At 46.1% G+C, this 288358-nt stretch overlaps 1 protein-coding gene across 11 annotated transcripts; it reads right to left on the bottom strand.

Moving 5' to 3' along the window:
- Positions 1 to 50492: 50492 nt before the first annotated feature.
- Positions 50493 to 265005, bottom strand: BRMS1 (BRMS1 transcriptional repressor and anoikis regulator). 11 transcript variants are annotated; one of them, XM_078660814.1, is made up of 13 exons: positions 264816 to 264953; positions 262279 to 262403; positions 211903 to 212049; positions 204435 to 204525; positions 203540 to 203617; positions 199851 to 199978; positions 147653 to 147732; positions 146081 to 146177; positions 128793 to 128885; positions 126376 to 126440; positions 76329 to 76371; positions 74987 to 75113; positions 50493 to 52197 (listed from the first exon to the last, which is right to left on the bottom strand). In XM_078660814.1, the coding sequence occupies exons 3-13, from the start codon at positions 212039 to 212041 to the stop codon at positions 52080 to 52082; spliced, it is 1059 nt and encodes a 352-aa protein (XP_078516940.1). In that variant the 5' UTR covers positions 212042 to 212049; positions 262279 to 262403; positions 264816 to 264953; the 3' UTR covers positions 50493 to 52079. The 11 variants fall into 11 exon arrangements, with proteins under 11 accessions (XP_078516940.1, XP_078516933.1, XP_078516937.1 ...); XM_078660807.1 differs by lacking the exon at positions 264816 to 264953 and adding an exon at positions 264505 to 264674 and having other exon boundaries at positions 126292 to 126440; XM_078660809.1 differs by having other exon boundaries at positions 51943 to 52197; positions 126292 to 126440; positions 264816 to 264946.
- Between the last annotated feature and the right edge of the window lie 23353 nt (positions 265006 to 288358).

Raw genomic sequence — 288358 nt, 5'->3', positions numbered from 1 at the left:
TGAAAGTGGCACCTTCGAAGTGGCACACTGCGTGATGCGTCACAGCTGAATTTTTTTTCAGGGCGAGGGCTGGCCAATATTAAACCCAGGGCCGTCATTGGTAGCGCTTTCGCGCTCTACAAGATTGACGGCCCTGGGACATCACGGGACCCACAAACGCGGTACGTTGAGCACCGCACCACGTCACTGCAGGCAGCCTGTACAAGCAGGTGCGTGCGCTGGCCTTGCGGGTGATACGATCTGAAAATGTGTAAAAATGCACGTTTGTTACGGATGTTGTCCTACAAGTAGTCAGACGTGTGGTTTTTCTATTTTCTTTTTTAATGTGCTTATTAGGAGTAGACCGGGTCATCGGGCGTCAGAAGTTTACGAGCCAGAGTCCCGTAAATGGACAATAACTATGCGGGCCTGGAAAATAACGGGTGAAAATCCGCATGTCTGACCTGCAGCCCCAGACCCAGCAGCCGCGGTTCCGGTAACACCCGAGGACTTAAAGTATTGGGGGTGGGTTCTGTATCCTGCCAGGGGCACTGGTCCGTCGTTCATAATGTGGGCGTTATTGTCACGGGTTGTGACAGTGTGGATGGGTGACAGAACCGTCCTCGAGTGCAAAACTGATCTGTCATATTTTGATGCCCAGCTAGTTTTTAGACCGTATTGGGCTCTGAAAACTCAAACTAACGAGCCACAATTGCCGGGGCCGGACAGCTGCCGCCCACTAACGAGTGCCGCCTGGGGCGGACCGCCTGTATGTTATTGTTTTGTTGTCATAGAATTATAAAACAAATAAAAACATTTTTTTTTTCAAAAAGCAGTTGTCTTCAAAGTATGGAGAAAGTTGCTTGTTGCTTGTTAAAAGCCTTTTTCGGGGATTTCGACTGGAAAAGCCAAGCGTGAAATTGAATGTTAGTCACTTAAGATTTTGGGATTGGTAGAAGCTTTAAGAAGGGGATCTAAGTGAGTTTCCTGACAGCATTCACAGACAGAATCTGAGGAGATGGAAAGATTACAATGGCCTCTGGGGCTAGGAACACAATATTAGGGGGACAAGAACACACCAGAAAACCTGAATAGGCAGATTCAGGAATCTCTAAAGAAGATGCAATATTCAGTGAAGGAGGTGTCACCGGTAGCAGGAACACTGTCAAAGGTAGCCAGCACAGAAACCAGACGGTTGAAGAGGGAAACAGGCCTGAGAGGAGGACATTTCATTGGGGAAAAAATGAGGCAAGATCTTTACAAAGCTGTAGTTAAGGTACCAAAGTACAGCAATCCTGAGCAGACAAGAGGCCTTCTAGGGTGTTAAATCTTTCACGGGAAGTATTAGCATATGCCTCAATTATAATTGACAAGTTTGATGAACCTCCTATCTTGATCAGGTGTCAATATTTTTATAATCTCAGTTCAATAGGATGATTTGTCTCTAAAATTGTTGGAAGAGCATAGTTCAAGTTTGAGTGCCATGAGGCATATGATATCAAGCAGTGGGATATAATGTTTTTATTAAGTGCTATTACATCCAATGCATCTGTAATCCACACATTAAAGGATTCTGCCGAATAAGAGACAGAAGGGGAGATGGAGAAAGGGGGACAAAAAGAGGGGTGGCCCAACGAGCATGAGCCAGCTTGTTGGTTGTGACTTTAGTCATTCTATTGTATTGTTTGCAAAACATTTTTTTGGTCAATATTGTTTTTACAGTATGTTTTTGGTAGATATTACTACTGACCTCTGTTGCTGCTTGGAGAGGACGTGCTTTCCTTTGGTTTCCTGATTGCCATAATCTCTCCTGGACTGTAGACTGCTCGCCGGACCCGCTTCGCGGGTCCCGCATCGCAGTGTAAGGAGGGCGTCCGCTGTACTTTAAGCAGACCATGTGGGGCAAAGAAAATAACTGCGGCAGGGCTGCGAGCCGAGCAGCAGGGACTCCGTTTCCCAGGAGTCCCTGCACTGACCATTATACACACCTGGTCCGCTCTTTCTGCTGGCCACGCCCCCGATCCCTTCCCACCTCTTTTTAACATGATCAGGACACCGCTGCGCGGGAGCAGCCCGGGAGAAGCCCGGGACAAGGGCGGGACCGTCTGCGGCCATCAGAGGCCGAAGGAGGCTGGGCTGGGCCCCGTCCCCTTGGTTTATGTTTGTGATATTTCTTAAATGTTTTTATTCTCTCCCTAGGTAGAGTTTTATATTACTGTCTTGTATTTTAGTTGCCCTCTTTTGCAGGAATTTTGTTTGTTTTAAATATGACGGCAAAAAAACTTCGCTCAGGTCGAGTATTAGTGGGGAGGACAGGTTCCAAAACGAAATCTAATCCCCTGCGGAACAAAATTAACTCTACACTGCAATTGAAAGGTCAATGTCTACTGTTTAATTTATGGGAAAGGGGAAAGGATAAAATGTCATCAGATGCTTCAAATCTTGTCGATCTAAAGGGCGTAGTCTCAGAGGTAGTTCCTCTCCCTACTAAAAATATTATTAATTTGTCTGATATTTCATTATCGCTACATCTTGGGAACACCTCCCTTGAAACAGTGGGGGGTTTCCCCCCTGCACAAAGGCAAATGGAGCTTCTTTTCGGGACTTCTGGTTCTATTGATTTAACATCCTCTAATGACTTATTTATAAAATCACCTGAGGTAACAGTAATTAATCCAATTCTTCCGATTAGAGAGGAATTAAAAGTCTCTCCTGGCCCCTCTCACTCTAAGTCAATTATGGAGGGTGACTTCACTTTACCTGATATTGACTTACGGGTGCAAAAGAGGTTCTCGAGGTCCGTTCAAGCTAAAGCCACGGCCACGACAATCGATAATGAGGCCCCCATTACTCCTAGGCTCCATCTCTATAGTAGTACCCCTTCCAATAAATCAGATTTTTCTCTAGCCCAACTAAACCTTTCTTCCAGCCATGGTACTAATCTGAATAACCTCCTTCCCAGTTCTCCGATTGGCAATGATAATTTAATTTCTAAAACCATGTCCTCTTTGGAACATTTGTTATCTTCCATTCTCAGTTAATTGGAAAAATTTGTTGGAGGCTCAGATTGCGTCCTAGACACGGTTACCCAAATCCTTAGGGTTCTATTACACAAGAAAGGAGGGTCCATTCTTGAGTCACATCTTGAGTCCGACAACTTATTGTTGAATTCAAATAAAGACAAGAGGTTACTCAAGGAGATGGAAAATTTAGATCTATCCCAAAAGGATATGAAGCCAGTATCTGATGGGCGGATTGGAAATAAGCTAGCAAGTATTCCGGAGGATCACAGTGTCCACAATGTAGTGTCTGCCGGAAGTAATTGCATTGCCACTCTTGATGATGTGATAGAACCCATGACAGATTTAGTTAATACTCAAAATACAGAAATCCCCCCTGTATTTCCAATATTTACTCCACATTTAAAAATGAGAAAAGAGGCACCCACTGAACCCCCAATTAATGAGGCCAAGGTAGTCCTTACAATGCAAAAAAAGAATAGAGCAAAAAAAAGGAAACCTGTTCGAAGATTTTATAAAAAAAGACAGAAGAAACTCGATTTTGAAAATAACTTAGAGACTTCTTTAGAAAAATCTTGCCAGAAAGAGCCACCTCCTAATTTTTTGAATGACTTAACTGGGGTATCCCAAGGGGACCAGGTGAATATTACCAATGCCCCCACAGGTCCTCTGAGAAATTCAAAACCTGTTGAATCAAATTTCTCCGTAAATGTTTCACCTCTAATTCTTAATCCTTTGGCTATGCCATTTCAGGACCTTCCTGTAATTGAGCCTGTCCCCTCTCTGTCCACCCAGGTGAAAGAAAGTGTTGATACGGTCTTCTTGGGTTTTGTTCCTCTTTTTGATTCCGATCTTATTTTAAACAGATCGGCACTTATCAAGTGTTTCCAAGATATCGAATGTCTAAAACGAATTCAAACCTCCGACTTGGACTTGGTAACACTTATGAATTCCGCTATGGGGCAAACAGCCAGAGTTAAGTTTCACTCTAAATTGGTATTAAATCACATCCTACACTGGGCAGAGGAATTACAAATTAGAGGGATAGATGTTGCCCCTTTCTTAAAGGAGGAACAGGGTAACAAATCGTCCACTAATTTGTTATCCATTCATGGAGTTAAGTCGTTCACTTCAGACTGGTCTTCAGCTAAGACCAAGGATTTAAAAATCCATGTAGCAAATAATGAACGTCAAGTACTGTACAAAAATCCTCCTCCTCCTAAACCAGTTTTGATGAATGATTTATCTAAATGGAGTTGGTTGCCAGGTGTCCTCTCAAGTAAATCCACTTCTTCCCTCAAACCTCAGTTAAATTTTTAACATTGATTTGAAGATTATTTCTTGGAACATTGCGGGTTAGAAGAACAGACCAGACAAAATGTTATTCTTACAATCCTTAGCAGCTGACATTATTTGCCTTCAGGAGACTTGGGTGGATGGTAAACTGTTGATGGAAAAAGACTACTTCGTTTTAGATGGTAGTGCACTCCCTTCCAGGAGAGGCCATGCGAAGGGCGGAATAGCATGTTTACTCTCCAATAAGATTAATTGGAATTTTTCCCACTTCCTAGACCCGAATAAATTGTTCCAGGCAATAACTCTGAAAAATCTGGTTATAGACGGTTTAAATAAATCGTTGGTTTTGATAAATACCTATATTCCCCCTGATACCTGCTTCAATGTTGGCCTAATGTCGCTTTTTTCTTTTATTTCTAAACTTATGGATGTCCCTTCCCCTCCTTATGTATTGTTATTAGGTGATTTTAACTGTAAAATTTCTAATGGTGCTCTTGATTTATTCAGGAACAAGTATAAGGAAGAATCTCTCCATATCCCACAAGCGCAATTCCCGGCGAATATTAGGTCCAACAAAAGAGGGAAATTACTTTTGGAAGGTCTCTCTAAGGTGGATTGTTTAGTAATAAATGGTAGGCTTCCATCTGACACCCCTGCCGCTTTTACTCATAAATCAAAAAATGGAGAATCGATTATTGATTATGTGGTGTCTGTTACCTCCTTTTTTCCATTTATGAAGGATGTACTGGTTGTCGACTCTGTATTAAGTGATCACAAGGTATTGTCCCTTACAGTCGATCTTAAACCTCCCCAGTCGGACTCTTGGTATATTGATTCTAACTTAGTGAGTTTTGGAGCTAAGTCAGGGAAATGCTATTGGAATTGTGGGGTCATTAAGAGTCTACTGAGCCTTTTGGTATCCACTGTGGAGAATTTGTCCCAATGGAACGGGAGGGAACGTTTGGGTTTTTCAGATTTCTTGGTTCTAGTAACCTCAATTGCTAGGAAAGTTCCTCCTATTAAAAAACCATCAGTCTTTCCCGAACCACTTCGACAATTAAACATTGAAATAAATAAATTGATAAGGGGACAATATTTACTATTTGATAAAGATCGGCATCATAAATTGGTCCTATTAAAAAGAAGGAGATCGAGGTTGAGGGCTAGATTAAAAAGAGACAAGGATGATTCTCTATGGATCAAACTCCGGGAATCCTCACATAAGGGCCATGCCAAGACTTTCTGGTCTTTAATTGCCGAAGGTTGTGGCTCTAGATCCCGTCCCACGGCAATCTCTATTGAAGAGCAGATTTGGGTTCAATATATCAAGCTATTGTATAGCAGTAATGGCTTACAACAGAATAATGATCCTTTGTATGAGGATCATCTCCCCTATGATCCCCCGTCCGAAAAGGATATTGAGTTAGCTATTAGGGGAATGCGCTCTTCGGGCGCGATGGGTCCAGATGAGATTCCGATTTCTGCTCTAAAACAGCATTGCGAACTATGGAGTAAAATTCTCTATCCAGTGTTCAAGTTTTGTTTTATTAGCGGTACTGTTCCTACATCTTGGAAGGGAGCATACTAGTTCCTCTCTTCAAGAAGGGAGCTAGGGATCTCCCTCAGAACTATCGCCAAATTGCACTTTTAGACGCTATTGGTAAGGTTTTTGCTAGATGTCTCCTTAATCTAATTAACGATTGGGTGTCTCTGGCCAAAATCTTACCCTATGAACAGACTGGCTTTAGGAAGAGGCATGGTACCCTTCATAATTTGACCGCACTTCAAGTTTTAACAGAGAAATATGTCAAGGTTCGTGGAGGGCGAGTTTATGGCGCATTTATCGATTTCTCCACAGCTTTTGATAAAGTGGATAGATCAGTACTGTGGGGAAAGCTATTCGATTTGGGGATGCCATCCTTTATCATTAGATTGGTTCGTGCTTTGCATACGGATACCTGGTGTAGAGTATTGCTAGGGGGGGGGAAGAGGTCTGTCTAAAATTATTGCTACATCCAATGGGTTAAAGCAAGTTTGCCTGTTAGCTCCTTTGCTGTTCTCTTTATATGTAGCCGATTTACCCCAGGCTCTTTCTGCGAGTACCGGTATTGCTCCGAATTTGGGGGGTTCTCCAATTATATGTCTTATGTATGCTGACGACATTTTAATTCTTGATTTAACGCCTAAAGGGTTGAACAATCGTCTGCATGCATTACATAAATATGCAGGAAAGCATCACTTGACAATAAACATTGCAAAAAGCAAAGTGATGTGTCTGTCGGGCAGGAAAAATCCCAAATATGTGAACTTTCATTGGACTGTGGGGGGCCAAAAATTGGAAACAGTAAAATCTTATACTTTCCTTGGCAAAATTGTTATGAACAATTTAAGTGAAAAAGCCCATATAGCCAATAATATCCGGAAAGCTATTGTCCAAGGAAAGAGCTTGGTGTCCTTATATAAGGCCACAGGCAGAAGACACCTCTCGATATTGTTGGAGGTATTTAGAGAAAAAAATACCCGCCTCCTTACTTTATGGAATGGAATTAATTGATATAAAATGTTGGAGTTTCTTAAACTCCCCTGAAGGTAAAATCCTCCGTAGCCTTTTTTCTGTCAATACAGCCAGTTCAACAGCTGCTCTTAGACAGGAACTTGGTTTACGTAGCAGCTGGGTTCAAGGTTTAGCGGGGAGTGTTCGCTGGGCTTCTAGCCTGGCTAAGGGTGAACCCGGCACGTTACGATATCTCATTAAATCTGAGCTACTGGGGAATTTTAATGAACACTCCTTGATCCTAATTTTTTTTAGATATGCTGTGAACCATTTACAATTAGATGAAGAAGTCTTATTTTCTTTATCGTCATATCAGTTGAAATTCCTTCTGAAGTCTGCATCTTGGGAATTAGGATTTAGATTAGACAGAGAGTTTCGCATCCAGAATAAGGGTACCACTCCAGTCATTGATTCCTGTATGATTAGGAAAGCGCAACCTTATGTTCATTGGAATATTCCTCACGGAGTTAGACGTTTGGTGCTCTTATTAAGGCAGGATTTACTCCCTTTGAATTCACTCTTATCAAAATGGTATGGTTCATCAGCCATATGTGACTTTTGTAATATGAATAATCAGGATTTGCCGCATGTTATGTTTGTCTGCCCAGCTCTAATGTCGCATAGGCGCAAGTGGTTAAGACCAATTTGCCTCCAATTGAATAGTTTATCTGCTACTGCTTTTATTGAGGCCATGAATAATCCCCAAATGAAATGTTTTGCTTTAAATTGTTTAATTTCTTTAAATGTTTCTTGAATCTGTATTAGGCGAAAGTTTTGATGTCTAGTTTTATTATGTATATTTTTTATTTCCTGATGTATACATAATGTTTTTTACGAAGTTTTTATTTTTTTTGGAATGTAATATTTTGTCTTTTATGTGGATCTCATGTGAGTTCCGTAATCATAATAAAAATAAACTTGAAACTAAACTTGAACTTGGTAGATATTACTGGTGTCGATAATATGACATTTTACCTAGGGAATATAGAAAGTAAACATTATTGAAGTGTTGTTCCACTTTTGGAAGGAAGGAGGTTTAGGTCTTCAATTCCAACTTAACTGAAAAGTAAGTTGTGTATGGTATGTTGACCGGGAGGGCTTGCAGCTCACTCACGTCATGCAGATGTTATTATGATGAGAAAAACGGTCTTGAGTCTTAGAAGCCATAATGGACAGTTGTGTAAGCGTTCACAGGGCATGCACATAGAGAATGTGTGGAGAAGATTCAGGTCCCTCCGGGGCATAGTTAAAGGAGAAGGCAGAAACGTATGCTGCAAACCATTTAAAAAGAGCATCACAAGTGATTTAAATGATGGCGGCCGATCCGGCAACAGCAAAAGGACAAAAGAGTAGACCAATAACCTTTAACAGTGCCCAAAGCAAGTCCTTGTTGGGCTAGAGACAACGCTTCATAGAGTTTGGATTGAAGTGGATCAATCTTCCATGTCTCGCATGAAGCCACAAATTTGGCCTAACTGCAGGTTTGGTAGAGGGACGCATGGCTGGCAAGTTGATATTAACACTATTGGCAGGGAGGTTGAATGTAGCCAACTGCCACTGCTCAATCTCCAAGCATGGAGGTGAAGATTATCCAGGCCTGGATACAACACCCCACTCTTCTGTTGCAACAAAAGATCCTTCGTAAGCGGAAAACTGAATGAAGGACAGATGCTCATGCCTAGGAGCTCAGAGTAACAATCACTCTCCTTGGACAATCCGGTGCAATTAGGATGATTTGAGACTAGTCATTCCAGATCTTCAGAACTCAGTGCAGAAGTCCCGAACACCACTTTAGGCGGTATGCATTGCCAAGAGAGATCAGTGTGGGAAACACCAGCGCATAAAAGTGCTGACATTACATGTTCTGTGTTTTGGCAAAAAGATCAAGCCAAAGTACACACTATTCGCAGAAAATACCTTGCACCACCTCCAGATGTAACAGCCATTTGTGATATGCTAGGTGTTGGCAGCAGAGTTTATCCGCCCTGGCGTTTAGTGATCCCGCAGGTGGTGTACCACCAGGAGAATACCCTGGTGTTCCTTCCACTTTCTGAGGCGGAATGCCTCTGTCATTGGGTCCATGACCCCACACTGCCCTTCTTGTTACAGTTCCACATGGAGGTGGTGTTGTCTGTGAGCACCTGCACTAGCCTCCCTTTCATGGATGGCAGGAGGGCTTTTAAATGGAAATGGACAGACCGCAGCTCCAGGAGATTTATGTGGAGCTGGACCTCCACCAGACACCAGAGGCATCTGATCTCCACCACTCCGAGCGGGCCTTCCCAACACAGAAACAATGCATCGGTTACCACTTTTAGCTCGGAGTAGGGTAAGGAGTGCATTCTGCTGCTGACCCAATGCTGGTCCAGCAGCCACCACTGCAGGTCATTTGAAGTCTCCAACAAAACCTGGATGTGGTTGGAAACATCTCACTGGTGTGATGCCCACTGAAACTTTACATCCGACTGCAGAGCACGCATATGCCACCTGGCATGCTTGACCAGCAGGATGCCTCAGTCATGTTCACTGAGATCCAAAACAGGGGCTGAAACATTGAGGTCAGAGATCAAATGTCTTGGACTCTCCACTTCAGGGGAAGGTATGAAACTGAACCGTGTCCAGAAAAGCTCAAATGAAAACAAGCATCTACAAATGAGTCGGTGTGACTTCAGCATATTTGTTGTGAACCTCAAAGATATCAAGAGGCTTACTGTGGTCTGGAAGTGGGTAACAACTGCCTGGGGGAGCTCAACTTCAGCAGCCAGTCATCAAGTCAGGGGAAGGCTGGAACCCTTGACCTCTGAAGATGCGCTCCAACCACCAGAATCACTTTCGTGAACATCTGCAGGACACTGGTAAGGCCAAAGGGGAGCACATGGAACTATAAGTGCTACTGCCCCAAGGTGAACCACAGCTAGTGCATGTGGGTCTACAGACCAAAATGTGCAAATAAGCATCCTACAGGTTCACTGCTACCATCCAGTTACCAAGGTCAAAATGGAAAAGACCTGGGCCAGAGTGAGCAACCTGCATTTGTCCTTCCTCAGGACAGAGTGGAGATGACAAAGATGAAAAACAGGATGAAGGCCTCTGTCCTTCGGCACAAAGAAGCAGTGGGAGTAACATCCTGTTCCTATTTCTGAGACCGGGACCCTCTCTACGGCCCATTTGGCCAAATAGGCCTATACTTACCGCTGCAAGAGGGATATATGGCCCCGCCGTCAGCCACAGTGATGGTGGTGAAGGTTCAACGGAGTGAGAAGAAACAGGAGGGGATAACCCCGCTAAACAATCTGTAGGGCCCACTTGTCCAAAGTGAGGACTTGCCATCCTGGGCAAAAATGTCAAATTCTGCATTTAACAGGATGACTGTGCACTTGGAAGGGTGCACTAAAGAGGTTTGATGGCTGCTGCAGTTGGGGGGAGCAGTGGACTGGGCTGCATGCTGCCTTGGTTGTCCACGTTGTCTGTGGGTACCACAGCCTTGACTACGAAATGGCTGTAGTGTCTGCTGAGCTGGTTGCTGACAATATTCAATTCCCCTACAATAGCCATGGAGAGGTTGGAACTGCTGGTAAACATGACGCATTGGAGCATATAGGGCCAAGAAGCACACTTTGACCCTGATGCCTTTAAAGTGCTCTAGAGCAAAGTCTGCCGTTTTGCCAAAGAGGCAAGAGCCATTAAAGGGCATATCCATGAGGGAAGATTGAACATTGTCAGAGAAGCCACTGGACCTCATCCAGATGGGTCTCCCGAGTGCCACAGTATTGGCAACTGCCCAACCAGGGCAGCCTGTAGTGCCGAACCCACAACAAACTATAAATTTGACTGCACTGCTGCCATCCTGTACGGCTTGCATAACAGTGGGCCATAAGTCATCAGGCACAGCAGGTAGGCTGTGAACAACAGTATTCCAAAGGACATGTGTAGAAGTCCATTAGGCAGCAGGGGTTGTAAAATTATAATGCTAGGTTGATGAAGAATATGTATTTGACGAAAGTTTCAAGACTCTCGGATTCTCTATCCGGTGGAGTCCAAGGCATTGGTGTTGACTATGCTTCTGAAAGCCTGCACCACTAAACTCTCTGGAGCTGAATGGTGCGTTACAAAGGCCAGAACACCCAGGGCAGGGCAGTGGCGCCTCACTATCTGCCTTTTTATCGGTGGTCTGGAACATGGCTTTGCCCATGTCCCAAGAACAGTGTCTGTTAGGGTCTCATTGAAAGGTGGAAAGGGCCCAATATTAGTCTGTCCGGGTTGGGGGATTTTGCTGAGAACACTGTTTTTCACCTCCATCATGGGCTACAGGAGGTCAAGAACCTCAGTCGCCTTCTGCATCACATCTGCGAAGAAGGCCATTTCTTCAGTATCCGAACCAGGTGTAAAGAGCAGTCTGAGGAAATATCTAGTCAACTAGCCCCTTGCAGATCATCATACCATTTGTCCTGCATATTGGGTTGAGCGAATTTGTCTTTTCATCAGAATGTTCGTTATTAGAGACTGTGCCAAAAAGATTATCAAGGATCTGAACCCTACCTTTAGGCAAGGGCAATGTATCAAAGTCCAATGGGTTGCCGGAAGGCTGCGGCCCAGTGGGATCAAGGGCAAGCCTCGAACAAAGTCAAAACAGAGTCAGCAAGCAGTGTCCATTGTACTTGATCATCCAGTATAGATGCTCCAGGGTCTGCCGTGGGTTGTGGCGCCAAGACCGACGGTAGCAGGTCTAGAGGTTCCAGCTGTCACAGAGTGTGGACAAGAGAACCAGGTGGGGGTCATTGAGGTTCCTTGTGGCCCAGAGGCACGCCGAAGTGAGCTGACAGACTGCCTAAGGGACACAACAGTTTTGCAGAACTCGTGGATTCGTTTCAGAATTGCTGATGAACCCAGAAATTCGGGTTGCCCTGGGAAAGAGTCTCAGATTCGGCTCTGAAGGAGATAGAGTATGGGAGCAAGACTGAAAAGCATGCTTACCCCCTTGCGCCTTCTCAAGAATTTGAGAGAGATGGGAAGGGGCTGAATCTTGCTTGAGCCTCTTGTCCTTTTTTTAAATCTTACCTGAGGACTTTGGCTGCGTCAAAGATCTGCCATGAGAAAGAGTTTGGTAGAGGGAGCAGAACCTTCCCTTTAACCAGTCACGGTGTGCATTCTTCAAGTACTTGGTGATGTACAGCCTAGCCTCACGGTCTCATGCTTCAATTTTGTACGAATCTTGTGAAACTTCCCTGACTTGGATGAGCCCTTGACCATGATGATGATGATAGGTATCTGGAGTGAGTCCGTGCCCTAGACTTCAACCGGGGCCTTTGCGCCTTTGACTTGAACAGTGAGTGCTTTATCAACTTCCAGAGTTCAGCAAAGGTTAGTTTGAGCTCGCGGTCATGGATGGCCTTTTTTTCTCCATTTCTGTGCAGCACAAATGACGTTGAGTTGTGTTTAGAGCTCAGGCACCATAAACAGATGTTGAGGGTGTCAGTCATTGACATCTGTCAGTGACAGTCACGACATGGTTTAAAACCTGTTGTTTTGAGGTTGATATTGTCTGCACACTAAAGAACTTCAGGAGTGACAGGATCGAGGAGCTCCAGCTCCACTTCGGGAAGCGTGGAAAGAAAGGTACTGACGTCAGCACGGAGGTAGTATATAGGCATAAGTGCCCCAATGTAACATGTGGGGTGGGACAGATGAGACGCCACCTACTGAGATGCACAAAAGAATTGCAACAAACGTTTCTGTATCCAATCTGACACCAGGGGAAATTCACAGGGTGAGGAATTCACAAGGTGATGAATCTGCAGTTAGAACTCTCTTTCATAAAGTTACTTACTTGTAAACATACTTCCCCTTCGAGGGGATTCTCAATTGGAATAATAAGCACTGAATTGTCCCGCCCTTGTGCTGGATCCCAGAGTACTTTTAAAAATATATAGTAAAAGTCCAACTTTTTCATCTAAAAACAATTTAGCAGCTCATTAAAACTCTTTTTTGCCCAATCCCATTAATGTTCTTTTAAAACACAACAGCCATTTAAAAATAAATTAGTCACTAAACAAACTAGGTGACAGGAAAACAATTCTTTCACAAACTTCCATTTACCGAAATGAAGGGAAAGGTAAGGGCAATGTAGCCACCTACATTGCAGCAACATAAGGCTGGAAAATTGAGACTGCAGTTTAAAGAACTGCAAGTCCTCCAGTAAACCTCATACCCAGTCAGTGGCAGATTCTCTAGTTACTTTTTAAAGGTGGCATAGGATACTGCAACTTCCATCACCATGTTCCTTATTCTTTCAATCGTGAAAGTGGAAGGGTCCCTTATCATTTAAAAGGAGATTCCCTGAAGGAGATCTAGGATTACAGGCAAGTAACTATTCTTTCTCTCACAGGGGATCTCCATTACTAATCAAAAGCACAGAACAGCAGGCACATTCCTACTAAGGATGGTGGAAATAAAAGGAAAATGATCAACTAAGCAAAGAGGTTCCTCAGAGAGGCCTGCTCTACTTGTGAATGTTCTCTAAAACCTGAATCAAGACAGTAATGCCTTGCGAATGTATGCACAGAAATTCATGTAGCTGCCTTAAAAAATCTCTGCAATGATGGCATTCCTTAGTCATGCAGTGGTTACATCTTTATGTCTAATAGAAGGCATTGTTGGTCTACCAAAGGCCATTTTGAGTCCGGCAGAGGGGTACTCCCATATGGAATTCTGCTCCGCCCGATCACGAATGGCCTTATGTTTTCTTACCTGGTTTTCCCAGGAATAGTTACATCTTTATGTCTAATTGAAGGCATTGTTGGTCTACCAAAGGCCATTTTGAGTCCGGCAGAGGGGTACTCCCATATGGAATTCTGCTCCGCCCGATCAAGAATGGCCTCATGTTCTCTTACCTGGTTTTCTCCGGAATGGGAACTCTGGAACCGATTTTGCTGGCCAGAAAAATCAGCAGATTGAATCACTTTAGGCTTTGGCTACAACATAGAGCAAGGTTTGTCACCCAGTAGCACCAGAACTCCTCTGCTGGAAAGAGGGAAGCACACAATGTTTTCCCTGCCAGGACTCTTTTCCATCTCTCTCCTACTCTCCTCATCCCTGCACACACAGAATCCCCTGCTCCACTTTACCAGCTGCTCAGTCAGAGAAGGGGTAAATGAGAGCATTATATCCCAAAGAATGTGGAAATCTGTGCTGTTTGGTATGTGGTAGATCCTGTGTGTGGTAAATCACACAGCTTTTCTCCAATCCATGGTATTAGTGGGGTGTTGCTTCATGGTGCCGGTAATTACAGGTGCATAGTTTGCACCACGCCAGTAGCGTACAACTCGTAAGGGAGACCAAAGGCCTACTGGCTTTCTCACAGAACAATCCTATGCAAGAGACTATCCATCTAAAGATGGGTGGCTTTGGGTAGCCAGGCCTGTCCGTAGGGGACCACAGTTGACAAACAAATGGTCGGCTTTGCTGACATCTTTGGTTTAGTCTAAAAAAAAACACAAATACTCTCCTGATGTAATGTAGGGAATTCTGATTCTGAACAAATGCAAGCGAAAAGATAGTTTACGTCCCATGGTAACAAATTACCTTAGGGAGTAAGTTCGGATGTGTGCGTCTGACCGTTTGTTCTTATTGAGGGAAATCCAGACTGCAGAAAATACTGGGTAGAATAGCGGTCTGGAACCCTCTCGTTGTTTTCTTGCAAGACCCTACTTCGTAAGTCCGCTGAGAGGTTAAAAGCCCCAGATTGTGAACTTCAGTGATCCTGAAGTTCCCGGCTATGAGCCCCTTTCAAAAAGATCTACGCTTCCTGCAAAAATAATTTGAAACAAATCCCTCCTTACTTGCTTGCTCAAGTAGTGCTATCTCTCAAACTAAAATGATTTTGTCTTGAATGAAGAATGGAATGCCTCTTGGGCATAAAGTGAACCACTCTTAGAAGCAGTACATTGAAGTAATAGGACCTTTCCTTGTAAGACCAAGTTCCTTGTATCTAAAAATGATCCATATGTGCATCCCAACCTGTGAAAGAGGCATCAATCACAATCCTCTGCAATGGTCCCTCTTGGTTAAAGTCCATGACTGAGGAGATTCTGATGTTGGCAACACCAATAAAGAAACTGTACTCCATGAGTTGATATTGTATGTCTTTCCATCCTCCTGCATGAATATTGTTACGACTAGTCCATTAGACACAGCTGCAATGGTCTCATGTGAAGAGGAGCATGTGGGGCCTGGAATATGCAAAAATGCTTCTTAACAAAGTAAAGATTAAATCTGTCTTCCTGGCAGGTGAACAGCCTTTGGGAAATTGTGACAAAGGGATAGTAATAGTCCATCTTCCATAGGATACATTTTTGCCCTTAGGGTGTTCAACACTCCTTCTAGGTTGGTTATAGATTGCGCACAAGTTGACATTGGCTTTTACATGGAGACCCAAACATAGAGGCTGCTTAAAGGAAATCCTGAGGAGCCTGGTGCGAGTATGAGGCTTTGAGCAGCCAATTGTGTAGATATGGATAGACCAAGATCTTCTGCCTCCTAAAATGTGCCAACACCACAGCCATGCACTAAAAAAAGGTTCCTGGTGCCATCTTGAGGCCATATGGAAAGCCCTTAGACTGGAAGTGTGTTTTCCCAACAATGAATATGAAATGTGCAATGTTTCTTAACAATAGGAATGTTGAAATAAGCATCAAGAAAATCTAGGGCACACAGCCACCCTCCTCGATGGAGCAGAATGTAGACGTGACTGAGTGCTAGTATTCTCAATTTATTCTTCTGTATTACGTTTGATTGCTGGCCGGAGGTGCATAATGGGTATGAACTAATTTTAGTGCCATTTGTTAGTCACCAGAAAGTTGTGGGAATAACTTTTGATTCCTTTCTGTGAAGGAGGAACGCTTTCAACTGTCTGCTATTAAAAAAGGACATTGACCTCCTGCAGATGTTTGTCCAGATGGATCTGATTTGAATTTTTAGGAGGTACTGCCGGTGGAGGGGTTCTGGACCTTGGAGAGTAGCCATTTTGCACAACCTTCAATACCCATTTGTCTTTTGAAATTTCTATCCACTCTTCAAGGTGATTCAACCTGCTCCTCCTACCAAAGTGTATAACAGAAAAAAACAGAAGTGAGGAGTCATTGCTTATTTCCTGCTTACTCATATGAAGACGTCCAATGCCCACCTTTACCTCTAGATTGAACCCTCTGTTGCTGATATAATGGGATTTGATGCTGTTGATGCTTTTGGCCAACCAAGCGGCTTGAGAACTCTGGTGGAAGCAGCGGTGGTTATAGGTCTTTCAGTTATGCTTTCTGTGTTTTATTTTCTTTAACCTAAACCAACGGGTTTTAAAGTGTTAAGCTCTATGTGAGCCTCATCTCCTCATCAGCCTGGTACCCAAGCAGAGTATTTTCAAACAAGAGAGGATTCAGAATCCTTTGTTGGTCGTCTGGTTTGAGGCCATTAAGTTGGAGCCAGAGTTCCAGAATCTTTCTTACACCTGTTGAAGAGCATGAAGAAGAGGGATATGATCTTGAAGTACATCTTGACAGAACACTTAGCAAACATACTTGAAGAAGAAGAGCTTTTAAAGAGCCTGGAATGACAAAAGTGATGTCTTCAAGGTAATCTACAATGTAATTTTGAGAAGGGAAAGAAATCTCCCACTAGGATTCTTACAGCTTGAAATACAGGGGGTAGGAGTAATGTGCAGTCTTGATGATTGGACTACTGGGTGTGTCCCTGTAACAGGAGGACTGGAAAAGCAGTTCTTGGCTGATAAGTATCCGCCAGCACAGTCGGCTGTGCAGATGATTATATTTCCACACCGGAATAGTGGCCCTGGATTGGGAATAAACATGTGTACACCTAGTCCGAAGTCAATGGCAGTCTCATGGATTTCAGCTTCTAAATCCATTCCACGGCACACTGTCTGAGAACTTTGAGATAGAAATGATACAAATCAATCCAGAGCTTTTCCTCGCACTCCTGAAGTCTTTAACCTCTGAAATAAGACATTATAGGATACTGTGTCAGTAGGAAGCTGGCTCTTTATATTTTAGACCAAAAATGAGGTTCAGTGTGTAAAGAATCCAGGCATACCCCAGTTGCTTTCCTTTATGATAGTGTGGGTGAGCAGTTAGGCATATCAGGGGGTAGTGCTAATTATTTATTGCAGACACAGGGGCAGTAAGTGAGACACACACTCAGTAAAGATATCCAAAACCAATTTATAAAAATAACATGCATTTTATATGAATCTAGATACCAAGATCATCTGAATGAGGTAAGCACTTTGAGTTATCAATTTTTACAGCTTTCGGAAGTCGACACTAAGTGGAGTTTTTGGGTGCGGTAATGTTATCCTATGGGGGGAAAATATGTACTGCATTCAAGCACTTATCAGCGACTTACAGAACTGTTCTCTGGGGCTTAAAGTGGGTATGGGGCAAGGTCCAAGGCCATTCCAACAGGTCACATCGGGAGGTTCTAGGGTGTCTAGGTACAGGGTGCCACATTCACTTCAATGGGGAACAGTCTGGTCAGAAACAAGCTGCAAGCTTGGACTATGGGGCCCGCTGGGGGGACGACCCTAGAGATGCTCGGACACATAGGGACACCGGTGGTCCACTTCTCCTCAGGCTGTGGGACTCTGGTGCAGTGGTGTCTTTTGGTTTCAGGTTTAGTGCTGGAGTCACTTGTGGAGGTGGCCTACAGAAAGAGGCTGCAGGCGGCAACTGGAAGTCCAGTCTAGCCAAACCCAAGGATGGGCTCCGCTCTTGTGGGTCTCATCCCAGTGGCACTGTCACCTCCCTTGGGCTTGTGCTCTGGAGCAGGGGTGCTTTGAGGTGTCTGGTGGTGAGAGTCGGCGACTCAATCTGTGTCTTTGGTTTCTGCAGGAGGGGAAAACAGGACAGCGGAACCAATCTCTTGAGGGACAGTGGATCTCACTGTCCCTCAAGACCCTCAACGTGCAGGTCAGTTTTCCTCTGGATTGGTGTCTGAATTTTGAATTTGAATTTACAGGAATTTATATAGCACACGTATACCCAGCGGTTTCATGGCGCTAGAGGAAGCTTAACCCAGAGGCTAGGACGAAGGAATTACTGGGGTGGGAACGCATGCGCAAAGAGAAAAATCTTAAGAGACACGAGGAATTCAAGGTAGGAGGGAACCGATCTGATGTGCAGGGGGAGGGAATTCCAGAAAGTAGGGGCTAGGACAGCAAATTTCAAACCCCCTGATCTGCTTTTTTTAAAACGGGGAACAGAAAGAAAGAATTTAGCAGAGAAGCGGAGTTCTCTAATGGGAACGATAAACATTGATGGCGGATGAAATGAACGCTGGGGAAGTCCCCGCCATGGCCTGGAAGGTGGTGCAGCCCAACTTAAAGAGGGCCCGTTCTTTGATTGGCAACCAGTGTAGAGATTTAAGTAGGGGGGTGGTATGGTGGAATCTAGGCAGCCCATAGATTAGGCGGGCAGCCTGATTTTGGACTAGCTGAAGGCGACGGAGGGCATATGCGGGGGCGCCATTATACACTATGTTCCCGTAATCCAGCCGGGAAAGGACCATTGCCATTAAAATCAGTTTTAAAGCGGGGAGAGAAAAGAACCGGGAGATTTTCTTTATAGTGCGGAGGGCAAAAAAACAGGAAGAGACAACTGAACTAATCTGGGAATGGGGAGTGAGGTGTTTATTAAGTGAGATACCAAGTGTTTTCACTGAGGATGAGGGCGTGGGGGGAGTGCCCAGGGATGGAGGCCAAAAGTTGGGGGACCAGGGACTGGGAGTGCTACCAGTGACGACAAGTTCCGTCTTGTCCGGGTTTAATTTAAGATGGTTGCAGTTCATCCAATCACTGATGAACAGCATGACAGATTGAAAGTTGTGAATACTAGCAGGGGAGTGTGAAAGATAAGTTGGAGGTCATCGGCATAGTTATACACGGTGACCTCCATTTGCTGTAGTGCAAGGATGAGTGGAAAGATGTAAAGATTATATAATAAGGGAGAAAGAGAAGAGCCCTGAGGAACACCGCACTGGACCGGGTGAGGGAGGGAGAATTCGGCGAGGTGGACGGCCTGGGTACGATCTCCTAAAAAGGAGCTGATCCAGGTCATGGCTGGGACCCCGATGCCCGCCGCCTTGACACGGGTGAGAAGGATGGAATGATCAACCGTGTCAAAGGCGGCGGAAAGGTCTAAAAGGACGAGGGCCTGGGGGGTATTGGTGTCTAACCCCTCTCTAAGCTCGTCCATCACGGAGATGACAACCTTCTCAGTAGAGTGCCGGGGTCGGAAGCCTGCCTGACGGGAAGCGAGATCCCCACTCTCTTCCACAAAGGTGCCAAGAACCTGGGTGACATGGGCCTCAAGGACTTTGGCCAAAAAGGGGAGGAGGGAAATGGGACGATAATTTGAGGGAGAGGCAGGGTCAGCCCCGTGTTTTTTTAAAATGGGGATAATGAGAGCCGCTTTGTGGGAGACCGGTACGGTGCCCTGTTTAAGGGAGTCATTCAAAAAAGTGAGGGGGGAGATGACAATAGTGAAGATCTTACGGAGGACATACGCCGGGGCGATGTCCGCAGGGGATCCAGACTTGACGCGGGTCAGTAAGGAGAGAAAGGTTTCTCTTGTCAAAGGAGGTAAGTGGGTCAGGCTGGACGTGGTGGAAGGAGGCTGGGGGTCGCAAAAGGTAGGGGAGGGCAGCGGGATCTTGGCCTTGAGTGCAACTTTCTCAATAAAAAAGTCGTTAAGAGAGTTGCACAGGGGTTGGGAAGGAGGAATTTTAGGGGAGGCCCTGTCAGAAGAGGCCAACTCGTGAACTGTGGCGAAAATTTCTTTTGACTGGTTCTCTGCAGCGAGAATTCTCCCTGAGAAATATGATGTCTTGGCGAGGAGAATGTCCCTTTTGTATTCATTGAGGGTGGAAGTGTAGCGTAATTTGGAGAGAGGGCAGTAGGCGCGCCTCCAAGCTCGCTCTGCTTGACGCACTGCCAGTTTTTTTGCCTTGAGGGCGGGAGAGAAACATTTATTTGCATCATGGGCGCGTCTAACCGTGACGCGCTTCAAAGGGGCTACTTGATCCCAGGCCCTCAGGAGCCAGCTGTTCAAGGCGTCTAATTGCCTAGGTGGCGCAAGGCTAACCAGGTCAGGGTCAGAAGCTGATAAGGAGGAGCAAAGGGCAAGAATGTCCACTCTGCTCCAATTTCTCGCCCAAGTGTGTTTGGGAAAGGGAGGGTTAGTGTCAATACTGAGATCCAGGAGAAAAGAGATCAAAAAATGGTCCGACCATATACAAGGCTGGACAATAGGGGCGGAAACTGAGATATTAAGGGTCCAAATTTGATCTAGAATGTGACCGCAAATATGAGTGGGAGAGTGGTCCTGGGAGACTAAGTTCAAGCTAAGAAGGAGCTCGGTAAAATCGCAGGATGTGGCATCTTCAGCTGGATCGTTAGGCCAGAAGTGTCTGCTCTGGACACAACAAGCCTTGGTTGCTGCAAGGGGTCCAGGACCCCAGTTATTGGTGTTGTGAAGCTCGAATCGGTCCTGGCGTCCCCATACTTGGAGGGAGGTCGGCTCTGACTTGTAGGAGCATGGCTACCTCTTCCTGGGAGACTGCTGTGTCTGTAGACGCCGTAAGCGGAAGGTCGGTGTACCGGGTGTTCAGCTTTGGTGCCTGCAGCTGCAGGGGAGTGTGCTCCTCTATTCCATGGGAATTTCTTTGGCAACTAGAGAAGCACTGGCAGCTCTCTACATTTCTTGGAGTCTGCACAGCCGCAGGATTAGTTGCTTGCTCTATAAGGGTGGGGTGTGGCAGGCAGGATTGGCACCAAGTCAGTCGTGCTCCTCTGTTATCGGGTCAGCAGTCTTCTTTGTTCACTCCTCCTTTGTGCCCATCAAAATCTGAGTTCCTGGCATTAAGGGTGCCCCCTAAATACTGAATTTAGGGGCGTCACAGGGAGTGCCAATGGGCTACTTACCTTATATGACCACTTTGTATGGTAAGTGGGAATAACTCTGACCGAGAGGACCTAACTTCACCAAAAACCAAGACACAATAGATGATGATCCTTTAAACAATTGTGTCCTATTCTGTGATTCATACAAACTAGCAAGATATAAAGACAGCTGTAATAGTCTTAAATGTTCTCCCTCTTCTTGAAAAAAAGTGTTTTACTGTGCATGAATTCTGTTTTTTTATATAGTAGATTGTTTTTTAATTGAAACCCTCTAGTGAATTGATTCACTTTTGTATGGAATGTGTATATTTTATGTTTCTCTAGATGTAATGTGTAAAGAATTGGTATTAAAGATCTGAATAATTCAGCAATTTTGTGGCATCTGACATGATTAGTTCTGGGGTCGTTATTGAACTATGTATGAGACCATGGTGGTGAATGTCTAAATGAATGTTTGTAGGAAACCAGTTGTGGTTAACGGAGGTCCCAAAGGGAGAGTTATTGACTTTTTGGTCTATAGAGGGCTCCTTATCTTTGTTTTTAGCATAGTCCTCCCTTTTCTCTTGGGGGGAGGGGGCTTAACAACCCCTCCATGACTCTTCTTGGACACTCTAGTTTTTACCCAATGATCAGCCGTCTTCCTCAACTCCTGGGGAGAGACCAAACCTAGGTCCACCAGGTATTGATGCAACATTTCAGAAGTAGTTACCTCACGTACAAGTTACTTACCTTCGGTAACGATGTATCTGGTGGAGACGATTCTAGCTGCAGATTCCTTAACGTAGAATTATCACCAGGTGTGAGACTGGATCCGGAAAACTTTTTTGCCACAGCATCTCTGCGCGCCGGGGGATGGCACCACGTGACTCCGCCCTGACGTTGTCCACGCACGTAACGTCAGCGAGGTCACATAGGTCCCACCATGGCGCGCTGACATCAGTTTTCTTCAGAGAACTTTTCCGCGCCCAACGTGGAGCCCTGACAAACAAAACTGTATGGGAACAGTGTGCGAAAAGATCAGAGAAACAGACAGGAAAGAAGGGAATGGTGAGGAACAGCACCATTAGGGACAGTGCCAAGCATTACATTACTGAATGTCACAGACGGAAAGAGCAGAGCACAGCTCAGTGGAGCAACCCTGCAAGCGAAGGCGATAACCTCCCTGGAAACAGAAAAATACGTGAAAAATATCACAGCACACAACAGAAAGTCTGCACCCACAAGTTTAAAACAGTGAAGAGGCAACAAGTCCGGAACAGATGAGTAACGACAAACTAACCCAAGACAACACCATCAAAGAGTGTTGCAACCCCTGTAAAGCGCTAAGGGCCGAGGTACAGTCAGTAGACCCCAACCCAGAAGACTGCAGAGGAGTTAGAAACCCCCAGCAATGAAAAAGGGAATATATTAGGAGTAGGCCCACACTGGAAAAACCCAGGGTGTAGGGATGCTGAAACACACATGAACCTACTGTCCAAGTACCAGAAAGGAAGGAGAGGAACAATTAAACAGAATGAAGCGCACAGCCAGGAAGTGAAAGAGGTACTCACAGAAGACAAAGCCACCTGGAGGCAGGCGAGAGCAGAAGACCAAGCTGAAGGCCCTCTCAGAAGGGGGAGGAAGGGCAGGCCGTGAAGGAATCTGCGGCTAAAATTGTCTCTACCAGATACATCATTACTGAAGGTAATTTACTTGTACATCTGATAGAGACTACTAGCCGCAGATTCTTTAAGATAGAATAGATACCCTAGCCATACCCAGAGGGGAAGAGGGTCTGCGAGAGAACCGCACCAGCATGGAAAAACCACAGGGTCCCAACAGGAGATGTGTCATGGGTGCAGGAAGGATGGCCAAGCCCCCACCAAGCAGAAGGAAGCAAGAACAAGGAGAAGGGAAGGTCAGGATACCACAAGCCTACCCGAGGCACAAAAGGCATCTGCAAGAAAACCCCAGAGGGACAGACAGCGCCAAAAGAGTACCGAAGGAAGAAAAGAACCACCTAGAATCCAAGGGGAAGAGGTGGAAACGGGAGGCAGTGCCCGTCACAGGAGAACACACCCACAGCACAGGGGACAGCTAAACTGACACCAGCCCGAGGCAGCGGACAAGGCAGGAACGACCCCACAGCTGAGAAGCGCAGGCATGAGAAGAAAGGCACAGTCGCACAGAGCTCCAGCAGAGCAAGGGGGCAGGAGCCCACGGGTACACTCCAAGGCCCACGGAGGTGAACCGTAACGACCAGGCTTGCGCAGCCGGCAGCTGCCAAATACTATGAAGTTGTGTGCCTAGAACAATCCAAGCACCAGATGAAGGCAAAGGCAAGGGGACCTCAGCCCAAACCTCAGAGAAGGATCGCTCCAGAGGCACAACCCGACCCACGAAAAGAAGTGGGACCAGTCAACAGATAAGGAAATATGTAGTACGGACCTAAAGCTGTCAACCAGAACACAGGAGAACACCAGGAGTATCCTATCCCCCCTGGACTACAAGGCAAAGGACCACGAAAAGTCGGATAACAAGGTGGAAACACCACAACCCGATGCCGTAGATGGCATGCCAAAGTCGGTCCGGCTACTTATCGGATATTAAGCAGGACAGACATAAGAAAAAAAGACCGTGCCAAGCGATAAACAGTGACGCCAGGAAAGGCGAGGAGCCCGAGAAGGTGCCCACACTGGCCCAGCTTAGGACAGAGCTACACAATAGCTAAAAGTACCCCACCTGGGGCATGACAGGTCCAAAAAGAAAACATGGGAACACCTCTTAGGAAAAAACCCCGCAGCAGAGGTCAAGAACATAAAGGACCTGTGGGAGCACCACAGGCTACTTAAAAATCAGCCACAAAATATACACAGATGGTCCGACCTGAGGACCTATACGGCTGAACTAACAGTACAAAACACACCTCAAAAGCTAAAGGGCTGTACCAGCAGCCAACAATACAGAGGGGCAAACCTAAGGAGCCACACAGAGCACACAGACGGGCCAACCGAAGCACCAGGCCCAAAGAGAAAGGTGGGATACACGCCTCCCATAAGGCACCTGAGGACCAACAAGCTGAAGCTTACCGAGGGGGAGGAGGAGGACGGAGCCCCGTCAGGAGTCGCTGAATGGTGGAGTCCACGCGGGTGTTAAATAAAAGAACCCCTTCAAAAGGCAGGTCAACAAGATGCTCCTTAATATTCTCTAGAAAAACGCCATCCCGCAACCAAGCATGGGGGAGAAGAGCCACATAATTTGCCATAGTGCGGGCGAGAGAATCAGAAACATCCAAGGCCGAACGGAGAATAAATGCAGCTAACTCCCGACCATCCAGCACATGGTGCCGCAGATCAGCGCAGACACCTTCATGTGAGGAGCGAGACAGAATGGACTCCGCGGAATCCCATAGGCTGGAGGTAGCCCTGGTCAACACACAGAGTGTGTAGAGTGCTCGCAAAGCAGCACTAGTGGAAGCAAAAATGTTACGCCCTCAGGAGTCCAACCACCAGGCCTCCCGTGATGGAGGGAACAACACTGAAGGCAAGGAAGGAAAAGCAGTCTGCAGAAGAGGACCTTGAGTAGAAGGGTGGAAAGAAAGGCAGACTGGATCATGCAGAGCGGGACGGTGGGGGTGGAGGAGCTGCTGAGGTACCAGATCTCCTGGGGCAGGACACCCCCAGAAGAGAGTTGTGGAGCGAGGCTTCAAATGGAAGAAGCAGCTCCCCTCCACCAGATCCCTGGTGGAGAACCTCCAACAAATAGTCCGTAGGGAAAGGAGCGACCGGGTTGCCCATTTGCTAAATACCAGCGGACGTGGAAAGGCCCGGAGAAAGGCTACACTCTCCTCCATAGGGCGTCGCGGGGAGAGAGCAATTCCTCCATGGGCGAAGGCTGCAAACTAAGCCGCCCATCCCCGAGTACAGCTCGAGGAAGAAACGGCCAGCTCCTGTAGGATGGAAGGTCCATGGACAAGTGGGGGGCCTGAGGGGTCTCTGTAGAAGGTGGAGAAGCCTGCGGGGCAACCAAGAGTGAGTTGTGGAAGGGAGGGTCCGGGGGCTGTGGCAGCGGAAACGGCGTAGAGCCCTCCCTGGAGAATGCCAGGGAAAAAGCAACCACGTGGTGTCCAGTCTCCGGTGAAGAGGAGACAAGGAGATGACAAACTTCCAGAGAGGAAGAAACCTCCGAAGACGAGTCGACGACCCGCCGCGGAGTTCACCATATGCATTGGTGTGTCCTCGAGCGGTACCGAAGTGGCCCCCAGAGGTGCCAAGTCGACCTCCACCACCACGTGCTTTCTAGGAGAATGGGGCGAGGTTGGAGCCGGAGCGGCTAATGAACGGTGCCAGCTCGACCTCCAATGAGGCAGCCCCCTGCGTATAGGACCGAGAGGAACTCGGGGAGGTGCCCCGGGTCCCGGCCAACACCCACGGCGATGCTAGGGCCGGGGAGGAGAGGCATAGCGTCGGCCTCCGGTAAGACTTCCGCCTGCCCAGAGGACCAAGGGGAACTCAGGGATGAACCGTGAGTCCCGGTGACATCCTGCAACACCGCAGGGAACCCCACAGGGATTTATGGCGAGGCAGGGACGCCGTGGTTCGGCGAGGAAGGGACGCCGTGGTTCGAATAGGGGAACCCCGTAGGGCGCACCTCGACGACACCACACCCCCCAAAACCTGAAGCCGAACTCGTCAGCGCTGTGGTCGAAGCCGCCGCGACTCCGCAGAAGGCCCAGAGCATGGCAAGGGATCCACGGACGTCTAAGGAAGAGGAGGGGTGCCAAAGAAGCCTGCAGAGCCGTAGCATAGGCCTTCATTCGGGCCCTAGTCGCCCCGACGCCAGGAAACAGAGGATAGGGTGGCGACTGACGAGGGCGCACGTCCTGAGGGGACCCTGCGCCCTCTGCAGAACGAGGACAAAGCCTCGGAGACAAGCTGCAGGGCTTACCAGCGGGCCAGCGACACCCGTGGGACGATGCTGCAGTCGGAATCAGCATCTTCTGGCTTCCGAGGTAGGGGACGGACGCTGGGACGAGACTGATCTGGACAAGTGAGCGGAAAGCAATTTCATCCGGCACTCCCGCCAGGACTTCGGCTTGAGATGCTGACAAGCGTCGCAGTCCGTATAGTCATGGTGCTCGCCCAAACACCACATACAAATAGGGTGAGGGTCTGCCGCCGATATCTGATGTGCACAAGAAGTACACGTTTTGAAACCCGAAGGCATTCGCACACTGTTCCTCAACGCAAAGTATTAAAAGAAGGCATGAAAACAGGTCAAGGGAACTCAATCCGGATCCGAGTTGTACGCGGAAAAGAAGGAAACTGATGTCGGCGCGCCGGGGTGGAACTTATGTGACCTCGCTGACATCACCTGCATGGACAACGTCAGGACGGAGTCACGTGGTGCCATCCCCTGGCGCACAGAGATGCTGTGGCAATAAAGTTTTCCGGATCCAGTCTCCCGCCTGGGGATAATTTTACGTTAAGGAACCTGCAGCTAGTAGTCTCTATCAGATAGATGTTCCCTCATAAGTACATTGTAAAGCACATTATAAACTTGCACTTGACTTCCCTTCAACCAACCACCTATTATTTTAACTGAAAAGTCTACAAAATCAACTCAGGACAGACTCAAGGTTTTCTGAGTCTCCCTGAACGTAATTCCATAGTCTTCAGTGGTGAGACCAAAGCCCTCAATCAGAGTTCCCTTCATGAAGTCATAGGATTCAGCGTCTGTCTCATCAAGTGTCAGGCGTCTATCCCTGAACTTTCCTGAAAACAGTTACCAGAGTAAAGAACCCCAATGCTTCTGTTTGAGTTTCCTCGTCATACAGGCCCTCACAAAGGATGTAAATCATTTGGTGATAACATCACCCTCTACTTATTTGGGAACAATCCCTTTGGGGATCTTCGGGTCAAAAGTTACTCCCTATTTGAGTTATTGCAGCCACAAATTAGGGTCCTAGGGCCAGCTCAATAATTTATTTTCTATATCCAAGACTTTAGTCTCAAAGGTTAGCATTTTAGCTTAGCTGTGAAGATCTGCATCCTCCTCATCTATTTCTTCTGGGGTACTGTTAGAGGTACTCCCAGTAAAAGTACTGTCAGGAGGTAAATTGGAGACTTCCTGATCATCCCTACTGACATCTCCTTTTTCAATAGTATTTGTTTCCACTGCCATGGTCTCATAATGCTCTGCCATCAGGTTCTGGAAGCAAGCTTTGAAAGGCTTAGGCCCCATGGCAAGGTTCCATTCTGTGCAGAGGCACTTAAGTTGTACCAACTTTGGTTTCTTATAGGGAGCCAGGTTGAGCGCCTGGGTACTACCCTCTGCCTCAGACATGGTTACAGATCAGTTGGGACCATTTCAGTGTTATATATTCCATGTAGCGAAGCAGCTTATTTCTTACACTGTCCTCACAAATAACATTTCCAAGCTGTGACCGTTTACATATATATTGCACGCACAACATTGTTGGATTAGTTTCTCTGAAACTAAACTTGTTTTACATCTAGCTTTGCACAACATTATCACAATGCCCTAAACATCATATACAAGGTCTTGTTCTTTACTATGTACAAATGTCATAACTATCTCCATCCACAGGGCAACAGGGCTATCTACAAATCCACAACATCACTAATCTATGCGTACATAGCAGGGCGACTTTCTATTATAAAAGATGAGCATCCCGACAGATTAGTAGAGGAGGTACTTCAGCTGACACAGAGGGTCCTTGAATGCTGAGAAATCACTATGCTGCAGTCTGACTTTCTATTATAAAAGATGAGCATTCCGACAGATTAGTGAGGAGGTACTTCAGCTGACACAGAGGGTCCTTGAATGCTGAGAAATCACCATGCTGCAGTCTGACATCTCGTGAGGGTTGTCCAGTTCATGACCAAGACGGAGTCCTTCACTCTATCCCATTGGGTTGGATCATCCCTTGGTGGGATTATTGGCTCTACACCTACACACACTCTGGGTACACATACAGTAGGGTTCGCATAGTAGGAGTATACAAATATACAATTGTTTAGCACAATGGTAGAACTATATCTACTATTTACACTTTTGGAGCTTGTAATCACGTTTATCTGCTTCTGTCTACTAATCATTTTAGCACTTATTTTATGCAAGAATAACGTTGGATCAAAAAAAATTGAAAACATCCCACTGTGTATTCCCTGTATATTTCTGTGAGAATAAGTAAGTACGAGTGACTGAGCAAAAGGTACTGTACTGTTTTCAAGATGTCGGAGGGGTCAGGGTTGTCATGTTCAGTGGTTGCCAGAAACCATTTGCTCACCTGTAGGTTAAGAGGGCTTATGGTGGCACTGTGAGGTAGCTGGTCTATAGGCCAACATATCCTGTGGGGGTGTCTGGAATCAGTCTTGACACCAAGCATTTAGTTTATGATGTCCGAACAATGAGCAGAAACGATGGATTGGTAGGAACTACACATTAGTACATTAGAAAAAATCTACCAGACTACGGGCCTGATTTTTATCTTGGCGGTCAGACTGCCATGGCGGCAGTCCCAAGAACTCCGCTGGGCCTAAGGTCCCCCTGTCGTATTTAGATGTTGCTGTTGTATACAGGAGACCGCTGCCATGGCGGTTTTTCACCTGGCTACCAGTACTCTGCTGCTACCGAACTGGCGGTCTTGCGCTGAGCCGATTTAGATGTTCCAGACGGGCTGCCAGTCTGCGACTGGTGGTCTTCTGATGGAGCAAGGATATGGGGGAACACAGACATGTAAATGGGTCTTTTATGTAAAGGTAAATTACATAAATATTGTGTATGAATCGATAGGTGCATATATGTAATGTGTAGTGACCAAATTTCTCACAATCTGCATTGCATATACACAACATGCCCATAGCAATCATTGTACACCAGCACAAACCACAAACACTTACCTTTGATTCCATTGAATCGGTGTGTTGGTTCGTCACGGTCAAGGTGCATCAGGACAGGGAGGACATAGCCAAAAATGAGGACAACAAAACTGCAACCTGAACCCTGAAAAAGGAGAGTTTCCCCCACCCTTTTCTAGCCCTTCCGCCGATGCGAAGTAGGAGGGATTCCTGCCAGAATTCCCTTTGAAAAAGGCAACATACAAATCTGGAGGACTGGAATCCTGGCTGGACTCCCTCGGCTGCCTCTTGCAGCCATCCCGCTATAGGGGCAGGGAGCAAAGTCCTTGTAGAGTCGTAGAACTGCAGCAGTCTTCTCCCACTGTCAGCCAATATCTAAATCAGGTGGGCGGACCACCAAGTAGGCGGGCAGGAAGACTTCTAAAAAAAAACACTCAGTCAGGGTCCCACCAAAATCTGAATCAGGCCGTACACTTTTTACAGGTCTAACTGTCTAGGATGCTTTTTAAATATCAAACAAGGACTGAGGCACTTAACCAAGGCCCTAATATACCAGATTAGAAATTTGAAGAAAAAAATTAATTCGAAAATTCAAAAACATTTTTGGCAATAAAGTCAGTTGTGGATTCCTTTGTGGAGTCACAATACTGACAGAGCGGTACAGCAAATGCAAAGTCTTATATCCCACAGCTGAACCACCAATGTAGGAAGCTGACTTTTTATATAGTGGCCAAAAAAAGGCACACTGTTGAAAGAATCCAGGTAAACCCCAGCTGATTTACGGAGGCATAAATGATAATCCAAATGCTTTCTTTTTTGGTAGTGTCTACAAGCAGTTAGGCATATAAGAGGGTAGTGCTAAACCTTTATTGCACATGCAAAGGCAGGAAGGGAGACACACACTCAATAAAGAAATCAGATGCCAATCTATAAAAAATAACATACTTTTATATGAATTTAGATATCAAGATCATAGGAATCAGGTAAGTACCTTTCGAGTTACGAATTTTTACAGTCTTCAAAAGGTGACACTAACTGCAGTTTTTGGGTGCAGTAATGTTATCCTATCGGGGAAATATGTACTGCATTCAGGCCCTTAACAGCGACTTACGGAACTGCTCTCTGGGAGTTAAGGTGAGTGAGTATGGAGCAAGTCCAAGGCCACACCAACAGGTCACCTCGTGACGCTCTGGGGCTTCTGGGTGCAGAGGTGTTTTACGGCATCTGGTGTCCATTTACTTTAATAGAGAACGGTCCGGTCAGAAAGAGGCCATCAGACAGGCGATGACTGGAAGTCCAGTCTGGCCAAACCAAAGGGTGAGCTCAACTCTTGTAGGTCTCAGGACCCCGTGTGCACTGTTACCTCCCTCAGACTCATGCTCTGGAGCACAGGTGCAGGGGTGCATTGAGGTGTCGGGTGGAGGCAGTCGGCAACTCACTCTTCAGTCTTTGGGTTCTACAGGAGAAGGCTAAAAGGCAGCGGGCCCCTCTTGTTGCGAGACTCTGTCCCTTACTTGCAGGCCGTTTTTCCCTGGCATTGGGTCTGGACACATCAGGCCTTGGTTGCTGCAAGGGTTTCATTACCCCAAGAATTGGAGTTGTGAGGCTCCGGTCGGTCCTGGAGTCCCCGCACTTGGAGGGAGGACAGATCGAAACTGTAGGAACATAGCTACCTCTTCCTGGGTGACTACTGCATCGATAGTTCCCATAGGCGGGAGGTCAGTGTACCCGGCGTTGCTTCTTTGGTGCCTGAGGCTTCAGGGGAGCAGCTCCTCTACTCCCCGGGAGTTTCGTTGACAATTGACAAAGCACTAACAATCCTCCGGATTGTTGGAGTCTGCACAGTGGCAGGATGAGTTGGTTGTTCCATTATGGTTGAGTGCAGCAGGCCAGCCAGTCAGTCGTGCTTCTCGGTTCTCGAGTCAGCAGTCTTTTTTGTCCACTCCTCCTTTGTGTCCATCGAAATCTGAGATCCTGGCATCAGGGGTGCCACCTAAAAACTTTACTTAGGGGCGTTACAGGGAGTACCAGGTAGTAGCCAATGGGCCACTTACCTTCTGAGTGGCTACTCCCTCTATATGACCACTTCCTGTGGTAAGCTGGCAAAATCCTGACCCAGAGGACCCAATTCCACCAAAAACCAAGATGGTGGAATATTCCTAGTCGTGTGCATATCAGGTAGCCCACCTTAGGGTGTGGCACTAGCCTGAGGGTGAAAACACCTTCTGACAAGCTAATTTGCTCTCCTGCCCTGGTGCCAAATGGACTAGGGCAGAGGTTTGTCTTTCCCCTGTTTTGGGAAGCCTTAGGCCGCATACTAAAGGCAGCAGAGGCCTTTGAAGCATCCTGCCTTGATATGCTGATTTACTAGCCTTTATGGAGGAAGAGGTGTAAACACCTCCGACCAGAGCAGGCACTGTTTTTGATCTCTGAGAGCATTGCTCTCACTTTCTAGGGGGTCAGAAACTAGTCTGTCGTGGCAGGCTGGACTGAACAAATCAGCCAGCACACTAGAGGGCTAGTAGATTTCACGGGGGTACCTCTAAGGTACGCTCTGGGTGCGTGCATTAGGAATTCAATCACTGGAATCAGTGTGGGTTTATTAACAGGAGGTGTTTGATACCAAACACAATAGCTTTCAGTGAAGCCATAATGTTGCTGGAAAACTCATTTTGACCAGTGACCAGTACATACCTTAAGCGGTCTTCCCTGTTCACTTGTACATGAACTGGCCAGCACAGGGGCATATCTGCTTATGCATCTATGTCCTCACATGTAATATAATACATCCTGCCTTAGGGCTGCAAGGCCTGCTGCAGGGGTGACTAACAAATATTACATGCAGTGTTAGGGGACATGTGAAACACGTGTGTGCCAGGTCATGTTTTAATTTTTTAGAGCACCTTGTCATGCAGCGGCAGTCTTTAGGAATTTGGGACTGGGTCCCTGAGAGTGGCACCAGATATGCTACAGCTCTTAGAGACCCTCTTAAGTACCTATGCCCTAGGTCCCAGAGGTACCACTTACTGGGGACTTACAGAAGTGCTAAAGGTCTAGTCAACTGGGGATTATTTGACCAGTTGTTTTGTTTGTGGGAAGAACACTGGCAATGGGGACCTGGTTAGCAGGAGCCCAGTGTACTTCAGTCAAAGTTGCAACAAATACCAGGCAAAAAGTGTGTGTGTGTAAGGGGGGGGCTATTAGAACAAACACCCAGTTTCTAACAGTGTCAAGGGCTGCCCTAAGATCCAGCAGGGTTATCGCTGCCATCTGCATCAAGCAGAATCCTTATGTTGTCTACAACTGATACCAATGCAGTTTGCTGTAGCATGCTGAGGTCTGATACATAACTGTTTTATTGAGTATATTATTAGTCTCTATATGCTTCTTTACCCGTCTGTCAATTTATTTTTCTAACGTTTTAGCAATGAAAGGTAATCTTGACATTGGGGTGTAATTAAATGATAAATTAGGGTCGAGAGTGGATTTCTTTACAACTGGACGGATTCGCGCATGTTTCCATTGATTAGACATACTGAAAAATCAATGGATAAATGACATCCCATCGTGATGACCAGAGCTAGAAAATCTATTGATAGCTGGTAATAAGGGGCAGGGAATGGATCTAATTTGGAGCCTGGCTTGATTGTTTTGCATTTGAGACTCATAACCTCTTCTTTTATAGACTCAAAATCCAATAGTAATACAAGTGAGGGTACCAGGGAATTCACCAGTACCTTCCATCTTTCCAAACTTGTTTCTCGACTTTACTAATTTTGTCATGAAAAAAGACAAGAAGGTGTCACGGAGTTCTATAGAGGCCTCTATCTCGGTATTGCATAAGGCAGGAAAGCATAAATCATTTACTATTTTGAACACTTCTCTGTCTGAACTGGTAGCTTCCAAGATGCTTTTTGCATGATATACCTTTTTGGCTGCTCTGCACAGTTTCTTATAGGTTTCCAAGTCTGCTTGATATATTTTTGCATCCTGTTCCCCAGAGGTAAAGTGTCAAGTGTGTTCCGACTTTTAACGATGCTTTTTTGCGTCTCGTAATACCACAGAAAGCCCAAGGAAATGAAGGTTATTTTCTTCTGTTTACCTTTAGTTTGCCTGGGGCAAAGGATTTTAATATTCAGTCATCAAGTTCAGTCACAATATGATTAACCTCTTTCTTAGATTTCTGGCCTGGACGTGGAAACTCTCTCAAAGGTTTTGGGAACGCTGTTTGTGTGACTTTAAACCATGATGGCCCCATGAAGTGGCAACCTTTAGATGCTCCTCTACTAGACTGAAGAATTGAAAAGGTACCACATGATGTTCTGACCATATTAAGTTAACAAATCTTGCAGCTTTTAGTACATTAGACGTGGAGAAAATAAGAGCAATCATATATATGACCTTTTTCAAATCTCAAATGCTGGAGAAATTGAAATTGCACCACCAGAAAGAGGAGGTGTACATTTGGACTCACTGTGTGTGGGAAAGAGGATTGAATAATGAACCACATAATTGGGGGGGGGGGGAAGTGCAGCAAAAAAGTAGAAGCAATTTTGGAATGGAAACGCTGTAAGGAATAAACCTCAAAATTATTCAGGGAATGAAACAGGACTACCAGCTGCTAAGAAACTGGCATTCAAATTCCAGTACTGAAGGCAATTGAAGTGAAGAAAGCAGTATACAAAATGAGTAGAAGCTGGAGAAGTGAATGAAAATGCTATGTTAGGAGCAAGAGAAATGGAAAAATCTGTAATCAATGAAGAGAAGTTAAAACGAATGGGAACACAGGAATGAAAAACAACCACGAAGAGTAGTAAAAGTGAAGTCATGTAATGGGGGGATACTGAGTGAAGACAAATTTGCTCTGCTGGAGAAAAGGCTGGTGAAAAGCAATGCAGTGATCACAGGACAACAGGAACCCCCAGTAAAGGAACAGAGTAAAAGAAACCCTTAGTGGTTACTGTGAGATGGGACTGGGATTTATTTCTTTAAATAATTGATGACTCAGGTTACTGTTACAGTGAGTCCCCATCTTTTGTTTTTGTTTTACTTAGACGTCTCTTGTAACAAGATTGTGAATGTGCCATGAAAAAAGCCTGGGATAGGACGTTGCTATCTTGCTAGGCTCTCTCTCATTTTCCCAAGTTTCTGACGATTCTTCTTTTCTTTTCTAGGTTTCAGACTTGATATCGCCAGGATACCAGATCCTAGAAGAACAGAATGGTACGCATCAATAAAAATAATTTTAAAAACCCTCAAAATTCACAATTCACTCAACTGTGCTAGGACTTTTTTTTTAACTGTCTTGCATTTTAACTTTTATCTGTTCATTCTGTCTCTTTCTACGTCTATTTGTGTTCTCTTCATAGGGTTTCTGGTTATTGCTTTCTGTTACTCATCTATGTTTTTAGACTTTCAATGATTTGTCCTTTCAGAACCCACTCTATTTGGCTCTCCTTTCGTTCTTATCTTCCTTTCAAGTCTTTTGTCAAATTGGGGTTCAGATATTTCTCTATTAGTGCCCAAATTAAAAAACTCCATGTAATAAGAAAATAGTTAAATGATAAACAACAATCTTGGAACCTCAGGGTTATTCTCACCCAATATCAGTTCTGACTACATTAAAAGAATCTGAATTAAAAGGGAAATGTTCTATTGTCTGCAGGGGTGTCTTGTCCATTTCTCACCTGCTCTCCTTTTAGTAGTTTGGACTCTCCCTTTTTCAGGCCACAAAACTCCCCACTGACACTAAAAGAAAAGAAGCAAGCATATGCAATGCAAAAGGTCTCACATTTGCCAGAGTTTGAGCTATTGGCATTGTAATTGACCATGCCTTTTATTTAAATGTTGGTTTTGAAAACAGATACATAAATAAAGGCTTTGCAATTTACAATGCCAATCAGTTAAACTCCCGCACATGCAAGACCTATTGCATTGCAGCTCAAGTTACTACTTGTGTAACGATATATATGTAAGAGACATTAGTTTGTGATAGATTCTTTACCTTAGAATATCCCTAGGCGTCAGACTGGATCCGGAAAGTTTTCGCTTAACAGTACCCCTGCGCACCGTTAGGTGGCGTTGTGCGGCTCCGCGCCAGTCACTGGCGTAGTAAGCGCCGGGATGATGTCACGGAGACTACTTAGGCGCGACCATGCGCGCGGACGTCAGTTCTGTACACGACTTTCTACCCAGAAACGCAGAGCCATGCAAGATACCGATCAATGGTGCATAAAACTAGGGCCCGAAAAGGGGATGACCTTAACCGTAATAATCAGTTCGCAGAATGGGGAGGATAGGCGGGGCTGTAAGGAATCTATCACTAACTAATGTTTCTTACAGATATATAGTTACACAAGTAGTAACCTGTGCATCTGAAGGAGACATGTTAGTGATAGATTCCCTACCTTAGAATAGATACCTCAGCAATACCAAACCCGGTGGTGGGTCTGCGAACAAGATTACACCAAAAAGTCTTAGAGAATAGAACGGCCAAAGAAGCCGTCTCTCCGGACTGGACTGTCAAGGCAGTAATGCTTGGTAAACGTGTGCAACAAGGCCCACCTAGTTGCCTGACAAATGTCCTGCAAGGGAACGCCGCATCCCAAGGCAGTAGTGGCTGCAGTCGCCCTGGTCGAATGGGCGCGCAGCCACACAGGAGGCTCCTTCTTGGCCAAGGAGTAACATGCTTTGATGCACAGAACGATCCACCGGGTGATAGTCCGTTTGTGCACAGCCCAACCTTTTTTGGCGCCCACGTAGCCAACAAAAAGCTGATCATCCACCCAGAACTGCTGTATACGCTGCAGATAGAAGGCGAGCGCACGTTTTGGGTCCAGACGGTGGAGCCTCTCCTCTTCCCTTGAAGGATGCGGAGGCGGAAAGAAGGTGGGCAAAGTGATGGTCTGCCCGATGTGGAAGGGCGTGACAACCTTTGGCAGAAAAGGACGGGTCCTTAAAACCACCTTGTCCGGATGAACAGAAAGGAAAGGAGGTTTGGAAGTAAGGGCCTGAAGCTCACTCACTCTTCTGGCAGAGGCGATAGCAACCAGGAAAGCCGTCTTTAGAGTGAGAAGACGTAAGGGACAGTTATGAAGGGGCTCAAAGGGAGAGCGTATCAGAAAAGTCAAGACAAGATTCAAGTCCCACTGAGGCATTATGCAAGGTCTGGGTGGAAACGTATGCGTAATGCCCTTAAGAAAACGGTTAACAACCAGGGACTTAAAAAGAGAAGGCTGATCTGGAAGCCGTAGAAAGGCGGAGATGGCCGAAAGATAACCTTTGATAGTGCCCAGAGCAGAGCCCTGCTGGGCTGAAGAGAGAAGGAACAGTAGAACCTCAGAAAGAGGGGCAGAAAGGGGATTCACAGCCTTCGCTGTGCACCATGCCAAACCTGTTCCACCTGCAGGTGTACACCATTTTGGTGGAAGGACTCCTGGTTGCCAGAATGATATCACAGACTTCGGGAGGAAGATCGAAAGGTGTCAACTGTCGCCATTCAATCTCCACGCATGGAGGTGGAGGCAGGACAGGTTCGGGTGGAGAACCGTCCCCTGCTGCTTCGACTGCAGATCCTCCCGAAGAGGCAGACGGATCCGGGATCGATGCTCATACTGAGTAGCTCGGGATACCATACTCTTCGAGCCCAGTCCGGAGCCACAAGAATCACTTGGGCCCAGTCGGGCCTGATCTTCAGCACTCAGGGCAGAAGTGGTATAGGCGGAAAGGCGTACAATAGACCGCAGCTCCACTCGTGACGAAAAGCGTCTCTGAGCGAGTGCCGCCTTGGAAATACCAACGCGCAGAACTGATGACATTGAGCGTTCTCTTCGGTGGCGAATAGATCTAACTAAGGCTCTCCCCACTGCAGAGAGACCTTGCGCCATGTCAGAGTTCAGACGCTATTCGTGATCAACCATGCATCGGTGGCTGAGTTTGTCCGCCCTGGCGTTAAGAGAACCTGATAGGTGTTGAACCACCAAGGTAATGACTTGATGTTCCAGCCATGTCCAGAGGAGCAGAGCCTCCTGACATAGGGGCCACAACCCCACCCGGCCCTGTTTGTTGCAACACCACATGGCGATTGTGTTGTCTGTGAACACCTGCACTACACTTCCCCGGACAGAGGGAAGGAATGCCTTCAGTGCAAGCCGGATCGCCCACAGCTCCAGAAGGTTGATATGGAGCCGGGACTCCACCGGAGACCAGAGGCATCTGATCTAAACCACTCCCATGTGGCCTCCCCATCCCAGGAGGAACGCATCCGTCACTACTGTGTGCTCCGGTTGGGGAAGGGAGAGGGATCTGCCACAGACCCAATCGTGATTCGTGAGCCACCACTGCAACTGTCGTGCAGTGCCCTCCGATTTCTGGACGCGATTGGACTGGTTAACCGATGCTGTGCCCACTGGAACTTCAGGTCCCACTGCAGAGCCCGCATGTGCCATCTGGCATGTGTCACCAGCAGGATGCTGGAGGCCATCAGGCCCAGAAACCGGAGGGTCAGCCTGACTGAAACCCGGGATAGAGGCTGAAAAAGCGGAATCATAGCCTGAATATCCCTGGCTCGCTGCTCGGGAGGATAAACCAGAAACTGCGTCAAATCCAGAACCGCTCCGATGAAGGGGAGCTTTTAAGAGGGACTCCGCACGTTGATGGAGAACCCCAGCGAATGCAGGAGGTCGGCCGTAGTCTGGAGGTGGTTGACGACTGCCTGGGGCGAGCCCGCCTTCAACAGCCAGTCTATGAGGTAGGGGACGGCTGACACCCCTAACCGTTGCAGATGAGCTGCGACCACTGTCATCACCTTCGTGAACACCCGAGGGGCGCTGGTAAGGCCAAAGGGGAGCACTGCAAATTGAAATTGCTCTTGGCCTACTACAAACCGTAGGTCACGCCGGTGGGACGGCAGGACGGGGATATGAAAATATGCATCCTGCAAGTCCAACGCTACCGATCCCCAGGGTCCAGGGCAGCCAGGACCTGAGCCAGAGTGAGCATCTTGAACTTATCCTTCCGAAGGAAGCGATTGACATCCCAGAGGTCCAAGATGGGGCGCAGGACCCCCTTGTCCTTCTTGGGGACCAAAACGCAGTGGGAATAGCAACCAATCCCTACTTCCGATCGGGAACGCACTCGATGGCCCCCTTGCCAGGAGGGCCGTGACTTACTGACGGAGAAGAGCCAAATGATCTCCAGACATGCGGTGGTACTGATGTGGCATGGCTGGAGGGGAGGACAGAAAGGGGAGAGAGTAACCGTGGCAGATTATCTGCAGCACCCACTTGTCCGATGTAACTTAGCACCAGTGGTGGAAGTGGCGGCGGACCCTGCCACCCACCGGCTTGGAGTGCTCCCTGAAGCTCGGATTAGGAAGGCTTAGAGGTGAAAGCAGCGGGGGTGGAGGTGGACTGACCCGCTCGCTGGTTACCAGACCCGCCCCTGCGGAAGCCACGTCCGCGGCCGGGCTGACGCTGGGTCTGCACAGGTTTTGTGGAGGAGCGTGCTTGGGTGCTTTTGCCCTGGCCATGAAAGGAACAAAACCCAGGTGTGGCAGAGTTCTTTGCGGAGAGACCCAAAGACTTGGCCGTGGCCGCGAGTCTTTAAAGCGCTCAAGGGCATTGTCAGCCTTGTCGTCAAAGAGGCGGGAACCATCAAAGGGCATGTCCATGAGAGAGCCCTGGACATCAGGCGAGTACCCGGTAGACCGCAACCAGGCATGGCGCCGCAACACAACAGTCGTGGAAATCGCCCTGCCCAAGGAATCAGTGGTGTCCAGACCCCACCTGATGGCAAACTTCTCTGCATCCTTGCCTTCCGCAATTGCTTGGGAAAGGACAGCCTTGACCTCCTCAGAACACTGAGGCAAGACCTCGGCCACCAAATTCCACATCGCATGAGAGTAACGGCCCAGTAAGCAGGCGGTGTTAACCAACCGCAACCCCAAACTGGCGGAGGAGAACAACCTCTTACCATATTGGTCCAGCCGCTTAGAGTCCTTATCTGGCAGAGCCGTGGGAAAGAAACTCTGCGATGTCGAGACCTGAATGAACAGGCTCTCAGGCGTATGGTGAGTGGTCAAGAAGGCAGGATCACCAGGTGCTGAGCGATGACGCCTAGCGACGTTCTTATCCACCGGCGCTCCCGAGGCCGGCCGCAACCAAGTGCCCAAGAAGACTTCAGTAAGAGCCTCATTGAAAGGGAGCAGCAGCTCTGATCACATAGACGCCGTCTGGAGCACCTCTGTAAGGAGGTTGGTCTTAAGGGCCACCTTAGGGAGGTCAAGATGGAGAGCCTCCGCAGCTCTATAGTGTAGGAAGCGCCCTCCTCCATAGGAGGTGGAGGGGAGGAAAACCCCGGGTCAGAAGACACACCAAGTTCGCCCGCATCTTGAAGGTCATCTACCCAATCCTGCTCGGAGTCACATTGCCACGCAAGGGGGTCCTAGGAGCCGTCCCAGTCCTCGTCCTGTTCCGGAGTAGAAGGCGCCGGCTGCAGTAGCAAGGTCGGAGCCGGAGAGGAGGCAAGTGGTGCCGGGAGCGGCGCTGGCCAGGGCAGAGCCAGAGCCGCGTCCCAATGCGGATCCCAGGCCGGAACAAAATGGTCCGAGAACCGGGGCAGGGGCGGGATGAACGGCACCCAGTGCGGCGCCTGTAGCGGAGCCAGGGGCTGCGCCGGGGCCAGAGCCAAGGGTTCTGGATCCAGTGGCTCCGGTACCGCCGGGCCAACAGGATCTGGACACGAGACTGCGGGGCCAGCAGGCGCGCCAGCGGGAGCCCGAGGCCTAAAATCACGGTCCGTGGCAGCAAGAAACTCTTGCATCTGTTCTGGAGTCGCCGACAGACCCGGGTATGGCGGGTAGGCCGCAGGACTCCCCGGCTCTGGAGGAGTCGCAGGGGCGCCCCTGTCCCCCTCGTTCGCCTCAGAGGAGCGACGGGGGGACGTCGGAGAGCATACACGCTTCTTCAACAACTTCTTATGACATTGCTTACCGGAATCTGAAGATTTAACCCTGAAAAGCGATGCCTCTGGTCCCGCGAGCGGCCCCTAGACCCGGAGCAGCGGTGAGAGGCATGCCGGACCTCCAACTTCCGGCGCAGCTCCTGCAAGGCCTTAGGAGCCATGGCTCGGCAGTCTCGAAAGTCCCGGGAGTCATGGTCGGTCTCCAGGCAGTAGAGGCAGATATCGTGGGGGGTCTGCCACCAACAGATTACGGCGGCACGACCCACAAGACTTAAAGCCGGGCATCCCTACGTGCACCAGGAGACAAGAAAAGGAGGCAAAAATGTCCTAAAAAAGTAGTAAAAAAATGACCGAGGTACGTGCTCAATCCGGATCTGCGCTTTCAGCGCGGAAAAAGAACCGAAGTCAACGCGCATGGTGGTGCCTAAGTAGTCTCCGTGATGTCATCCCGGCACTTAAGACGCCAGTGATGGACGTGGACCGCACGACGCCACCTACCGGAGCGCAGGGGTACTGCTAAGCAAAAACTTTCCGGATCCAGTCTGACGCCTAGGAATATTTGAAGGTAAGGAATCTATCACTAACGTGTCTCTTTCAGATAATGCTTATTTGTAAAAGCATCCCATGCCGCACTTGCAGTTTAATTGCGGCTAAGCTACCTTATTTTAGACAAGGTGCGCAGCCGCCTTTAAAGTGAAAGCACGGTATGGGAGCTTTAACTTAAAAAATAGCATTTATTTGTCAAGTTGACAAAATTTTCTTTTTGCGAGAGCGCCCCATGCCATGCTTTCACTTGAATGGTGGCCACCCCCCCTTTTTTAGGTCTCGCGTACGAACGCAGTGCATGCGCTGCTTTGTTACCGAGACTCTATTGCTGACGCTTTCTGTCCCAAAGGAGGCGGCACGCGCCCGGACAGGTGATGTCCACGTCCATCTCCTGGCCACGCTCTCAGCGTTTGAGCCGAACGCGCACCATGGGCGCGCTCACTCTCACGCCGACAACTTGTTAAAGAAAGCCCCAGGCATCAGTGTTTTCGCTTTCATTTCTCTAGCGAGGCACATAAAGTTCTATATTTCCAGCATTATATGCTTATAGTAACCAGCGCTGCACGCCGCCGGTCGCGCTGGCTACTAAAAGCACATAACATTGAAAAAAATAGACCAATAGGTCTCGTTTTATTTCTCCACTGCTCTCTACCCGGGACTGCCACTTCTGAAGCATTTGTTCCTTCCCCTGTAAACAAGGCTGTCAATCTTGGTCGGGTGGTAGGGGGTAGACAGCCTGCTTCTCCAGTCCCCCAGTAGCTTTGCCGCATACAGGCACCAACTCCTTGCCCCATCCCCTCACAGCTCGGACTCTTGTCGAGGACTTACGCTTCACTCTCACTTCCCTTTTGTGTATCCACACATGTCCTTCCCTCCCTCCCCCACCATCACAATCAGGCCAAGCTGCACGATTTCACCACCTGCCCCCAAAGAACGATGAAGGGGTCATTCTCCCGTGGCACGTGTCCAAGCTCTGCAGACGCCAGACAGAACCAGGCTGACATTCCAAGGAAGTCTGGTGCCACAGGGGTCAGAGGTAAGCAGAGAGCTTCAGATCACGCTCTGCTAGTAAACACCAAATAACATGGTACTCCGCAACACTAATCAGCCACAAGCCCCTAGCTACAGTAAATAGTTATTCCCATTTTTCGATATTCAGTGATCAAAAGAAGTTCAATGTTTCAAAACATTGTCTGAAAAGTGGAGCACGTCTGCATTAACTACTCATTATTTGAAATTCAAATACTCCACAGGTAAGGACTGCATCTTTGCTTGCAAGTCTACGCTTTTCTTTGCAGCTAGTGGGGTACTTTTGGTAGGCAAACCACAAAACTTTACGAAGAAACATCTTTGTTAGAAAGAAAAGGGAGAAGAGATGAATTATAAACTACCTAATCTTTGTTGTGCAGTTGTTACTTTTTGACTTGCGTTTTATTGTAGCAGACATAACGAGAGATGACGCGTGTCATTTTGCCTCACACGTTGTCATGACCTTGTATGCTTGATTACTTATTTTTCGCCAGTTTAAAATAGGTTATTCCAAATGGCCCAATCTCACGAAGGGGACTTTAAGTCATCCTTTGTAAATGGCAGATGCCCATCAGAGAACACCATGTACAAATCTGCGTGCCAATGAGGGTGAAACATTCTGGCATACCTGGAATTTAATTCGAATCAAAAAGGGAAAATGAAACTTAAAACACATACTTAGTACATTCATGCACTTGCCACTGCACAGCTATCTCACAAACATAATAACAGTACAAGTTGGCTTAGCGAATTAAACACCGCTGCTGACTTGGGATGTTATGGAAGGACCATACTTCTGAGGTGGGTAAATGTTATATCTTTACAATGAGTAATGGTTACAGTTGCGATTTAAAGCACTTAGAGGTGACAAGAGCAGCACTTTAAAAAGTTTTATTCTTGTTCATAGAGTTCTCAGTTCAAGGTAGCAACTGCCTAGTGGTAAGGTGTAATAATTCGCCTAATCTTTATGAGCAACCGATTTGCAGAGGATCACACAATGCAAGGAGGCAAGGAACAACTGTGACTAGTGTGCGAGTCTGCTGTTTACACCGGTGACACTTATTCTTCTTCTAGATACTCAGGGCATATTTATCATTCAGTTGCGTCACCCCTGCGCCTTACAATGAGATGCAGGAGCTGAGCAAATACTAAATCCGATTTATCAATACACGCAAGGCCACCTAGTGTAAGCCTGCGTGGCTTGTTTTTTTTATTCGCTGCTCGTTTATAGAAAGGTGCGCGGGCACTATTTAAGTGAATGTGCAGTATTGGGCGATTTTACAAAAAAAATAAACCTATGTTTGTCAAGTTGACAAATGACAAAAGCGCCCCATTCCACGCTTTCACTTTAATAGCGCCCGCGCACCTTTCCTTAGACAAGCCTTGTCTAAAGAAAGGGGCATGGCCACCATTAAAATGAAAGCAAGGAATGGGGACCTTTAAGACAAAAAACGTAATGTGAATTAAAAAAAAAAAAACATGAAGCCGCATTCTGCGCTGCAAACAAACCAAAGGTCCGGCCACCATTATATCAGCTCAGGTGAGCTGTGCTATGAAAAACAAAAAAGAAATTGTTGCGAGAGACCGTGTCCTGCCTGCAACAGCAGCAGGCAGGAGAAAACCATTTAACCAAATAATGCTCGGAGGCTGTAATTAAATCCTACCGAGTAACAATACACGCAAGAGGACCAGTCCTTACAGGAGGTAAGAAGATGAGACAAGGCGGTACTAATGAGGGACTACTAAGCCTATTGACCAATGAAAAGCTACAGTTTACAAAGAACAGAGACAGGAGCCAATTGGAAACATGGGTGGAAAAGGGGCAGAGCTGCAAGTCCATACCTGAATATAGTATGCCTCCCAAAGCAAGGCATTCGCTGCCCAGGCTAGACCTAAAAATCGCAAGATGAGGGGGCCTTACCAGCCATAAACCCACCTGGGAAGACCCAACCCTCCGGTAGATCGTGGGGGGCCCGGGACTCAAGGAAATGGGCATTCCTAACTCACGTCCTCCTCTCAGTTGGGCGTTGTCATCTCAGAGGCATCCAGCGTCCATTCAGCATGCTGAATGTGGCCATCTCCATGTTGCAGTTGGCTTCTTCAATTGTGTATGCCTTACTTCGGGGTATTTTTACTTCTCTTTCTGTTTGTGCTCCTGAGAAATACCCCCTGGGATCCAGATCTTGTGTTTTAAGAGAACAGGTATGCGTGAAACCCGTTCTTTGCTTCCCTTTTACATCATTTCTCCTGGTTTCCTTTTTCAGATTGTTGCGAAGCGAGGATCCCGTTTGCTTCTGAGGGATTGCAATTGCTTCACCAGGTAAGTATAGTTCACAATTAGAGAAGTGAAACTGAAATAACAGCATTTGGGAAAAGGGAGTGAATAAGGAGTAGTTTCTTATCTGTAACTTCAGTTCTGTAGTAGGGGTATCTCTGTTATAGTCATAATCTAGTGAATAGTCCCGCTCATGTGCGGGGACCCCGGAGCAATCAAAAATAAACTCTTAAGCTGTCTTCTGTGCAGTCCTGCATGGACACTTAAGAGAGAATTAAAGATAAATAATGCAGCCTATACATGCAAGGCTACACTGTCCAGTACTTCAACTAGAAATGCAAAAGATATTCCACCAATATCATATTCAGCACAGTCTGCCAAGTTTCACCCATAGAGAAACTTCCCCCTTCACCAAATCCTTGGAATGATAGAGAGGAAGGGATGGACAGACAAGCCCCCCACAGGCTGCCATTATGTGGCTTAAAAAGGGATACTGTGCCTTTAAGGAAACTTTCCAGAACTCTCGGTATCCCAGAATGCACAGCAACTCCCTCCACTTTCAGTTCTTTTTGGAGGTGTATTAAGCTAGACCTGTAGCATTCAATATTCCATCCTTTTCTCCACTGGGGAGGAGGGCGGGCGCTTATGACTATAACAGAGATACCCCTACTACAAAACTGGAGTTACAGGTAAGAAACTACTCCTTCTGTAGTAGGGGATCTCTGTGTATAGTCATAATCTATTGAATAGAATGCCAAGCCCATCCCCACAACCAAACCGGCGGTGGAGGAAAAAGACACCACTACTGTGCAAACAGATTTCGTAACGAAGCCTGCCCAACATGAGCATCTGCTCTGGCATCAGAGTCCAGACAGTAGTGCTTCGCAAAGGTATGGACCGACTTCCACGTGGCAGCCCTGCAAATGTCTGCAATGGGAACATTACGGAGCAAAGCTGTTGTAGCCGCTTTGCCCCTGGTGGAATGAGCCTTAGGCTTACCCCCCTAAGGACTTATTAGCCTTTTGATAACATAACTGGATACAGGACACAATCCACCTAGAGATGGACTGTTGAAAGGTAGCAAGACCAGTCCTGACCGACCCATAGTTGATAAACAATTGGTCTGACCTACGAATATCCTTGGTTTTATCCAGATAGAATTTCAACACCCTTCTGACATCCAGGGAATGAAGAGACCGTTCCGCTGGAGTGGAAGGATTCTGAAAAAACTTAGGTAAAGTTATAGTCTGGTTAACATGAAAATCAGAAATCACCTTAGGAAGGAACTTGGGGTAAGTACGCATCACAACCTTAGAAGCATAAAATACAGTAGAAGGTTCCTGGCAACACAATGCCTGAATTTCACTCACCCTGCGGACCGATGTAATGGCCACGAGGAACGCCGCCTTCCAGGACAGGTGCTGCAGCGAGGCCTTATGTATGGGTTCAAAAGGGTCCTTCATCAGCCTGGACAGCACCACATTCAGCTCCCACGAAGGCGAAGGAAGCGGAACAAGAGGAAACACTTTCTTCAAGCCTTCCAAAAAATCCTTTATCACAGGAATCTGGAAGAAGGATGTCTGTGAAGGGCATTTCCTGAAAGGCAGTCAGCACAGCAAGATGAACCTTAATAGAATGGAAATTAAGGCCAGACTGCGCCAAATGCAAAAGGTATAGAAGGATGACATCTTCCTTGCATGTCGTCGGATCATAGTTCTTGGACGTGCACCAGATGCAGAACCTCTTCCACTTGTAAGCATAGGAAGTCCTTAGCCTCCTTCAGTATGTCCATACATTCTTCAGGAAGATTCAAATGGCCATATTGCACTATCTCAGGAGCCATGCCGCCAAACTCAAAGACGAGAGGTTGGGGTGCACCATTTGCCCCCCGAACTTCGTGAGAAGGTCCGGCCGGCACGGCAGCCGTATGTGAGGAAGGAGAGACCGGTGAAGCAGGTATGTGAACCACCCCTGTCTGGGCCATTCCGGAGCAATGAGGATCATCCGCGCCCTGGACTGGGACAGCTTGATGAGCTCCGCCGGGATCAGGGGAATGGGTGGAAAAGCGTACAGAAAGCTGTTCGACCAGCTGATCCATAACGCATGCCCCAGAGTCCCCTGCTGGTAATACCTGGATGTGAAGTCTCGGCATTTGCTGTTGTCGGCGGTGGCGAACAGATCCACGTCTGGAGTGCCCCACCTGGCGAAGACGTCTTCGAGCACTTCGTCGTTTATGACCCACTCGTGGTTTTCCTGGATCAGTCTGCTGAGTGCCTCCGCCTGAGCATTCTGCACAGCTGGCAGATGGATAGCCGTTCTCGTCAGCCCTCTGGCTAGCAGCCAGTGCCAGATCGCCTGCGCTCCCTGTGACAGTGTATGCAATCTCGAGCCCCCCTGCTTGTTGAGGTAATACATCGTGGTCGTATTGTCCGGCTGTACAAGCAGAGAGTTGGTCTGGAAAGACGGATGAAAGGCCTTCAGCGCCAAGTGAACAGCTCTGAGTTCCAGGAAATTGATGTGGTACGTGGACTCCGTCAGGGACCACGTTCCTTGGATCTGTAACTGTCCGGAATGCGCTCCCCAGCCGTGGAGAGAAGCATCCGCCACGATAGTCTGAGTGGGAATGTCCTTGTGGAACGGAACCCCCTTGAGGAAGTTCTCTGCCGAACACCACCATCTCAGGGACTGCTGAGCGTGCAGAGACAGTCGTATCCTGTCGTCCCAATTCCCTCGCCTCTGGTCCTACTGATCCTCCAGACATTCCTGTAGCGGTCGCATGTGTAGGCGTGCAGGTGGAGTGAGGAAGATACAAGAGGCCATCGACCCCAGTAGAGAAGACACCGTCCTCACTGTTGTAGATGGAACAACTATGAGAGCCTGAGCCTTCCGAAGGAGCGATAAGCATCTCTCCTCCGAAGGAGACACGCTTGCTGACAGCGTATTGATGGAGGCTCCCAAATACTGTAGGCACTGGACCGGAGTCGGGACAGACTTGGACATTATGTGCAACCTCAACTGGGTCAACAGAACGGCCGTCCTGTTAAAGTGCAATTGCGCTTCCTGGAAGGTGGAGGCTTTGATCAACCAATCGTCCAGGTAAGGGTAAAGAAACACCTTGTTCTTTCTCAAGTGTGCCGCCGCCACCACCACTGCCATGCACTTTGAAAAAGTCCTGTGCGCAGACTTCAGTCCAAACGGGAGTAGGGTGTATTGGTAGTGATTGGTGCAGACTTGTAAGCGCAGGAACTTCCGGTGTTTCTGTGCAATGGGCACATGGAAGTACGCATCCTGCAGATCTATCGCGCAAAGCCATTCTCCCCTTTGCAGCGGAGGGTAAATCTGGTGCAAAGACAGCATGCGAAACTTTTCCCTGCGAATCCATTTGTTTGCTTGTCGCAAATCCAGAATGGGCCTGAACTCGTTCTTGTCTTTCTTGCGCACCAGAAAGAAGCGTGAGTAAAGACCCTTTCCCCTTTTAGACAGAGGGACGTCTTCTATCGCCCTTTTTCTTAAAAGGGTATCTGCCTCCGCCTGGACGCCTGGAGCTTGCGCAGTTGGAACTGCGAGCAAACCGGTGGAATCGCTGGAGGCGGGCTGAGAAAACGAAGACTGTATCCATTGCAAACAATTTTTAGCACCCACTTGTCCTGAGTAATTTTTCTCCACTCTGCCAAGTAATTTTGTATGCTTCCCCCTACTGGAGCGGGTAACGGAAGAGGGGGGGGGGGGAGTAGCACCTCAGGGCTTAGACCCGGCCGGGCCCTTGTTCGCGGAGGACTGCTGACCACCACTGCCCCTCTGACGCTTTTGGAACGGCCGCCGCTGGTACTGCTGCTGCTGCTGCTGTCCAGCCTGCCGACCTTGCCCTCTGCCCTGCGCACCGTAACGCCTCTGGAACGGGCGGAAGGTCTTCCTCTGTTCCTTCGGCTTCTCCAACCCGACAGCCGTCAGGGTTTCAGCCTCCGCCTTCATGCGGGCCATCTCCTCATCCGCATGTTTGCCGAACAGGGTCGCTCCTGAAAACGGTAGGTTGGCGACCCTCTGCTGCGCCTCTGGCTTCAGTGACATCAGACGCAGCCAGGCGTGGCGTCGCAGGTTGATCCCATGGCAGTACAAAAGGGGGTGGTGATGGACGGAGCATCTGAACCAATCAAACACTCACACCCAGTCAACAGATCTGGGTTTAATCCATCACCGTTCTTTAGCCCACTCTGCCACCCCAGTTGAGACAAGCTTGTTTCCGGTCCAGGGAAGGCATGGCTTGGCAGTTCGGGCTGGACTGTTCCCATGAGGCACAGGGTCAGACTGATTTGCATATGGCCATGTCTGAACTGCGGTGGCAGAGTGGGCTAAAGAACGGTGATGGATTAAACCCAGATCTGTTGACTGGGTGTGAGTGTTTGATTGGTTCAGATGCTCTGTCCATCACCACCACCCCCTTTTGTACCAGCAGGTTGATCCCATGGCAGTACCCGTGTGCTGCCAAGAGCGAGGAATCCGCAGCCGAGCTTATCACCTGGTTGGAGACCATCATCCCCTCATTAATGATCTCTTGGAAATTCTCCCTTCTGTCCTTGGGAAGGTGTTCCAGGAACTGCTGCAGGGACTCGCATAAGGCCCGGTCGTAACAGCCCAACAGAGCCGAGGCACTCACGGCCTTCATAGAAGTGGAGGCCGTACCGCAGACTTTCCTGCCGGCCGAGCCAATCAAGTGGCTCTCCTTGTCAGGAGGTACCGTCGACGACAGGGCGGTGGAGTGCTGTTTTCTTGCCGCCGTCACTATCACCGAGTCCGGTACAGGATCCGAGCAAAGGAACGCCGGGTCTGAGTCCAGGGCCCTGTATTTCTTTTGCAGCCTGGAAGGTGCCGATTTTGTAGAGGCAGGGGTGAGGAAGAACTCCATGGCAGGTTCTTCCAGCCCTGGCACCAAGGGCAACAAGGGGCTAGACAGCTGTTTCTTATGCAGGGTCTCAAATATGTCCATGTGGCGGGACCTAGACCTGTCCCTCCTGTGGCGCCGTCTGAACCGTGTGGAAGAACGACGGTCACTTCTGGATCAGTCCCTCCGTCTGGAGCGAGATCTCGACCTCCTTGGCCTCGGTTTGTCCACCGGCCGTGAAGGAGGGAGCCTAGGACGTGGAAGCCCCGTAGGTGGTGTCGGGGAGGAGGCAAAGAGAGAGACCTTGGTGGAGGTGGCAGTGGAGGAGGTTTATGGGGAGGGATAGGAGGCAGTGGAGGCGTAGGATTATGCGAAGGAAGGTCCTTGGACAACGGGGAAGGCGTAGGCGTCGTGGGCCGTGAGGGCGAAAAGTTCTGTGAGTACTCTGAGCTCGGAGACTCTACCACTCTTCTTCTTCTGTTCTGCGCCAGCCATGATGGGGGTGACCTAGAGGCCGACCTCCGCGTGGACGAGTGACGGCGCCGCCGTGACCGTGGGCTCGTGGAAGCCAAGGAAAGGTTGACTACAGAGCCCTGGGACTCTGTCCTGGTCTTAGAACGCCCCCTAGACGGCGATTTTCTTCTTCTCGACGCTGACCTCCTCTTCGACGTCGAGCGTCTCGGCGTCGATCGTCTTCTTGATGTGGATGATTGTCTTCTCGACGTCGATGATCTTCCTCTTCTCAACGTCGATGATCTCCGTCTCGACGATGAACGTCGAGTAGACGCCTAACGGCGGTGTCGCCTCAGCGAGCGCCGATGTCTTCCAGACCCTTCTCTACGTCGATGGCGTCTCGACGACGAAGCGGTCCTCGACGTCGACCTCGTCCGAGGTCTCGATGTCACTCCCCTCGACTTCGAATGGCGACGTAGCTTCGACCCAGAGCCCTGGGGAGACGGGGAGCAGACGGTGGTCATCCCTCTCGATGCCGACGTCGAGGCTATCGACGTCGACTGAGACCTGGGTCGTTTTTTCTGGCCTCTTTCCTGGGAGGCCCCCAGAGGTCGAAGTACGGGCAGAGGAAGAGGCCTCTCCATGCCCAGACCCACCTTGATCTTGCTGTCTTCTTTGCTCCAGTCCTCGGAGCCGAGTCCTTCAGGGTCCTGTTGGAGAACTGCTGGCAGATCTCACAATCCACAGGGACATGAGAAGAAGGGAGACAGAGGATACACACCCCGTGTTAATCAGATTTGGCCTTCTTCCTGGCACACTCAGGGCATTTGTCAAATAAGGAAGGCATATCTGACAAAAGAGTGGCCAAACTCACCAGAAAACTCCAGCAAAGGGAAGAAGGAACAAAAACACGTCGAGTGAAACTCTAAACACTTGAAAAGTGCAAAAAATTAGACAAAACACCCAAAAAGGGAGAGCTCAATGCTCCAGGGTCCTGCTAGCAGGAGCCGGAAAAAAGAACTTAAAGTGGAGGGAGTTGCTGTGCATTCTGGGATACCGAGAGTCCTGGAAAGTTTCCTTAAAGGCACGGTATCCCTTTTTAAGCCACATAATGACAGCCTATGGGTGAAACTTGGCAGACTGTGCTGAATATGATATTGGTGGAATATCTTTTGCATTTCTAGTTGAAGTACTGGACAGTGTAGCCTTGCATGTATAGGCTGCATTATTTGTCTTTAAATCTCTCTTAAGTGTCTAGGCAGGACTGCACAGAAGACAGCTTAAGAGATTATTTTTGATTGCTCCAGGGTCCCCGCACACGAGTGAGACTATTCACTAGATTATGACTATACACAGAGATCCCCTACTACAGAACATGAAATTGCAGCGCAGGGTAAAGAAATTACAGCATAAGAAGAATGAAACAGATGTTGAAAAAATTCTGTGACTGGTGAAATTAAAGGATACATCGTTGTGCGGGGGGGATGGAACTTGAGTAAACATGAACTAGGGTGCAATCTGAAAAGAAATAAAGTAAGAATCAAATGCAGGAATCACATTAAAAAAAGGGGTGTGACTGTGCAGTGAAATAGATTGCCCAAACATTTCTGCAAGGAGATTGTTCAGATATTAAATCAAGTTCGTTTTTGGAGTTCAGTGAAGATCACGTCATTCTGATATTAGAAATTTTATTAGAATTGTTTATGTTTAAAAAACAACAATATAAAAATGTTTATTTAGTCTAGCCCTAGTGCAAATCCTGAAACAACTCAAGCAATACAGAGAAAGGCGGTTTCTGGTGTCTGACTAACTCACGTAACAAGGTCTCTCGCTGTCTGTTGGCCACCTGACAATAGCATCTTCGCTGAGCCAAAATGCTGAGACTACGGTTTGAATTGATCAAGTCCTAGCCTCTGATATTAGGGTTTAAAAAGAAACACAAAATAGGCACAGTCAGAACCATGAAGGAATTTGAGCTATTGAAGATAAATGGAGATTAACTTCAGTGCAGGGAGTAGCAGTGTTTACAGCTCCAGTCAACCTGTTCTGAATCCATTCAAATCTTTAGCATGTTTGCCACTCAGTTTCCTATTTGGCAATGATCTAAATTTAACCAATGTGCCCATTCGCTCATTTACCTTGCTGCAGAGACTAACATATGATGCTTATTATTGCTACAAGTGAAAGTGTTTCTTTTAGTGCTCTATGGATCCATGGTCCATGGGATTCCGTGCAGAAGAGTTGCAAAGGACTTTGTTAGATGTATCAGACCGGTGACAAATAGTCATAAGAGGCCACCTACAAGGTAGACAACTAATTGTCAAAAATGAGTGCCTTTGTTGTCCTACCAGAAGAATGGAAGCAATGGTAGGGCATCCTTGGATTGAAACCATGGACCTTAATCAACACTTGTATTCATTGAAGAGGGAACTGGACCTAGAAATAGCAGTTATTCACATGCATTCCTGTTGCACAGAAAGGTCTAGAACTTAAATTACCCCTCCCCGGTTCACAGAACTTTGTAAGTTGTGGAGGTCTCCCATTAAAACAAAGGCATGACAATAGGGCCAGCGATGCAATCCTAAGAAACAATGCAAAGATGACCATTCTTGCCTCATTACATAGTACACATCCCCAGCTTGATAGCATGAAAGGTAATACCCCTCTTTTGAGGGATAAGAACGTGCTGAAAAGGCAGGTCACATAAAACAGCTAACATGGATCCGTTCAAGATGCAACTCTCGCCGGAAACAACGGTCTCAGCAGTGCCTTCTAAAAATAACTGCATTGAACGCTCGGTGCCAGGCACAAACAGTCGAAACACTGCAGAAGACACTGTAATCACAATTGCCAACAACACATCAATCCTTGATTTTAAATGCTGGACCCGAATTCTCCAGTTTAGATAACCAAATAAGTGATCGAACCATATAAGGTAGGGCAACAAACCCATCACAAAGGTTTAGGCCAAAGTTTAAGTGCGGTGGAAAAAAATATATAATCAAACTAAACAGCAACACATATTGCTATATTCAACACATATATATATTCCTTTGGTTTCATCCAATAAGAAAGTCCTCTTTGTCCATCAAATGATCAGATTAGTCTGGTCCTTGAAGTCCAGGGTTGGCAGCAACACACATCCCAGTGTGTTCAACACATTGTTTAATATCACAGCCGTGCCAAGCAACCATCCAGTCTGCGCAATAATCGAAGTCGAAGGTGGCAGTCTCACTTGCGTCTTCAGCCACGAAGTAGCTAGGCTCGTCGTACAGAGTATTTACCTTTCTGCAGCTGTGAAACATAAATTTTTGTCTTGCTGCCGTCCCTGCGACGCAGCCACACCTCTCCCGTGCTGACTGCAGTAATTATGGCACTGATGAGAGAATACAGTAGATGGAGGTTAGAAAACAATTTTACTGAAGACAAACATAGATAAAAATAAGGAATTCAACATAACAGCAGTGCTACCTTAAACAAATATTTGCTATTTATCAAAAAGTCTTTGTACCCTTTTTATGATGGGGAAATGAATATACTTACTTGATAAATTGTTCAAAATACAATATGCACAGCTTTTACTATGATTAAATAGCTGAAATTAAGGGGTATAACCTTTCATCACAAAGCAATATGTGGTATGAAATATGGGTGTTTTACTTTTAGGATAAAAAGATGCTCACTCTTCGATTTGAGGTCTATCTGGAGGAATTTTCAGAAATCTCACTGACTAGCTCAGTTAAGGAATTCAAAGGGATTCTGGCAGAACCAGTGGTGCAATGGCAAGACCAGACAACAGCAACAACAGCACCGACAACAGTAGAGACCAGGAGCGTAACCAGGGGAAGGAGAGTCTGATCGTTAACCTCTCTAGTCGGACACTCTCCCCTACTGAAATTAACATCTTGGAAAGAGGGCTAGGATTTGTCCCTACTCAAACTCCTGACAGCTTCAATGAACTCTGTGAAGTGAAACAACTTTTCAGAAAAGTACGTCTCCGTGCCTTTTTTAACGAGAGACCAGACACTGAAAGAATTGACACAGGTCTACGCAAACCCTCGACGTTCACCCCGAATGATGGTATGGTTCCCCCTGAAGTCCTAGTCTTCGAATAAACTGTTCTTAGGAGCCTTGAGAATAGACCTAACATCCCGAGTTTCAACAACCTCAGCAGTGCTGAGAGGGAGGCTGCACAGGCGCTTGGCAATGACCCGACCATCGTGATTAAACAGGCAGACAAAGGGGGCGCAACTGTTATTCAAAATAGTGGCGATTATGACACTGAGTGCAAACGACAACTTGCCAACACCACCCACTATAGACCTCTTAGGGTGGACCCAACTGCTAGGCTCACAACGGCCATAACCAGCTTAGTCTTGGAGGGTGAGACCAACGAATGGATCACAAAAAACGAAGCAGACTTTTTAATCACAACAGATCCAATCACTCCTTACTTTTACATCCTCCCCAAAATCCACAATGGTCAGAATCCGGTCCCTGGCAGACCCATTGTCTCAGGGATCGGGTCTTTGTTGGAGCCGCTGTCCAAATTCTGCGACGCCTTTCTTCAACCATTAGTGAAGCGAATACCATCCTTCCTGCAGGACACCAGGGATGTTCTCCGCCTCATTGACACCATCGAGGGGAGAGAAAGTGTTGACCTACTCCTCACACTAGATGTAGAGGCGTTATACACTAATATCCCCCAGACTCCAACACTTGAAGCAGTGGAATCCGCCCTCCGGAAGGAAGAGTGGGTCTCACCGACTCCCATTTCCTTCATCATGGCCTGTGCCACAATAGCACTCACGGAGAACTTTTTCCAGTACGGTTCCCAACTTTATCATCAGATCAGGGGGACCTCGATGGGTTCAACTTTTGCCCCGAGCCTTGCTTGCATTTATATGGCCACCTTTGAGGAACAATGCATTTATTCAACACGAAACCCCTTCAGCCACCATGTGACTATTTGGCGGCGCTACATAGATGACATCCTTGTCTTATGGAAGGGTGACCGTGACAGTTGTGAGGCTTTTTGTACGTGGATTAATCTTCAGAATCCCTTTCTAAAGTTCACAGGCACCATATCTGCAACAACAATTCCGTTCCTGGATTTATCCATACATCTGGGCCCCTTAGGCTTAAGCACCACCTTGTATAGAAAAAACACCGACAGGAATAGCCTCCTCCTATATGGGAGTCACCATCCTAAAGCCCTGAGGGACAACCTACCATTCGGGCAGTTCCTCAAGGTACGCAGAACTGCACTACTGCATCAGATTACAAACAAGAGTCTAGCCAACTCCAAAGTAAACTACTGGACAGAGGCTATCCAGCCAGGTTAATCAAAAACTCCAGCAAAAGGGCCTTGAATAACCCAAGAGAGGCCTTATTAGAAACACACAATAAGGAACCTGAGGACATCATTACCTGTGTCACCCGCTTTACTAAAAACTCAGCTTTCATTAAAAAAAACCTTAACAAACACTGGAACATACTGAACACAGGTGACCTAAACATCCCAAAACCCCGTTTTGCTTTCAGGAGGACATCTAACCTTAAAGATACACTGATACACACCCGGCCGAAGAAACAAATTACTAGCAGCCAAAGTACACTGTGGAGGCTTCCACCAGTGGTTGGTCATTTCCAATGCGGCAGCTGCGTCGTGTGTCGCCAGACTATACAGTGCAAAGAGGTGAGGTTGACCGACACCTTTACTTGGCACCTCCGCAAACACACCAACTGTAATAGTAACAAGTGCATCTACCTACTCATCTGCCCCTGTGGCACATACTATGTGGGGATGACGATGAGACAGGTGAAACTCAGGATAACGGAACACAAAAGTAACATCCGGTGTTCCAAAACTCACACGAGACTGTATGAGCACTATACCACACATGCCCACCAACCAGACAGCATTAAATGGCTAGTACTGGAATCCCACCCGGCCATCACCCAACAAGCACTTTTCAGGATCGAACAACGCTGGGTGCACCGCTTACGCTTGGACAGTGTTGGTCTTAATGATGCAGTCCCTTGGTCCTCCCTATCCAGATAGAGTTGGTTTGGGTATACATGCTAGCCCCTACCCCTATTCACCTGAGGATAATGTACACGAACTTCCCATTTGTTTCATTATTCCCTTCAACATCATAATCCCTCAGGCACCTGGGTTTCTCTTCAAACCAATTTTACTATGTCTGTAGTATGGTTACCTGTGTTGCCCTTGCTGCCATATGGCAGAGATGGGTTGCTCCCAGGGTTACATTGGTCTCACTACTCTGTATACACACATATATATGAGCTATGTCACCATTTCCATTACGCTACTGATCCGTGTGACCCCATTCCCTGTAGCAAGTTGTATATATGCTATTTCCAATATGGCCGCCACGAAGTGCATCACTCTCCTCCTCCGGGGTGAGTGTGCATTTTGCACACTTCCTTACTATCGAGGCTGACGCCAGTATCCTCGCCCTCCAACGACATCCACTTTATAGTCCCATAGGTACCCTGACAGCTTTCTAAACTATTTTTAACCATGGGTACCGCTGTTTCCTTTGATGCCACGGGACAGATATTGGTTACTCCTGGGTTTACATTGGCTTCAACACTCTGTAGTCACCAATACACGAGCCATATAACCAATTCTTTCACGTTACCAATCCAAGTGACCTTATTCCCTGCCGCATACTACAGTAGTGCTAATTCCAATATGGCCGCCACTTAGCGTAATATTTTCTTCTCCGCTGACGAGTGTTTGCAATTACACACTTCCGTACTGCGGAGACGCATGCGCTCGGGCTGACGTCACCAACCACGCCCACTAACGACGTCCTCTCGGCGGATTGAACGCGCTGCACATTTAACGCTGGGGTTTCCGCACACCCGGCACCAGCTGTTCCATACACAAACCGTCGCGTGTGTTGTGGGGGTAGGTGTGAGAGGCGATGACCGCACGCCAAGGTAAGCACTGATTATAGTGTTCTTGTGGATACTTGGCCTCCCGGTTTGCCCGCGAGTCAGACGCAGGAGAGTCTTGACTCGTGCTGACTTCTCTAAACCCCTTCAAAGATTGCTCGCCGGAAATATCTGTACCCGGTCTTATTCATTGGATCAGCGGAGTGATATTCATAGTTGGTTACTCTGTATGGGCGCCCCATAACACGGCACAGGACTACAGCCTTCGCTCCTAAGCACGCATCACCTATGGTGTTTTGCAGAGTGGGGGACGGCTTTGCCTGCTGCATTAGCGCTGCCTGGGACTTGTCCATCTGGGCCATTTTTCTGTATGCTTACGCTGGTCTAAGTGAATCTGCACACAAGGTCCAGCCTCTCTTTTTCCTCGGCAACATTCCAGAGTGGTTGGGATATTGATACTTGCCTTTGACCACCCGGCTTGTCTTGACTCAACGCAATACCTCTTTGACTCTTACACCTTCCTACAGTTGGTACCCTCTAGATCTTACCCTTCTTTACAGGTACCTAACCAGACCGTGCAGGTCCCACAGGAACAGTCTGCGAGGCCCGATAGGGTTTCCCTAGGGTAAGAACCTACCTATTGTATTTACTTTGGCTGTTTTTTGTCTTCGTCATTGTATTAGGCTGCACTCCCCCTTTTCCCGCACTGGTGCAACTCTGTATTGCAATCAGTCTTTGGGCTACCATTGGGTCCAAAACCTGGGGTTGCAACCGCTGCTGCCCTCTCACGCTATCTCTGTGGCGGGGTCAACTATTGTAATGATATATGTGTGTGTTTTATGTGGAGTCTGTTGACCCTGGCCTCCTGCCAACATTACCCTGAATATGTTCTTTTAATCCTTTTAGGGTCATCATACCTAAGTAGGACCTTAAGCCTGCCAATTACCGACCTAGTGAGGTTGTAGTTTTTCTTTTCCTTTTTCACAATTTGCTCACTGTGTAGTACTGTCACTATAGGTCCTGAAGAATTGCCCGTTAGGCAAGAAACATGTCGACCTCACTAGAGGGTTGAGATAGCTAGCCACTACCTTTCCTGTCTCTCTATCTCCCCTCCCACTTTTTAACTAAGGGTACCAGCCACATAAATAAAAGTAATTGTGGACTGTTTCACCTTGTTTTAATTCACCTCTCCCGCACGACTACACGAGTTTACAGAACCCCTCACACGCACTCACCCACTGGCCGGAACAGAAGAACTCCGACAAAGAGCACCTATAAGGTGCCCGTCAGACATTGCAGCGCCAGTCTGACGAGGAGCAGAAGGCCAGTGATGAAGCATGACATCTGGCTTGCTGGGTGTGTGAGGCTTTCTAGTTCCAATAAGGGAACCCCCTAGTTCCCTGTGCAGATACTCTCCACTTCACAACACATACCTCGTTGTCCTCTCACTCCCCTTGGGGAACTTTGTACCCTGCGTTGCTTTCAGTTCGTTGGACTAGTACACTGGACCCCACTAAATATTGTCCGCTGAAGGTTCCCCTTTTTATATTATAGAACCAGTGGTTTAACAGTGTTTTAGTTCAGGTTCATTAATGTCAATGTTCAAACTTAGTTCATCCAAGGTCATTCAGAACCTACTCATGGCTAGCTCACTTGACAGTCTGTACTTATTATGATAACTTTGGTCTTTCAACACCAACCATGAATAGAAATGATAAATAAGATTTTACACCTGTAGAAAGCACAATACAGGTCACTTATGATTAATCAAATCAGAAGGCTTTAATTAGATTAGTGATCCGAAATCGAGTGTGTTCCAACCTTTCTTCCCCTTTATTGGTTTACAGGTCCTAATACCACTGTTCTCTAAATGGCCAGTAACAATAAAGTAAACAAAGAACTCCCTCTGCCCTTAAATACTCATAAGAGCCAACTTAAAAGTTCATCTCTCAAATAACTGTGTGGACTGAGAAGTACATGGCCTGGACAAATGCAGACTAGTTGTTGATGACTTGGGTTAAACCCATTGCAGAGCCAGAACCATGCAGAGCTAGGACATTTGGAAAATAAGGCTTCTTCAAATTCATGAATTCAAGAGGAGTTCAAGAACTGCCCTCTGCCTTTTGGTAATCGGCCATGCAGGCGGGAATACTGTGCACAAAACATTACAGATTGTCTTTTGTGTGCACATGCTATGGACTGGTTAGCCCTAAATAAAAATAAAGCTAGGTTTAAGCCAACTCTTGAATGACAGTAAGTTGACTGACCAGTGACTTGGGTATGGAACTGCAGGTGGCTGACTCAGAAAGTGAACTGGATTGAGCAGTAGCTCAAGTTCGGTGGTTAGTATGTTGCTCAACAGTGAAGGTGTACAAGACAGTAACTGCTGACAAATGTGTTTTTTCCAGAAAAGGTTAGATGACAAGAATTTTAGGGTTTAGTACAATGGTATACTGTTATGGCCAGAGTTTGGTTGGGACACCTGCACGTTTGTGTAGTACAGATACATACCAGGGATGAGTGGATAAATGTTTCTGGAGCTAGGGTAAGAACCTGCAGGGGCCAGAGCAAGAGTGGTTTAGCGAGTCTGGAGATCAAATTAAGGATAATGGCAAATAAATAGTGCGATTGTACCAAAGATGTTCCAAGAAGTTTCCAAAAGTATGTGGTGGTTCCCTTAAATTAAGTCTGAGATGTCTAGTTAAGTCTAAAGATAAGGCTGAAGGGATAAATGTTAGAGGACCAACATGTTTTTAAGGATAACTATGATTCTACTGACCAAAGGAATCTTGTTTGGTACAAAGAGATGATTGTACCTAATCATCATGATAGTCCCTTTGCTGTGACACAGTGGATTCTCATTATGTCTAAAAATGAGGGACACAATCGTTGTAAGTCAGTTCAGTTGTCACAGTTTTAATTATGGCTCCTGGAAAGCCAGCAACAAAAGTTATTTCATCGTGCCAAGGGGCACAGGAGCCTCCTGTAATTGGCAGTTGCTGATTTGCGCCGGGAGGGATCAGCAGTAATTCTCACCTTAGGGGTAGTAATAAAAGATGAGGGCTCTGAGACACAGAGGCAGCTGAAGTGAAACAATTCTCCTGCTGTGCACACAAGACGACAGCAGTTGCAAGCCCAATGGCTTTTGATGCAGAAAGTGTTGCTATTAGTCCTTCGAATGTCTAAGCCCAAATCACATTGTACAAAGACCTCAGTTGTTGACATTTCAGCTGGGAAATTATATAATCCATCTTTAGAGACCCAGGGGTTACAGGGTGGATTAAGGCAAAGTAAAAAACAGAAAAAACAAAACACACCAAAATAATACCTAGACAATGATCAGAGAACTCCGACAGCTTTAAAATTGATCAAAGTTGAAAAGGCTAAAACTTTTGGAATCAAACATCCCCAACTTTTCAATGTCGAAAAAACAAAGACTTTGAGGGTACAAAAGAAAGCTTTGGAGAAGCTTTGTGGACCCTAAGCGTAGACATAAGTGAAGTAACTAGTTTCTCACACTCCATGTAAAATAATGGATAAACGCGACACAGTGAGGTAACTCGGTGAGGTGAGGAAAGTGGGGGCTGTAAAAGTAGACAATGGCAAAATGTGGGAAGATAATAAATCAGAAAATCATGACCTCAAGGAATTAATAACAGACTACACATCACCCCTCGATGATTGGTCTGCATATTTCACTAACTGGAGGGGGATAGAAACCTATGCAGTATAACTGGACGAGGAGCAGAACAGTCCAGCTTTGTTTTAGATAGTCATGCCACTACAAAAGAAGTGTTTTAACCAATGGTGCCAAGTGTAGTTCAAAAGGGGAACAAGGCACTCACAATGCCCCTGACTTCTAAGGCAGTCACAAGTAGCATCGAGCTTAAGAAAAAGTTACTGCCAAGATATATATATTTTTTCTCATACAGAGGCAAACTAATACACTTTAGCAACACGAGAAAAGCCACAAAACCCAACAATTACTACAAAGAACTACATGTATGGAAAGCAAGTGGTATGAGGCAGCTGGTCAGAAAATTTAGAGATCGAATACAATGCAAGCTCTGCCGACCTCCTAAGCAGCTATGTCCTTCGACAATGGGAAGAAGAGGAAATGTTAATATAATGCCTTTAGAAGGAATACAGGAAAGGAAAATGTTACTTACCAGTATGCATCTGTTCTTGGCATGTAGAGTTGTAGATTCATATAGGTATGCATAGATCGCCATCTGCTGTTGGGCTCGGATGTTTGCACTTTGTTTTTGTCTTGGAAGAAGGCTTTTGTAGTCACAAGGTAAGTGACTCCTCCTTAGGACGATAGTGCGCATGGGCATCGACTCCATCTCCAGATTGTTTTGCCATGGAGGGTTATGATGGAGTTAGTAGGAAATAGAAAACGATGTCCATGTGTAATATATCTAAGTAAGATAGTACTGTAACAGATAGAGGTATCCGGAGAGGCGGGTGGACGTATACGAATCTACAGCTCTACATGCCAAGAACAGATGGATACTGGTAAGTAGCATTTTCCGTTCGAGGCACATGAGCTGTAGATCGTATACTTATGCATAAAATATACAGCAGTTACCTCTTTAAGAGTGGCTACCTGTATCTGTTGCAGTGGTATGAAAAAGTGTTTTTAACACAGCCTGGCCCACACTAGCTTTTTTGATCCCTAAGAAAGCCATAGATGCCCCTAGCTTTCGTGTGGAATGAGCTTGAGGGGGGACGGTTAATGTGCGTTTGGCTTTAGAGTAGCATATTTGGATGCATTTAACAATCCACCTTGCAATCCCTGTTTTTGAGATAGGATTGCCCTTATGAGGTGGGGAGAAAGCCACAAAAAGTTGTTTAATCATTCTAAAGGATTTAGTTCTTTAAATGTAGTAACGTATCCCTCTTTTTACGTCTAACGTGTGAAGAGCTCATTCTGCTACTGAGTCTGGTAGAGGGAAAAATACTGGGAGTTCTACAGACTGGTTAAGGTGGAAAGCAGACACAACTTCAGGTAGAAATTGTGGGTTAGTCCTAAGAACCATTTTGATATGAATTTATAGAAATGGTTCTTGTATGGTTAATGTCTGGAGTTCACTGACTCTTCTGAGAGAGGTGATCGCAACCAGGAAAGCTACTTTCCAGGTGAGAAATTGTAATTGCCATTCATGCAGGGGTTCACATGGGGGACCCATGAGACTGGTAAGGACCACATCTAAGTTCCATACTGGAGAGGGTGGAACGCTAGGTGGGATTATTCTTTTAAGTCCTTCCATAAATGCTTTGATAGCTGGTATCCTAAACAAAAACAGGTGTTGTCTGTTTTGGAGATAGGCTGCTATTGCAGCGAGGGTTTAGTCTAATGGATGTCTATGCTAGGTTACATTGTTGTAGATGCAAAAGGTAGCAGATGATGTTTTGAAAAGAAGCATCTAGAGGGTTGATGTTATTTGTACAGTAAATTACAAATCTTTTCCACTTTGCGGCATAGAAAGCTCCAGTGGTAGGACGTCTAGCCTCTTTAACGATGTTCATGCAGTCTGGTGGTAGAATGAGTTAGCCAAACTCTAAGATTGCAGGTGCCAGATCGCAAGGTTGAGTTGACTGGGATCTGGATGTCTTATCTCTCTATGTTTGAGTGAGAAACTTGGGTGAGAGGTGTAGTTTTTGATGAGGAACTACTGATAGTTCCAAGAGGGTTGTGAACCATAGCTGCTGTAGCAATGAGGATCATTGTGAGGGAATGCCGTTTGAGCTTCCGAACCACTAGTGGAATGAGGGGGAGAGGTGGAAAAGCATAAGCAAATTTGCCTGACCTGTTCATCCATAGTGCATTGCCTTTGGACAATAGGAGTGGATACCTTGATGTGAAGCTTGGGCATTTTGAGTTTTGGTGTGTGGTGAACAGGTCTATTTCTGGGTGGCCCCACATTTGAGAGAATGGAAGCAGAACTTGTGGATGAAGTTCCCTTTTTTAGAACTGCTGTCTGACGATTTAGCAGGTCTGCAATCTGATTGTGTACTCCTGGGAGGTGTTCTGCAAGGAGATATTCTGAGGAATGGCCCATCTCCATATGCTTTGAGCTAGGTGTGAGAGCTGCAGAGTGTGTGTCCCCCGCTGTTTTTGTACGTAATACATTGCTGTCATGTTGTCAGTACGGACCAGGACAGTTTTGCCGACGGTGTGGAGTTGAAAAGATTGTAACGCTAGGAAGATCGCCAACAATTCCAGGTAATTTATGTGGAATTGTTTTTGTTGAGGGGTCTACATGCCCTGAATGGTATGGGTTTGAAGATGAGGTGCCCAGCCGGTGAGCGATGTGTCTGCTGTTAGCACTATTTGTGGAACCGGGTCGAAGAACGGCCGCCCTTTGGAAAGGTTTTGTGTGTTACACCACCACAGAGAGCAATGGGTGTGGTCGTCTACCAACACCAGATCTGTTAGCGGACCTTGAACCTGGTTCCACTGACGTGCCAAATACTCCTGTAAGGGACGCATTTGAAGTCTTGCATATGGGACGATGAGAATGCAGGAGGCCATCATCCCGATTAGCTGCATGAACACTCAAGCTGGGAGTGAGTGTTAAGGCTGAAATTTTGTTATTAGAGCTTGTATGGTGCTTATCCTGACTAGGTTGGGGTATGCTAGAGCAATTGAAGTGCATCGTAGCCCCTACATATTGTTGTATGCTGAACGGTTGGAGGTGGGATTTGGTGAGGTTTACTGTAAATCCCAAGATGCAAAGCAGTTGGATTGTTTTGTGTGTGTGTAGTACAAAGCTGCTGTGTGAGTTGGCTTTTATGTACCAGTCGTCCAGATAAGGGAAGACATGAATGTGCTGTCTTCGTAAGTGGGCTGCAGCTATTGTGAGGCACTTGGTGAAGACTCTGGTTGCTGTAGTCACCCAGCATGGGAAGACTTTGAATTGGTTGTGTTGACAGTCTACCACAAACCTGAGATATTTCCTGTGAGCGGGATGAATGGGAATGTGAAAGTAGGCGTCCTTTAAATCTAGAGTGGAGAGAAAGTCGCCTTGTTGAAGTAGTGGGAGCACCTGTAGGAGAGTGACCATGTGGAAGTGATCTGACAAAATGTATAGATTTAATGGCCTGAGGTCCAGTATTGGTCTGAGAACCGCCCTTTTTTGGGATTAGAAAGTACAGTGAACACTCCTGTGCCTTGATGAGGCAAAGGGACTGGTTCTACTGCGTGTTTTTGTAACAGGGAGAGAACCTCTTGTTTGAGAAGAATGAGATATTCATGCAGTAGAATATGTGTATGAGAGTGGTTGGTATGTTTTGACTGCATGTGAGGTTGGTATGACTGAACTTGGTGTGGGGATATTTCTGAAGCACTTTGTAATTTTGTACATATTCATTGTGTTATTTTTCTTGACGGATTAGAGGTAATATAATGCCTCTGTAAATTGTTATGATGGTTTAAAAAATGAAATTATGATGGTTTGATTATTGAAATGCTTTTGTAAAAAAAGGGAAAAAAAACAAAAGAAACAAAATATCACATTTCTACTATGAGAAAATTAAGGTTTACACTTTTTATGAAATTAACTTTTCTTTCCTCCTTTCTCTTCGAGACCACACACATTTTTAACAAGGGGTGCCTTTGTTTTTGTTACTCACAGTTCGTTGACCTGGAGTGATGTGCGAGTCTTCCTCCATGTCGAAGTCGGCAGCTTCAGACACACTGATTTCTTCCTCTTATTCGGCGCCGTGCTGATGGGACTCGCTCTCTTTTCCGAAGATGTCCGGCACCGGGCTAGTGCCTCTTCTCATTTCGTGACGTCGAGCCCGACGGTCACAAATCGTTTTCCCTCGATCAGAATGATCGACAGGCCTCGCAGCTACTTTCTTCGTGCTCTGGGGACAGGCACAGATTACAGACCTCGTGTGGATCTGTGTGTTGTAATTTAGCACCACACCCAGGGCATTTTTTAAATAGAGTCCATTCCATCGACTGCGGCCTGGTCGGTGCGGGTATGCCTTGTGGCCCGCGTCCAAGCTCCTGATCGAAGTTGTTGGATTTCAACGATGGGCGTTGAAGGGGAAACCCGTGATTGAGACCATACCATTGAGGGGTAATGATTGCGCGTTGAAAAGTTCGAAGACGGTACAGAACCGGAGCGCAGTAATACACATCCGAACCCAATGGCGGAAAAAAAAAAAAAAAACAATCGGGAGATGGAGTTGATGCCCATGCGCACTATCGTCCTAAGGAGGAGTCAGCTACCTCGTGACTACATAAGACTTCTTCCAAGGCAAAAACAAAGTGCAAACATCCAAGCCCAACACCAGATGGCGATCTATGGATGAGTATACGATCTACAGCTCATATGCCTCGAACATAGGAGTTGCTTTGGTCCATGATGCGAAAGTTATTTCCAACACATGCTTAAATTAATTTCTAAAACCTTCAGATATGGTCAATCATCAGTGATGTTCTGGATCAGTCATCAAAAGATATATCTGGCTTTGTACAAGGGCTTAAACTTTAAAGTTAGGAAGCATGTCAAATCCCTCATTTAATGGTGAAACTTTATTAGACAATTGAGTTGGTGATATGGAAAAAGAATAACAAAGTAAAGACAAGGGGAGCTTTGCAAAGTGAAGGTCTCTATAGACAACATACTATGAATAGTAATAAGGGGATCAACATTTAAAATACAATCATAATCTGTCTCATTGCAGGAAAAAAAGCAGGCACAGAAGGAGCACTTCCTGGTGAGATTAGACTTAAAGGATGACTATTTGCACACTACAAGCACTTAAGACACAGAAAGGTTATGTTACTTACCCTATAAGCATTTGTTTATGGCATGCAGTGCTGTAGATTCACATGCTCTGCATACTTTCACCGATTAGTGTTGGGTCAGGATGAGTGCAAGCTGTTTTTCTTTGAAGAAGTCTTCCGAGTCGCAAGGCAAAGTGACTCCTCCTCTTGGTGACAATGCACATGGACATCGACTCCATTGTTAGATTGTTTTCCTGCAGGCGGGTGAGAATGGAGTGAAGTGAGTATAAGTAAAGAGATCTCCATGCGAACAAAATAGTGTAAAGGTACTGCAACTGCCACAGGTGTTGAGAGAGGAGGGTGGGTGCATGTGAATTTATAGCACTACATGCCACGAACAGATACTTACAGGATAAGTAACATAATCCGTTCGATTGCATGTGTGGTTATAGATACACATGTTCTGCATTGACTATAAAGCAGTCCCTCTCCAAAAGCAGTGGCTGACCTGTGGGTGTTGCAGTTGTTTGACAGAGTACGTAGCACTGCCTGCCCTACATTGGCTTGTTGGCGTGCTAAAACCCACACAATAATTCTTAGTGAAAGTGCGCAGTGTAGACCATGTACCAGCCTTATTGGGATATTGCCCAGGAAAGCTGTGGAAACCACTATTTTACGGGTGGAGTGTTGCCTAGGGGGTGTTGGCAAAGTTATTTTAGCTTTCGCATAACATGTCTGAATGCAATAAATTATCCATCTAGAAATGCCTGTTTTAGATATGGGCTTCCTTGTTTGAGGGGCAACAAAGAGTTTTTGTTTTACGGAAGCCAATATAATACATTAGAGCTCTTTTGAGATCTAGGGTATGAAGAGCTCTTTCTGCAACTGAATCTGGTTGCGGGAAGAATACTGGTAATTCAAATGACTGATTGAGGTGGAAAGAGTAAACCATTGACTCGAATAGTCAGCCTATTTTAACCAACTGGGCCTCCGAGTCTTAAATGGAAGGTCAACCTCAAACTCACCAACAACCTATACTCACTTCTCCCACTCCAGACTGGCCACTCTAGACTATATTCGGATCTCAAGTTTGCACTTTCATGCAGCACAAGATTTTGCTGTAACTCCCTCATTGGCAAGTAACCATGCCATCATCTCCTGCAATATTCTATCATCACAATGCCATCGCCCAAAAATCCAATTGATCGGTGACTAGGCCAATCTGGAGCCAAGCAGGAAAATAAGGTGGTCGATGGAACACAAAGAAAAATGGATGGAGTAGAATTAATCCTGTCCAGAGAAACTGAGGGGAATGGTAATATAATCCCGACAATATCTTGGGAACAACTTCTGGGAGAGATTAGTGATAAACTCAGAGGGACAAGGAGAAATTCATGCACATCACACCTAAAAGATGACCGCCTCAAAAAACAAAAAGAGTTAATGTCTGCAATTAAACTTAAATTAAACTATACCATGCAAAATATCACGAATGAGATCTCAGAGCATAGATTAGACCAGGAAAAGGTGGCAGCAATCAGTCAGAGCTACAGGTAAGCAAAATTCTCTCTTCGAAGAATGGCTGAAGAATCTCACTGGATCGAAGCTCATGAAATAATGAAGTCTCAAGACCAGAAGACATTCTGCAAGTGGATAAACAATTGCTTCAAATCAAATCTGCAACCCACTGTTACAAACATCTCGGGCCAAACGTGGGAAAATCACATACGCTCTATGTGGATTCACCCAGTGAAGACAGTACAAGTCACAAACTGGCTACTTCCACCAACACACTACCTCGCTTTGAGCCACCGCACGTACCAAGTGATCAGAAGGAAAACCACAGCAGATATGATTTTTTTTTATAAACATAATTTTTATTGTTTTGTTGCCAACTTACATTGCAGTATTAGTAAGTGTCATAACAAATGTGTATATCGGCATTCCCCAATGCATTTAGTAAGAGACAGAATCATTTAAATAGCAGAGTCTATTGCATTGTCCACAGTCGCCTCGACCCTCCAGTCCTGGCGCTGTTTGTGAATGGGTGCCGTGCTAGTATTCGTGCTCAAATGCCCCTGAACCCCCTTCCCCCCAACCACCTCACCCCCCCGCCCCCACCCCCCTCCCAGGCGTGTCTTAGCTAACCATTCGCTGCTGCCCTGATGGGCAAAACCATGATCGTTCTATGCAACGGGATCGATGAAGGCACTGTAGTATTAAGCGCCTCACATGTGGGGCGGGTGCAGCACTTCACCAATAACACATAGTGGAACCCTACAGACTATTGTGGTGTGTTATGCCGTGTGTGTCTCGGGGCTAATTGCTCAGGCCTCATCATCTGCATCTTCCGGGGCTGTAAGTTCCACAACTAGTCTCTCCCAAGCTCTCGCCCTCTCCAACGCCTTCTCACTGCTCGTTCTACGTGCAATTTGTAACCGGACTGTGCCCTCCCACTCAGCCCACTCCCGGAATTCTGCCTTCCATTTATCTATACTAGGGCCCTTTTTCGCTTTCCAATGGGAGGTTATAGTTCTTTTGGCCAATAGGAATCCCAAATCTATGAATTTGCTAGTAATTTTGTCCTCTGAGGTGCGGGGAAACCAATGTAGGATACAGTGTGCCATGGAGGGTTGTAGATCTCTCTCGGTTACATCCATCAACAGAGCCGTCACCTCCCTCCAAAAGAGGTCAAGAGATGAGCAGTCCCAGAACATGTGTTTGAAATCCGCTTCAGCCATAGCGCACCTTGGAGAGGACGCTGACTGGGTCGAGAAATATTTATGCAATCGGGCTGGTGTTAAGTATGCTCTATGTAGGATGTGAAAGTGCAGTAACTGAAATTGCACATTTCTTGTGCTTTTCCAGGCCCTCTATACTATCCCACTCCATGCTGCAATAACAGCAGATATGATCATGCACATTATAAACAAAATGTGCCCAGGCGGGGCACCAGGCCCAAAAAGCATACCTCCAATGGTATATAAGGGAACAGTCTCTAAATGGGCAACCATTATGGCACCACTATTCATGGAGTATAGATCAGGAAGGCACATTCCAGAGTCATGGACGGGATCTCTTTCAGTCCCAATACACAAAAAAGGGACGCAATTGAACCCAGAAAACTATCGCATGATTGCCCTCTTAGATGTCGATGGGAAATGCTACGTTAACCTGCCCTTAAAAGAACTGACAGCCTGGGCTGAAGCACAAATCTGATCCAGTTTACGCAAATTGACTTCCAAAAGGCCTCTAGCATCGAAGATAACTTGATATGTGTGTCCTACTTAATAGAAACAACAGTGGACAAGAAAGGGAAGGCACTCTAACTAGCTTATATCGATTTTCAGCCTTGGATAGCCAGGACCGTTCGAGTCTGTGGATGAAACTAAAAAAACTGGGGCATTAACAACTCACTTTTAAATGCGCTAGAGGCTCTGTACTCTGAAACCTGGGTCAAAATCAGAGTGTACGCCAACTGGTCAACAACCAAACAGATACAAACAAGGGCCTAAAGCAAGGTTGTATACTGGCCCCAATGCTTTTTAATTTGTATTTAGCCGACCTTCCTGATTTCGTGGCACAGGCTCCAGCTTTCCCTCCCAAAGTGGTCGGATCTAAAATTCAATTGTTGCAATACGCAGACGACACCATCCTGCTAGATCAAACTCCAATTGGTCTACAGCGACTCCTAACTGCACTGTCGTCATACTGCAAAGCAAAGAAATTGAAAATAAACAACAAAGATGATGATAATCTCCAGACAAACGAAGAGAAGAGGTTTATGGCAGGTAGACAGTAAACCCATCCAGACAGTCTCAAATTATAAATACCTTGGTGTATGGATCAACCATAAAGGAAGGCAGTCCGCACACATCACAGCGATGCACGGCCTGGCACAATCCTTGGATGTTGCCTTCTGCAGAGCAAGGAAATCCATGTAACCTGACTTAACCCCTTTAATCCTAGCAATGGGGGCAACATTTCTACCGTCCATCTCCCATGGCGGTATCGTCTTTAAAGATAAGATGTCATCGTGGCTGGATAGAGCTCCATCTGCCTGCTTCCGTAAAGTTTTTCTTTTGCCCTCTTCCACTTCGCATGTGCAAATCCGTAAGGAATTCAACTTGACGTCTCAAAAGTTGATACTCAAAGCACGATTCATAGTATTCTGTCTAAAGGCCAAAGAAGCACGGGAAAACGCATTAAAAAAATCACATCTGGCTCAACCTTGCACAATTTTCTTACTCACTCTGTTGAAACACTGGAAGCCTGTGAAATATGGGCCACCCCCATAACCATACCGGTGGCAGCAAAACTCTTAATAAAATAGGCAAAAATAAAGTCAGAGGTCAATGATGCAACAAGCTTTAAAAAACCACAAGCATGGAAGCTGGGCTTTAAAAGTATACAACAGCAGCGGCTTACCACACTATCTGTCGTCCCCCATAAAGCCTATAATGAAGTGCCAACTAATGATGCTACGATTCGGCTTGATCCCTCTACAGGCATACAAATATGGGCAAGGCTACAAAGAAATGTCATCCACACAGTGCTGCGCTTGTGGGGGAGAAAAAGAAACGTTAACTCGCATATTATGTATCTGCTAGACACTGCACCATTTAAGAACTTATTGGCTTCGACCCATCTGTCTCATTTTAAACATTCGGACATGCCAGGTCGCCCTGGAGGAATGTTTGAAGGGTGACTCAGCACAGTTGTCAGTGCGCTTTCAGAAATTTCTGATGGCCGCAAAGGGCATTCTGGCCTCTGAAAAATTCATAGAACCATAAAGCTCATTCCACCATTATCAGTTTTAATCCTTTTAATGCAAATGCCTACATTATCAGTTGTAATCCTTTTAATGTAAATGCCTAAAATTGAAGCTTAAGCACTTTATTCTGTATCTCTGTATTTGTGATTGCAATGATTTTAATTATTTGAGCAATAAAATTCTATTCTATTCTATTCCCCTATACTTGACTTTTATGGATTTGACCTCCGCGCTTGATTACGTTAATCTTTCAAAGCAGTGGTCAAATCTTCTTTTGCAGGGGTTGGACTAAGCACTAGTGCACTTTCTCATGTATTTGCACATGGACATGAGGGCTATGGTCAGAATAAATTAGGAGATAGGTGTGTTTCATGGAGTTAGACAAGGATGTGTCTTGGCACCACTTCTATTTAACTTGTATATTAAGAACATCCATCCTTTTTTAATGACCATTACGTTAGATGTCCCAAAAATTAAAGGTTCCCTACTACCCTGACTCCTGTACGTGGATGGTGCAGTCCTGATGGTGCGTACACCCAGGGTCCTACACCTTTTAATCCATGGATTTGTAGATTTTATGTATATACTTGACCTGCAGACCAATTTTTCAAAATCTTACATCATGGCCTGCTGCCCTAAGAAATGTAATTTGTCTACTTTTCCAATAGGTAATAGACTAAATTGAACAAGCACTTTTGTGTATACTTGAGCCTGACATTTGCATCTACGGGATCTTGGGTACCACATTTTACATTTTTTTTTTTATAGCGCGAACTAGACCCAAACCGAATCTGGTATCAGAGCGCTTTACATAGCACCAGTTACGTTACATGAGGACACATTCATTTTAGGCACAGGGAGATTGAGTGATTTGCCCAGAATCACAGGAGGTTTTGGCGTCGTTACTGAGACTCGAGCCCAGATCCCCAGTTTACCTTAGCCCAGAGGCGGGGACGCCCTGCCACCCATACTGCAAATCTATAAAACACAATGTATACCCATTGCAACGTATGGGTTATCCACAAACGTAATACCACCCAGAACGAAGAGAATAGGTATTGCAGAAAGGTTTAATGGTACATATCTCGTCCTCTCATTTAATCGGTCATAGAGAATTGGACATCCCGTACATAGTACACTACATTAGAGCCCGGCCACCCTTAGTATGGCTGGCTGTTTGGAAAAATAAGGAGGGGAGCCTCACCAGAAATATTAATAAGGACTGCCTCAGCTGTTACAAAGGTTCCGAGATCCCCCTGGCACAGCAGTGTGAAATGTAGCCTGCGTTCGGTCAACTTTCAGCAGGTTTTTACGGAGACACAACTTAACTTTAATATAAAACAGTTACGTCATGCCCTGTATGATTAAGCCGACACTGAAAGAATGCTCACTGAGAGGTGCAAGATGATTGTGGCCTCTTATATGAACTCTGTACCCCTAGGCCAGATTGCGCGATATAGGACCAGACCAACAGGGCATGGGAACAGAGCTTACTGTTCCGCTACAGGGCAGGTATGCTGAAATATAGGTTATGTTTTCCATTCTTGATTCTTTGCATTGCGCTTGTGATGGAAAGTCTGGTCAAACAATGCTGCATTAAAAGAAATTCTGTGGATAATATGCTATGATCTCAAGCCATATTTTGCTTCCCCTGATAAAAAAGCAACATATTAGTAATCTCAAGGAATACCTAAATGTACTCTTTCAACTCATGGATGTTGAAGTAATAATTCATCAAGGTGCATTTCTGAGAGCAGTGGTACGAGCTCATGGGTCTATGAATATAGAGTAGACTTGCTATAATGCTTAATGTATTGATTGTCTTATTTGATGAGAGACAGAATGTTATTGTTTTTATTAATTGTTTTTTATTGTGTATGTATTTTATCATGTGTTTCTGTAGTAGGGGATCTCTGTGTATAGTCATAATCATGTGAATAGTCCCGCCCATGTGCATGGACCCCGGAGCAATTGAAATAGTCTCTTAAGTTGTCCTCTTCCGCAATCCTGCATAGACACTTAAGAGAAATCAAAGACAAATAATGCAGCCTGAAATTAACAAGGCTACACTGGCCAGCACTCCATCCTGAAGTGAAAAAGGATAGCCAGATAACACTGAAATGTAAACATTTTGCTAAGTTTCACACATAGAGAAACTCCCCTTCACAAAAAACCGTTGTCATGATAGAGAGGAATGGTTGGACAGACAAGCCCCATAGGCTGCCATTATGTGTCTGTAAATGGATACCGTGTCTTTAAGGAACCCTCCAGAGACCCTCGGTATCCCATGATGCACAGCCAAAGGCTAGTTACTTTCAGTTCTTTTTTCCGGCTCCTGCTAGCAGGACCCTGGAGCATTGAGCTCTACCTTTAGTGGTATATATTTGACGTCAAAACTAGGTATGACGATATGCTCCCCGTCGACCCAGGGCTCTGGGTCTAAACGACGTCAAAGATCAACGTCGAGGGCAAGGACGTCGAGACCTCGGACGAGGTTGACGTCGAGGACTTCACAGACTACTTTGATACATCATTGCCATCGATCTGAGGCCAGGAGACATCGGCGCTCGAGGCGACACCGCCGTCCGCCATTGACGCGCAGGTCGCACTCAACGAGAAGATCAACGGAATCGAGAAGAAAGTCGACGCCGAGAAGAAAGTCGACGTCGGAGCTAGTCGTCGAGAAGCCTGTCACCCTCTGTGGTCAGCATCTTCACGACAGAGTTCAAGGTCACAACGGCATCATCGTTCGCCATCAAGGGGCACTGCTTCCAGAGCTACCTCTTCGAGGTTTACCCGCAAGCGGAGGAGGGTGATTCGTACAGCGGACTCTGAGTACTCCAGGACCTATTCTCCAAACAGGTCACCGGAACCAGCTCAGCCTGTGGCTCCTCATCAGTCGCCGCTGCATCCTAGGACGCCTACTCCTCCTCCTCGACGCTCGCCAACGCCTCCACCTCCGCCTCCACCACCACTGCCTCCTCCACCTCTGCCGCTTCTTCGGCCGGCGGTGCAGAGTACACAGGCGGAGCTCAAATACGGGCAGTTCGAGGCTGTATGTGTAGCTTTTTCTGTTTCGGATTGAACCGCTGCTGCATGATCTGTAGGATGGATTCTGAAGGTAACTTTGATGTGGAAGCTGAAGGTTTGTGTGCCAAAACAGTTTTCTTTTTTGGATTCGAAGTGTTTGGAGCCAAAGGCAGTGGAAGCGGGGTGCTCGGAGCCAAAGAGGAATGTGGTTGACTCGGTGCAGAATCTGCCGGGCGCAGGGAGCCATCTGTTTCGGCTTGGCTTTCTGTGCTGAGGGCGGGTGTCTGTAGCAGAGAATCAGGGCCTATCATGGCCTGATGGCAGTGCAGGCCCGTAGTTAAAGAATCAGTGGAAACTGAACATTTTAGGGGAGCTGGAACAGGGACAGGGGTAGTCACTGTCCGCTGACCTAAAGGAAGATCTTGGATTTGGAGTACAGTCGAGGTTGGAATCAGACGTGTAGCCCGATTCGGAATCATGGATGGAAAAGGCCTCATTCTCCACTGCAGAGGCCTCGTGAAGCTCTTCCTGTTGCTGTTTGACATCTTGACTGAAGATGTCTGGGGCCTCTTCGATCTCTTGGAGTTGCATTTCTCTGTGACGTGCCCGACGGTCCCTTAATGTCTTTTTCGATCTGGAAGATTGACACGCTTTACAGTTTGCTTCACAATGGTCTAGAGACGGACATAATTTGCAAAACTGATGGAGGTCAGTTGTGAGGTATTTCGAGTGGCAGCTGGGGCAGAATTGAAATGGAGTTCATTCCATTAGCAACGCATTTTCGGTCAAAGTTGACTGAAAGAGTAGGCCCAAATGGGCAAAGTCCGAAGGCCACGATGGGAGCACATCGAAATCGACGAGCGAAAGTTCCCAGATTTTCCGGACGCAGGGATGGAAACTGGGACCAAAACAATACAGACAAGGGTAGAAATGAACAGCAAACCCTAATAAACCGGAGACGGTCTCGAACTGGAGCGTCACAAAACACATCTGAACCGGACAGCAGAAAAAAAATCTAACAATTGAGTTGATACCCATACGCCCTATCACCAAGAGCAGGAGTCAATTTATCTTGTAACGTCTCAGATGAAAAACAACTTTCACACATTCAGACACTAGATGGCGGAAGTATGCAGAACATGTGTATCTACAGCCACACGTCATCAATCAAATATTTTCAGTTGTTGTGAAGTGGTAAAAGTTCAAACATATCTTTTTGAGCTTAATGTCTGCAGCAAGGGTGTGTACAAGAATAAGTCACTTACCTTCGGTAACAATCTTTCTGTGGGAATTCTAACTGCAGATTCTTCATCTCATGAATTAACCCAGGCAGCAAACTGGATCCAGAGCAATAAAATTGCTCTTGTGAGATAACACAAATAAAATGAATAGCTTTTTCATTCAGCTAACCACTCAGTAGAATTATGAGCAATACCTGATAAGCTCAGTCTCAATGTTATATATGTTAACGAAACATTCCCTCACCATCTTTACTGTAGCGCTGTCCTCCAAAATAATAAAAGCATGATATAAAGGGACCTGCTTCGCACAGGATGTTTATGCTGCTATAAGGATGCATGAAAAGGTTTAGGTAAGGGAAGAAGATGGCTGCTGTAGATCTTGGTATTCCTAAAGTTCAGTCTTTTGGCACAGGAGCGGGATTAAATGGAGCGTATTTAAGCTTGCATTCATAATATATATATATATATATATATATATATATATATATATATATATCTACATCTACAGAGTGAGAGAGACGGGAGTGTAATATATCTGTTGATAGGATGTAGAGCTTTTCTTCATCATCTAGACCCATTCATTATCTAAACCAGTATATCAGTCTTCAACATACTCCACTATTTATTTTAGAATTGGGCAGGTTTATCATAGTTTGTCAACGGGTTCTTATGGGCTCAAACAACCTCCTGTGGTATTATATAAAACTATAATCTGAAAAGCCATCCGTAAGCCGATACTGCAATAGATGCATGCCTCCATTTGCGATATTCTAAGGGACACTTAAGGATCAGATCTTGTCACACTTGTCTACCTGGCCAAGCAGACTGGTCGAGTTAGGACCACCTTCTGACATTTGGACAAAGTTGCTTAGCTGGAACATTTGCTTTGCAAGTTATTGGTTAAACTGGAAATACAGATGTTTTGCAATCACAAGATTATGAAGTGCATGTTAATCTTTACACGAGCTAGGCTGCAAAAATGTTCCTGTATGTTATGAGCTGTGCAACCTTGAATCAAAGTGGTATATTGTATGCTATAAAAATGGTCAACATATCAATAGGAATATCAGCGAATAATAAACTTATTTTGTTTGTCTTTCAACTGATTTCACTCTACTTTTTGTGATTGTACTTCAACAATTTTGGAGCTGGACCTATACGAGTAAAAAAACGTCCGATCTAACCTGCTGAGCAGTTAATACGTCATAGGTTGTTTCTAATTGTATTGGATCTTATTTGAAGCTGAAAAAGAGAGATTTAAAAGCTCCGTGAAATGACTCCTATTTCTGGGGTTTTGGTGCCTGTTTCACATTAACAAGTGGTGACAGTTTCCAAGTCAGAACTCACACTCACTTAAGTGAAACGGTGCTCAATATATGAAAGTAAAGTTAGAAAGTGGTGAGTGAGAAACTTTGCAATATGGCAAGAGGTAAAAACAAAAACTTACTGGGAGGGAGCCTCATCCTTTATCTCCAGCACAATATTCTGTCCCTTACAGAAGCTCTCGCCTTCATAGTGTAGTTGTCCGTCCTCACACCTGGCAGAAAACTGCTGCTTATCAGTCTTCAAACCCGCTGGGACAAAAACAAATAGTTATGTTAATGGGCATTAGGTAACAGGTTGTCCATGTAGTCAACACATTGGATTCACTGAGTTTTAGGCTAGGCACAGCTTCAAATATGGACAGACAAAACCTTTACATCTTGCTCCGGAGTCCGAACATGGCACAGGATTTTTTTTTTTATCTTGAGTTGAATCTTGAATGCTCTTAATGGCAAAAAATCACTTTCTTAGCAAGCCAATGATGCTGTGATGAAGCAAGATGTTTAACTTTCTAATCACTCTTTGTGGTTTAGGTGGACATTCCGGCATAATGGCAACTTAGCCATAATGTCCCAGACCAGACCTGCCGACATTTTCCACCTGCTCAGAGCAGATGGAAAATGTAATCGGATACATGCCTGGATTCATGTAAACTAATCCGGTATTCCCAGTTCCACCGAGTTATTCCACATTATTGGGGAAAATCTTACAATAGCTAGAATTTGTTTCAGGGTTAACAGTGGTAATCAGAGGTTTGGGACCACAGGATCCTAGCACCAAATTAGGCAAAACTCATAATGAGGGCCTAGGACATCAATGCCTTTAGCAGATATTGGTGAACAGTTTCATTTGAGGTACTTGCTGCTTTGCCTTTCAGCAGCTTACCTTGTTTTCTGGTGTTATGAAGAAAACACAAATGAAATAACATACTAATTAGCAAGACTGCTGGACTTGGAAGAACGAATACATTCTAAAGCATCTTACACCACTGACTAACCCTTACTTTGATCCATTTGCTTAGTATCAACATTGTTCAAGTGTCATACAAGAACCCACATCAACTTCTATCAAAGATTTCAGAGGATGTCCGAAATAATGGGGAAATCAACGCCAGTACTATGGCAAAGCTTCTTTATCTCAAATAGTTACCATATTTCCCATTCTTGCACCTTCTTCTCCGTGTCATGGACTGTCTCATGCATTGGAGGCAGGACTGATCACATTCAAGTAATGTACTAGCCTCTATCTGATCTGGCTGATGTATCGCACAGGTGAAAGTTTGATTTATCCCTTCAAAGTTATTTGGCATTCCTCGATAGAAAAGTGGTATTGTTCTTTAGGTTTTTCTTACAAAGCACAAGTCAACGCTCAATTAAATGAACTATATAAAGATGAAGGTTTAACTATCTACGGACTACAGATGTGCCTGCGCACTCATGAAAAAGAGCATCTGCAGAGGTACTTACCGTCGGATTTCCTTTTCGTTGGGGACACTGCGGCAGCTTTAACCTGGAAATCCAAAGATAATAGCGTTATTTGAGATATATGGGGCAACAGAATCTACTAGGAGATATAAGGACCCAGTTCCAAACAGAACAGCAAAGAATGTAAAACAGACGGGAGTATTGCACATCAATTAAAAGCCCCCACACCACCAGCTAACTGCACAGACCTAACATAGCTAAGTCAGAACTACATTCTACAGAAATATTGTGCAAGAGTGACATCAAGTTTAATTGGGCCATCTTGTAAAAAGAATAAAACTGTCAAATTTTATTTCATATTATATCACCACCCCTCTCAAACAAAATTATGTAAAAATTGCAGTTTTTTAAAAATAAAATATATCTGAGATTTTGAGCTTTTATATTATGAAAAAAAATCAAAGTTACTAGACTTATCAGGTCATAAATTACCTCAAACAATAATTTAACACGATTACATCCTAATCCATTTAATTATTACAATGATTTATATTTTACAACATTCTTTAAATAGTAACACCCACAATCTCTAGAATTAATTAAAGCAAAAGGAAAAATTATAGCATCTCCAATCGTACAGATACAAAATAGTTGCTAAAAATAAAAAAAACTATTCAAAATCTCAAATATTTAACACAAAAAAATGATGAGTCAACAGTTTGTCCTTTGAAACTCTATAATTATAGTTAGCTATTTTAATGTGCTGGTTTCTGGGAGAGAATTCCAAGCCTCAACTTATGCAAACCACACAGATTAAGGATACAGAACAAACGGTAGATAACAGGTAATATCCACCAAGCTTTTCGATTTCACCCACTGGGTTAACGATTTTCTATCAACTGTGCTACTCAGGTGGCCTAAAGCAGACTTCAGAAATGTATTTTCTTTTAAATAAGTCTTATTATCCGCAGTAAAATAAAATAAAAACCGGATCACTTCAGACACTTCGCTTTCTCAGTCCTAAATCGAGCAACATCATCAATGGGACGACAGCCTAAGTCAAATAACAAAGGTATCATGGGACTGGATGGGGGCAGGCCAACCAAGTTGCGCAAGAATTTATATTGGATCCTGACCAAGGGGGAGAGATCCGCATGGCCCCATAAGTCCGCACCATACAAGATGGCCGAGCTTATTTTGGCTTTGTATACTTTTAGAACTGGGCCAATCCTTTTCGTAAGGGAGTATCGCTGCTCCTTGATCAGACACCCAGTCAATTGCGCAAACTTTAGGGAAAGAACATTAAGCTGCGCTTTCCACCTAATCCTACTTTCCAAAACAATCCCGAGGTAGGTCATATTCTCCACCTGCTCTAACACTTGACCATTCAGGCTAACCCTGCCCTTCAGTGGCTTACTTTTGGTAAGCACCATGACTTTAGTTTTGTTTACATTAACCTGAAGGTCATTGTGTGAGCAAAATGCCTCAAACGTATCTAAAGCAAATTGGAGCCCCTTTTGTGTCTTAGAAAGAATGAGTGTGTCATCTGCAAAGATGAGAAGTGGAAATGTATCTCCGCCTAAGGCTGGGGGAATCGGTTGGTGTTCTCAAAATACTGCACGACCCTGTTAATAAATAGCAGAAACAGCGTCGGTGCAAGTACACACCCCTGGCGTACACCGCGGGTGACGGGAAATTTCTTGGTAACCTCTCCCTGTTTACCCCATCCAACCTGGGCAAAATTGCCCTCATGGAGGCGTATAACAATGTCCAACAAGTCATGCGGCATTCCCATAGTTCTCAAGGCGACCCACAACTTATGTCTTGGGACGAGATCGAAGGCCGACTTGAGATCTACGAAAGCCGCATAAATAACCCCTCCACCCAAAGTCACAACCTTCCAATAGATTAATAAAAATCTGAGGACCTGATCGATGGTGCTGACACCGGATCTAAACCCAGCCTGCATGGGGGATAAAATATTCTCAAGATCCATCCATTCATGAATTTTAGTCAACACCATCCTCGCGATGATTTTCTGTATTGTGTCTATTAGGCTAATGGGGCGATAGTTCCCAGGTACGGACCTATCCCCCTTTTTAAATATGGGTAGGATTTCCGCCCCTCGCCATGAATCCGGGATAGGTGCCCCATTTGCAATGGCGTTTGCTAATATCGTAAGATAAGGGACCCAATTCGAGGGGTCATATTTGAATAGATCAGCGAGGATGCAGTCCATGCCGGGTGCCTTACCGGCTTGGACTGAACCCAGCGCGAACTCCGCATCCTTATTGGTAAACATACATGTTAGGCTTGAACTATGTGATGTAGGGGGTATAGGTACCACAACATTGACTAATGCATCATCGGGAGACCTAAACTGGGATTCGTAATGATCTACCCAGACTTCCACTGGCACATGGTTCGCAGGGACTTGGGAACCCATGGAGCTGCCCCATTTAATAATCTGCCAGAACCTATTCTGATTCCTGGCCTTGCTAGCCTCCAGCAGCTCAGACCAATATTGATCATCCCATTCTTTCTTTGCAATTTTTAGGGCTTTTTTATATTCTAGCCTGGCTATCCTAATGTCACTGGATACCTGGGATCTTACGGCTATAACTAAGGAGCTATAAGCCTGTCGACAAGATTTATTGTACCAATTATTCCCCATTATAAGGGCAGGTTTTTTTGACCAGGTTTACAGCTTTTAGAGAATAATGCTTTTAATGAAGTAAAAAGCTGCTCATGGAGCAAATTTAAGTGTACAAGATGGTCCCCGGAATCATCCAAGGCCTGAAAAGCACACAAGGTGGAGGAGACTTCCTGAGATATTAGATCTAGAGTGCATGGGTCGTCGACTACTCTACACCACCGAACCCTGCGCCTATCGTTTGTTAAAAAGGCTTCCGCTATAGCACACTCAGGGACTCTATTTCCCCTTTGGCTGCCTTCAAATTTCAAGCTAGCAACCAACGGGTTGTGGTCACTCTCGGGACGGGACATAATTATCATGTCCACAAGAAGCGACCAGAACTCTGCTTTAATCAAGATGTAATCGATTCTGCTGGTGCTAATACCGTTGTCAAAGATTGCTTGACCTAGTTTATCAGAGCGAACGCGTCCGTTAGCTGTTCTCAGCCCCCACTCAATGCACAGACCCAGCCAATGTAATGCAGCCTCAGTCCCCCTTTTAATGGGTTTAAGATCCAGTTGTGGAATATCCCACAGAGCGTCTTCCTCTGCCAGGATATCCACACCCTCACTTAGAAGGGGTTCGAAGGTGCAATTAAAGTCCCCTGCCACTTCCACAAACTTATCCCTGCCAATAGAGTTTAACAAGAGATCTAACTCGTTAATAATCCCAGGGCTTCGCCCTCCAGGAAGTCCTCGGGCATAAATACCAACAATAAAAATCTCCAAATAGTTAGGCCTATAAAGTTTGATCCCGATAATATCTAAGCTACCTACTGATACTTCGGTGGGCTCATAAGGGAGTGACTGCTATACCCAAATAACAAGGCCACCAGACGCTCTACCCCGGGTGCCCCTAGTTGCAGGTTTATAAAAATTAAGATACCCCAGCCTATGGATGGGATCTAAAGCCCAACTTTCCTGGAATATAAGGACAAATCCAACATTAAAGACATCCTGAAATTCCCATCGCCTTCAGCTAGTACCAAAACAGGCACCTTTGCACTAAATCCAACAGCGTACTGGTTTTTACGAAGCAGATATAAAGATTCCCGCTCCATGCCACAGTTGCCTTGTGGGCCAAACACCACAGAGCAAATACATGGTCCAAGGTACTAATTCATGGTGTAAAGCCAGATTGTTACAAAGGGATTTACCTGATGTTAGTAACTTATTCATAGGAAAAGATCAAAGGAAACTATTTCCTCTTGGATCAAATCTATCAGCTCTTCTTGATAATTAGTTTAATATGACATTTTGTAACATGATTCAGTATATGAGAACTTTAGGAGATAAAATTCAGTCTGAAGCTCCCACGTGTCCATACTTCTTTCACTAAGGCTGAATTTAGGCATGTAAGTTAGGCAGACTAGTGAACAATAGATAAAGGAGGGCTATAAAAAAATATAACATTTTTCATTTATCTGGTGGATGGGCACTCTGTGTCGGGGTGTTGAATAGGTCTGAAATAAAATGATATGGGGAGGAAGGCAGGGTGAGGGGTTAGGGCATAACCCTTCTTAGCAACTCTTCCAAACTTCAGGTGGTTGTGACGGTCATTTTTTTAAAATATTGCTGGGAGAGTTTTCTATTGCTTGGCTATCTGTACCATCTGAAGGATACAAAATGCAACATATATCCTGAGCTAACAAGAAAGAAATAGTAGGATGAACAAATAAGTCAGTTTTCTTCTTTTCTTCTTTTATTTCACATGGTAAACATCCTTAAAATTCTCTAGCCGACACGTGTTTCGTCTGTATTGGTGTTTAGCCACAGACTTCTTCAGGGCTGATTCTTCTATGTTCAATCTATGATTCTCTCTTTCCTATCACCCCAACTATGGTATGCTGGGAGTTGGCATTCTTGATAAAATCAGATCTCCGCGTTTACCGACGTATTTTAGCAGCTATATGGTACTGTGTTCCACATAAATATGAGTTGAATATTTTCCTCCTGAGACGATATCACGTCTTCATCCAGATAGAGTATTTGGCGTTGAAGGATACAACCCCAAAGCAATACTTTCTAGGTAGGGGCGGTCAGAGGGAAGTCAAATCTAGAACCAAAGATTCTTCTTAGCTGCACTATGTTTTCTGGTAAGAATGGTGCCATGCCACACAGACCAAAGGCTGAAGCAGGGCACTTTAAATGAAACAAGAGTTGCCGCAAGTCGTCAGAATAGAACTAGAAGGGCAGAAGTGATATGAAAATAGGATGCCAAAATGTAGGCGCTCTCTAGTTACTGTGGTCTGTATGCTTTGGGCTTGCAAAAAATAAAGAAAGGAATCGCTGAGTAAAGTCCACTGTCTTAATCTATGCAGAGAAGCATGAAAGAGATGGTGGACTGTGCCACATGGGAATCGAAGTCTTTACAGTGAAGAAGGAAGATTAGTTCACTTCATGTAACGGAGGAAAAATATTAAGATTGGACTCTATATTCACACCCATGTTCCTCACTTCTCTCATCAGGGGAGGGGGTCAGTGGCAGTCCAAGTTACCAGTGCCATATGATGGCAAAATAATGCTGGATGCAGTTTCTGTATGTAAGAATACAGATTTGTTTATGGAGGTAAATTGGAGGCAGTTGAACATCATTCACTAGTCCACTCCTGGTCGTAGGAGCGAGGGCTTAAAAGCCCAGGATGAGAATGGTCTTGTGTTGTAATCCTAATCGCAGAGGAGTTCTGTTCAACAATTTGAGTTCGGGAGACAGATGAGCACTGAACAGAAGTGAAGTGAAGTTGGAACTTTGAGGAATGCCTGCTTGTGGGGAGAAAATGGAGAAGTATAATCAAGCAAGAACGTTGGAGAGAGAAGATGGTATTCAATTCCGAAATCGGGCAGTATCTTTGGTGTTTTGGGTTAAAGGCAGAAATGTAATCCAGAAATAGCGAGGTGGCGATTCCATCTTTGTCAACAGTGAGATTAAGGTCATTCCTAAGGGCGATAAAGGAATATTAGGTGTCAGCCTAGAGTAGCATCCTATTTAGCCTTCTGTGAGTATGGCTTCTTTGGGGAATGAAGAGAGCTCAGTGAAGGCTGAAATTTCAATAAAGTTGATCAGGAAGGATATATTGGATATTTGCCTGTAGCTGGATGTGTCTGATTTAGAGCTTGGCAGGTGAGTTACTCATCACAACTTGGCATATATTCTGTCTACCTTATTACAAGTGCGTTAGGATATGAAATTGGAATACGCAATTAAAATAAGGCCGTGGCCAATTTGTGTCACCAAACTCTAAATCAGGCCCGGTCTGTTGATCCATGAATACTGGCTTGAGGAGAGTGGTCAGAAGGAACATTGACAGCAGTAAAGGATAGGTTGAAGATGGTTGAAGATGGCTATGACTGGGAGTGGTGCTGAAGTCAAGAGGAGACTATTCTTGAAGACGTGATGAAGGCAACAGCCTGCTAACTAGAGCAGCTGTGCCCCCTGGCTTGGATGAACGTTTTAAGGTCATTGGTGGTGAGCACGTTGAAGGAGACATATCTAGTAATAACGCTGAAGCAAGGGGCTTTGAAAGAAAGATGGTGTGATAGTTCTTTGTGAGAATTGATTTGGAGGTAGCTATGTAGGGCTTTGAGTAAGCGATGCCAGGGAATGTGAATTCTCAAATGCAGAATATTGCTGTGATTTTATGGAATTCAGTCGACTGCCCGAAGTTCTTCAGGAATGTGTATTGTGTGGTGGACACTTACTGCGTCCACGACAGGGCCATTTTACAATCTTCAGTGGCTCCGACTTTATGCTTTGACCATGTACAATGCTTCCCTGCCTTGATAATACACATGGACACACAAAGCTTTGAGTTCTTCTTGTACATTTTATTTCATTGTCTCTCAAAGGTTAAGTTATCACATGTACTCATTCAATTCTTTAAAGAAGCACTCAGTCTTGCAGTGGGCTACTGAAAGGGCAGAAGTCTAATAAAGCATCAGTTATTTGAAGGTCTCACATACCAAATGACTGAACTGCTGACATATTAGTAAATTTGAATATGAATGTGATAATAGTGGCTGGAGAGTTTTGATGCAGTTTTTTCTCCCATAGTTCCAGGTTATCATCATTGTAGTAGCGATGTTAAGAAAAAACCAGATGGAGAAGTGGTCACTCCAAGTGAGGGGGTGATTTCCTGTCATGTTAATGGATTTTGGTGCGGCTAGAGTCACCTCTAAGATGTGCACAGTCAATTGGGTGGTTCAGTTATGAGCAGAGGTTTGACACTTTAACGTTACATAAGAGGGATCTAGTCTGGAGTGGATCAGGCTAGTGAGATACCTAGGTGTTGAGGTCACTCAAGATACACAGACTATTGCAGTCAATGGCAATTCAGATAAGTGATTCAAGAGAGGTGAACATCTAAACAGAAGGGATTTGCACAGAGTCTAAGAAGATAATAAACATGGTGAGAGGTAGAAAGAGGTAGGCTCTTGAAGACTGGTGATACACGTCTGAAAGTTTCTTAGAGGTTCCACTTCTTGCCAGAATATGGTAGGCTGGAGGGATGGGCTTGTGGAGCATGTGGCTTTGTCTTTTCGTTGCCTAGAATCTACTGTGAAGAGGAGGTCAATCCTGAATCCCGTTATTAAATCTAGAATGTTCTAGGTGGCCATTACTTATGGACCTGGTGTTGAGGATGAATGGCAAGGGTTAATGCAGTGGAGCAGGAAGGGCTTAGAGGTAGGATGGGGAGATCGAGGGCTAGGGTGGATGGGCTAGTGTGGCTTGCTTTCAGATTCAAGGAGTCTCAGGAATATCTTGACCGGGTTAGGAAGGGAGTGTAGGAAAGAGGGTGAATACTGGGATGGACTATCCCCAGCACATAGTTGTGACCCTGTCCTGCATGCCGTAACCCACGAGTATCTGGTAATCTGGTCTTTGGATTTTGGTTCTAGCCTTACGCTGATCTAATGTGTACACAGCGCCTGCCTTTGAAAAAGGAGCTATGTCCTTTACCTATCCTTGAGCTGGGGGTGTACCAAGTGTGCACTCCATCATGACAGGACTATCGTTTCTGTGATGGATCTATGCATGAAGTGCTGGCGCAGCGGCCAACCATGGCTTTTAGCAGTAGAGGCATGACCAGCCCTTTTCACCTATGCTGTGGAAAAGTAAATTTTGCCATGTTCTGTGTCCCTACGTGTTCCCCATCTTATGTTATGTGTGTATGATTAATATGCATATGTATTCCCCATGATCGATTAAAGACGCAATTACAGTTGTGTCCATCTCTAGTATGCCAGTTTCCAGTTCTCGTGAATACTACGAATATCAGGCCTATGTAAAGTTACGTTGCCACGTTTCTCAGTGTGCACGTTATTTCATTGTAAAGTCCCCGTTTCTAGGCCTCAAAAGGGCCTGGACACCAGATTCAGCTTCTGTCTCCTGAGCCCTCGCTGAGGAGCGATACAGCCCCCACCTGTATCCTCGACCCTTCACTTACTTCCTGCCTCACAGTGCCCGGCTCAGCCTGGCTCTGCCTACGAGTCTGCCAAGAGTATGTTATGATTCTAGTTATCAGTTCAGCCCTCCTTCTCTGCATTCCTAAGCTACTGAATCGCATCAATAGTTTCCGTCACAGTCTAGCCTTTACGTCTCCATGTAAGAGAAATACTGTATTTAATGGTCATTTAATATTCTTCATCACGCACTACATGTAGAATAATGCATACACCAGTCTTAGAGTCTGTTAGCCTCTCCCCTCCTGACTTTTAGTTTATATCAACATGTCCTCTAAACATTAGATACTAGATAGGGTTTAGGTACATGTCGCCCTGACTCTCCAGACTTCAGTCTCTACTCCTAGCACAGAGTTCATAGCCCCCAGCTTCTCCTAGTAACACGTCATTGTCAGTTTGCGCGCACCATTAGGTTAGAGGTCCCGGCTCCTTAGGTAGCCCCCTCCATGTTTCCGCCCCATTTATGACATATTCTGTTACGTTTACATCACATGTCTATGTATACGCCTCTTGTTACACCTACTTTCACCCTTATCTTTCGCGACTGCTATTGACCACACCCACTGCTCCGCCTACTGTATTCATTGTAATGCAACTGTTTTAGTATATATGCTTGTGTACTGTTATTAAATGTTAGCGCGCTCATCCCAGATCCAGCCCCGGCAGCTGCCGGGCCACGCCAGTCCAATCCTGTCCCCCCTGCCGGGCCCTGTCATCCTATTCCTGTGCAGGTTGTCCTGTTCCTGTCCTTATGCTGTATTAAACCTGCAAACTCCTACTACCTCGAATCTTGACTCTTATTTATTGAGCTATCTGTTATTACTATGTCCAGTAAAACCTAGATCCGGTATTATTTATTTATATACCACAATGCCACAAGAGCGGAGACTTACTGACCCACTCGTGTAAAGTTTCACGACTACCAATAAACCTGGGGTAAGATCCCAAGCATGTGGATAGCTGTGTGGTCTGTGTTGTAAGCAAATGACTTTCTGAGTAAAATAGAGTAGCACAGTTTTGTGGTTTTCATTTTGGAAACCCCTCACCTGTTCATATTCACTAGATAGAGGTGAGGTTACTTGGCAAGACAATGGAAGTGCACTGCTGACATTCCTATGAATGGAGGAGGGAACCTAAACACAGAAGTGGGAAAAGAGCAGACAAGCTTCCACTTAGAAATTTGATTATTCTGAGCACTGCTGAATAGTCTTCGACAACCCTTCCTTAAACAGCATCAATCTAGACAAATGGTGAGTCTGGAAGATTGAGACTGACACACGAAAGGAAAACTGACCCAAACTGGTTCTGTAGGGGCAGACAAGAGAATAAACATCTCCCACCTACCATCCCTACATAAAAGTAGAAGCTGTTGACCCACTTCTTGTTCAATTTTGATATTCTTTGACCAAGGAGGGGGTTCACCAGAAAGCACCAAGAGTACTACTGCGTAGCCATAGCTGGTGTCTGACAATCTGCTTCCCAGAGATAAGGGAACATTACCTGTACCCTGATCTGAAATAAGAACTATTTCCCCTGTACACCTGAAGAGTCCTGCCTGGAAGAAGATGGAATGAGCAAGCCATTCTTGTAGATGGCGCGGACTACTGGTGAACTCGGAAGCGGTCACGGACTTAAAAGTGGAGGATTTACTTCACTGCCGAAGTATGTACAAGACAATATAGAGTCAACCCTGCTGCAGCAGTCATGGCACTTGTGTTTGCCGGAGTAGTTTGCCCTGCTGAAGAAGGGACCAACACTGACCTGTAGCACTAGTTCATGCCTCTGAAGTGACTTGTCGTCAGTTGTGGAACTTGCTGACCTATGCCAGAGCAGTATTTGCTACGGAAGAAGAATCCTGTGTAGGTGTGACACTCTCCCAAGTGGGCCAAATGGACTAAATTGGTGGCTAACCCCGGCACTAGTCAATTGTATGTCCATGCGGATTACGCCATAGTAAGTGAAAGCTGCTACCTCAAGGAACTTGCAATTGTGCTGAAGCAACTGATCGGCTGTCCGTGGCACTATACCCTAGTGCATCCGAGAGGATATAGCTGCAGTTTTCCATAAGCATCTCGAAGCAACCCAGTTGTCCTAAAGAGGACTGAAACGCCTTTTGCAAAAGAGGCCCAACTGACTGACATTCCTCCCCTCCCCCCCCTCAGATTCACCAGTAAGGAAATGGAGCAGGCCCTAATGCAACCAAAAGGCCCATCTGCTGCGGATGCTGCCCACCCAGGTAGCCGTCTGAAGACGGCTGCCACTTCTGCCAGGATGCTATTGTGAGGCAAATACCTGCCTGGAAGGAGACGAGCAGCCACCTAGCAGCAGCTGGCACACCTACTCCGCAGCTCGGGAGAAACACACACTGGAGAGCAGACCCTGCAGCACCAGAACAAGGGCGAATGATCAATTGCTCTTACTGACAAAGACTGGTATGAGTTTGGTTATGCGTGACATTTTCATAATTTCAGTGTAGTTATGAGTGACATTCAACGACTAGGAGTGTTGCTTTCTTGCGAACAGTGTAATATCACCCACACCTAGTAGCAGCATGGCACAGCCCACTGCCTAGGTCGAACATCTGTTGCTGGGCAGGGCAGCAGAGAAACAATAAATTAAACAGAGATTCCTTGCCTTAGCCAACCGGCGCCGACCCAGACTGGGCTTCTTGGCTCAACCATGGCTGACAATCAAATTAATGGCATGATAAGATCATGAACAACTGACAGAGTCTGTCCAGGCTCTCTGCCACGTGGGATCTGAGGCTGACTATAGGATGTGAGAGGGGCTCCAGCGCGGATCATGACCTCAGCTGCATGATAGCTAAGCTTTGAGGCCTCAGCAGCAGCTGTAACTTTAAGGCTCAGCATGATCATGACATGTCACATGCTCTTAAAAGTACATTTTTAGGATATTGGAGAAGGGGTGTTGACACAAACTAAATTATTAGGAGGATATTAGAGAAGGTAGTCAGTGTGACACTTCCCAGTAGCATGAGCACTGTAGCGCTGTCACGGTACGGACCAGCCCACCATGACGACCCCTCCCAGTACCGTGAGCCGTGCGTCTCGTTCCAGGACTAGAGTTGACGACTGGCGCCATCATGGCCTTTTGATCATGGCCTCAGTGCTGGACTTTTTGTATGCTGCAGGTTGCAGTGCCTGTTGAGGCATCACCACTCTAGCGGCGGCCCGGGTCGCTGATGACTGGGTCGTCACATTACGGCAGTCGGGCAAGGCACAAGTCAACAGCCCACAGTGTGAGCAGCTGCAGGTTGCCTGGACAAAACAGAAACTGTCTGCCCTATGTATGTGTATGTGAGATAGACTCTCAACAGTAGCCATTTGCACGGACTCGCTCGAGTTGTTTTTTCGTAACATCTGGTCAGTCAGTGAATCTCATGCCGCAAAAGAATTAGTAACAGTGTAGCCTGCCTGAGAGAAAGAGAAAGCTAAGCCATCCCCCTAGCCTGTCGCAAGCATCACAGACTGCGAGCTGCCAGCTTTCTGTCAGAATGCTTATTTTGCAGCTCTTTAGCTTGCTGACAGACAAGAAGAAGCTACAAATGTGTAACTTTGCATTTCAGTGTGGTGGTGTGGACCATTCCACTGAAATAATTAATTCTAACGCCTGATACATGGTACTTGGCAGGGCTGATCACAGAAAAAGTATTGAGTGCCGAGAATCATCAATAAATACTGAAAAGAAATTCTATGCACTATCCAGAGAGCCCTGTACCATGCAGAAGAAAAAATAAAGACTGCAATAGAGTCACACAATGGAATCACGGCAAATTCTGCCTGCATATACAGATGGATACACATTCCATTAAATGAGATCTTTGCAGGTCAAAACATTTTTTTTAGATTCCTAGGCATGCAGCCAAGCCATATGTATTTGGAGGTAGGCAGATAGGGCATAGGATTGATAGAAACCTAAGAAGTCTAAGCTACACCCCATGGAAAGCTGTTTTTCCGCACACAGACATGGTGGTTTCAAAGAAATTCAGAGAGGCACTTTTTTCGGAAGTTGACCTTAATAAAAAACACAAGGCAAACTTAAAGAACTGCAACTATTGACTAAGTAGAGTGGTGTTGCAATTGGCAAATTGATCAACGGTACTCTGTTGGGCCAACTCTGAAACCTGTTGTATGAGGTCTCTGTTGGTATTTGAAAGGTTTATGTTTTTAGACTTTATGTCCTTTGGGGTCGAGATGTATCGGTCTCATCACATTCAGAAAGATAGACCTAGTATGAGGATATCACGAAACAGCAAGCCAGATTCCCTATGTAACAAACACATTTCCTATTATGAATATCATATTCTGCTTTGCCTCGTCCAAGTTATCTCAAGTGGTTTGACTTTAAAAATCAACACATTTTTTTCCAGGTCTTCTTCCAATTGAAGGGCTGCCAATTTCATAACAAGACCAGCAGCCAACATTAAGCATAGTCTTTTAATTACTACTGTGTGGGCAACACTTCAAAGTAAACCTACAGCCATACTCAAAAATCCAAAATTAAAACCTCATCGTCCATTTAAACCCTTATGCTGCAGCCATCTTTCCTTTGCTGTTCCGATTCAGTTAAGTACTATTTAATTAATGTTGTTGACTAAGTATATATTATATATATATATATCCCAGTTTGTTGTATGATTTTTAAATGATCAGGGGTGTGGAATTTATTAAAATATCTACTTGTCCATGGGGCAGGTTGCTTCTCAAATCTACTTGTCCTGTAACAAAATACACTTGTCCCTTTGGTGCCATATAGTGCGGTGACAAATTATGGCAGCAATCTCATCATATAGGAGCTCTTATATAGCTTCTCTGATTATGCCAGGGCTCATAGTGTTTGAATACTAGCAATCCCTTTAGGTTGCCACATTTCGGCAGATCTACATACTGGGACTGAATGTAGTGGTAAGCAATAGTTCCAGGGTTGGAATGCCCTTTTGAGTCTGTGAAAACCTACTAATTTGCATGTTTTAAGGGTTTTCAACAACTCTTCTCTAATCTTTTCCCATACTGAGAAATGTTGGAAATTTACTCCTGATAATGGCAGACATAAACCTTCTTCCAGAGTTGGGGAAAATTGGTTAGAGGGAAAATTATCTTGCAAAAACTCTTTTTTTCTGCATGAGCAAATCTACACATGCATGTTTGCTCATGCAAAAATGCAGTTCACAAATATTTTCTAGGAGTACAATTTCTTGCCCTACTTCTGTAAATTCTAGTGAATTCACGAAATCCATATAGCTGCACTTAATGCAAGGAAGTATACTAAGTGTGTACTTTTAATTGGGCCCCTAATTTGGTCTGGCGTTAACCATGGCCTTTTGGGTTTATTAAAATTCTCTTTCGCAGTGAAGCCAGCAGATACAGAGAGAGTGACCACATTCTGCTCTTTCACAAGGAGCATATCGGCACACAAAGTAGTTTTGTCCAGTGCTAACAACTAACGTGACAGTCTGTGCTTTTTGAGACCAAAAACAATTTTTCTTTTGCCAATGTTTGTTATAATGGTGAGGGCCAGGCTGCTCTCAACAATAAGGTTTTACAAAAACCATGGTAAAACAAGTCACGCATTGCCAAAACTAAAAAGCTGACCACCAATTTCAGACCTACTGGCTTTATCATTGCTTGTTTATTTTTATATTTCCTATAATCTTATTGAACACTGATTTTCCAATTTGAATATTTTTGGGAAATACTAGCATGCATAAACACATTTAGCTAAATGATGCTTCACAGAAATGGTACCTGAAATTTTAGAGTAGTTTAGCAATATGCATTTTTCCCTTCTTTCATTTTCTGAGGAACATTTTATATTGAAAGCTAAGAATCATTAATCTTGCTTTCAAGCTTCTGCAAATATTTGCATCTAATCAGAGAGCATTCTCGGAGCATTCTGCATAGCCTCATATTGCCAAACTTTGAAACAGTGTGTACACATTTTATACTGGAACCACTGTCGGTAGTGCAGTCAGAATTTACATTTACTTAGTGTTAAAGGAATGTCCTCTTCGTCTCCTTTCTCTTTTGGGGTTCTGTATTTCTCGTAAAGGTCACTCCGCATCCTTCTTTCAGGGGCAGGGAGACCCCGTGGTGGTATATGATTGATGGCGCGCATTGCAGTCTGGGATTCAAAAGGGGATGTGGGCGCCCACAGAGGTTGGACGCTTTACGTGTCTGTGCACATGCAAACTGGTACCTCAGCAAAGACACCGCATTAAATTCTTTAGGAACATTTCTACGTGTGACCTTGAAAATAGCACAAAGTAAAAAACATTTGTAACCTGCGTGTTGTCTCATTCACAGCCGGTAATCCTCGAGCACAAGAGATGCCCCCATTTCACACCTTGATGAAATGCAGCGCAGTACAACAACGTCAAACAAGGTCCAGAGCCTTCCACGATTACACACCATACAGCGATTCCATGCACATACAATCTGAGGCAAATAAGTGTTAATTCCAAATTTATATGAGCTAAAGTCCAACCGTGAGACGAGCAGGGACAGAGCAGGCAGTGTGGGCGCGTAACGAATATGCTACTTACCAGTATGCATCTGTTCTTGGCATGTAGGGCTGCTGACATTCATATCTATTGCATAGATTGCCGCCTAGTGTTGGGTCCGGATGATTGCACATTGTTGTCCTGGAAGAGTCTTCGAAGTATCACGAGATAGGTGGCTCCTCCCCTGGACTACAATGCGCATGGGCATCGACTCCATCCCCAGATTGTTTTTAGCCATTGTGGCAAAGATGGAGTGTAACACCGTGAGTGATGACCATGCTAAGAGTAAGTGTAAGTGCTGCAGCCGCTACAGGCGCCGGGGAGGAGGGCGGGCGATATGAATGTCAGCAGCCCTACATGTCAAGAACAGATGCATACTGGTAAGTAGCATATTCGGTTCGAGGCATGTGGGCTGCTGAATTCATATCTATTGCATAGAATACATAGCAGTCCCTCCATTAGCGGCGGCCGCCTGTGCCAGCTGCAGCAGTCTGAAAAAGTGTTTTTAGAACAGCCTGCCCTACAGCTGCCTGCTGTTTGGAGTGCACATCTACACAGTAGTGTTTTGTAAATGTGTGTGGTGTAGACCATGTGGCTGCTCTACAAATGTCTTCTAAGGGAATATTTCCAAGGAAAGCCATGGAGGCACCCAACTTGCGGGTGGAGTGTGCCCTCGGGGACATCGTTAAGGTGCGCTTTGCTTTTTGATAGCAAATTTGAATACATTTAACGATCCACCTGACTATACCTGCCTTGGAAATGGGGTTGCCTTTATGTTGTGCTGAAAAGGCAACAAAGAGTTGTTTCGTCTTCCTAATATCTTTGGTCCTATCAATGTAGTACATTAAAGCTCGTTTGACGTCAAGAGTGTGGAGCATTCTCTCCGCCACAGTCTCAGGATTTTGGAAGAACACAGGCAGTTCAATAGTCTGATTGATATGGAACTGTGAAACCATCTTTGGAAGAAATTTAGGGTTAGTGCGCAGCACCACCCGGTTGGAATGAATTTGTATGAATGGCTCTTGGATGGTTAGTGCCTGGAGTTCACTAACACGTCGCAGCGATGTAATCGCTATCAGGAAAGCCACTTTCCACGTTAAAAACTGAATCTCGCATGAATGGAGAGGCTCAAAAGGTGAACCCATCAGTCGGGTGAGGACCACATTAAGGTTCCATTCAGTAGCTGGTGGGGTCCTGGGAGGAATGACTCGTTTGAGTCCTTCTAGAAAGGCTTTAATGGCAGGCACTCTGAAAAGTGAGAGATGCTGCCTGTTCTGGAGAAAAGCCGCTATGGCGGATAAGTGTATCCGAATGGAAGCATATGCTAGATTGCAGTTGTAAAGATGTAACAGATAACAAATGATGTTGTGCGTAGACGCGTTAAGCGGGTCTATGTTGTGGTCTACGCAATAAATGACAAACCGCTGCCATTTTGCCGCATAGAATGCTCTGGTGGTGGGCTTTCTTGCCTCTCGTATGATATCCATGCAGTCTGGAGGCAATTTGAGGTATCCAAACTCTAAGACCTCAGGAGCCAGATCGCCAGGTTGAGCTGTTGCGGATCTGGGTGCTGAATGTCGCCATGGCTCTGCGTCAAAAGTCTGGGTGTGAGGTGCAGCCTTTGATGCGGTACCACGGAAAGTTCTAGAAACATGGTGTACCATGGTTGGCATGCCCACGTTGGAGCAACCAGGATGAGCGTCATTAAGTGTTGCTTCAGCTTGCGTGCCACCAGCGGTATTAGAGGTGCTGGGGGAAAAGCGTACGCAAATTTGCCTGACCAGTTCATCCAATCGCATTGCCTTGCGACTGTGGCTGCGGGAACCTGGCGGCAAAGCTTTGACATTTGGCGTTTTCCTTTGTGGCGAACAGGTCTATCTCTGGATGACCCCACCGCTGGAAGTACGGGTGGAGTACTGATGGATGTATCTCCCACTCGTGCATTTGGTGGCTGTACCTGCTGAGCAGATCCGCCATCTGATTGTCCTTGCCTGGGAGGTGTTCCGCCATGAGGAAGATGTTCCTCTGAATGGCCCACTTCCACATGCTCTGAGCCAGATGAGACAACTGTGGAGAGTGTGTACCTCCCTGCTTTTGAATGTAGTACATTGCCGTCATGTTGTCCGTCCGGATCAACACGACCTTGTTGCACAGATGTACTTTGAATGCCTTCATTGCCATGAAGATTGCCATCAGCTCTAGGAGGTTGATGTGCATCTTCTTTTGCTACGTTCTCCATAGTCCCTGCACCGTGTAGTGGAGTACATGAGCTCCCCATCCATGGAGAGATGCGTCCGTTGTTAGGATGATTTGTGGCACAGGCTCTTGGAACGGTCGGCCCTTGCAAAGGTTTTGTGGAGTCCACCCATGCAGAGAGTTGTATGCACGACCGGTCACCAACACTAGGTCTTTCAACTGTCTGTGAGCCTGAGTCCACTGATGTGCTAAGCACTCCTGCAGCGGATGCATATGTAGTCTCGCATGCGGGACTATGAAGATGCAGGAGGCCATCATGCCTATCAACTGCATGAACACTCGTGCTGGAAGCGAGTGTTGTGGTCTGAATTTCTGTATCAGCAATTGAATGCTGTTGATCCTCGCTGAATTTGGCTGTGCTGTGGCTACCAGAGTGTTTATTGTTGCGCCCAGATACTGCCGTACATGGGCGGGTTGAAGGTGTGATTTTGGGTAGTTTAGTGAGAATCCCAGATCGTGAAGAAGGTGAATGGTGTGGGACATGTTGGCGGCGCACTGCTGGGCCGACTTTGCTTGGACAAGCCAGTCGTCCAGATAAGGGTAGACGTGAACATTTTGTCTCCTGAGGTGTGCAGCCACCGTCGCCAGGCACTTTGTGAACACCCTGGGCGCTGTAGTCACTCCGAAAGGGAGGACTTTGAATTGGTAATGCTGATTCTGAATGGTGAATCTGAGGTATTTTCTGTGTGACGGATGTAGCGGAATGTGAAAATATGCATCCTTTAGATCTAAAGTGGCGAGGAAATCTCCCTGATTGAGCAACGGAAGAACCTGCTGCAGTGTTAGCATGTGAAAGTGTTCTGATAGAATGTACTGGTTTAGGGGTCTGAGGTCCAGTATGGGACTGAGGGACCTGTCCTTCTTTGGGATTAAGAAGTACAGGGAGTACACTCCTGTGCCTCTTTCTTCCACCAGCACGAGCTCGATTGCTCCTTTTTGCAGCATGACGAGTACTTCCTGCTGCAATAAGTGCAAATGCTCTGTGGACATAGGACGGTGTTTTGGGGGTATGTTGGGTGGAGTGGATGTTAACTCCAGACAATAACCGTACTGGATAAGCTTTCTGACCCACCTGTCTGTGGTGATGGATTTCCAGACTGGCAAGAACTGCTGGAGTCTCCCCCCCGACCGGTGTTGTATGGTCGGGGGGCAGTGGCAAAGCGTCACTGTTTGTTGGCGGCGGAGGATCGGGAGCTGTTGTTTCCACGACCTCTGCCTTTGGCGCTGTTTCCGCGATAGCCACCTCTACTTTGTTTGTTGTACGTGGTCTGTGTGCCACCCTTATTGTACTGTTGGCTGGGACAGCTGGCCTCTGGAAACTCCTCTATTGTGTAAGCGGCGAAAAGAACCACCCCTGAACTGCTGAGACTGGAGAGCCCCCATAGACTTTGCAGCATCAGTGACCTTTTTGATTTTTTCCAGGGTGGTGTCCACCTCAGGTCCAAATAAGTGATCAGGGTTTACAGGCTGATTTAGGATGGTGGTTTGTATCTCCGGCTTGAACCCGGAGATTCTGAGCCAGGCCTGTCGCCGTAACATTACACTGGTGTTAATGGCCCTGGCCGCGGTGTCTGCTGCGTCCAGTGCACACTTAATAGAAGCATTTGAGATGAGTTTCCCTTCTTGTATGAGCATCTCTGCTGCCTCTTTATATTCATCTGACAAGTGTTGTAACAGGGTCTCAAGTGTATCGTAATGTGCCCTGTCATATCTGGCTAAGAGTGCCTGAGTGTTTGAAATGCGCCAGATATTGGCCGCTTGAGCCGCCACCCTTTTCCTTGATGCTTCTAGCACTTTAGATTCCTTGTCGGGGGAGGAGCATCACCAGTAGTTTGTGAGTTTGCCCTTTTCCGGGCATTGGAAACAACTAGAGAGTCCAACGGCAACTGGCCCTTGATGTAGGTAGGGTCCCCAGGTGCCGGCTTGTACTTCTTCTCAATTCTGGGGTTTATAACCCTGGCCCTTGTGGGTTCTTTAAAAATGTCTCCAGCATGTTTTAAGACACCCTTCAGCATTGGCAGAGTCTTAACGGTCTTCTCAGAGGTGGAAAAGGTGTCAAACAAAAAATCCACCTCAATAGGGTCAGCATGGAGCTGGACATCATGATTTTTGGCTGCCCTTTCAATAGGCGAGTTAAATGCCGCTGAGTCCTCAGTAGGCGACGTTTTCACGTTATACACTTGAGTGTCTGGGGCAGTTTGTGGATCCCCTGTGTCAGCAGCATCTGCCCATGTGTCATGTTGATCCTCAGGATCAGTGTCGGCAGGGTAGTTGTACTCATCATAGTCACCTTCTCCAGCCTCCTTCTCTGAGTAAGTGGGCGAGATTGGAGCAGTGTCTTGTCCACGTGGAGCTATCAGTTCTACTTGAGCGGGTGAATCCGTGGAATCCTTCTTCTTCAATGGAATTGTGTAGGACTCCATAGGCTGTGCCGGGGCGATCTTTCGTTTGTAAAGAGAAAGTCTACCCGTGTCGGTGTCGATGAATTGCTCCGACTGCTCCTCAAGCAGGGGTGGTCGATGCTTCGTGCCCCCAACCGCAGGTGTAGGCTTCGGCCCCGTGGACACCTTCATGGACGCCTCAACGACCTTTTTAGGCGCGAATGCCTTCGGCGCCACTTTTGGTGGCAGCGTAAACTGAATGGGCGCTGGCGACTTTTGCGGTTTGGTGGGATGCTTCGGCATGGAAGTATCCTTGGGATCGACAGCGGAAGCTTTGTCCTTAATGCGTATCAACGATTCCGACACCTGTTTCGAGAAGGAGGCGGACGGTTGCGACGACTCGACAGGTTCCTCCGAGCCACCACCAGGTGCGGACTCGAGGGTTGTAGCGCCCTTGGCCTTGTCCGGCCGACGCGCAGGATCGACAACTTTTGTAGTTCCGAGCCCTTTGCCTGTGTCGACGGCCCTCGGCGTCGATTTCTTCGGGTCGACGACCTTGACAAGTGCTTTCGGTGTCCCAGTCTTCGGCTCGACACCCTTGAGCGACTTCACCGGGTGGATAACCTTTTTAGGCTGTGTCGGCGCCGATAGGTCAGAAGACTTCGAGCCGACCAAGGCAACCCGTACTTTCGGTTTCGACGGCGGGGCTAGCCCTTTCGGTTGTGTAGGCACCGAAGCTTTCTCTTTCGTTTTCACCAGTTGTGGCTCTTTAGAAGTGTCCGTAGCCGGGCCCGTAGGCGAGGCAGTAGAACCTAGTGTAAGATCTTGGGTAAGGCCTTGTGGCGATCCCTCGACCTGAGCCGTATGTATCGTTTCAACGGGGCATAGCTCCTCGCTGGAGCTATCTTCCGTGGCCCCATAGGCCCCATCGTCGTCTCCTACCTCGTCGACGACTTCTTCAGTATCGAGCATTTCAACATCAGCGTCGTAGCTGGAGTCGATCTCCGCTGCTGGATTGGACATTGGCTCTTAAACTTCCTGCTCGCCTGCCTCTTCTTCCTCGGTATCGAAAATGTTCACCGGGTCAGGTGCCGTCTGCTGGGCCTTCTGGCGCGCCGAAGTCGAATCGTCTTCTTGGAGCGGAAACGAGAACAAGCCATACAGTTGGCTTCATCGTGATCCGGCGACAGGCACTTGTTGCACACCGGGTGGACGTCGATGTGAGGATACTTCGAGTTGCACACGGGGCACCTTTTGAACGGGCTCCGTTCCATGATGTTTCGTCGAATAAGGCCTCTAGCGTCGACCGGACCTTGAGCACCGAAGAGCCACGCGACTCCTCTAGATGTCCGACTCGGGGACTGAGCCGGAACAGAACTGGCACCGATCGCAAGACAATACCGACGATAAAGGAAAGGCCTTTGGGCCAAAAAGAAAAGTTTCTAATGATTCCGAACTGGAGAGATCAAATATGCATCCGAACCCAATGGCGGAAAAAAACAATCTGGGGATGGAGTCGATGCCCATGCGCACTGTAGTCCAGGGGAGGAGCCACCTATCTCGTGATACTTCGAAGACTCTTCCAGGACAACAATGTGCAATCATCCGGACCCAACACTAGGCGGCAATCTATGCAATAGATATGAATTCAGCAGCCCACATGCCTCGAACCTGAAGATAATGTGGTGATGAGAGAATTACTACAGTGGGTAAAGAAGGCGAAAGTAGGTGGTGAAGGGGGCTGGCCAGGGTTAGGATTCAACTCGTACCTGAAAAGCTTTGGGAGTTCCCTGATGGATACTTGGGTGTTCAAGATAGCGCGGGTTGGCAAGGGCCCCTCCTGCACTCTCGGCCGGCACCCCCTGCAGCCAGAGCCTGGCTCTCTAGGGCGAGGAGGGGGCAAGGCTCGGACTGCCTCCGCCTGCTGCACGGGGCTTCCAGCGCTGCATCTCTCCAGGCTCTGGGGAGGGGGCACGCTCGGAGCGGAGATCCCAACAGAGCAGGGAGAGGCCCAAACCCCAAGCCGAGCACACTGAGCCGGAGCAGGGAAAGAGCAGGCAGTGTGGTGTGATTTAAAGCTGCTGCCTGTAATTAAGCCGTTTAACATGTACTCCCGCAACTAGGCCTGTGGGCCGGGCGTCTGCCTGCCGCGACCTGCTCCGTGCACATCACTCTTCCGCCTCCCTGACAAGTAAAAACACACACGCAATTAGGCGACAAAATCCTCCTAACTAATCAGAGGCAAATTCCGCACTTGTGCCCATGGAGAAAAGAGAAAGTGTGCCTCCGTGACGCGTGATCCCTGATTACAGCTGCCGGCGCTCAGTGCGGGTCTCCACGAGCACATACCAGATCCGGGGCGAAGACGGGTGCAGCGCTGAGCTGGAGCAGGGACAGAGCAGGCAGTGTGGGCGCGTCACCACTCGAGCGGGCAGGGAAACGGTCTGTCGCGTCAGGCGGTCGGGCAGAAATGGTGGCGCAAAGCTCCTATCATTTTCGGATTCGGGGGCGTGTTCGTGCTGTTCTAAAACGGGGCTTGGCTAAAAAGTGGAAAGAACCGCACGAACACGCCCCGGAATCCGAAAGAGACGGAGCTTCTTTCGAGGGACGCTTCTCTCCTCCAATGGCTGGCCTCCGTTTAGGAAGCCAGCCAATGGAGGAGAGACAGAGCAGAGAGGTGGGTTAAACTGCCCTACTGAATATCATAAAATCTCCGACTTCCGGCTGGCAAGCCAGCCTTCGGTCCGAGACCTAAAAAGGCTTTACATTAATGAACCATAAATGCAAATTTGAACAGTATTAACAAATGCACACAAATATTACCTCATCTGCAAGGAGTGCCCTTCCCTGACCCTTAATGTGGTACTGCAAACTGGCAGCCAAAGGATTTGTGCTGCAGGGAGTTAGGCCTACTTGTCCCAAGGACAAAATACATATTAAAACGTGTTGCCCTTGACCCCAAACAATATGTCCTGGGCGTCGGGCTATAGGAATTCCACATCCCTGAATGATCTTGTCTGTTTTAGTTTGATGTGGAATATGCTACTTACCAGTATGCATCTGTTCTTGGCATGTAGGGCTGCTGACATTCACATCTGTGCATAGATCGCCGCCTAGTGTTGGGTCTGGATGATTACACATTGTTGTCCTGGAAGAGTCTTCGAAGTATCACGAGATAGGTGGCTCCTCCCCTGGACTACAGTGCGCATGGGCATCCTCTCCATCCTCAGATTGTTTTTCGCCATTGTGGCAGAGATGGAGTATGGTACAGTAAGAGATGTCCATGAAAGAAAGTAAGAAAGAATGCTACAGCTGCGACAGGCACCGGGGAGGAGGGTGGCGATGTGAATGTCAGCAGCCCTGCATGCCAAGAACAGATGCATACTGGTAAGTAGCATATTCCGTTCGAGGCATGTGGGCTGCTGAATTCACATCTGTGTATAGAATGTATAGCAGTCTCTCCCTTAGCGGTGGCTACCTGTGCCAGCTGCAGCAGTCTGAAACAGAGTTTTTAGAACAGCCTGTCCTACAGCCGCTTGCTGTGTGGAATGTGTGAGAAGTTGGCCTGATACCTAGTGATCACTAGAATAGTGAGCACTGCATATCAGTCCAAACAACCCTTATTGATGATTGGTTGTAAGTCAACCTTATAGACCAGCTATCCTAGTAGCATGGATACGAGCAGTCTAAGGCTAAGACTCTAGAGGGCGTGTTAAGCCAGCTGTTTTACCATCACATTACCCCTTGAACACCAAGTGAAAGGACACCACACAAGTTGTTATGAAAATAAACAGATATTTATTTATAACAAGACTACCCTGAACTCTTTATGAGTCAGGGAGCTAAGCACACAACAAAACTCTTACGAAAATACTTTAAGTCGCACAATTTACACAAATGCCCTAGGGGCACGAAAAACCATATACACAGTAAGTGGAATGCGAACTTGCTAGCAGGTAAGTAGTACTTTTCTAGACTCAGGAATCGCTAGGCCTACAATTCTAAACACTGGGATTAGATGCAGGAGGCCTGTGGACGTCGTGTGCAGAGTGGGAACTCTCACGCGTAAGGCGGGAAAAAGTCTATGGAGGCTAGCAGTTGCAAAGTTACTGTTCTCGGGCGAACCCGACTAGGTGGGTCGAAAACAAGAGTGGATCCGAACACTTAGGGTGTTGGACTATGCTGGAGCACCGGAGTACTCAGGTTACCTAGCCCAGGGGCTGCAGCTGCATAGGGTTGAAGTTGCGTCGGAAACCCTCGTTGAAGATCCAGGAGCCTGAAGAAAGAGTTGCTGGCAGGCGGCCAGTGAAGAAAAGTTAGTGGCGATCCAAGCCTGGATCAGGGAAGAGGAAGACCTGAAAGCAGAGGGGACCAAGTTCTGAATCACTAGCCAGTGATTAGAGTGGGCACCAGGATGGCACCGGACGAAGTCACCTCAGCCAGGTGAGGGCTCTGCAGTCTCTCGGACCAGGAGGCGTTGTCGGCGACCAGGATGGAGGTGCGAGCTGTCCCACGAAGGTTCTTGCTGTCGACGTCGCTGGACCCAGGATTGGGCAACAAGTCTTGGCAAATGCAAGGCCCACGCGGTGGACCTAAAATGGCGTCTTGAGTGGACCAGGAGGGTCCAGGGTGCTCCTCTTTTGGAGGGGAGCAAGGGCTAGTCTGGAGCAACCAGACCAGCAGTAGTTGTCGTCGTGGGGCGTCGTGAAGGGGTCACTAGTCAAACGGGCAAGCGACCTGGACAACGCGGTTGGCAGCAAAGAGCAGAAGGGCCCCACGCAGATCTCGTGGATGCAGGGGGGCTGAACTTCGGTGCTGGAGCTGCTCAGGGTCGGGGCTTCTCTTACCCCAAAGCACTCAGTCGAGGGTCACTCGGGAGTCGTGCTGGACAAGCGTCGTGCAGTTCTGAAGATGGCCGGTCCCTCGAGGTCTCGTCACACCCACGGATCACAGCTGGGCTGATGATGTAGGTTGAGGTCAGAGGTGCCAGGGAAGCCGGTTCTCGTCGTGCTGGAGCAGTCTTGATCCGAAGGAGAGACTGGCAACAAACCGCGATACTTGGTTGGTGCCTGCTGCTGCAGGGTGACTACTCCTTAGTCACAAGGGAGAAATCTTGAGAAGAGTCTTGAGTTCCTTCTTGCAGAAAGTAGTTTCAGGATTCAAAGATGATCTGATTTGGAAGGGGGCCAGTTCCTACCTTTATCCTGTAAAAAGGGGCTGGCACGCGACTAAGTCCTGCCCTATGGGTGGGACCAGGAGGGGGGTGGTTACACCCCTCTCCTTTGGCGGGCTTTCCCCAGGCCAGGGGCTGGAGTGCCCCTGGAACTGGTTTCAGCCGGCCTATGTACAGTGAGCACCGGGGTGCCACTTGCAGTCACCTTCCTCTAAAGCCCTGCCTACCTAGGATACACAAAATCCTGTCTGGGACGGTGCTGGCACCGCCCCTGACAGGAAACCCTTTGTCCTTGCCTCCTGCTCTGGGAGGACTCCCAGCAGCAGGAGGGCAGACTTGTGTCTCGGTGGCAGCATCCATTTTGTGGAGCTAAGGCTATGTCTGACTTTAACCGGGGTTACAGGTTACATACATGTCGTGTCCCTCTAGAAGGGTGGAATGCTAACCCCGTCGCCAGAATTGGCGAGGGGTTAGTATTTCAATTCGTATGACACCTTACTCGACATGTTTTGATAAAGCGATACCAGAGTTGGCATATAACCGTGAGGATTATAATGCACTTAAGAGTATATTGTATGTGATATCATGGAAACGGCTAAGGGATGGATCCCGAAAGCCGCAGACAGGCTCAGCTCATGCCAGAGCACTATCTCACACGATTCCAAGCACTCTGCCTTCAGGATTGTTAAGGCCTGCCATAGGAGTGACTGATAGGAGATCTGTGTGTCCATTTTTAGGGTTAGATATAGGTATACTATATCTAAAGCAAAGGGTGATTACACCACCTTGCCCCAGCTGTCGTGCAGCCAGTTGTGTCAGATCTGGATGGCCAGCCAGGGGTGGCATAATACATGCTGCAGCCCCTGGTAGGCCCTGGTTACACCTATGCCCTGGGTACCTAAGGTACACTGTACAGGGACTGATAAGGTGACTCAGTATCCAATTAGATATGTACCTAGGGTACATGGAATCCATTTTACAGAGAGGGCAGTAGGCCTGGGGTCATGAATAGCAGGGCCCCAGGTCAACTAAGTCAGAAAACCAGCAAAACACCAGGCAAAAAGTTGGGGGCAACCATAGTCAGGGATCTACCTTCCTACAGAATGTACATCTACACAATAGTGTTTTGTCGCCTTGACGCCTTTCTTTGTACTGCTGGGGCCCAAGCACTGGTGTGCAGTAGCGAATACCTGGCAAGGACCATTTCGGACCACAACCCCTGCTTACTCGCAGTCCTATGGTCTAGGCAGCGGCAGCCGATCCCCACGTGGCGGCTGAATCCGCTGATGTTGGAGGATCCGGTCTTCCGCTCGGAACTGCAGGAGCACCTTGAACGCTACTTCCAGGAGAACGCGGGCACCGCAACCACCAGAGCGGTCGAATGGGATGACTTCAAGGTGGTGGTACGAGGCGCGTGCCTTTCTTCCTCGACCGGGGTGCGTAGGACGCTGCTGGCCGACGTGGAGCGGGAGGAGGATTCGCTTAGGCGGGTGGAGAAGGCTAACCACGCGGCGGGGAGCGATAGGGAGGAGGTGCTGGCGGCAAGAGAACGTGTAGCTGCACAAGTGGAGAGGCTCCGCTGCCACGACTATCGGGAATACATGGTCCGGGCCCATGCCGAGAGGGACCGGGCTGGTTCGCTGCTGGCGTGGCTGGCTAACCCCCATTCTGGGGGCGCGCCGATTCTGTCCCTGACCACACCTACCGGGGCGATGGTTTACTCCCAACGGGACTTTAATGACCAGTTCTCCGCTGGACGCAGCTTTTATATGCCTCCGCTACTGCCAGGGTCCGCACGGGCCGTACAATCTCTGCGGCGTGTGCAGTGACGAGGGGTACTAGGCAGGGCTGCTCTCTGTCCCCGCTCCTGTTTGCCTTGGCGATCGAGCCGTTGGCGGCGCGGGCGCGTCAGGGGCAACATTATGAAGGGGTGCTGATGCGTGGTGTCCGACACCACATCTCCTTGTATGCTGATGACCTCCTGTTGTACCTAGCTGACACGACGGCCTCAGTGCGAGGAGCGCGGGCATTGCTTCGAGAGTTTGGCGAACTATCGGGTCTCCGTGTTAATTGGTCTAAGACTTGCCTGTTCCCCCTGACTCCCCGGTGTGCGAGACCTGCGGGGCTTGGAGAGCTGCGCTGGGAGCGGGAATGTATACCATACCTCGGGGTTTACATTTATCATACCCACTCGTCCCTGTATGAGGGGAATGTGGGCAGAGCGTTGAGAGGCGTCAGGGGCAGTATTGGTTTCTGGCGTACTCTCCCCCTGTCTGTGGCCGGACGCATAGCTTTACTGAAGATGGTGGTCCTCCCACGCTTACTTTATTTTTTCTGTACGCTGCCGGTGTGGATCCCGCTCTCCTTCTTTCGGACATTACGATCAATGGTGATAGGGTTCATATGGGGCCCTGGCAGGAGGCGCGTGGCTCTCTCCACCCTACTCCGGTCGCGGGAGGCGGGGGGGCTTGCTGTGCCGGATTTTGAATGGTACTACCTGGCGGCGCAGCTGCAGTGGCTCACCCAGGCAGTGGCGCGGGAGTTCAGGGGTCCAGACGGTACACATGGCAGAATTATACAGCGTCATGTCCTGTCCTTCATATTGCTCCAACAGGGCCTTCGCCTAGACCAGTTGTCTCTGGAGGAACGCACCCTCCAACACTGCTGGCTTCGAAGTCAGAAACGAGCGGGTATCCACGTTCCGTATGCGCCGGAGATCCCCTTAGGCATGTGCACAGCTTTACCGCACGGCGGGGACTGGTCGGGGCTAGCCACATGGGAAGACTGTGGGCTCCATGTGGTAGGAGACCTGTACAGGGATGGTGTCCTGCTGTCGTTTTCCGATCTGCAGGAGGCGTTTGATTTGCCGAGAGGCGACTTCTTACTCCATGCGGCTTTGGTCTCTGCGATCCAGAGACGATGGAGGAAGGGTCGGGCGGAGCCACCTACGTCTTTGGGATGCCAGTACGTTGTGATGGCTGCTGGCCCCTTCAAGGCTGTTACTTGCTTGTATAGGAGATTGGCGCTGGATGACCCCCCTCCATTGAATACGCTGCGGGAACGCTGGGAGGCGGACCTTGGCCGGCAGATACCGGAGACTACGTGGCCCCAGCTTGTGCGCCGGGCCTGGAAGGGCACGCGCAATGTCCGATTTCAATTGGTCCAATATTTCACGCTTCACAGAGCGTATTGGACGCCGGCCAAGATCCAACGGGTCTTTGGTGGGGCACAGTCGGTGTGTCCCCGTTGTAACTCGGAGGGTGCCGACTTTGGCCACATGTTTTGGGCTTGCGCGGGGCTTGGTTCCTACTGGACTGATGTTGTGGCCTGTCTGAATGAGATCACTGACCGTCAAGTTGAAACGAGCATGGGAGTCTGCCTCCTGCTCTGGTTCCCACACACCCCGGCCACGAAGGTCACCAGTAAATTCATCGACTTGGGACTGATCCTGGCCAAGAGGGAGCTTACACTACACTGGAAATCTAGGGGGGGGTCCCAGCTTCTTGAGATGGCGGGGGTGTTTTCTGCAATGGGCAACTAGTGAAGGGACACTCCGCTTGCAAATGGCCAACCGCGCAGCTAATGATAAGGCGCTAGAAACAGCTAGGGCGTGGTGCGCGCTAGTGGCAGAGTTACAATCAATGTCAGAGGTTGCGGTGGATAGTGAGGAAGAGGCGCAGGCGAACTAGGGGGTGGAGGCAACAACGGGGGAAGCGGGGACGTATGCGGGGGACTTTACACGGTAGGACTGCATTTTACTGGTTATTAAGGAACTAGAAAGTCGCTAGGAGTTGTGGGGATGGGATGGGGTTACATACGCGGACCCGTTTGGCGTTTGAGGCCTGTCAGGGTATGTGGGCTGTTCCCCGAGATTTGAGAAGAGTTACCTGTGACTCCATGTTGAGTTATGTTGCATTGAGGATTTGATGCAGGAGGCACACTGACAAGGGGGGGTGGGGTAGAGAGGGAGGGGGTGGAGGGACAGATAGGGTATGGCTCTGTGGGGTGTGATAGTTGAAATGTTGATATGTGAACTGCAAACTGACGACCTGCTACCATTTGTTTGTATGTTGGTATAGAAAATCAATAAAATTCTGTTTCCAAAAAATACACAATAGTGTTTTGTGAAAGTATGTATGGTAGGCCATGTGGCTGCTCTACATATTTCCTCTAGAGGAATGTTTCCTAGGAAAGCCATGGATGCCCCTAGTTTGCGTGTAGAATGCGCTCTTGGGGGAACTGTTAAAGTGCGTTTTGCTTTTAGATAATATATTTGAGTGCACTTAACTATCCATCTGGCCAACCCAGATTTTGAAATGGGGTTGCCTTTGTGTTGTGGTGAAAAGGCAACAAACAACTGTTTAGTCTTTCGAAAATCTTTAGTTCTGTCAATGTAGTATAGAAGTGCTCTCGACAACTAGTGTGTGTAGAGCCCTTTCAGGTACCGACTGTGGATTTGGAAAGAACACTGGCAGTTCTATTGTCTGATTGATATGAAAATGGGATACCGCCTTGGGCATAAATTTAGGGTTTGTTCTAAGAACTACCCTATTTGCATGTATTTGGATGAATGGCTCTTGAATAGTTAGGGCTTGCAGCTCGCTAACTCTTCTAAGCGAAGTAATTGCTACTAGAAAAGCCACCTTCCATGTTAAAAATTGTTATTCACATGAATGCAACGGTTCAAATGGTGGTCCCATTAGTCTGGTTAAAACGATGTTTAGGTTCCAGACAGGTGAAGGTGGGTGTTTTGGGGGGATTATTCGTTTGAGTCCCTCCATGAATGCTTTAATTGCAGGTACTCTAAACAGCGAAAGATGCTGTCTGTTCTGAAGATAAGCTGCAATGGCAGCTAAGTGTATTCTTATAGATGAATAAGCTAGATTGCAATGGTGTAGGTGCAAAAGATAGCAAATGATATTTTGCGTTAAAGCATCTAGTGGGTTTATGTCATTGTTATTACAGTAAATGACAAAACGCTTCCACTTTGCAGCGTAACAAGCTCTGGTAGTAGGTTTTCTTGCCTCTTTGATAATGTTCATACAGTCAGGAGGTAAGTTTAGGTACCCAAACTCGAAGACTTCAGGAGCCAGATTGCAAGGTTCAGTTGTTGCGGATCTGGGTGCTGTCTGTCTCCATGGCTCTGAGTGAGAAGAGTGGGTGTTAGCCGCAGTCTTTGATGAGGCACTACGGATAGTTCTAGGAAAGTTGTGTACCATGGTTGCCTCGCCCATGTTGGAGCAACCAAGATTAGTGTCAGTGAATGCTGGCGTAGTTTGCGTGCCACTAGCGGTATTAACGGTGCTGGGGGAAAAGCGTACGCAAATCTGCCTGACCAGTTCATCCATATCGCATTGCCCTGCGACTGCGGATGTGGAAACCTGGTGGCAAAGTACTGGCATTTTGCGTTTTCCCTTGTGGCGATCAGGTCTATCTCTGGTTGTTCCCACTGTTGGAAGTATGGTTGTAGCACTGTGGGATGAATCTCCCACTCGTGCATCTGTTGGCTGTGTCTGCTGAGAAGATCCGCTATTTGGTTGTCCTTGCCTGGGAGGTGTTCCGCCATGAGAAAAATGTTTCTTTGAATGGCCCACTTCCACATGCTTTGGGCTAGATGTGATAGCTGTGGAGAGTGTGTTCCTCCATGTTTCTGTATGTAGTACATTGCTGTCATGTTGTCCGTCCGGATCAACACATTTTTGTTGCATAAATGTACTTTGAACACTTTCATTGAGAGAAAAATTTCCATCATCTCTAGCAAGTTGATGTGCATCTTTTTCTGTTGTGTTGTCCATAGGCCCTGCACTGTGTACTGAAGGACATGGGCTCCCCATCCTATCAGGGATGCGTCCGTTGTCAACACTATTTGTGGTACAGGCTCTTGGAACAGTCGTCCCTTGCAAAGGTTTTGTGGATTCCACCAATGCAGAGAGTTGTATGCACGACTGGTCACCAACACTAGGTCTTTCAATTGTCCTTGAGCCTGGTTCCACTGCCGTGCGAAGCACTCTTGTAGCGGACGCATGTGTAGTCTCGCGTGAGGGACTATGAAGATGCACAAAGCCATCATGCCTATGAGTTGCATAAACACTCGGGCAGAGAGTGAGTGTTGGGGCTTGAACTTCTGGATCAGTAACTGCATACTGTTTATTCTTGCAGTGTTTGGGTATGCTTTTGCTGCTAGAGTATTTATTGTTGCTCCCAGGTACTGCTGTACATGGGATGGCTGAAGGTGAGATTTTTGGTAGTTCAACGTGAAGCCTAGACTGTGCAGGAGGCGAATAGTTTGGGACATGTGGCTGGCACATTGCTGGGCCGACTTTGCTTGTATTAGCCAGCCGTCCAGGTACCGATAGACGTGAATATGTTGTCTTCTCAAATGTGCAGCAACTGTCGCTAGGCATTTTGTGAACACCCTCGGGCTGTTGTTACACCAAATGGAAGGACTTTGAATTGGTAATGTTGATTTAGTATTGTGAACCTGAGGTACTTGCTGTGAGCAGGATGTATCGGTATATGGAAGTATGCGTCTTTGAGGTCCAAAGTTGCGAGGAAGTCTCCTTGTTGCAGCAGTGGTAAGACTTGTTGTAGAGTGAGCATATGAAAATGCTCTGATAAAATGTATTGATTTAGGGGCCTGAGGTACAAAATTGGTCTGAGAGACTCGTCCTTCTTGGGGATGAGGAAGTATAGCGAGTATACCCTTGTACCTTGATGTTTTAATGGTACAAGTTCTATGGCCCCTTTTTGCAGCATGCTGATGACTTCTTGCTGCAATAAGTTTAGGTGTTCTACAGACATAGGACGGTGTCTTGGTGGTATGTTGGGTGGTGTGGAGGTTAGCTCTAGGCAATAGCCATCCTGGATAATTTGCCTTACCCACTTGTCTGTAGTGATGTTTTGCCAGACGGGTAGGAACTGCTGTAATCGTCCCCCGACTGGTGTTGTATGGTCTGGGGGTAGCGCTAAGAAGTCACTGTTTTGTGTTGGTAGAGTATCTGGTGGTATTATTCCCTCGTCCTCTGCCTTTGTTGTTATTGCCGCGGTATCCACCTCTATTGTTTTTATTGTAGGTGGTTTGCGTATTCCCTTTGTAGTTTGTGGTCTGCTGTGATGAGTTACCCCTTGCAGCACCTCTGTAATTGGAGCGACGAAAGGAGTCTCTATGTTGTTGGGACTGTAAGGCTCCCATAGACTTAGCCGTCTCAGTGTCTTTTTTTCATTTTGTCCAGGATTGTATCTACCGCTGGACCAAATAAACAGCCTGCATTTATTGGCTGGTTTAATAAAGTAAACTGGACTTCATTTTTGAAACCTGAAATGCGAAGCCACGCATGTCTCCTGAGCATTACACTGGTGTTAACAGATCCGGCCGCTGTATCTGCCACGTCTAGGGCACATTTAATGGAGGCGTTAGTTATTAACTTTCCCTCCTGTACTAGGTCTTCAGCCTGTTCTTTGTAAGGTTCAGGTAAATACTGGATTAGTGTCTCTAAAGTGTCATAGTGTGCCCTGTCGTACCTAGCTAACAGGGCTTGCGTATTAGATATTCGCCATGTATTAGCAGCTTGAGCAGCTACCCTCTTCCCCGATGCCTCAAAGATTTTTGATTCTTTGTCAGGAGGTGGAGCCTCTCCAGTTGTTTGGGAGCCTGCACGTTTTCGTGCATTGGATACCACCAAAGAATCTAAAGGCAGTTGTCCCTTAATATATGTAGGGTCTACTGGCGCTGGCCTGTATTTTCTCTATAGTCTGGGGTTAATGACCCGCGCCCTAGTTGTTTGCTTAAATATGTCACCTGCATGTTTAAGTACCCCTTTTAACATAGGTAGTGTTTTGACAGATCTTTCTGATGTGGCAAAGGTGTCAAAGAGGAAATCTTCCTGAATGGGGTCTGCATGCATTTCTACATTGTGATGTAGGGCTGCCCTTTCTATTAGTGCATTGAAAGCAGCTGTATCCTCTGTAGGAGAAGGCCTAGCAGCGTATGCAGGTGTATCTGGAATGGGTTGAGAGTCACCAGGATGTACTGGATCAACCCATGGTTGACCTTGATTGTCTTGGTCAGTGTCTACTGGGTAATTGTATTCTTCATTATATACATCATCCGAGTGTGTGGGTGTATATGTGTATGGCTCAGGCCTAGTTGGTCTAATGGGCTCAAATAGAATAGGTGAAGTAGAGCAGTCCCTTTTATTTTTGAGTGGTATGACATGAGTCTCTTATCAGTTTCAGGTCTGATTTTTCTTTTGTAGAGTGTCACTTTGCCAGAATCAGGGTCAATGTAAAGTTTTGACTGTTCTTCTGATGAGGGGTCTGGATACAAGATCTCCTGCTCAGCAGTTCTGGGTGTTTTTGTCAATGTCTTTGGTTAAGTTTGTGTCGGTTCGATACCGCTTTTTGGGTCGACCGCTTTTGTTTTCGAGGAAGTTGGTAGGCCAAACTTGATCGGTCCGAGATCCCTCGGTGTTCCAACAGTCTTTTTCGGTTGTGCTTGTTTCTTTTGAGCCACAGTTTTTATCGTTTCGACGTTTTGTGTCGAGTCGATAGTACCTTTCTGACCTTGTTGCGTCTTTGTAACCTGTGGGTTCGGACCGATGGTTTTTTGTCTCGGTTCGATGGCTTTTTTCGGGTCGATTTTCCTCGGCTCGATTGTCTTTGGTTGCACAGCCATTGTTTTGTCGACTCTTGTTTGTGTTCGACAACCTTCTTCGGATCGAGTCCCTTTTTTGTGTTGTCGGCTGTTGGCGCCAATTTTGTCGGTTCGACGACCCTTTGTTTTGGAGTGGATAAAGGTGCGCTGGCCCTCGGCTCGACGACCCTTGTGTTCGACTCCGATGGCTAGACATAGTTTGGTGCAAAGACCGTATTGTCGACGATCTTCTTTGGGATCGACTCCGATGGATCGACGTAGTTTGGTCCGAAGACCGTGTAGTCGATCAGTTTCGGTTTCGTTCCAGAACTTTTGGTTTCGATTTCACCATTGTCCGAGTACATTGATCCGATGGCTCTTTTCTTATATTCTTAGTCGAGCTGTGTCGCGGGGCTATAGAATGGGTTTCGAGATCTTGGCTAAGGCCTTCTGGCGATGCCTCGAGCTGAGCCTGTGGAACCATAGAAGTGTATGTTTGGGGTGTCGTACTCACGGTTGGCCCCGTTTCATCACTGGAGTCGTCTTCAACGGCTCCGATCCCTTGTTAGTCGTCTCCTACGTAGACGATGTCTTCTTCGTCGACATAGTAGTTGGAGTCATGCTCCGAATCTTGATCAGACTGTTGATCTGATTTTTTGGCTTCGACGAGATCGTCTTCATCGTCGAAGATATTTTCCGGCTCTGGCGCTGGTTTCTGCATGGTTAGTCTAGCTGCGTGTCGAATCCGAAGTGTCTTTTTCGATCGGAATTGGGCACAGGCTAGGCAGTCGGATTCATTATGTTCTGGAGATAAACACTTGTTAAATAGAGGGTGTTTATCTATATGTGGGTATTTCGAATATCAAAGAGGGCATCTTTTGAATGGACTTGGTTCCATCGACAACTGGTTCCTTTGGCGTCGAGAAGGCCCGCGGCCCGATTCGACGTCCCGAGTTGAATAAACTGTAGATAAAGCGCTCGGCACCGATTCGAAACAATACCGACGAGACCGAAGGCCTTTTGGCCTTTAGAAAGTGTATTTTAGATTCCGAACTTCGAGTATAGGAAAGTACATCCGAACCCAATGGCGGAAAAAAACAATCTGAGGATGGAGAGGATGCCCATGCGCACTGTAGTCCAGGGGAGGAGCCACCTATCTCGTGATACTTCGAAGACTCTTCCAGGACAACAATGTGCAATCATCTGGACCCAACACTAGGCGGCGATCTATGCACAGATGTGAATTCAGCAGCCCACATGCCTCGAACAGTTATTTTTATGACTGACTAGACGTTTTGAGTTGGTTTTATCCTAATGTTCAGGACTGGTGGTGTTATAATATTAACAATTTTTTTTTTCTTGGGTTGTTGAGGAGCAAGTTGTTTCTTATATGTGCTGGCATGCATGTTATTCCTTTTTGGATCTTTAAATGAAGTTCATTATGTTTTGAAAAGTATATTTCAAGCTCGCATCAGCAGGAGGTTGTTATTCTAGGTTTTGGGGTAGATTGAGTATTTGCTATCATTTTTTGTACGCTTTAGTTGATTTGCATTGATTTAGGTTTCATTCCTCTATATTGTTAATGGGCATATTGGATAATTAAAAAATAAAAAGAAAGGGAAATACAAATGTTTTTGTTTTATCTTTATATCAAGTTATACCTAGGTCTGAAATTACCGTGAGTATCTGGGGAGGATTCACAACATGAACTGATGAGGAAAAAGATTCAGGAGGAGGTTCAAGCATCATTTAAGGATGTTGTGGATTGCATTAAGTTTTTAGAAACAAGGGAACCCAATTGTAATGGTCAGGGACCTTGGGTATCGATGAGTTACAAACACAGTAGTCCCCAACAAGGAGAGTACAAGAAAGGAGAATTAACAGACTATGAATCGAATATGCTACTTACCAGTATGCATCTGTTCTTGGCATGTAGGGCTGCTGACATTTATATCTATAGCATAGATTGCCGCCTAGTGTTGGGTCCGGATGATTGCACATTGTTGTCCTGGAAGAGTCTTCGAAGTATCACGAGATAGGTGGCTCCTCCCCTGGACTACAGTGCGCATGGGCATAGACTCCATCCCCAGATTGTTTTTTAGCCATTGTGGCGAAGATGGAGTGTAACAGTGTGAACGATGACCATGCTAAGAGTAAGTGCTGCAGCCGCTACAGGCGCCGGGGAGGAGGGCGGGCGATATGAATGTCAGCAGCCATACATGCCAAGAACAGATGCATACTGGTAAGTAGCATATTCGGTTCGAGGCATGTGGGCTGCTGAATTTATATCTATAGCATAGAATACATAGCAGTCCCTCCATTAGCGGCGGCCGCCTGTGCCAGCTGCAGCAGTTTGAAAAAGTGTTTTGAGAACAGCCTGCCCTACAGCTGCTTGGAGTGCACATCTACACAGTAGTGTTTTGTAAATGTGTGTGGGGTAGACCATGTGGCTGCTCTACAAATGTCCTCTAAAGGGATATTGCCAAGGAAAGCCATGGAGGCCCCCAACTTGCGGGTGGAGTGGGCTCTTGGTGGGATTGTTAAAGTGCGCTTAGCTTTTTGGTAGCAAATCTGAATACACTTAACGATCCACCTGGCTATACCTGCTTTGGAAATGGGGTTGCCTTTGTGTTGCGCGGAAAAGGCAACAAATAGTTGTTTCGTCTTCCTAAAATCTTTGGTCCTATCAATGTAATACATCAAAGCTCTTTTGACGTCAAGAGTGTGGAGCATTCTTTCTGCCACTGTCTCAGGATTTTGGAAGAACACAGGCAGTTCAATAGTCTGATTGATATGGAACTGTGAAACCACCTTTGGAAGAAATGTAGGGTTAGTGCGCAGCACCACCCCGGTTGGAGTGAATTTGTATAAATGGCTCTTGTACAGTTAGTGCCTGGAGCTCACTAACACGTCGCAGTGACGTAATGGCTATCAGGAAAGCCACTTTCCATGTTAAGAACTGAATTTAGCATGAAGGTAGAGGCTCAAAAGGTGGACCCATCAGTCGGGTGAGGACCACATTAAGATTCCATTCAGGAGCAGGTGGGGTCCTGGGAGGAATGACTCGTTTGAGTCCCTCTAGAAAGGCTTTAATGGCAGGCACTCTGAAAAGGGAGAGATGCTGCCTGTTTTGGAGATAAGCCGCTATGGCGGATAAATGAATTTGAATGGAAGCATACGCTACATTGCATCTGTAAAGATGTAACAGATAACAAACGATGTTGTGCGTGGACGCGTCAAGCGGGTCTATGTCGTGGTCCACGCAATAAATGACAAACCGCTTCCATTTTGCCGCATAGCAAGCTCTGGTGGTGGGCTTTCTTGCCTCCCGTATAATATCCATGCAGTCTGGAGGCAATTTGAGGTATCCAAACTCTAAGACCTCAGGAGCCAGATCGCCAGGTTGAGCTGTTGCGGATCTGGGTGCTGAATTTCGCCATGGCTCTGCGTCAAAAGTCTGGGTGTGAGGTGCAGCTTTTGATGCGGTACCACGGAAAGTTCTAGAAACGTGGTGTACCATGGTTGGCGTGCCCACGTTGGAGCAACCAGGATGAGTGTCATCGAGTGTTGCTTCAGCTTGCGTGCCACCAGCGGTATTAGAGGTGCTGGGGGGAAAGTGTACGCAAATCTGCCTGACCAGTTCATCCATATCGCATTGCCTTGTGACTGTCGGTGTGGGAACCTGGCGGCAAAGCTTTGGCATTTGGCGTTTTCCCTCGTGGCGAACAGGTCTATCTCTGGATGACCCCACTGCTGGAAGTACGGGTGGAGTACTGATGGATGTAGCTCCCACTCGTGCATTTGGTGGCTGTACCTGCTGAGCAGATCCGCCATCTGATTGTCCTTGCCTGGAAGGTGTTCCGCCATGAGGACTATGTTCCTTTGAATGGCCCACTTCCACATACCCTGAGCCAGATGAGACAACTGTGGAGAGTGTGTACCTCCCTGCTTCTTAATGTAGTACATTGCTGTCATGTTGTCCGTCCGGATCAACACGACCTTGTTGCACAGATGTACCTTGAATGCCTTCATTGCCATGAAGATTGCCATCAGCTCCAGGAGGTTGATGTGCATCTTCTTTTGCTGCGTTGTTCATAGTCCCTGCACTGTGTAGTGGAGTACATGAGCTCCCCATCCCTGGAGAGATGCGTCCGTTGTTAGGATGATTTGTGGCACAGGCTCCTGGAACGGTCGTCTCTTGCAAAGGTTGTGTGGAGTCCACCAATGCAGAGAGTTGTATGCACGACCGGTCACCAACACTAGGTCTCTTAACTGTCCGTGAGCCTGAGTCCACTGATGTGCTAAGCACTCCTGAAGCGGACGCATATGTAGTCTCGCATGTGGGACTATGAAGATGGAGGAGGCCATCATGCCTATCAACTGCATGAACACACGTGCTGGAAACGAGTGTTGTGGTCTGAATCTCTGTATTAGCAATTGAATGCTGTTGATTGTCACCGAATTTGGCTGTGCTGTGGCTGCCAGAGTGTTTATTGTTGCGCCCAGATACTCCCGTACATGGGCGGGCTGAAGGTGTGATTTTGGGTAATTGAGTGAGAATCCCAGATCCTGAAGAAGGTGAATGGTGTGGAACATGTTGGCGGCGCACTGCTGGGCCGACTTTGCTTGTACAAGCCAGTCGTCCAGATAAGGGTAGACGTGAACGTTTTGTCTCCTGAGGTGTGCAGCCACTGTCGCCAGGCACTTCGTGAACACCCTGGGCGCTGTAGTCACTCCAAAAGGGAGGACTTTGAATTGGTAATGCTGATTCTGAATGGTGAATCTGAGGTATTTTCTGTGTGACGGATGGAGCGGAATGTGAAAATATGCATCCTTTAGATCTAATGTGGCAAGGAAATCCCCTTGATTGCATGTGAAAGTGTTCCGATAGAATGTACTGGTTTAGGGGTCTGAGGTCCAGTATGGGTCTGAGGGACCCGTCCTTTTTTGGGATTAAGAAGTAAAGGGAGTACACTCCTGTGCCTCTTTCTTCCACCGGCACGAGCTCGATCGCCCCTTTTTGCAGCATGACGAGGACCTCCTGCTGCAATAAGTGCAAATGCTCTGTGAACATAGGACGGTGTTTTGGGGGTATGTTGGGTGGAGTGGATGTTAACTCCAGACAATAACCGAACTGGATAAGCTTTCTGACCCACCCGTCTGTGGTGATGGATTTCCAGACTGGCAGGAACTGCTGGAGTCTCCCCCCCGACTGGTGTTGTATGGTCGAGGGGCAGTGACAAGGCGTCACTGTTTGTTGGCGGCGGAGGATCGGGAGCTGTTATTTCCACGACCTCTGCCTTTTGCGCTATTTCCACGATAGCCACCTCTACTCTGCTTGTTGTACGTGGTTTGCGCACCACTTTTATTGTACTGTGTTTGCTGGGACAGCTGACCTCTGGAAACACCTCTATTGCCTGAGCGACGAAAAGTACCACTCCTGAACTGCTGGGACTGGAGAGCCCCCATAGACTTTGCAGTCTCAGTGTCCTTTTTTATTTTTTCCAGGGTGGTGTCCACCTCAGGTCAAAATAAGTGATCAGGGTTTACAGGCTGGTTGAGGATGGTGGTCTGCATCTCCGGCTTGAACCCGGAGATCCTGAGCCAGGCCTGGCGCCGTAACATTACACTGGTGTTAATGGCCCTGGCCGCGGTGTCTGCTGCGTCCGGTGCACACTTAATAGAAGCATTTGAGATGAGTTTCCCTTCTTGAATGAGCATCGCTGCTGCCTCCTTATATTCATCTGGCAAGTGTTGTAACAGGTTTCTAGTGTATCGTAATGTGCCCTGTCATATCTGGCCAAGAGAGCCTGAGTGTTTGAAATGCGCCAGATATTGGCCGCTTGAGCCGCCACCCTCTTCCCTGATGCTTCTAGCACTTTAGATTCCTTGTCAGGGGGAGGAGCATCGCCAGTAGTTTGTGAGTTTGCACTCTTCCAGGCATTAGAAACAACTAGAGAGTCCAACGGCAACTGGCCCCTGATGTAGGTAGGGTCCCCAGGCGCCGGCTTGTACTTTTTTTCAATCCTGGGGTTTATAACCCTGGCATGTGTGGGTTCTTTAAAAATGTCAGCAGCATGTTTCAAGACACCCTTCAGCATTGTCAAAGTCTTTACGGTCTTTTCAGAGGCGGAAAAGGTGTCAAACAGAAAATCCACCTCAATAGGGTCAGCATGGAGCTGGACGTCATGATTTTTGGCTGCCCTCTCAATAAGCGCATTAAATGCCGCTGAGTCCTCAGTAGGTGACGTCTTGACATCATACACTTGAGTGTCTGGGGCAGTTTGTGGATCCCCTGGGTCCGCAGCATCTGCCCATGTGTCATGTTGATCTTCAGGATCTGTGTCGGCAGGGTAGTTGTACTCATCATAGTCACCCTCCCCAGCCTCCACATCCGAGTAAGTGGGCGAGATTGGAGCAGTGTCCTGGCCACGTGGAGTTATTAGTTCAACAAGAACGGGTGAATCCGTGGAATCCTTCTTCTTCTTTAAAGGAATTGTGTAGGATTCCATAGGCTGTGCTGGTGTGATCTTCAGTTTGTAAATGGAAAGTTTACCGGTGTCGGCGTCGATGAATTGTTCCGACTCTTCCTCTAGCAGGGGTCGACGATGCGTTGGGCCCGCAACTGCAGGGCTAGGCTTCGACCCCGTGAACACCTTCATGGACGCCTCGACAACCTTCATTGGCGCGAACGCCTGCGGCGCCACTTTCGGCGGCAGCTTAAACTGGATAGGCGCCGTCGACTTTTGCGGTTTGGCGGCAGGCTTCGGCGTGGAAGTATCTTTCGGATCGACAGCGGAAGCCCTGTCCTTAATGCGTTTCAATGAGTCCGACACCTGCTTCGTGAAGGAGGCGGACAGCTGGGTCGACTCGACAGGTGCCTTTGAGCCACTACCATGTGCGTAGCACTTTTGGCCTTGTCCGGCTGACGCGCAGGATCGACAACTTTTGCAGCTTCGAGTCCTTTGTCTGTGTCGAGGGCCCTCGGCGCCGAAGTCTTCGGGTCGACGCCCTTGACACATGCTTTCCGTGTCCCAGTCTTCAGCTCGACGCCCTTGAGCGACTTCACCGGTCCGACAACCTTTTTCGGCTTTGTCTGCACCGACAGGTCTGAAGACGTGGAGCCGACCAAGGCGACACGCGCCTTCGGTTTCGACGGCGTCTCTAGCACTTTCGCTTCTGTAGAAGCCGAAGCTTTCACTTTTGGTTTCGATTTGACCAATGGCGGCTCCTTAGAATTGTCCGTAGTCAGGCCCGGAGGCGAGACTGTGGAACCTGGTACAAGATCTTGGGTAAGGCCATGTGGCGATCCATCGACCTGAGCCGTAGATATTGTCTGAACGGGACATAGCTCCTCGCTTGAGCTATCTTCTGTGGCCACATAGGCCTCATCGTCGTCTCCTACCTCGTCGACGATGTCTTCTGCATCGAGCATTTCTACGTCTGCGTCGTAGTTGGAGTCGATCTCTGCCGCTGGATTGGAAATCGGCTCACGAATTTCCTGCTCGTCTGCCTCTTCTCCCTCGGTATCGAAAATGTTCACCGGGTCAGGTGCCGTCTGCTGGGCCTCCAGGCGCGCCACGCGCCGAAGTCGAATCGTCTTCTTGGAGCGGAAACGAGAACAAGCCATACAGTTGGCTTCATCGTGATCCAGCGACAGGCACTTGTTGCACACCGGGTGGACGTCGATGTGGGGATACTTCGAGTTGCACACGGGGTACCTTTTGAACGGGCTCCGTTCCATCATGGTTTGTTGAAGAAGGCCTGTAGCGTTGACCGGGCCTCGAGCACTGAAGAGTCACGCGACTCCTCAGGATGTTCGACTCGGGAACTGAGCTGGAACCGAACTGGGCACCGATCGGAAGACAATACCGACGATAACTAAAGGCCTTTTGGCCAAAAGGAAGGTTTTTATCGATTCCGAACTTGAGTGATCAAATATGCATCCGAACCCAATGGCGGGAAAAAACAATCTGGGGATGGAGTCGATGCCCATGCGCACTGTAGCCCAGGGGAGGAGCCACCTATCTTGTGATACTTCGAAGACTCTTTCAGGACAACAATGTACAATCATCCGGACCCAACACTAGGCGGCAATCTATGCTATAGATATGAATTCAGCAGCCCACATGCCTCGAACCAGTAATATATTAAAGCTGTCCAGCCCGACAGAGTTAGTTTAATGTTATTAAAATTGAAACACACATACAGTGGGACACAGTCCTGCATCCAACAAGATACATACAACACAAAAAAAACAAAGGCTCAGGCAGAACAGAAGCTTGTATAATATTCTTTAAATAGAGCAAGCAAAAAATAAACAGCGACACCGTTACACAAAAATGACAAATTAAATTGTGTTTGCGGTGTACAAAGAGTCTACAACGTTTCGATCCCTTGAGAACAATAGTGGGATCATCATCAGGACATAGTATTACATGACTGAGTAAAAGTTTGCGGTGATCAAGAGGATGGCTGGTAAGGATTGTCCATGAGAAGGGATTAAAAGCCTCAAGGAGCTGAGTTGGTACACACCGTGCAGTGGGCACCAAGGCAAGTAATCCTATGAGTGACTGCGATTGTGTGTCAAAAAGCCAATTTCTACAAGGCAACATATTACCAATGGAGGCTGAGCCGTGCAATGAGGGGAATTGGAGGGAAACCGTGCGAGGCGGCACGTGAATAATCAAAATTATTCATTGGACCGCAGTAGCGAGTCCAAGGAGGAAACCACGGACATAGGAAGGTGTCCAATGCAACCAGAAGGCTGGATTGCATTAAGAGTAAAAAAATAAAACGCAGGAGAAATCTGATATGGATGTGGAGTTTTAGTCATTAGATGGAAAAGAAGCAACATAGGTTAAAAGGGGAGGGGCAGAAAGATGAAGATAAAACATGTTTCAATTGGGAATGATAAGGGTATATCCTCTAAAGAGATGGGTGGTCTATGCACCAAAAGAGATGTTTGTGTCCCTAGCTGAACAAGAGAAAGCTGGGTGGTTTCCGATGAGAAGACATATGTTAATTACATCATAGACCTATTTAATGATGACAATCGTTGGGATTCGAGTCAAAATTCAGAATTACCAAGGACAGTGATAAGGACATAAGGGCAATATTAAAGACACTCAGGGTGAAGATATGTTCAGCCCGGACATGGTTAGGCACTCAAGGAGAACTCGATTTGTGGATTTTGAGTCATGTGGCAGAATTCATAAAGCAATGGATGTGTAAGCCTTTAGAGGAAAGTAGAAATGTGGTTAGAACAGAATGCTCTTGACAGACTACAGATAATAAGGTTTGTTCAACTCCTGATTTAGACCCTGATCTTTCCTTCTCAAATTGGATCTGACCCATGGAAAGGAATGGAATGGCAACCTAAACAATGCCATTATAGTCTGTTAGATGTAATTGGTCTTTTGGCACAGGATACTTGACATGGTGCAGCAAAAACGAAATGTGTTGAAATCGACATGGATTAACTTAAGAGGATGGCGTCAGCATGTGATTTGCTTTCTTGGGAACGCAAGTGCGTAAATCCATCTTGATGAAAATAAGCCCACAGCTATGGGAATACCAGCTATGGGAATAAAATAAAATAAAAGAACCTCTGAAGGACTCCAAATGTTTATTGATTGGTGACAGAATGGTAAAAGTAGTTGGGAAACTTATTTCCACCATTACAGTTTTAGATGACGTCCAATCCTTTTTGGGGAAGAGTTTTGACAGAGTTGGAGCAAGGGGATGTTCCTCCAGCAGACAACTCAAAAAGTCTCATTACCAGATATCAGGTAGAGGGACCTTCAGAGGCTTTTAAATCAGCCACTAGCTTTTCTCCCTGGAGAGAAATATTTGGCAGTGGTTGTCCATTTTGAGGAGGAGAACTGGTTCAGGGATTCCAAGGCAAACACAAATATAATTTTTGGTTATTCCCATAAAAAGGTATAAGAACATATATTTTTTTGTAAAGAAATTAAATGATTTGACACGTGATCCTTGGATATTAGAGACAATCACTGTTCCCAATAAGACGCGCGCCAGCGCACGTCTATACTCCCGAGCACGCAGGGCCATGTGTGGCTCATGCACACACACACAGCACATCCTGTGAGTGTTCGCGCCGCCGCTTTTAAAAGGCGAGCGGCGCGAAAAACGGGCATTTCCTGATTGAGAGGACAGCGAAAGTGATCACCTAGAAGGAAACACTCGGGAGCGGCAGGTAAGTTGTCATTAGGATGTGGGCACTTGCTGTACTTTTGTCTCGGTGATCGAAGAATTAGAAACCTCTCCTCTGTAGATTGTCCAGGGCCAGAGCGGTTGCTCCGAATACAATTCCACGATCAGTAATCTCCTTGGACTTTTATTCAGCTGGTAAACTCCTTAAAAATCCACTAGAGGGCACTGGAGACTTTGGCAAGTAAGTGTGCAGAAATCACAGCAGCTTCATTTAATGCACACGTTTATGTCCACGGTAACATTAGTTACCTCGGACATATAAGTGTGCATTATTTGAAGCTGCTGTGATTTCTGCACACTTAATTACTAAAGCACCCCCCCCCCCCCAGCAGCGAGACAAAGACCTTCTGAAAGCAAACACAGCGTGTGCTTTTGGATTGACTTTAACCCCAACGCTGCTGCCGACGTTCAGCGGATGTCGCGTGCACTACCTCGGTAGTGCTGCGCACGTCCGTTGAACGGCGTGGCCCCGCCCGCGCAATAGAACGTTCCGCACTAGCGCAGAACGTTCAGCGCAGGCAAGGGGTTAAGAATCACACGCACTGTTTGCAGACTTAATGTATTCTTTTGTCAGTAAAGCACAGCTGCAGGCAGATTGTGTGCTTTTATTTAAGAATTCATGTTAATTGCAGCCCGCTTCACGAGCTGCGATTAACATGAATACTTAAACAAAACACACAGCCTGCCCAAAGCCGTGCTTTACTAACACAACAATAAAGTAAGTTTAAAATCACTGCTTGTTTTTCAGGTTAATCTGCCTTGTTCGCAGACTTGCTGTATTGTTTTGTTAGTAAAGCAAAAAGAACGGCTGCGGGCAGATTGTGCGCTTTTATGTAAGTAATTCATGTTAATCGCAGATTGTGAAGGGGGCTGCAATTAACATGAATACTTAAATCAAAGCACACAATCTACCTCGGGGCCTCGCTTTACTAAAAAAACAATATAGCAAGTTTGCAAACAAGACAGATTAACCTAAAAAGCACACGCTGTGTTGTAAACGTGCTGCATTTCCTTTCTAAATAGATCAAGGCTGCGGGGTGCTTGCGTGCCTTTGTTTAAGATTTCAGGTTAATCGAAGTGCTCGCCATGAGCTGCAATTAACCTGAAAACTTTAACAAAGGCACACAATTACCCCGCAGTCCCGATCTATTAAGAGGAGAACTGCAGCAGGTAAACAAATTATCCAGGACATAGTGGCCCTAGGAAGACTGCAGTTGTTAAAGATCTGCAGCTGCTGTGAAGCCCATTAATGAGGAAAATAACTTTTATAAACTGGATCGCCCAAGAAGGAAGGGCCATAATGCTGTTGGTACATTTCACCTACTGAATGTACAATGTTCTTAACCACATGCGCGCTAGCGGTTTTCCCGCTGCGCGCAGCGATTAAAAAAAAAAAACCCGCGTTACGCGACTAGCTCAGCTCGTCATCCGCGTAGCGCAGGTTACGCCCATGACGAGCTGAGCTCGTCATGAGCGTAGAAGGGGTTAATGAAACTTAGGAAAAAAGTATGCTGTGAAACGTTGATGTAAAAGGTCTACGCCAGCCAATTTGGACGTCTGACAAGGTATTGTCTCAAGAGGAGCTATCAACATTCCCAATAACTAATATGGCTTCCTCTTTTATAACAGGGGGATCACTCATTGGCTTCGTAAAATAATTAGATGGCAATTGCATAGGAGTTTTCAAAAACTATTTTTGGTGATATGTTCCATGTGCATCACAGACTAATGTGATGATACCCTAGCTTGATATTAGATTTTTTTGGGTCAGCTTGCAAAGGTCTCATAAAATCCCAAGCACTATTCCCTGTAAGGTGTCCGACGCCTTCAGTAGTCATGAAAGGTATTACACTGTCTCCCAAACTACAGTCCACTTCTCAAGAGCATGTAAAGTAACATTGCTTCAGCAATATGTGACTGCTCCCAATACTACTGCAAGTCCCATGCCTGAAGTGTGGGCACACGGGAAACATCAGTTTATACATTTGTAATTCTTTCACTAACAAACACTCAAGATAAACTACATTTGATTTCCTTTTTTATGCGTTAATTAATACTGACAAATACCAGGGTGGCTTAAACAGGAATTTAAAACTAGTTGTGGCATCTTAGTTCCTGGCATATTAACTTCCCATGTCTGGGATCACTGCATTCCTGAAATATAGTTTAAGGTAAAGTGGGCTACTGTGCCATTGAAGTGACATTCATGCTGGTCTCTTACAAATATGCTTTTTCCTCACTCACTCTGATGGTAGTCGGTTTTGCATAAAAGGATTGCATCTTCTGAATAAGCTTTAATCCAGAAACGAAACCCTGAGGTGTAACATGAATTGCTTTAAGGTAGCCTGAGTGCTCAGTGCTAACCACACACCCTTCCCAGCCACTTTCACTGCTGTGGTTATTCTCTACCCCAGCAAGTTTTTTTTCTTCCCTGCCCCCTTGCACCAAGGTTTTCCATTTCTGCCACTTCCTGATCTGTGACTGCACTACTTTCCCAACCACTTGTAGCAATGTTGCCCATTCTGGTCATCCCCTGGTCTGTCACTGAACTTCGTCCCTGCCTACCTGCAGCAATGTGTCGTGTTCCTGCCAGCGTTCATTTTTTTTTAGCTGAAAGCCTTGCACTGTCTGGTTTTCTAAAGATATTTTGGAGACATTCTGAAAGCTGACCTCGGAATGCATTCTGCCCGTTGTTTACCGTTGGCTTTGGGGTTTGTAACTCACATTTTCATGCTTTCTATTTGCTGGCGTTATTTGCTTTAGGCTGTCCAGCTTGAGTTTGTCCACCCCGTTGCCCAGACTTTGATTACTGTATTCTTCCACAAACTCACTTTCTGTAAACAGGCCTTTACATCTTGGTCTTATCTTGTCACATTTGCTGTGCATTCAAAGACAGAGGTCAAATGTCAAGCTCTCTCTTCAGAGGGGGCTTGGTGTTTACCTTCTTTCTCTAACTTCAAAGTGAGAGAATGTATGCAATAATCCTGCTGAGCATCCATGTAAGAGGAGAGGGTGTAGGATTTTTATCCTAGCACATAAAAAAATAACTGTGCTGATTTAAAAAAATATATATATCACTACAAATGAAGCAATTCTTTTTGTAATTCTGAAGAGTGCTGGAAACAAATATTTGAATATGATCAAAACACATTAATACACAAGGTGATGACTTATGCACACATTATCGCTTGTGTGGAGTTTTATCCTATTTCGGTATAAATGTAATGCTCATTTCAATTGAACATGTGTTGTCTGTAATGGTAGTACGCTACCACACCATGCATACTCCACATTACACCACTCCACTTTGCTCTATGGCATGGCATGGCATGGCATGGCATGGCACTCCACTCCACTCCACTCCACTCCACTCCACTCCACTCCACTCCACTCCACTCCACTCCACTCCACTCCACTCCACTCCACTCCACTCCACTCCACTCCACTCCACTCCACATTGCATGCACATTACACAAAGACACTGAATCATAGTGTGTAAATCAATGTATAGGAAATGTTACATCGGACAGAGGACTACAAGTTGTAGGAGTCACAAGTCATCCATACCGGTAGACAGAACAGCTTAAAGGTTCTTGATCTGAAAAAGCACACAATGTGAATTTAAAAAGTAACCCCATGGTTGGGGGTTGGCTTTACTAATAAGAATTGTTTTTTACCCAGGTTAAACCTTTTTACAGCATTGGGATAGTGAAAGACTGGAAGGGGGGATTCATAGTGCTCTACTCTATACATTGCAATTTGCATGCAGCTCTTTGATAGTTAATAGCTCACTTTTCTATATTAGGATTTAAACTTATAAACTGCAAGTAACAAAAGGGGCTCTCTGACAGAAGCAGCAATGAAGTGATCTATTTACTTTGCATGCAATTTGTGATCTGCATGGTTCACCTACTTTGCATCAGGCATTTTGACCTCCTCCGCTACTTTATGATGAGTCAAAACTTTCACTAGACATCTAGTGATGCCACTTGAGGTGCCTGCACAGCCCTCTCCCACAGTCCATGTATTCCGGGATGTCAGAGTTTTACAAACTATTTCTGGCGGGGTAGCCCAACATTACTCAGTAGCTTTCACATCAAATTGTAAATATGTTATGTAATTTTGTAACTTATTGTGTATATGTGATATTGTATAGGCTCTAAACATTTCCCCACCCAATGAACAGTGCTCCAGATAAGAATATTTGGTAAAATCTTATGATGGTACCACCGTTGGAGTTTTGTGCTTTTCTAAACCGGAAGTGTATCTGGCTGTGTAACCAATTCATGGCATGGCGTATTTATCCAATTTGCAAACCGGCCTCGAAACCCTTAACGTGGCGCTGTATGTGTGAAAATGAACATCCTTTCAATTTTTTAAGTAAACGTTTGGAGTGACATTTGGCTCTGCACATGCGCACGGTCTGGTTCCTGGTGCACATAGCCATGGTTGCAGCACACAGAGACCCTCCACTGCAGCACACAGAGGAATTAGAGGGAACATTGGAAACAATAGGAGTCTATGTGATAGATTCCACACAGATTTCTTTTCAAGAGAAGGTGCCAAAGGAAATAGTGTTCACTCAGGAACTGAGAGGTCAAATATTGAATGAAGTGAGAAAAATGTTATTGAAGGTGCCAATCCTGAAAGCTTTAGAAGAGATTAAATGTTTTGCGAGTGCAAATGTTTTGATGGAGAAGGACAAGGGCTGGCGTCCTGGTCATAAATCTGAGGGAATCAAATTGGTTTGTGGAGTACAAACATTTCAAGATGGAAGGAATCCATCTGTTGTTGGACATACTTCAGGAAGGAGATTGGTTAGTGTAGGAAGCTGGCTCTCTATATAGTGCACCAAAAGGAGGTACACTCTGTCGACACTCCAGGCAACCCTTATCGGTTTACCGAGGCCCAGTAACAAACCCAATGGTAACTACTTTTTTTGGGCCTGTACAAATAAAGAGGAAGTAGTGGGGCTGAAGAATGTAGTGGTTTTAACCTTATATCTATTTACTGAATTGATTTATGACCTATCACAGATAAAAATGAAATTTCATATTTATATCATGTGTCTAATCTTGTACAATATACCTTAGTTTCTCTTTTAGACCATCCCAGTTTTCAGGATCTGTTAAAAAAATCTTAATGACGTGATATGAAACACTAGATATGGATTTTATGTTAGATGAATTGTGATTTTAATGTGGGTTTTTGTCATTTCTATCTGTGCTTTGAAGATCATATTTATTGGATCGCATAAAGAATTATCGTATCGTAGTAGAAATATTTTGTCTCTTCGACATTGACAGTGAAGTGGTCGATGGCAAACTTCTTCTCTTCAACAGTGATGCAGTCGACTGCATATCATGTGTCAACGACGGCAATGTGTGCTGTCGATCATGGTCTTCTCAACATCGAAAAAGAAGAATGATGCCATTGCATTTGACACCAACTTGAGTGGCGATGCTGTGATGTCATCGATCCTTGCCTCGAAGATGAGCAAGTTGGCATTGATGGTGGCCTAGACTGCGTCGTCTGCGATCTCAACATCATCATCCGATGACAAGAAGGATGTTATTTCTTCTTCTTTGATCTAATATTGTGATGGTCACTTCAAGAGGATGGGAAAGAGACAGACTGGTTGAGAAGGAGCTCTATCCAGCTTCCTCTTCTCCTTTCTCTCCTCTACTGCCCTCCTGTCTTCAAACATGCCTCTGAACCTTATGCCTTCTTCATCTCTCAATTCTCTTTTGGACATCTTTTTTTCAGATATCAGTAACAGAGTGAGAGGCAGGTAGATATACAATGCATACTTTATGTGCATCAGTCAGAGCCTTCCGTTTCTCACAGGAAGGATATTTGGAAAAGAGAGATGGCATTTTGACTGAAAATCAAGTCAGAAACTCTACAGGAGATGTTAAAGACATTGAGTAAAGTAGATTCAATTACTTTTCAATGTAGAAAAATGATTAAGTCAAGGTAAAAAAAACAAAAAACAATGCAGCAATGTTCCTGGGACACTTCTCTCACAAGCCGGGTAAAAAGAACTGAGTCGCTGAGGCAACGGCCAGTACAAGGCGTAAGAGGTGCCGTCCAGATACTTAAACCAATGGACTCCTTTGCTTGCGCTCTGTTAAATGTACGCATCTTGCCCTTCGCTAAAAGGCGTATTGTTCTGTTTTCTACTGAAAGATGCTGTAATACAGTTCTATGAATAACAATTTTGAGAACTCTTTTGAAAAATCATGGACAATGAAAAGTTCAGTCGGCTTCCAGTCAAAAGATTTATAGAGAAGATTCAGGGACAAGGACATTCATTGAGCCCTTTCCATGAACGTGAGTTATATAAAGATGTTCTCAAGGCCATGCACACAACGGGAAATTACTTAATTGCTTATGACTATCAAAGAAGATCCTACGATTCAAAAATAGGCTTATCTGAATCGGAGGATCTGAAGCATTAAGTGATTATTCTTGCCTTAATAACATGACATTCTTTACAACTAGACGCCCTCACCCTTTCATTCTAAGCCAACTAAAGTCTATACTCTGAATTGAGGCAGAAGAAAAAATCTTTCCTTTTCTCAATGGCAAACCAATAAATACAAACCACCACTCTAAGCTCCTACCATTCACTGCCCTGAATTCATAGTCACCTGATAGAGGGACTCGCATCCACTTGAAGCTCTCCGGCATGGCTTTAATGGGCAGCACGTATGCTTCTTCACACTTTCTCCTACCTTCTTGATTGCTGTCCAGTCCTCCAAGATGTCCAGGTCGCTCAGCATGTACACGATGTATGGACGTGCAGGATTGTTAAGAAGCCTGTACACCAAAACTCTAAAGTCTGTTAAATATTAGAAACATCAGGTGCAAAATGCAGTGCTTGACAGTGTTCAAATATAGCCTTCTCACAGCTCAGACTGCCTCCCGACCTCCAACACTAAAGTTTTATGTAACCAAAGAATCAAACTTGGTCTTTTCGTATATCCAAATGTAGCTGCTACAACTTGAGACAACTCCATAAATTGCTTATTAGTTTCTGAAAGAGTGATCTGTTGAAGTCAGCTGTTGAACTGGAAAATCCAAGATATAATCCTGGCTTCTCTATTCAAGCAAATCATACAATTCTTGGCAAGCACCTATATTCATGTTCTACCAAAAATGGAAGCGTTTACTTACAGACAAAACACTGGTTCCTGTTTCTTTTATTCCGCGTATTTACATGGTGTGACCTAGGCCCCTAGTGGCTGTAGAGAAGTTTAAAAAGCAAAACAAATGCGAACCAATGTTGAGCAACAGTGGTCAGCATGGGATTTTTACAAAACCAAGTAAACAGAGGAAGAAAGGGCGAGGACGGAATGGGACAATGTAGAATTAAAAATGTTACGAATTCTTAAGCAATGACAGAACTCACGGTGAACAGGTGGCATAGGCTGTTTTAGTGTGGAGCGTGCCTATTAAAGTGCTGCTTTTTCAGTACTTAGTTGCTTGAGCTGAATATTCTTTAAACAGTTGTCAGGTCTATCCTGCACACCCAAACCAGGATGATGAAATGCCACAAATGTAACTTCTACAAACGTTCCATCAGAATTGAGCTTGGAGTTAGCAGATTGTGTGCTACAATGTGCCAAAATGAACTCCTTAACTGCTGGAGCTTTTTTACCCATGACATGGAGCCCTTTTTTGATATGTTCGGTACTTTAAGCTTACGCCTTCAGAAAAAATCCTAACAAGGTCTCCAAGCTAAATTTGCTTCCTTTTTTCCAACATCCTGCGAAATCTCAAGGTAGCCAGAATTTGTGGCTTCCCCTCCAGAGCAATGACTAAATAGCTTAAATATAACTGAATTGCATTTATTTTGGGGGGAGGGGGAAAAAACAGTACATTTTGTAATCTAAACAGGACATCAACAAAAGGTTTGCTATTCTAGGATCACCATCTTCCCAGCTTTCAGGGAAAAGCAGAGTTGCATCAAAAAAACAATTTTTTGCTATACTTTTTGCATTTTTCTACGAGGTAGTCCATTTAACCTAATTTTGATGCTCCAACTTGCTTGCAGTTTCCGCTGGAAACAAGTGTGAAACCCATGGTTGAACCCAAAAAGCTATACCTCTCTGAAAAGTAGGTACATTTCTAAATTCTATGTGAGGACTGGGGGCTCAGAGTATGCTTTGCTCTCTCATTTATTACGCTCAGCAGCCTTAAACAACATGTTTTATTCAAAGACTACAAATCCCATAAGTCTTTGCAACAATAAACGGAACCACCATACAGTCAGTCCCTTGTAAGCAACATCAAGGATTAGCACTTCCTCTTTCTTCGCTGCTCAGCAGCCAGATAAGTGCTTTCCTTAATTTTGCTATGTACTGTTGTGTGTATTGTTATAGGGTATTACTGCCACTTTAGATATTGAAACCGCCTTCCGGCGCCGTATTCGTTAAAGCCCCTTCATAATATTGCACCTTGTGTGTTGACAGGGTGCCTTAGTAACAGGCCTCACGCAGGCCTCGTGCTGTCTCCCTTCCACTCCTGACACACCTCCCAAGCAAAAGAGGCTCAGGCGGGGAGGTGTTCCCTGGTGCGAGCCCTACACTGCAATACAGGCGCGAGACCACATCTCCCAGCAGCGAGACGCATGGTGCTCCAGCGGCTTAGCAGGGGCCGTGGAGGGCACGCGTCACTCGAGAGGAAATACAGCCCTCCTTTACAAATTCCTCACATTCACGCTTCGGTTGTGGAGACGGTCCCGTCATTGTGGTGAGCGCTGGAGTCAGCGAGGCAGGGTTTCCCCCTAACCGACTTTCTCCAGATAAGCGGATTGACCGCGGAGCATTTCTTGCTCAAGGCCAGTGTATTTAGAGGGCGATTGAGGTTCAACACTAAGCATTGGCTAAAGCAATCTTATTTAGGGTGTATAGGGAGTGTTTTCAGGGATTTTTTCTTGCATTGCCCTCAGATACCATAGTCTTCTGACCTCTGGTTTTCACCAGAACAATCATGGCAAGTGAGTTTGATACATATTGGGAGTCTGTGGAGGAGGAGCACTCACTGCTTCCCATCCATGAAGAGTTAGTATATGCCATTGATGCATCACTAGAGGGCGGTCTCTTTGGCTCTAGAACCCCCTCACGAAAGAGGACTCTGCAAAGGATATCAGAGATGAGAGGAGGCTTCTTCTTCTTCTCTGGTTTGAAGGGATCCCATTTCTTCCGGTTCCTCTTGGTTCTCAGTTCATCATCCCACCACTCTGTAGTCAAGGAGGAAGGAGAGTTGGAAAGGTTAGAAGAGGTATTTATGGAATAGATCAAAAAGGGCTTCACATCCTAGAGGGGGAAAGCCTTAGCTGCAAAATATTTAATCCACTGTCTAACTAGCAGCATTGGTAATAGGTTACTCCGTTCTCTCCTGCAGTCCTTTGCAGTATCACAGCTCATTGTATAAAAAGATGGTTTAGCCATCTTGCAGGAAGGCAAAGTCCCTGTTGCTACTGGAAGCGGAGAGTCTAGGTTACAAGTAAGCAGCTAGGATCAGTTGGCACACGTTCACCCTTCTGTCCCTCTATAATTTTACTCTGAATGCTAACTTTTATGAGACTATTTGTGAGAGAGTAGCACTTACAATCGTCATTCAGCCATTTATTTTCGGGAAATTGTCTACCCTCGGTCTTTCAGGATCATCACAAACAACTAATCTTGAAGGCTTACGGTTTATGAGCGAGATGAAGGCAGTACATGCATTCCTCACAGTACATGAATTCCTCAAAGTACCTGCAGTATTACTCAACAGAATCATGAAAGCAGAGCTTCCTCAAACAATAAGCATTACAAGGCAGGAAGAGAGATTTGTCGTTTGCCGAGGGATCGGCCATGTTCCTGATGGATTTTACCAATAAATATTCCCTTGCGCAAAACAATGCAACCACAACCCTCGGGAGTATACTAAAGTGTAGTTTAAGATGCATGAAGGAGAAATTCTCTTCAGAAACGAATCCTTTCTGAAAGTAAAAGCACTAAACAAAGCTAAGTTTTTCAGGCATTCAGTCACATACATCCAGTACACAAATATGTGAAACTTGCCAAACTGATGTGAAAAGTATGGGAAATCCTGTATCCTCCTTATATCTCTCCTCAGGGTGGACGTTATACTCTCGATTAAGGATGGTTGTGTGGAGTCAAAAGAGAGCAAATGATCCATTTGTTGGCTCAACATTGCTTTTTGGGACAAAGTCACTTGGCATCTATACAATTAATTCAGCAATTTCAGAGTTCTGGAATTTCCAACCAACACTTGCTAGCCATTTTCTCACATGGAGGCTTTCCCATCTTGGCTGTGCAAATATTATTAACTTCATCATGCCCCACTCAAGATTAGGGAGAAAGGTGCATTACCTTGTGTGTTCTTAACACAAAGTGCTAGCACGAAGCACCAGCTCCCCTGTCTCTAATCTCATACCATTCAGAAGATCAAAGTCTGTTTCCCTGATACTGACTTCCCATTTTTCGGGTATGCTCGCTATGCCTTGGCTTGTGACTATACTCAACCGAGACAGAATTGAGCTGGGGTGCTCCAAATTAGCAAAATAAATCAGTAGAGGTCTAAAATGTATTTTCAATTCATTTTCGAATAGCTGCATATTTGGTGTATATATGAAAGAAGGAATATGCTACTTACCAGTATGCATCTGTTCTTGGCATAGAGGGCCGCAGAGTGGTACATTTATGAATAGATCGCCATCTGGTGTTGGGCTCGGATGATTGCACTTGTTTTTCTCTTGGAGAAGTCTTTTGTAGTCACGACGCTGGTGACTCCTCCCTTGGGTGATAGTGCGCATGGGCATCGGCTCCATCCTTACATTGTTTTGCCATAGTAGGGTTAGATGGAGTAGTATGATAGAATACAGAAAGAGATGCCCATGTAAGTGTATCTAAATAACAATGTTGGAACAGACACAGGTTTCCAGGGAGGGCATGTACCACTCTGCAGCCCTGTATGCCAAGAACAGATGCATACTGGTAAGTAGCATATTCCGTTCGAGGCATATGGGCTGCAGATGATACATTTATGAATAGATTGCACAGCAGTTACCTCCCTAGCGGTGGTCACCAGTGTCTGTTGCAACAGTGTGAAATAAAGCTTTTAATACAGCCTGGCCCACCCTTGCTTGTTGTGTTGCCTGCACGTCAACACAGTAGTGTTTTGTGAAGGTATGCGGTGTAGACCAAGTTGCTGCTTTGCATATGTCATCTAGGGGAATGTTCCTTAAGAATGCCATAGATGCCCGTAGTTTGCGTGTAGAATGAGCTCTAGGGGGAACAGTTAGTGTTCTTTTTGCTTTTATGTAACATATTTGTATACATTTTACAATCCACCTGCTTTAGAGATAGGGTTGCCTTTATGTGTTGGGGAAAATGCTACAAATAGTTGTTTGGTTTTTCTGAAAGTTTGTGTTCTTTCTATGTAATATAATATTGCCCTTTTGACATATAGTGTATGTAGGGCCCTCTCTGCTACCGTCTGTGGCTTTGGAAAGAAGACTGGTAGTTCCACTGTTTGATTGATGTGGAATGCTGAAATTACTTTAGGCAAGAACTTTGGGTTTGTTCTAAGAACCACTTTATTCTGGTGTAATTGTAGAAATGGTTCTTGTATTGTTAATGCCCGTAACTCACTCACTCTCCTGAGGGAGGTAATGGCTATAAGGAAGGCCACCTTCCATGTAAGAAATTGTATTTCACACCTATGCATAGGTTCAAAAGGTGGTCCCATTAGTCTGGTGAGTACTATGTTGAGGTTCCAGACTGGGGAAGGTGGTAGTCTTGGTGGAATAACTCTTTTGAGGCCTTCCATGAAAGCCTTAATTGCGGGTACCCTAAACAGGGATAGATGTTGCCTGTTTTGCAGGTATGCTGCTATAGCTGCAAGATGTACTCTAATGGAGGTGTAAGCAAGGTTACATTGCTGTAAGTGTAGTAAGTAGCAAATAATATTTTGTGTAGATGCGTCCAGAGGGTTGATGTTGTTACTGTTACAGTATACAGCAAACCTTTTCCACTTTGCTGCATAGCAGGCTCTGGTGGTGGGACGTCTTGCTTGCTTAATAATTTCCATACAGTTTGGAGGTAAATTTAAGTATCCAAATTCTAAGACCTCAGGAGCCAGATCGCTAGGTTCAGTTGTTTGGGATCTGGGTGCATTATTTCTCCATGGTTCTGTGTAAGGTGCATGGGTGACATTCTTAATTTTTGGTGTGGCGCCTGTGAGAGTTGTAGGAGCGTGGTGAACCACGGCTGCCGTGCCCACGTGGGTGCTACTAGTATCATTGTCATTGAATGCTGTTGCAGTTTTCGAACCACTAATGGAATTAGTGGGAGAGGGGGAAAAGCGTATGCAAATTTGTTGGACCAATTTATCCATAATGCATTGCCCTGCGACAGGTGGTGTGGGTACCTTTATGCGAAGCTTTGGCATTTTGCGTTCAGATGAGTGGCAAAGAGATCTATCTCCGGTTGTCCCCATCTTTGGAAGAATGGCTGCAGTATTTGGTTGTGCAGTTCCCATTCGTGTATTTGTTCTGACTCTCTGCTTAAGATGTCTGCTATCTGATTTTGAACTCCTGGCAGGTGTTCGGCTAACAGATAGATGTTTTGAGGAATGGCCCATCTCCAAATTTCCTGCGCTAGTCTGGATAGTTGGAGAGAGTGTGTCCCCCCCCTGTTTTTGAATATAATACATTGCTGTCATGTTGTCTGTTCTGACCAGGACTGCTTTGTTGAGAATATGCATTTGAAAAGCGTTTAATGCTAGGAACACTGCTAGTAGTTCTAGATGATTTATATGCAGTCGTTTTTGCTGTACACTCCATCTCCCTTGTACTGTGTATCTGTCCATATGAGCTCCCCATCCGGTGAGCGATGCATCCGCTGTTAGCACCACTTGTGGAATTGGTTCTAGGAACGACGGCCCTTCGGAAATGTTTGTTGTATTCCACCACTTCAGAGAGCGATGCGTGCGGTCGTCTACCAACACCAGATCTGTAATCTGACCTTGAGCCTGATTCCACTGTGTTGCTAGACATTCTTGAAGCGGACGCATTTGTAGTCTGGCAAATGGGATTAACAGTATGCAAGAGGACATCATCCCTAATAACTGCATGAACACTCGAGCTGTTAATGGGTGTTGCGGTTGAAATCTTTGAATTAATGTGAGCATTGTCTGAATCCTGACTGGATTGGGGTATACTCTGGCTTTTTCTGTATTTATAGTAGCCCCTAGATATTGTTGAATCTTGTTTGGTTGCAGGTGGGATTTTGTGTAGTTCACCGTAAACCCTAGCTGGTGCAGCAGTTGAATTGTCTTTTGTGTGTTTTGAAGACATTCTTTTTGTGACCTGGCCTTTATTAGCCAGTCGTCCAAGTAAGGGAAGACATGTATTTGCGGTCTTCTTAGGTGTGCTGCAACCACTACTAGGCATTTTGTGAACACCCTTGGTGCTGTTGTGATTCCAAACGGAAGGGCTTTGAACTGATAATGTTGTCCTTCTACTACAAACCTGAGGTATTTTCTGTGGGCTTTGTGAATTGGGATATGAAAGTAGGCGTCTTTTAGATCCAGTGTAGAAAGAAAGTCCCCTTTCTTCAGTAAAGAAGTACCTGTTGGAGCGTGACAATGTGGAAATGTTCCGAATTTATGTATGCATTGAGAGGTCTGAGGTCTAGTATTGGCCTTAGAGATCCGTCTTTTTTGGGAATTAGAAAGTATAGAGAGTATACTCCTGTTCCCTGTTGATGTTGTGAAACCTTCTCTATCGCATGCTTTTGTAGCAGTGATAGTACTTCCTGTTTTAATAATGTCAGATGATTTTGACTCGTTGGACGCTGTCTGGGGGGGGGGGGTGTTTGGTGGGGTAGCCGTGAGTTCTAGGCAATAACCATGTTGGATAATTTGTCTCACCCACCTGTCTGATGTGATGTTTTCCCAGACAGGTAGGAACTGTGATAGGCGTCCCCCGACCAGTGTTGCATGGTCTGGGGGGAGCTGTATGAAGTCACTGTTTTGAGGTAGGAGAGTTGCGGTTGTTGTTGTTTCCGCGACCTCTACCCTTGTTGTTGTTACCTCTGTAACTGCCTCTAGAATTCCCTCTAGGTGATGTTGGTGTAAAAGAGGTTGATTGCTGGCTTGTGCCTGTATTCTTTGATCCGCCTCTTGGTGGACCTACGAAAGGAACCCCTCTGAGATTGCTGTTGCAATGCTCCCATTGACTTAGCCGTTTGTGTCCTTTTTCATTTTTTCCAACGCCTCATCTGTACCTGAGCCGAAGAGTGTTTTCCCATCAAAAGGCTGGTTCAATAAAGAAGTTTGTACCTCCTGTTTGAACCCTGAGACCCTGAGCCATGCATGTCTTCTTAACATGATACTGGTGTTTATAGATCTTGCCGCAGTGTCGGCTGCGTCTAAGGCGCACTTAATGGAAGTGTTCGTTATTATCTTCCTTTCGTGTATCAGCTGATCTGCCCTTTTTTGATGTTCCTTAGGGAGATGTGTAATGAGTTTTTCTAACTCATCATAATGAGCTCTATCATAACGTGCAAGTAGCGCTTGAGTATTTGCTATGCGCCAGCTATTTGCTGCTTGGGATGCTACTCTTTTGCCAGAGGCATCTATTAACTTGGACTCCTTGTCAGGAGGAGGAGCATCTCCTGCTGTTAGTGAGTTTGCCCTCTTACGAGCGTTTGAGACTACTAACGAGTCCAGAGGTATTTGTTCCTTAATAAAGACTGGGTCTTTTGGGGCTGCCTTATACTTTTTGTCAATTCTTGGGTTTAACACCCTAGCCCTCACAGGATCTTTAAATATGTCTGATGTGTGAGTGAGGAGACCGTTAAGCACTGGTAGGGTCCCTGAAGATTTTTGTGCAGCAGGTAGTGTTTCTAAAAGGAAATCTTCTATCTGAGGTTCCGTATGTAAATCTACCTTGTGGTATTTTGCTGCCCTATTAATTAATTGTGCAAAACCCGAATTATCATCAGGGGGAGAGGGATTTGAGGGATACGGGTCAGGGTCATTATCATTATCTGATCTGACACTGCGTCATAATCTTCCCATGGGTCTGTCTTTTCTGGGATAGTATGGTTATCATCCCTAGGAAGGTCCCCATCCCCTGTGTCACTTTCTACATCTGTTTGAGGTGTAGATGGGCGTGGGGTAGAAGGTCGAGGTATAGCTGGCAGAGTATGAGGAAGAGGAGAAGAGGGTGTGTCTATAGACTGTGGAGAAAGGGGAGGAGTTGTATTTGTCCCCATTGTTCTCTTCTAAGGAGGAGGAGCATTCTCCTCCAACGGTTGAGTCTTCCTCTTTTTAGGTAGTTTTGTCACCACCTTGCCAGTTTGTGGATCAATGAACAAAGTCTTTTGTTTTGGATCGGTTTGTTGCTCCTGTGTCGGTACCGAAGTCTTTGGGTCAGAAAGGTGCTTTTGCTTCTGTGTCTCGGTGTTATGTGTTTTCAGCACCGAGAGTTTGCTCGAGTCCGATTTTTTCGGTGTGGAGGGAGTCTTCGACGTCGAAGCATGTTTCGGTTTCGACATGGAATGTTTTGACTGCAAGCTCTCTTTGGTATGGAGCTTCGGTGTCGATGTCGACCGTTTCTCGGATCCGACATAGTGGGAGGCAGAGTGTTTTGGTTTCGTTGCCGAGCCCGAAGGCGGGGCGTCGGAAACTTTTTTCGGTTGTCTGACCGGGCTCGAAGGCGGGGTCGACACCAATCGGGGTCGTTTTTTTGGCAAAGGGACGTCGTCACTCACGGTTTGATGAACGTCGACTTCTTCGACATCAGACTCGTCCGCTTCTGACCCCGACCCGTCCTCATCTTCTTCCTCCTCGGGGTGTTGGACCTCGAACAGTTCTGGGATTGCATCTGACTCCATCCTCGACATCTCGTGTCTTCGGGCTCGACGGTTTCTAATCGTCGACTTGGAGGAGAAAGCCGCACAGGCTTCACAGTCCCTGGATTCGTGGTCAGGTGATAAACAGAGGTTGCACACCTCTTGTAGGTCCTTGTGTGGGAATTTAGCACCACACGTTGGACATTTTTTGAATGGAGTCCTTTCCATGGACTCCGGGCTGGACTACATCGAGATAGGCCTCCCGGTCTCGTCGAGGTAGAGTTGGAAATCTTTGGTGTTGACGTCGAAGTGTGTCGAAATGGGAATGAACTCGCGCTCGATAAACAATACCGTCGAATTGGAAAGGGAATACGCGCCGAAATATAACTTTTTTCTCGAAGTCGATCCGGAGCGCTTCAATCCTCATCCGAACCCGATGGTGGAAAAAAACAATCTAAGGATGGAGCCGATGCCTATCCGCACTATCACGTCACCAGCCTCGTGACTACAAAAGACTTCTCCAAGAGAAAAACAAGTGCAATCATCCGAGCCCAACACCAGATGGCGATCTATTCATAAATGTACCATCTGCAGCCCATATGCCTTGAACAGTCCTATTAGATCTACTTGGATAACAGCTGCTACAGAGGCATAGTGGTAAATGATTTAAATAATAATTCATTTTATGTTCGACTGACTTAGCTCTTTCAGTAAAAGTGTGCACTGGCATCTGTCACAGCTTTAGTTGTCCTTATTAGCTTGGAAAATGCTGACTCTTCTCTCCCTTTTGCTTAGTGTCCTACTATGTGTTGCATTGAATATAGCTAACCCATCCTGTAGGTAAAACGTTCTCTAAATACAGACAGAAATTAAAAACAAACTACCCTTACTTTCTTATAAAGTTCCTTTAAAATGTAACTTCAATACATCCTGCAAATTACAGTGGGACAAAAGACACCTTCCAACTGAGACTAAAAAGAAATGTGTTGCATTGTCATTATTTCTTTCTTATTACTATTTCTCTTTTAATTCTTTTATCCTTTTCTTGTATATTGCCCCTTTAAAAGACTGCATATTTTTAATTGTGGCACTTGCCACTCAGAAATTCTGTTTGGAATGCTTCTGAAACTGTTCTGGGAGCATTCTGCTGGAGGAACTTGATCTGGTTGTACTGTGCCTCATCCTATTAAAGATCTTCTTTATACTCTTGATTACAACTTTATTTACATCATAAAATCTTACAAATTTTTGGCGACGAGGATGGGATTGACTTACTTACAAGCGATTGATGGAGAAAGAATGGGTAATGAGAGGAAGAAAAATATTTTTCTTCACTGTTTGGGGTCAGAGATACAAGCAGTGTTTAGGACTCTTCCAGTTATGTCAGGAGATTTGGGAGTATTTGACGAGGCAATGTTACGTTTTGAGACTAGGTTCAATCCTATGACTAGCATAGCTCTTAACCGGTACAAGTTTTACAACCGTGCGCAAAGAGAGTCTGAATCATTTGATGACTTTTTGACTGCACTAAGATCACTTGTTATTTCATGCAATTTTGGAGCTGTAACAGATGAGATGATTAGAGATCAAATCATAATAAATGTTAGGAGCAAGAAAACACAAGAACAGCTATGGATATTAGGTAATCCCAGTTTGCATGATACCATTTCCACCGAGAAAGCATTTGAACTATCGGATGAAAAAAGTACAAGATGTTGGTACAAAAGGTGAGAAAAGTGATAAAATTTGTGATGAAGTATGTGCTATGAATAATGTTGTAAAAACATCCTCAGTCGGCAAGAGTCTCTAGTAGGAATGTAATATGTTACAGATGTGGGAGCAATAATCACGTTGCTTCATTCAGATTCTGTCCTGCTATAGGAAAGGAATGTTATAAATTTGGGAGAATAGGACATTTCTCTAAAGCTTGTAGAGAAGACAAGAGGAAGATGTTTGACAAGAATAGGAGTTATAATAATATTAAGAACAGTGATGTGTCTTCTGTGAGGTATGATCAAGCCAGCGAGGGTACATGTGCCAAATGTGATCATTCATCTGGTGATGATTTTCATAAAGAAAGAGGAATTGTGGTTTTATTAGTGAAAATAAATGCAATTGAAGTGGAAACATTAAGTTCTACTAAGTGCATGGTCAGATTTTTGGATGAAGATCTTGAGCTCATGGCGGATTCTGGTTCACCTTGGACCATTGTAACGGAGAGTTATTTCTATGAGAAGTTTGGAAAAGACAAACGGTGACGGTTGCACTGCAAAATTGGGGCACAAATATTGTGTGCCTACAGGAAACTCATGTAGAAGGGTCACAGAAGCATTTGTTGAACTCGCTAGGGTATCGGTTAATCTGTGCCACTTCACAGGGCGCGCGGGTGAAGGGGGTTGCTATTTTAGCAAAGGGTAACGGGTTGATGTTTAATAGCTCAAAAATTGACACCTACCTAGAGGGAAAGCTGGACTGCATCCCCTCAGAATTTTTTATTGTATTCTTAAATCAAATTAAAAAAACTCTGGTGGGCCTAATCATACATATATTTAAAGGGGGTCTGCCACCGAAGTCCTGGTCCCGGGCAAAAATAATTATCTTTCCCAAAAGAAAATAAAAACCCCGAACAGCTTGGCTCATACCGCCCTATTACCCTGATTAACTCAGATTCGAAAATATACGCAAAAATCTTGGCAAACAGAATTGCCCCTTTAATGCACAAAGTCGTCTCACGAGCCAACATGGCTTTATTCCAGGAAGATCAATATTAATCATATAAACCGGGTAATTATCTTGTTTGATGGGATGGAGGTAACAGGGGACCCTATGGCGCTGGTCTTGCTCGACGCGGAAAAAGTGTTTGATAGGGTCTCCTGGCACTTCCTCTGGGCAGCAATGGCCAAAATAGGGATCCAAGATGGATACATCCATGCCGTTCAAAAACTATATATAGAACCTAAGGCCGTAGTGATGGTTAATGGCAGTCCGAGAGAAGAATTAAGAATTTCACACGGGACTCCGTGTTCGCCTCTACTCTTTAAGATTTATATAGACTCATTTATCAGACCTCTACATCAAGATAGAGCAATCAAGCCGGTAAGTCTAAAATCCTTTCCGACCAAGATATTAGCCTATGCGGAGGATATTGCTATTGTAACAACTGATCCATGTACGGCCATGCCGGCAATAGAGGAAAGGGCAAAACAATTTGGGGATCTGTCAGGATATGCACTTAATCAAGGGAACACCCAGATTATTCTAGGTAAAGAATGCTCAATGAACGATAATAGGGTGACGGAATATGCAACTTATCTAGGCATCTCAATTACCGTACATCGGACCTTGAAAATCTTGTTAACATCAACCTAAAGCCAATAACTAGTGTAATCCAGAAAGATCTCAAGCGCCTTGATAATCTACACCTCTCTCTCATAGGCAGAGTAAATGCGATCAAAATGGTTTTCTTCCCCAAGATTTTATACCTCTTTAGAGCAATCTGTTTAGATTTGTTTACTACCTGGCTTAGATCAATTGATCGGATGATTTCCAGCTTCATCTGGGCATACTCGCAACCCCGACATGCCCAGAAGCTTCTCACCCTCCAGAAAGATCGGGGTGGGCTGGGCCTGCCGAATTTGCAAGCATATTATTGGGCAACCGTCCTACTCTATAGCAGGGAATTATTCAAGAATAATCATATGAATGAAACAGGAGAGACTACTACATCATCCATCTTCCAATTACTGTTAGGTAGAGAGAGTATTGGCCATTGGTGGAGGCATCTACATGATAGTTATTACAAAAAAATTAGATTTAAAACAATACTTAGTGGGTTTAAAGTATGGAAGGCAGTCAGGAAATTGGTAGGTGTTGGTAGACTTTCATTCTACACGCCTGCAAAGGATAATGCCGACCTGCCCGCCATATTTAAAGATAATTATATGATGAAATGGTATGATGCTGGGATTAATCAGCTGGGCTGCCTGTTTTCCACTGAAGGGATTCTATCCTTCGAGGAGCTAAAAAAAATAATTTGGGCTTGATTGGCGCGATTTCTTTAAATACCTCCAATTAAGAGATTTTCTATCCCGAAAGACGGGCGGGAGGAGAGGTATGGGTAAAAGTGATTTACAAGATACAATAATCCCAGGCACTGGGAACAAGATCAGATGCATTTATCTACACATTATGGCATTATTTCCAAACGATATGGAAAAAATATCTCAGAAATGGCAAACAAAAGTAGACATCACAGATAATGAGTTTAACCATGCCTTTGAAATGTCGCAAACAATTCTGATGTTGACTAAACTCCAGGCACAATTTTTTAAAACATGTTTTTTCTTATATTATACACCTGATAGAATTGCTAAATGGGGAGTACATGCTGCCTGAGATGTAATCTTTATAGTGCTGACTGAATACACATCTTTGCATCCTGTGAGGGTCTAGCAACGGTTAAGCATGAAATAGAGAAGTTCTTATCCACACTGCTTCATAAAACTGTTGTATTAACCAATGGAAGCATCTTACTGGGGATCGCAAATCTAGAAGGCACGGACATAGGCCAGGAGCTTATCTTTATTGCAATGGCTGTCTTCAGGCTTTGCATTGCCTCTGCATGGCGGGACCGTAATGCTCCATCGTTCCAACAATGGCTTGCTAGATTCCTAGCGGTGGCTAATATTGAAATTGCTATGTACAAAGGCAGGGGTAGGCAACGGCGAAAGAAAGGCCTAAAAATCTGGAATCCCCTGATAGCTTGGCGACAGGTGATGGGTGGTGTAGAGTAAAAGCTTCCGCTTTAAAGAAAGACTACTATGATTTGGTTTATTGTTGTTGTATGGCATCCGCACTTTCTAATGTGTTATACCGTCTCTGGTCACATTGTACTAACTGCTATTGTTTTTCCTCTGCTGTTGATTTGTGTTCTTGCCTTGTGTATTTACACTGTGTATTAAAATTCTATTCTTAGGTCTGCCGAGGGGGCTGGGGGGAGGGGAGGGGGAGAACTGTGGGGTTAATGTAAGGGTTGTAAAAATCTTGAATAAAAAAAAAAAAAAAGAAGTTTGGTAGGAAAAAATCTATTTAGGAACTGTGTCCGCCAGATATTGTTGCTCAAGGGTTTGATGGTTCTGCCATTGATTTAAATTGGGCACATTGCTTCCTTAATTCATTTTAAAGGAAGGTATGCTTTCATCAAATTGTATGTTGCTAAGAAAGGAGTTAATGTATTAGGTTGGAGAGACCAATGGAAGTTGGGAATTATCTTGAATCCTCGCAACAGGGAATCAGTAATGGTTATTGAAGAGGATGTAGGAAAACAGACTTAGGAAACAAAGTTCCAAATGTTTTCTCTGCAAAACTAGGTATGCTTAAAAGGTTCACTCATGTTATTAAACTTAAACAAAATGCATCACCTGTCAAACAAAAACTAAGGAATGTTCCCAGCAATGTCAGAGAAGAGTTGGGTGATGCGTTGAAGGAAATGTTAAGCACTGGAGTTATTGAGGAAATAGAATCCTCAGAATGGGTTTCTCCAGTGGTTCTTGCACGGAAACCGGATAAATCTTTGAGACTGTGCATCGACTTGAGGGCTCTTAATGCAAATATACTGGTTGATTGTCATCCACTACCAAATATAAACGATATTGTGAGTATGTTGAGAGGTGCTACGGTGTTCTCTACCCTTGATCTTAGATCAGCATATCACCAGGTGGAATTGGCAGAAGAATCGAGACACTTGACAGCTTTAAGAGGATGCCGCTTAGACTAGCATCAGCGGCATCAGTCTTTCTGAGGTCAATGTGCCATATCTTTAAGGACATGCAACATTATGTCAAGTGTTTTCAGGACGATATTCTGATTTTTTTCTGGTAACAAAGAGATTCATGCTGAACATCTTAAAAATGTATGTGATGTTTCGAATGAATATGGGCTTACTCTCAAAAGTAAGAAACGCATGTTATACCAGGATTCTGTATAATATTTGGGACAGGCTGTGCCCAAGGATGGTGGGTTCCCAAAAAAAGTCACTGGTAGATGCAATTTTAAAAGCACCTGCTCCAGATTGTAAAGATAAACTGCTTTCTTTTTCAGGACTTTGCGAGTATTACAGCAAGTTTATACAAAACGTTGCTACAAAAATTGAATCATCGAGGGAATTGTCTAGGAAAAATGTAGAATTTGTTTGGGGAAGTAAACAACAAGAAGCCTTTGACAATATTAAAGCGGAGATGATAGCCGCACCAACACTTAAACCATATTGTATGAACAAATTATGCATTCTCACGGTTGATGCGAGTCTTTATGGATTGGGGTGTGTGTTGTCACAGCGTGCAAGACAGGAAGAATGGAATGTTGCATTTGCTTCCCGTACTCTCAGTGTAGCTGAGAGATGCTGTGCAGTAATTGAAAAGGAGTTGTTGGCATGAGTTTGGGGAGTCGAGCATTTCCGCAATTATATTTGGGGTGCCAGATTTATGTTAAGAACAGATCAAAAACCTTTGGTGGTCTGAAATCTACAGTTCGCATTGCCAGACTGATGTCACGGTTGCAAGAATACAGTTTTGACATTGAATATGTTCCAGGGAAAATTAATGTGACTGCTGATTGTCTCTCAAGACTTCCATGTACTAATGAAGATATGTGTGAAGAAGAGGAAATAGTTGCTGGCATTACTGAAGTACTTTCGGAAAAGTTTAGTTTTATTTCTGAAGAAATGTGGAGGAAGAGTATGAGGGAAGATGAGGTTTTGGGAAAAGTTATTGATTACATCAGGACAGGTAGGCCTTTTAAGAGTGATATTCCGGTTGAAATTATTCTGCATTGGAATGTATCGAGTGAACTTGTCACAGAAGCTGATTTGATCTTGAGGGAAGGGAAGTGCATTCCTCCTTCATCTCTTCGTAATCACATTTTGTCTACGAGTCATGAAAGTCATTTAGGTATGTCTTCAATGAAGAGATTGATTAGGTCCGTTTTTTGGTGGCCTGGAATGAATGGGTTTGTTGACAAAGTCATCAGAGAATGTCCTGATTGTATCAGGAGTGATAAAATGAGTAGATGTGATCCTGCTCCCCTAATTCCAGTGAAACGGCCGGATCAATCACATTTTGTCTACGAGTCATGAAAGTCATTTAGGTATGTCTTCAAAATGAAGAGATTGATTAGGTCCGTTTTTTGGTGGCCTGGAATGAATAGGTTTGTTGACAAAGTCATCAGAGAATGTCCTGATTGTATCAGGAGTGATAAAATGAGTAGATGTGATCCTGCTCCCCTAATTCCAGTGAAACGGCCGGATCAATCACATTTTGTCTACGAGTCATGAAAGTCATTTAGGTATGTCTTCAAAATGAAGAGATTGATTAGGTCCGTTTTTTGGTGGCCTGGAATGAATAGGTTTGTTGACAAAGTCATCAGAGAATGTCCTGATTGTATCAGGAGTGATAAAATGAGTAGATGTGATCCTGCTCCCCTAATTCCAGTGAAACGGCCGGATCAACCATGGCAGAAAGTGGGTTTGAATGTTGCAGGACCTTTCAATTTTTTACCACAAGATTGTAGGTGTGCTTTAGTGGTAGTAGATTTTCATTCGAAATGGCCGGAAGTCAAGTTAGTACCTCATCCCAATACTGAGAGTGTAATGCGGTTTCTCAAAGAAATATTTGCACGAGAAGGTTATCCAGAAGTTGTTATTTCTGACAATTGTGTGCAGTTTAAGTCCAATGAAATGTTACAGTTTCTTAAGTTTTGCAATATAAGGCATATGACTACAGCATTGTATGAACCACAAGGGAATGGACAGGTGGAAAGATATAATGGAGTACTCAAACAAGACATACTGTGGGCACGTAATTTTGGTATTCAATAGAAGGAGAAATTAAGGGAGAAGCTCTGGTTGTATCGTATTTTTAAGGAACAAGGGGGACCCAGCGGGTAGCTACGAACCATGGGTAACAACTGAATTCTAGAAAACAAGGGTTCTGTAGCTTATTCAGGAATATAACAATACTGTATAGAACACAATAGTCTGCTATACGTTTAAACGTCCTTGCCCAGCCGGACAAGGAATTTATTTACCAACAATTTTCAAATATACTTATGATACATTTCTACAACAGTAGCATGACACAATCCTGTGCCGTACTAGAAGAAAGAGAAAAAAATAGAGAAGAGTGAAAGGGGTGTTTTCAGGCAAAAGAAAGGAGCAGGTAGGGCACTGTTAACAGTAAAGAATAGTGACAGTGTCGCCTGGAGTAGTACATACAAAACCACATATAAAAATTATTCTCATGTATGTCAACTCATGGGTGTCGACGTTTCGATCCCTTTGCTCAATTACATAAAGGGGATCATCTTCAGGACTTATATAATAGAGTTTGCCTGAGTTAGGGAGCGCCTCTAATGAGAGGTGAGAGATGGTTAGACTTGATTGATCAATATACGTGATGTCGTCCGGAAGGGTCTACCGCAGGACAGCCAGGAAATAGTTCCTTGGAAGGTTCGAAATTCGTAATAATAGTAAGGTGGTGGTTGAACGGTTGTTGACTTTCTCGTGATCCCGTGCATTCTTGGTTGCGCCTCCAGTTCACGGTGAGATGTGGGCAGAAACGGGGGGTCGCCCATTTAATGGACGTGCCGAGTGCGGCAAACGTGTTGACGGTTAGAGGGAGGCTCAATGGCCGTCGTCTCCTTTACGTACCTCGGTACCGGCAGCAAGACCGAGCACCAGGAAGGCGCTCCGCAGGTTCGACTCCGTCCCGCGGCCTTTTCCGACATTGTTCATAAAGGAGACGACGGCCATTGAGCCTCCCTCTAACCGTCAACACGTTTGCCGCACTCGGCACGTCCATTAAATAGGCGACCCCCCGTTTCTGCCCACATCTCACCGTGAACTGGAGGCGCAACCAAGAATGCACGGCTTCAAGCCGTAACGGGATCACGAGAAAGTCAACAACCGTTCAACCACCACCTTACTATTATTACGACTTTCGAACCTTCCAAGGAACTATTTCCTGGCTGTCCTGCGGTAGACCCTTCCGGACGACATCACGTATATTAATCAATCAAGTCTAACCATCTCTCACCTCTCATTAGAGGCGCTCCCTAACTCAGGCAAACTCTATTATATAAGTCCTGAAGATGATCCCCTTTATGTAATTGAGCAAAGGGATCGAAACGTCGACACCCATGAGTTGACATACATGAGAATAATTTTTATATGTGGTTTTGTATATACTACTCCAGGCGACACTGTCACTATTCTTAAATGTTAACAGTGCCCTACCTGCTCCTTTCTTTTGCCTGAAAACACCCCTTTCACTCTTCTCTATTTTTTTCTCTTTCTTCTAGTACGGCACAGGATTGTGTCATGCTACTGTTGTAGAAATGTATCATAAGTATATTTGAAAATTGTTGGTAAATAAATTCCTTGTCCGGCTGGGCAAGGAAGTTTAAACGTATAGCAGACTATTGTGTTCTATAGAGTATTGTTATATTCCTGAATAAGCTACAGAACCCTTGTTTTCTAGAATTCTGGTTGTATCGTATAACACCTCATGTCACTACTGAAGTTTCATCTTTTCGTTTGTTGAGCGGTAGAGATCCTATTTCCAAATTGTGTCCCATGGTGGTTCAACAAAGCTGTGAAGAATTGTCAATCGGAAGTTCTTGTTGATGAACTAGCTCAGAAAATTGAAATTAAGCAAAACAAAAGTAAATGCAATTATGATATTCGCATGAAAGTCAAAGTGCCTTCTTTTACAGTTTGAGAATGGGTAAGGATACGGAAACCTGGATATATTACCAAAGGAGAATATAAATTTGGCAAGCCTATTAAAATTGTCGAGATTAATCGCAATAGTATTGTTACACAAGACGGAAAGGTATGGAATGTCAGACGTGTTGCTAAATGTGCAAATAATTGTTCTTAATTTTCCTTAGGGAAGAAATGTGTTGCATTGCCATTATTTCTTTCTTATTACTATTTCCATTTTAATTCGCTTATCCTTTTCTTGTATATTGCCCCTTTAACAGACAGTATATTTTTAATTGTGGCACTTGCCACTCAGTTAGAAATTCTGTTTGGAATGCTTCTTAAACTGTTCTGGGAGCATTCTGCTGGAGGAACTTTATCTGGTTGTACTGTGCCTCATCCTATTAACAATCTTCTTTATACTCTTGATTACAACTTTATTTACATCATACTATCTTACAAAAAGCCTATTATTTTATTCTACCACAACAAAATTCTAGAAACTTCAATGAATACTGCAAAAACAGATGCACTTAAGCATTAGGGAAGTACTCATACCTGGAGCAAATTGCTTCCTAACAGTAGCTCACTGACCAGCTTTTTTGTATCACAATCACATTGCATGAAGGGTTTGTGAATTGCAAGCCCCATCAGCAGTAAAACTTGTCAGCTCCAAGATGTTTATCTTAGGCTATACTTAGTTTGTTTTTAGGCCCTTCCTTCTGGGCAAACTATGTGGTGCATTTCTCGAGAAGACAATCCCTTAAAATGCTGTTTTTACTTTTCCAGGAAGAGGTGTTGGCTCACCTGAAGTAATGTCAATACTCTGTCGATCTTCTTCCAGTCTCTGAATCCTCTCCAGCAGTTGGCTCTGCATGTTATCGAACAACAGCAACTTCTCACTCTAGGAGATAAAAAAATATACAGGGCTAAGCAAGGCAGGCCAAAAGGTCTCAGAAGGCATATAAAGAGTAGATGTGGAGTTCTCGGTACCCACATTTTTTATTTACTCTCTAGTCACTCTGCAGCATTTGTATAACATTTATAAATGGTTATGTTTTGCACAATAGTTAACCAAAGCCTCTACCAGGCAGTTAATTTGAGCAGCAATTCAGGAACATATTAGTGAATCTACCGGTTGCCTATAACTTTGACTACATGTTTACACCAATAATCCGGCAGTTAAAGTATGGTCTACAAATGTATGGCCGACATACACTATAGAGTTATGAAAACATGGAAATACTACTTCTTCACACGTTTTAAAAGACTCTTAAGAAACAATTAGCATTTCTAAAACTATAATTCAATTTCAAGTCGCTCATTACTGTGGACATGGTGACTACACATGGTTGAATATCTTCTGATGAGTGTGAAGGGGAAGCTGGGAGCAGCGGATGAAGGTGTTTAGTAAGAGGATAAGGAATAGGAACATTTTTTCTGGTGTAAATTGTCCAGATTAGACAAATGTTTCCCTAATTCTGAAAATCTCAACAAAAAGCATAGATACTCCTCAGCATTTAGAACTCTCACACTGGTATTGTACCTACAATACTTTCTGAAAGCGGTCAGATTTTTGGGAGGGAGAAAGCATCTCCTAGATTTCTGACGATAGACCAGTAAGCACATTCCAAAATTCTATATCATTACCTTTAATGTGGCAGTGGCAATCTCAAGTGTCTATAAACAAACACAAATTGACTTTGGCTTGATGCAGAGGAGTTATCGGTTTCAGTAAGGTACAATGAAAACTCAACTGTGAGTTACAGGGAAAAATACACTTTCTCCAAAGACTCCTGGATGTTGACACACCACCTTTTCAAGATTCATGAGACACATTCATTAGGAAGCAAAGCAACAATTTGGAATTGCATCTCTTGAACGCCAAATTAGCTTGAACAGAAATGTTTAACCCCTTCGATGCTTGTGACTGAACCATTCAGTCATGCCTCACGGTTGAGCTGTGCGGATGACGGAATGGTTCCGTCACGACCACACCCAGTTATGGAATGTCCAGCACTCGGGGGAAATCGGCGCCGCACGCAAGGTGTTAAAAAATGCAGTCAAATCTCACAATATTAAAGTGGATATTCAATTGGAGACTCCAACAGTACAGTAAGCATCTTCAACGCAGAATTTATTGCGAGTTTGTGAATATAGAGAAGCTGAAAATAGTTTTAACACTTATTTGTTTACATGTAGTGTTTTGATCTTATTTTAGGTTGCCTGAAAATCATTTACACATATTTAAAATAAAAGTTAAAACTAAAAGTTAAAACAAAAAAATTCACAAGTTGGAAAATTTAAAAACAATCTAAAATGCTGAAAGGGGGTTAGGCGTACAATTAAATTTGGTTCCACTGAGGAGAAATTAATTACCTCAAGGTGCTGCTTAGCTCCCTGTAGCTCACAGTCGTGTCGGTTCTTGATCACCTCCAGGCACAGTCCTCTGTAGATACCTGAGAAGAAAACAATCCTTACTCAAGATACCTTGGCATCAGTCTGCCCATCACATAATGGAAAGAGCCTCTTGTTGCAATTATGTGGACAATATATGAATGGCAGGTGGGTGTGATGTTGCTGGAGGGAATTGAAAGCCAACATAAATAAGGAAGTGGGTCATTTATCTGAAAGTAACAAAAGTGGATACCTTAGCCACCTACTTGTCAGCTATAGCAAATGTATAGCAAAGAAAGCACTGTGGGTTACAGACACATACAATCACAATGCTCTTATTCCCTCACCTGGCAGTATTCATTAGAAAAAAGATGAAGGTGGAGGGTGCACTGCGAAAATTAACTAGAATGTAAGTCGAACTTGGAAGGTAGGGTGCACTCTTTGGAGGCGTTTCCGGCAAGCGCCTGTGAGTATATTAACTGAGTCGTGTACGCATGAGAATGCGTTTACATCCCAAAGGGGCACTCCGGGGGGGGGATCAAAGAATTGATTCCGATATCTTAGAAAGTTATTTATTGTCGTAATTATGAACAGATTCTTCGTGATATTATTATCATATCAGCGAAATTCATGACAAAATCCACAAGTAATCATTTGATGAAAACTCCGATGCATTTCGGGCGGGCAGCCCTTTGTCAAGGAGAATTCATAACGAAAACGCCGAAAACGTCGCAACCTGATCACCAGTAGACCGAATCCTCGCCTCCCGGCGTTTTCATTATGAATTCTCCTTGACAAAGGGCTGCCCGCCCGAAATGCATCGGAGTTTTCCTCAAATGATTACTTGTGGATTTTGTCATGAATTTCGCTGATATGATAATAATATCACGAAGAATCTGTTCATAATTACGACAATAAATGACTCTTTCTAAGATATCGGAATCAATTCTTTGATCCCCGCCCCCCCCCCCCCCCCAGAGTGCCCCTTTGGGATGTACACGCATTCTCATGCGTACACGACTCAGTTAAAGTATTCATTAGAAGACACAAAAAGTTCAATATGCATAATACAGAGTCAACAATTGAAGGGTTCTTTATAAGGTAAAAGCCCTAAATGTAGGGGTCTAGAATTCAAATTCTCCGTATTTCCAAGCTTGTAGTGAATTTAAACATGCCCTTTTAACTCTGCTAGCCCTCCGGAACTTGCCAAATACTCACAATGATATGTCACTGTCTGCAGCGTAAAGCCTCCTTAGGCACTCAAGACATTCACAACAAAAGCCAAGAACACAACTTTGTCCGATTGCTTCAGGCTGCTTGATTCAAAGACGATAATCAAAGCTATTTTTCAAATAAATGTTGTGCCTTTCTCTTATGCTAAGAGTCAGGACCTTACCTTAAGAGCCCTAAATAGCTTAGTGGTTTTCTATCAAATTATGAATCCTTAGGTTCCAAACCAGCAGAACGAGTAAGGATGGCTGACTCAGCAGAGTACACTATACCACTCACCAATTCCCTGGTTTCTCTGGTTTTGCCCAGCGATTAGCCAATAATTGTTGCAACACCTCTTGTAAGGGAAAAACTTGATGTGTGCCAACATAGACAAAGCCCACAGCTCTCACAATATCTTCTAGCTTTGCCAATGCTTGTATATTCCTAGTCAAGCAGCTAATCAGTATGTGGCTGTATTGTGTGCTTCGAGCATTGCATACGTAACCAGGAATTGTGTTGTCAATCCAGCGCTCTACCTGAAACCACAGTTCCTGCAACAGCGTTACCCTATGCAGCCCTGCCCCACTAGGAGGTTGAGGGCATCCTGCTGCCTGTTACTGCAGACCCTGGGTGTAGGGATTTCTCTATGCAGCTTATTTATGCTACATCTGCTCCCTGAGCTGCTGAAGCATCATCGCTTAGGGTCCAGGGGAGCATCTGACCAAAAGTGAGGCAGCGAGTGCCAAGGCCGTTACAACAGGGCATCAAAGATCTAGAGCTGGAAAGCATGGCATGATGACAATAGGGCAACTTCCAGGTTATCAACGGCATGCATTGAACCCATCTATTTGAGGGATGTAACTAAGCATGAAAGAATAACCTACATCAATAGATATACCACCATCTTTCCTAATGACTAGGTATTTAACAAGCTTGCGCAACACTACACTTAGCGTGGAGTTCCGACTCATCGCCGAAAGTCCACCTATCTATTTTCCATTTTATCTTTACTTATCACCAAAGTAGCCACCTTTACTGAACGCAGCTTAATCTGGTGCAAACACTTTGTCAACTGATAATTCAGTCCTGCAACACTTTTCAGATATATGGTGAGATAGGTGCAGGAGTCCATGTCAAAGAGTTTTTTATGGAGTATCCTGGGAGCAACACGGGCGAGTGGGGCCAACGCGGACGAGTGGGGGCAAAGCAACATGGGTGGCAGGCAGAGAGGGTGGGGGCAAAGGAACTTAGAAGCGGGAAATGAGGGTTTGAGGAAAAGCAACAAGGACAGGAGGGAGGGAGAGTTGATGTAAAGCAACAAGGGTGGCAGACGGGGTTGGGTGGGGGCAAAGCAACACAGACAGTGGGCAGGGAGTGTGGAGGCAAACAATCCGGGGGGGGGGGGGCAGAACCAATACCACTAGCAAAAATAGGCTCTCCTTTGGAGTGCTGCACTAAAACAAAAATGAGCTTTAAAAGCACGAGCAGTGGAAGGACACAGGCAAGAAAACAGTACTTGGCCCAAGCTCCAGTAGCAGGACAAACACATGAACAGCAAGTGAAGTAGGCACGTGCTAACCAAAGGGAAGCAAGGAAATGAGCGACAATGAAGCAAACCAATGGTAAGCAATGGGTGGGCTTCAAGCCCCTGAAAGTAAACAAAATGACTGGCAAACAGCGCATGCAATGTCTCAGGCAAGCCCTAGAAAGGGGTCAGCTGCGTGGAAAAGCGGGTTTCATATCGCAAACATTCTGAGCTGCCAGGAACCATAAAAATAGTCAACTTCTAACAGCCATCTACTCTATACTCAGTGCAGTGAGACAAGCTCCCATTCCCAAGGAAATGTCTATCAAAATTCACCCAGATTTCCTTAGATATTTTTTTCAAAATGGTACCATAGAAGATACTGGGTGAAAAGAACATATTGCTGTGCTCTCAATTCCTGCAGGTCCTAAATGTGGATGCAGAAAACACATTGCAGAATGGCATGGTTGGTTTGATAATCATTGTATTCTTACCTCTCCAAGTGATGCTATGAAAATGAATTTTATGGAGCACTGGCTGCAAGAATTATGCATTTCCCACAATAGCCGCAAGAAAAACATAACAAATCTTTCTGAACTACAAATTCCATCTGTCCAAAAATAAAGCCACATCCAATTAGAATACTAGGGTGCTTTACATAAACCGTCAGGAGAAAAAAAAACACCTCCTCTTTCTTCGCTGGTCAGCAGCCAGATAAGTGAATTTCCTTCTGTTGGGTAGTGCATTTCCCTTCAAAGCCTGATCCTATCCTCTAACAATTCCCAACCTTTCATTCAAGCAAATTCAAATAAGTGGGGGCGAAGCTCTAACTAATTTCCGGAGTACCATACTTTTTTTATTTTTTTACAGAGTTTTATAGAGCGCGAACTAGACCCGAACTGAATCAGGTATCAGAGCGCTTTACATAGCACCAGTTACGTTACATGAGGACACGCATTCATTTTAGGCACGGGGAGATTAAGTGATTTGTCCAGAATCACAGGAGGTTTTTTTTGTGCCCATGGTTGGTGTTTGTTTTTTCCCTTCTGGTGCAAAATACTATCTGAAGGCTTACTTGAACCTTAAAGCCCCAGTCATGCACAAGGCGGGTACACTCAAGTGCGCAGATTAAACAGGACAAACATTCCTGTAGCGGCCTCATGTGTAGGGGCGCGTGCGGAGTGAGGAAGATACAAGAGGCCATCGATCCCAGTAGAGAAGACACCGTCCTCACTGTTGTAGATGGAGTCGCTATGAGAGCCTGAGCCTTCCGAAGGATGGATAAGCGTCTCTTCTCCGAAGGAGACACGCTTGCCGACAGCGTATTGATGGAGACTCCCAAGTACTGCAGGCACTGCACAGGAATCGGGACAGATTCATGTGCAACCCCAGACGGTTCAACAGGACGGCCGTCCTATTGAAGTGCAATTGTGCTTCCTGGAAGGTGGAGGCTTTGATCAACCAATCGTCCAGGTACGGGTAGACAAACACCTTGTTCTTCCTCAGGTGCGCTGCTACCACAGCCATGCATTTCGAAAAAGTCCTGGGTGCAGACTTCAGTCCAAACGGTAGTACGGTGTACTGATAGTGGTTGGTGCAGACGAGGAAGCGCAGGAACTTCCGATGTTTCCGTGCAATGGGCACATGGAAGTACGCATCTTGCAGATCTATCGCGCACAGCCAGTCTCCTCTCTGCAGCGGAGGATAAATCTGGTGCAAATACAGCATGCAAAACTTTTACCTGCGAATCCACTTGTTTGCTTGTCACAAATCCAGAATGGGTCTGAACTCGTTCTTGTCCTTCTTCCGTACTAGGAAGACGCGTGAGTAAAGACCCTTTCCCCTTTGAGACAGAGGGACGTCTTCTATCGCCCTTTTTAGGGCTCGGGCCTACGTCACCACGAAGTGGGGCGGAGCTTCCGAGCTCTTATGCATTAGAAAAAAAAACAAGCATTTACAATGCAATGGTTTCGCCTTTGGAAAAGTTTGAGCTATTGGCATTGTAAATGGCAAAATTTGTATTTATGTGTTGGTTTTGAAAACAGATAAATAAATGGCATTGTCATTTACATTGCCATTAGCTTAATCTCTCCTTACAAGATGTATGTGCACTGTGGGGTTTCCAGGGCTGAGGCCCGCGAGCCCAGACACTCATTAAAACCCACAAGGCGTTTTCATGCAAATCAGGAGGCCTCGACCACAGAACAGAGCTATCATTTCAGGGCCCGTTTTTAGGAGGCCGGCGTCACCCCACCCCGCTGACTATCTTAAGCTTGCAAAAAATAAAAGCGAAATCATAGATTTGAGACCCCCCTTCTGCTTCAGGAACAAAACCTTAGTCTTTTCCACTGAAAGGGGGAGGTTTTGTGTGTTGCAACCGTCAGAGCCGTTTGTCAAGTAGGGCCCTTCAAGGAGGCACAGGCCCGTGTGGCAGTGAGAGAGGGAGAAAGAGAGGAATAAAGTAGGAGGCAAAGAAAAGCATGAGAGGGGAGGCAGGAGAGAGAAGAGAACAGACTGACTGCAGGCAAACAAAGAGGAAAAAGAAGGAGTGGGAGAGAAAAAGGCAATAAAGAGAAGGCAAGGATGAAGTAAAATAACCAAAGAGGGTGAGAGGAAAAGCGGGCAGATTGTGATTGTAGAGACAGAGGGCAGAGAAGTGAGAGTCTCTATCTTGCTGTCTGCTCTGGTCATCTACATATAATTGGTAATATTAGTCATACGTCCAAATAATCTCCCCAACATAAGGTAAGTTAAGGCAGCGTAAGACGCTGTTACCGTGATTCTATGTAGTAGCATCCTGAAAACACACCACCTCTGGTCCACGCAAGATCACCTCTGGATCTGTACCACTGCCAATGGGAAAGGATTCACCAAACGGGAGACCGCTCCGGTCCGTGAATCAAGGAGGTAAAAACACCAGGCTGTGTCCAGCCGGACGACGGAGCAAAGCCCGGCCGCCGGGCGGAGCACAAGGGCGGGGGAAGAGTGGCTGGCTGTGCCCGGCCGGACAGCGGAGCAAAACCCGGCCGCTGGGCGGAGCACAAGGGCGGGGGAAGAGTACAGGAAAGGCTAATAACCTCGGAAACACAGATTCCGAAAAAAGAACGATGGATTGTATTTTTTTGCTGTACTTTTTCATCACCAAGGCTGGAGTGATCTTGGTGATCTGCTGCCATAGCCTTTCCCTATTCTGGCATTAGCAAGAAGACTAAGTTGGATCACAGAGCTCCAGAAGGGACCGTTAAAACAAAGGGTTTGTGTACTAAGGCCCTTGGTTTATAGTAGGCACTGTGACTGACAGACCTAATAACTGAACTCACTGCTGATCATCTGGCCAGTGCAATTCTCTCCCGGCATTGGATACATGGTCCCTCCTCTTTAGATGGTAGATTAAGCGCACCAATGCATTCTGGGTAAGTTTCAATTTAGCTCTGTAAGTGTTAGACCTGCACACTTGCAATGTTTAGTTAATCTTACATTTTTTATGATGAGGGTTGTGCCCACAACTCAATGTGATAAACTGCCCTGTATAGACCTAGACGCGACTAAGTCTGCAGGGTGCTCCATCTATGAAGTCCCTAAGGTTTCTAATAAAGTATATCCTTTTTTAACACATTGTCAATCCCTTCAGTAAACAAAATAGTCAAATGTTTCATTCATTAAAGTGTTAGTGCACCTTTGACATAAATCTGTTTATACTATCATCAAACAGGTTGCATGAAAATATCAAAACATATACTAACATTCAAAAACTATCAATTATCCATAAAGTCTTTTAGTTTTTTAAAAAGAACTTAACGAAAGAAAAACCCCAATGCATTTCGGGTTCATTGGAACCCTTCATCAGGGGTACTAAATTATAATATAATTTTATAATTTTCCTGGTTCTTCTGGTAATTTTCTTGCCAGTTCCGTACTCGGGCACTACAAAGTAAATGTATTTATGTTAGGCATAACCCACTTTGGATATACATCAATCTCAAATCGGATTAGCACACGGGGAAAAAAACTAATAGATAGAGGCAAAGAAACTCATGGAAAGGAAAATAATGTGGAATAGAATTCATCATACTGCACGACCCCGACCGACAATCCAGGGTAAACACTTTAAAATGTAACCATTTAGTGATGTTTTCTCACCCCAAGCGTGTGCATACTGGTAGTGCAAACTCATGGTTCCATTCAAGCCCCTACCTGTACAAATACAAAACACCCTCGCGTGAAAAGAGAATAACTGTCTCCTCTTGCCCTCGGGGTATTATTCAGAAACACGTCTTTACTGTAACAAAAAACGGTACCATTTAGCTAAATTTCACCCATTATACTGGTCAGGAGATTTCAGTTACTCTTGCTCAAAAACACTCTGTCCGAAACGGACTTACCACCTCCTTCCTGTCATCACCAAGTCCACTCCTCTTCGTTGATCCCCCTCTCTGCCATTCACAGGTCTATGAGAAACAAACGCAACCCTCTCATACTTGCTCTCTGAATAATTTCCGTGTGAACAGTGCGGATTAACCTTCGCTTACCCTGTCTCTTTTCCGCTTTCTATCGTAACCAGACAGCTGTTCTCTGCGCCGGGTTAACTTGAATGCCAGACTCTATGAAAAGCAGAGGTAACTCTCTCAGACTAACTTTCATGACATTATGTCCGTATGTGCGCTTTGGTACAGATCAACCTTCGCTTACCCAATCTCTGTCTCGCTCGCCTCCGTAATGAAAATAGCCGTGCCCTGCGCCGGTTACACTTTAATCCCAAAATTGTCTCTACCATAAATTAACGATGTCACTCATTGTCATCAGGCTTCCGCGATTAACACATTTTAACTCCTCCTGTTACTCAAAAACGCCATCAAGCCTACCTCGCTCAGCCCGCATTCGCTGCCCTCTGGCCTCCCAAGTCTTTCCGGTGTCAACATCCGATCCTGCCATGCCGTGCTCATTTAAAGCTCGACTTCAACACCACCGCAACTTTATTTAAAAGTCACGATGCAAACGCTTCTTTCTCCACATTAACCCCTATTGCGTATGCATAGTGTAATAAGCACTCACCTGGGGAACAACGGAGGCCCAGCAAGGAGCGGGCATTTCGGCAACCCCGCCCACGCTAATGTGCGCTCGGAAAAACATGAAGCACACGGACAGGGGGGGGGGGGCGGCGGGAACGGACGGGGGGGGGGGTCGGGAAGGCTTTCTCTGTTGGCGGTCGGCCGCGGAATGGCCCAAAAAACCTGGTCAACAAAAAATAAATAAACCCCGCCCACGGCCGCATGACTACACAGAGGGCACGCCCAGGGAAAAAATCTCGGGAACGCCCCCGAATCTGGTCCGTGAATGACGGACAGATCTCTGTTCCAATGGCTAGCCTCCATTTATGGAGCTAGCCAATGGGACAGGGGGGCGTATTCCAGAGTCCTTACTGAAATCAAGAGATTTCTCTGGAGGCGGAGCTTACGCTCCGTTCTCCAGGCGAAACCTAAAAATCTTTAGGGGTCCGGGCTGCCACATTCCTTAGTGCGCGCCGCGTTTTTTATGGCATCTGCCTAGTGATTCGTCTTCGCTGTGCTGTATATTTAGTAGCCTTGACGTGATAGGCTATATTTACTTTTCGTCCGTCATTTATTTCAGTTTCATGGCATATTGTGTGTGGTTACGTGCACGGCAGACTTATTAATCTTAATTAGGAGCTGTCAGAGTGCCCGTGTAATGCAATCCAGATGGTGGGAGCGCGTTCACCATTGCATTGCATGTATCATGCGCGCGTGTAACATGTACCTTTCGCGCACGGCAGTCCATTCATTTTAATTAGGAGCTGTCAGAGTGCCGCGTTCACGGCGGAGATAATTAAAAGAAGTTTCCTGTAGCTTCAAGGGCAGTCACAGTACTTTTTAAGATACCTCGCATATTGTTCAAGCTAAGACAAGCACCCTTGCCTCGCCAATCCGCGTGCCTTCTAAAATAAAAGTGCGCATTTGCCTCTTCTCTGCGAGGAGTGATTTCCGTTGCTGTTTTCTCCTCCCTTCAATATGTTAGAGTTTAACAGAGATGTCCAGAGGTGCAGCAGGTGCAGTGACACCGGGGCCTCGAGGGTCTCACTTAATCCAGACAGTGCTGTATTTTACTACCAGTGGCTGTGAGGGTGCAGCAGGTGCAGTGACACCGGGGCCTCGAGGGTCTCCCTTAACCCCGACAGTGCTGTATTTTACTACCAGTGGCTGTGGGTGTCCAGGGGTGCAGCAGGTGCAGTGACACCGGGGCCTCGAGGGTCTCCCTTAACCCAGACGGTCCTGTATTTTACTACCAGTGGCTCTGAGGGTGCAGCAGGTGCAGTGACACCAGGGCCTCGAGGGTCTCCCTTAACCCAGACAGTGCTGTATTTTACTACCAGTGGCTGTGAGGGTGCAGCAGGTGCAGTGACACCAGGGCCTCGAGGGTCTCCCTTAACCCTGACAGTGCTGTATTTTACTAGCTGTGGGTGTCCAGGGGTGCAGCAGGTGCAGTGACACCGGGGCCTCGAGGACCTCACTGAACCCTGACAGTGCTGTATTTTACTACCAGTGGCTGTGGGTGTCCAGGGGTGCAGCAGGTGCAGTGACACCGGGGCCTCGAGGGTCTCCCTTAACCCAGACAGTGCTGTATTTTACTACGAGTGGCGGTGGAAGTCCAGGGGTGCAGCAGGCCTCACTTTACCCTGACAGTGCTGTATTTTGCTACCAGTGGCTGTGAGGGTGCAGCAGGTGCAGTGACACCGGGGCCTCGAGTGTCTCCCTTAACCCTGACAGTGCTGTATTTTACTACCAGTGGCTGTGGGTGTCCAGGGGTGCAGCGACACCGGGGCCTCGTGGGCCTCACTTAACCCTGACAGTGCTGTATTGTACTACCAGTGGCTGTGAGGGTGCAGCAGGTGCAGTGACACCGGGGCCTCGAGGGTCTCCCTTAACCCTGACAGTGCTGTATTTTACTACCAGTGGCTGTGGGTGTCCAGGGGTGCAGCAGGTGCAGTGACACCGGGGCCCCGAGGGCCTCAACCCTGACAGTGCTGTATTGTACTACCAGTGGCTGTGAGGGTGCAGCAGGTGCAGTGACACCGGGGCCTCGAGGGTCTCCTTTAACCCAGACAGTGCTGTATTTTACTACCAGTGGCTGTGAGGGTGCAGCAGGTGCAGTGACATCAGGGCCTCGAGGGTCTCCCTTAACCCAGACAGTGCTGTATTTTACTACCAGTGGCTGAGGGTGCAGCAGGTGCAGTGACACCGGGGCCTCGAGCGTCTCCCTTAACGCCGACAGTGCTGTATTTTACTACCAGTGGCTGTGGGTGTCCAGGGGTGCAGCAGGTGCAGTGACACCGGGGCCTCGAGGGTCTCCCTTAACCCCGACAGTGCTGTATTTTACTACCAGTGGCTGTGGGTGTCCAGGGGTGCAGCAGGTGCAGTGACACCGGGGCCTCGAGGGTCTCCCTTAACCCCGACAGTGCTGTATTTTACTACCAGTGGCTGTGGGTGTCCAGGGGTGCAGCAGGTGCAGTGACACCGGGGCCTCGAGGGTCTCCCTTAACCCAGACAGTGCTGTATTTTACTACGAGTGGCGGTGGAAGTCCAGGGGTGCAGCAGGCCTCACTTTACCCTGACAGTGCTGTATTTTGCTACCAGTGGCTGTGAGGGTGCAGCAGGTGCAGTGACACCGGGGCCTCGAGTGTCTCCCTTAACCCTGACAGTGCTGTATTTTACTACCAGTGGCTGTGGGTGTCCAGGGGTGCAGCAGGTGCAGTGACACCAGGGCCTCGAGGGTCTCCCTTAACCCAGACAGAGTAGTGAGTAGAGTAGTGAGTAGTGTGAGTAGAGTAGTGAGTGCAGAGTAGTGAGTGCAGAGTAGTGAGTGCAGAGTAGTGAGTGCAGAGTAGTGAGTGCAGAGTAGTGAGTGCAGAGTAGTGAGTGCAGAGTAGTGAGTGCAGAGTAGTGAGTGCAGAGTAGTGAGTGGTGAGTAGAGTAGTGAGTGGTGAGTAGAGTAGTGAGTGGTGAGTAGAGTAGTGAGTGGTGAGTAGAGTAGTGAGTGGTGAGTAGAGTAGTGAGTGGTGAGTAGAGTAGTGAGTGGTGAGTAGAGTAGTGAGTGGTGAGTAGAGTAGTGAGTGGTGAGTGGTGAGTAGAGTAGTGAGTGGTGAGTAGAGTAGTGAGTAGTGAGTAGAGTAGTGAGTAGAGTAGTGAGTAGAGTAGTGAGTAGAGTAGTGAGTAGAGTAGTGAGTAGTGAGTGTAATAGTGAGCAGTGAGTAGAGTAGTGAGTAGTGGGTAGAGTAGTGAGTAGAGTAGCGAGTAGAGTAGCGAGTAGAGTAGTGAGTAGAGTAGTGAGTAGAGTAGTGAGTAGATAAGTGAGTAGAGTAGTGAGTGCAGAGTAGTGAGTATAGTGAGTAGAGTAGTGAGTAGAGTAGTGAGTAGTGAGTAGAGTAGTGAGTAGAGTAGTGAGTAGAGTAGTGACTAGAGTAGTGAGTAGAGTAGTGAGTAGAGTAGTGAGTAGAGTAGTGAGTAGAGAAGTGAGTAATGAGTAGAGGAGTAGAGTAGTGAGTAGAGTAGTGAGTAGAGTAGTGAGTAGAGTAGTGAGTAGAGTAGTGAGTAGAGTAGTGAGTGTAATAGTGAGCAGTGAGTAGAGTAGTGAGTAGTGGGTAGAGTAGTGAGTAGAGTAGTGAGTAGAGTAGTGAGTAGAGTAGTGAGTAGAGTAGTGAGTAGAGTAGTGAGTGCAGAGTAGTGAGTATAGTGAGTAGAGTATTGAGTAGTGAGTAGAGTATTGAGTAGTGAGTAGAGTGGTGAGTAGAGTGGTGAGTAGAGTGGTGAGTAGAGTGGTGAGTAGAGTGGTGAGTAGAGTGGTGAGTAGAGTGGTGAGTAGAGTGGTGAGTAGAGTGGTGAGTAGAGTGGTGAGTAGAGTGGTGAGTAGAGTGGTGAGTAGAGTGGTGAGTAGTGAGTGGTGAGTAGTGAGTGGTGAGTAGTGAGTAGAGTAGTGAGTGCAGAGTAGTGAGTGCAGAGTAGTGAGTAGAGTAGTGAGTAGAGTAGTGAGTAGAGTAGTGAGTAGAGAGTGCAGAGTAGTGAGTAGAGTAGAGTAGTGAGTAGAGTAGTGAGTAGAGTAGTGAGTAGAGTAGTGAGTAGAGTAGTGAGTAGAGTAGTGAGTAGAGTAGTGAGTAGAGTAGTGAGTATAGTGAGTATAGTGAGTAGAGTAGTGAGTGTAGTAGTGAGTAGTGAGTGTAGTAGTGAGTAGTGAGTGTAGTAGTGAGTAGTGAGTGTAGTAGTGAGTAGTGAGTGTAGTAGTGAGTAGTGAGTAGTGAGTGTAGTAGTGAGTGTAGTAGTGAGTAGAGTAGTGAGTAGAGTAGTGAGTAGAGTAGTGAGTAGAGTAGTGAGTAGAGTAGTGAGTAGAGTAGTGAGTAGAGTAGTGAGTAGAGTAGTGAGTAGAGTAGTGAGTAGAGTAGTGAGTAGAGTAGTGAGTAGTGAGTAGAGTGGTGAGTAGAGTGGTGAGTAGAGTGGTGAGTAGAGTGGTGAGTAGAGTGGTGAGTAGAGTGGTGAGTAGAGTGGTGAGTAGAGTGGTGAGTAGAGTGGTGAGTAGAGTGGTGAGTAGAGTGGTGAGTGCAGAGTAGTGAGTAGTGAGTAGTGAGTAAAGTAGTGAGTAGTGAGTGCAAAGTAGTGAGTATAGTGAGTAGAGTAGTGAGTAGAGTAGTGAGTAGTGAGTGTAGTAGTGAGTAGTGAGTAGAGTAGTGAGTAGTGAGTGTAGTAGTGAGTAGTGAGTAGAGTAGTGAGTAGTGAGTAGAGTAGTGAGTAGTGAGTAGAGTAGTGAGTAGTGAGTAGAGTAGTGAGTAGAGTAGTGAGTAGAGTAGTGAGTAGAGTAGTGAGTAGAGTAGTGAGTAGAGTAGTAGAGTAGTGAATAGAGTAGTAGAGTAGAGTAGTGAGTAGTGAGTAGAGTAGTGAGTAGAGTAGTGAGTAGTGAGTAGAGTAGTGAGTAGAGAGTGCAGAGTAGTGAGTAGTGAGTAGAGTAGTGAGTAGTGAGTGCAGAGTAGTGAGTAGAGTAGTGAGTAGAGTAGTGAGTAGTGAGTGCAGAGTAGTGAGTAGAGTAGAGTAGTGAGTAAGACATCATAGGCAGCAGCTGTGCAAGCTTCTTACACTCACAAGGAGACCACAGGCAGCTGAGTTGCAAGCTTCTCCCACTCACAAGAAGGACATCACATACAGCAGCGGTGCAAGCTTCTCACACTCACAAGAAGGACATCACAAACAGCAGCGGTGCAAGCTTCTCACACTCACAAGAACGACATCACAGGCAGCAGCAGTGCAAGCTTCCTACACTCACAAGGAGACCACAGGCAGCAGCGGTGCAAGCTTCTCACACTCACAAGAAGGACATCACAGGCAGCAGCTGTGCAAGCTTCTTACACTCACAAGGAGACCACAGGCAGCTGAGGTGCAAGCTTCTCCCACTCACAAGAAGGACGTCACAAGCAGCAGCGGTGCAAGCTTCTCACACTCACAAGAACGACATCACAGGCAGCAGTAGTGCAAGCTTCTTACACTCACAAGGAGACGACAGGCAGCAGAGGTGCAAGCTTCTCACACTCGCAAGAACGACATCACAAGCAGCAGTGGTGCAAGCTTCCCTTACACACTCACAGCAGGTACTGTGCCAAGGCAGCAACTGAGTCCCTTACAAAGAACAGGCACAGCACAGAGATGCACAATGCAATCTTCTCATACTCACAGGCAGCAGCGGTGCAAGCTTCTCACACTCACACAAAGGACATCACAGGCAGCAGCTGTGCAAGCTTCTTACACTCACAAGGATACCACAGGCAGCTGAGGTGCAAGCTTCTCCCACTCACAAGAAGGACATCAAAAGCAGCAGCGGTGCAAGCTTCTCACACTCACAAGAACGACATCACAGGCAGCAGCAGTGCAAGCTTCTTACACTCACAAGAAGGACATCACAGGCAGCAGCAGTGCAAGCTTCTTACACTCACAAGGAGACCACAGGCAGCAGAGGTGCAAGCTTCTCACACTCACAAGAAGGACATCACAGGCAGCAGCAGTGCAAGCTTCTTACACTCACAAGAAGGACATCACAGGCAGTAACGGTGCAATATTCTCACACTCACAAGGAGATCACTGGCAGTACACACTCCATAACACATAGCAACAATACATTGGCATTTACAATGCCATTAGCTCAAACTCAAATAAATCCGAGCCCGATTGCATTTCTAATGCTTGTTCTTAACAGGGTATCGGGCTCGCGCAGTTGGAACTGCGAGCCGACCGGTGGAATTGCTGGAGACGGGCTGGTGAAATGAAGACTGTATCCATTGCAAACAATATTCAGCACCCACTTGTCCTGAGTAATGTTTCTCCACTCTGCCAGGTAATATTGAATGCTTCCCCCCACTGGAGCGGGTAATGGATGAGGGGGAAGAAGCACCTCAGGGCCTAGACCCAGTCGGGCCTTTGGTCGTGGATGAAGATTGTTGACCACCTCGGCCTCTCTGGCGCTTTTGGAATGGTTTCCGCTGGAACTGCTGCTGCTGTTGTTGCTGTCCAGCCTGTCGACCTTGCCCTCTGCCTTGCGCCCCGTACCGCCTCTGGAACGGGCAGAAGGTCTTTTTCTGTTCCTTCGGCTTTTCCAACCCGACAGCCGTCAGGGTTTCCGCCTCCGCCTTCATGCGGGCCATCTCGTCGTCCGTATGTTTCCCGAAGAGGGTCTCGCCCGAAAAGGGTAGGTTAGCAACTCTCTGCTGCGCCTCGGGCTTTAAGGATGTAAGACGCAGTCAGGCATGGCGCCTCAGGTTGACCCCATGGCAGTACCCGTGGGCTGCCAAAAGGGAAGAATCCGTAGCCGAACTTATCACCTGGTTGGAAACCAGCAGACCTTCAGCAAGGATCTCTTGGAAATCTTCCCGTTTTTCCCGGGGAAGGTGTTCCGAAAACTGCTGGAGGGACTCCCACGGAGCCCGATCGTAACGTCCCAACAGGGCTGAGGCACTCGCGGCCTTCATCGATGTGGAGGCTGTCCCGCAAACCTTCCGGCCTGCCGAATCCATCCAGCGGCTCTCCTTGTCAGGAGGCACTGTCGATGATGGGGTGGTGGCTTGCTGTTTTCTTGCTGCCGTCACAATTACTGAGTCAGGCGTGGGATCCACCCGAAGAAATGCTGGGTCTGAGTCAGGAGCCTTATATTTCTTCTGCAGCCTTGAAGCTGCCGACCTAGTAGCCGCAGGAGTGAGGAACAACTCCATGGCAGGTTCCACCAGCCCAGGCACCAAGCGCAGCAAAGGGCGAGACAACTGCGTCTTGTGCAGAGTTTCGAAAATGACGGAAGTCAATGGTGCGGGCACAGTGAGCGTGATGCCCAGCTTAGTCGCCCCTCGCAGCAACACGTCCTGGAAGGAGAATATGTAATCTACTGGAGACACCAACGTTCGAGGGGAGTCGGAGAGGGTAGGGGAATAATCCCTGGCACTGGAGGAACCTGTGTAGCGGGACCGCGACCGGTCCCTCCTGTGGCGCCGTCTGGATCTTGTAGAAGAGCAACGGAGACTCCTAGATCTATCCCTCCATCTGGAGCGAGACTTGGACGGTCCACTGGCCGTAGCGGAGGGCGCTGTGGAGGCCTAAACGGGAGCCTAGGTTGCGGTGGCCCCGTAGGCGGCGTCGGGAGATGTGGTAACGAGACAGACCTCGGAGGAGGTGGTGGTGTAGGAGGCGGAGGACGATGAGGAGGAACGGGTGGCGGAGGCGGCGTCGGGTTACGTGGAGGAGGGTCCTTGGGTAACGGAGGAGGTGTAGGTGACCTCGGCTTGGAGGGTGAATAAACTTGTGAGTGCTCCGAGCCCGGAGCCTCTTCCCCTCTTTCTTTTCTTCGCCGGACCTGACGGGGGGGACCTAGAGGCCGTACCCCTGGTAGCCGAGCGACGGCGCCGCCGCGACCGTGGGCTTGAGAACACCAAGGAAACAGTCCTGGCCTCGGAACGTCTCCTGGAGGACGATGCTTCCCTCGAGGACCTCCTTCGACGTCGACGATGACCTCCTTCTCGACGTCGACGATGACCTCCTTCTCGACGTCGACGATGACCTCCTTCTCGACGTCGACGATGACCTCCTTCTCGACGTCGACGACGACCTCCTTCTCGACGTCGACGACGACCTCCTTCTCGACGTCGACGACGACCTCCTTCTCGACGTCGACGACGACCTCCTTCTCGACGTCGACGACTACCTCCTTCTCGACGTCGACGACTACCTCCTTCTCGACGTCGACGACTACCTCCTTCTCGACGTCGACGATGACCTCCTTCGACGTCGACGATGACATCCTTCTCGACGTCGACGATGACATCCTTCTCGACATAGACGATGACCTCCTTCTCGACGTCGACGATGACCTCCTTCTCGACGTCGACGATGACCTCCTTCTCGACATAGACGATGACCTCCTTCTCGACATAGACGATGACCTCCTTCTCGACATAGACGATGACCTCCTTCTCGACATAGACGATGACCTCCTTCTCGACATAGACGATGACCTCCTTCTCGACATAGACGAAGACCTCCTTCTCGACATAGACGAAGACCTCCTTCTCGACATAGACGAAGACCTCCTTCTCGACATAGACGAAGACCTCCTTCTCGACATAGACGAAGACCTCCTTCTCGACATAGACGAAGACCTCCTTCTCGACATAGACGAAGACCTCCTTCTCGACATAGACGAAGACCTCCTTCTCGACATAGACGATGACCTCCTTCTCGACAGACGATGACCTCCTTCTCGACATAGACGATGACCTCCTTGTCGACATAGACGATGACCTCCTTCTCGACATAGACGATGACCTCCTTCTCGACATAGACGATGACCTCCTTCTCGACATAGACGATGACCTCCTTCTCGACATAGACGATGACCTCCTTCTCGACATAGACGATGACCTCCTTCTCGACATAGACGATGACCTCCTTCTCGACATAGACGATGACCTCCTTCTCGACATAGACGATGACCTCCTTCTCGACATAGATGATGACCTCCTTCTCGACATAGACGATGACCTCCTTCTCGACATAGACGATGACCTCCTTCTCGACATAGACGATGACCTCCTTCTCGACATAGACGATGACCTCTTTCTTGACATCGATGATCTCCTTCTCGACGTCGATCTCCTTCTCGACGTCGATGATCGCCTTCTTGATGCCGAACGTCGAGTCGACGTCGACCGCCTGCGCCTCAGTGAACCCTCTCGACGTCGATGATGACTCGACGACGAAGCAGTCCTCGATGTCGACCTCATCGGAGGTCTTGACGTCAATCCCCTCGATGTCGAACGTCGCTTCGACCCAGAGCCCTGGAGAGACGGGGAGCAGACCATGGTCATTCCTCTCGACGCCGAGGCTGTCGACTGAGACCGGTGGCGTTTTCTGGCCTTCTCCTTACGGCCGCAACACGGGCAGAGGAAGAAGCCCCTTCCTGCCCAGACCCACCTTGACCTTGCTGTCTTCTTTGCTCCAGTCCTTGGAGCCTGATCTTCTCTCGGTCCTTCAGGGTCCTACTGGAAAACTGCAGGCAGATGTCACAAGTCCCAGGAACATGAGAAGCAGGTAGACACAGGATACACACCCTGTGTGGATCAGATCTTGCTTTCTTCCTGGCACACTCTGGACATTTCTCAAATAAGGCAGGCATATTTGACAAGAAAGTGGCCAAAATCACCAGAAAAGTGAAGAAGAAGCAAAAGGAGTAGTTTCTGTCCTGTAACTCCAGTTCTGTAGTAGGGGTATCTCTGTTATAGTCATAATCTAGTGAATAGTCCCGCCCATGTGCGTGGACCCCGGAGCAATCAAAAATAATCTCTTAAGGTGTCGAACAATGCAGAACTGCACAGACACTTAAGAGAGAATTAAAGACAGATAATGCAGCCTATATCCACAGGCTACACTGTCCAGTACTTCAACTAGAAATTCCACCAAAAATCCACAAACAGCAAAGCCTGTCCAGATTTTCCCTTGCTTTAACAGCAAAAACTCCTCTGGAATGATAGAGAGGAAGACACGGACAGACAAGCCCCATAGGCTGCCATTATGTGGCTCAGAACAGGATACTGTGCCTTTAAGAGAACTTTCCAGAACTTCACAGTATCCCAGAATGCACTGCAGGTCCCTTTTACTTTCAGTTCTTTTTGAAGGCGTAACACGCCAGACCTGTAGCATTCCTTACATGAATATCTCTCTCCACCGGGGAGGAGGGCGGGCGCTTATGACTATAACAGAGATACCCCTACTACAGAGCTGGAGTTACAGGACAGAAACTACTCCTTCTGTAGTAGGGGATCTCTGTGTATAGTCATAATCTAGTGGATAGAATGGCAAGCTCATCCCCACACCAAAGCGGCGGTGGAGAAAAGAGAAAGAACACCACTATTGTGCGAACAGATTTCGCAGCGAAGCCTGCCCAACCTGAGCATCTGCCCTGGCATCAGTGTCCAGGCAGTAATGCTTAGCAAAGGTATGGACCGACTTCCAAGTGGCCGCCTTGCAGATCTCTGCAATTGGAACACTACGGAGCAAAGCAGTCGTGGCAGCTTTGCCGCTGGTGGAATGAGCCTTAGGTTTACCCCCTAAGGTCTTACCAGCTTTTTAGTAACACAATTGTATACAGGACACAATCCACCTAGAGATGGACTGTTTAGAGGTAGCAAGACCCGTCCTGACTGATCCATAATTGATTAACAATTGGTCTGACCTACGAATATCTTTGGTTTTATCCAGATAAAATTTCAACACCCTCCTGACATCCAGGGAATGCAGGGACCTTTCCGCTGGAGAGGAAGGATTCTGAAAAAACGTAGGTAAAGTTATGGTCTGGTTAACATGAAAGTCAGATATAACTTTAGGAAGAAATTTAGGGTGAGTACGCATAACAACCTTAGCAGCATGAAATACAGTAGAAGGTTCTTGGCAACACAACGCCTGAATTTTACTCACCCTGCGGGCCAATGTAATGGCCACGAGGAACGCCGCCTTTAAGGACAGGTGCTGCAACGAAGCCTTATGAATAGGTTCAAAAGGCTCCTTCATCAATCTGGACAGCACCACATTTAATTCCCATGAAGGCGAAGGAAGCCGGACAGGAGGGAACACTTTCTTCAAGCCTTCCAAAAAATCTTTGATCACAGGGATCTGAAAGAAGGAAGTCTGTTAAGGGCATTTCCTGTAGGCAGTCAATGCAGCCAGATAAACCTAATGGAATGGAAATTAAGGCCAGACTGCGCCAGATGTAGAAGATATGGAAGGAGGACATCTTCCTTACATGTCGTTGGGTCATAGTTCTTGGACTTGCACCAGAGGCAAAACCTCTTCCACTTGTAAACATACGAAGTCCTAGTGGAAGGTCGCTTAGCCTCCTTCAGTATGTCCATGCAATCTTCTGGTAGATTCAGATGGCCATATTGCATTATCTCAGGAGCCATGCCGGCTAACTCAAAGACGAGAGGCTGGGGTGCAACATCTGCCCCCGAACTTCGTGAGAAGGTCCGGCCTGCACGGCAACCGTATGTGAGGAAGGAGAGACTGGTGAAGCAGGTCCGTGAACCACCACTGTCTGGGCCATTCCGGGGCAATCAGGATCATCCGAGCCCTGGACTGGGACAGTTTGATGAGCACCGCCGGAATCAGGGAAATGGGTGGAAAAGCGTACAGAAAGCTGTTCGACCAGTTGATCCATAACGCCTTCCCCAGCGTCCCCGGCTGGTAGTACCTGGAGGCGAAGTCTCGGCATTTGCTGTTTTCGGCGGTGGCGAACAGATCTACATCTGGAGTCCCCCACCTTGCGAAGCCTTCTCCTAGTACTTCGTCGTTTATGAACCATTCGTGGTTTTCCTCAATCCGTCTGCTCAGTGCGTCTGCCTGAACATTCTGCACACCTGGTAGATGGGTGGCCGTTATCATCAGTCCTCTGGCCAGAAGCCAGTGCCAGATCGCCTGCGCCTCCTGCGACAGAGTGCGCGATCTCGACCCCCCCTGCTTGTTGAGGTAATACATCGTGGTCGTATTGTCCATCTGCACAAGCAAAGAGTTGGTCCGGAAGGACGGATGAAAGGCCTTCAGTGCCAAGTGAACAGCTCTGAGTTCCAGGAAATTGATGTGGTACGTGGACTCCGTCTGGGACCACGTCCCTTGAATCTGTAAGTCTCCGGAGTGCGCCCCTCAGCCGTGGAGAGACGCATCCGTCACGATAGTCTGCGTGGGAATGTCCTTGTGGGAGGGAACCCCTCTCAGGAGATTCTCCGCTGAACAGCACCACTTCAGAGACTGAAGAGCATGCAGAGACAGTCGTATCCTGTCATCCCAAGATCCTTTCCTCTGATCCCACTGATCCTCCAAGCACTCCTGCAATGGTCTCATGTGCAGCCGTGCGTGTGGCGTGAGGAAGATACAAGAGGCCATCGATCCCAGTAGAGAAGACACCGTCCTCACTGTTGTAGATGGAGTGGTCATAAGAGCCTGAGCCTTCTGAAGGAGTGATAATCGACGCTCCTCCGAAGGAGACACGCTTGCTGACAGCGTATTGATGGAGGCTACCAAGTACTGGATGCATTGGACCGGCGTCGGGACAGACTTGGACATGTTGATGTGCAACCCCAGCTTGTTCAAGAGAACGCACGTCTTCTGGAAGTGTGCTTGAGCTTCCGAGAAGGAGGAAGCCTTGATCAACCAATCGTCCAGGTACGGGTAGACAAACACCTTGTTCTTCCTTAGGTGTGCAGCTACCACTGCCATGCACTTCGAGAATGTTCTGGGCGCAGACTTCAGTCCGTATGGCAGTACTGTGTACTGATAATGATTGGCGCCGACTTGGAATCGCAGGAACTTCCTGTGTTTGTGTGCAATGGGCACATGGAAGTATGCATCCTGTAGGTCTATGGCACACAGACAGTCTCCCCATTGCAGCTGAGGATAAATCTGATGCAACGACAGCATGCGAAACTTCTCTCTGCGAATCCATTTGTTTGCCTGTCGCAAAATCCAGAATGGGCCTGAACCCGTTCTTGTCCTTTTTGTGAACCAGGAAGAACCGGGAGTACAGACCTCTTACTCTTTGAGATAGAGGTACGTCTTCTATCGCCCTTTTCCTTAACAGGATATCGGCCTCCGTCTGGAGCTCGGGCAGCTGAAACTGCGAGCTGACCGGAGAAATTGATGGAGGCGGGCTGGTGAACCGAAGACTGTATCCATTGCAAACAATATTCAGCACCCACTTGTCCTGAGTAATTTTTCTCCACTCTGCCAGAAAAAAATTGAACGCTTCCCCCCACCGGAGCAGGTAACGGATGTAGGGGAAGTAACAGCTCAGGGTCGAGACCCGCCCGCACCCTTGTTCGCTGTAGAGGACTGCTGACCTTCTCTACCCCTCTGGCGCTTCTGGAAGGGCCTCCGGAACTGCTGCTGTTGTTGCTGCTGCTGTCCCGAAGCCTGTCCTCACCCTCTGCCCTGCGCCCCAAACCGTCTCTGGAACGGGTGGTAGGCTTTTTTTTCTTTGGGCTTCTCCAAGCCCACAGCCGTCAGAGTCTCAGCCTCCGCCTTCATGCGGGCCATCTCATCATCTGCATGTTTCCCGAACAGGGTCTCCCCCGAGAAGGGCAGATTAGCCACTCACTGCTGGGCCTCCGGCTTGAGCGATATGAGCCTGAGCCAGGCATGGCGTCGCTGGATGATCCCATGACAATACCCATGGGCCGCCAAAAGAGAGTCATCAGCGGCCGCGCTGATGACCTGTTTCGAGACCAGCATCCCTTCCTTCTGGTTCTCCAGGAAGTCCTCCCTCCTATCTCGTGGCAGGAGTTCCGCGAACTGCTGGAGGGATTTCCACAGGGCACGATCATAACGCCCTAGCAGAGCCGCATCGCTAGCGGCCTTCATGGATGTAGAGGCCGTCCCACAGGCCTTCTTGCCATTCGAGTCGATCCATCGGCTCTCCTTATCCTATATAGGCACGGTAGAAGATGGAGAGGTAGAGTGCAGTTTTCTGGCCGCCGTCACTATAACGGAGTCCGGAACAGGGTCAATCCTCAGAAAAGCCGGGTCGGAATCCGGAGTCCTGTACTTCTTAAGAAGACGGGACGGAGCGGTTTTCGTCGTTGCAGGCGTAAGGAACAGTTCCTCCGCTGGCTCTACCAAGCCTGGCACGAGCGGTAGTAGAGGGCGAGACAAATGCTTCTTGTGAAGTGTCTCAAAGATACCGGACGTCGTAGGTGTTGGAGCCGTCACCGTGATTCCCAATTTCGCTGCACCCCTCAGGAGAACATCCTGGAACGTGCTGATGTCATCCACGGGAGACACCCTCGTCCCCGGGGAGTCTGACAACGTCGGGGAGTAGGACCTGGTTCTGGAGGAGTCCGTGCGTGACCGTGATCCGCGCCTCCTATGGCGCCGTCTCGACCTCGTAGAGGATCTGCGACGACTGCGCGACCTCCCTCTCCGTCCGGAGCGGGAGCGCGACTTCCTTGGCTTCGGTCGCCCTGCCGGTTCCACCGGGCGGGAGACTTTGGTTTGGATGGGGCCCTCGGCCGAGGGTTCCCCTTCGGAGGAGTCGGATACCTAGGCAGGGACATCGGCCTCGGAGGAAGCGAGGGAGGCTTGTCCACCGCAGCGGAGGTTGAGGCTGCAGCTGAGGCTGAGGCCGAGGTGGTAGAGGAGGCGGAGTAGGGTCCCGCGGAGGAAGACCTCTCCGTAAAGGAGGAGGAGGAGGAGGCGTTACTGTCCTCGGCCTCGGAGGGGTATACACAACGGAGTACACCGAGCCCGGTGACCCGCCCTCCTTATCAGGTTGGGATGTGGGAGAGTCTATCCTAGGCACTTGATGCCTGCCAGACTGACTCCTGGCGCCCAAACTCCTTCTGCGCCGTTCCTGCGTCGAAGAACGGCGACCCGACGGCGAGCGTCGGCCCCTCGACGTCGAGCTACGCTTCCTCGACGGCGAACGCCTGTCCCTTGACGGCGAACGCTTCGCCTCCACGGTGATCTCCTGTGCCTCGACGGCGATCTCCGTCGCCTCGACGGCCTCCTGTGCCTCGACGGCGATCTCTTGTGCCTCGAAGGCGATCGCCCCCTCGACGCAGAGGATCCCCTCGACAACGACCTTCTCCTCTTCGCCGATGGTGAACGACGGTATCGCCTCGACGGCGAGCGCCAACGCCGGGCTACCTCTCGACGTCGAGTCCTCGACGACGACGCCAACAACAAAATCGTCACCGGAGATCTCGACGACGGTCTGTTCAGATCCGTCGACGTCGAACGTAGACGCCGCTTCGACCCAGAGCCCTGGGGAGACGGGTAACAGACTATAGTCCTCCCTCTAGACGCTGTCGTCGGTGCAATCGACGCCGACGGAGAATGGGGACGCTTGCTGGACTTCCTGCCGCTGGGGAGCCCCCCAGAGGCCTCAGCACTGGCAGATGGAGCCTGCCCGGACCCACCTCGTGTTTGCAGTCTTCTCTCCTCCATGCCTTGGAGCCTGATCTTCTTTCTGTCTCTCAGGGATCCTGGTGGTAAATCCCTGGCAAATCTCACACTCCTCTGGGGTATGAGAGGAGGGAAGGCCGACTTCCTGGAACACTCCGGGCATTTGACAAATAATGCAGGCATATTTGACAAAAAGACTGCCCCAAAAGCACACCAAAGAAGAAACAACCAAAGTACTTCGAAAGAAGCACCAAAAACACTTGAAAAAGTGGGAAAATCACAAAACAAATCCCAAAAGGGAGAGCTCAATGCTCCAGGGTCCTGCTAGCAGGAGCCGGAAAAAAGAACTGAAAGTAAAAGGGACCTGCAGTGCATTCTGGGATACTGTGAAGTTCTGGAAAGTTCTCTTAAAGGCACAGTAACCTGTTCTGAGCCGCATAATGTCAGCCTATAGGGCTTGTCTGTCCATGTCTTCCTTTCTATCATTCCAGAGGGGTTTTTGCTGTTAAAGCAAGGGAAAATCTGGACAGGCTTTCCTGTTTGTGGATTTTTGGTGGAATTTCTAGTTGAAGTACTGGACAGTGTAGCCTGTGGATATAGGCTGCATTATCTGTCTTTAATTCTCTCTTAAGTGTCTGTGCAGTTCTGCATTGTTCAACACCTTAAGAGATTATTTTTGATTGCTCCGGGGACCACGCACATGGGCGGGACTATTCACTAGATTATGACTATACACAGAGATCCCCTACTACAGAACTACGTCGAGTGAACACATTCTAACACTTTAAACGTGCAAAAAAGTTAACAAAACACCCAAAAAGGAAGAGCTCAATGCTCCAGGGTCCTGCTAGCAGGAGCCGGAAAAAAGAACTGAAAGTAAAAGGAAGGGTCTGTGCATGCTGGGATACAGAGGGTCTCTAGAGAGTTCCTTAAAGGCACGGTATCCCTTTTCCAGACATATAATGGCAGCCTATGGAGGCTTGTCTGTCCATTCCTTCCTCTCTATCATTTCGAGGATTTGGTGAGGGGAGGAAAGTTTCTCTAAGAGTGAAACTTGACAAATTGTATTAAATGTGTTATTGGTGTTATATCCTTGGCATTTCTAGCTGAAGTACTGCACAGTGTAGCCTTGCAGATACAGGCTGCATTATTGTCTTTAATTTTCTCTTAAGTGTCTATGCAGGACTGCAATGAAGACAGCTTAAGAGATTATTTTTGATTAATCCGGGGTCCACGCACATGGGCGGGACTATTCACTAGATTAGGACTATACACAGAGATCCCCTACTACAGAATAACAGGGTTCATTTTTAAGTACCAACGGATAGCAATTTATGGGGGGGGGGGGGGGGGGGGGGGGTCACCATTAAGACTGGATCAGACAAGGCTGCTAATCGACACATGCATGTTTTTATTGTTTGTGCTTGACCTTCTATGTTACATTGCTGTAAACAAATCATACTCGCCAGAAATTGAGTTCCTTCATAGATATGGACCAAAAAAACAAATTAACAATATATAGAGAAAAAAACAAAAGTTCTAGTGTTTCTGAAAAAGAAAATTAGACCAAGCTTGAAATTTTGAAAAAAATGAATTAAAAGCCAATTATATGTTAGCAAGTCAGAAAACATTTAGCCACCCAAATAGAGGTTAGGGTTTTTAATCTTTGTTGAAGGCTGTGAAGGGTAAAATTCTGCCTGCAGTTTTGTATAGAAGTGAGGTGAAAGCAACACTTATAATAATCTGGAAGCTAAGATCTTAAAGGCAGCCCTTTCTTTACTGAATTCATTCAAGCAGTAAGGCTAAAATCAGACATTTTTTGCAACTTGCAGGCTGACGTACTAGATGAAACTTCTGCAAGTTTATCAACAAATGAGGCCTAGCAAAGGTGTGAATTTAGAGGCCCTGAAGCATAATGAAAAGAAATCTGAACACTCCGCAATTGCTAGATATACTAAATCTGTAACATAACCCATTATTTTATTGTGATCCAATGGAAGATCTTTGTTTATTATATTATATTTAGGAAAAGACAAGCTCTTCATTAGATTGCACATCTATGACAGTATTTGCGAGGATTACAAGAGACCTTTAAGGACATCTTTCATCGTGGTGTTCCCTCGAAGAACTTTCTTACACTAAAATGGGGGATAAACTTTTTAGATCATGGGCTGGAGTAAATTCCTCATGTCAATACAAAAGTTTCATGGTAGCAATTTTAGCTTATCATGGGGTTCCAATATATGAGCAATGAGTTTTAATTGTACACCCCTATATTTATTAGTAGATTGTTCCTTGCTTTTATCTGCTAGCAGTGAACACAAAATATGGTTAAAAACTAGTTTGGAAGCAACTGCATTTTTCGGGAAGATGGGAGTATCCCTATGTAGCTTATGCTTTGGGAAAATGTCTATTTGCACACAGACTACATAAAGGATACTTTTGTCTAAATATTACTTTAAACTTTAATATGTTGAACAACTGTTAAATGTAAATGGTAGCATACGTTTTGCTTGTTGGCTACTTTACAGAGCAATTGTCGGATTGTCTCCTCCTGCTTAAAAAGCTAGGTTTTCAGCTTTTTTTTTTTTAAACACAGAGATAATGTTCACTGAAAGTGTCTAGAGGGGGAGCTTTTTCTACGAAGATAGCCTTAAGTAGGAGTAGGAACGTCCCCAAGCTCTAGTACAGAGAATCTTAGGGATCCTAGCCTGAAGGCTGTTGGCTGACCTCAAATTCTGGAGGGGACCTAAAAGCTGATTCTTGCCCTGAGGCAGCCTGCGCCTGTATGATAAAGTGCATTGTGGACCAAAACTAATGTTTTGAAGAAGATTCTCTTCCTTATTGGGAGCCAGTGGAGGGGTTGTAAGCCAGTAAGGGGACACATGCGTTCTTGGAGGCAGGTTAAGAAAAACGTGAGCTGCCATTATGGACCACCTGAAGTTTGTTGATCAGGTATTAGGGAAGTCCAAGACATAAGGCATTTCATAGTCCAGTTTCAATGTTATAAGTGCTTGGACGACTGATTTTCTAGCAGAATATGAAAGAAAATGCAAGGAATTTTTTAGCGTGTATAGTAACCCAAAACATGTGCCTACCACAGATTTAATTTGTGACTGGAAGGTTAGACAATTATCGAATTTGACATCCAAATTCTTAATTGTTCCCTCCTGAGGGCCTTGGGGGTGGAGCATGTTTTACGGGGGATTATTACAGATGAATAGTATTTCGTTTTGTCTGCGTTATATTTTAGTTGGTGAATGGTCATCAGTGAAATACCGCTGTAAGGTAGGCTTTGATGGATTCGCCCTTGATCTCTTCTACCCTCCGACAAGAGAACAGCAGCAGAGTATCAGCATATGATATCACTTTTGCCCCAAAGGCTTCCGCCATCTGAGCTAGTGGTGTGAGATACACGTTAAATAGTGTTGGGGTCAGGGTCGAGCCCTGGGGAACTTCCACAGTCAACTCACAGGACCCTGAGGAGAAAGGGGGGATCCATACCTCATGTCCTTTACACTCCAAGAAGGAGGCAAGCCAGGCTGAGGGTTGTCCAACTACACCAATAGATTGGAGATGTGACAGCAGTCTGTAGTGGTAGACGGTGTCAAAGGGCACCGACAGATCTAACATGATCCGCACTGCCTTACCACTAGCATCCAGGGTGCCTTTGATATATTCTGCCACCTCCATTAATGTAGTCTCTGTACTGAAGTTGGGTCTAAAACCGGACTTGCTAGAGTGGAGCATGTTTTTGATTTCAGGGAAAACTGCAGATTTACATGCTTTTATTATTTTCCAGTACTTTCGATAGGACAGGTAGTAAAGATATATGCCTATAGTTGGATTGCACTCTTTGGTCCGCCTAGGGTTGTTTTTTTTTTTGCAGGGGCAAGATTTTAGCCTGTTACCAGGAGAGGGGTACTGTTGCTGTTGGCAGCAAAGCGTTAAATACCTTATTGGCCAAAGGGCTGATGGTGAGCGCCCCTAATGCTAACAGGTTGGGAGGGCAAGGATATAATAAAGATCTACATTTAATATTGCGTATGGCTGCTAAGTAGCCCTCCAAGGGGATGTGCTGATAGCTTGAAAGTGTACTTTTAGTTGCAGTGGTTGTGCTAGATTGCATTATGTCCATCAAACCCTCTTCTAACCGAATGTCTGAGGACAGGCTAACTTGGATGATTAGGATCTTATTTTTAACATAAGAAGCATGATGATCACACCAATCCACTGAAGGATATTGGAATCTGGTACAAGCCTCCAGGTACATAACGTATTTTACAACTTGGAAGAATTCCCCTGATTTGTTTCCTGTGCCCTCTATCCTATTGCTGTGATTTGGGAGGAAATTGTTATACAACTATAATAATTGGTATGCGGCTAGTAGTGTTGTAGATTCACATTATGTACACACCTGTTATTTAGTGTTGGGTTCAGATGTTTTAACATGTTTTTCTTGGAAATAGTAGCTTCAATGTAACTTGTGAAACCTTCCTTGAAACGCACATTGCACTGGGACACAGACTTCCCTTTTAGGAAAGTGTTGGTGTGGAAATGGAAAGCAGTATAATGTTCGTGTTCCGTCATCCGGGGCAAAAGGCAGGTTGCTTATCTATCCACAGCAGTTCAAGCTGAAAAACAATTGTTACAGCACAAACAATTTCCATTTACAGCATTTGTTGCGGCAGATCAGATGCTGCATGGACTGAAAAGCAGTCCTCCTTCCCTTAAAAGTGTTGACTTGCAAGCAAAAGCAGATATATTGAACTGAATTTTATGTAGAAATTGTTTGGCTTGTGCTTGTCGTGCTTGAATGTACCCACAAGCTCACCTACACTTCTACCATAACACGGTCATCAATCTACCACCCAATTGAGATCATGGAAGTTGTGAACATCAAGTTACTCGTGGAACAAGATTCCTGGATCTGGAAGCAAACAACAACTTCCCGAAGTCCACTGGGAAAATTTCAGTGTACTGTGTTCAGCTAAGCCTAACCAGTGCCTAGGATTTCTGCCTGGAACTCCAGGTTCCTCATGTGCAGGGACACCGGTTACCCTTAATCTCCAGGTAAATGCCTTGGCCTCTTGGCAAATTCCCATAAACATTGTCTTGTACAGTGATAGTGAAATAATGAGCATTGGGATCAGTTAGGAAAGAGAAATAGATAGAGAGAGAAAGGAGAACTAAACTAGGTGCCAATGGGAACGCCACTACCCTTATCCGTAAACGAAGGGACACTTCTCAGAGCAGTATGAATAAGGGCAGATCTAGCCAGGGTTTTCCCACTGATGAAAGAGGTCATGAGGAAGCCACTTGTGACCTGCCAGATCATAAGTTTGTTCGTTCTGGCGTTCGGAGACCCCCCACCAGGTGATCGGTGACCAGGAAGACTCCTTGGCACTCCAACAACATCCAGGGATGCAAAGCCTCTTGGCAGAGAACCCAGGATCCAATCCTGCACGTCTTGTTGCAGTACCACAACAGTGGGTTGTCAGTGAGAACCTGCACAAGCCTCCCCATGATAGACATCAGGTAGACCTCCAGAGACAGACAAATGGCTTGTGGCTTCAGAAAACTGATGTGGAGGTAGTCCTTTACCGGAGACCAAAGTCATTTGATCGACTCCTCCCCAGGTTAACCCTTCCAACCGAGCAGCAATGAGTCCATCACCAATGGCAGCTCCAGGTGGGGGAGAGTATAGACTGGAGCAAGACAAACTGCGTTCAGTCATTCACCACTGCAGATCTTGACCTATCTCTTCTGAGATCTGGATGATGTAGTTAAACAGGAGGCCTTGGTGCTCAGTTCACTGAGACTTCAAGTTCTGCTGCAGAGCTTGCATGTGCCATCTGGTGTGGTTGACAATGAGGATACATTAGGCTAAGAGGCAAAGAAACCTCTGAACTAGCCCCACCTCATCTAGGAACAAGACAAACACTGAGATCAGAGCCTGAATGTCATGCATTCGTGGCAGGGGAGGGAAAACCCAGAACGCAATCGAATATATGATTGCCCCCAATAACTGGAAGTACCTGAAAAGGTAACAGGAGAGACTTTGGCTCGCTAATGGTGAAACTAATGATATCAGGAGTTTCACAGTCATTCAGAACTGGTCCACGACTAAATGCAGTGAGCTAGCCAGTCATCAAGGTACAGCAATAAAACAATTTGAAGGGTAGTGACCTCTGCAATCACTTACAAGAACACCAGCGGGGCCCTGGTGCGGTCAAAGCTGAGCATGGTAAACTGAAAATGTCTTAGTGCCCACCTTGAACTACAGGTAACCCCCTGTGAGACTGAAGGATAAGTATATGAAAACGCATGTCCTGAAAATCCAGGGACAAAACATCCAGTCACCGGAGTCAAAAGCTGGACCAACATGAGCCTCTTGCATCTGTCTGGAAGGCGTTGAGAGACAGAGGTGAAAGATAGGCCTGAGTCCCCCATCCTTTTTTAGGACGAGGAACTACTGAGAGGAACAATTCCTGCCTATTTTACAAGTCTGGTACCTTCTCCATATCCCCTTTTGATGTGCATCTCCTGTAGGAGGGTTCACAAACGTTCCTCTGAAATCTGTTCTGCTTTGGCAAAATATTGGGTGGGGAGGAAGGAAAAGGCAGGGTATAGCCACTTTAAATAATTTAATATACCCATCTGTCGGATGTGATGGATCGCTAACTCTAGAGGAAATGTCAGATCCTGCCTCCTACTGTGTGGGCATGAGCTTCTGAAGGCAAGCTAAAGCAGTTTGCTGGCCAGTGTAGCAGTGGGAAATGAGCTCGAAGATTGGTACTCCTGCTAACCTGCACATTCTCTGTTGGTTCCAAGCCCGTAACCCCAAAAGAACTGGGTTGCCTGCTGTATTACTAGTTGCAAAGGCTTCATCTATACATCAGCCCTCTAGAGTAGCATCTAAATTTCCAAAAGTGTTGTGCAAATTGCCACAGGGAGTGTGCTGTAATTCTGCTATCTTGAAAAGTTTCCAAAGTGGAGTCGGCCTTCTCACTGAAGAGGCGGGAATCATCAACCAGCATATGCATCAGCGAAGCCAGCACATTGCCAGAGAACCCAGTGGACCGTATCCAGGTATGTCGACTAAGAAGCACACTGGTCTCAACTGCCCTGGTAAGACAATCCGTGTTATCGAAGGCTGCATGGATAACAGATCATGCAGCGTAGTACTTGTGAGAAGTTGGCCTGATATATGATGTTCACTAGTTCTAGTGATCACCTTGTATCAGTCCAAACAACCCTTATGGTGATTGGTTGTAAGTCAACCTTATAGACAGCTATCCTAATGGTAGCATGGACAAAGCAGTCTTAAGCTAAACTCTTTTGGCATGTGAAGCCAGCTGTTTTACCACAATATAACCCCTTGAATATCAGATGAAAGGACACCACACAGGTTGTTATGAAAATAAACAGTATATGTATTAATAACAAACACCTCTGAACTCTTTATGAGGTCAGAGGGCTAAGCACATGACAATCTCTTGGAAAAATACGACAAGTTGCACAAAATTACAATGGTGCCCTAGGGGCACGACAAACCATATACTAAGTAAATGGAATGTGAGAGTCGATAGAAGAAATGGAGCGGTCCAGAGGCTGCAGGACCGCTGGGACTACGCTATCCTAACCTTAGGTAAGTAATAGGAGGCCCACGGGACGCGGGTGCAGAGTGTGAACTCACACGCGGGATGCGTAACAACGTCTATGGACAGTACAGTTCAAGTAAAAGGTAAGTACGGACAATCCTGACTAGTTAGGACTAAAACGACTGTGGAACTGGACACTAGGAGAGTCAAGCTACCCTTGAGCACCGAAATGCTCTCGTTACCTCACCCATGGGCTGCGGGTGCATAGGTGCGAAGTTGTGTCGGGTTTCTGCGTTGAAGTCAATGGAGCCTGAAAGAAAAGATGCTGCAGGCGACCAGGAGGAAGATGTCCGGTGCGATCCAAGGGTGGATCGGTGAAGAAGAGGACCTGAAAGCAGAGGGGACAATGTTCAAAGTCACTAGCCAGTGACTGGAGTGGAACCAGGAAGGAACCAGATGTCATCGTCGCGATCAGGTGAAGAGTGGACGCTTGACTCTGCAGCCACGCGAAATGCAGGTTCTTTCAAGATGGCCGGTCCCACGTGTCTCGTCGCACCCACGGATCTCAGCTGTGCTGCAGATGTGAGTTGAGGTCGGAGAGGTCTGGGAATCCGGGTCTCGTCGGGCTCTGACGTCTGGATCCTCGAGGGAAGACGACAAAGGGAAGCCGCTGGACGCTTGATGGTGCCTGCAGTTGCAGGGTGGACACTCCTTGCCCACAAGGGAGATTTCTTCAGTCTTCTGTGGAGCAGAACGTCGAAGTCCAGAGTTTCTTCTTGTAGAGTAGTTCAGGATTAATCTAATTTGGAATGGGACCAACTCCTACCTTTATCCTGCTAAAGGGGGCTGTACTGCTGACTAGGTCCCTCCCCTGGGTGGGACCAGGAAGGGGGGTGGTTACACCCCCTATCCTTTGTCCGGTTTTCGCGCCAGAGCTGGGGCAGGGATGCCCCAGCAACTGGTTTGAACCGGTGTATGCACAGGGCACCTTGTGTGCCCCAGGCATGTCTCATTCCTTTCAGGCCTCCCTACCTCAATACACAAAATCCTGTCTGGGGTGGTGCTAGCACCTCCCAAGGCAGGAAACCCTTTGTCCAAGCCTCCCTCGCTGGAAGGACTCCCAGCAGCAGGAGGTCAGACTTCTGTCTGTGGTGGCAGCATCCATTTTGTGATGCCAAGGCTCGAGTTAGTTTTAACCGGGGTTCACAGTTACATACATGTCGTGTCCCTCTAGAAGGGTGGAATGCTACCCCCGTCGCCAGAATTGGCGAGGGGGTAGTATTCCAATTCGTATGACACCTTACTCGACATGTTTTGATAACGTTATACCAGAGTTGGCATTTAACTGCAAGGTTGATAATGCACTTAAGAGTATATGGTATAGCGTTATCATGGAACAGCTATTAGGACGTGGTTCCGCAAGCTGCAGACGGGCTCAGCTCATGCCAGAGCACAATCTCACATAATTCCAAGCACTCTGCCTTCAGGATTGATAAGGCCTGCCATAAGAGTGACTGATAGGAATATATGTGTCCATTTTAGGGTTAGATATAGGTATACTATATCTATAGCAAAGGGTGATTACACCACCTTGCCCCAGCTGTCCTGCAGCCAGTAGTGTCAGTTTTGGATGGCCAGCCAGGGGTGGCATAATACATGCTGCAGCCCCTGGTAGGCCCTGGGTACACCTATGCCCTGGGTACCTAAGGTACACTGTACAGGGACCGATAAGGTGACTCAGTATCCAATTAGATACGTACCTAGGGTACATGGAGTCCATTTTAACAGAGAGAGCAGGAAGCCTGGGGTCCTGAATAGCAGGATCCCAGGCCAACTAAGTCAAAAACCAGCAAAACACTAGGCAAAAAGTTGGGGGTAACCATAGTCCGATATCCACCTTCCTACAGTACTCATCGTGTACCATAGATCTGAAGCTCTTCTGAACCACCAGTATGATTTCACTGGCTATGTACCAGAGGGCATCAGTGTTAATGGCCCAGACAGACAGAATGAGATGACGTACCTCAACGCTGACTGAAGAAAACCGCCATTTTCCAAAGGAGTACATTTTCCAAAGGAGTACATTTTCAGGTCTCGCCTAGCTTTCCAGCGCATGCGCTGCATGCTGGCGAGACCTATAGTTAGAGAGGAGATTTTAGAAGAGGGCTCGAAGCCCCGCCCCTCATTTACATTGGCTTTTGGTCACCGTTTATGCTAAACGGTGGCCTGCCATTGGAAATGTTTTTTTTACGCTGCCCTTCTCCTTTTCAGACGGCCCATTCGGACAGGCTTGTCTGCTTCGCGGCTGTCGTGAAGCACTTTCTTATCTTTAGGGTGGCCATCTGTTTCTAATTAGCGATGGCTTAGCGCGGCCAGGCTAATTAGAAACAGATGGCCCCCCCTAAAGATAAGAAAGTCTGCAGGCACTACCCTGCACACTGAGGTCTCCTTGCTTTAGCGTCCCCCACCGCCACACCCCGTCGCTCAGGGAGCCTCTCCTTGCTTTAACCCCCCCACCCCCGCCTCGGAGCACACACAACTTGTTTTTTTAAGTCCTTATCTGGGCAATCTGTGTACCAAGGGAATCTGCGACCGCGAAACATGGAATACAAAACTTTGGACTTCCGCTGGTTTAAAAATGCTTCTGGGGCTCCAACTTTGGAAATCTTAATTTAAACGCAGTGCATACTATTTTTGGATGCATTCGCCTTTCCGAACTAATGTTTTGGGAGGTTAGTTCCTGTTTCTGTGTTTAAAAACATTAAAAGTGACTTACGTGAAAATCGGCAAGCACGTTAAAAGGGCGGAGAGGTGTTCATCGAGGACGGCAGATAAGGAATGCAGCCCTGCTGCAGTCAGCAGCCTGGAGTACACTTCAGCACTCTGGTCACTTGCTGCAGTGCACGCTGCAATGTGGGGTGGTACTCCGTCCTACAATGTTTCCGTAAGGGCCCCACTGACTGCCTAACATAACCCAGCGTCATGGCGCATTCCTCTGCAACTGAATTATGTGTGGTGTTCCCAAGAACATTTATTCATTCCACTATGAATTCTGAGAGGAAACTTTGAAACTGTGCCTGCCCCTTTAAGAAACCACTTTAGCTGGCTTCAATCCAGGAAACAGAACGCCTTTAAAAACGTGTTTAATATTAGAAGATATTTGCAATTGCACTCGGTGAAAAAGAAAAGGAAGGAAAACAAGTTTCTCTCGGAATTAAAGTTTGGAGGATTCCAACATTTAATTCGGCTGAACCCTGGTTCGAGAGCTGCAACCTTAATTAGGATTGTCCTCCCCGGAGAAATACTCATATTTCCGTTTGTGATACGTTTCAGAAAACAAACAATTCTTTATTTGTTTCGCGGTCACGGATAAAACATAAAAAATGTAATCCATAAGAGAAATATTAAATAAAAAATAAACATTTAAATTTTGGACGTATATTTCATAAAACCAGGATTTAAGGGAAAAAAATACAACATTGAAGCTAAACATATTCAAGAGATACAAAACGGTTAAATAGTTCATAAAGTTTAAGTTAAGAAGCCCATATGAAATACAAAAAATAATTTCCCAGCATCCCTACTAACAGAATATATATCGACAAACCACAAAGTTCCTCCCCCTAATCTTTCTATGATTTTTGGCAAGGGCGTTTTGAACCCCCGCTTTAGCAGCTGGGGTGGAGTTCTCAATGCACCTCTTCTGTTTGTAGGTTAGCAGACAAAGGCTTAACAAGAATTTGCAACGCAATAGGTCTTGCATTTACGCGAGCTTGAGCTATTGACATTGCAAATAACGATACCTTTTATTTTTGTTTTCGTTTTTAAAACATTAAAAAAATCTGCATTACCTGGCTCCGGTCTATGACATCTGCCCAATAGCCTGTTCACAGGCACATAAGAATATGGTTATAACAAGGTAACCATCAAATGCATCATTAAAAAGAATCAAGGGCTCAGATGTTGCTAGCCCTGGCTCCAAAATATCTGCCAATACATGTGTCCTAGTCTCAGAGGAGGACAACTAACTTCAGCTGCCCTTCAAACCACCACTGCAAATAAGGCAGTCTCTTCCATTGCTGGCCCAAGTGGCAAGTCAAATTTTGTTTCTGGTGAGGTTGACAAGCCCACTGGCATTTTGTAAGTGCAAGGAAAATCAATCAGAATGTGGGGGGGGGGGGGGGGGGGGGGAAGAGTCATGCAAGCCCTACCACTCATCATCCACATCCTCTAGTGCATCCTGCTCTGGCATAGAATCAGAGTCAGATCCAAAACTACTGGTAGCTGTGACATGAGAGAGGCACAGGATTAGAATCAGGCTGCATGAAAACAGTTGCGATATTGTAATTTTTCAGAGTGACATCGGTTGAGCTCAAGCCGACGACGTAGGTTCAGGATCTGATGAATACGTTGACACCAGTCATTTTCCGGCATCAGGATGCAGAAACCAGGGTCCAGTGTTGAAGTCTGTACCAGATTTGGTACGGACGCAGCAGTAGGTCGCAAGGGGACAGATGGGACGGGGGAGGGACCTTAGGCTGAAACAAGACTAGAGGGCCCTAAGGAACCTGGAGGACTGATCGCGCGCATAAGGGAGTCTGAAGCGCAATATCTGCAGAATGGCCTATTTGTAGACCTCGATCTGCTGCAGGGCTGATGACCGATTTTGAAGCTAACAAAGGTCCTAAGCTTTCAGATGCCTCGAAGAATAATAAGCACAGGCTTTAAATAAGAACTGTGTGTCTTTGTCCTCCAGTGTCCAGCCAGACAAGGAGGTGTTTATTTCAAAGGATGAGAGAATATATACAAAGTTTAGAAGTGGAGCAAGCCACAAATTAATAACTGGGCACAAGCCTGTACCAAGTCAAAGAGAAAACAATACATGGGGGAAAGAATAACAGGCAAACAGGTTGGAGAAAAAGGTGGCCTACAGTACAGTGAAATCTTACGTAAGCTCTAACCAACAGTGACTACAACACATATTACACAATGAAAAGGAAGCAGTACTGTACAAACAGTCCGTAACGTTTCGATCCCTGTCTCCAAAATTAAATTGGGATCATCTTCAGGACTACAAATATCAATTTTGCCTGATTGTGTCTATACAAGCCTTTAGCGGTCAGCGTACTAACCAGGCACTAAATTGTAGTGCAGTCACGACAGTGACTGGATTGAGGCGGGTGAAGGCATCAACCTATCTAGGACGCCAATCGGTTAGGGTTAGGCGGCGTAGTGGTTCAGTGGGGAAACTCCAATAGTGTTATCGGCCAGATACTGGTAGTGTGACCTTAGCAGTAGTGTATTAGCTGCCGGCTTCGTCGATTTGGGAAGGGCCGCACACAATGGGGCGAGCCTGTTCCTTGCGATCCGCAATGTGATCGCCGTGGGACGGCGAGTGGGTCCCGTCTGGTGAGCGTGGTAGAGATTTGACAGCCTCTTTGCCACCATATCCCATTCAATCCTCCTTTTCAGGCTTGCGGAAACTGGTGATTTAAGATGTGATCTTAGCCTAGTTTAAAATACATCTAGCTAATCAAGTGTGCCGCCTTCTCCTCTACCCCAGTACAAATTAACTGTGGGGAGCCACATGGTTCATTGTTGAGTACAACACTTAAATATTTATATGATCCCTCTAGCAACTCTTACCATAATTGGTGTCAAAGTATGCTGACAACACTCAGTTGATTGTTCATTAAGCATGACAATATTCAATTGAGTGCTTCATTGTATGGGGACGTATGCTTGTTTCATTGTATGCTGGTGTCATATGCTGACAAAATTTAATTCATTGCTTCATTGGCTGAGCAGATAGATTTGTGATGTACCAAATTCAAGCAATGTTTAACATCAGTTGCATCATGGATGAACAACAGTTGCTTGAAATTAAACTCCGAGAAGACGGAGACACTTTTAATGGGAAAGAAAATAGAGTCTGGAGCAATCTCTGGTGGCCTACTGAACATGGTGAAGCTCAGGTTCCAGTGGACGTGGCGAGGAACCCGGTAGTTGAATTTGATCATCAATTTTCTTTTAGACATCACGAGGAGGAGGAGAATTGCTGCCGAGCTGTGCCTCCCAGGCGACTTCTACCTATTCCTCTGTACGCCCTATACAGAGGGTTTACCGGTTGCTGCTGCCTGGCACGAAAGGAAGGAGTCCTGCCGAAACCGCGAAATCTACGGTACCCAAAACCTCTGGGCTGGGACTGTCGACTCAACGATCTTGCTGTGGCTCGACTATCTTTAAAGCGCTGTAGCACAGTCTGCTTTGGTACCAAAAAGACGAGAGCCATCAAAAGGGAAGTCCAATAGGGTGGCCTGTACATCAGATGAAAACTCAGATCTCCCTTAGCCAGGCTTGCCTCCTGGTTGCCACTGAGGAACCCATAACTCTAGCGACAGAGTCCACTGTATCAAGCGCTGACTGTACGACTTGATGGGCCGCAGCTTGTATGTCCGAAAGAACCTCTGCAAAATGGCCCTGAATGTCTTCCAGAAGCTTGTGGGCACCTCTTTTGCAGAATCCATCAGAGCATGGATATAGCGACCCAGCAGGCCTGTCGCATTTGTGGATCTTAGCGCCATACTGGCTGAAGAAAACACCTTTTTAGCCGATTGCTCTCTCCTCTTAGATTCTCCATCTCCAGGCGTGGATGGGAAAGAGCTTGCAGACTGCTTAGTAGAGTATGATGCTTGGACTACTAAGCTCTCAGGAGATGGGAGTGTGGAAAGGAAAGCTGGGTCTCCAGGCGCTACCTTATATCTCCTTGCAACTGTTCTGGACACTGCAATGACAATCACTGTCTTCTGCCATACCTCAAAAATGGCCTCAGTTAAAACCTTATTAAAGGGAAGCAGAGTTTTCGATACAGAAGAAGGAGAATGAAGAACTTATGTTAAAATATTGGACTTAAGCTCTGCAGTAGGTAATGGCAAGTCCAGTAGATTAGCTGCCATTCTTATTATAGAATGGTAAGAGGAGACCTCCTGCGATGGTAGTCCTTTTGGAGAGGAGAGCTCCCACTCAGGAGAGGTGTCCAAACCACTAGCCTCCTGCAGTCCCTCAAATTCCTACTTGGGGTCAATCATTTCCCTTTCTACAGCATCTTCTTGCTGCTCCGTATATTCTTCCTCCTCCAGCAGCCTCTGTGCCTCCCTTCTGGATCTCATCCTGGGTACCGGCGTAGGCAGCGCCAGGCGCTGCGCAGGTTACTTTGGGACCGGTGTCGATGGAGGCTCCACAGGATTAGTTGAGGCGCCGGGCGAGGCGGAGTCGGCGCCGGAGCCACATGGCGCTGTAGAAAACTCCAACTGCACGCTTCCCTCCAGGGAATGCACTAGCATCGAGAACCACAGGATCAGGGAGTGTAGTAGGGATCCTGTTCTCCTACAGAACTGTGCATAGAGATTTTGAACCTCAGCGAATTAGGGTGACACAAAACTCACCTCCGTACCCAAAATCCCCTTACCGAGCTAGCTACAGTGTCTCATTGGTCATAACAAACTCCCAATGTTTAGACAAACCAGAACATGAACTTAGAATACCTCAGTTATCGTGGAACACATGAACACTCTTTCGTTATACAATCATTTCAAACCAGAACATGGAGTAAATGAGGACATGTGCATATTTGAAATATTTATTTACTAATGCCGTTTTCTCAAACGCAGTATCTTAGATAATACAAGGAAACATTATCAGAAGCAAAGTTATCAGCATAGTTACTAGTCCATAGAAAGCAAAAGGTGACAGCATGCTAAAATGCTGAAATGAATAGGAGTTAGCAACACCTAATTCTCACCCTCCCTAACTAGCATATTATATTAATATCTAAGAAGGTCTCTTTGGGTTTTAGCAGGGCGGCCCCATACCTCAAGATCCTAGTGTGAAGGGATCACATCATCTTCCACCAGCTCTCTGCATGCTAACCGCATCAAGTGTGTGTGTGTGCCCTAAGCAAAGCAATATAAAACGCGCCTAAAGCCCGAATTTGGCAGGCGCTGCATTAATGTTATGTCTATGAAGGTGCGAAGATCAGACCTCACAACAATACTGTGTCGAGTTATCCTTGAAGCTTCAGCACTCACTGTACAGACATAGTTTATCAAGCAAAGCTGATATCAGAGCAATAACATATTATTCCCATGTAAATCACAACGCTCTTCTAGGCTGAAAGCTAAAACAACAATTATGTGCTGTGTGCAGAAGCAGCAAAAAGGAAAAATGGCGTTTAAACATTTAATAAGCTCATGCTAACTTAACACGGTATATAGGTAAGCAGTAACTATATGACAGGAGAGGTCATTGGCATGAATGGTACCTGGGCAACATGATGTGGGAAACCTCCAAGGTTGTAGGAAAGTGGTCCCATAGGGTCAACAGGTGCACCCAGCAAGGTTAGCCACCCTGGTAGACGTGCCGAACATCCCATTCACGAAATGCAAAGGAACCGTACCTAGAGCCAGGAAGGGTGGGTTTGGCTCTGGTACCGCCGGTACAGAGACAGTTCTTGGAGACAGTCAGACTTGGCTCCGGTTGCGGCTCCAGATGCACTGTAGCCAGGGATGGAGAGGCCAGAGGCAAAGGCGTCGCTTCCCTGGATCCTGGAGAGACTCTAGGACGCGGAGAGTGTGCCGTACTCACCTGAAGAGAAGGGAAAGGTGAGACTTTATCCTTGCGGTGACGCCAGAGTACCGGAGACCCTGACTTCTGTGATTTATCTTTAGACGAATTATGCCTGGATCCATGACGTTGCTTCTTCTTGTGCTTCCTCGAGGACTTCGAGGATGCGAAGTCAGTGACTTGGACTTGGATCTTGTCCTTCTCTGGCCCCTTTTCGTTTTTTTCGCCCTGGCCATAAACATCTTGGCCTCCCTCTCTTTCAAGGCCTTCAGGTTCATGCGCCTGCATGACTAACACACCTCAACGTCGTGGTCCGATGAGGGGCACTAAAGACAATCCTCATGGGGGTCAGTTATAGACATTTGACCCCAACATTCCCTCCAAGGCTTAAACCCAGACTTCTTCTGGGCAGCCATGTCACTGCTAAAATTTCAGGAAGAACCTGCAACAATAAAACTCCAGAAATGGAGAGCCCTGGAAAAAAAATCATTACGCATCAACTACGCGGAAAAAAAGGGAACGGACGTCAACACGCCTAAGTGGTCTTCTTGGGGCTCCGATGACGTCACACGGAGTCGCTTGTGGAGCCTTTCCATTGTGTCGTCCTTGTCAACGTGAGAGAGCTATGGGGAAAAGTTTCTGTGGAATGCTTCACATGGGGTAATTCAAAAGGCGAGGAACCCACAGGCAGATGTATCCATCAGAAGTGATGAATACATGGCACAATCCTACAATCAGAAGATTGATTAGTTCTGGCAACCTTTCAGTATTTACCAGTAAGGGAATTGAAGAGGTAGGAACCTGGAGTAAAGCACTTGGATACGTACAGTAACGCACTATATAATAATGCTTTACATTAGTTTGACCACAATTGGCACAAAGGAAAGAGACAGATATACATACTTCATAATATGTTATTAGCAAACAGTCTAGCATTAGCCTTGCTTAGAAGGCACATCACATGCCAGGGTAGAAAGGATGGTTCAAATAAAAAGCTAGCATTTTGTATTAAGATATTGATCCTGCTCTGAGGAATGGATTGTTTCCATTCTTACAGCCATACTGGGACAATCCAGTCAATGTACAGATGTTATAGAATTAAATATTCTAAAATCTAAAATAAACAAGTCAATAAAGACTTAAAGCCCATTGACCTCTAGGAGGTGAAAGATCACATGTTGAAAGGATTAAGACTGAGCTGATACATAGGAGTTTATCAAGTAATGATTAATTACTTATCATAAATGTAGGAAACGGCAAAATCCCAGGATATTTATCTTTTGCAGCAGGAGCATTCTGATGTTGCAGTGTGAGGGTTACTAGGCTAAAGCCTAAAGGAAGAAGAAAATACAAAAAAAGCATTGGCATAGCCAATAGGTCTCGCCTTTGGGGCCTTATAAGTATTTAGTTATGAAGCACAATATCCTTGGTGCAACAACATCAACTGTTGCATAGCTAAACACTTATAAGGTCCCAAAGGATAGACCAATTGGCTATGCCAATGCTTGTTTGTAGACTGCCGTCTTTAAGTACTAAAAACGATAGATAGATAGATCGATACAATAGATAAGATAGATAGATACTACTAGAGAGAGGGAGGGGGTGAATGAGAGACAGGGGCGATTTAGTAAGTGATAAGAAAGACAGCAGAAGAATAAAGTGAGAGAAAGAGGCAGGTGTAAGACACTGAGAATGAAAATGTGCAAGAAGTCATGATTAAAATATTGAAAGGCATGCTGCCCTGAAAAACCAACGCATTTCTGTAAATAAAGCATCTATGCGATCCAGAATTGATTGTGCAGTGATTTTGTGTATTCTTGCTATTATATTGGCCACTTACAAAAACTGTACTCTCTACGAAGAAACACCTTCAGAAGCTTACAAGACGGGCACAAGGTCTAAGGACAAATTCAAGCATCTGGCAAGAAGTCCGATCGACAAGGCGACAATATAAGAAATTGGTCTGGATGGAAAAAAGGAACGAGGCCAACGACTTTTGGGCTAAATTGTTGCACAATATAAAAAAATCTGACTCCAAGGCTTTCTGGATGCAAGTCAACTCCATTAACAGAGCAGTACAACCTGTAAGTATGACATGCATTGCTGAAAACGATTGGGCCCAATATATAGTGGATACATTTTCAATAAAGCCAACGGCAAACCATATTACTATGTCAATAACTGGATCTGAAACACCAAGAGCTACGAACCAGGAAAGTACGCCCGCTATTAGCATCAACGGCACGACTATCGGCCAGGAAGACATGGCCCAATCAATACGGTCAGATGAGGATTGCCAATTACTACAAACAAGAGAGTGCGCCGGGACCGAATGGTATTCCGCAGGCAATCTACAAAGAGGGCCCCAAGTTCTGGGCACGCAAACTCAATATCTTATTCCAGTCAATAAGCAATGCTGGTCGGATCCCGGAAAGTTGGAGAGGTGCCATCATCAATCCCATCTATAAAGGCGGAGACCGCAAAAATCCAACCAATTACCGTTTAATAGCCCTGATGGATGCGGAACCAAAATACTACGCATCCCTGGTGCTAGCTGATCTAGCACAATGGTCGGAGATGAACAGCAAAATCCCACTAAACCAGACAGGGTTTCGACGCGGAACAGGCACAATGATCAATGCAATGGCATTATGCTTGATTGGTGAAAAAAGTTTACAAAACCACCAGGAACTTTATACCTGTTTCGTTGACTTCAAGGCGGCCTTTGACCGGGTCAACAGGAAATTGCTGTGGGCCAAACTCAACCAGCAGGGCCTCCCAGACTCAATCCTAACGCCAATCATTGACCTGTACAGTAACACCTGGATGCAGGTAAAGATCGACAATGGACAGAGACTAACCCGAAAGATCAATACCTATGATGTATTAAAGCAAGGATGTGTGTTGGCCCCCCATCTTTTTAACTTATTCATGGCGGATCTAACAGCAAGCCTTGATCAGATCAATGCTCATCCACCGCGGCTAGGTAACCTCCGTATAACATACCTGTCTTATGCCGACGACGTGGTCCTGTTAAGCCAGACAAGAATAGGCTTACAGCGGCTACTACAGGAACTGACCTGCTATACCAAACTGAACATGCTCGTAATAAACAGCACAAAAACGAAGACTATGGTTATAACCCGACGTCACAAAGTGCAACCAACTTTCACCATAGACAATGTCAAATTGGAAGCAGTCGAAAGTTATAAGTATCTTGGGATATTACTGGACAACCGTCTTAGTTTTACTACGCATTTCAATAGCATGGGGAAAAAGGGCATGGTCCTATTGCACGCATTTAGTAGCTTGGCGACTGAACTTAAAGGCCCCCTGGTTTCCCCACTGCTGACAACAATAAAAGCTAAGCTACTTCCAACAATAGCTTATGGGAGCGTACTACATCATGGTAAGAGCGCACAACTACTGGACAAAGTTCAAATGAAAATCTACAAACGTGTATTTGCGTTACCTAACAATGCTTCACCCGCACAAGTCAGACTTGAATTCGGTTTGTAATCCCAAGTGGTGCTGAAAAAGTACGAGACCATAAAATTTTGGTACGATGTTTGGATGAACCAAGAAACTGTGTTACATCGTGCAATGTGGACAAAAATTAGTAAAAGTCACAACTCTCAATACGCCAAATATCTTAAATCGTCATTAGAATTAACTGACCTGGCTGGTGTTTGGGAATCTAAACTACCAGTATCTTCCTTCAAACAGCTGGTAAAGAAGGCTGTCAACAGGCATTCGCTGCTAGACGATAAACAAACTTTCAGTCGTCGGTCCCATGCCTGGATGACAATTCAATCATAAAAAATTAGCACCGGCAGCCTTAATAGATCTTGCTTTCTCGCCATTCATCAAAAGGAAACACCTTTACTTAAGGCTGGGTAGCTTCCCAACAAACGCTGAGTCCCCTAAGAGGAAGCCCCAAGAACGTGATGGATGCGGATTATGTGGTGCAGGAAGACAAGACCTTCTCCATCTGATCTGTATATGCCCGGCTCTGATCCAGGAACGTCGGAGTTGGTTAAAAACCTTATTCAAGGAACATGGAACACACACCTGCCGGTCCGCGATCATACTAATCCTATGCTCAGTAGATCCACAACTCATTTGCAGAGCAGCCAAATTCATTGACAATTTTGAGAAAAAACAAAGAACTCTGGCAAAATCTTGAACCTGGAACACGTCTACTTTTTTAACTTGAATGACCTATTCAATTTATAACCTTTTATCATACACACAGCAGTGTAAAAATGTTTTGTGTTATTGTATATTGTCGTATTTATATTTTGTAATGGTTTTAATTAACTATACAATAAAATGTTTACTTACTTACATTGGCCACGCCCCTTTGAGAGACCCTCCAGTTTTTTCATCCCACTAAAGCCCTGTGTACAGGTCAGTAGTAACATGAACCATTTGGGCAACTGATCAGTTACGTAATGGTCAGTACTGGTTGTTTTTTCTCACTATCCCGCCAAGTGTCTATGCATGAAGGATTAAAGCTCTTCACTCGGAACACCACCACCTGGTTTCCTGGGCGGGGATCCCTCCTCCCGAAACACACACACCCTGCTTGCTTCCTGTGAACAAGAGTGAGGCACGAGGGAGCGCTGCAGGCGAGCACTGAGTGCCGCCACTCAGTGGCGCAGCAACTAAACCGAGTGCTGTACACTGATCGGGGAAATCACCCAATCACTGCTCGTGCCGACACAGGGGCGCACCCACTGAACACAGTACAGGGAAATAATCTTGTCATTACCAGTGCGGATCAGAACCCAGCACTCGACAGATCACGCGGACTGAAAAACAAACAAACCACTAAACAGAGCAGCAGCACTGAACTGAGAACCCAGCAACTAAAGAACCCAAAATAGCGAATAACAGAGCAGCAACCACTGAACTGAGCAACCTAAACACCCAGCACTGAAGAGAGAACTGTGAAAAAGTAAAGAATTCAGTTCCAGACAGAGAAACCAGCGAACAGAACACTCAGCCCTGTATGCAGCAGCCCCACCAACCAACTAAGACCCAAAGAGAGAAGGCAGCTTTGTCACAGCACCCAGCATTGAACAGTCTGCCCAGTACTGAGCAGGACACCCAGATCGAATAGAACACCCATTACGCAGCAGAGCAGCAAACAAAGAAAACAGAGCCAGCTACGAAGACAGTAATAAAGAGAATACTAAATACTGTGCCAATTAATCGAGAGCACACAACAATGAATCTGCAGGCAGGTTTAACGAGAGATGAGCGGGGGCGAGTGAGCACGGCAGCGTGGTGAACGCGTTATTTAGAAACAGATGCTTGTAATAACAAACAGATGCCGCTGTGCGCGTAACCGCAAGCCTTAGGCCATGGGCGGCTACATTTGCTGGGAAAGGCGGGACATGCACCCAATTGCGTGCTGTCTTTTAAAGGAAGACGCACGCAAACACCAATAGAAATATCGGTGGAAAAAATACCACAAGCACGAGCTTGTGAAAAGTCCTGTTCAACTGCAAGAGGCCCTCTCCTTAGAGCAGCGCATGCATGCTGCGCTAAGACTGGACCCAACAACCTCCTAATGATAAACCAATGTACAACCGAAGGACTACTTGCCTCCAAACCAGAATGTAAAATTGCAAATACCAATTAGTACATGTCAGGGTAGAATCTGGAATCAGAAAAATATGGCAACAGTAATTTCCTCTGGAACAGCAATGAGCTCTCCTGCAACCAGGCCAAAATCCTGTGCGCCCTGCATGTTTTTAACACTGCCACTCCAGCGCCCCCATGACCAGGTACTAGAGTTTGTTAACCATGTTACTTTCATAGACCACTTGACCCTCCGTAAGTCCATCAACCAAGACTTATTCTTACTGATGGAACTGGTTCAAATCTTAAATATAAAAAACAACATTAAAACTCAATGTTTAGTCAGTGCTATATCTTCCATAGAATGAGCCTATTTACAGATAACTAAAATTAACAGGTACGATTGCGATACAGAATAAAGCCAGAGATAGGACCCTAAACATTTATTTAAGCCTTTACATGCTAGACGTTCTTTATAACTGGCTCTAAGATAAATGTTATCCTGTGCTACGGCACTTGAGTGAATTAAAAGAAGGAACCCTCCAAAAATGAATTACAAGTGGTTATGTTCTTCATGGCAAATAACTGCCTGCAGTAAGTCCTCCACCTTGCACAACCAAGCACATGAGTCAAAAATGAACTCCTATAGACTCTTAAAGCAGAAATACTTGAGCATATCATACACATTTCCTGTACTTGGGGACAGGCTAAGAAGCTCCACTTGTGTGGGAATGAGCAGAGATCATGTCAGGAGTCTCCTCACTATGTGTGTAGGTTTAAAGGTCTGCATCTCCAAAATAGAATCACTGCCACCTCCGCCAGTCTCCCAGAGCCTACACTGAGTGACTGTGGCCATTATCGATGTACATTGGGGGTTCACTTTGGGCAACCGTCAGCAACACCTGGCTCTACTCAAGAACAGCAGAGTGGAAACGAAGACTGTTCAGTGGGATCGCAGGTTGTTGAGTAAACAAAGAACATGGCAGGGCAGAAAAAAGCAAACAGAATGGGGGCCATAACTTTCCTAAGGCATGCAGAGGGACTTTGTCCCAACGATGACTCACTGTCTTAAATAAACCAGGCCATACATCCTACAAAACGAAATGCTGAGCTAGCTTAACCTATTCAAATCACATAAATAAAAACTGATGTACCTGGATTCTAGAGTATGCAATTAAACAGGGCAACATAGTCACGTATCAAGTAAATTATCTTTTATCGATGGTCAGGAATTCCTCATAGCACCCAGTCCATCATTTTGTCTTCTTTTGTTGCCACATAGCTTATTACTAAAGGGACCATAGCAGGCAGTCAAAACCGGCTGACTAACTTAAAAGGCAAAAAGTAAGTGAGAAAACCGAAGGTACCCGACAGCATTGCTACAGTGCAAAGCAAAGAAAATGTTAACAAAGACCTCGTCCAAGTCAAACTTTTTTCAATTGCACAATTTTCATTCAGTTAGTAATGTCTTGATGAGAGGTGACTGCCTTATAACATGAAACGCCTGAGCTAAAAGACCAATGGTTGTTAAAACCTACACCACTGCGACCTGACAATTTTCAGTTTGCAACCTGGAAATGCTTTTGGCACTACTCAAATACAGAAATAGAAACTCACTCTGAAGTTCATACAGGAACTCAAATAAATCACGCAAAGGAGGCAGAGGATATTCTACTTTGTCAATAATGTTACTAAAAAGTCAAAGGAACCAGTCACCACTTTTAGAAGTGAAACTAATGTAGATATGCTCCTGAAACTGTTATGCCATGCAAAAACAAGTGATGGACCTTTAGCAACAAATAAAAAGAATATATATAGGAGTCCATATCAAATTCCCAACAGGTGGATAACTTACACCCTCATTCTATGTCTAGGGATGATGTGCTGCACGTAACATACTATATCCAAGTCTGCATCGGGCAGATGAATAATTACCAATACCATGTTTTAAGAAATTATTCCCTAAAGAATATAAACTTGTAAACACATGACTTCTAAAGGGACTAATCAAGGGCACCTGAAGTATATTAAGAATATCGTTTCGTGAAGAAAGCCAATGCCCAACACTATGTTGTTGTTTTAAGAAATTATTCCCTAAAGAATATAAACTTGTAAACACATGACTTCTAAAGGGACTAATCAAGGGCACCTGAAGTATATTAAGAATATCGTTTCGTGAAGAAAGCCAATGCCCAACACTATGTTGTTAGAGAACTTCAAAGCTCCTGTAAGAAGACAACTTCATGAGTATATTGAACACCACAATCTACTAAACATCCTCAGACGCATGAGAGGGACAAAAGCTATATAATTTTGAAGCAGAAAGGATCACCTCATCATGGTAAACAAAAAACAACATTGCATGGTTATCACTTCCCCAATTACAATACATGGGCTAAAGTAGCCTCTGCCGTACATCAAAAGGATAATGCAAGTGAAGGAGGAGTACATTTTTAAGGTCATGGAACTTTGAGGTGTCCTACAACATCTTTTACACATGTGGCAGAGGATGATGTATTCCTTTTAACACTACTAACCTCCTTCAAACAGATACATTCTTGTTATCTTGGTCTTTCATATTAAATGAATAAAAATGTTGAAGGTAAGCAAAATAAACACAGAATCTGAAGTTCTAAATTAAAACATCAATGTACAGCTAGTAATTTGTTACACATTCTATACCAGTGTATAAGTCACTTTCAAAAGAGGCTTCACCTTAGAGTGAGTGATATCATACAGACATTCCTGCTTTCAAGGAATAATCATTGGCTGTGCAAAGAAAATACTGCCATCAATGTCTCCTTTTTGCTAACACCTGTTCAATTGAGCCAAACATAGGCGAAAAGAGATAAAAATCTAGTTATCCCTTTAATTGTTTAAACACCACCTTAATGGTACTCCATGAATTGCCTTTCATGCTGTCTGTTGGCTCTAGCAGAGGCATTGCAACGTTACAAATCAACTGTGATAAGTTATTAGAGTTGCTATTTCATTTTCGTATTACTGGTGGACAGTATTGTCATTAATTGGTCTGTAATAAAAAGGAAGCACATTTTATACATGTATTACAGGCTTCCAGGTTTTATATTACTACAATAATGCTAATGTTTATGGGGTACATATCAAAATATGGATTGATTTCAAATACTGGAGCACTGAGTGACTTTATTACCCAGCTCATTAGTACACAGTTCATGAAACTTGCAAGATGATCTAGGATGCAAATGTGTAACCAGTTGTTTTCTGGACATGCACTTAACCCAGTCAACTAAGCAGTCATGTCACTGCAGGTCATGGCAAAACAGACCGTTGTGTTTTCATAAAATGGCCGACAAAGGTGTTGGGAATTTCACAAACTATCCTAGGTGGGTGAAACCTTACGCAGCAACCACGTAAAGAATTGGATAATTGAAATCATACAAATTAATGGTTTCATGCAGCTTAAGCCCAAAGACCATCAGAGAATGTGGGCTGTCTAGGCATCATCTTCTAATCAGACGCAATCAGACGCAAACACCGCCCAATCCCCAAGTATACTGTGACAAATGGCACTAACCGTCAATATGTTATGCTTCAAAAGATCCTTCTGCGCATGCAAATCGACCGCAAAAATAGGTTGATTTGGCCTTAACTGCAACATGTCTGGAGTGTCACAATACTACCTAAGCCAAAATTCTGAGACGCAACAATGGTAGAATTACGCAACCAAATGGAGGTCGAAGATGTGCAAACACAACAAGATGATGGACGGAGTGCTGAAACTTTCCAACCACTGATCCCCAGTCATAGATCTGGGTTTAATCCATCATTCTTTTACTCACTATGCCACCTCAATTTGGACCCAGACATATGCAAACCAGCCTTGACCCTGCTCCTCATGGGACCAGGCCAGTCCGAACTGCCAGGCCAGGTCCTTCATGTACCAGACACAAGCATCTTGGGACAGCTTTCAGGGTATCGCCCTTCACGATGCAGGCTATCTGGAATCCAGTGGCTGGGTTTAAACTGGTATAGCATGGGGAGCAACACAACTATAGATTTAGTCCCAGATCTCTGTACTGGGGTGAATGTTTGACATTGTTCAGTATTCTGTCCATCAATTGTTCTTTTTAGAGATGTGCAGAAAACAGATAATCTAACTTTAAATCCCGCCCTACTCCCTCAGCACGAGGGCAAAAATAAAATGTAAAATTCCCTGAAATCGGATCTGTTGGTACAAATCAAACAAAATTCTCTGAGAAGTCAAAGCACAAACAATCCAACTACCAAGGTAAAAGCAGCAAAAGTAGGGTGTAGAAATATAAAGGATTTCCCAGAACCTTTCTAAAGTTCAACACAATCTTGTTGCACTAAATTGTCTGTGGGCAGGGGGGCGGGGACTTGTTCTTTCTGGTTTGTGTCTTTGTTGCAGCAGCGGCTGGATTTGATAGCGGGATGGGTGGGGTCGGGGGGACTCTGTGGGACCTCATGCTTTGATGATGGTGGGTGATATAGGTTGCTGACTTGCAATGTCAGAGGTTTAGGCTCCTACACGAAACGGTACAGGGTTTTTACCTTTCTGAAATGCCATGGGATTAGGTACCCTGGATGGACAACAGATAGATGTATTGAATGAATACACTCCGAATGTAGCTGACCCTTGTTAGGTCGAGCCTACAGCAGCGCATGCACTGTTCGACATTTAGTAAGGGGCCTTTTGGAAGTGCGACCCTGGCCTAAAGCTTGCGTGGATGTGGCCTAATGCTTGCGTTCACGTGCGCGTGAACGTGCACAGCTGCCAGCTTTCTGCGCTCAAGGCGCCATCTGGAAGGAAATGCTACTTACCAGTATGCATCTGTTCTTGGCATGTAGGGCTGCTGACATTCATATCTTAGCATAGATCGCCGCCTAGTGTTGGGTCTGGATGTTTGCACCTTGTTGTCTTAGAAGAGTCTTCGAAGTATCACGAGATAGGTGACTCCTCCCCTGGACTACAGGGCGCATGGGCATCTTCTCCATCCTCAGATTGTCAGCTAATTTTGGCCGCCCGACTTGCCTGCTGTGAGTGAGCCTGTAATTGCCGTCCTGGGAAGAGCTGGTGTGATCGAGTGGACAAGAGGACAGATGGGTGTGGCAGAGAGTAGGTGGGCTCCGGGAGCGGGTCATAGAATGAGTGTGAACGCTGTATGAGACATAGGAGAAACAAGAAAGTAGAAAATGTGGGGAAATTATCAGAGTTGCCGCCTTTAGAACTGGGCAGCACTGAAATCTCGGCATAGGCTCAACATTATGTGATCATCATGTGTCTATTGTTGCTCCAGATACTGCTGTATGTGGGAGGGTTATTCTCTCCCACACCCATCTGTCCTCTTGTCCACTTGACCACACCAGCTCTTCCCAGGACGGCAATTACAGGCTCACTCACAGCAGGCAAGTCGGGCGGCCAAAATTAGCTGACGTGCTTCAGGTCCTCCCATGGAAGCCTCCAGGAGGTAAGCTCAGTTCAGCTGGGGGCAGCGCTCGCACTTCGGCCACTCTCCCCAGGGCTCCTGGCACCTCTCACACTAATCTCCCCACAGGGATTCTGCATACGACTTCCGCTCACCTCAAGCCACAGCAAATTCCCAGGCCAGTTGTCTCTGCAGGTCCCGGGACACTTGGGCACACGATAATGGCCGTGGACCTGGGGGAGATGCTGGTGCTCTACATGCCCCCATCCGCGTGCCCTAAACCGGAGACGTGTCTACTGCTCCGAGTAGGCCTACTCCTACGACTTTCCTGTGAGCGGGCGAGCAGCCCGGGACGCTGGGGGTGAAAGGTCCTGCTCAAGCAGCGCGCGTGGAGGACTTCCCCCTCAGTACAGCCCTCTGTGCTCACCCCACATTGCATGCCTCTGGACAGCTTACCTTCCGTTCCTACACGCGAGTTTAGGGTCCTATGCTGGACCCTTCTCAAGGCAGGGGACTGTCACTCCTTTTGTGCGCTGTAATTTGTGCGTGTTTCACCCCTATAATGTCTGTAAATGCACATTAAACTCTTCTAGACAGGTCTGTAATAACCCAGCCATCCTGCAGGGATGGGTGGAGGAATTCAGCTCACCTGTGGCTGGCTGGTGCTAGCCTGCTCACACTTGATGTATATGATTACTGTGAGCACTTTTGAGCCCCAGCTCCCTTCAGGCCAAGGTTGGTCATTGTAGCTGTATAACGGTGAGACAGATCCTAGTTTCCAGTCTTTCCTGAGCCTTTGATATCCTTGTTTCCAGTGATTCCTGAGCTATAGTTTATTCTTGATTCCTGAGCTATAACTATTCCTTGTACCTGAATTAGCACTGCCTGCAGTGCTACCTTGTTTCCTGAGTTCCTGAGCTATAGTTATTCTGTGTTGCTGTTCCTGGGCTTCAGCTATTTCTTGCTCCTGGTTTGCACTGCTTGTAGTGCTCTCTTGACTCCTCGGTTCCTGAGCTGTAGCTATTTCCTGTTTCACTGAACTAGCCTGCCTGCCTGCCTGCAGTGCTACCTTGACTCCTAAAGCTTTAGTAATTCCTTGTTCCTGAACCAGCACCGTCTGCAGTGCTACCTTGACTCCTGAGCCTTAGCCCAATTCTTGTTCACGTTCAGTGCTGAGCAACACTCACATTTCTCAGTCCACCAGCCCAAATAACATCACACTAGTAGGTATGCTTTATGTAGACAAACATTTCCTAATGTTAAGCAGTACTGTGTTCTCCTCTATCCTAAGAGATTACTAATTCAAGGCGCATATGTGAATGCAATATAGTAACCATAAGAGACAGCAAGGCAACACAATATAAAAACACTCAAAAAAAATAAAACAAGAAGGAAAACAGTTGAACTGCCAGGTCTATAACTTCCAAGATGGCACTTCAAAGAAGCATTCTAAAAGCAAACCTGCACATCTAGTAAAAATAAAGCTTTCTTAAAAACAAATAAAGAATAGCCGGATTTTTCCTGCCATGCTCTCCTTTCAGATAAGGAGATTAAAGCAATTTAAACAGTGGAGTGATAAGTATCTGAAAACTGAAGAATAAGAGTTGATACACACACTGACCTTTATTTTCAACCTACTGAGCAATCAGGGACCCATACATGTAATAATTCACTATTCCACAAATCAAATCCCTGTCTGAGAATCTCATTTGCCCAACTTACCAGCCACCTCAATGCGGATTTTCATATTTTTCTGAAGCACAGCCAGAGGGTCAATGTACTCTGCAGCCTTTCCAGCCGCTACTTCTTCAAGTTTGGCTTTCACCTGCTGTAATCTTTCCTTAAATAGCCTGAAAATAGGAGAAAATGTTTGGTGATTGACTTCATGAGGACTCTCCACAAATTAGTCAACTCTTCAAAGCATTGCTGTCATTCCCATACTCTGTGCACTTTGCCTCCATTCCTCGCTGTGTTCCTCATCTTGCCATAGACTGTGTTTATAACATTTCCAAATTCCCTGTGCAGCATTGCCCTCTACACTTGCTATCCCCTAAGAAGGGCACCACCTCACTGTAAACCACAAATAGAAGCACAAGTTTCAATATGAACTTTGCAATGCTTTCAAAACCACCTTGAAAAGTCTATTTTCCCTCCCAACAGCATACAGCTTTCGTTTAAGCATTATAACTAAACTTCTCTTCCTAGTCCCCTACAGGGTATTTCTTAGCTAGTTGTAACTTCCCTTCTCAGTTGCCCAATAAGTCCCCTTACTCACAAATGACATGATGTCTGTGACACTTGAAAATGCCAATAAAAATGTTTAATATCAAGTCCCCTTACTCACTATCAGTTAAATACCCCATCACAACCTTTAGGAATTCTCTTTCTTGCGTTAAATTGATCTCTCTAACCCACACACCAGCCCTTTTCTACTTTTCTCCACCACCTCAGGATTCATTCCCTTCCCAACCTCTTTAATGAGGCCTTTCTGTTTCTTACCATTAGTTGCACTTTTCCCCATGTGTTCCCTCATTGGTTCATTCACTCTTTCAATAATTTGGCATCAGCCTTTAATGTAACCACCTCTTCTGAGACCTTTTATAATGACCTTCCCTGAAGCTTGGTGCTGCCATCTAATATTCTCCAGTGAGAACTTCCTCCCAATTTCTAAATTTACAAGGACTCACACTCTCTTCGGAGATGGTCTCCGTCCCCATCTTGCCATACTTTCACTAGGAGGAGCTTATCCCCATAATAGAATCACCCATCATATTTTACTGCCCCTTTCCCTTCTCTTCCATGATGTGGCACTACAATTCTGACACTGCAATCAATTCTGATATGCAAAGTGTTTTCCTTCTTCCCCTTCGCGTTCCGCCCTCACTCCTTTTCAGCCTCAAAACTCGGGTTCCCTCATCACTCTAAACACTGGAAAAGTTCTGAAGGGCCAGAGAAAGGATTAAGGATTCAGGATTCACATCTTGCAAACAAAGGAACAGAGAGGAATGTGGCAATCATAGAAGTGCCAGCAGGTCCTCAGTCCCAAGGCAATGTACAGAACCACCTTCGAACGAAAAGAAATGCAGAATACCATTAAACCAGTGGCTTACATAAATGGTAGCACACTGTATTCCCCAGCGTGGCATCCTATTCTCCAGTGCAATAACAATGAGACATCCCTCAGTTTTCAAAGGGACAAATAAAGGGTTTGGTTGAGAGAGAGTGATGCCTCCGAAGCATCTACATTTCCGAATGAATTTTAATACTGTACCTCACAGTCAACTAAGATGGCAAACTTGTAATGGTGATAGTTGGTTAATGATTTATGTAATGGCTTAGAGACAGGAGGCAAAAGCAAGGAATAACTTGGGGACATGGTTTATATCATTTCACAGCACCTGCAGAGTACATTGGTGGACACAGGCTCGAGCAAGCAGCAGGATTGCTCGAGCCTGTGCTTGCTCAGGCGTAGTGCTGTAACATGTTAGACTCTGGAGCTCTACCGCTTAAAAGCAATGGTTTTATTAGTGTACTTGAATCATCTATCTTGTTCCTGGTCAGCAAGCAAGGGGAGAAAGAACTCTGCTATTGGTTTAAGGTGTGGTCTTTTAATTAAATACTTCTTGACAAAATCATTACGAAGGAGCCCCCATGCAACTGCAAAAGTCTATTGAGGACACCTTGCTCAGCCTTCACATCATGGAGGAGAACAATCTAAGAAAATATTGTTGTCAACAATGCCCTTCTCATAACAAAGAACAGCAGTCGCCATCTGGTAATTCTTGACCTTTCACTAGCACTCGATATTATAAACCAACAGCCCTTACTGAACATCCTGATAATTGTTGTGGGATTCACTGACTCTGCTTATATTACAGTGGTTCTCCTCCATCATCTGCAATTTGCAATACTTGCTTACAATGCAACCCACCAGACATGATAGCATGTGACCAACGAAGTACAGCAAGGAACAATCCTCTCTTCAATTCTAGTCTTCGACATTGATCCTCTAAAAGCACTTTTAGCCACCCACTACATCCATATCGGTCAGGACACCTATGACACCAAAAAGCCCCCAAAAAAAGTGATCAAAAGCCATTCTAACATCTCATCAGTTACAAGCATTGCCAGACTGAAGACATCCTCTGTCAAGCACCTATCTTAAATTGAATCTGAACACCACAGAATTGATCCATGTCACACACCGCACTGAAAAAGTCCCAAACTAGGTTTTGTAAGATTCATAATTAAAAAATGACCTCTCCTTTAAAAACCCACATCACAGAGAAGATACTAACTGCATAGTATGAAATCTCACCCCAGCATAAAGCAAACGAGAACTCCTTACATCATACAACAAATCCACCATCCACGACAATGACAACCCCGTTCTTGCAGACGTCCAGTACAACTACCTGACTTCAATGGTCAGCTGTCTCCACTTTACACCAGTCCAAAAGTCTAAATAAGTGAAGATACATCACCACAATTGGCAAGGGAATGTGACTGACTAACCCACCCCCAGCATGATCGTCAAACCCAGCTCCATCATGCTCCTTCCATGTGCTCATTTTATGAACTTGCTTTATTAAGGGGAACTAGGTAGGGAGCATGCTGACTTTTCGACCAATGGAATGCCTCCCTGGGGACAATGGTGAAGGCCCTACTTTATTGCATAGTTCAGCACAGCCAAAGGCTCTAATAAATATGAGGAATCCATTAGTATAGGTCAGAGTCAAGTTGTTTGTAACGTCAGATAAACACAGAGGTGGCGGGTAGGAAGATCGAACCCTCAGGACCGCCAAGAGTTGCGGTGGGGTGCAACAAATCAAATGTCAATCACAGAGAGGACTGCAGGAAAGAAGAGAGAAAATAAATGCATTACAAAAAAGATAAACATATCTATAGTGATAGGAGAATGATTCTTCTAAAACGGAAGGTTATGTTTAATGGAGAAGGAAGGACAGAACTACAAAATTAGCTATTTTTTGACAGAGGTGATGTATTGAACAATCTGTCAGGAGAAGAACAGAATAAAATACAGAACACAGAGGAGCAACAGATTTGTGAAAGAAACAAAGCAGGAGGCCACCTAATACTTGCATATTAACACAGGATGGAATAGGCTACTGCAGCCCGGATTCACTGTTAAATTCTAAACTTCTCTATTTCCTCAACCTTGCATTCACACTAGGGCCCCTTAAGCCGAGGACTTTCCCAAAGACTTCTTTCAATGTACTTTTAAGAATGGTCATTTACCTACCAATTTCCTAGGTCAACTTATATGGGCAGTCTCTTTCCCTCTCGCCAAACAGCCCCTTACTTAGGTTTTCAATAGCACTTTTACCCCCTCCTCCTCCCTTGCTGCAATTCCAAGAACCCCTTCTGTCAGAAACAGTCCATTTCCTTACCCACTTACACGGAGACGCCACGTCCTGTCCCGCGACGTGGAGGCACCTCGGGCGAGCCGAGGGAGGCGTCTACAAGGTCTGTGGGGAGAACCAGAGGTAGTCTGGACCCTTGGGGGAGGTCATGCACAGCATGGTAGGTTTTCATACAGATTCCCAATACTTCCCCAATGAATAACTTGTAGCAAAACGTTTGGGCTACCATCCAAATTCCATCACTCTCATCACTCTAGAGGGTGAAACTACTAGGGGGTTTACTGAGTTGCATAAACACCCATGCAAAAACAGTCAGCAGACCCCCACCCACCAAAGGCTAATGAACGTTGTCAAATAGCAACAAGTGCCTGGTAATGCCACTGATGCCTGTAGAAACTGCTGCACTCTCAAGGAGTCTATGTGGTCTATGTTGAACAAGAAAGGTCCAACTGCCTCCACCCATACATCCCCTTTTATCAGATTTCCTCCCCTAGGCCTAGAGATCCCAGCTGACAGAAGTCTCAATCATCCAAAGAGCACTGTCACAGAGCCACAGCTCCAACCCCAAAGTCAGACCACAAATCAGAATCCTTAGCCCAAGGATATAAAGTGACATGTCAGAGATTAAAGCATGCAAATGCCAAAGAAAATATAACAAAGGTAAAGTCGCTCTTGTAAAGGTTAGCAAAGGGCTGAGAAAGTTAATGGATCTGGTCACTGGTGAACAAACGCAGTCAGTAACCTTGAAGCATGCATTTCATTAAAGGAGTCAAAGCCCTGCCTTCTCCCCATATGGAGATGGCATCCTATTCTGTCATCATACTGTCACAGTCTGCTCTCCACTTCTAAGCAACTTCAGTTTGGTTCAGCAACACTCGCCTCGCCCACCCAATCTCTCAAATCCCGAGGTTGCATTACTTACTTGTCCTTCAGTTCCGCAAACTGCTTCTCCAGATCAGACATCTCATCTAAGCACTCGGTCCGCCTCCTTTCACAGTCCTCATCATCCATTTCTGCAGAAAGGAAAATGGCGGTCACTTCAAGCGTTTCAATCTATACTACTATACATTAAAAAATGACTTTCCTTATGTGTCAAGTCCACCTTAAATCAGACCAGATTCCCTAAATAAAAAAAGGTGAATTTAAACCCTTGTACCTAATCTTTACAATAACTATGCAGCTCAAAGAAAGCAACCACCAATATGTTGTTTGTTTCTCGATTTCTGCCATGAACGATTAAAATGTCCAGTTTGATCTTCACCGTTATCTTTTTCGTAAGAGGCTACTTTAATATCTCACAATAGTGGTATTACTGCGGAGAGGACTTCAGAATGTATTCTAAATTACAAAATGCTTTTATATATCTAAGAAGGCTTTTTACTTGCTATTATGAAATAAAATGTACATACAATAATCCGGTATTTGTAAAGCGCGAACAATTACCCCTAAGGGTGTCACGGCGCTGTGAGCCGTCGGGGAGATTAAGCGAGCTATTGCCCAGTCACATGGTGCTGGGCTAACCTGCCGCCGGTGATCGAACCGTGAGCCCCGGTGTTCCGAAGTTAACTGCCCTGGCCGCTGCGCCACACCTCTTCCAGACTATACGTTCCAATCTGTCCAAATTCACAAGGTGCAAAAACTGCATCTTAGGTTTTTTTATGGTTTTATTCTTGCCACTTGGCAACTTCCATGTATACATTGCAGGCAATGTACATTTCACATAATGGTGTCAAAATTCAGAACTATAGAAGAAAGTACATGTACAGTTCCCATCTCCACAAATTGCCTTTACTATACTCCCTAAAGGCTGCATACCTTTCTTCAATCCAGCTTCTAGATCAGCACTGACTAAAGGGATTGATGTTTTACAGCTGATGAGGTTAGATGAAGTCTTTAGCTATGTTATGAGGTTCAGAGTGATTTTGGTTTTAAAGGGGAGACAGTCTTCCTCTTGTGTGCCGGCATCAGTCCTCTCAACTCGATTCCTCTGCAGGAAGCCATGCTGCGGCTTGATAATGACAATAATTGGACTGCACTCCAATTCTGACACAATACAACCGAATATGAATTGTAACAGCAATGTTGGGAGAAAAAATGACCACCCCTCTAGTTTAGATCCTTTTTTGTCTCACTTTGAGCAATCTGAAAGTCCTTTTGAGTTGTTTCCGGATTCTGCAGGTCAAACAATATGACACTATACCCAGCTGCTACTTTTGAAAGATTAATTAGGAACCTTTCAATGTGACAATACAACAAGAAATAAACAAACAAATATCAGTATCTACACACCACAAATGGCTTGGAATTCGGGAGACATTAAATGCAACTCTGCTGAACTACAGTCTGGATCTCCTTGCTCATGCAAACTGGGACTTAATTGGCAATGGGTGAAAAAAGCGGTAGCTTCATTGAGAAGGGCTTTTCCTCCTAAAGCATGGGAAGAGTATAGGCCTAAACGCCCCCACCATAATGTTTTTGATTTAGATAACCTCTACATGAACTACCTCAAAGAGTGGTTGCAAATTGAAATTTATCCTCAACAAAATGTAATGAAATCAATGTGCATATTTATTGGCAAATGTCCTTTCGTAAGGTGCTCCAACACTCATCAGCTTTGGCTCATGATGGGTTGTTCATCAACCATTCAGAAAACCGATAGAGTAAATGTTAGATTGGCAAACAAAGTTAAGAGACAAATGTCCTCCGAAGTCATACAGGGCATTCAGAGTTGCTAGTATAGGTCCAAGAGTCTGTGGAATGTGCAGAAGGATGAAATTATAAGGATTCAATCCCCAAATGTATAAAACAAGTCTAGAATATCAGCTGTTAGATTAAGATTCTTCGCAGAACAAAAGGGGGTGGTGATGGACGGAGCATCTGAATCAATCAAACACTCACACCCAGTCAAAAGATCTTATATAGCCAGTGTCTAACCCAGGGTTGTTTGGAGTGCAAAAAAACGATGGATTTAGGCCCAGATCTTTGTACTGGGGTGAATGTATGACATTGTTCTACATTCCGTCCATCAACTGTGTTTTTTGCAATTTTCACCCCGAGTGGGCTGGGTATGCTCAGACGTGAGTCCCAGGCTCTCCACACCACTGGAGTCAAGCTATCCAGGCTGATGAAGGCTGATAGCCAGAAACCGGTCCTTGGATGCTTGATTCCGGTCTGGGAAAGACATGGCTTGGTAGTTCGGACTGGACTGTTCCCATGAGGCACAGGGTCAGAGCTGATTTGCATATTGCCAGTCTCTAACCCAGGGTGGTGTGGAGTGCAAAAAAAACGATGGATTTAGGCCCAGATCTTTGTACTGGGGTGAATGTATGACATTGTTCTACATTCCGTCCATCAACTGTGTTTTTTGCAATTTTCACCCCGAGTGGGCTGGGTATGCTCAGACGTGAGTCCCAGGCTCTCCACACCACTGGAGTCAAGCTATCCAGGCTGATGAAGGCTGATAGCCAGAAACCGGTCCTTGGATGCTTGATTCCGGTCTGGGAAAGACATGGCTTGGTAGTTCGGACTGGACTGTTCCCATGAGGCACAGGGTCAGAGCTGATTTGCATATTGCCAGTCTCTAACCCAGGGTGGTGTGGAGTGCAAAAAAAACGATGGATTTAGGCCCAGATCCTTGTACTGGGGTGAATGTATGACATTGTTCTACATTCTGTCCATCAACTGTGTTTTTTGCAATTTTCACCCCGAGTGGGCTGGGTATGCTCAGACCTGAGTCCCAGGCTCTCCACACCACTGGAGTCAAGCTATCCAGGCTGATGAAGGCTGATAGCCAGAAACCGGTCCTTGGATGCTTGATTCCGGTCTGGGAAAGACATGGCTTGGTAGTTCGGACTGGACTGTTCCCATGAGGCACAGGGTCAGAGCTGATTTGCATATAGCCAGTGTCTAACCCAGGGTGGTGTGGAGTGCAAAAAAACGATGGATTTAGGCCCAGATCCTTGTACTGGGGTGAATGTATGACATTGTTCTACATTCTGTCCATCAACTGTGTTTTTTGCAATTTTCACCCCGAGTGGGCTGGGTATGCTCAGACGTGAGTCCCAGGCTCTCCACACCACTGGAGTCAAGCTATCCAGGCTGATGAAGGCTGATAGCCAGAAACCGGTCCTTGGATGCTTGATTCCGGTCTGGGAAAGACATGGCTTGGTAGTTCGGACTGGACTGTTCCCATGAGGCACAGGGTCAGAGCTGATTTGCATATAGCCAGTGTCTAACCCAGGGTGGTGTGGAGTGCAAAAAAACGATGGATTTAGGCCCAGATCCTTGTACTGGGGTGAATGTATGACATTTTTCTACATTCTGTCCATCAACTGTGTTTTTTGCAATTTTCACCCCGAGTGGGCTGGGTATGCTCAGACGTGAGTCCCAGGCTCTCCACACCACTGGAGTCAAGCTATCCAGGCTGATGAAGGCTGATAGCCAGAAACCGGTCCTTGGATGCTTGATTCCGGTCTGGGAAAGACGGCTTGGTAGTTCGGACTGGACTGTTCCCATGAGGCACAGGGTCAGAGCCGATTTGCATATAGCCAGTGTCTAACCCAGGGTGGTGTGTAGTGCAAACAAACGATGGATTTAGGCCCAGATCCTTGTACTGGGGTGAATGTATGACATTGTTCTACATTCTGTCCATCAACTGTGTTTTTTGCAATTAAGATTCTTCGGCACATTTGTATACAATGCTTAACAGCATCTAGGTTCTTCTTATGTTTAAACTGTATATAGTGCAGAGTAGGAAGCTGGCTCTGTATATATTATACCAAAGTAAGGTATAGAGTGCACAGAGTCCAGTGGATCCCCAAAGGAAGGCAGAGGTAAAAGTAGATAATACCTTACACTCTCTTTGTAGTAGTGTGGGCAAGCAGTAAGGCTTTATCAGAGGGTAGTGTTAGGCATTTATTTATACACACTCAGGGAAGAAATGGTTTCGCACACTCAAAGACTGAACTTGGACCAATTTAATTTGTGCAAAAATATTATTTCATTGTATTTTATTTCTAGAACCAAGCCAGGCCTGGTACAGGTAAGTGTAATAGTACTTTGCAAAAATAATGCAGTTGAATACAGTTTGAATGCAGTTGAATGAAAAGTGTATTGGTTACTGGTAAGTCACTTGTTCATAAACCGTTGAAATTACTTTTCAGTTACTATTGAAATTACTTTTTAGTTACTTTTCAGATTACTTTTCTTACTCAGTATGGTATACCTAGATACCACACTGGGACATTGCCTGGATAAAGGTCAGTAATGCAATTTGTCATCGAAACACACTTGTATGGTTTTTCATAGAATTTCTAACTCCACACATAGAACTTTTTTTTTAAAGAAAAGCAGTCACTGCAATCCTCTGGGAGGAAATTAAGTTATCTGTTTACAGGCAAGTACTTGGTTTTGGGAGTTGGGTTTCTGATGTTAGAACAAGGGTTTCCCAAGGGTCAAGGATGCACTCCATGAGCACTCTCAGCGTCACTAGCGTGGCCGGGTGCTGAGGCCCACTGTTATCCAATGGGGATAGGGGGCATCCGGTTGGTGACTGCTCACTAGCAGGCCACAAGGTTGAGGGAGCAAAGCTCCTGGATTAAGCACAGAGCAAAAGGGGGTTCAAGTTAGCACCCAAGCTGAACCAACAGCGACACTAGGGTGGCCGGGTTCAGGATGCTGTTTTGGCGTCGAGTGCCATGTTACTTTCAAAGGGCATTCTCCGGTTTCAACAAACACTGCAGGCTTAGGAACGAAGATCTTCTAGAGGCTACCACAGGTTGGAGAGGTAAGTTGAGATTTAGTGGGATGCTGGGACACCATTGGTTGGGGCACCCAAGGCCCAGGACATCAGGTGTAGGGGTGTCTTTTGGCGTCTGGTTTTTTCGACCGGCACCGGTCGCGGAGATGCTCCAGAAAGGGGCTGCAGGCATCATCAGGAGACTTGAGGCAGGTCAGGGAACACAAGATCCCTAATCAGATTCGCCAGGGAGACCTCCACGTGGTGTTGGGCCACTCTAACTCGGGCCGTGGGCGTCAGGTGCAGGGTGGTGAAGACTCACAGATTTGGTCAGAGTCTGTTGGTGAGCAAATCCAGAGCTCACGGGAGACAAAGTCTGGTTGGGGAAGGCAGGGCAGGTCCTCCAGGTTCTGGGGAGCTGGTGCCTGCAGGACACACCGAATTCTGCTGGAGCAGGTTGGGACAGGCTGGTAGGGATGGGAAAAAGTCAGTTGGTGTCCTCCCTGTCTTCCTTCAGCACAGCTCTTTGGTACGTCTTCTTCTTGTTACTTATTGTCTGAGGATGCAAGGTTCAGGGTTGCCCCTAAATACAGGGACGTTTTAGGTAGGTAAAGGTTGGGAGCAATGGCTCACTTCCTTCGGGTGGGTACACCCCTATTACACCACCCTCCAGTGGGAAGGGGGTATAAGTCGCTCTCTGGTTGTTTGGGTCCCCCCCATCTTCAAGATGTCCGGGGGTCTGAGATTTGTACTTCGCCTTCATGGACCCTGCCCATCCTGGAGGAGGAGGCTTGGCACCTCTGCCCAGGCTGTGCTTTGTTTCAGTACTCCGGGCGGGACCCGGGGTCCAGAAACATGTCTGGGGTGGCAGCTGCGGAGCAGCCAGTCAGCCAAGACACTAGAGTCAGGTAATTTTTCAGGGGGCATCTCAAAGATGCCCTCTGAATGCATGTTACATTAAATTCCACACTGACATCAGTGTGGGTTTAATGTGCTGAATATAGTTTGATATCAAACTTTCCAGTTTCCAGTAAAGCCATTATGGTGCTGTGGAGTTCGTAATGACAACTTCCATACCATATACTCTTTATGACTTTACTGCACTAACAATGTCTAAGAACGGACTTAGACACTGTAGGGGCACAGGGCCAATGCACCTGTACTCTCACTAGTGGCATAGTGCACCCAGTTAGAGGGGTGGCCGACCTATGCCATAGGCAGTGGGTAGTAGGCATAGCACACAGGGATGTGTGCCATGTCGACTCTTCCCTTTGTTTGGCACCAAAACACGCAGCCTGCAATGGCAGTGTGTGTGCGTCAGGCTACAGGGCCTCTAAGGGTGGCACAATATATGCTGCAGCCCTTAGAGGCCTTCCCTGGTCACAGGGCCCTTGGTACCCATGGTACCTTTTAAAAGGGACTAACATGTGGCCAAAGAATTGCCAATTGGGTGTGCAACAGTACAGATTTAAGGAAAGAACATAGGCCCTGGGTACCTGGTTGGCAGGAACCCAGGGCACACTTAGTCAAAGAGCATCAACATCAGGCAAAAGCGGGGGCAACCATGCAAAAAGGGGCACTTTCCTACAAGCAGTCATATTTTTGAGGCATTGCCTATGCCTCCATACATGTGTGTACATCTGAGTTTGAGGATGCTATTGGAGGCAGTAGGCAATTTCTTCAAACCAAGACAGTTTGGAAGCCATCGCCTAGAAGACAAGCATTTGACAATAATTGCAGGGAGTCACAGTTTTGAAATTTTGGGAATAAACTCATTGGATACAAAACGTATCAAAAAAGGAAAAGAAATAATAACAAACTTGAGTTTTAGAATAATTTCAATAAATTATTTGAAAGTGCCCCATTATCTCAGTCTCTGTCTCTCTTAGCTCAATGACTTATTTTTATATCAACTTCTGACAGGCAACCAAACTATTCTTAAGTGGATGGGATTTTGATAATCCCCTACACTTTTCCAATACATGAAACTTATTGCCATAAGGAGAATCAATCTAACGTATACAGTTGTCTTATTACCAAAAATAACCCTGGTCTTCATCAATTAGCGTGACAAATGGAAGTTACTATTAATAACAATTCTAATTAAAAATTCACATTGCGAATGAAGCAGGTCTCTGAAGCCAATGTGAACTATCTTAAAAATATAAAAACAAGACTGCATAAACAAGTTCTGCAAGTGAAATATTCTCAGGCCTAAAGGGGTGTTAACTGAATATACAAACGCTGCTAACAAATATTATAACTGTGGGTGCTTCGCAATTCTAGTTTTAAGAAAAGAAGCCTTCAAACATGCAACACCAAACTGATCAAAAACTGAGGAATTCTTCTTAAAAGTACTAGTAAGGGGTTGAAACAAAACCTATTCATGAAACTCTGTACCTTCAAGGAAACCTATTATAAACCATCAGTCTTATTACATAGAAAAACTGGTACTTATGTTGTTCTCTCCGGAAAAAGGATAAAGAAATACAACTCACTTTAGATTTTTTTCAGATTTAGAAAGGTATTGTATGGGGAAAACAAAGAGCAGTAATCTTAGAAGGAAAAGGTCTGACTACTCATAAGCTACAAAGGGTGTACTTTCATCCCCTACTGCTTAAGGTGGGTGAGGTCAATATGCAAGGGCACTCACCCGAGCTCTCTTCTTCAGTGTCTGACTGGCTCCCAGTGTGATCATCCTCACTCTCATCTTCCTCCCCATTCATCTCAGCAGCAGAGTCACCTTCGGCCTCCATGTCCTCGGATTCCTTGCGCTCAGGACCGACCGGCATTGAGATTTCTGTAAAGAGGGATGAAACAAGCACATGCTTGAGTATACATTTTCTTCACTTACCATTTTTTAGGAATTAAAATAGACAAATCTTTCAGGATCAATTGTGGATATAAGGAGAAAAGAACATTCACTCTTCTAGCCACAACCTCAAATCTGTTCACTGCTGCCCGCAGACCACTTATTTTTGCTTTTCTAAAAACATGAAATCTTTGGACGGGTGAGCATGGCAAGCACCAGTCACTTATGGTAACTTTAATCAAGCACTCAGAATTTAGGACAGCAGATAGCAATCATCCTGGGCTAATCAGATTGATTTAAAGAAATCGGAAAACTGATAGTGTGCAATTTAGAAGAAATAAATCATATTTCAAAGCTTGCACAATATAAAGAAATTTGTTGTTATTCATGATTAACCTACTCCCAAAGATGGTAAGATTCAACTGGGAATGAGAATAACTGATAACCATCCCTCGTCCTACTGTTAGTATAAATTCATATCATTTTTGTTTCTCTGTTATGGTTTTGCATACAGTGTGTATTTATTAATGTGTCACTAGCATAACCAAGTAATAATCGTGTCTGCTCCTAAATGATCTACAATCATCATGCATCTGGTTACTTGCTAACAAGGCTGCTGGAAATAATATGTCAGTATTCTGTGTGAGCACTATCGTTTGCCAAATGTGTGCCAGTCCACAATACTTATGCACTTCAAACAAGTCATTCTGTTTGGCACTAACTCTCTAAAAGTAGAGAGGGTGAGCAGTTAAAGGTAGTAAGTTATTCTGGGTTTAAATAAAAGCTCTGCACCCACAGAAAACTGCACTGCCTCGGGAGAGTGTTCCAAGACAGTGGATAGGGTTAAAAACTCAGAACCAGAATAGCCCAATAAATGAACACTCAGTGTCATCAATGTACAATATTTTATGTCTAAAAACATCAAGGATTTTAGTAGCAGATATAAATATACAATGGGCTAGGATACAATACATTCTGCAAACATTGGCTAAGTCAATAAATACACAATTAGCTCATTAAAACCAGGCAAATCTAAAACGTAAACCAGTCAGAAATTAAAGCTCTCCTCCCTAATAGCCCTGTGCTTGAGTACACGTAAAATAAAGTTAGATTGCAAGAAAGCATTTACAAGTATGGCCTGCTTTTCGGATTCTAGGATGCAGGAAAGGAAACAAGAAGGGGGGATGAAGCATTATAAAGGCTCCCTTGCCACCCAACCTTCATTTGACATAGTAAAACAAAAAGGAATGTACTAAAGGCAAAGACAGCTTTAAATAAAGATGGTGTTGCCATAAGAAACGTAGTATCTAAATTGGAAGGGGTGACCCCTTGCTGCTTAATAAACACAACCTGATTAGGCAAAATTCAGTTCTACATGGATACCACAGACTGATGCGATACAAGCTAAAAGGAAAAGCCATGACCAAGTTCAATAGAACTTGAACAAAACGGTAGGCTGGATGTTTTAATCTTTGGATCTCACAATTTAAAAAGTTAGAATTGAATAAAGCAAGACTTTTTTAAATGAATGGACTTGAAGACTCGTTCTATTAGTTTATGGGTGCACCATTCAATTTTTTCCTTCTAAGTATCGTTCTGCTTCGCAGCAATATCACACAACGGCTGATATCGGGCTATAAGTGTGCACCATGCTAGGCTATTTGGAACTGGATGTGAGGTTCGCCGTAGATGTGTATTTTCATTTGTCCTTGAGACTTCTTTCGTCCATTCTTCTTCGCAGGTGTACTTTTCCCAGTTTCAGAAATATTCAGAGAAGGTGGTGGTGAGGTGCCAATCTTATCCTCTGCCCTTGCTAGTAATAAAGAGAATTTTCACAACCCAACCCTACCTACTTTTTTTGATTTATGACCACTTCAATTTGTGGCACCTCTGCTTCACTTTTAAAAAATGTCCTAAAGCCCTAAATCTTAATGGCTAAGCCCTTATTCCAACCCTAAGGGTTCGCGCTACACCCAGGGATTGAAAAATCATAAAAATGTTACTCGACCTGCAGGTCTAGTAACTTAAATAATCTACTCAAGCTAACTAATGTACTTGACCCGCGAACTGGTCTCAACGCGATTGTCACACAGTTCACTTTACAAAATCCTCTAACTCATAGAAAGGAAAGTAAATGTAGGAAGACCAAATGACTTTGACCTCTGTCTCTGAAAGCCGAGCAAACGTTACAAGATAGCAAGATTTAAAGGCATCTTGATTTCTCATTCACTTTTTGAGCAAGCAGAACACCTGTTTTCAGCTCGCCAGAAATGGAAAGCAGGCCCTGAAAATAGCTTGCCCTGATTAAATCTGGCTCGTCACAGAGAATGGAATTATTGAGCCCTGTATACCTATACCACTCCTCTGTTTAGATGAGGTCACAACCCCTTTGTCTAGATCAAAATTGGTTCTCCCGCCTCTCCTGCTTGGAACTGCCAGATAGTGTAAGAGGGAAATTCGAATGAATGGGCGCAGATTTTAGCAGAAATAAGTCAAAGGAGATAATGTATAGGCTGTCCTTTGCTCCTCGAACTTCTACTATACCACCAGCTGATAGCTAAGTCCATCTAAGCTGCCGGTTGTTGAAAACAACTTTGCGTTTCTGGGCCCAAACGTTAGGCTATTGTCCTTTGGAAACGATGCAATTAGTGGCCAAACAGGGTTTAAACCAATAATGGCTCAGGTAGCATCAAGCACTTTTCACTAAAGTTATCAATTCATTCAGCTCGTTTTTCCTCAAGCAACAATAGAATTTAAGGATGTTATTTCACCTACGCCTGTCTCCTGGGAACGTACCTTATTGTACACAGTGAAATCAGTTTTTGGGCTGTTGATCACTGTGAGGGTACACTATTTCAGATATGTAGTATGCCACTTTCTATTTATTAGGCAGCCTATCCTGTAGGTATACAAGACACTCTTCAAGAGTGACTTTTAATCATAAGAAAATAGGTTTTCCTGCATTGTTAGGTAATTTTCCATGTGTGACTACAGTGATTTTATGCTACAGCGAGGCCAAGGCATAGTGATGCACTTGGCATGGATGTATTTTTGTTATGTGGATGGTGCAAGTAGACATTGCAGCGCCCATATCAAATATAACTTCCATGCCACTGGGACAATTTTTGCTGCAACTACTATGGCTTTATAGGAAGTAAACTGACCAATAGAATGAAACCAATTTTAACAATAAAATTGTTGGAGCATAGCACATGCTGTGCAACTAAGTACCAATGTTGCAAGTCAGAGTCGCATAACTAGTACAAACAGGGTCCACAAGAAGATGGAAGATCTGGTGTGCTCATGCAGAAAAGTCAGATTCCCAGCTCTTATGTTTCTGAGAAATTACAAAAAAAGAAAAACACTAGTTGCAGCAGCACCAATAGGAGGCCGCCAGGAGGGGCAGTATGCAGTCGTAACAAGAAGCACACACAGGAAAGAGGTAGGAACGCGAAGTGCACAGGGGAATAGAGAAGGAAAGAACAGGGGAGAGAGGGGGGGCGGAAAGCAAGGCACAACAAAAATGGCTGTGTGGAAATCACTGCAGAGAGGTCTACTGTTGAAATTAGTTTTTTGAGAAGTTCACTGCAAAAACAGCATTTGAAACAGAAAGAGACACCCGAACAGACAAAAGCATCAGATGAGCCAATATGTAGCTTTCAAATGGCTAAAGGGGGTGGACCTAAAGCACATTTAGGACCCAATTAGAAATCTGGTGATCCAAGGGCCGCCAGACTTGTGGTGGCGGTCTTACAACCGCCACATTACAACCCTAGTAGTCGTGCTGTCTTGGAATCGCAGACTCCACCAAGGAACCGCTGTTCCCCGGCAGTGGCGAGGCGGTCAAGTGGCTTCAATATGCTTGGCAGGACCGCTACGGTCCAGCCAAGCATATTATGACTTTCATCATTGCCACTGATATGGAGGTTTTATCCATGAAAACAGTGGCGGCGAGGAAAGAAAGGGGGCTCCGCAGGCCCCCTTGTGCCTCACACCTTGTGGATGAACACAGGGAGGCACAACATGTGCCCTCTGTGTACATGTACAGAATTTCCAGCACGGGATGGATTTTCGAGTCCATGCCATGCTGGAACTTCCTTTGACGTTCTCATTGCAGTGCCTATTTTATAGGCACCGCCGTGGGAACAGCGAAGGAAAAGCCCACCAATGTCTAAAAAAGGCAGTCTAGGGAGGGCGGTCCTCACATGGGTTTGGCGGGCGGTACCAAAACTGCACCTTCAAACTCAAAATTGGGCCCTAAGTGAACTGTAAAGAAATCATCAGTTTGGCAACTGTGCTGTCAAAATCACACCTCAAAAGGAAAATGGCCCCTTTGGGGGCGGAGATACATCCCCTGCCATTATAATAAGTAGAAATTAGATTTTTTGTACCCTGGACCCTCAGGCCAATGATATCCTATGTGCATTTCTGGGCCATCTCAGCGACGATCTGAAGCACTTGTATGGCTAGTCTTTTTCAAGAGCATTTTGTCCTGCAAAGAGCATGTGTGCATGGCATACATATATTTCCTTGGGCATCCACAGGTAAGCTACTAGACTCCTTTGATGAGCTGAAGTATCAGCAGGAAGTTTTCCAGTGCCTTACACTAAAAGGGGAAGAGCAAGCTATAGCAAAGCCAATACTTCTGACCTCCGACACAAGGACACAGAGCTATTGGCGTTTCTAATGCTTTTTTGAAGGTTTTCCTGTTTTCGGTTCCATTTGTTGTGAATTCCAGTCGGGTTTCTGCAGTGCTTTCACTGTTTTCAACACTTGTAGAAATCAGTAGTTAATACTGGTTACACTTTTTGTGCCATTAATAAAATGCAGAGAATGTGTTTTTTCTAAAGCTTATAGAGAATAATTCCTGTTTGATTGTCGTTTGATTGGGCCACTGACTGTGGAAAACCTATTCAAAGTGTATAGTGGTTCGCTGGTGCCCAGGAACCCCAAGGCACATTATTAATGATTTGAATTACATTACCAGTTGAGCCAAAGCAACTTCAAAAAAAAACAAATCGCACAATTTTCTTGCCAGCACTGTATAAGCATGCTATACTGGGAAGTGAATTCACAGGACTGCTATTTTTGCTGAGTAAGGGTGTTAGCCTGTAATGTAATGTAATTCTAGGGATTACTATTGTGCCTTTGGGTGCAGAGGTAATGGGAGCCATCTTCCAACCACAGATATATAACGTGGAATCGGCCCACAAGCTACTGGCTCATAGGGTATTTTGGAAAGGGCAAAAAAGTGGAAGAGTTGAGATAAGAGTAAGAGTGAGAGATGACAGTTCAAGAAAGAAAAGAGAAGGGGTGCAAAAAAAGGAAGCAAGGCCCAAGAAAAAGTGGGTACTAAAATGCAACTTCGAATAAAAGGTCCCTTATATGCACCCGAATCTCAACATGCATGCATCAAATGTATTTCTAAAGAGTGCTGCATGTGCTCTCTCAGTGTGTGGAAAGGAATTTATCTCCTTGTTGAGGAACCGGTGAATATCCTCTAGAAACCCTAAACAATATTACAGTATTGGGGCGGTGGGCTATACCTCAAAGGTGAAACTATTATGGGTCATCCGCCCCACAAGGGATTAAAAACGCTAAACAAGTGTTGCAATACAATAATGTTGAATTATAAACCTGCATGAAAGCATGTCTCATGCAGACCTAGAAAATTCCATTCACGTACTTGCAATGGCAAGTCGATTTTTGGAAGGGCAACAATTTTTAAGGAGTTACTATTCTCTTTGGGATGAGAGGACCACTACAGTAACGGCTAGGAGTAGATGGTCTCAGATTACTGCACAAGGCTCCAGTGCTCTGTGAATAGGGTATGCAGCACGCCCTCCTCAGTAAAAGAAAATGCAGACTGTCACTCAAAACTACACTTTGAATGAAGGAGCTTAAGTCTTAAAGCTGGCTGGCTGCGCACCACCTTCAGGACTCAGTGGGTATAGCTGGGGAGTTGAGTGAGTCAGTGTACTTAATGGTTCTTTACCCTGAGTTTGTGTACAGCCTGTCAACATGCCTTAGCACTCATGACCTTTTTAGATCGTGGATTTGATGCCACTCTATACTCCACCTAGCATCAAAATAGAGAATAGCTTTGTCATATTTCCATCACGTGAACATTCCTTTCTGGGGACTCCCTTCTGTACCGTCTAGCCTCTCTACCAGTGCCATCTTATACTTCCTTCAATCAGGCGTACCAGGGGGCCATGCGGTATTCGCGCATAATCATACATGACAAACCAAACAGACCGTGTTAATAGTCTACAAACCAAAAAGATCATACGCCTTCTGTTTCTCAGGCATTCCGGGTGGCCGCCCACTTCTGGTAGCCATTTCAGTCAGGCACAGTGAGTACCCCTTCACTTCCCATAGCCGTTCTTCAATGATCACACCAATACATGCGCTGCCTTTTTGGAACCCCAAAGTGAGTTCCTGTAAGGTGGGGAGGCTCATATACGCTCTTCATCCCCGTCCATCCTGCCAAGGGTGCAACAAACGGCCTTTGAAGTGGCTGGACCTTGCACATGGTAGTTGTGAATCCTTCCTGCGCCTGGAGGCAACCTGGCCTGGCTGGCGCCTGTTTTTCGTATTCTTGGGAAGCCCTGCTCCTCTTTGCTGTTGCTAAAGTATCAGGTAGCTCCACTGAGTGGAGTCCCCACTAATAACCTTCACCTTTTATCTCTCATACAGGGATGTGTCAGAGGCAAGTGAAAAGTTCGAGATTCCCACGTAGCAGCTGTTCACTGCTGCACCTCCCCCTCGTGCCATTCCTGCGATTTGCCCTGTTCAGGGACAGATTGTGGTTGTAATCACTGCCTCCCTCCCTTACCCTGTGAATTTTTATGCACTAAATCAGAGTAGACTGCCCAACCCTCAAAAAGAAAAAGAAAAAACAAACTCCAACAAACAGATGCAATGACAACAGACCAGAGGCGTGGAGCCCAACAAGACCCTTGTTCATGCTGGCGCTCTTCCTTCCCAATTCATTAATTGAAAAGACATGAAAGGCTAAAATACAGGGTATTTGAGCACAGTCATAAAATTTAAGCATGTGATAACTTTCCACAGAAATCAAATTGAAACGCCATGGCAACATATCTGCTGGAAGCCTAACCTTCCTTTTTAGGGCTCGGGCCTACGTCACCACGAAGTGGGGGCGGAGTTTCCGAGCTCTTTTGTATTAGAAAAAAAAAGAATTCTGAAAGGGTCCGGGCTGCCACATTTCAGAAAGCGCGCGTTTTTTGTGTGTGGTATTTTGCCATGTGCATGGTAATTGGTCCAGGCAAGGCGGTGTTTAAGTAAGGCAGCACGCCATAGGACTTAGGAATTTGTCAATGTCCACTTCCTGCATAAAGTGTTCGGACACGCGCAGAAGAATACATAAATCCTCAATTACCAGCTGTCCGAGGTGCCGGTAATTGAAGGCAGATGGTGCTGGGAGCGTGTGCACTGCTGTGTTTTTTTTTCCTTCAGCTCTGTGTGCGCGCATGAACAGCCGGCCAGCAATGTAGAGAATCACATGCATCAGATCTGGTTTTTTTAAAACAATTGCGATCGCGAAAGTGATCTCTTTCTGTGCTGCTTGTTTAAACAATTGCGATCGCGAAAGTGATGCTTTCTGTGCTGCTTGTTTTTCGTATGTAATCTTGTTCTTCTACGAACTCGATGGTAGCGGAGTATCCCATCCTCACCCTCTAGGTCACTTCATTAATTTTCCACGAGTCCGCCGTGTCTGTTGGCGAGTGCAGATTGGTAGTGCAGAGTGGTAGTGCAGAGTGGTAGTGCAGAGCGGTAGTGCAGAGCGGTAGTGCAGAGTGCAGAGCGGTAGTGCAGAGCGGTAGTGCAGAGTGCAGAGCGGTAGTGCAGAGCGGTAGTGCAGAGTGCAGAGCGGTAGTGCAGAGTGCAGAGCGGTAGTGCAGAGTGGTAGTGCAGAGTGGTAGTGCAGAGTGGTAGTGCAGAGTGCAGAGTGCAGAGTGGTAGTGCAGAGTGGTAGTGCAGAGTGGTAGTGCAGAGTGGTAGTGCAGAGTGCAGAGTGCAGAGTGCAGAGTGCAGAGTGGTAGTGCAGAGTGGTAGTGCAGAGTGGTAGTGCAGAGTGGTAGTGCAGAGTGCAGAGTGGTAGTGCAGAGTGCAGAGTGGTAGTGCAGAGTGCAGAGTGGTAGTGCAGAGTGCAGAGTGGTAGTGCAGAGTGCAGAGTGGTAGTGCAGAGTGCAGAGTGGTAGTGCAGAGTGCAGAGTGGTAGTGCAGAGTGCAGAGTGGTAGTGCAGAGTGCAGAGTGGTAGTGCAGAGTGCAGAGTGGTAGTGCAGAGTGGTAGTGCAGAGTGAGAGTGCGAGTGGTAGTGCAGAGTGAGAGTGCGAGTGGTAGTGCAGAGTGAGAGTGCGAGTGGTAGTGCAGAGTGCAGAGTGGTAGTGCAGAGTGCAGAGTGGTAGTGCAGAGTGCAGAGTGGTAGTGCAGAGTGCAGAGTGGTAGTGCAGAGTGCAGAGTGGTAGTGCAGAGTGCAGAGTGGTAGTGCAGAGTGCAGAGTGGTAGTGCAGAGTGGTAGTGCAGAGTGCAGAGTGGTAGTGCAGAGTGCAGAGTGGTAGTGCAGAGTGCAGAGTGGTAGTGCAGAGTGCAGAGTGGTAGTGCAGAGTGCAGAGTGGTAGTGCAGAGTGCAGAGTGGTAGTGCAGAGTGGTAGTGCAGAGTGCAGAGTGGTAGTGCAGAGTGGTAGTGCAGAGTGCAGAGTGGTAGTGCAGAGTGCAGAGTGGTAGTGCAGAGTGCAGAGTGGTAGTGCAGAGTGCAGAGTGGTAGTGCAGAGTGGTAGTGCAGAGTGGTAGTGCAGAGTGGTAGTGCAGAGTGAGAGTGCGAGTGGTAGTGCAGAGTGAGAGTGCGAGTGGTAGTGCAGAGTGGTAGTGCAGAGTGGTAGTGCAGAGTGCAGAGTGCAGAGTGGTAGTGCAGAGTGCAGAGTGGTAGTGCAGAGTGCAGAGTGGTAGTGCAGAGTGCAGAGTGGTAGTGCAGAGTGCAGAGTGGTAGTGCAGAGTGCAGAGTGGTAGTGCAGAGTGGTAGTGCAGAGTGCAGAGTGGTAGTGCAGAGTGCAGAGTGGTAGTGCAGAGTGGTAGTGCAGAGTGCAGAGTGGTAGTGCAGAGTGCAGAGTGGTAGTGCAGAGTGCAGAGTGGTAGTGCAGAGTGCAGAGTGGTAGTGCAGAGTGCAGAGTGGTAGTGCAGAGTGGTAGTGCAGAGTGGTAGTGCAGAGTGGTAGTGCAGAGTGGTAGTGCAGAGTGGTAGTGCAGAGTGGTAGTGCAGAGTGGTAGTGCAGAGTGGTAGTGCAGAGTGGTAGTGCAGAGTGGTAGTGCAGAGTGGTAGTGCAGAGTGGTAGTGCAGAGTGGTAGTGCAGAGTGCAGAGTGGTAGTGCAGAGTGCAGAGTGGTAGTGCAGAGTGCAGAGTGGTAGTGCAGAGTGCAGAGTGGTAGTGCAGAGTGCAGAGTGGTAGTGCAGAGTGCAGAGTGGTAGTGCAGAGTGCAGAGTGGTAGTGCAGAGTGGTAGTGCAGAGTGGTAGTGCAGAGTGGTAGTGCAGAGTGGTAGTGCAGAGTGGTAGTGCAGAGTGGTAGTGCAGAGTGGTAGTGCAGAGTGGTAGTGCAGAGTGGTAGTGCAGAGTGGTAGTGCAGAGTGGTAGTGCAGAGTGGTAGTGCAGAGTGGTAGTGCAGAGTGGTAGTGCAGAGTGGTAGTGCAGAGTGGTAGTGCAGAGTGGTAGTGCAGAGTGGTAGTGCAGAGTGGTAGTGCAGAGTGGTAGTGCAGAGTGGTAGTGCAGAGTGGTAGTGCAGAGTGGTAGTGCAGAGTGGTAGTGCAGAGTGGTAGTGCAGAGTGGTAGTGCAGAGTGGTAGTGCAGAGTGGTAGTGCAGAGTGGTAGTGCAGAGTGGTAGTGCAGAGTGCAGAGTGGTAGAGCAGAGTGCAGAGTGGTAGTGCAGAGTGCAGAGTGGTAGTGCAGAGTGCAGAGTGGTAGTGCAGAGTGCAGAGTGGTAGTGCAGAGTGCAGAGTGGTAGTGCAGAGTGGTAGTGCAGAGTGCAGAGTGGTAGTGCAGAGTGGTAGTGCAGAGTGCAGAGTGGTAGTGCAGAGTGGTAGTGCAGAGTGGTAGTGCAGAGTGGTAGTGCAGAGTGGTAGTGCAGAGTGGTAGTGCAGAGTGGTAGTGCAGAGTGGTAGTGCAGAGTGGTAGTGCAGAGTGGTAGTGCAGAGTGGTAGTGCAGAGTGGTAGTGCAGAGTGCAGATTGGTAGTGCAGAGTGCAGATTGGTAGTGCAGAGTGCAGATTGGTAGTGCAGAGTGCAGAGTGCAGATTGAGAGTGCAGAGTGCAGAGTGCAGAGTGCAGAGTGCAGAGTGCGCGCATGAACAGCCGGCCAGCAATGTAGAGAATCACATGCATCAGATCTGGGTTATTTTAAACAATTGCGATCGCGAAAGTGATCTCTTTCTGTGCTGCTTGTTTAAACAATTGCGATGGCAAAAGTGATACTTTCTGTGCTGCTTGTTTAAACAATTGCGATCGCGAAAGTGATGCTTTCTGTGCTGCTTGTTTTTCGTATGTAATCTTGTTCTTCTACGAACTCGATGGTAGCGGAGTATCCCATCCTCACCCTCTAGGTCACTTCATTAATTTTCCACGAGTCCGCCGTGTCTGTTGGCGAGTGCAGATTGGTAGTGCAGAGTGCAGAGTGGTAGTGCAGAGTGGTAGTGCAGAGCGGTAGTGCAGAGTGCAGAGCGGTAGTGCAGAGTGCAGAGCGGTAGTGCAGAGTGCAGAGCGGTAGTGCAGAGTGCAGAGCGGTAGTGCAGAGTGCAGAGCGGTAGTGCAGAGTGCAGAGCGGTAGTGCAGAGTGCAGAGCGGGAGTGCAGAGTGCAGAGCGGTAGTGCAGAGTGGGAGTGCAGAGTGAGTGCAGAGTGAGAGTGCAGAGTGAGAGTGCAGAGTGAGAGTGCAGAGTGCAGTTTGGTAGTGCAGAGTGCAGTTTGGTAGTGCAGAGTGCAGAGTGGTAGTGCAGAGTGGTAGTGCAGAGTGGTAGTGCAGAGTGGTAGTGCAGAGTGAGAGTGCAGAGTGGTAGTGCAGAGTGAGAGTGCAGAGTGAGAGTGCAGAGTGAGAGTGCAGAGTGAGAGTGCAGAGTGAGAGTGCAGAGTGAGAGTGCAGAGTGAGAGTGCAGAGTGAGAGTGCAGAGTGAGAGTGCAGAGTGAGAGTGCAGAGTGAGAGTGCAGAGTGAGAGTGCAGAGTGAGAGTGCAGAGTGAGAGTGCAGAGTGAGAGTGCAGAGTGAGAGTGCAGAGTGAGAGTGCAGAGTGAGAGTGCAGAGTGAGAGTGCAGAGTGAGAGTGCAGAGTGAGAGTGCAGAGTGAGAGTGCAGAGTGAGAGTGCAGAGTGAGAGTGCAGAGTGAGAGTGCAGAGTGAGAGTGCAGAGTGAGAGTGCAGAGTGAGAGTGCAGAGAGAGTGCAGAGTGAGAGTGCAGAGTGAGAGTGCAGAGTGAGAGTGCAGAGTGAGAGTGCAGAGTGCAGTTTGGTAGTGCAGAGTGCAGAGTGGTAGTGCAGAGTGCAGAGTGGTAGTGCAGAGTGCAGAGTGGTAGTGCAGAGTGCAGAGTGGTAGTGCAGAGTGCAGAGTGGTAGTGCAGAGTGCAGAGTGGTAGTGCAGAGTGGTAGTGCAGAGTGGTAGTGCAGAGTGAGAGTGCAGAGTGGTAGTGCAGAGTGAGAGTGCAGAGTGGTAGTGCAGAGTGGTAGTGCAGAGTGGTAGTGCAGAGTGGTAGTGCAGAGTGGTAGTGCAGAGTGAGAGTGCAGAGTGCAGAGTGGTAGTGCAGAGTGGTAGTGCAGAGTGCAGAGTGGTAGTGCAGAGTGCAGAGTGGTAGTGCAGAGTGCAGAGTGGTAGTGCAGAGTGCAGAGTGGTAGTGCAGAGTGCAGAGTGGTAGTGCAGAGTGGTAGTGCAGAGTGGTAGTGCAGAGTGGTAGTGCAGAGTGGTAGTGCAGAGTGGTAGTGCAGAGTGGTAGTGCAGAGTGGTAGTGCAGAGTGCAGAGTGGTAGTGCAGAGTGCAGAGTGGTAGTGCAGAGTGCAGAGTGGTAGTGCAGAGTGCAGAGTGGTAGTGCAGAGTGCAGAGTGGTAGTGCAGAGTGCAGAGTGGTAGTGCAGAGTGCAGAGTGCAGAGTGGTAGTGCAGAGTGCAGAGTGGTAGTGCAGAGTGCAGAGTGGTAGTGCAGAGTGCAGAGTGGTAGTGCAGAGTGGTAGTGCAGAGTGGTAGTGCAGAGTGGTAGTGCAGAGTGCAGAGTGGTAGTGCAGAGTGCAGAGTGGTAGTGCAGAGTGCAGAGTGGGAGTGCAGAGTGCAGAGTGGGAGTGCAGAGTGCAGAGTGGTAGTGCAGAGTGCAGAGTGGTAGTGCAGAGTGCAGAGTGGTAGTGCAGAGTGCAGAGTGGTAGTGCAGAGTGCAGAGTGGTAGTGCAGAGTGGTAGTGCAGAGTGGTAGTGCAGAGTGCAGAGTGCAGAGTGGTAGTGCAGAGTGCAGAGTGGTAGTGCAGAGTGCAGAGTGGTAGTGCAGAGTGCAGAGTGGTAGTGCAGAGTGGTAGTGCAGAGTGGTAGTGCAGAGTGGTAGTGCAGAGTGCAGAGTGGTAGTGCAGAGTGCAGAGTGGTAGTGCAGAGTGCAGAGTGGGAGTGCAGAGTGCAGAGTGGGAGTGCAGAGTGCAGAGTGGGAGTGCAGAGTGCAGAGTGGGAGTGCAGAGTGCAGAGTGGTAGTGCAGAGTGCAGAGTGGTAGTGCAGAGTGGTAGTGCAGAGTGGTAGTGCAGAGTGGTAGTGCAGAGTGGTAGTGCAGAGTGGTAGTGCAGAGTGGTAGTGCAGAGTGGTAGTGCAGAGTGGTAGTGCAGAGTGGTAGTGCAGAGTGGTAGTGCAGAGTGCAGAGTGGTAGTGCAGAGTGCAGAGTGGTAGTGCAGAGTGCAGAGTGGTAGTGCAGAGTGGTAGTGCAGAGTGGTAGTGCAGAGTGGTAGTGCAGAGTGGTAGTGCAGAGTGCAGAGTGGTAGTGCAGAGTGGTAGTGCAGAGTGCAGAGTGGTAGTGCAGAGTGGTAGTGCAGAGTGGTAGTGCAGAGTGGTAGTGCAGAGTGGTAGTGCAGAGTGGTAGTGCAGAGTGGTAGTGCAGAGTGGTAGTGCAGAGTGGTAGTGCAGAGTGGTAGTGCAGAGTGGTAGTGCAGAGTGGTAGTGCAGAGTGGTAGTGCAGAGTGGTAGTGCAGAGTGGTAGTGCAGAGTGGTAGTGCAGAGTGGTAGTGCAGAGTGGTAGTGCAGAGTGGTAGTGCAGAGTGGTAGTGCAGAGTGGTAGTGCAGAGTGCAGAGTGGTAGTGCAGAGTGCAGAGCGGTAGTGCAGAGTGGGAGTGCAGAGTGAGAGTGCAGAGTGAGAGTGCAGAGTGAGAGTGCAGAGTGAGAGTGCAGAGTGAGAGTGCAGAGTGAGAGTGCAGAGTGAGAGTGCAGAGTGAGAGTGCAGAGTGAGAGTGCAGAGTGAGAGTGCAGAGTGGTAGTGCAGAGTGAGAGTGCAGAGTGGTAGTGCAGAGTGCAGAGTGGTAGTGCAGAGTGCAGAGTGGTAGTGCAGAGTGGTAGTGCAGAGTGGTAGTGCAGAGTGGTAGTGCAGAGTGCAGAGTGGTAGTGCAGAGTGCAGAGTGGTAGTGCAGAGTGCAGAGTGGTAGTGCAGAGTGCAGAGTGGTAGTGCAGAGTGGTAGTGCAGAGTGGTAGTGCAGAGTGCAGAGTGGTAGTGCAGAGTGGTAGTGCAGAGTGCAGAGTGGTAGTGCAGATTGGTAGTGCAGAGTGCAGAGTGGTAGTGCAGAGTGCAGAGTGGTAGTGCAGAGTGCAGAGTGGTAGTGCAGAGTGCAGAGTGGTAGTGCAGAGTGCAGAGTGGTAGTGCAGAGTGCAGAGTGGTAGTGCAGAGTGCAGAGTGGTAGTGCAGAGTGCAGAGTGGTAGTGCAGAGTGCAGAGTGGTAGTGCAGAGTGCAGAGTGCAGAGTGGTAGTGCAGAGTGGTAGTGCAGAGTGCAGAGTGGTAGTGCAGAGTGGTAGTGCAGAGTGCAGAGTGGTAGTGCAGAGTGGTAGTGCAGAGTGCAGAGTGCTAGTGCAGAGTGGTAGTGCAGAGTGGTAGTGCAGAGTGCAGAGTGCTAGTGCAGAGTGAGAGTGCGAGTGGTAGTGCAGATTGGTAGTGCAGAGTGCAGAGTGGTAGTGCAGAGTGCAGAGTGGTAGTGCAGAGTGCAGAGTGAGAGTGCAGAGTGGTAGTGCAGAGTGCAGAGTGGTAGTGCAGAGTGGTAGTGCAGAGTGGTAGTGCAGAGTGGTAGTGCAGAGTGGTAGTGCAGAGTGGTAGTGCAGAGTGGTAGTGCAGAGTGGTAGTGCAGAGTGGTAGTGCAGAGTGGTAGTGCAGAGTGGTAGTGCAGAGTGGTAGTGCAGAGTGGTAGTGCAGAGTGGTAGTGCAGAGTGCAGAGTGGTAGTGCAGAGTGGTAGTGCAGAGTGCAGAGTGGTAGTGCAGAGCGGTAGTGCAGAGTGCAGAGTGGTAGTGCAGAGTGGTAGTGCAGAGTGGTAGTGCAGAGTGGTAGTGCAGAGTGGTAGTGCAGAGTGGTAGTGCAGAGTGGTAGTGCAGAGTGGTAGTGCAGAGTGGTAGTGCAGAGTGGTAGTGCAGAGTGGTAGTGCAGAGTGGTAGTGCAGAGTGGTAGTGCAGAGTGGTAGTGCAGAGTGGTAGTGCAGAGTGGTAGTGCAGAGTGGTAGTGCAGAGTGGTAGTGCAGAGTGCAGATTGAGAGTGCAGAGTGCAGATTGAGAGTGCAGAGTGCAGATTGAGAGTGCAGAGTGCAGATTGAGAGTGCAGAGTGCAGATTGAGAGTGCAGAGTGCAGATTGAGAGTGCAGAGTGCAGATTGAGAGTGCAGAGTGCAGATTGAGAGTGAAGAGTGCAGATTGGTAGTGCAGAGTGGTAGTGCAGAGTGGTAGTGCAGAGTGCAGATTGGTAGTGCAGAGTGCAGATTGAGAGTGCAGAGTACAGATTGAGAGTGCAGATTGAGAGTGCAGAGTGCAGATTGAGAGTGCAGAGTGCAGATTGAGAGTGCAGAGTGCAGATTGAGAGTGCAGAGTGCAGATTGAGAGTGCAGAGTGCAGATTGAGAGTGAAGAGTGCAGATTGAGAGTGAAGAGTGCAGATTGAGAGTGAAGAGTGCAGATTGAGAGTGAAGAGTGCAGATTGGTAGTGCAGAGTGGTAGTGCAGAGTGCCTAAAACACATTGCCATTTACAAAGCCATTATCTCTAACTTAAAACAAACCCGAGCCCTAATGCATTCCTAATGCTTGTTTGTGACTCTGAAGAGCTGTAATCCAAAAGAGAAAGGTGTGGAGATTGGGAGACCTTTTGCTTTGCCAATTATTTAACAGCCATCAGTAAGTTGTTGGGCCTCTCTAAAATCGTTCTGATTTTTAAGTCAGGGAAGCTGGCCATGTTAACATCAAAACAGCATTTCCTGCACTCAAATTACACTTGACTTTTATAGCATCAGAATTATACCAAGTGTAACTGGTGCATTATACACACTGTACTAATTTCCCTCATGAAAAAATCCACAAATCATAGCCCTTTGCTAGAAAGAGAACAGAGAGACGGACTTAATTCCCAGTTTGTCAGCTTGACTAATTGTGGGATTCCGGTCGAAATGCATGTATTAGTCACCATGTAGTTTCTAGAGGGAGGGCTGAATTTGGGGGGAGCTCTCTGCCATGGGCACCCTGGGATTTACGCGGAACAAGAAAAGGAAGGAAAGCCATCATAAGAAGCAAGGAGGAATCCAATGTGCTGGCCCAGAGCCCACAGTAATGATTGGTAATGTTTTCCACAATAGGCAGGCCTTCAACTACAGACCCCTAAAAGATGTCCGGAGAGAACTCATAAAGGAGGCCTTCAGCGCCACAGTCAAGGTAGAAACGTTTAAAGCGTGCTTAAAGTAGAACTGTATTTTACATTAATTCAAGTAAATATATCCAGGAGACCTCATATGAGCTGAACTTGGCTAAGTGTCTGACAGAGAGCCTCTATCATGAGACATCAGCTGCGAGCCTATTTCAATCACATTGAGGTCTTCATAATATATTTAACCATCTCAATTATTCTTAAAATAGTTTTATGTGTTAGGAAGTGTGTGGGGGGAGAGAAACAGGAAATTCTGAGACAGACATGTTGTTTCAGTTAACTTTGCACTGTGGCAAACACAATGGCTGTGCTTTTAAATCCATTTAAGTTGGACTGCTTTCATTATTTTTTGCATATGATCAGTCTTGTGTGGTGGTCCAGGGAAGTCCCACCACGCTCCTCGAATAGGACACATGCAGGTTCCAGTTGAGGTTGCTGTGCGGTGCGCTGCAATGAAGAGACGTGCCTTGGAGTCCCAATCCTGCTTGTAGTACAGGTATGGGGGCTCTGTCCGCAGCTTTCGCTGATATTTTTTCAGCAAGGGAAGGCACCGGGCTTGCCACCTCCCCGCTGCGGCTTTTTTGATTCCAGCCATGACGAACGCGAGGGCAGAGGTAGCTGTCACAGCGCAGAGACACCGCTAGAGACGCGGTGAGACACACCGCAAGAGACGTCTAAAACTATTGGAAGGATATTCCAAACGGCTGATTGATTTATCGAGCTACTGAGCCTATGCCTGAATAGACAGTAGGAGTGGCATCTGGGGAAGGGCGATCAAGGGGGGTAAGGGAGTATATCGTAAGGAAAGCATTAGGCAGCCCTTGCCAGGGGCAGAGTGCTCAGGCGGTAGCAGAAGCAGCCCTCCCATTTGCAGTGTGTGGCTTCCTGCTGCCTGACCTGTTCTGCCCTCGCACTCCCCCTCTAAACACAACAAGGCACGTTAAAAACAGAGAAAGGGCTCGAATTGACAGCATTTAGGAGGAAGATTAAAAAGGTTAAAATATAATTTTCTATGCCAGATGAAGCATCTCACGCAGGGCACAAGTCCTAACAAGCATTGGCATAGCCAATAGGTCTCGCTTTTGGGACCTTATAAGTATTACGTTTTGCAGCACAATATCCTTGGAGCAACACCAACTGTTGCTTGGCTAAACACTTAGAAGGTCCAAAAGGCGAGACCTATTGGCTATGCCAATGCTTGTTTGTAGTAGTATGGACAAGCAGTTTATGTTTATCAAAGGGTAGTGTTAGGCATTTGTTGAACATAGGAGTATTACTATGATTACTCACACTTAAAAGATTGATGCTATGCCAAGGAGACCTTGAGACTAAACCATGGATAAAAGTTCCATTAGAAGTGGCACTGTAAAGCCTGAAATATATCGAATAATGTTCAACAATGCAGAGAGCCACTTGAAAAGAAAGAAAGCGCAAAAGTGTTTTTTGTAATAAAGCGAGTGCGGAGAAAGAAACATTGGGTGGGGAGCGGAAAACATCAGGTGTGCTAAGGCGTATCAAAGGGATGCTCATCTTTGCACTTATGTGCCCTTACGTTGGAAAAGAAGAAATTAGAGTGTCAGAAGTGGGATATAGTAAAAAGAGGTCAAGGTAAGGAAGCTGAACAGGAGGCTGCAGCAGAACGATAAACGAAGGGAAAGGAAGGGAAGAGTAGAGAGGGCAGAAAGCAGGATTGAACAAGGGCAAAAAGAAAACAAGCATTGGAAATGCAATAGGTCTCGCATTAGAAAAGTTGGAGTTATTGGTCTTGTAAATGACATATTTTATTTATTTGTTGGTTTTTAAAATTGCTAAATTGATGGCTTTGTCATTTACAATGCCAATAGTTATAACTTTCGCGAATGTGACACCTATAGCATTTGGAATGCAACATGTTTTGTATTTACGTGACTTAGATGTCAGCTCTGGTCGTTAGGCCACATCTCTAGAGAGCAGGAGAGTGCAGCAGGGGAGAGAAGCACAGCAATGCAATAGGTCTCGCATTAGGAAAGTTTGAGCTATTGGTATTGTAAAGGACACATTTTTTATTTATGTGCTTGTTTTGAAAATAGCGAATTAATAGCTTTGTTATTTACAATGCCAATAGTTTTATCTTTCGCAAATGTGACACCTATTGTAACACAATATGTGTTGTGAGGGTGAGTGAGGGTGAGGGTGAGGGGTTGAGGGTGAGGGGTTGAGGGTGAGGGGTTGAGGGTGAGTGAGGGTGAGGGGTTGAGGGTGAGGGTGAGTGAGGGTGAGGGTGGGTGAGGGGTTGAGGGTGAGGGGTTGAGGGTGAGGGGTTGAGGGTGAGTGAGGGTGAGGGGTTGAGGGTGAGTGAGGGTGAGGGGTTGAGGGTGAGTGAGGGTGAGGGGTTGAGGGTGAGTGAGGGTGAGTGAGGGTGAGGGTGGGTGAGGGTGGGTGAGGGTGAGTGAGGGTGAGGGGTTGAGGGTGAGGGTGAGGGTGGGTGAGGGTGAGTGAGGGTGGGTGAGGGTGGGTGAGGGTGGGTGAGGGTGAGTGAGGGTGAGTGAGGGTGAGTGAGGGTGAGTGAGGGTGAGTGAGGGTGAGTGAGGGTGAGTGAGGGTGAGTGAGGGTGAGTGAGGGTGAGTGAGGGTGAGTGAGGGTGAGTGAGGGTGAGTGAGGGTGAGTGAGGGTGAGTGAGGGTGAGTGAGGGTGAGTGAGGGTGAGTGAGGGTGAGTGAGGGTGAGTGAGGGTGAGTGAGGGTGAGTGAGGGTGAGTGAGGGTGAGTGAGGGTGAGTGAGGGTGAGTGAGGGTGAGTGAGGGTGAGTGAGGGTGAGTGAGGGTGAGTGAGGGTGAGTGAGGGTGAGTGAGGGTGAGTGAGGGTGAGTGAGGGTGAGTGAGGGTGAGTGAGGGTGAGTGAGGGTGAGTGAGGGAGAGTGAGGGTGAGTGAGGGTGAGGGGTTGAGGGTGAGTGAGGGTGAGGGGTTGAGGGTGAGTGAGGGTGAGTGAGAGTGAGGGTGAGTGAGGGGTTGAGGGTGAGTGAGGGTGAGTGAGGGTGAGTGAGGGTGAGTGAGGGTGAGTGAGGGTGAGTGAGGGTGAGTGAGGGTGAGTGAGGGTGAGTGAGGGTGAGTGAGGGTGAGTGAGGGTGAGTGAGGGTGAGTGAGGGTGAGTGAGGGTGAGTGAGGGTGAGTGAGGGTGAGTGAGGGTGAGTGAGGGTGAGTGAGGGTGAGTGAGGGTGAGTGAGGGTGAGTGAGGGTGAGTGAGGGTGAGTGAGGGTGAGGGGTTGAGGGTGAGTGAGGGTGAGGGGTTGAGGGTGAGTGAGGGTGAGGGGTTGAGGGTGAGTGAGGGTGAGGGGTTGAGGGTGGGTGGGGTTGAGGGTGAGTGAGGGTGAGGGGTTGAGGGTGAGTGAGGGTGAGTGAGGGTGAGTGAGGGTGAGTGAGGGTGAGTGAGGGTGAGTGAGGGTGGGTGAGGGGTTAGGGTGAGGGGTTAGGGTGAGTGAGGGTGAGTGAGGGTGAGTGAGGGTGAGTGAGGGTGAGGGGTTAGGGTGAGGGGTTAGGGTGAGTGAGGGTGAGTGAGGGTGAGTGAGGGTGAGTGAGGGTGAGGGTGAGTGAGTGAGGGTGAGTGAGGGTGAGTGAGGGTGAGTGAGTGAGGGTGAGTGAGGGTGAGTGAGGGTGAGTGAGGGTGAGTGAGGGTGAGTGAGGGTGAGTGAGGGTGAGTGAGGGTGAGTGAGGGTGAGTGAGGGTGAGTGAGGGTGAGTGAGGGTGAGTGAGGGTGAGTGAGGGTGAGTGAGGGTGAGTGAGGGTGAGTGAGGGTGAGTGAGGGTGAGTGAGGGTGAGTGAGGGTGAGTGAGGGTGAGTGAGGGTGAGTGAGGGTGAGTGAGGGTGAGTGAGGGTGAGTGAGGGTGAGTGAGGGTGAGTGAGGGTGAGTGAGGGTGAGGGGTTGAGGGTGAGTGAGGGTGAGGGGTTGAGGGTGAGTGAGGGTGAGGGGTTGAGGGTGAGTGAGGGTGAGGGGTTGAGGGTGGGTGGGGTTGAGGGTGAGGGTGAGGGGTTGAGGGTGAGTGAGGGTGAGTGAGGGTGAGTGAGGGTGAGTGAGGGTGAGTGAGGGTGAGTGAGGGTGAGTGAGGGTGAGTGAGGGTGAGTGAGGGTGAGTGAGGGTGAGTGAGGGTGAGGGGTTAGGGTGAGTGAGGGTGAGTGAGGGTGAGTGAGGGTGAGTGAGGGTGAGTGAGGGTGAGTGAGGGTGAGTGAGGGTGAGTGAGGGTGAGTGAGGGTGAGTGAGGGTGAGTGAGGGTGAGTGAGGGTGAGTGAGGGTGAGTGAGGGTGAGTGAGGGTGAGTGAGGGTGAGTGAGGGGTTGAGGGTGAGTGAGGGTGGGTGAGGGTGAGGGGTTGAGGGTGAGTGAGGGTGAGGGGTTGAGGGTGAGTGAGGGTGAGGGGTTGAGGGTGGGTGAGGGGTTGAGGGTGAGTGAGGGTGAGGGGTTGAGGGTGGGTGAGGGTGAGTGAGGGTGAGTGAGGGTGAGGGGTTGAGGGTGAGTGAGGGTGGGGTTGAGGGTGAGTGAGGGTGAGGGGTTGAGGGTGAGTGAGGGTGAGTGAGGGTGAGTGAGGGTGAGGGGTTGGGGTGAGTGAGGGTGAGTGAGGGTGAGTGAGGGTGAGTGAGGGTGAGTGAGGGTGAGTGAGGGTGAGGGTGAGTGAGGTTGAGTGAGGGTGAGGGTGAGTGAGGGTGAGGGTGAGGGGTTGAGGGTGAGTGAGGGTGAGGGGTTGAGGGTGAGGGGTTGAGGGTGAGTGAGGGTGAGTGAGGGTGAGTGAGGGTGAGTGAGGGTGAGTGAGGGTGAGTGAGGGTGAGTGAGGGTGAGTGAGGGTGAGTGAGGGTGAGTGAGGGTGAGTGAGGGTGGGTGAGGGGGAGGGGTTGAGGGTGAGTGGGGGTGAGGGGTTGAGGGTGAGTGAGGGTGAGTGAGGGTGAGGGGTTGAGGGTGAGTGAGGGTGGGGTTGAGGGTGAGTGAGGGTGAGGGGTTGAGGGTGAGTGAGGGTGAGTGAGGGTGAGTGAGGGTGAGTGAGGGTGAGTGAGGGTGAGTGAGGGTGAGTGAGGGTGAGTGAGGGTGAGTGAGGGTGAGGGGTTGGGGTGAGTGAGGGTGAGTGAGGGTGAGGGTGAGTGAGGGTGAGTGAGGGTGGGTGAGGGTGAGTGAGGGTGAGGGGTTGAGGGTGAGTGAGGGTGAGGGGTTGAGGGTGAGTGAGGGTGAGGTTGAGGGTGAGTGAGGGTGAGGGGTTGAGGGTGAGTGAGGGTGAGGTTGAGGGTGAGTGAGGGTGAGGGGTTGAGGGTGAGTGAGGGTGAGGGTGAGTGAGCGTGAGGGTGAGTGAGGGTGAGGGGTTGGGGGTGAGTGAGGGTGAGTGAGGGTGAGGGTGAGTGAGGGTGAGGGTGAGTGAGAGTGAGTGAGAGTGAGGGTGAGTGAGGGTGAGTGAGGGTGAGTGAGGGTGAGTGAGGGTGAGTGAGGGTGAGTGAGGGTGAGTGAGGGTGAGTGAGGGTGAGTGAGGGTGAGTGAGGGTGAGTGAGGGTGAGTGAGGGTGAGTGAGGGTGAGTGAGGGTGAGTGAGGGTGAGTGAGGGTGAGTGAGGGTGAGTGAGGGTGAGTGAGGGTGAGTGAGGGTGAGTGAGGGTGAGTGAGGGTGAGTGAGGGTGAGTGAGGGTGAGTGAGGGTGAGTGAGGGTGAGTGAGGGTGAGGGTGAGTGAGGGTGAGGGGTTGAGGGTGAGTGAGGGTGAGGGGTTGAGGGTGAGTGAGGGTGAGGGTGAGTGAGGTTGAGTGAGGGTGAGGGTGAGTGAGGGTGAGGGGTTGAGGGTGAGTGAGGGTGAGGGGTTGAGGGTGAGTGAGGGTGAGGGTACATGCTTTTCACTTTCTTCAAAGGTTGTCCGTGCATCAAGGGTAGTTGACTGAACTTTAAGTATAATAATTGTACGTACTCTTCGGTGGCATTGAGCTCACACCCTCGAATGGTCTTCGGTAGTATTGTTTCCTGTAGAATTCTATTTCCTGCTTATAAAGCGCATGTCTCGGTCAGTATCAGCAAAGTGGTATGTGCATGTGAAAGTCGGAGAGTTGGAGGCGGTTAAGGAAATGCAGAACATTCTGCAAAAGTAATGGGAAACCATTTTTATCTTGAAACTGTTTTTAACCGACAGTCTTTTATTCCTAATCATAGATGAGTGGGAGTAATACAGGGACTGGAGCAGCAGCGCCTCAGTTTGGATTGGTGTGGCAGGCAGGAAAAAGTCAGGAGAGGGAGGAGAGGGAGGAGGGGGAACTGCTTGCGAAATGAAATTAAAAGCGGCCGGCCGGTTAATGCTCTCGGTAGCATTCGTTTGAAGTGTGAAGCAGGGGGCGGGAGCAGCCTTTGATGTGCGGATAATTAGGGGAGGAGCAGCCAGGAGATCCAAGCTGGGGAACAGATGGCTGGCGATTTGGTGCTGTGCACGCGCATTTTAGGTCAACAAGCGCATTGACCTAAAAGCCACGGGCACAGCACCAAATCGCCACAGTTAGGTAAGCTTTGTTTAAAGCCCTATAGTCTCGCTTCTCTCAATGCGCATGCGCATTGATAGGTCACGAGACCTAAAAATGATTGAACAAAAGAATGATTGGCTAAGATAACGAAGAGGAGAATAAGTTAGGCTTACAGAATGACTGGAAGCAGTGAATCTAAGGAAAAGTAATAAGTGAGACAGAAAAAGACATGGGTAGAAGCTAACTGTCAGAAACAAGTTTCAGAAAGTGGAACAAATGGAGAGAGTGGAGAGCAACAGAGAAGGGGTGGTAAAAGAATTACAGAGTCTGGGAGAAGAGAAAACAGGAAGAGAGGAGAAACAGTACAGAGCCCAGAGCTATGAGAAAGCAAACCAGACAGCCTAGAAGATTCAAACAAGTAACAGAAAGGACAGTGAGACACGAAGGAGAAAGAAAAGTTGAGATGATTTGTATATAGTGACTGATAACTTTGGATAGAGAAGCTCAGACTGGAAGCGGAGAGGAAACAAGGGGAGGAGAGAGTACGATAATATCACCCAACTCAGGACCTGCACGTCTAAAGAGTAAAGTACTCGGGGTCGGCTTTAGGGCAGTGCGACTGGTGCGGCCGCACAGGGCGCTGACCTGTGAGGGGGGGCGCTGTGACCTCAGGGCGCACTGTGTTTAGCAATATCTTATGGTATGAGAGATGAGGGGTACTTTTGCAAATGGTAGTGAGAGAATCCGTGGCGGAGGTCAGGGGACATGGGAGCGCTAAATGTGACTGTCGCACCGGGCTCCACCAGCGCTAAAGCCAGCCCTGAAAGTACTCTTGTACTCCTAGGTCTATGCTGTAAAAGGAAGCAAGAGTACACTGGTACTGCTTGGAGGGTGACGCTGGTGTTATACTACCAGGCATGAATTATGCAGCTCGAGGTTTTCAGAAGTTGTTCAGGACAGTAGGGCTCTTTCCTTTTTATTTGAGGAAGACGCACCTATTTTTCTCAAGCATCCCCCAGGTATCCGCTTACTCGTTTATAACACCAATATTGTAGACGGAGGGCGTCAGTGTCACTGCTACATTCTGGGATCCTAAAACTTTTGATTGGGAAATCAATATTATTTTGAATGTCTGGGGATCCGATCAACAGAGAAATACCTGCTTTTTGGCGTGGGGCCTTTCACAGCAGGTGTCGGACATTTCACAAATGTAGGAGAGTAGGACAGGAACTGTGCTCTCCTGCAGGACTCTGTGCTGTCCGTGTGGTGAGTTGGAAGAGGTAGAGACAACAAGTGCCCATATGCACAACAGTCCCCATGACACTGCCCCCGCCCCGCCTGGGAGCTAGATCTTTTAAAAAAAAATTATGCATCCTTGGTTAAACAAACTGTTTTAAAGTGTGTTTGGGTGGCTGCGTGCGCACTGCAGTATGGTCTGCACGAAAAGCTTTGGATAGGGCGCTGAATACACTTTATGTGTGTGGGGTGCGACCTTGCTCCAGCACGCACCTAGAACCCAGCAATAGCACAGTTCCAAAACGGCATGATTCTACACAGCAGATGAGCACGAGGCAGCCTTTGCAGGCAACTACTTTATAGTTGGGCTCGATTACCATGGGCCTGTCTGAGACCCCCCCCAGTCCCTTAGTTGCAACCAGGAGCCAACACGGTTCTTTTTACCTGCAATGTGTACCGCCGTTTACGGAGCACCCAATTCTCCCACATAAAGTACTTCCTTGGTGCATGCACACCGTACAATAAGCAAACGTCAGGTGAGTTTTCTAACAGGAAGTGCATTAAGTGGGCTGAAAAAGGTGGGGAAGGTTTCTCTCAAAGAGGAGTGCCAGAAGAAGTCAAACTAAGGATCCTTTCCAAGAAGCATGGCCCTTGTAATAAGGGGCACGGCTAATAATATGTGCACCAATATACTTTGTTTCACACCGCGGTTCACATGTCTAGTGTTTGTGGTGCTCTGTATGAGTTTTCTGTCATAAAAGAAAATAATCCAGCTATACAAAAAACAAGTCAGACCTTTTATCTCAATGCTCCTTGGCATTATAAAACAAGACGTGCAGCAGAGTGGTGCGCGCGTGCGAGGGTCAAAAGCAGACATGGCAGGAGCCACAACAGTTGCAGCCGAAGGGGTGTGCAAGGGGCAAAAGCAGACATGGCAGGAGCCACAAGACGTGCGGCGAGTGGTGCACTTAATGACGCATGAAAGACAGATGGCGGCTGCGCGCGTGTAAGCTCGCGTGAACGCAAGGCCAGCCAAAGTGTGGGGTAGCACTTTGAAAACTCACCTACTAAATGTCTCGCAGAGTAACGCATGCGCTGACTCAGCGAGACCTAAAAGGAAGTAGGGCGTAAACTCCAGCACTCCGGTGAAGGTCTCCAGAGCTGGCAACGTGACTAGAGCTCGTAAAATTAAGGCTGGGCAGTGGCCTAGGAATTCAAGAAGGAAGCAGCTCAAGCATAAACCTAAGGGGTACCCAAGATGGTTCACCAGATTCTGAGAGAAGCTGTGTTTCTGAAAAGGCAACACATTCCCAAATGAAATAAATTGCCGCTCCCACAGAAGAAGAAAAAAAATCCAGCCTATCCGGGTGTGCCCCCCCCTCTATAAAACCAGAATTGCAACAAGATCGCACGCTAAACAAACTACAAGATGCTGTGCCAGGAGCACCAAAAGATCATTATCCTGAGCAAAAACCCCCATACCCAATGTTTGGGCCCAAAGGAGCAAAGACAACAGGGGAAGATATCCAGTGTCCATCAGAGAAGAGATCAGGTCTGAGATAGGAGGGGCACTCAACACCAGAGATTCCAGATTCCTTGGAAGATATTAATCCTACCTCTGAACTAGCAGTGATGAACATCTGTAACAGGATGATAACATCCCAAATTGCCCCAATTGAACGCGACTTTCAATCACAAGCGGTCATTCGAACGGAGCCAGGATCAGACATCAGGGAAGATATATGTTGCAAGCAATTCTGGAGGAAATTACGGAGCAAAAACACGCCCAAAAGAAGGCCCACAGGGAAGTAAAATGCCAGCTCAGCACTGTCAATGACAACATCTTACAATTAAATCAAAGGCTAACTCTTGCAGAGCAGCATATCTCCGATCTCGAAGAAGCTCAGAAAAAGCACAAGTTATTTCAAACAAAGTTTAGCCAGGAGCTGGAAGACAACCGGATAAAGCTTGACGAGTTTGAGAATCAATCCAGGTGGTCACATTTACGTTTCGTGGGTATCCCAGAATGGCAGGAAGCGGGTCAAGGCGCAATTCAATTTATCTCGGACCGTGTTCAGAAATAGGTTTTCCCAGGTAAGGGGCCCGGTAAAGACTGCCATTCGATCATGAGGGCTCATGAGTCCCCTTCCATCAACAGACTAACGCAAAATATCCAAAGGCATTTCTCGAAAACTTTGGGGACTTTTGAATCAAGGAATAAATCATTACAGAAGCCATTAAGCAGACCCTCCAGCATTTCGCGATTTCGCGATTCACGAAAAAATCGCGAAATTTGCTAACTAGCGCGATGGCCGCGATATTTGCAATCTTGGCCGCGAAATTTACAAAAAGTGTCTACCGGGAGACACCAAAACAAACAATGCCGTTTTATTGGCTATGCGCGCAAACGTCACTATGTGGCACCGGCACCGTTCAATATCTGATTCCTCCTGCCAAGCTGTGAGAGGAGACGTGCGCATTAACTGCATAATCTTTACGTGTGGCCTCATCGTTCTGTTCCTCGGGGCCTCGAGGGCAGGTGCACCGGATCTCTCCTTCCCAGCTTCCCAGGACGTCTTCCGCTTCAATCCCAACACCCAGTACAGGTATGTCGTAGCGAAATAATGCTTTCTGCGCGCCATGAGGCCCAGCTTTAATAAGGAGGGCATACAACTCCATTTGGCAACTTTAGTGGTGACCTTTATAAGGAGGGGTTGCGAGCTTGGAAGTGCGTGGAAGACAGGAGAAGCGGATACTCTGGGGGCATATTTGCCATTTCTGCATTTGAAGGGGGCTCTCCCTTTTCTTCAACCATAAAGTCGCTTCCCCCCTCCTCCCCCCACCCCCTCCCGCTCTTTCCTGTCTCATCGCGCTTTATCTGCAGCGCCTTTCTTTTTATGCACCTAATTTTCCTATGGTGCTTTAGAGTGGCCTTTCGAAAGTGTGAGAGCTATAGGGCCGATCAACAGTACCATACTTCAAGCTAGGAGAACGGTGACAAAGGGGGGAAAAAGCTGAGATAAAGTAAGAACCGGCAACAGCAGATACACAGGAAGTGTTGAGTGGCAACAACATGAGGCAGCTCTGATATTTGGGTGCTTTGGTTTGTCAGCAGCGGAGTCCAGCTCCCAAGAAAACCTTTGGGCCTATACACTAATTTGTTCGACATATTAAGTAATATTAAGTAATATATCTACAGAAAAAATCTTGAGCCCGAGTTTGCCTCCAGATTCGTTTTTTCTGATTTTGTTCATACTCTCGTTTTCAAAAGTTGCATGCTGTGCACTCCTCTGTTCATCTTTTTTCATTCTTACCTCTTAGAAGTACATGCTGGTCAGTTCACTAGGCGCAAACCAGTCAATAACAACCAATCGGACACTGGTACTCTGACATTCAGTGGCGGTGCATTTTATGCAAAGGTAAATAAATTCCTGCTGCTTCCCCTTACATCTCACCTGTATCCATTCAGTATTCGGCTGCATCTACCAATGCTTCAATTCGTTACTGGTAATTGCATTACTCCCAGCACATTTTCAACATAATTAATGAAACCCCTCCCTCCGTCCTGCTAGAGACTGGCCAACTGTATACTATGCCTAAGGGACAAAGGCGCTGACCTTGGAGCTGTGGAGCCAGGTTCGAGCCTGCCGTTCCCTATACTATGATTCTGGGCAGATCACTTAATATCCCGGGCCTACTAAAATTGAATGTGTTCTAGTGTAACATAACCGGTGTTCATGTAAACCCCTCCAATACCTTCGGGTCGAGTTCGTACTATATAAAAACCGCAGAAAAAAAGCGAAAGCAGGAGATTGCAAGGAGGGAGGGTCTATTTCAACTTTTGGAAAATAACTGGGTGCATCTGTGAGGCGCAGCAGCTTCACTTTGTCATTAATTAGGGGTGAAAATCATACCAGGCGGTAATGTGGGTACTTATTTCTTTATTTTAGGCTGCCTCCTTCCTAGATCATTGATGTATTGCATCGCACGGCTAGCAGAGGGGTGAATGCACCTGCAGCAAAGATCTGGGTGTGGCAGCCTTTCACCCTTCAGAGAAAGTTAAAAAGCAGAGTTCAGGAAAGGCAACAGGAACACTAATACGTTACCGTGGTAACACCCCGTGGCACATTCTGGACGGGTCCAGGTGGCAGAGGTGCCCGGGCAGGGGTGCATTCATGGTTGCTAGAACACCCCAGGGAGAAGTAGTGTCCCCTCTCACAAGGTGCAGATTGGATTAGTGCCTCCGTAGAGCCGCAGACACTTTAAACATGCCTATTTCACAGTGGAATACTCTAATTCAGTTTACATTGATTTAGGACTGAAAAGGAATGATTACGACTAAAATAAAGAGCCGCAACAATGCCGCTAAATTTCCATATTTGTGCCGCTAAATTTCCATTTTTGTGCCGCTAAATTTCCATTTTTGTGCCGCTAAATTTCCATTTTTGTGCCGCTAAATTTGCTAATCCATGCCGCTATATCCTGGGGGGTCTGATTAAGGGAAGAGGCTATCAGACATCTGATAAATTTTGCTTTAATATTTTTTCTGGCATATCAGCCATGGCTGCAAAACGGTCTTGAGAGTTTAAGTTAATCCTAGATCAGTTTGAGAGTCAGGGAATACAGGCGGCTATAGTATAATCCAGCAGGCGAAAGAGATTCTGCAGGAGTCACTTAATGGGAGGCCAGGTTAAGTAGTGGTATAGTGGATTAGGATACATCAGCTAGTCCGTAGAGGGGACTCAGATAGGGTAGACAACAAATCCATGAGGGAGGGGCTTGGGGTCTGGTGGTCTCACGGCGCCCAACACTGGAGCTGAGACATCTAGTGCCATATCAAGTCATCAAAAGGGCACAATAATAGACAAGAGTGATAGGCGGGCTTTCCCTTTCCCTTTCCCTTTGGGGACTTTTTTTTTTTTTTAGAGGACCCTGGGGTTTTTGAGGGTTGGCTCTTGGGGAGGGCAGGGGAGCACTTTTGCAAACTGAAAATAGAGCAGTTTTGAAGAACAGAAATTAGTATTAAAATGTGATAATATGATGGTAAATGGCTGGTGTCAGGTGTAAAGGATTCTAAAAAATACATCATGTCATTTCCTGTGAAACGCAAGGTTCAGATCCTTTTGTGCAATGTTAAAGGCTAACTGGCAAAGGTAAATATAGCAATTTGCTGGGGTGGCTATCTTCTTTTTCACCAGAGGTCATCTTTTTACAAAAAGCCCATCTAAAGAGCCATACCCCAAAGCTGTCAGTTCCACGCAGTTACTCACATGCGTTCATTGCATCAGCACAGGCCGCGGTAAGGGATGTAGCAATATTACTAGGTAATAGTATTGACTGGGAGGTCGGGGAGGTGACCAGGGATACACAAGGCAGGTGGATTTGGGTCATAGTAGCAAACAATGGATGGAGTCTAAATTTAATCAATTATTATGGCCTTATAAATGATGATATCAACTCTCTTACCCAGCTTTATGAAATGTCCCTGGGGGCATTAGGCCCTTTGATTTAAGAGGGGAGTTTAATTTTATTCAAGATTTGGTCAAAGATACATCAAATTGGAATAAAATACAGTTAAAACCGAAGACGAACAGAATAATAGAAGCTTTGAAGTCCAGTTATCAGTTACAAGATCCTTGGAGAGAAGATCACTCATATGTCAAACAATACATGTTTCTCACAAAGATTTAAACGGCCTCACGTATAGATTTCTTTTTAGCGTCGAAATCATGGAGCAGAGGGCAAATGGATATATTGGGCCAATGCTTTTTCGGACCATTCATTGGTCTCTGTAGTAGTGGATCTAGGTTTAAATAAAAGGGATAAACCCAGATGGCAGCTAAACAGATCTTTGTTTTCAAATCTTTAATGAGTCACTACAACCCTCCAAGATTCAACAATAGTCACATTTTTAAAGGATAAGAACCCGAAAATCGGCCCATTCATATAGACCGATCAGTCAACTTAATACAGACTATAAATTATTGATGAAAATGTGGGCGACCCACATAACGCCAGCAGCACAACAGTTAATTCCCGAAGATCAAATTGGCTTTGAGGTGGGCCGGTTCATGTCGGCTAATACCCAGTTTTTAATTCAGGCAGTAGATTGCTTCTCTACTAAAGATACAAAAGCCCTAATCATGATGATCGATGCCGAAAAGGCATTTGATCTGGTGAACTGGGATGCCTTGTTTCATGGTCTTAAACTATTTCGTTTTACCTCCCAGTTTATTGGAATGCTTTCAAATCTATATAATGGAGCGCAGGCTAAGGTGATAGTCAATTCTAATAAGGCTGGCTCAGTGACGATCAAAAGGGGTACATGGCAAGGATGCCCACTTTCCCCCCATATTATTTTCATTTTTTACTGAACCCCTTGCGGAACAATTACGCAAAGGCATTCTAAGGGCACCCATAGAAGGGATGGCAAGGCTTAAATTATTCGCAGATGATATTATCTTATATCTTCAGCCTGATCAGGTTAACATCAGCCGAAATATGCAGACGATTGCAGATTTTAAACAAGCATTTGCAATGCAATCGGTCTCGCATTAGGAAAGTGTGAGCTATTGGTATTGTAAATGACAATTTTTTTTAATATGTGTTGGCTTTGAAAATATCTAAATTAATAGCATTGTTATTCACAAAGCCAATAGCTTACACTTGGTAGCAAGCAAGGACAGTGCTGTTGTGGTGCTGAGTGATGACGTGGTTGGGCTGAGTGATGTGGTGGTGTCCCCGGTGGTGTCCCCGAGTGATGTGGTGGTGTCCCCGAGTGATGTGGTGGTGTCCCCGAGTGAAGTATCCTCTTAATAGGCCTGTAAACAAAACCCTTGTTATGTATATAACATTGATTAACAAAGCATGGGATGTGTTATGAAGAGAGACGAGTTGGCACAGATCAATACTGCAATCATTTTCTTAGCCAAGAATGGAAGAATGTCTGCGAGATGGAGAGGATGGTAAATTGGATGAGGAAGATGAATGAATAGGAGACAGGAACAGTAAGCGCGGGAGAGGCGAGGGAGAGAGGAAAGAGGGGGAGGGGGTGGAGATCCAAGATCAGCGAGGGAGGAGGTTGGAGATAGGCCAAAATTCATAGGAGCAAAAATTCATAGGAGCAAAAGCAGCGAGCAACAGAAGTGAGCCTGTATGGAAGAGAAGAGCCAGGGCAAACAATATGAAACAACAAGGTTGAAAGCGAGAGAGAGGGGAAGAAACAGAGGTAAGGAGAGAGAGAGCTGGATGAAGAGATGAAGAACAGACCATGAAAACAAGTAAATAAGCAGGTTCGGGAGCAGCTTCCTTTGAAGTCTGATGCCGAAGCACAGACAAATGGTGGTGCGCGATGTGCACGCAGGGGGCCGGGGAGCGGCAGCATTTGAAGTCTGATGCCGAGGCACACACAAATGGTGGTGTGTTCTGTGGCTGGCGATGGTGTGCACGCGCATAGATCACATGAACTGTATGCGATCCGCAGCCTTTTTGGTAGACTTTTCTTTTCCGCTTACTATAATCTCGCCGGAGCAATGAGCAAGCGCATTGGCTCAGGTGAGACCTAAAAAGGAGGATATAAGATAAACAACAGAACTATTGCTTTTTAATGTAAAAGCTGACCTTACGATCTCATTACAGTCTCAAACTAGGACGCAATTCCCAATAAGATGCATGGGGCCCGCCCACCTCCGTCCAGGGCCAGATACTATGCTCAAATTGTAAGCTATTTCCCACAGGACTTGAAGTGCTTGCACTCCAATAACTATATACTTAAACCTACGACTCACTCTAAACTAATGTGTCTTGGAATCATGGAATACATAGAGCACCTTCCTGAACGTATTCTCTGTCTTCCCTGCCCAGATAACCTCAACAGGCAAAGCAACTACATAAGTGAAGATACCACTCTCAATGATCATAGTCACAGGTGGACTGACCTTACATTCATTCACTTACTTGAATACCCGCTCTGGTCAAAACACCCAACTAGAGATATTTCAGATTCTGACAAACCGGACAGATTTCTTCTTACCGAAACTTGGTTCTCTGCAGAGTCCTCCCCAGACATACTAGCGGCATGCCCCAGTAATTATTACATTCAAGCCAATAGGGCCCCCGGGAAGATAAGAGGGAGGGGTCGCTGCTATAGTTCATCAAAAGCTAAAGTTCACTTCCCTCGCTGCTCTGGGCATGCCTTCAATTGACAGCTTAATCATAAAACTTGATTCCCCACACACACCCCTGATCTGTGTGCTAATCTACAGAGCCCCTGTCACATGCCACTCCCTCCCCCCCCCAACAACTGCGTTAAAAAACATCCCACCTAGTTATTAACTATGCCAAAATCCTAATAGTTGGGTACTTCAATTATTGGGCTAACGGTGCAATGGGCGGCACTAGTTCAGTTGAATTGCCTGACTTATTCAATGGACTGAACTGTGGCAGCTCCCACCCATTTCAAAGACAACACCCTTGACCAACTCTTGACATCCAACCTGACGGTTTCTAATTTGCTGGTCTCTCCATGCACCTGGTCAGACCATTACTTTATCAAATCCTCCCCCACCAACCTGTACTTAGCTAAGGCAGGCCTCATGGCAAGAAATTGGAGCCGCTCCAACATCGATGACTTATGCAACCTGCTAGCTACTACGGCCCCATCTGAACTGCTCTTGATTAATAGACATTTAGAAAGTATTAAATCTTGGCTAGTGGTCGCCAGTAATAGCTACAACCCCATTAGGAAAGTCAATACAGTTAGACACCACAATGCCCAATGTTGGTTTTCTGAAGATCTAAAACATCTCAAAAACTTGTCATCCGCGCCAAATATGGCTGGAGACGAAACTACTCTTTAGATAAAAAAAAAGACTTATATCTAACCCAACTTAAACTGTATAAAAATGCCATCTTACAAGCTCCACTCATAAATCTAAGGAAATATTTGCTATTGTTGCCGAGCTATCCAATCCAGAGAGTCACGGCGAAACTCGCCCCCCCACTCAAGTACTGTGTGACTCACTTAATACTTATTTCATTGAAAAGATTATTACCATTAAGGCTAGTATACCTGCTAACTCTCCCCCCTAAAGCTCAGCCATCCACACTCAGGAACCCTCGTTCTCTGGCGCAGTTCCCTTCCATCATCTGAGAAGTCTTCTTGTGCCTACTAATGAAGGACGTTTCTCGCTCTCCAACGGACTGCTGGCCCCGCACATCTTAAGGGAAGCTTTCCTCACATGTCCTGACCCTCCTCCTGCGCTTGAGAAACTCCATTACTCAGGGGGCAGTTCCCAAATGCATTTAAAAATATAGAAATTGTTCCCATCTTGAAGAAAGTAGGGGCAGACCTACGCCCCATTTCCTTACTCCCCTTCTTAGCCAAGTATAGTGAAAATATGACAGTTACAATAATTATAGTAATGAACTATGTACAAATAACGTTTGTAATCAAACATACTATGTCCCATTGTCCCTTACAGATGATGTACTCATTTTGATTGAAACTCGAGATTGAGCCCCCTGTTTTGCTGTACTATATTGATTGATTCATAACCACTAAGGAAAGTTCTGCCTATATAGAATTGTATCCACTGCACCTTGACGAAGGAACTGTGGACACGGGTCCTACTCCGAAACTCGCGTCGGCACCTTCTTCTGTTGTAATGTTGTTTGTATCACTATCACTGTGATGTCTTGTAAAGTTTGCCTTGTTGTGATTTAGTTGTGCATGGTATGCTTGACGCTTGTGAGGATGTGTGGTGCTATCAGATGGATGGATGAAATGTATGGATAATTTTTGTTGTTGGGGCTCACTGTACATATGATATGTTTAGTGATGAATTGTATATATAGAATGAATAATTGGATGACACCACTGTGCAACGAATATACTTTTTCTGTTTTATAATAAAAGGAAATAATGTTTACAAAATAACCTTTGCTTTGGGACAAATGTTGATGTTTATTCAATGAAGGATATATTACCTATGTGCCATTGTGTTACCTAGGAGAGGTTCTGTACTTGTTCTAGTTTGTTCCCTGCCTCCCTCTCCTGGTATCTTTAGAATTCAGGGACCCTCTTCTGTACGTTGAGTTACCTCGCTGTTGTGCCTTTAATTGTTAGTCTGTCCTTGTATTGTACTGTAATTGCATTTATATTGCGCTTACTACCCCTGACGAGGCTATGAAGCGTTTTTCCGGCAAGTAATACGCTACTCCAGAACCCATAAAGGATTAGTGGTGAATTAGTATAGCGAAAATATGAAAGTCATTGAGTGGTGGATATATTAGTTATTTGGATTGAGAAGGATGGTGGAGGGATAGAAGAGGGAAAATGGTTTGCATCTATATAGCGCTTGCTACCCTTGATGGGGTGTTGAAGTGCTTTTTTGGCGAGTAGCATGCTACTCCGGAACCCATAAAGGATGAGTGGTGAATTAATATAGTGAAATATGAAATTAATTTGAGTGCTGGACACGTTAGTCCTTTATTTGGATTGAAAAGGATGGTGGAGGGATAGAAGGGAAGGGTTTAGAATGTGTTGTTTATTTTTTGTTTTGGAGCTCATAGCAGTAGGAGGAGGCTTGGGATGAGTAAAGGTAGGTGCAGGGGGGGTGAGTAAAAGGGAGGTGGAGGGGGAAGAGTCAGAGGGAGGGTTTAGAAAGGCTAGTTTTGGTGGATTGGAATAGTAAAAAGAGGTATGGGATGATGCAAGGAGGGGTGGAGTAGGGAAGAGTCCCCGAAAGGGTTATTTTGGGGATCACAGTAGTGATATGGGGTTTGGGAAGAAAGAGAGAGTGGGGGTAATGGATATATGTATAGAGGTATAGGGTGAGAAATAAGGTAGTGCATTGGATAGCGTAGTAGAAAGAGGTTTGAGATGAGTCCGAGTAGAGGTTATATTGAGAGCAGTATGCAGTGAAAAATAGGGGTAGTGCATTTAAATGCTGAATTAGAGGAAAAGTAAAAGTAATAAATATATAGATCCAAAAGTAATAAAGCTATAAATCCATAAGTACTTGGAAGGTATATAGATACATAGATGCATAAAGGAAGGTAGTATATGTAGATTGAAGATGCATTAAGTAAACTCTGGCTTTCAAGTGTTGTGTCGTTAAATTAGTTTATTTTTTATTTTATTTTTTTATATTTTTCATTGTCAGCAAAGGAGCAACGTTACAAATTATCTTTCAAATAACATATATCAACTATGCAATAAATAGATCACATTACATTAAAACTACATCACAGCACAAATATAATTATTCCTTGAACAGTGCAGTACCATAAATATTTATAATGAACCTATATCTGTATCCATATTACAAAGGATTTTCCCTTTAATGTACATATTTATCCCTTGATCAAATCGCTTGGGTTTAAAGCACTTTCCATATTGGCTGAAAAACCAATCTGACCCCAACTGTTGTTTATGTGGTACATCGCAAGAAGATATGCTGCATCTCCTCTGTACATGCAAGGACCCAACAATGGAAAGGAGACAGCTTTTAAAACCACTTTTTAATAAGAGAGGTATTCGTACACGGAGACAGGCTGTGCTGGCATGTTTTGCACCAGAGGACATGCAGCTTAACTGCCGCTTTCTACATTTTTTTAAAGACAAGTGGAGAAGAAAATGCCTAGTCAGAACAGCAATACAGCTGACAAGGAAAAGTTGGATGCTGCTAAATAACTGCTCATTCTTTTAATCTACTGTATTTGGTTATAATGTCTTTTAATTGGATTTTAATATTTTTTATAACTGACGATACGTAATGGGATATTTTGTAGCAATGGTTTTAAGTAACTCTGCTAAATAAAATAAACTTGAAACTAAACTCTTGGGTTTATGTATCTAATGCCATTTGTCCCCAAATAGCCTCCAATGTTTTCAAAGAGCGAGTTCCTCTTGCCCTACCTAGAGCTTTCTCAATTTCAAAAGTCTCTTACAATGACCCGCCATTCACCTACGGTGGGAGGTTTAGAGGAGATCCAAGCCCTAGCAATGGGTTATTAGTGGCTTGAGCAGTCACTAAAAGGATTGCGATAAGCCTCTTCAACCCTTGATTCTCTTCTCTGTAACCCAGCATAATTTCTATAGCTGTAGGGGGAAATTCTTTCATCACCTGGGCTACTTTATGCCAAAACAATTCCAGCTCTGGGCAGGGAGCAAACATGTGTACTAAGCCTGCAGCATATATCCTGCACTTGAGACATTTTTCCCGATCTCCTCTTTGACCCGGTTGAGCCAGGCTAGCAATCTTCTCTGGAGTGTAAAAGAGCATACATATTGTTCGGAATTGCTGTATTTTTAAATTAACAGAATGAATTGATCCGTCTACAGTTTCTAGAGCCTGAGTGGTAGTTATGGGTGTTATATTTATCCCCAAAATCTCAGTCCATCGTGCAGCAAGGTTTTCACACCCATTCTGTCTAATTTTGCTAAGACATAAATGCATAATGCTAATTGACTGATTTTTCTGCATGTAAGCAATCCCATATCTCTGACCTAGACACTACCTTTAATGCTAGAGGTTTCACAAAGTAATCCCTAATTTGAACGTATTTAAACAACATTTGGGCAGGGAGATTGTACAAAAGCTACAGATTCTCAAATGTGTTAAAGCCATTATCATACAAATCCCCCAGATGTTGAATCCCATGCCTAGCCCAACACCTACCAACAGTATCGTGAAATACAGCCAGTAGCATGGGGTTACCCCATAGTTGAAGTTTATCATGAAACAGTGCGAGAGAACATTTAGCAGCCATAGCACGCCATAAATACACACTATGTCTAATAATCTTAAACCTAACCCTTTTGAAATAGTTGGGGTAATTAGTTTTATATAGAAACATTTGACATTCAGATCCCAACGGTAGCCGGTGAAGAGAAAAATGATTTTCAGGATCTAGAAGGCTATGTAGACTTCCCGCAAATGCTGCCCAAAAATAGGTTTTAAAATCCAGAAAGCCAAGCCCCCCCTGACTATATGGAGCTTTCAGTAAGTCTGTAGCCCGTTGAGCTCTTTTGTACCCCCAGATAGAGCTACGTAACATACCTTCTAGCTTCCTAAAAAAGCATTAGAAACACGGAGAGGGATTGAGCGGAATAAATATAAAAATTTAGGAAGTATCTTCATTTTTATGATGTTGCACCTAGCTCAGATTCCGATTGGGAGCTTGTGCCAAGTCTTAAGTCACTTAGCTGTAGCTTCTAACAAGGGTTCATAGTTCAATGTCGGTATCCGCTCAATCTGAGCAGATATCCGCTCAATCTGAGCAGATATCCGCTCAATCTGAGCAGATATCCGCTCAATCTGAGCAGATATCCGCTCAATCTGAGCAGATATTCGCAACCCGAGATATGTGGCCACTGAGCACACTCCTGTTACAGGTCTGTAAGGCCGAAAATTAAGAATTACTTCTGCCTTTTGAACATTCAGTTTATAGCCTGATAGACAACCAAATGTACTTGCCTATTTTTCATTAAAACGTATTGCTGTCGCTCGATCAGTAGTAAAAACAGCAATATCGTCTGCATAAGCAGTTACCTTAAGTTGGCTTGTCCCAGATATCAATGGTGCGATTTGCATATTAAATTGTAGCGCCCAAATAAATGGCTCAATATATAAAGCGAACAGCAGGGGAGAAAGATGACATCCTTGTCTAGTACCACTTATTATAAGGAAGGATGATGATCGTAAATCTGCATAAAGCAATTTTGCCTGAGGTTCACAGTATAGACCTCGTACCCATTGATTACATTTCCCTCTAAACCCAAAAGCTGCCAATGCAGCCCATAAGTAATCCCAAACCACCCTGTTGAAGGCCTTCTCGGGGTCTAAAATAACATACCATGGTTTGTTGTTGTCTTTTTAGCAAGATCAACGGACCCCACTGCAGTATTAATACGCATAGTAGTATCCCATCCCTGTATAAAACTGTGCTGTTGGTTGGATACTAGCCCGGGCATTATCGGGGCAAGGAGGGCAGCCAAACTTTTAGCAAAGATTTTCACATCTGCATTGATGAGAAATTGGCCGGTAAGAGCCACATTCCTCTTGTGGTTTATCTTTAAATGAAAATTTTAAAAAAGCCTATGTTTGTCATATTCCAAGTTTCTGGAATCCTGCCACTAGATCCAATATGTTGTATAACCGCCTCCACAGGCAAAACTATTAGACTCTTAAAGGTTTTATAAAATTCAGCAGGTATTGAATCCTCCCCTGCAGCCTGCCCAGAGGGAAGAGAAGAAATTGCCTCCTTTATTTCATCATGTGAAATTTCCTCCTCCAGTAAAGCAAATTCTCCCTCACTCAAGCCTGATAAACCAAAACCTTGCAGATACTGCTGCAGGTTATTGTGCTCTGGTACTATGGGCTGTGCATAGAGTTTCTGATAGAACTTAGCAAATTGCTCCAAGACTGCCTGCGAAGATGTCTGTAGAACATCATTTGTCCCTTTAATGGCTTTTATCTGTGTTTTAGCTCTCTTGTCTGCTACCTGATAGGCAAGTACCTTCCCAATTTGCTCCTCATACTGTGAAGCCCTATATTTATTGAATTTTACGGCAGTCTTCTCCTTTAATGAACGACTCATAGCTGCCCTTGTATCTACCACCAAAACATACAGTTGCTCTTAGTCAGTGGCCTTTCGTTGAATCGCATCAGCGTGTTGGAATTCCATAGCGAGCAAAGTTTGAGAAGTTACTCTGACCAGAGTTTCCCGCTCCTTATTCTGCTGCCAAATGTATTGCTGAGTGACCCCTCTTACAAACGCCTTTCGGGTGTTTTTTTCGGCACACTTATTGTTTTCTTGTTTTGAGACAAGAGGATTGTCCTCAGCATAGACCCCTTCTGCTGGGCCGTTGACTGCTAAAGGCTAGTCCTGTATAGGTCTTTGTTTCTGTACAGCTGATATAGGATTATTGATGTCCTCTGTTGGTTCTACGCTTTCCAGGGGCCATGGAGGATTAGCTCTTAAAGTAGATGTTTCTCCAATCAAATATTCAGCCAGCCCACCGGCTTCTCCATTGCTGAATTCTCCCCCCTTAAATTTGCAACAGTTTGAAATAGTTTCATTTGTTAATCATAATAATAATAATAATCCACATTTGTAAAGCGCACAATCACCCGTAAGGGTCTCTAGGCGCTGGGGGCCGTCGGGAAGATTAAGCAAGCTATTGCCCAGAGTCACATGGTGCTGGGCTAACCTGCCGCCGGAGCCGGGGATCGAACCGTGATCCCCAGATTCCAGCGTCAGTCGCCCTGGCCGCGGCGCCACACCTCTCCCTCTATGTTGAGTATTGATACACTGCCTGAGTCTAATAGAAACATTGTTTCTGCTCTCAAACAATAATTCCAGTGTATTCATTGTAGCTGTATCTGTATTTGTAAAGTTCTCTCTCCCTTGTTGGGTCAGGTCCTGCACTAATCCAGAGTACTGACCTGCATTTTGAATGTGCCCACTGCATGATTGAGTCGAGGGGGTTGCCTCTAGCAAAGTATCTACCATTCTGTCTCCATTCTGCTGCTCTGCTAAATTGCCACCTAAAAGCAGATCCACCGCCTTGCCTGATTGTAGCAATTTCAGCATAGGCTTACCGACTCTGGAAGCTACTCGCGGCATGCTTGATTATTGAGCTGCAGCAGGTATCTCCTCCAATCCACTGCTGATATTAGAGCCTCCTCCTGGGTGTACTGACACCTGAGCTGCTCGAGCACCTCTCGTTGTTGTCTTTGGTGGGGCCATGTCTCGTCCTGTTCCCAGACCCAAAGGCAGTCGCGACCAGCCGCCAACCGAGTGGCGTGATACCACGAGCCAGCAGGCAACTCAGGAAGCAGGCAGGAGCCTTTCGGCAATTGCCACCAGAATTAGTCTTCAGACGCTGTGAAAGCTGCATGCACAGTACGTCTTTTTCCCTGTAACTAGACTCTCTTTTCTCCAAGTTTCTTGAACTCAACATACCAATTAAGTCTCCCATCTGCCTCACGTACGGGAGCCTTCCGTGTGCCTGCTCACCGTTGTGATGTCAATCCGCCATCTTCCCCCACTTGCGTGAAACAAATTAGTTTTATTTATTCATATTTGTTTTGTAGATTAATAGTCAAGCAACTGTAGATGAATAGTTATGATCAAAAAAATTAGTTATTTATGCAGTCACATATACATGGTAAAAACATAGAATAATGTAACTGTCAGTAATAAGTACATTTGTTAAGCAGTACTAATAAATATCTATATATAAAAATTTTTTTAAATGTGTACTGCATTGGTGCAAGTGGCATGCTGTGTAGTGCCCAGGAGCCCAGCACTGGAATCCTGGTCGGCCTCTGGTCTCAACACAGCTGCCACCGTTGTGGAGCAGGGTAAGCTGACTCCCTATTGGCTAGCAAACCTTAACGCCATTTATTTTCACATTCTGGTGTCTGCCCTTTTACTCATAGAAACCTGCATAGACCATGTAGAACAGTTTAATTCGCCAGAAGCAACAACGCTCTGGTCTAGGTTTTACCATCGCAATTGTGGTTCTCTAAGAGAACCGGTGTCTCTTTTCTCCCCTTCCCTATTTTCCCCTTGCTTTCTCTATTGATGTGTCGGAGTACAATCGCTACCAGGGGGGGGGGGCTCTGTGAAGACTGGGATTCCGCAAGTGCATGTCCTTAGTAAAAGATTACAGTAGGTGGCAATGTGTAAAACTCCCAAGCCAGATCATCAGAGGACCTCCCTTTCCGCTGTAACCCCAGCTACTCTGCAATGGTTTTGTGCAGTGTGTGAACCCTTACTGCCAGGGACCCAAATAAACCAGTTTATTTCCATTGCACAGTCTGGAAGGGAAAGATGGGAATGTGTGAAATCCACAGCCAAGGACCCAAAGTACCTCCTGTCCTTCACAACACAGCTCTAGCTAGAATGATGTAGGGGGCATTTCTGTAACCACACAGCCAAGTACTCAGAGCTCCTTTCTTTCCTGCTTACATCCCAGCACTTTTAGAAGAGACAGGTGGCAATGTGTGAAACCTCACAACCAGAGAATCAAATTATTTACATCATTTCCCATGAAGGGGCAGGTGTGTCAAACCTCCCTGCCAGGAAATCAAGGAGCTCTACTCCCTCCTAGAGCAGAGGGCAAAGAATTAAACTTTGCAGCAATTGAACCAAAGGATGTCCCTTCCCTTTGGCACCATCAAAGCACAGCTCTAAAAAGGAGCAGGTCGCAAAGTGTGAAACCTCTTTATCTAGGAATCAAAGAGGCTCCCTTCCTTCCCAATACCCCCAGTGCCCTGGAAATGGTTGGTGCAATGGATGAAACTTCAGATCTAGGTACTCAATGGAACTCCCTTCTATTACACCACAACTCTAGAAAGAGCAAGTGGCAATGTGTGCAAATTCCCTGCCAGGTAATCAAAGTGACGTCTTCCCTTCTCATACAACATTCCTTCTGGAACAGGCAGGTGAAATTGAGTCTAATCTCACAGCCTGTGACTCAACACAACTCACTTCCGTCTTACACCACAGTTCTAGAAGTGGCAGGTGTCAATGTTTAAAACCTCCAAGTCAGAGAATCAAAGAGGCTCACAACCCAGATCCTCATGAAGAGCTATTTGGCTATGTGTGGACCATAAAATCCTGGGACTCAATAATAAAAACCTTCACATAGACCACAGCTATAGAAGGGAGTACTGAAAATAAGACACACCTCTCAGCCAGTGGCTTAAACACCCCCCCTCCCTTTCACACCACAGCCCTGGAAAGGATTAGTAGCAATTTGTAAACCGTTCAAGTCAGAGAATCAATTGAGGTCCCTTCCCTCTCACACCACAGCTTCTCTGGAGCACACAAGTGAAAATGTGTGAAACGTCACAGCTAGGGACCCAATAGAATTTACTTCCTCACAATACGGGTTCAGAAAGAGAAATATAAGAAACATCTCTGCTGAGGACTCAAAGGAATTCTCTTCATCACTATGTTCCCATAGAAGGGGCCAGGATATCAAAGTAGCTAACTCCATTCTCACATTACAGTCCCACTGAAATGGGTAGGTAGCAGAGCATGTAGCCTGACAACCACCAACTCCAGGAAGCTTGCCACCCACCCGGACCAAAGTTCTAGACGAAAAGGGCAGTAATGTGTAAAACCCCCACACCAGAGAATTAAAGCAGCTGCCTTTCCTCTCACACCTCCGCTATCCCAGCAGCAGTAGGTAGCAATGTGAAGAAGCATTGGCATAGCCAATAGGTCTCGCTTTTGGGACCTTATAAGTATTTAGTTATGCAGCACAATATCCTTGGTGCAAAACATAAAGTGTTGCATGGCTAAACACTTATAAGGTCCCAAAGGCAAGACCTATTGGCTAGGCCAATGCTTGTCTTTAATATATATTTGGGGAGTGGGTTGTGCATAGGGCCCCCTCCCAGAGCCCATTTGGGCCAGGGGAAAGTTGAGATTTGGAATTTCAACCAGGGGTGCTAGAATGCTTTCTTGACTTGCATTATGGCCCTTGACGACCTTGCTATGCCACTGAACTAGGCGCGTTTCCCCAGCCCCCTTTGATCATAGATATCTTTTAATATATACTCCTGATTGCCAGGTTTATATATACCCCCTGTCTGTTTTTAGGTCTCGCCTGAGACAGCGCATGCACTGTATTTTCGAGACATTTAGTAAGTGGCTTTTAAAAGTGACACCAGAGGCTTTTGCTTGCTTACAGCTTGGGTTCACGTGCTCAGCTGCCATCTGTGTTTTTATTGCTGTAATCAGGCTCCTCTGCTTGCACTATCCCCTCCCTTTTCCCCCTCCCTCCTGGTCAGCTTCATTTGTGTCTTCTAGCTGTGAATCATGGGCCTCTGTTCGCACTCCCCCTCCTCCCCCTCCTCTTCGTCAGTTTCATTTGTGTCTTCTATCACTGTGAATGCTCCTGCTTCCACCAAGCACACACACCACCAGCCATCAGTGCACGCTTCCACCAGGCACACACACCACCAGCCGTCAGTGCACACTTCCACCAGGCACACACACCACCAGCCGTCAGTGCACGCTTCCACCAGGCACACACACCACCAGCCGTCAGTGCACGCTTCCACCAGGCACACACACCACCAGCCGTCAGTGCACGCTTCCACCGGGCACACACACCACCAGCCGTCAGTGCACGCTTCCACCGGGCACACACACCACCAGCCGTCAGTGCACGCTTTCACGGGGCACACACACCACCAGACGTCACTGCACGCTTTCACCAGGCACACACACCTCCAGCCGTCAGTGCAGCAGGCAAGCTCTTCTCAGAGTTTCTTGGTAAATATATGTTCGATGCCTGGGAGGGAGTGGGTCGAGTTTCCTTAAACCATGCGGAGTATGCAGGAGCAGTGCATTAACTCCTGTGTGAGTGAGTCATGCTGCCTGGGGCTCACTCGCTCCACACTTGTAAATTGCGCCTGCACCAGGCTTTTTCTCATTTCTAAAGTTTGGCGCATGCGCACAGCTAGGCAGCCCCAACACCACCGGGAATGACTGCTTCCTTCAACCAGAATGGAAACAACAATCAGAGCAATGAAAACAAGTTAATTTGATGCAACGAACTGTTAACATGTCCAGCTATTGTAGATCTGGCAACATAAACAAAACAGCAACAAAAAACAAACAAGCATTGGCATAGCATAATATGCTGCATGGCTAAACACTTATAAGGTTCCAAAAGCAAGACCTATTGACCCTGCCAATGCTTGTTCTAAATTCATTTCAAGATATCTCGCCGGCTGTAAGCTCGTTGGTGATCGGCAAAGGTCACCATTTCAGTCGCTCATTCCAAGTATTTAGTTATGCAGCACAATATTCTTGGTGCAACAATATCAACTGTTGCATGGCTAAACACTTATAAGGTCCCAAAGGTGAGACCTATTGCCTATGCCATGTGACCCATCAAACAAAACCATAATTTGCCACGGTCAACGTTACACTGCTTTGTCAATGCCTAAACCGACATTAAAATCAGAAGTTACCTGATGAATGTAAATATTAAATGAAGATGGTAAGTAGGTAATCCTTAGGAAAATCTATAAATATTCATGATGGAAGGAAAGAAAAAGGAGTTGAGATAGTTGAAGTGTGCAACAAGAGGTAGGAAACAATTCTGGTTAAGAGGATAACCTAATCCAAAGAACCACTGCCGGTGGCAGATCTTTCTCCCACCTCGCCGCCAAGACCTGGAATACCCTCCCCACCCACCTACGGCAGACCGAAGACCTGCGGACCTTCAGAAGACTCCTCAAGACCTGGCTCTTCGAGCAGTAGCAGCACCCCACCCCTAGCGCCTTGAGACCCTCACTGGTAAGTAGTGCGCTTTACAAGAGATATGATTGGATTGAGAGTCTTACTGACATCCCTTCATGACATTTTTTCTGAGCCTGTTACAGTTAATAGCTATGGAGCAGCTGAAGGATCTTCCTCCGAGAGAATGCACATATACATACTAGCCCTTTGTTAATAATATAATCTAGAACTTAGGTGGTGCTCTATTTGATCTCTTTAGTAACCGAAAATAGCGGTTGCAAATTTTTAGGTTTTCATTGTACAGTGTATGGAAAGCTCTGATGTCTGTATCATGTTTTTATAACTTTCTAATTTTTTATTGACATTTTAGTCATAATACTTTTCAATATTTATATGATAAACGTATGCAACTAATCTTTTTAATATTTTTTCATATGTGGAAAGTAATCATTGTAATGCTCAGATTTTATAATTATTATGTTGTATATTTTTCTTTTTAACTGTTGCGTGTATTGTTTCTCATCTTGTTTGATCTTGAGTGATCGAAATAAAGACTATTAAATTGATTCTTTGCTTTAAAAATAAAATGTTCATAAAAAAATGCAACTGGGAAAAAAACGTTTTCCTAAACTCTGTGAAATTTTAGGTACCATTTCTTTGAAGCATCATTAAGTAAAATGTGTTAATGCATGCTAGTATTCCCAGAAAATATTCATAATGGAAAATCAGTAACCAGCTTCAACAAAAAGTATAGGAAACATGAAAATAATGAAGCATTGCCAATGGACAGGACATTGGTGGTCAGCCTTTTGGTTTTGTCATTACGGTCTTATAGTGACATGATTTTTATTCAATTTGTTATGTGAGCTGCCGGCCCCATCATTATAACAAACATTGTCAAAAGCAAAAATATTTTTGGTCTCAAAACCACACATTGCCACCGAAGTTCCTGGCACTGGAAAAAAACTACTTTGCTTGCCAATATGCTCCTTGTGAAAGAGGGGACTGATGTCACTCACAGAGAAGACTACATGTAGAAAGAGATACAAAGAATTTTAATAAAAACAAAATATCCAGGTTAACACCAGACATAATTAGGGGCCCGATTCTTAAAGAAAGTCACAAAAGTGCACCCATGGTGTATATATATATATATATATATATAAAATATAATATAATATACTGATCATGCCTTCCAATAGTGCATATTTACGGTTTTCATGAAGTCACAAGAATTTACAGAAGTAGGTCAGGAAATGGTACTTCTAGAAAAATGTTGTGAACTGCATTTTAGTAGGAGTAAATTTGCTCATGCAAAAAATCTGTTGAGCAGTAACAAGTTCACCTTTTCCCCAGCCTTTGAAGTTTTACTTCTGCCTTGTCCACAGTAAATTTCCAACCTTTCTCTATACAGGAACATTTTAGAGACGAGCTGAAGAAAACTCATAAAACATGCAAGATAGTAGGTTTGGATAGGCTCAAAAGGGCATGGCAACTGTGGGGGGATCTATTGCTTACCGCCACCTCCAGCCTCAGTATGTAGATCTCAGAAAAGGTAGCACAATAAGGGAATTCTTAACATTCAAACCCTACTATGCAGGGGTGTGGAATTTTTTTAATAATCTACTTGTCCATGGGACAAAATGTTTACAAGATCTACTTGCCCAGTAAAATTCACTTAACCTACCTATTCTCTATCAGTTATAAGGGCTGACAGAGAAACATTTAATATATTTGTATTTAATTAAAAATGATAAACACAATCAATTATTTGTAATAATACTAAAGAAACAGGTGAAAAGTGATATTACTAATATCTAAAAGTATAGAAATACAACAGTAAATGACCCTTCATGGCAGGCTGTTTTAAGACTCATTACATTGATAATAACTCAATAGTTATGATAGATGTGGCCTCTAATGCCTGCACCCATGCTGTATTTCTCCTGTTTGAAGTCCGAGAACAACAGCTCTTCTGTGGTTATACTCTTGAAAGTTGAGTCCTATCTCAAGAAGCATGTAAGCCTCTAGACACACAGTCACTGCAAACACACACAGTCACTGCAAACACACACAATACTTTGTACAGCATATATTTACCACCAGCAGGCACACCATCTTGCAAATCAACCCCCAAAACGGTAGAGGTTGTTGCACAGATCATGGGATGTCATGAGGTAGTTGTACGAGTTCAGCGAGAGTATGGCCTGACTAAATACGAATAAAGATATGGGAAAGGTAGCGAAGAGGGTCTACGTCCTGTCCCAGTCTACCAGGTGAGAGCTGATCATCCGGGCAAGTACAAGATGGGCCAGCTGCATTAGTCTTCGTGGACAGTCCCCTGCTTGTAAAAGGTTACTCCACTGTTGGTGTTCACAATCCTTCTGATTAGAATGTTTGCAATAAACCCCTGTTCCTAAAGCTGTGCTGTTTTGCACACTATTAGTGCTATTACTCCTTCCAATGAAATCATATAAACCTGTTCTCAAGCAGCCAAAATTATGCTGCACATGCTGACAATGTACAGTGCTTTCTGTGGAGGGACAACTCATCCTGGCCACTGAAGGAATCACAGGCCTTTCCTGGCCACTGGCTGCAAATTATTTGACAAACAAGCAATCACAAATGCTCTACTTACAGGAAAATGTGAGAGACAGAGTGAGGTTCATCAGCCACAGAAAAGGCAATGCCAGTTATGTGTAAGGCGGAGTTATGTTGATACTAGTATGTTATGAGCTCTGACATAATCAGAGAGGCTAGCGTCAGAGCTCCTATATAATGAAATTGCTGCAATAAAGTTGTTGTCACGCTACATGGCACCAAAGGAACAAGTGGATTTTGTTACAGGACAAGTAGATTTATGAAGCAACCTGTCTCATGGACAAGTGGATATTTGATTAAATTCCACACCCCTAATTTTGGACCTGCCAGTGTTTCACAGCTCAATAATCTTTCTAAGGTTCACTAAGAAAGGATGTGAAGTCTTTTTTCTGTTCAAACCGTCTAACTGTCGATGAGGTCCAAATAGTAAATCTTCCAGTGCTGCCTGCCAATTGCACTTCCTCTGGCCTGAATCAGCCCCTCTCGAACCTCCTTAGACTAAAAATGTGTTATTTCTGGACTAACTCGTAACACAAATGACTGGTTAGATATTGCCCACTGCTATGGATGGATCTATCAATGTAATTCTTTATTGTTTGTTTAGCTACTAAACGTTATTACAAATAGCGTTCCATGATAGATCCCAGCTACAGAATGGAGCCATCATACACTTAGATGGACTCATCGAAAGCCTCTTCTAATTCAAGCACTTATTTGCCAGTGTCTCTGCAAACAGCACCATCAGCTGCACTATTCCTACTACTACTACTGTAAACCTATCAAGCCTCACTGTATTTCGAATAAACCCTGGTGCTACCTTTATTTTGTGTGAGCAGCACCACTGACAAGAATGGGAATGTGAGGTATTGAGTAAATTTCCAGACTCGCCGTCAGTGCCTGCCAGCCATGAGTCCTCAGGCAGTTCCACTCAAACCTGCCCCATCTTCTCTTCTAATGTGCATCTGCCATTCCATGACTAACACTGGTAAAGAATACCATGACTGGAATTGTAGTGGCCATTACTACGGGTCTATCTGTACCACACCTAGTCAGCCAGACTGGCACACAGTAATTGTTAGTCACCCGTTGATGGAACCAAGGTGGCGCATATAAAGCCAATTCTTATACTTGGTTGCCACCAACTAAGCATAACGGTCATCACCAAAGAAGGTAGGTATACACATGTATTGCCTTGCCTTGTCTCCAACTGTATCCTATATCCATGTGTAGGTGCATATACACACTTGCAGTAACAAGGCCAGAGAAGGCTCTACAATAACGGCAAGATACCAAAAACTTTTCAACAATACACTCACACAATTCCCATCATCCACACAGAAGCTCTTAATGCTTACATATTTTATCTCTCACACCATTTCGCACAAGATTCACGCCTAGGAGCAGTGACATTAAAACATGATAAAAGCATAACTCTGTTCCTGGTGCATATCTTACACCAAGCACACAGTCTTCATACACTTTTTCATTGTTAGCACGTCCAGAGGGTAGCATGCTACCTATCCCAAATGCACCTAGTCAGGAGTATGATGCCCTATATACATGTAACTGAAGTACAAAACTAGAGTTGCAAAAGGAGAAATAACTCTACGCTAACTGAAAGGACCATCCATATATAAAATAGTGGGAGGGAAGTATTTACACAGTTGTTGTAAAGTGTATACACCTTTTAAATAGAATGGTTCAAGTACATTTGAGGAATTGTGATCGCAGAGAGAAATAAGTCATTCAATTAGTTGCAACGCTAAAAACCTTTTAAAACTATTTTTTTAAATGAATGCATGCATGTTAGCACCCAGAATACTTTTCCACTGAATTACTGAAATTCGACCCGGACCAAAAATTGCTATGCGATTTATTTTCAAGATGACGCTGTCTTGTATCTAATAGCTTGAGACTGTCAAAAGCACTCAACTCACTCTTTCCAAGATGGAAGATACAAATGGTAAAATGTCGCAGACAAAGAAAAAATAAACATGGCATTCCTCCTCCCTCTATCCCCAAACTCTCATTGTCAAACCCACTCTAATGGGATGAAAAAATTCAGATATATGGGAGTGCGCGTGTCTGCTAAGTAACACTGCAGTATTGCTATTGTTGGACTAAAAAAGGAGATCTGAATTAAACACACTGAAGTTTGCACTCCAAGCATGCATGTATATATATATATATATATATATATATATATATATATATATATATATATAATTGTTTTTGTCACCTCTGAACTACTTTTCACAGAAGGGCAAAAAAAGCGTGTGATTAACCATTGCAAACAAGTTTTTGAATGCCTCCATAAGCAGTTAAAAAGCATGTGGGCAGGACAGTTATGGTGAAGTGCGTTTTCTTCTACTCCCTCCACAGGGTGAAATCTAATAGTGACGCCCATAATTCATATTTGCAGTCACTGCAATAAACAGATATTTTCTCAAACACAGGACAAATAACGTTGCTTGAATATGCTCTGAAACTGCAGAAACAGTCTCAGCGCCACTATAATAAAGTGGGGAAAAAATTATTTTGAGTGTATTCTACGTCAGAATTGAAATTGATGTATTTTGTACTAATTTTAACAAATCAGCATTTCTACATAGAGGTAAGAGAAAGGGGGACAACTGAAGAATGGGTAGGAAGATGGGAGAAGAATGTCAACCTTCGATGAAAGCCAGGGTCTGAAGCAGGTTATATATATGGCCAAAAACGTGTCATGAGTGCAGGTATTTCAAATACAAAACAAAAAAAGTATTCTAGTGTGCCTCTTCCCACCACTGAAGAAATGAGAACTCCAAATCCCTGATGCTCGCCTATCTTTTGATGTTCAGAAAATAGGCTGCTGTGCAAAACAGAATAACATAATCCACCACGAGGTTCGTTTTATTTCATACTGTTGCCCATTGATTTGATTGGCTAAATTCTAGTCAACATTGCTTACATTTTCAAAGTGAACCTGGTCTTTCACATTTTAGAGTCTTTATAGTTCTATATTTGCCACCTGAAAACCCAACACAGAAAAAGTTGTAAACAAAGCAGTACCTTTGTGGGCTGCAGAACAGACAAGTTGCTAGATAAGTCTGAATAATTTAGGCTACTATACATTTTTCCTGTCTGAAAGCTGGTGAATAACAAATGCATCTGTGGCTGTTATTACTTTTTTAAGTTTTATTTTTCCAGTTTTCTGCAAACATGAATATAAATCACTACATTGCAGAATGTAGCATCGGCAATAACAAAAAACATGCATAACCAAGTGTTAAATGTTTACAGTTACTGATGTAAATGAATGATGCAGTGTGTGCAGGAATCAAAAACATACAATAAAAGTGAGTCGCCGTACATGGGGTATTAGTGGCTGTTATTACTTCATTCCCCTCTTGGTGCGATACGATCAAAAAGAACAAAAAAAAACCCAGACATATCTTCTAAAACATATTTGAATCTTATCTAAATTCAAATAAACTATTCGAATTCGCCAACTTTAGAGAACGAACAAGCTTGAAAAACGGGTCTTAAAATGCATAAACAGTCTGTGTCTACCTGCATTCTCACTTGGTAGTGTACATTAAAACAAAAAAACAAGAACACAAAAGAAAGTATCCAGTTGGAAGATTCCCTTCCAAAATGAAGGAAGGAACAGTGAAGCAGACGTGTGAGTGTTTTCAAATGCTTCACAAGAGGTCTAGACAGCTGGTTTGTCGATTTTTGCAGGTTTTAGAAAGTAAGGCAAAGCATAGTAAACAGTGACATACCTGTATGTTGAGGCCACGAGTAAAATTGAAAGTTGTGTGACTAGTCTCAAGACAAAACTCTGATCTTTTGTTACGTGGATCCGTAGTCTGTAACGCAAGAGTCCATAGGGCTTCTGTGTCACCACCTACGAAGAACATATTTTATTAGCAGGTTAAGGCAGATTTAAGCAGTCTCTTCATACTCTCTCTGCCTTTCACAATAGGTCTTAGATTTGGTATTTCGAAAGGGACCAGACAAATGTAACGTCAATAGGGTTAGACATAATTACCCTTTAAATGTTGACTGAATAACAGTACAGTCCGTTTTTCAGACTCTAAACCTTCTTCCATTATGCATAATTCTAGGACCATCTAACTTTTGTCACTGATCGGAAGTGACTTTGTGACTATCTATTTACTACGAAATCCAAACCGAAGAGCAATTTGAAAAAAAAAGTTGAAAAAAAGCTAATGCATGCACGAGTACATCTGACTGTTTACTTAAGGAACAACATGTCAGTCCCTTGGTGTTTTAAGAAGTATTGCAGTGTACCCTATGGTACTCAAGTTAACACCACTGGAATAGACAAAAGACAGAGCTCTTGCATAAGACTGTAGCCTTTGGGGTTACACAAATCTTTGTTGCACATAGTCAACTTATAGGACCACTTTTTGGCAAGAATCAAGATTCCCAAGAGTGAGGCTGCCTCTGCAGGAAACTAAACTGGCACTGGCCACTTACTTCGCGTCTTAAAAGGCAAAGAAATGCCAACTTCGTCCTTCACCCCCCCCCCCCCCCCCCCCCCAAGGTCTCTAGCATAAACAAGTGAACTGTGACCAGCAGAAATGGAGAAAGGACATTTGTCGGCATAAGACATCAAAATCAATAGTAGTACTCCTAATCCTAGAATACTGTGCACCGGATGCCACCTACAATATTCAGCCTCGGATGACCTTAATGGTACCTTTGTTTTTAGGGGGTGGTTACAAACAGAAGACAGTAGTGTAAGCAGACTGATCGTTTACAGCTTTTGAGAAACGATAGAAGTATATTTACTGTTTAAACCAAAATATTAGTGGTTAATTCATCTGTCTCATATATAGTATTACACTGCCTAAAGTATATTTGCATGCAGCAGAGCTCCAAACTGTTGCTGATCAGCCGGTTATTGATACTCGTTCATTTTCCTGATCCGTACGCAACCCAAAAGACACCACAATACCTTCAAGCACAGATGCTATGTTTAGGAAGTGAAAACAAGTGACATTACCACAGCTCTTCACTCGTCAAAACTGTAGATTTAATGCTATAAAACTTGATTAATCGCTTATAACATTTTAATGGTAGTCTAACTTCACTTCCCTTTTATATTAGGTGGCTAGGAGGGAAGGTTAGCCTTAGTTATTTTATGACATGGAATCATTCACTTTTTCCACTGACAGCTAGCATGTTTTTCAACCCTGACGTGGTAAGCAGTGTGGTAACCTAAACTGGGTTGCCCCTCTCTTGCCTGGCTATGAAATCAGGGGCTTCTGATTTCAGCAGGTCCTCTTCCGGTGTTAACACGAGTCATTACGGAATATATTGATCAGTGCCCTGCAGTGGCTAAGGGAAAGTCATCCTGCAGGAACTCAATCTGCAAAACGTAGGTCATGTTGTGTTCCCCTAGTAAGCAATAGGTGAACAATTTACAACATTAAACGATTAAAAACAGAAGTATGAATTTGTTTTTTCAACAATGTTACACGAGTAGGTCAAAGTGCTAGATGTGCCTGGATAAGCGCCAATATCATCTTTGTAGATCTTGAGTCAACAACTGCAACGCCCTATATCCGACAACTAGATGGAACTGGGCATTTGGGTAATCCAGTGGAAGGGCGAATTGGAAAAGTGACCCAAACCAGACTTCATTCGGGCCGGCTCTTGTAGTGGCGCGCACTGACCGAGAATTATTTTCCAACATTAGACTGAAGGCACGAGATTAAAGCGGAAGCACTGGACACATCGGACAACAGTGGCAAACTGAAAGAAGATGAAAAGGGACCTTTTAAAAGTGAAGTGAAGGAGATGGGTAGGTAGAAAGTCTGGGGGGTATCTTTATACACTAGATTTGTGGAAGTTGCTCCCCCAATGACGTAAGTAGACGGGGGCTGGTCTATCCCAACTCATGCGGAGCGGTGGCTTTGTGACAACCAAAACTCGTCACCCCTAGAACAACTGTCCACCAGGCAGTGGAAAACTCGTACCGACAACACTCCGGGCAGAAGCTCGAGCCTGGTTTGGGGTCTGAAGTTGGCACCACACGTCCAGTCCAAGCGAGAGCTGCAGCAGTTATCCTGAGCTCTGCAAAACTTAAATACCAGCAAAGGACGGGGGAGGGCCTAGGCCCAGACTAGATGAAGCCGCGATGTTCGGCAGCAGCAGGAGGCGTGTCGCAGAAGATGACGATAGTGACGCCCAATCAGGCCGAGTGGCTCAAGGCAATGGATCGCACTAACAAAGTCGTATTTTAGAGACTGGGCCCTCTTTAAAGAGTCTACTCACCAGCAGCACTCACCAAGGGTCTTCCGGACCTTGACACTCAGAGGCTGAAACAGACGATGCAACACAGTAATGCTTTATTGCAAGTCTAAGTATGCATGCATGGAGTCAGCGCTTCTGTAACTACGTCACTCGAACTCGTCAGCGTCAACTCAATCGCTAAATACCGCGGCGCGCTCTCTGGTGAGCCACAGCCAATGAATAATAGAGCAGCTCCTCTAGCCAATCCAACGACAAGGTTCTCCCACCAATCCAAAGTGATCGCACTTTACCACAACATAAGGAATTAGTGTTCAACTACCTGATTGGTTGTTAGCAACCGGGTGAAACAGTCTCGGGTAGTTCTCTGTATGTAGTGGAAATGTGGTTATTTCAGAGGTGTAAAGTGTTTTTTGTGTACGCACGGGTTCCACTGTGTGCTGTCTTGGTCCAAGGTTGTTGAAAGTATAATCAGGAAGCAGATGGTAAATCAGTGAATAAGTTTATTCCGAATACAGCCCCACACCAGGTCGCTGCGTGGTTAGGAAGAATAAGCCCTGTGACAGTTGGCAGTTCCTAGGGATGGAGGGAGAGGTGGAACGTTGGGGAACCAATGGGATCAGAGATCTATTCAACAGATATAACCCTTCCCGTAATCTTCGATCTGCTTACAAATCCCTTTTGACCATTCCCTCTTATAAGAGGAAGCGTCTTGGAGGCTGCTGCTTTGACCTCCTGGCAGCCACCTTCTGGAACTCCCTTCCCCACCAATTAAAACTGAGCGACAACATCTTGAGTTTCAGACGCTCCCTTAAAACCTGGCTTTTTTCCCAGGCTTATTGATGAGCCGCCCTATTTCTGTCTCTAACCGGTGTGCTGTGTTTCTTCTATAGCGCCATGAAGCCCCTGGGCGTGCGAGCGCTTAATAAATTTATATTAACATGGGAAGGGGAGGGGTGACAATGGGTGCTCTCGCGTCAGAGAGATAACCTGGGCACAGGGGAGAACAGGGTTAAGATACAACTCATCTTCCTCTCTTGAGAGTTTTAAAGGATTAAACCCTCGGCGGTGAAACATACATTCATGCGGGAAGAGCAGTGAACATTATTCATATACAAAGTCTTCATAACGTTTGGGCTTACGAATGGTTCGACCAAACCTCCCCATGACACGGTGAGGATCAGAAACACAATCGGTGTCAGAGTGAGGATCATTACTGGTTCTGCCAGACCTACCGCTGAAGCTATGACTGTCAGACATGACTTCAGAGTCAGAATGTGAGTCGCCATGACAACCCCGCGTTGGTATCGGAGTGTGAAGACTGACATCAACAGACCGGTCTGATGAGTGACAATCGGCAAAGTCAGAGACAGGTGGGAGAACATGTGAAGTCTCATTGCTGGGCATGCAACCATGTTCAGAACTAGACATATCATAATCAACCCACAAATCTTTGCTATGCACATTAGGTTGCATTTGACTTGGAGCTTTGCCTTCTAGATGGCATTTCGCCAATCTACTCATGTGCCACACTTTATCATCGCTGAGTCTAGCGGCGTTGTTATAAAGTTCATTGATGTGAAGAGGAGAGGTGAATCTGCTTTCTCCTTTCCTTACTTTTTTTTCTAAACGAACTTTCACCTGGTCTCCAACTTTGAATGAGTGTTCTTTAGCACTATGTTTTGAGTCATACCATTCTTTGTAGTATTTTTGCGCTTTGATTATGTTGTTCCTGATGACATCTGGCGACCATTCAAGTTGCTTTGAAACAGGCATCCATCCTAGGTCAATGCTCAGGGGCTGTCTGCTTCTCATGAGCACGAAAGGTGCATTCCGGGTGCTGGCACAAGGAGAGATTCTGAAAGCCCAGATGAGTTTGAACCACTTCTTCTTCCCAGTTAAGGTTGGCATTCCTTGACAATTGTATATGTCCCTTCAGGACACGGTTGAAGCGTTCTGTAAGACCATTACCTTCTGGGTGGTACAATGAAGTAGTGTGGTGGGTGATACAGTTCCTTTCGAGGAATGATTTGAACATCATTGAGCAAAATTGTGGACCATTGTCTGTGAGAATAAATTTGGGTAGACCTTCACTTAGGAACAATTTATCCAGGAAGGATATGATTGTTGAACTGTCTGTTTCAGAAACGATTTCTATTTCCGGCCATTTGGAGAAGTGGTCAATGACCACTATGATGTACTTGATCCCTCCATCATGTCCTTCAATCGGTCCAGCAATGTCCTGGCCTAATTTTTCCCAGGCCATTTGGGGAGGGTGAAGTGGAGAAAGGGACACTTTGGATGTCTTGAGAGCTTTATCAGAATCACTGCATTCGACACAGTTCCTTATGAGGATTTCAATTTGTTTGTCAATACCGGGCCACCAATAATAGGTTCTGACTCTTTGCTTTGTTTTAGTGATGCCAAGGTGCCCCATGTGGCAAAGTTTCAGGATTTTGTCTCTGAGAGTGATGGGGGCGATGGCCTTTCCAACTCTGTATAACACACCGTTTTCAAAGCTGATTTCATTCCTTATTTCCCAATACACCTTAATGTTGTCTTGAAGATGGCGTTTCTCTGGCCAAGAGGTGTTGACATATTTACATACGTCTTTTAGCATTGAATCCTGAGACATGTGATTCTCCCATTCTCCAGTAGAGATTCCTTCAAAATTTGTGTTGAAGAGTAGAGCCACTCTTTCATCATCCTCAGAAGCATTCAAATTCTCATTATGTGGCAGGGGTAATCTGCTGAGAAAATCAGCCACTTTGTTCTTGATACCTGGCCAATATTCTGCTATGTAGTTGTAGTCCAATAATTTTATTGACATTTTACTCAGTCGTGGTGAGGCATTTTGCAAACCGGAAGCCGATAAGATTTTGATCAATGGCTTGTGGTCCGTGCGAAGATGTATGTTTTATCCCCATATGTATGCTCTGAAGTGGTTGAGCACCCATGAACAGGCAAGCATCTCACGTTCTATTACAGAGTACTTCTCCTCAGCAGGGGTGAGTGATCTGGAGGCGAAAGCCACGACCCATTCTTGGTTTGAATTATCTTTCTGTGCTAACACCGCACCCAATCCTTTGTTGCTAGCGTCAGTTGTGACATAGATTTCGGCTATGGGATCAAATCCCTTGAGGAAAGGTGCTTCACCTATTTCTTTTTTGATCGTTTCAAAGGTGTTCTGACATTCTGGTGACCATTCAAATTTTGTTTTATTTTTCAGTAATTGTCTTAGACTGTACATTTTTTCTGAAAAATTCCTTATGAATTTGGAGTAATACTCCGTTAATCCGAGAAAAGCTCTAATGTCCTCTTTACTGGATGGGCAGGGAGCATTAAGAATTGCATCTACTAGGCCTTGTTTAGGTTTGATACCCTCGTGGCTGATAGTGTGCCCCAAATAAACCACTTTGTCCTGAGATATTTTACATTTATCTAGTTCGACAGTAAGACCATGCATTTTAAGTTTGTTGAAAACTTGCTTTAAGCGTGTGTCATGTTCCAGTTGATTGCCGCCCATGACCAGAATATCGTCCTGGAAGAACCTGATGCCTGCAACACCCTCCAAGATGGAAGTCATGACCCTTTGGAAAAGCGCTGCGGCAGAGGCTAACCCAAACGGTACCCTAGTGAAACGGTAACAACCAAAAGGGGTGATGAATGTGGTGTATTTCTTGCTGTCCACGTGTAGGGGTATCTGGTGATACGCGGATTTTAAATCAATTATGGAGAAAATAAACATATCATTGGTGGCATTAAACATTTCACAGATACGTGGTAGGGGATACTGGTCAACAATAATGTTTTTGTTTAGATCCCTAAGGTCAATGCACAATCTAATTTTCCCATTGGGACGTTTGACCACAACCAAGGGAGAAACCCACTCTGCGTATTCAACCTCCTCGATTATTCCTTCTTTGACCAGTCTATTCAATTCCATTTGAACATCAGACCTTACCGACATAGGTAAGTGTCTCACCTTGTGAATACATGGAACAGCAGAGTTAAGTTCAATTTTATGTTCAAAACTGTTAAGAAGACCCACTTTTCCAGAGAACACTTCAGGAAAATCTCCATGAATGGTATTCTTGCATGACTCATCAACTGACAAAACAGGGTCAGCACTGTTTGGGTTGAGGATTATTCCCAGATCGGCTTGATCACTCCAGCCCAGTACAGAAGGTCCTTTTTTTGCAATGAAGAGTTTACAACAAGCTTTCCTGTTTTTGAACTCGAATTCTAATTCACGTGTTCCTAGAAATTCAATGTTGTTGCCAGTGTAACTTCTAGCAATGATGTTTGACTTCTCTAGCGATGTTCCAATTTTATCAGTGAGCAATTGTTTCCATACATTCTCATTGATGATCGTGAAAGGGGAGCCGGAATCAGCCATTAAGTTCACAGTTACCCCTCCCAATTTCACATCGCACATAGGTTTCTTTTTTTTAGTGGGAGTGAGCTCCAATACATCATACTCAACGGAGAACACGTAGTTGATGCTATCTGAATACGAGTACTCTGAATTTTCTTCTGACGAGTCACTCTCATCCTGAATGTGTCTGACATGTCTGCTTTGTTTAAAGGATGCCCTATTGCAGGCCTTGGCGATGTGACCAGTCAAACCACATGATGAGCATTTCTGATATCTAGCAGGACACTTTGTGGAATCTGCTAAATGGCTGGGAGAACCACATCAATAGCATTTGAGTTCACGTGGATTTTTGTATTTACTGCTGTGACTTTTCTCATTTTTGTGCCTAGATTTGTAAGGTTCACTTTTCTTATGATATTCATGCGCAACTTCTTTATTGTTGGCTTTTTGTCTTAGTTTGTTTGCATTTGAAGAATGAATAGCTTTAACGACAATTGGCTCATTTAAAACTGCTTTGGCACATCTGCCTGTAAGTTCAGCTTTTTTAACTAGAGCAACAACTTCTTTTAAGGAAGATTCCCCATTGACCCATAGTTTGTCTTGGATGTTAGGGTTACTCGCGTGCATGATGATTTGATCACGAACAAATTCTTCTTGCAATTGACTAAATCTACAGGTTAAAGCCAAGTTGTTCAAGGCCGCAACATAATCATCAATGCTCTCATCTTTGCCCTGTTTTCTTCTTGAAAATTTGTACCGGTCAACAGCAACACATACAATAGGTGAAAAATGGGCATCCAAGTCATCTAATGCATGTAGATAAACATCACCACCTTCTCTTACTTTTTTCTCTATGTTATTGTAAGTCTTGACACCCCGAGGACCTAAGCAGTACAAAAGCACTTTCTTTTTCTTTTCAGCAGTGAAATCATCATCTTCAACAGTTTCTATATAATTAGTGAAATACTCTTTCCACTCCTTCCATGGCATACAAGGAGCACCTTTAAGAGGTAGGAAAGCTTGGGGTTGCGCAAGATTCAATGAACTAAGGGCACACATTGCTAATGAGCTTAAGGATGAAGACAAACAAGTCTCTGGTTTTCAAGCGCAAGCGAAATCCCAAGTATCAGTTGTTCCAGGTGTAAATTGACACTTGCCTTCAAAGGGTTAAGTAGTGAACTTGAGATGCATTGAACCAAGAATGATCGTCTAAGTGCCCAAATATAAGCAACAATTATAACAAGGATATTTCACAGGCCGGGGGGCATCAGCTTAGTGTCACTGAATGAATTATTTTGTTGAAAGTACTGAAACACAGGCGCAGCACAGTATGCACAGGCTCTCACCTTCACCGTGACACGGCCACAACCCTCGGAGCAGCAGCGCGAATTCACCCACTCTGCATGTCTTCAAACGATGCCAGGGCAATGCTCACCGATGTGTCATCATCCAAAGGTGGTTACGGACGGAGGCCATGAAACACACGCCGGGGGACAGCTGACCCTCAGGAAAATGCAGCAGACAGGCACCTCGAATCTTCACGCCGGGAAACAGCCGACCCTCAGGAAAATGCCGCAGACAGGCGCCTCGAACTCAGGTGTCGCCGCAGAGAAACTCCAAGGACACTCACATCACGTTAAGGGTGTTATGTCGAGCATAACACGGAATTCAGGTAGGAGGGCATTTTTTAGTATAAATGCTCAATTCCTTTGAATGAAGTCAATCAAATCCGTGGTGAGGGGCTGTGGTTTACCTCGTCGCCACTTGTTGAAAGTATAATCAGGAAGCAGATGGTAAATCAGTGAATAAGTTTATTCCGAATACAGCCCCACACCAGGTCGCTGCGTGGTCAGGAAGAATAAGCCCTGTGACAGTTGGCAGTTCCTAGGGATGGAGGGAGAGGTGGAACGTTGGGGAACTAATGGGAAGGGGAGGGGTGACAATGGGTGCTCTCGCGTCAGAGATAACCTGGGCACAGGGGAGAACAGGGTTAAGATACAACAAAGGTGAATGAAGTTGACTTTCCGGCACACCTTTTTCCGAGAATTTTATAGAGATATTCAGAACCCCACATCTGTAATGTGGTCAGTAGTCTAGTGTTGGGAGGGTGGAGACGTGGGAGGGACAGGAACGGGAGGAGCCGGGGTCAAGAGGAGAGAGGACAGTTAGAGTAGGGACGAGAAGGGAAAGGGTCACGTAATAAAGGTGTTGCTGAGATCATACCTGTGTCCTTATTGCCTGAGGGACTGTAGTGGGTAATAAAGTAGTAAAAGAAGATCCAAAGAATCCGTAGGAGTTGATTAGAAATCTGTGTTTAATTCCAATTCATAAAGTATCCATAAGAGAGCCCACGACAGAGGTTGCCACTGTGTAATAAGAATACTACAGGGACACTACAACTGGCGACGAGGGTGGGATGGACTGCACCGTGCCTTGGTGCTAGTCCCTGAAGCTGACGACCCTGTCCCGAGGCGGTGCGTGTTGAAAGTCCCTGTTGCAACGAGAGCGCCTATCGAGTGATCGCGGCACTCGAAAACCAAGCTCAGTGGCCTGGAAGCCGCGTGGAGCGTTGTCCCCTGCAGCGCGGTCGTGCGCTATCGGCTGGGTGCTCACCCCAGATGCGTGCGGAATGTGCACCTAGGTATTGACGTCGGGACCCCACCCCCGTCATACCTCTTGAGCGAAGGCCCCGCCGAGTAGAAGAGGAAGGCCACGTGAAGAACAGAGGCCCAGCGTAGCACTCACACGCCCGGGGAGTGCACAAGCTATGAAGTAAGGTTGGAAATGCCAATTGGACCCAAATCTCGCTAAAAACGAGATTTCAAAAGCGGCGGCCATCTTAAAGTCAGGCCTCTCCACCTATCCCCTGGCGGGAATAGCGGGCGGCCATTTTGAGGTCAGGCAACCTGGGTTTTGTCAACAAGCCCAAGCAAATTCAAGCCTCAAATTTGGAATTTAGCAACAAATCAAAGATCGAAGACAGGTTTTTAACTAAACCCAAGCAAAGTCAAGCCCAGAAGGTGACGTTCAACGCAGTGAACATACCCAGAGACGACAGAAACATTGCAAAGGGAGGATATCCCTCTATTCCGAGGAAGGAGACTGCTCATAACTAGAAGTAAGCAAGACACAAGAGAACAATGCCAGGATCGCCATCCGGAGGGGCCCAAGGCCCAGCTGCGATCAACAGACCAGGCATGATGGGCGTCTTCTATCTACGCCCCCCCGAACCGCTTGCACTCGTGGCTGGAGGAGGAATGGGCCTCCGATGGCAGGAGTGGCTCGAGGACTTCGAGGACTTCATGCAAGGGTCTCGGGTCACAGAAGAGGATCAGAAATTAATTGCCCTGCGCAACCTTGTAGGGAAGGAAGTCAGCCAGCTCATCAAAGAATTGCCTACCGATGATACGGGGTCATACACCAAGGTACGTGACGCCCTAAATAAAAAGTTTTTGCACAAGAAGAACGTAGACTACGAAAGATACACCTTCAACCTAGCAACGCAGGAGAAAGAGGAACCAACGAGCACGTTCATCACAAGACTTCGGCGGCTGGCCCGATACTGTGATTTCGACAACTTTTCCACAGAAGACGCACTCAGGCTGCGTATTATAGAGGGATGCCAGTCAGAAACTCTCAGGAGACGACTTCTCAAGAAAAGTTATACCCTAGATGAAATAGAAGAGATGACCAAGGTTCATGACCAAGCCAGACCACCGGCTGTCCCACTGGAAACCATCTGTGCGGTCACTGCACAAGACGGTGTTTTGCAACGAGTGAAGCATCTACTGCAAACAAACTCCTGGAGGCACTCCAATGAGGATGAAAACAGAGATCCAAGTAAAAAGCATGAACTGAGTGCATTTAAACATGTGAAGGACGAGCTATCCATCACAGCGGATGGACTTGTGCTCCGGGACCAAAGAATAGACATCCCCATGCAACTCCGTCAAGGTGTAATCAATCAAGCACATAAAGGACATCGTGGCATGGTGGCCACCAAAAGAGCACTCCGAGAAAGGGTGTGGTTTCCGCTTCTGAATCAGATGGTGGAACTGACTCTCAAAGACTGTCCTCAATGCCAACTGGTAAGCCAAGGAGAACCCCCAGCTCCTCTTCAAATGTCCACGTTACCCACTGGTGTCTGGCAAGACATTGCTCTGGACTTCTTCGGGCCTCTACAATCGGGAAAATACATTCTAATCATTATGGACGAATATTCAAGATTCCCATTTGCGCAATTTGTGTCATCCACCAAAGCTGCCACTACCATCGCTGTCCTAGACGAAGTGTTCGCTGCCTGGGGCATACCCAAAGAGTCAAAACAGACAATAGCCCACCGTTCAACGGTCACGAGTTCGGAGAGTTTGCTGAACATCTTAATTTTAAGCATCGAAAGATCACTCCTCTGTGGCCACAAGCCAACGCAATGGTTGAACGTTTCATGGGCACTCTAAAAAAGACACTCCAACAAGCGGGCCTCGACAAAAAGGTCTGCAAGTGGCCCTCAATGAAGTTCTCCAGGCCTACCGCACAACTCCCCATGCGACCACTGGTAAGTGTCCTGCCACTCTCATGCTGGGGCGCCCCATACCCACGTTGGAGGACGCACTACAATCACACACACGTGATGGAGCGCATGATGACATGGCTGACACCAATCGCAAAAACAAGGAAAAGATGAAGGTCTACGCTGATGCCAGGCGAAGAGCCAAAGCCCCGTCTATTCAGGAAGGAGATTGGGTGCTAGTCAAGCAGGAACAGCAGAGGAAAATGGATTGACGCTATCGGGCGGAACCCCTAGTAGTCACTCAACAAAAGGGAACTATGATAACTGCGGAATCTGAAAACAAAAGAATCACCGAAATGTCTCGCATTTCCAGAGTGCACGGCGGCCGTCAAAGATGCTGTTGTCAAGCCACCAGAAGTTCCAGTCCCGGAAAGGTCAACCGCCGGCAGCCCCCTGCCAAGATCCGAGAGTCAGCATGAGTCTGAGGTCGAGGCTGCTGAGGTGCATCTCAGGCCGCGACGAACCATCCGCAGGCCTGCACGGCTGATTGAAGAACTATAGACATTTCAGAATTTAAGTTGCATTTGTTTAAGAAGAGGGGAGATGTAATGTGGTCAGTAGTCTAGTGTTGGGACGGTGGAGACGTGGGAGGGACAGGAAAGGGAGGAGAGAGGGCAGTTAGAGTAGGGACGAGAAGGGAAAGGGTCACGTAATAAAGGTGTTGCTGAGATCATACCTGTATCCAGTGTCCTCATTGCCTGAGGGACACTACAACACCCAAAGAATACTCCGAGAGAAAGGGGTTCACAGAATTAACAAGCATTGGCATAGCCAATAGGTCTCGCCTTTGGGACCTTAAAAGTGTTTAGTTATCCAGGACAATATCCTTGGTGCAACAACATCAACTGATGCATGGCTAAACATTTATAATGTCCCAAAGGTGAGGCCTATTGGCTATGCCAATGCTTGTTCAGTTTACATAGTAAATATTTGGATTGTGCTGTCACATATATGTATGCTGAATTATAATGAATTGATCCATTTTATGGACATTCTTAGATTGTATTAACCCAATGTGCTTAACAAAATTGTCTTGTTTGGTTTTTTAACCTGCAGAGTGAGGGTCCTATCTTGTTGTGGATTGACTGGGCCCTTCATTCTTCTAAAGTAAGGATGATACAACGAACACTATTGAATTGGTAACTCATAAAATTGTATCTAGCGTGACACTACTGAGGGTCCACGTTTAAATAAGAAACGCTAATATCTGATATATTGTTTCCATAGAGTTTAACGACATCGCAGAGTTCTTTCAAGATTTGTATGCCCATCCGTCAAATCTGTATTAATAAAATTGTTTCTTCCCAGAAACGCTGTGCATAGTGAAACTGTGGTTTAAAAGATTGTCAGCAGTAGTCATTTGAAAGGCTTGGGGGGCGTGATTTCTAATGAATCAGACAATACATTGAAAGTGTTTACATATACTAGTAGAGTCCTAGATAGCTCTGGATGCTAACAATCGTGATGCTGAGGTCTTTGTGTAAACTAATTGGACCCTGTGGGGTCAACTCCAAATATTAACGACTGGAAGTCGGTGAAATGTGCTTCTAATTTAGGTAATATTGTAGCCGTGTTTCTCTCGAGAGTGGTGATTACCAATATTAAGGATAACATTATGGCGGTTATTGTCGTTATTACTATTGTATTATTCTTGTTATTATTACCATTATCATAGTAGTTGTTATTATAAACTCTGAGCTGTCCTATTAAGGCCTATCAATAGCCAGAGTATTCTTTACTGCTATCAGTGCCACACTTTTCTCCTCTCTCAAGGTTTCGTTTTTAGAACAATGCCACTTAATTCCAGTGAACTTTGACCCTTATTGCTAGACATCATCCGCAGCTCGTGCCCGCTATCTCCTTCTTTGATATATGGCTTTTGAAAAAGATGCTTTGACTATAGATGCCTCGTCACCGCTTCGGAGAGATGAGTGCGGCCTCTCGCGCCGATAAAAGAAGGGAAAAAAATGCAAATTCCTTTCTCCAGGGAGGAGAGGAAAGCATCATCGGGGACAGAGAGGAGTGGCATCAATCCCATTGAATAGGGCTGTCTGGGCTACTTTCTGATAATCAGAACAACTTTACCTCCTAATTTTCAAGGCCATGATCTTTTACCACACAAACATCCCTTAACTCTACAACACATGGGTGCAAAACACACATATCTTCAGCCCCTGTTAGTAGCCATTTTAATCATGGCTCGGCTGTGTTTTTTCATAATTTGATGCACACCCATGTCTCACGGCAAAATCGTTGAATAGACTACAAAAGTTTTGTGGGGACACCCCAGTGTAGAAATATTTGAAATATGTACAGAGCACTAGGTAATCCTACTTAATAACACGCATTTGCAATGCAATAGGTCTCGCATTAGGAAAGTGGAGCTATTGGTATTGTAAATGACACATTTTTTTAATATGTGTTGGCTTTGAAAATATATAAATTAATAGCATTGTTATTCACAAAGCCAATAGCTTACACTTTCCTGATGCGAGTCCTATTGGCTATGGCAATGCTTGTTGGTAGCAAGCAAGGACAGTGCTTTTGTGGTGCTGAGTGATGATGTGGTTGGGCTGAGTGATGTGGTGGTGCCCCTGAGTGATGTGGTGGTGCCCCTGAGTGATGTTCCTGAGTGATGTAGTGGTGTCCCAGAGTGATGTGGTGGTTTCCCCGAGTGATGTGGTGGTGTCCCCGAGTGATGTGGTGGTGTCCCCGAGTGATGTGGTGGTGTTCCTGAGTGATGTGGTGGTGTTCCTGAGTGATGTGGTGGTGTCCCTGAGTGATGTGGTGGTGCCCCTGAGTGATGGAGGGTGGAGTTGGAGGGTGAAGTTGGGGGGTGGAGTTGGAGGGTGGAGATGGAGGGTGGAGTTGGAGGGTAGAGGTGGAGTTGGAGTGGGAGGGTGGAGTTGGAGTGGGAGGGTGGAGTTAGAGGGTGGATTTGGAAGTTGGAGTTGGAGGGTGGAGTTGGATTTGGAGGGTGGAGTTGGAGGTTGGAGTTGGAGGGTGGAGTTGGAGGGTGGAGTTGGATGGTGGAGTTGGAGGGTGGAGTTGGAGTTGGAGGGTGCAGTTGGAGTTGGAGGGTGGAGTTGGAGGTTGGAGTTGGAGGGTGGAGTTGGAGTTGGAGGTTGGAGTTGGAGGGTGGAGTTGGAGGGTGGAGTTGGAGTTGAAGGGTGGAGTTGGAAGTTCGGAGGTTGGAGTTGGAGGGTGGAGTTGGAGGGTGGAGTTGGAGTTGCAGGGTGGAGTTGGAGGGTGAAGTTGGAGGGTGGAGTTGGAGGGTGAAGTTGGAGTTGGAGGGTGGAGTTTGAGGTTGGAGTTGGAGGGTGGAGTTGGAGGGTAAAGTTGGAGTTGGAGGGTGGAGTTGGAGTTGGAGGGTGGAGTTGGAGGGTGGAGTTGGAGGGTGGAGTTGGAGGGTGGAGTTGGAGTTGGAGAGTGGAGTTGGAGTTGGAGGTTGGAGTTGGAGGGTGGAGTTTGAGGTTGGAGTTGGAGGGTGGAGTTGGAGGGTAACGTTGGAGTTGGAGGGTAAAGTTGGAGTTGGAGGGTGGAGTTGGAGTTGGAGGGTGGAGTTGGAGGGTGGAGTTGGAGGGTGGAGTTGGAGGGTGGAGTTGGAGGGTGGAGTTGGAGATGGAGGGTGGAAGGATTCAGAAAAGGAAGCAGCCATGTTCAAATACTGATGGAGGGTCACGTTGCTCAGTTAACTCTTTAGCATGCCATTTTACAAAATAATATTTCATTAAGGTCTTATAAAGACGCTGTTCTCCTCTGCTTCATAACTACATATATAGTAAAAGTTGCATCTGAGTACATAAACACATATTTGCAAATTATTTTAAATTAGACCGTAGAAGATAAAAAGACATTTATTTCGGTAGAGAGTTACTGTTTATCTCCTGTGTACTATCGTGTAGTAGCTGTCCTTTATAGTAAATAGGCAAGACCTAAAAAAGTAGCTGTGGTGTAATCGGAAAATAGTGTAGAGGAAGCGTAAATGTCGTTGCCTGCACATATCCGGACAACAGCCGCTTTGAATCCTGCTAAGTTTACGAAAAAGATTGGCGGAACGTGCAACCCTCTCTGTGAAAACAAATAAACCAATCATTTTGAAATAGTGATTTTTTGAGTTTTCACTGCTATATCAGACCGGAAAACAATATAAAAGTCAAATACGTATTTTTTTCTGTATTGAGCATAAGAATATGCTTTGAGTTAAGAAAGAAAGAAAATAATTGCGTCAACGAAAAAATTTAAATGGGAAGTTTTTTATTTAATTGTGTGCAACTGTAATACTTTCAGTAGCATATTTTTAAACTTTCGAAGTTTGTTCTTCACTTGTCATTAAATAAATGCTTCGAAACGACTTGCATTGCTGTCCTTTGCCTACATTTGCCGCTTGATCTGGAATTTACTTTTATTGTCCCTATTTCCTCCTGAGGGCGATACCATGTTTGATATGTGTCTGGGTTTGTAATTTCCGTAGCTCGATTGCGTGCCACATAAGGCGTAAAATAATATCTAGCGATCGTTTTTCTTGTTAGTATCCCACCGAACGACAAATTAAAATTAGCTTGAAGGTGGGGATTTGAAGATTTTTTTCCCTGCTTCCTCCGAGTCTGATGGTAGCGTCTACTCAAAAGCCTGCCCATGGTGTGCTCCGAAATCATGGGGGCCTGGGAAGGTAATGATTTATTTTATTTTATTAATTTCCCTTGATGCTGAGCTATCGAACTTTGGTAACAAGTATAATTTAAAACATTTATTCTTTTTTTAAAGCCCTGGTGAGGAAACGTTAAGTGAAGGAATAAAAGTGCAAGGTCTGTAATGAACGGCGGCCGTGAATTGGGAGCCGTGAGAGTGAACATAAACAAGCTCTCGGCATTGCTCTGGTGGGGGGGGCGGGAAAGCATAGTATCCCACTGAACGACTAAAGAAAATTAGCTCGAAGGTGGGGATTTGAGATTTTTTCCCCCCTTCCTCCGAGTCTGATGGTAGCGTCTACTCAAAAGCCTGCCCATGGTGTGCTCCGGAATCATGGGGGCCTGGGAAGGTAATGGTTTATTTTATTTTATTAATTTCCCTTGATGCAGAGCTATCGAACTTTGGTAACAAGTATAATTTAAAACATTTATCCTTTTTTTAAAGCCCTGGTGAGGAAACGTTAAGTAAAGGGATAAAAGTGCAAGGTCTGTAATGAACGGCGGCCGTGAAATGGGAGCCGCGAGAGTGAGCATAAACAAGCTCTCGGCATTGCTGTGGCGGGGGAGCGGGAGTACATTCCTTTGAAGTCTGATGCGAGGCACAGACAAATGGTGGTGTGACGTGGCTGGCGTTGTGCACGCGCCTGTCTCACATGAACTGTGTATAATCCGCCGTTTTGGTAGACTGTTCTTTTCCCCTACTATAATCTCCCGGCAATGCGCAAGTGCATTGGCTCAGGCTAGACCTAAAAACATTCTGAAACGGAACTTTTAAAATACAGATAGACCAATGCTGGTAATTTTCAGCAATGTAAAGAAAAATGGTAACCCTATATGTGGTTGTTAATGGAGTCAGGACAATATGCCCCTGTTTGATTTTTTTCTGTGTTTTAAGTTTCCAGGATACGACTTTGCTCTTTAAAATATTTTTACTATATTAATTTAGCTTTATGAAGATACTACACTACATTTCAAATGCACGTTATCCTGAAATAATGTCTGATGTTCTTGAAAGTCTGTGGCGTTTGGGAGCTAAGACTCAGGGGCTTGCTCAACGTTTTATGTATTCCTAGGTGCTCTGTTGTACCCAGTATTGACCATAAATCAACATTTACTTGCCCTAACTTAAGTTTTCAGAGCACATGTACATACCCAAATACATACTTATTAACTCCAAAAAAAAGGTAGGATTCTGACAGACCTTGAAACGTGGGCACTGGTGCCATGTGTGCCAAATCCCCTTACAACATAGTCGTCGAGAGCTTTCTGGATGAACTCTCTAGCTGTGAGCTGGTGGGTGGCCTATCAGACTAAAGTAATTGTAACAGTAAGTCGAACCGCAGCGATAAGAGATTCCCATTGTGCAGACGATAACCCGCACCTCATCACAAGGCTGGGCGTACGGCAACTTCTCATAGAAGAGACTATCCGCGCTGGATTTAAACACCTTCATTGACGCGCAAATACTACACAACACCTTGGGGCCTCGAGTCATGGGTCCCACTCCCCTATCAGTGAGGACAAGGAGGAAACATGCACCATGAGCTGGCGAAGATGCTTCACATCGGGCGACTAGCAACGGACGGAAGAGGCAGGAGCAAGCCCTGCCATGACAAGGGAGATCGGCTCTAAATATTTACATCCAATGATTCTAACTCAATAATGACTTACATCATCGCAGTGTCTACTCAACGAGGCAAGAACTAATAATAACAGGGGTCTATCCCGGCCATCAGCCCCGGCACACGGCTGCAGTGCAGAAAGCACGAGCGGTCCAGTAGAGAGCGAGACACAGGAGGGCGACAGGGGTCAAAGTAAATAAATACATGTTTTTTTTAATTTCTTTACTTTTATGCAATCGTGGCAATTGCGGCACCAGTGCTTTACATTTAACCATGTTAAAGTAAAGCGCGGGTGGGGCGTGGCCAAGCAGCATGGCCGACAGGACGTGAGCTCCTTCAGCTCCCGGCAGGCTGGCCCAGAAATCCTGTTTTAATTATCCTGTACAGGCTACTTTCTCGAACAAAAGCGAGGTGCACGACTCCCAGGTGCCTGGGGACACATCCTGAGGGGACTTACGATTGACGGCTGGGAGAGGAGCAGAGGCGACAGCCCGAGCTGTGAGTGGGCGGACCTGGATCCACGCGAGGCCGGGGTCTGAGGCCTGCTCCCAGGGGACGGCGGCGCCCGGTGGCCCTGCAGACATCTGGGGCCCTGGGTCACGCAAGCGCCACTAGGGGAACGGGGACCACTGCCATCCGGGGCCCCGACTTGCGGAGGATCGCTGGGTGGCCTGCCTGGAGTCGGGGAGGCCCGTGGAGTCTGTCGCGCCGCCAGGCACTGGTGTGGAGGAGGTAGCGGCTGTGCCTCGGGCCCTGCCGATATCCCCCGTGAGTGGTGATCTGGGTGCGGGGGTGCCTGCTGCCATCGGGGGCTCTCTCCTGGTGCGCCGGGCCTCTGTGGCGGGAGTGTGGCCTAGAGGTGCTTGGAGCGCCGGCCCGGGAGGAGTGGAGGCGGGGCCGAGGCCGAGGCTAAGAGAGGCCCCGGTCTGCGGCCTAGATCCCTGGACAGGTGGAGGCCCATAACCCAGTGCCTGCGACCATCGAGACCTGGGACGAGGGGACGACTGCCTCGGAAGGGGGGCCCACTGCAATCCGGGGCCCTGAAGTGTCGGAGATCACCAGCGGTCTGGCCAACGGCATCGGGGGTGCCTGAACTGCTGCTCGAGCCGGCCAGCGCTGAATCGGCGGGGCGGCTCGCGCGGCTTGAGCCCTCCAGACTGACCCTCTTGGGTGGCGCCCTGATTGAGGAGGTGTCCGCTGCCATCGGGGACCTCCTGGAAACATCGGACCTCGGCAACGGTGAGGGGACCTTGAGACGGGAGTAAGTGACGGCCGTTCAGGGGGAGATGACCCGGAGACAAGTGAGGCCGAGGTCTGTGGATTATTTACAAGGAAGGTGGAGGCCCATAAGCTGGGAGTCCCCCTGCCATCCAGCCCCGAGCCAGAGAGAGTGCTGGTGCAGAAGAGGGCCCACTGCCATCTATGGCCCTGACAAGGAAGGGGTTGTAGGAGGACCCGCCGGACGACAGGGGGCACCGGCAGTGGTGGCCTCACAACAGATCCTGGAGTGGGAGACACGCCTCGTGCTGCTGGTGACCGACGGGCCTGTCCCTTGGAGAGATGGTCCGGCTTTGGGGGGCCTGCAGGCGTCGGGGCTCTCCCGCATGAACCGGTGCCCGGCAGTGCTATTGGAACTCGGTGACTGTCTCCCAGCAGCAACCGGAGAGGCCGGTGGATTGAGTAGTGGCTGAACCAGGGGTGAGTGGGCACAGACGCTGTGGGCGGCGAGGGAGTCTGCTGATCTCGCCTTTGAAAAAGCTAAGGTCTCCATCTATCCGTACTATACCCAACAGGTACAGGAGCAGCGGAAGTCCTTCTTGGCAGTTAAACAGAAGCTTCGGGAGCAGCACCTACAGTATATGCTGCTCTACCCGGCTAAGCTTGAGGTCCTGATGCAGGGTAAAGCGCATTTCTTTGAAACCCCGGGAGAAGTCTGGGAGTGGCTGGAGATTAGGGGTGATGACCCCATCTCCCGGCGAGCGGAGGGGGTCCCGAGGTACGTGGGGGATTACACTTCGGGCACAGGATTGGAGTGACACCGGGGGTGAGGAGCTATGGGAGGGCAGACTACATCGACAGACATGGGGTATAAGTTTATGAGCTGGAACGTGAGGGGACTGGGCACATGCACTAAAAGATATAGAGTCCTTTCTTTTCTTCGTAGACATGGGGTCTCAATTGCATGCCTCCAAAAGACCCATCTCACGGATGAGGGAGCACAGAAAGTGGGGAAAAATTGGCGGGGTCAGGTATACCACTCCTACTTTTCTACGTATGCTAGAGGGGTATTGGTTTGGGTGGTGCCTGGTGTCCCGTTCGCTATCAAATATGTGGAGGCGGACATCCATGGTAGATACCTGCTTCTTAGGGCAAAACTGGATGGTAGGGAAGTGGTCATACTGAACACCTATGCTCCCAACGTGGATGACCCGGTCTTCTTCCGGACCCTCCAGGACGTTTTGATTCATGATTTGGGGGCCCCAGTCCTTTGGTTTGGGTATTTTAATTGTGTCCTTGACCCGGTCCTGGATAGGTCCCCTCCCCGAGAAGGTACAAAACCCCGAATGACTGCGCAGCTTAGAGAGGTTATGGAAAATATAGGGGCAGTGGATGTCTGGTGCCAGAAAAACCAGACGCAGAAAGTATATACCTGTTTTTCCCCCACACATAACACATATAGTCGCCTTGATAGGGTCTTGGTAGCGAATGCTGAGCTTAATATGTCTATTGAGGTTACCCACCAGGCTCACTTTCTCTCTGATCACTCCCCGGTAGCATGCGTGGTGAAATGGGAACCCCGGTTTACCGTCCTCGGGCTGGAGACTTCCAGTCGATATCCTTCAGGACCAGGTAGGGAGGGCCCATCTAGAAACGGCCCTCGGGGACTACGTGGACCTTAATTGGGAAAAGGAAGGCCTCTCTCTGGCCACCAAGTGGGAGGCCCCAAAGGCGGTGGTGAGGGGAGCCTGCATGGGACTCACATACGGTGTCCGGAAACAGCTTCACCAGGATCTCCGGAAAGCGGAGGATAACCTTTTAAATATCTAAGCCGCGGAGGCCCCTGACGCCCTGTAGAGGGAGGAGGAGCAGATTGCCAGAGTCCGGGTGCATGATATCCTTGACCGGCTCGACAAGTATAATCTGAGCCAGTATAGGCAGCGCCTTCATAGAGATGGAGACAAGTCGAGCGGCTTTTGGCTTGGATTCTTCGGAAGGAGCAGACCCCAGAGCGTGTAGTAGCCTTGAGAGACTCAAACGGGGACATGGTTCATTCGGAACGTGCCATCCTTGGGGTTCTCCGGTCCCACTTACAACAAGTACATACCGCAGGCCCAGATATCTCCGAGGCCTCTTATCTCCCTTATTTACAGTGATTGACCCAGCTGTCCCTCTCTGAGGCGGACCGGGAGGTCCTGGATGTGGCCCTCACATTGGGTGAGGTGCATGCAGCTCTGGCTCGCCTGCCGCGTGCAAAGTCACCTGGGAGTGATGGGCTCCCACCGGAATTTTATCAGGAGTTTGGAGGAACACTGTCTCGTCTCCTCTTGCAGGTATTTCTCGAGGCATCTGAGTGTGGGTCTCTCCCACAGAGCATGACAAGGGGGGAAATCTGCATGATCCTTAAACCAGGGGGAGACATGCACGATTCCTCTTCGTATCGTCCGATCACTATGATTAATACAGATATGAAGATATTGACCAAGCTATTGGCCACCCGTCTGGCACCGCATATGGCGCATCTGGTCCACCCGGACCAATGCGGGTTCATTCCTGGGAGTAATACCGCCATGAATCTACGGCGCTTGAACCACATTAAACACGAAGTCCAGGGAAATGAGAAACAGACAGTGCTGGTATCCATCGACCTCGCCAAAGCCTTTGATACGGTTGACTGGGGCTACTTGCAGCAGGTACTTCGGGCGATGGGCTTGGGCCCCAGATTTTGCCATTGGATCCGTATCCTATATGAATCCCCCCGGGCTAGGGTACGACTTGGAGCCGCGCGTTCGGAGGAATGGCAACTGGAACGGGGTACACGACAGGGGTGTCCCCTCTCACCACTACTATTTGTTCTAGCTATAGAGCCCTTTGCCGTTCAGATCCGCTCTGAGATGCCCCAATGGGGTATTCTGGTGGGAGACACATGTAATGTCATCTCTTTGTACGCAGACAACGCCTTGTTTTATTTGAAAGCCCCGAGAGAGGCGCTTCCGATATTGTTATACCATCTAGATCGGTTCGGCGAGGCGTCGGGACTGCGGCTTAACCGACACAAGTCCCTGATCTTCCCGCTGTCGGGTCTTGAGTCAGTGCCCCAGGAGGATTTGCCGAGCTCGGACTACGCTGGGAAAGGGAAGGTTTTCGTTACTTGGGTATCCAAGTGGCCTCAACAGACGCACAATTATTGGCCCGTAATATCGATCGGTGATTAAGTCCCTGCAGCAATCTGTGTCCTCTTGGAATACCCTGCCACTATCCCTCATGGGGCGGCTGGCCGTCGCTAAGATGGTGATGCTGCTGAGGACACTTTACGTCCTCCAAAATAAGTTGCGTCCTCTTCCCCCCAGAGTCTTTTGTACCCTGAACATGCTACTTACGTCCCTGCTTTGGGCGGGCCAGCGCAGTAGAGTGGCTCTTCATACCGTGGTGCGCTCCTATGAGGAGGGTGGCCTAGAGGCTCCATGCTTTGACTTATATTATTACGCGGCGTAGCTGCAACCGTCGGCCAGATGGTTTGACGAGGCGGATGTTTGGGAGACGCGACTATTAGCGGGTAGAGCAACGGTACAGGAGTTACAGGTGGCTTTGATGCGGGGTACGGGGGCAATTGACACATTGCCTTACGTTGTAAGACACATGGTGGGCGTTTGGCAATGCTTTATTGAGAGAGTCTTGCGGACAGCGTCCTTCCATAGGGACCTGCCGATCTGGATCCAGGCCCCCATGGTGACAATGGAACAACATATGTTCTTTTGTGCCTGGCGAGAGGGGGCTGTGAGCTCCTGGCAGATCTATACCCTACTGAGACCTTCCTCACCTATGAACAGGCGGAGGAGACCTTTGGCCTCGGCAGAGGACAATATTTACACTATCAGGGCCTGCGAGATGTTGTGCGGTCAATCTGGCCTCAGTGCCCGGAGGCGCCCCCAATGACCTACACCTTACATTTTCTTTTGTCTTGCGGCAGGGGACGCAGACTTATCTCCCTACTATATGCAGCTATGCGGCGTGACTCTGCCCCGCCGGTGCCACTGGCCTGGGTGGCCTGGGAGGTGGATTTGGGTACGCCGCTGGACCAAGGGCAGCGTAAGCGAATAGGGACTCTAACACGTAAGGTCTCATATAACGCACGCTTTAAATTAATACACTTTAACTTCCTACACCGCACCTACCTCACCCCGCTCCGGTTGGCACGTTACGCTGCAGACAAGGGGGATGGATGCCTCAGATGTAGCGCAGAGAGAGCGGGCTTCCTACACTTAGCCTGGGACTGCCCGTTAGTTAGGTGCTTTTGGATAAGCGTTGTGGAACACATAACTGCCACTACAGGCCTCCGCATCACACTCATGCCCTTGCACTGCCTACTAGCGCTGGTCCCTAAGCCGAGGAAACAGAAACTTTCCTATAGATTACTGCAACTGATGTTGGTGCTGGCTAGGCGCAGGGTAGCCATTACTTGGATGGGACAGAGGGCCCCAGAGATATCCCAATTTATTTATTTATTTATTTAGCGATTTGTATAGCACCTGGTGACCCAAGGGCATCCCCGCGCTGTAAAAAGGCTGATATCCATTGAGGGAAGGGAAGGGAGGAGGGACATTTATTTCGGGAATAGGTGCGTTTTCAGTTTTTTGCGAAAAACCAGGTAACTGGATTCCAGTCTGAGGGTGCGTGGGAGGGAGTTCCATCCCATGGCCGCTTGAACCGAGAATCGTCGTCCAATGGCTCAGGGACGTGAGAGAATCGTCCCTAGCTGAAGAAACACATATGCAGTGCAGCAGGAGAGATGAGAAATTGCAAGAGGACCTACTTGCTTGGAGAGCCATGTGTATGTCGGGGTTGGAAGTGGGAGTACAATCTTCCCAGAGTGACTCTGAAGGGACGAGTGGCGAGTTATTTTCACCGCAGGGATCGGGATCTGATGAGAACAACGGGGGAGTTTCCTAAGGTGGGGTTAGTACACTGTATGGTGCAGGTCTGGTCACCTCCTCACGACGCTATCTGCTTATTTGTATGTTATTCTGCCATGCCTTATGGGTCTATGTATCTCTGGATGAAGCTTATATCCAAAACTAACAAAGTGCCATAATGAGTCTGTCGATTTGTATACATGTGTTGTACTGATGCGATTTGGGGGGGGGGTTTAACTATCACCTTGCACACTGAAAAATAAAGTTAAAAAAAAGAAGTAAAGCGCTCGTGCCGCGATTCCACAAAAGTAAAGAAATAAAAAAAACATGTATTTCTTTACTTTTGCTAGAATCGCTGCACCCGCGCTTTACTTTTAACATGGTTAAAGTAAAGTGCGGGTGCCGCGATTGAGCACTGTTGAGCAAAAGTAAACAAAGCTGGCGGCTGCCGAGGCCTTCTACAATCAGCTGTGCACGTCACGCGCGCGCTTGTGCGTGTGACAGTCAGCTGGTTTCCAGGAAAGTAGCACTTTTATAAGCTGCTACTAAATGTCTCGGCCAGAGCAGCGCATGCGCTGGATCAGGCCAAGACCTAAAAACTGTAACAAAAGAGCCTCCTTATTGACTTTAAGGAAGAATCACACCTCAGAACTGTGTTTTTCGATGTTTTATTATGTGTGTGTTATTTCCACTACCCTCACATTTTGAGAGCTTTGCCATTATGATTCCTTCCTCTTTAAAACTATCACCCATTATGAATGTAATTGGACGTAGTCTAGTCCAGTATTGAGGCTGAAATTTGTTTACATTTGTTATCTCTAGGGAGAGGATGTGGTATCTAAGACTTCAAGCAAGGATTCAAACACAGCAGGGTACATACCAACAGTGCTTGAAATGGAAAAATAGAAGTGCAGGTACTCTGTAACAGAGTACCTGCTTGTTTCTGAGAAGTACCGGTACTCTCCAATTAAAAGTATAGCATTTCTCTTGAGAAGTGCCGGTACTCTCCATCTCAAAATAGAAAAGTGAAGGTACTCTGTACCGGCCCATTCAAAGGACTGCATACCACCAAAACAAACAACTAATGCATTCCTTTCAACCCACAGTGTCTCACATAACCACTTAGACAGGGTTTTTTTGTATCTGGCAAAGTAGCAAATTTTGCCTTTAGGACAGCTGTATGTTTTGCTGATCCTCTTACAAAATTTGGCACTCCTTTAAGTGTTGAAAGACAATTACAGATTTCACATATATCACATGAATGTCCATTCACATGGCTGAATGAATGACTTCCAAAATGTACATAAAATACCTTTGGCACATGCTCTGAAACTAGTGCCTGTGCACCTTTAACAGCACTGTTCATTGTAGCACAATCATTGTATGTTTACCCATTCATATGATCAATGTTCAGGCCATATATTTGTAAAGAAGTGAGAATTTTCTTTCCAGTTTCAAACCCTGTTCCATCCTGAAGCTCTTCGAAGCCAAGGAATTCTTCATACACATATGTTCCTTCTATAAAACGAATTATTAGAACGAGTTGTCCTATAGCTGCACTATCACTAGAACAAGTTGCTCTATCGTTGCATTATTGGTAGTTCCGCCTGCTAAAATGGCAAAAAATCTGGCATCGTTCCACCACTCTTATTTCTCATAAGAATGTTGCAAGCAGAGATAATCTCATTTTGAGTCTTCCAACTTGTGTAGGTTGCATTGAAAGGACATGCCAGATGCAATGGCAGAACTTCATCACCAGTGTAGTGTCTTGCAAGATAGCAATGACGGAACTCTTTTGGCTTCTGATTGACTACATAAAGCTATGACATTGTGTTAAAGTGGAATGCAATGAAGGCTTATTTAGAATGTTGAGTTAGCAGTTGCACGCAGAAGGATAAACACGTGTATTATTAAGCGCTCCCTGTGTGGCCTAGACATTAGCGTGTACCCAGGCAAGGGCAGACGCTTCAAATGGTGACAAAATAGAGGATAACTGACCTGAAGATTGACAGTGCTCTCCCAGAGAGTTTGCTGTGATCCAAGCAAACTGGTTGTGCGTGCCATGTGTGCCGTCATTGAAGTACGGCATCAACGCTTGATGCATGTGGAGTCAAAGTGCAGCTCCAGCTGCTGTGAAATAGTTGAAAACAGCAAAAGCATTGCAGAGAATCTGCAGGTCAGCCGAGAA

Source organism: Lissotriton helveticus, chromosome 9 (assembly GCF_964261635.1).
Source record: "Lissotriton helveticus chromosome 9, aLisHel1.1, whole genome shotgun sequence".
NCBI classification, from domain to species: Eukaryota; Metazoa; Chordata; class Amphibia; order Caudata; family Salamandridae; genus Lissotriton; species Lissotriton helveticus.
The sequence above is the reverse complement of the archived record's forward strand: the minus strand, read 5'-3'. Positions and strand labels throughout refer to the sequence as shown.

Coding starts and splice junctions, on each gene's coding strand:
- BRMS1 (XM_078660809.1), bottom strand. CDS start 212,041: ATGCCGGTCGGTCCTGAGCGCAAGGAATCCGAGGACATGGAGGCCGAA. Junction 147,733..199,850: donor AATCCGCATTGAGGTGGCTG/GTAAGTTGGGCA, acceptor TTTTCTTCTCAG/GTATCTACAGAGGACTGTGC. Junction 128,886..146,080: donor GAGTATTGACATTACTTCAG/GTGAGCCAACAC, acceptor CCTTGACTACAG/AGTGGTGGGATGATGAACTG.